Source organism: Sinohyriopsis cumingii, chromosome 9 (genome assembly GCF_028554795.1).
Source record: "Sinohyriopsis cumingii isolate HCF-2022 chromosome 9, ASM2855479v2, whole genome shotgun sequence".
Classification (NCBI taxonomy): Eukaryota; Metazoa; Mollusca; class Bivalvia; order Unionida; family Unionidae; genus Sinohyriopsis; species Sinohyriopsis cumingii.
The window spans coordinates 95,149,758-95,438,115 of NC_142969.1; the positions used below are offsets into that span (position 1 = coordinate 95,149,758).

At 35.1% G+C, this 288,358-nt stretch overlaps 1 protein-coding gene across 3 annotated transcripts; it reads right to left on the reverse strand.

The window, feature by feature from the left end:
* Nucleotides 1-4,075: 4,075 nt before the first annotated feature.
* On the reverse strand, nt 4,076-204,721 carry LOC149792281 (arrestin domain-containing protein 17-like). 3 transcript variants are annotated; one of them, XM_089970835.1, is made up of 8 exons: nt 204,320-204,721; nt 135,000-135,133; nt 118,885-118,995; nt 115,590-115,813; nt 110,304-110,486; nt 68,149-68,331; nt 65,206-65,485; nt 4,076-4,514 (listed from the first exon to the last, which is right to left on the reverse strand). In XM_089970835.1, the coding sequence occupies exons 2-7, from the start codon at nt 135,115-135,117 to the stop codon at nt 65,231-65,233; spliced, it is 1,074 nt and encodes a 357-aa protein (XP_089826961.1). In that variant the 5' UTR covers nt 135,118-135,133; nt 204,320-204,721; the 3' UTR covers nt 4,076-4,514; nt 65,206-65,230. The 3 variants fall into 3 exon arrangements, with proteins under 3 accessions (XP_089826961.1, XP_089826958.1, XP_089826960.1); XM_089970832.1 differs by lacking the exon at nt 4,076-4,514 and adding an exon at nt 40,297-54,879; XM_089970834.1 differs by lacking the exons at nt 4,076-4,514; nt 204,320-204,721 and adding exons at nt 40,297-54,879; nt 145,790-146,529.
* Nucleotides 204,722-288,358: the final 83,637 nt, after the last annotated feature.

Genomic DNA, 288,358 nt, shown 5'->3' on the forward strand with positions numbered 1-288,358 from the left:
TGGTTGTTAGTTGTTTGAATAAAAAATATTCTCTTTTGAAAACATGTGTATCTTTTTTGTTTTCAATGTCTTTCATTATATATGCTCTTTGACTTCTCTCAATCCCTCACCCTAAAATCAACTATCATAGCGTTCCGACCCAAACAAAATCGTAGTGATGTTTTATATTGCATCCGCTCTTGAACTATATAAAGCGAAGCAGTCTCCAGTCTGACCATGCATTGTCGATTCATCCTCCTATGAAGATGTGTTCTAGACCAGCCATGCTGAACGAAGCCTACGTGAATTTACATCGTGTCAGGCAAAGCCTAATGCCAATATCGGAAGAAATAGAGAATTTTAACATGTTGAAAGTAACCAAAGACCTAATAAAAGAGCTCATCAGACAGGAAATCAAGAAGGAGAAGGAAGAATGGACAGAGAAGTACGGACTTCAGACGCAGAGAGTGCATATAGAAGAGCAGCAGCAACAGCAGGAACTAGACAGAAGTTTTGTCGAGTGCCGTGTATACACGAACGAGTTCTCCTTCTCTTTCCGAAGAATCAGACCTTATTCTGTTGGAAAGCATGTCGCCAGACAGTGACGCAATCTTAGACGATATAAGACTGCCATAACTCTCCGTTCACAAAACAGCCCTTTTCAGGGCTACCACAATACTCTAGAAATGACATACAAGTTCAATTGCCAATTGTATGCTAGTAAGTTAAAGCAAGAATTTCTAAATGTCTGGTCGGGGACGGTAGTGAGGCTAATTACACTTTTGTTTATATAGCAGCCAGACGGACTATTAGGGACACGGTTAAACTTTATTTTCATAGTGGAACTGTCAAAAATTGAAATTTCCATAAACCGTTAGTCGCAAAGTAGAAGGTCAAACTGACCCCAGATTTGGCGCAGGGTTATAAAAGGCGGTAAATACATTTAATCCTAACTGGTTGCGCTAAATAAGGGGCGTGTTTATCACACTAAATTTCCTAGTTTTAAATATCGCCTCATCGGAAATCTAATTAGTCTAAGCTTTGCTGCAAGAGTAAAGGTACGGAGACTCCAAGAGGAATTTGAAAGATATTCTCTCTCGTAAAACATTTGTTCAAGGGACCAGACGTCTGAAGGTTCAACGGTCAAAAAAAATTGGCGGTAGTAGAGAAAAAGTTGAAAGCTCAGGCGTGGGCGTCAAATATTTCCTAAAATTCGTTTATGCCAATATAACGGTTTGCTTGGCCTATTTGATAACATGTGAATGAATTTAGTTTGTTTAAATTCTTAAATAAATTCTCTTGATATGAGTATAACTGTGTTGAATTTATATATATTGGAATTTGTACAATAATCTTCTTTATATAAGACTGTCAAATTGTTCGAATTTGTCGTCTTGTTTGTATAGGAATTGGGTTTTCAAAGAATTATTTTATAACCTTTATATAAGATGACGAATTGTTTGAATTTGTCGTCTTGTTTGTATAGGAATTGGGTATTATAAGAATTAATGTATACCCGTTATTGATATGAGTTACGGGAATGCATTTGAAATCACCGATCTTAAATGATTCCACGTATGATAAAGACTTGAATGTGTATATTCGCTGAATTAGCGTAATTACGACCTGTTATGAATTTCATTCATTCATTTGTATAATTGAGACGAGAGTGGAACCGTTATAGCCATTAGGAAGTACATTAATTTTATGAAACTAGGATTGTTTTGGCCTGCCATGCTTGGCCCGACTAAATAGCTTTTGGTATCTGTTTGAATGCCGATAATAGGATCTGATAACGAGAAGGGGAGGAATGATCTATTCCCAGTAGAATAGCCGACAGAACATTTAGGTCGCTTTTTGTTTTTGTTTTTAAAAGGGGAAAATAGCTCTTCCGACGTATCCTCAGATGTACCTACGCACTGATGCAATCAAGTAGCTGAGTATCTACAGGTTTACATATGCTCCTACTCACACAAAGAAAAAGGACCAAAGAGAGGCGAAGCAGTAGGAACGTTAGAGAGAAGAAGAAAAAGGAAGGAAAGAAAGGGCGAAAAGACAGAGAACAGCTACAGTGAAATTGGAGGGAACCAGAGCTAAGCAGGTTATGCAACAAGGCAACGACTACGACTATTCACTCGATCGTATGATGACTAATTCCATCAGTAAAACAGATCGACTATTTTTTTAAAAATATATTTGTGCTTTGAAATTCGATGAAAGATTTATTCCAAAGAAGTGTATCTTCCTAATGGTATTGTATTATCTCCAGTGTTTATGTAATTGATTTAAATTTTGATTCTTTTGGTACGGGGACTCATGTAATTCTGTTCTATATATCTGCTCAGATCTCTATTTATTCCACTATAAGATTACTCGATCCGGGCAATAACACCAAGGGCGATCATCTCCTAGGTAACGAGAACTGAATAAAGCGGACACCTTGAAAGAAGGTAAAATCCGCCAATCAACCCACACCCCCTGCAAGTGAGGGGCGTATCTTTACAGTAACATTTTCCAATAGCAAAACAAGAAGTCTTGCATGGGGTCGGTACAAGAAAGTCTTAAATAGCTTGTGGGCTGAAAAGAAGCAAAAACCATCAAATGGGTTTGCTACCGTTTTTAATGGTTGTGACTGGTTTGTTTTTCTGTTTGAACATGACATGTGAATGATTCACGTTCAGAAATAGAGTTTAAAATATTGTGTGCCAATTAGCCGTTATGTTTTACTGATAGAATCAATTTCATCATACAATCGAACGACTAGTCGAATTTAAATTGCCGGCATGTCAGAATCACCTGGTGCTTCCGGTCTTTTCTAATAGGTCGGTGTTGCCTTATTTATTTTCCTCTCTCTCTCTCTCTCTCTCTCTCTCTCTCTCTCTCTCTCTTATTTTATGACACCTGTTTCAAATGGCCCAAGTCTTTCTAAATAATCTCTGATTTGTCTTAGCTCTTGTCATTTACCGCTTGATGACTTACACCAACGTATCAGACGGACATGTATTTGTTCTTGTGGGGTTTAACGCCATTTTTCAGCACACGATAGGCTATACATGGCAGCCAGTATTAATGATGGAGGAAGAACCCGGGGAAAACCCGAGGAAGAACCACCGACCCACGAGAAGCTACTGGCAAGCTTTCTCACATACCCACATTGACTGAATTCGAGACTCGAACCGACGCAGACAGAGGTGAGATGGCAGTGATCCGTAACGGAGAGCGCTTTAGACCACTCGGCCACTCGGGGCCCCTCGAACATGTAATCGAACGGACTCTAATTAATTAAAATTCAATTCATGCCCCAAGTCCTCTTTGCAACTGTTTTACAAGATAAAAGTGGCATAATGAAATAGGATTGAAATCAGCTGGATCGATTTTTAGAGAATTAGACAGCGTATTTAGGATATCGATTTGTAATGCGTCGTGATCTGTGTTATTGATGCTGCAGCCACGAACGATAACTCTAGGCTGGAGTTCATGTACAATTGTTTCATAAAATGATGTCAAACGTTAACTCAGGCGCTATAGTTAGAACTCGTGTTTTCAGTCAAGCTGAAGCTTTCCAAATTTGCTTGAATAGTTAATGGATAAACAGTCCAGAGATACAATTTTCGTAGCATTATTATCAATAGTTTTGCGATATTTTAACTTATTCACAGCTATAAATTGTGTGCCTTTATCTCCAAAGGTTTTGCGGTATTTGACCTCAGTCAGAGCTATAAAGTTCGTGCCATTTTTGGATCTCAGCTAGAGATATGTAGAAATAATAATATTGTTATATTAAATGGAATATGAAGTTACAATATGAGTGTCGGTTCTACAGCTTTCCTAAATACTTCTGTTGTTGTCTTTTACATTGCCTCTATCAATAATCAGAAATACGTTAATAATTTCTGGATACACGAACGTGACCAGCTTTTTACTGAGGGTCACTCCTTGTTAATTACTAGCTTTATTTTACACAAAACCATGCAAAGGTTTAATTGATTTTAATAAAACGTATCACAAAAACGAAGAAGGAAATGTTCATATAATTTTATTTTAAAAATACGGTTTAGGAATCTGGTGCTGTCATTCCTTTAAAATGTCAGCTAATCAAATACGTAAGGTACTTAAAATTTCATCGATAACTAAAACAACATAAATCAACCTGCATCTGGTATGGACGTCACGCTACAGAATGCTTGCCGGATTGCATAAGCAGATTCTTTTAAAACTATAACAGCATGAATTTACACGTTTGTTTCTTGATAAAGACACAAATATTAGATACTCTCATCAGAGAAACGGGATCTTTTCTGTCTGATTATTCAACTTTTCAGTAATTACATTAGAATGTGATCGTGATAGTAATGACTTCATTTGCGTCCTATCTGATTGTTTGCTGTCATCACTTCGTTTTTTGCTTGAAGTCCGCACGTCGAAATTACGTCAAGTCAGGCTCACTGAACCTAAATCAATACTACGAAAAGGTTGAGTAGTCTGAATCCATGCCATCATGCAGACGTTTGATGCAAAGGGTTTTTGTCACAGTCCTGTAAATAATAATGTTAATATAATACAAGATAGCGGCTTCATATTAAGTTTGGTATCGAAAGATCGTTTGTCTTGCAGAAATACTGAGACAGGAGAATGAAATCAATTTAGTCATTTTTATTACGAGCACGTTTAAAATTGGAAGGAAAGAAACAATGCTGTCCAGCTGACCATTCAACCATTTTCTAAATGTTCTCCTTAGAATTTCTAATCATAATTAAATAATACGACCACGCATTCAGGAAACTTGCTGAGCACAATATTCACCACTACGCTCTGACTTTAATAGTTTTTAATTTTTGACCTTATAATTAGAAGTAGATTCGAACTAAAAACTTTTTGACCTCATGATTAGAAGTAGATTCGAACTAAAGACTTTTTGACTTTATGATTAGAAGTAGATTCGAACTAAAGACTTTTTGACCTTATGATTAGAAGTAGATTCGAACTAAAGACTTTTTGACCTTATGATTAGAAGTAGATTCGAACTAAAGACTTTTGACCTTATGATTAGAAGTAGATTCGAACTAAAGACTTTCAGCATGTGATTACAAATTAACAAAACAACAAAAAAAAAAACACTGACAGAGACAATAATGTTCTGGAAAAGTAAACCGTGAACTTAGATTAGGTTGCATGTCATTAATGAACTTAAACTTCAAAGACATAGGCTTGTAATTTTTTATTCTGTTCAACTTTTCTTCTGAATCTCGTAGAGTTTTATGGTACGCTGCATTCCAGAGTTTAATTTCGAAAATCATACTTTCTTGGAGGCTAGAGTATATCAGATGAACCCACACAAAGCTATTATGAAGAAAAAAATTCCCTATGAACTATATGGTACTGAACAAACGTTTATCATATTGGTTGTTCGTTTGTGCCTGCACTAGCTTTATACTCCATCCCCACCCCCACCCCCTCTGTACTATTTGCTTTTTGTTGTCACTTTCTGCAAGCAAACATCGGTAGAGTATTATGTATTTATCCAAGCCGATCTGATCATATTTGATGTACTCAAGCTTCCAACCGATCACAATACATCATAAATGTCTGAATGCACATAACTGATCGCATTTGGTGTAGTCAAGCTTCCAAGCGATGACAATAAATCATAAATGTTTGAACGCACACAACTGACCGCATTTGGTGTCGTCTAGCTTCCATGCGATTACAATAAATCGTAAATGTCTGAATGCACATAACTGATCGCATTTGGTGTAGTCAAGCTTCCAAGCGATTGCAATAAATCATAAATGTTTGAACGCACATAACTGATCGCATTTGGTGTAGTCAAGCTTCCAAGCGATTACAATAAATCATAAATGTTTGAACGCACATAACTGATCGCATTTGGTGTAGTCAAGCTTCCAACCGATCACAATAAATCATAGATGTTTGAATGCATACAACGGATCGCATTTGGCGTAGTGAATCTTCCAACCGATCACAATGAATCACGGATGCACGTAACTGATCGCATTTGGTGTAATCAAGCTTCCAACCTATCCCAATGAATTGGCATCATCAAACTATTATAATGACGCCATTAATTATCGTAATGACAGGAATGCTGTAATTGTATGCATCTAGAGCGCGTTAAAAAGAAAAATTACAGAAAGTATGAAAAAAAGAAGAAAGAAGACAAGATGAACATTGGTAGATAGGTTAAAAAGCATCGTACACAACAGACCTAAAACAAAATGAACTTGCTTAGTATTACCCTATGATATTTTTACATTTAATATTGACATTGAAGAATTACCATGCAAACATTAAAGCTTGCCCTTGTATATGTGCTTCAGAACCGTATTTCATATTTAGACCTATTGTATGTTTTCTTCTTTTGTCCTTCATTCTGTCTGTCTGTCCCTCCATCAGAATAAATATATTTTAAAATGTGTCGAAGATGTTTGCTTTCTATTATGCATGTATGTAAACAATGAAATGGTGCCGCCAGGATTGCTTAAATATTAACTTCAAACAACAAACAGCAGGCCTCAAGTGCTAACTTCTTGTAATTAGTCTTCCACATTAATAACTTATATTGTCAGTGACTGAACTTACATGATCTGTTGCTATTCAATATTATGTCGCCCATGCATTATCGTATAACAATTGCACATAACGACAAAATGGTATGCATTTTGAAGGAAAACCCCGAATATATATATATATATATATATATATATATATATATATATATATATATATATATATATTATATATATATATATATATATATATGCTATACATGGCGGCCAGTCTACATGGTGGAGGATAACTCCGGAAAGAACCACCGACCCACTAGAAGCTAAAGGCAAGCTTTCTCATTTACCCACATTTGCCGAGCCCGACACTCAATCCCATGGTAGTTATGGGGGCGCACTAGCCTCAGTTGCAATCCTAGTCAGAAAGGTCGTGAACAACTCTAGCCTCAAGGATTTTTTGTAAGGTCGTGGGCAAATCTGGCATCAATTGGAATTTAACATGGAGAATATTGAGCCTGTATACAGACAAGGGAATGGATAGTAGTGATAGAAGAATTTATAGGTACAATAGGACTTATCTTTATAACACCCTCCCTGGGACGATATAAGGACAAGATTTTTTAGGGACAATGGGACTTACCATTAACATATACCCTGGTGCGATATAGGGACAAGATGTATAGGGACAGTGGGAATTGAACATGGGGAATTTTAACATGGGTGGGACTATAGCGGGACAAGGGAAAATTTAATATAGGTCGGGAATGTATAAGGACTATAGGAATTGAACATTGGGAAAGTATTGCGACAATGGATAAGGGGAATCGAACATGGGGCTATCTATGGAAAAGGGGACCTTGAACAGGGATGGGCCTATCTAGGAATAATGGGGAAATTGTATAGGGCTTGACTAGGGACAATGATGGTAGAGGGCCAAACACAACAGAGACAGAGACGGACATATACTAATACCAGTCCGAGATTTATACATAAAGCATTTGCTTCGCTTGGCACTCAGCATTAAGAGGTTAGTGTTAGGACTGGTCGGCATTGTGTCAGGATAATGTGACTGGGTGGGACATCATGCTACATGTCTGCGGCATGATGCCTCAGTGCTAGACATTACTATAAGCTATCACACTGCAGACATGGTAGCAATGTGACGGAAAAATTGTGAATAATCAAGAAAATGACTAACACCAAAATGGATATGACTAAAAGTAACGCTAAAATTACAAAATTGTCCCAGAATTTAATGGATACTAAACATATCTCCGAACATTAGGTTACATTGGGTTAGACGAAAATGGATCAACCTAGAAACTATTTATAGTCTCAACTTGTGTGACGATCGTGGATAAGCCCCCATGAATCTATTTATGCTTTAACCTGTTGAAATTACTATGAAAAACCCACTATCTATTTATAGCTATAACTTGTGGGAAATTCCTTTGGAAAACCCCACTATCTATTTATAGCCTGAAATTGTGTTAAGTTCCTGTTTAAAACCTCTACAAACAAAATCATTACAATTATGCAAATTTATGAACACCGCCAATATAATTTCAGGTCTAGGTAATGCTTTATATATAAATCTTGTATTAGTATATGTCTGTCTCCGTCTCTGTTGTGTTGGCCCTTTACCATCCTTGTCCCTAGACAGGCCCTATACAATTTCCCCATTGTTCCTAGAAAGGCCAATCCATGTTTCAGGTCACCTTGTCCCTAGATAGTCCCATGTTCAATACCCGTAGTCCCTAGACAGTCCAAATATACTGTCGCTATACATTCCAAATGTTCAATTTCTCTTTTTCTTATACAGTCCGAACCCATGTTAAACTTTCCCTTGTCCCACTTTAGTGCCACCCATGTTACAATTCCCCATGTTCAATTCCCACTGTCCCTATATATCTTGTCCCTATATCGTCCCAGGGTATATTTTAATGGTAAGTCCCATTGTACCTATATCGTCCCAGGGGGTATTTTAATGATGAGTCCTATTGTCTCTAAAGAATCTTGTCCGTATATCGTCACAGGGGTTATTTTATTGATAAGTCCCATTGTCCCTATATCGTCCCCTATCACTACTATCCATTCCCTTGTCCATATACATGCCCAATATTCTCCATGTTAAATTCCCACTGACGCCAGTTTGCCCACAACCTTTCTAAAACCCTTGAGGCTAGAGTTGCTCACGACCTTTCAAAAACGTTTGAGGCTAGAGCTGCTTACGACCTTTAGGCTTTCCATTGAAGCTAGGTTGCCCCCATTAACTACTACCCACGCACACAGCGGTGAGATTGAAGTGATCCGTAACGGTGAGCGCTTTAGATTTAGACCACTCGGCAACTCTGTGCACCCCCCCCCCCCCCGAAAATGAATATCTGCTCATTTTGGCATGAAAACTTTCATTAATTTGACAAAATACACAATATTGTAATATTTGGAAATTCTTTTTATCGATGCAGCTATTAATCACATTGACTCTGAACGGAAAAATAAATCAATGCAAATGAAAGATATTGCCTTAAAATATATTAAGAAAACGAGAATGTACGTTATTTGTTCTTTTTTGGAGGGGGGTGAGCACATACAAAATATTTCACTCGTGAAAGGGAAACTTCTTGCATAGTCACTCATGGCTTAGCCACTCGTGACAATACAGCATTTCAGCTTCACCCGTGAAATATTTCCTTATATGTACTCCTAAAACGTAGATATCCTCTTTGTATTTCATTATTGTATTAATTAAGAGGTATTTTATATATTAGGAATAGAGATAAGTTGGTTTTTTACATTATATCGAACGTCACCTGTGCAAACATTAGATTTTTTTCTTCTATCTTTTTGGCAATAGCACATTATTTACCATAGGATATATTTAAGACTCAGTAAAATAAAAATCGCAAAGAAAGTATCAACTCTGTGGCTGTATAGGTTTCATGATGAATGTATGCATTTGTGTTACACATTTTTACCTGGATTGGCACATAGTTTTTTACAGTTTAATATACCTTAATATTATAAGTTCTTAGTGTCTTGGAATGGTGGCTATAATCGTACATGTCGTTCTTCCATCTCCTTGTACCATGACTGATATTTTTTCAGACATCGAAGCATCGGATCGTTCTCACGATACATTGTTGTTTATGTTACTGCAATCGCCATAGCATAACGGAGGGGAAATTCCACACCTTGGCTTTAAATCTAAAATGATTGCTAGGTAAAACAGATCAGAACATACTATTTAAATAGATTCATAATCCGTAACATTCGGCATCCATTAGCCTTTCATATGGTCGTATATCCTAATCATTGATGTGCATCCAAATGACGTCTTGCCCTCTGTTAGCTTTACCATGAACCAGTGTTCAAATTACTCAAAAGAGTTCCATACAAGAGGTTACCAAACTACGACATGTCAACTTGTAAGAGTAGACAATTCCTTTATATGCATCTCGACTCCAACCGCCTTACTTACGCGTTCCATGTTTGTTTTTGGTTGATAATACTGGCCTTGTAAGTTTTGGTAACAGGGGATGTTTTCCTTCACATCCGCGCTTGACAAATATGAAGCTAAAGCATTCGTCAGTCTGGCTACTCAGCGCTCGCTCGTTAATATTCAAGATGAGTAGAATCAGCAAGTTATTCGAGCTTCATATGCACCTGGATTATGCCAGGCGCCTCCTAGATGAGCTGACCATGGAGGCAATCCAGGAAAGTGCCAAGATTGAGGAAGAGGAGGAGAAGCAAAAGGAAGAAGAGGAGAAGGAAAAGAAAGACATTATCCTGCCTCATCTGATGCCAGGACTGAGCTGTGAAGTCAAGCCGACTGTGAGAACATCCCCATAGAAACAAACACCAGAGCCACAACCAGCAAAGAGACCCGTGGTCCCACAAATAGAGAACAGAAACCAAGAATTTGAGAGGCAAGAGCAGGAGCCTCAACATACGCATGATGTAAGGAGGCAGCATCCACGTGTGCAGAACAGGAGAAGGAGGAACGTTTTCACTATTCCTCAAAGTGATGACTGGGGAGAGTGAAAACAGTCAACCCCTCCACCCCGCGCTCCCAACCACAACTGTGAATTGGGAGCAAGATTGGAGCCACCATTGTACCCCGATACTCTAGAAAAGAGACTATTCAAGTTGCCAGTTAGTCTGAATGTGGAGTAGTGTGATTATAAAGACATTATCCTGCCTCACCTGATGTGATTGTGTGTGTGTGTGTGTGTGTGTGTGTGTGTGTGTGTGTGTGTGTGTGTATGCGCTCGCGTATGTTTGTGTGGACAGTAGAGTGTGCGTTTGTATGAGTGCGCGTACCTTTGTGTAGATATTATATTTTGGGGTTTGTAAGCGTTCACATACGTTTGTGTGGACAGTAGATATTGTGTTTTTTCTCCTTCCCATGTGTGGATAGTAGATATTGGGTTTTGTGAGAGCATATGTTGGGTTTGTAAGCTTTTGCGTAAGTTTGTGTGGATAGTAGATATTGTGTTTTTTTCCTCTTCCCTTGTGTGGATAGTATTTTGGGTTTTTTTTGTGGAGAGTATATAATAGTTTTTTTTCTTGTTCCCATGTATGGATATTATATACTGTATTTTTGTTTTCCTCTTCCCGTGTGTGAATAGTATGTGTTGGGTTTTGTATGAGTTAACGTACGTTTGTGTGGATAGTAAATAATATATGAGGTAAATGTTCCAAATCTTTAACTGAGTGAGTGTAGGTACCATTCTAAGTCAACAAAACAAATAGTAAATAAAATACACATTAGACATGAGTGCGTGCTAGGTCTATTCTCGCTAGTGTCAGCCTACCACTCAGCTTGCATGAAACATTATGTTTCGACAGGTGACGGCTAGAATTATTAGCACTCTTTGAGGGCATAAAAGCCTGGTGGATGATGCTCTGTTTCCTTCCCCAAGAAACAATTATCAGGCTGCGGTGCAGTCATAAACCAGTGGTACATGTACTTATGTAAGCACGCCACTTTAATTTAAGCATAAAATGACATAAAAAGACAAATGTCCGTCATTCGCGCCATTATACATGGGAAAATCAAACAAGATGGCTTCAAATCAGATTGGCATTATAAGATATTGCAAGAGGCTATAGACGACCTTGGGATAGTGGAGGAATTCGTCATGAAAGTGGAGTATTGTGTCTATACCATTCACAGAAGCAAGATGAATATAAACTATGTAAAGAAGACGAAGGAAATATTGATAGAGCTGCTGAAACAAATAAAGGAGACGAAGAATACAGAATAATGATGAGAGATTGGAATGAGAAAACAGAACAAGAAGGAGAGAACGAAAAAAGAAAAAAGAGGAGGAGGAGAAGAAACAAGAGAAGGAGAAAGAGGAGAAGGAAAAAAGAAGAAGACTGTAGGACAGAAAATAAGAAGTTGGTGGAGAAAAAAAAGATTAGAAGACAAACAAGAAGAAACCAAAAGGCCATTTTCAGGGACACTCATATGCCTCGAACTGATTTGCTTACTTGCCTAATTTTTTTAAAGTCGGTTGTATAATTGTTTGTGTGATAGATTAATGTTCATCCATCTATGTCTGTATGTTGTATGTTGTATGTGTTATATATGTCTATGTCCTGCCGAGCGTTCTATGTTTTTATCCCTCTCTTTGGTCCCGATTGAGGTCAGCCCCTTGCAACATTGTTACCAATCTTCAGTACCGTGACGTCACCTCACTAGTTTTTTTCTTCTATTGTCCCTATACAACAACCTCACTTTCCCTTGTCCGTATACAGTCCCAATATACCCTATTTCTCACCCATGCGACAGAGAAATATAGCTGTTTTGCTAACCTTACTTTTCTTATGTCAGTCTAGTCATCTCAGTCCAGTCGTGTCAGTCAAGGTGTCCACGCTCTCAGAACTGCTTTTAAAAAAAGAAACCCTTGTTGTCTTCTGCTGTGCCTGACGTAGTTGTTCTAAAATCAGACAACAACAACAACAAATATGCAATAAAAACATAGTAACTTAAGGTAAATCCATCTTTGAGAACACACCATAAAAATTTAAAAAATACATTTCGAGAGACAAAGACACGCACGCATACGATGTCGAGCATTTTTTTAGTATTATGCTAGTTCGCTCCACACATCATTATCAATTTTATCCTATATGCAGGTCTAGCGCAATACATTTTCAGGTCAGCATCATTAAATGTTGCTAAAGCTACGTAACAAGTTTTAAATACTTCGTGTGAAATAAATTATATACTGTTAGCTACATTTAATAACGCTGACCTGAAAAATGAGTGCTACAGATATGATAAAATTCTCAATGATGTGTGAAATGAACTATGATATAAAACACTGATCCATGCTTATGGATTATTGACCTATACACTTCATAGCCTACCACCTCTCGTAACAACTACAGAAAACTTAGTAACAGCCAGAAAATGTGTTATGTCAAACATGCTTTATTCTAATTTTGTTAAGCATCTCCACTGTGCCCCAGTTGAATAAAAAATATACCTACAATATTTAATGACAAATAATACACTTACCAGCCAGAAGGAATCATTTATCCATCAACACATTAATCCATAAGCAGATTTCACTGTAGCACGTGCCATATTTCCAAGACAGAAAAATAAATTTTCAAAGAATCCTTGAACTTGAAAGTTTGGCACATGGTTATCTGCTAGAGTCCGTATTTGGACGGTCTTTTATACACGGGGTTAATTTTACAATCAATATTAAAGACAACACAAGTATGTCACAAACAGTTTCACCTCCTCCAAAGAAAAAAGAGTTATATACGATAGTGACACAGATCACTAATTACCCGTGAATAACCCAAGCACGAACACTCGTGCTACATGTAACGTTTCGTTATAATAATAGCTTATACACTAGAACAGAGGTGTGGGCTCAGTATCGTTTCATTATTTACAATATAATTTTCTAAATTGGAACTGATGAAAATGAAACATTTTTTTTTTGTAATAAATATTAACTATTTATTGTTAATTTCATATAACATCCGTACATTAAATGTGGTAATACCTCAATACTTTGCAACGTTTTATGTTTTGTTTTTTTTTTTTTGTTTGGCTCACGCATACAAGCTGTGTACTTCGGATGACACGGACATGCCACAGTCCTCATTAACATATTTGTATCAATGCACCGAAGGTAAACATTGGCGCGTGAACTATATAGCACAAGTGAGAAGTTCGTTTTTACTTTAAACGAAATTATTGGGTGAGAAAAAGAATCTAGGTTGGGTGTGGACCGAGACAAGGAAGTCCCAGTCGCAATGTTACATTATGTGTCTCCCCCCTCCCCCGGCAAGCCTCGTGGGGATACACTTAGTGTAGCCCCATGAATGGGATTTCCTTGTCTCGGTCCAAACCCCAGCATAGATTCTATATGTTAAATTCCCAATGTCCGTATATCGTCGCAAGGTGATCTGAAAAGTCTTGTCCGTATATCGTCCCAGGGGGGTCTTGTAATGTATTTTCCCATTGTCCGTATAACGTTCCCATACACTACTTTTGGGGTCATGTACATAAAACAAGACCCATATTTGGATTCCTATACCTGAAACAATGCCTACATTTGGATTTCTATTCTTACAACTCGATGGTCTTAAAAATAACAGAAACGAGCGAAAACCATCAAGTTTAGTAAAATTCAACAAACATTGTTGTCTTTGTCACTGTTATTACTGAGATAGGTTGAATCGACAACATAAACCTGCTAATAATGCAATTTTAATTGAACCATAATGTCCACAAGATAATAATAATAATAATAATAATAATAATAATAATAATAATAAAATTATTTCCAAAAGAGGTGAACGTTTTGAAAAATTTGAGTTTAAAAACACATTGACCCAAATTTATAGCGATTTAGGAACAGCACATCACTTAACCTGTAATTATCGTTAATCATTCCAAGAATGTTTCTGGTCTCAAAAATTTAATTATATGGGATCATAAATATCATACCTTTGATGACGATTGTTTCTATTGATTACTCGACATGGTTTCCCTTTAATCACTGATGCATTGTTCTGGTAATTTATTTTCTTCCATTCAGTTACCTGATCCAGAAACCTTTGAGACAAAGCGATATTAACCTTCAAATGTCACATATATCAAACATGTAATTAGAACATTTCCTGCCAAAGCAATGAGATAGTTATTTTCGTACTCAAGTTATTTTCGTACTCAGAACTTAAGAATTTGTATTTCCCCATAAAGGACATTATGAATTGGTTATTGAGCTAATGGTAACAGCAGAAGGCGGTTTACTTAAAAAAAATCGAAAGCTGCACGTTGAGATAAATAAGAAACAAAAGTTTCCTCGAAACTTTATTAGTCATGATAATTTGATACGACTTCAGGGATCAATACAATTATTCTACAAATAAATGTAGCCCTACGGAACCAAAAATGCCGAATTAACTAGAAATGGCAAACCATTGACTGACAAAATTATATTTTATGGAAGTTGTCTATATATCTATCTAATGTGTCCAGATCGAGCTTTTGCTATGAAGTTGTCTATATATGTATCTAATGTATCCAGACCGAGCTTTTGCTATGACGTTGTCTATATATGTATCTAATGTATCCAGACCGAGCTTTTGCTATGAAGTTGTCTATATATGTATCTAATGTATCCAGACCGAGCTTTTGCTATGACGTTGTCTATATATGTATCTAATGTGTCCAGATAGAGCTTTTGCTATGAAGTTGTCTATATATGTATCTAATGTATCCAGACCGAGCTTTTGCTATGACGTTGTCTATATATGTATCTAATGTATCCAGACCGAGCTTTTGCTATGACGTTGTCTATATATGTATCTAATGTATCCAGACCGAGCTTTTGCTATGACGTTGTCTATATATGTATCTAATGTATCCAGACCGAGCTTTTGCTATGACGTTGTCTATATATGTATCTAATGTATCCAGACCGAGCTTTTGCTATGAAGTTGTCTATATATGTATCTAATGTATCCAGACCGAGCTTTTGCTATGACGATGTCTATATATGTATCTAATGTATCCAGACCGAGCTTTTGCTATGACGTTGTCTATATATGTATCTAATGTATCCAGACCGAGCTTTTGCTATGACGTTGTCTATATATGTATCTAATGTATCCAGACCGAGCTTTTGCTATGACGTTGTCTATATATGTATCTAATGTGTCCAGATCGAGCTTTTGCTATGAAGTTGTCTATATATGTTTGTATTGTATCCAGACCGAGCTTTTGCTATGACGTTGCACAAAACAGAATGTTCGAAAATGTAACAAATGATGTATCCATGGGAAGTAGCTGTTTTTATTCCTATTGTGTAATGACTAACCTTCAACAAGTCCCGCATTGACTTGCTTCGGTCGATGATCTTTCTACAATGTCAAACAAAACTAAATTACATTGCTCTTAAGATACATGAACCCATTACTCTAGCAAAGTCAGAATGTTGATATTTCATAATCATTTGGAAGGCTTCCTTTTTAACTGGCAAAGAGTCAAATATCTTGGCCAAATATTTCCTTGCAGTGTTTATTTCTGTTTGTAGGCAGCTCAGTGTTGACTTATTTCCAATCCAAAAAAGATCCATTTGTCAGAGTCCCGAATACGAGTGCCCTTAGTCCCATCTACTAATAGTGCCTTTGGTTTCCCATATTCTTAAAGCATAATGTTAAATTGGAAATATTTTATATTTGTGTTGTAGTAGTTCACGCTCAGATTAAGATATCACGAAAGTTTCTAATGCTTTCTTCATATCACGAAATAAGTCATTCCTCTTTTAAAATGTTCATTTATACTGTCTGTAAATTTCAAGTCAATCAAAGCACGTTTGATGCTTATTGGTGTATGAGAAAATAAATGTATCATACATAGTCAAGGCACGAGAACAATAAAGATGTTTTATTATAATCAATACAGTTCTCAAAATAACATATTTTAACTGAAAATATGCATTACGCAGTTGACAAATTGATTTAACATGACCATCACACAGTAAAAATCCAGCAGCAAATTGATGGAAGCTAAGGAAAAACTTAATTACAAAATAATGAAAATTAATTAATCATTAAATTAATTCGGCAACATTCATTTGTGGAGGATATGTTTTTTTTTAAATTACCATATGTTACGAGTCTATGCTCTTAAAATAAGTAAACAGAAAAGAGTGAAAACAACAAGCTTTGTAAAATTTAACAAGTAATGTATTTCCCTAGAACACAAACTGGAAAATGAGAAAAAAAGAACTTACGGTATTGCGAATTAAATCCAAATTGTAATCCAAAATTTAAAAATAGAAGTCCTAGTAATAAAAAGGTCCTGAATGAAACTGAGTTCGAGTCCCGATGAAACCCGAAATTGAAGACGATGACGTCTTTAATAACCCACGAAGTGTAGACGTGTCAACAATCTCTTGTTGAATCACAGAAAATATTATTACAGTTTTGAATTCATTATAAATTCCAGTGAATGTCTTTGTTCAAGTATTATATCAAAGCACTTTTGTATTTTCAGGGTAAATAATCGCTTGATTTAAATAATTTGAAGAAAATAAAAATTCATCCCAAACGGGTCACAACATAACACAACTTAAGGTGCTTGGTGTTAGAACACGACTGACTAATCTTTTATCAAAGCATAAGTTACATGACTAATTAAGACGCAAAAAAGTACCCGGATGAGGGTCAAAAGTTCACTATTCTGGAAAAAAAGAGAAGTTTGTTACCAATTGGCACATGACACTTATCACGTCATCCAGGTATGACCTTGACTCAACTTAATGATTCTTACTCTGAGAAAGATAAAAAAAAAGATATTTACTTAAACTGTCACTGATTTTGGAATAAGGTCAGCAACAAGTTGCAATGTTTCATTTACTCAATTCTGGACAAGGTCAAGTCCAGTAAACAATGTCACATTACAACTGCATGTGATGTAATAAAATAACATATTAAATTAAAACGAATAAACTTTTTATTTAAATAACATAACACATATTAGAATTAAAACTCATCATAAGAACCGCTTTTATTCAGACAAGCTATTTATGTATAAATATAATGAAGAAGGGAAGGTAGTCAACTCGTTCAGAATGTACGCAAAAGGGCAAAATTGTGTAGAGATAAGTTCGCAGTGCATTATGTCGTGGTCAGAGTAGTTGTTGTTGTTGTTGTGGGATTTAACGCCATTTCTCAGCACACGATAGGCTATGCATGGCGGCCAGTATTAATGGTGGAGGAAGAACCCGGGAAAACCCCGGAAAGAACCACCGACCCACGAGAAGCTACTGGCAAGCTTTCTCACATACCCACATTGGCCAAATCCTAGACTCGAACCCACGCAGCCAGAGGTGAGATGGCAGTGATCCGTAACGGCGAGCGCTTTAGACCACTCGGCCACTCGGGGCCCCTCGTGGTCAGAGTAACACGTAACCATTAAGTTTGATATATGGGCTGGGCTCGCAATAAATCGTTGACTACGAGAGCTGGAATCTGTTCTGTTTGGTGCATGAATTGAATTTGAATACGTCGGTGTAAGTCATGAAGCGGTAAATGACAAGAGCTAAGACAAATCAGAAAAAAATTAGGAAATCTTGGGCTATTTGAAAGAGGTGTCGTAAAATTATATTTTCCAGAATAGTTATTAATAAAGGCGGGATAGAGATGATTATTCTGACTTAGATGGGAATGATTAAAAAATTTGGCGGTAGAAGAAATTCATCCTGATTTGTTAAGCTAAATATGGGGTGTGGGTGTTCCCAGACTGAATTCAGGCTTCTCAGATATTCTTTCACAAAATCAGCCAGTCTAAGTTTCTGAGGTAAGCCAGAATTTACCTCCGACATCAGTAGGAAGTACTCTTCTCGTTAAATAAACAGCTTAAGTGACAAAGGGGTCTGGAAATTTGTGAGACCCGAAACCAGAGAAGAGACAGAGAAAAGGCTCGGAAAGACACAAAGGGAAAAATAGCTCCACGCTGTATTGCACAGTGGGAAAAGGTCGCACGCTAGAGCCAGGAGGTTGGTAAAACAAAGAGGAGAGAGAGAGAGAGAGAGAGAGAGAGAGAGAGAGAGAGAGAGAGAGACAGCAACGTTGAATTATGAAGAACAGGTAAGAAACTAGGTTATGCAGACATGCTGGGCAATTGAGTTTGATTCTTCATTGGATTCCACGGTGACATTTGTCATACCGATATAAACAGAACGGCTAATTGCATTTTCTGTGAATACGGTAATTTCATTTGTAACAGAAAATGTATCATTTAAATGTCATGTTCAGTTTCATTGTGTTTATACAATTGATTGAATTGTTATATTCTGCATAGCTTGGCTTGTGTTGTTCTATTCTTTATCTCTTCTCAGGTCTCTGATTATTCCACCCATTAATGTCATATTTTCTTTTAATTATTTACTCTATCCGAGACATAACGCCGTGGTCGACGGGTAATGATCGACCTCAGAAGACAACCCCACCCCCCGACAACTATATAGGTTGTATATTATGTGTGTGTAACAAATGTTATTTTAGGTGAAATATACTACGGTGGCAAAAGTTGTGAATGAGACTGCTCAGATAGAGTTTTACGAAATTGGAATAATAATAGATTGATTTGTATTGGGGTCAGCTCTCTTTGTGCTAAATGTACTTACCTCTGATTATTCTGTGCAAAATAGATCATCATTTAAGTGGTACCAGGGCAAACTTTGTATACTCAAAATAAACAACTAATTAGAAATATTTTGTTTACATAGTCACCTTAGCTTTCTTACCATACGGTAGTTAGATGAGGAATCTTTTTTCCGTTTTTTAACTGTGCTCGTTAACACTATATTTTTGATGGACGTAAAAATGTCACCATCCTCAAGAAAATATAAGAGAGTATTATAAACTAAACTCGATCGAGTTAGTGATATGTTAGTCTCAAAGTAAATTTTTGCTATAATTCCTTTACCATGTCAGTAATGCAGTATTTCCTTTGCAATGTCGGTACTTCAGTCATTCCTTTACCACGCCAGTATTGCAGTCACTACTTCATCATGTCCATAACGCAGTCACTCTCTTGTCATGTCAATACAGCAGTCACTCCCTTGACATGTCAGTACTGCAGTCACTCCCTTGTCATGTCAGTACTGCAGTCACCCCTTTATCATGTCCGCAATGCAGACATTCCTTTGCCACGACCGTAATGCAATCACTCCATTATCATATCATAATGCAGCCATTCCTTTGCCATGTCCGTAATGCGGTCATTACTTTGCCACGACCGTAATGCAGTCACTCCTCTATCATGTCCGTAATGCAATCATTCCTTTGCAGTGACAGTAGTTCAGTCACTCCTTTATCATGTTCGTAATGCAGTCATTCCTTTGCCAAGACAGTAGTTCAGTCACTCCTTTATCATGTCCGTAATGTAGTCACTCCTTTATCATGTCCGTAATGCAGTCCCTCTTTTATCATGTCCGTGATACAGTCATCCCTTTGCCACTACCGTAATACAGTCATTCCTTTATCACATCTTCAAAAGGCTTTCAGAATAGTCGTATTAGTCCTTCAAGTCGTATTAAATTAGTCTGACTTATCAAATTGAAAAGTATACTTGTATTCATTCTTCAGCTCTCCTGGCTTCCATGTAAACCAAGGATATGTTGCGTGCACATCACCTTATATTCTCAATTGTTCAATAAAATAAAATAATATTGTCTTTAGTTTTAAAATCAAATCTAAAACTTTAAAAATCAAATCCTAAACTATTGAGTACAAAATTACAATCTCTATAACATGGCAAGAAACATTCTACAAGCGAATTTCATGTCTAGGGCATGCGAAAGAATTATACCACCTTATCCAAAAGGTCGATGGATCAGGTAAGTAGACAATTAATTACTAGGAACATTAAGTCTGTAATTAAGGAGAAACTTTGTTAAATGCTCAAGAGAGAGAGAGAGAGAGAGAGAGAGAGAAAAGGATATCGTCATCAAAGGAACACCAATTTGTGACACAGCGAAAATCATGTTCTGAGACTATGTACATGTGAGGAAAGACTGAAGGTAACTACTAAAAAAATACCAGTCCTTCTTAGAATCTTTAAGACTTCAAGTGATCATATACTTTGGAAAAAAATTATTATTATTAATAATTATATTATTATTATTATTAGTAGTAGTAGTAGTAGTAGTAGTAGTAGTTTTGGTAGTAGTAGCAGTAGTAGTATTATTAATAGTAGTAATACTAAAAGTAGTAGTAGTAGCTGTAACAGTAGTAGTAGTACAGTATATAACTACGATTGAGTCAAATCAATCTTTCCTCAAGGTCATTGGCATCACCTACAAATGAAAATGATGGCGGTATCTCAGAAACATATCTAAGTATAAAAGAGACAAGAAAACAATGTACTTTTCATTTTCTGTACCAGTAAAATCCCCATTCCAAATTTCCCTTTTCCTTGCCATTGTATATCTAGTTATTTCTAGAAACCATTCGGGGCAAGTAACTTACTGATAAAAACAGCTAAAATAAGACAATAAGCCGTGTAAGTATACTTCTATCCAAACAAATAAACAAAACATCTCGAGACACAAAAATATTGCTCTAAGGGCCAGAATACGAGATCGGAAGGGCCGAAGCCGGGGAATGTTTTTGGGAGGGGACTAGTATCACTCCCACCAGCTTGGGAGTTTGCGGAAGCGCGGATTGCTCCCCGGCTGGGGCCGGTGTGTAGTCCTGGCTACCAAATATTGTATTGCAATTTAATGCCATTTGGTGGCTTTTCTTGGTGTCAAGTTCTATCATTCACTGCTGTTTTTGAGCGCCAAGACTTCTGGCGCTCCGTTAGTACGCTACTGTTAACGACAACTAGTCACATGACATCATGATTATACCTGTTCTTTAATTTACTCTAGTTGGTATAAATTAAACATCATCGTATGACACAAGAAAACCACTACCTTCACTTGTTATAAACACTAGTTTACGTATCAGTTTTGACCAAATCAAGAAGGCCAAGTCAAAAAAGGAAATTAACGGTATGCTTTAGCAGGAGCTCAACATTGTGAAAATAGTCATACAATGTATCTGAAGTTGAATATAGACATGACCATTTGTAGCTCAGTATAGACATGCAGTCTGCCATCTTAAATTCAATATAGACATATATGCATCACCATTTGTAACTGTGTATAGACATGCAGTCTGCCATCTGAAATGCAGTATAGACATATATGCATGTCCATTCGTACCTGTGTATAGACATGCAGTCTGCCATCTTAAATTCAATATAGACCTATATGCATCACCATTTGTAACTGTGTATAGACATGCAGTCTGCCATCTGAAATGCAGTATAGACATATATGCATGTCCATTCGTACCTGTGTATAGACATGCAGTCTGCCATCTGAAATTCAATATAGACAAATATGCATGTCCATTTGTAGCTCAGTATAGACATACAGTCTCCCATCTAAAATTCAATATAGACATATAGGCCTGTCCATTTATAGCTGTGTACAGACATGCAGTCTGCCATCTGAAATTCAATATAGACATATAGGCATGCCCATGCTCAGTATAGACATACAGTCTCCCATCTAAAATTCAATATAGACATATGGGCATGTCCATTTGTAGCTGTGTATAGACATGCAGTCCGTCCATCTGAAATTCAGTATAGACAAATATGTATGTAAATGTGAACTTGAATATGGACAAATAAGCATGTCCATTTCAAGCTAAATATATACAAACAGGCATGATTAACATATTTTTGTCTCACTTGTTTTGTTTATCGTTGCCTTGTATGTAATACATATAAATATGGGCATGACTAAGCGTCATTATGGCATGACTATGGTATCACTATGGCAGGACTATGGTATCACTATGGCATGACTATGGTATCACTATGGCATGACTATGGTATCACTATGGCATCATGACTATGGTATCAATATGGCATGACTATGGTATCGCTATGGCGTGACTATGGTATCACTATGGCGTGACTATAGTAACAGTATGGCATGACTATGGTATCAATATGGCATGACTATGGTATCACTATGGCGTGACTATGATATCACTATGGCGTGACTATGGTAACATTATGACATGACTATTTTATCACTATGGCATAACTATGGCATGGCTATGGCATAACTATGGCATTGCTATGGTATCACTATGGCATAACTATGGCATCACTATGGCATGAATATGGTATCAATATGTTGTGACTATGGTATCACTATGCATGACATGGTTATGGCATCACTATGACATGACTATGGTATCACGATGTATCACTATGGCATGACTTACGGTATCAATATGACACGACTGGCATCACTATGGCATCGTTATGGTATTGCAAGGGCATCATTATGGCATGACTGTGGTATCACTATGGAATGACTTGTGGTATCACTGTGGCGTGACTATGGTAACATTATGGCGTGACTATTGTATCACTATGGCATGACTATGGTATCACTATGGCATGACTATAGTATCACTATGGTACAAATATGGCATGGCTATGGAATAACTATGGCATTGCTATGGTATCACTATGCATAACTATGGCATCACTATGGCATGAATATGGTATTACTATGGCATAACTATGGCATGGTTATGGTATCACTATGACATGACTATGGTATCACTGTGTATCACTATGGCACGACTGGCATCACTATGGCATCGCCATGGTATTACAATGGCATCATTATGGCATGACTATGGTATCACTATGACATGACTTATGGTATCTCTCTAGGTCACAATAATATATATATATATATATATATATATATATATATATATATATATATATATATATATATATATATATATATATATATATATATATATATATATATATATATATATATATATATATATATATATATAATTGTGACCTAGATAGATAGTGGTTTCTTTGTCATAAAATATATATCCTGGCTAAAGCAGCACTAGGCATGACATGTAATTTGGTTACTGTGCATTTGTATGAGAAAATACGAACAAGTGCTTTTCTGAGTAATAATGCACAGTCTTTGAGAGTACAGAAATAATCTGAAGAAAAAAAACGAGTTTATATTTTCCCGTACAAATGCGATAACCTTATATACTCATTTCGTTTTCCAACTTAAGACTTAATAATATAAAGGAATACATTATGAAAAGATAGTAATTTAAATAATGCTTTATTTCAAAATAAATACAACTGTAGAGTTGTCAGTACTAAGTAACAATATTAATGCGCATATAGCGCAGCCCAGCGACCCTTGAACTTCGTAGCGCGACAATTGTTTAAAAAGTTTCTCGTTTTGGTCTACTTAAACTTGAGACTGATAGTGACATTTGAATGAATGCGCATTGAAAGAAAACTTTTGCAGTTGGATTGGAAAGGATGGATTTTGTTTCTTGGTTGATCCAACTCATTTCTCCTTTTCTGCTTATGAAGGACTTGATTTATTTGGTCAAATTCAGTGCAGTTAAAGGTTAATTTGATTTCATTTGGAAATGAGGTCAAATTTACAGTAGAATTTCGGTGTGTTTCAGGTTTTCCATGAGATAGGTCGTGTCATTCAGAGTTGCACAACTAATTAAGAAGTAGATTTTGATAAAATTAAAGATGCATAAATGTAAACATATTTGTCAACATTCTTATTACCAGCTAAAGAAGATATATATTTACGCACTGTCACTTGCATGACCGCTGCTGGAGAGACCCCAGCCATGACCTGTATCACGCAATGTATGTCTTATATCGCTAGCCTAGCATTGTATCAAAATAGTTGAACGGGGAAAATTGCAGACCACCTGTTGTGTGACAGTCCATTTAGTCAACGAAAATAATATTTTTTCGTCGTCTTGGCTTATTGACTCTTACGCTCTTAGTTTCCTATCAAAACCTATGGATGCATTTTCCCCCTCAAATGTGTTTTACTGCCTTGTAAAATGGTACGTCTCTGTTAGATATGCGATAACCATTGGCCTCAATATGATTTTTGTGCTATTTTTAGACCCTATATAGCTCTATTCGTAGTCTGAACCAATTTATTCGCAAAAAGATGCAAATATTTCTGCTGTATAACAGTTTAAATTATCGTAATGGTATTTTCAGTTACTGCGTCTCTCACGTTTGTTGACATTGCGAATATCATGCTCATTCGTTTGCTTGTTTGAAAGTTTCATTTATAACAAAATTAACTCTTTATCATCGTTAACTTTATCAGCTCTACCTTTAAGTGGATGAAACAGCTTCTTTCGTTCATCCACAAACAAATCTAATAAACAAATACCTAAAGCGTCTACTATATGAGTGTACATGATTTGTTTACAAAGTAGTTCCTAAGCCATTCTACATTTTTTATAGCACGTGTTGTGCAGTATAAAGGTGTTCAGTTTCGTAAGATACTGCACATTTCTGTCACTGTAAAGTTAACGGAGAAAAATTTGCATATAATAATGTAATTTCCCAGCCATTGAGCTTTAGGTGGTTTTAACGTTTAAGGCAAGTGATTCGTTCTTCACTTAACTGATATAAATTGGTGCTTTGATGTTGCCAATCCCTGCGATAACGTTGCAGGAATGAATGGGTGGAATGGGTGATATCGGTTGTGGGCACAAATCTCAGTAAAGTATGATGATAGGAATAGAAATGCAGCCGTGCAGCGTGTCTCGGAGATATTGCTAATAACTGTGTATTGCTGTCATATCAGAGTTTTCATTGTTAAGTATGTTATCCCTTTCTTAAAGAACTCTCGTGGGCAATTTGATATCGTCTAAACATCAAAAGGTCCAAAACTTTAGACATGTTATCATGCACTAGGATGCTGAACGTTCCTGACATTAATCCCCATCTCTCATAATAAAATGAAATCAGTGATCGTTTGCAGTTTCAGTTAAGATATAGATCGGTTTAGCTAAAATAAGCTTAGATATTAGAAAGATGTGGAAGAGATGTTTGTCTTCCTTAATGCTTTCAAGATTACGTTGCCTCCATTTGCGACTTGTACTGGATCTCAGTTGTCTGAAACACATTGATGTTTTTTTTTACCTAAGAGTATGCTTGCTATGTCTAGACACACTGACATCTAAGGTTACATTTGCTGTAGGAAGACACATTGACATCTAAAGCTAATTTTGCTGTATCCAAAAATATTGAGATTCGATATTATTTAAGCTTAATTATGCTGTATCCAGAATTATTATATGATCATTTCTTTTCTCAGTTAATTTTACATTGTCAGAATCGTTCAGTATTTTACGATACTGCACACCTTCATATTGCATTCACGTGCATAAAGAAACTACTTTCTATTGTAAACAAACAATGGACGCCGACGCCAACACTTTTTATTGTAAACAAATAATGTACACTCGCGTAGTAGACGCTTTACGTTTTGGTTGATGAAATTTGTTTCTGAATGAAGTAAAGCAAATGTTTCGTGGACGCCACATACCAGATGATTTGGCACATTCCGCGTTAACTATTTTGATACAATGTTTCTGATTTAGGCTAGCTATACAGTAGACGCCAAAATGGGTCCTTGCAAATAATATACAAGTGACAAGGCATAAACTGTCTTCTTTTGCTGGTAATAAGACTGGCAAAAAAATATATACTTATAGTTTTTCATCCTGAATTTCCTCAAAATGTACTTTCTTAGCTCTGCAAATCCGAATTACATGAGCCATGTCATAGATTCTCAATCTTGATTACACATTGCAATTGTACTGTAATTTCGAATATAAGTGCAATTACATCCTCCTTACTGCACCCAAAATGAAATAAGCATTATATTCTATAGCGTCTATTTGATAAGACTACATATTTTTCCCACATTATGATTTCAAACATTCAGTGACAGAAATAGAAACACATTTGCAGATGTCAACACGCTTCTCCCTCGATTCTTCAATCCGATGTGTTTCATGTGGAATTGTCATATATAAATCCAGTCCATAATCACAAAATTTCGTAGAATCGACAAAAATACCAAAATCTATTTATTCCAGATCAAATGTATAAATTGTTGCAATGCGTATTCAATCACAATATGACTCCAAATTTCAGTTTTAAGTAGACAAAAAAGCCATTTTCTTTCGAAACTTATGTCTAGCCCGAGACTAAGTTCAAATTTATCTGGACGGAGTTATGTGTGCAGTAATAATGTTGTTGTTGTGTAATGATGAATCTGCGCGTATGTATTTAGTTTGAAATACGGCATACATTCATTTACTTTGTTTCTTGTAGTGTATTTTGTTTATATAATTAAGCATTAGGTAAAATAAGAAATTGAGCATATAATAAAAACGTTACTGCATTTGTATGGGGAAAATATGAACTCGTTTTGTCGGATGGATATACTGCACTCCCAAGTTATTGCATATTACATCCGAAAAACTCATTCATATTTTCCCGTACAAATGCAGTAACCTATAAATATTGACATTCGATATCATTTAAGCCTAATTATGCTGTATGCAGACACATTGACATCGAAGGTTAGTTATGCTGTATCCAGACATATTGACATTCGATATTATTTAAACCTAATTATGCTGTATGCAGACACATTTGCATCGAAGGTTAATTATGCTGTATCCACACATATTGACATTCGATATTATTTAAGCCTAATTATGTTGTATGCAGACATATTGGCATCGAAGGCTAATTATGCTGTATCCACACATATTGACATTCGATATTATTTAAGCCTAAACATGATGTTATTCTTTTGTTAGATCACAACGATACAATCCAAGAATTAAATCCTTATTTGAAATTTTAGTACAGATTCAAGTCTCTATTTCCAAGCATGTTAGTTTTGATAGGCACTTTGTGCTTCCAGAGATGAATCACTTGAATAAATACATTCCAGCCCAAGTGAACTAATAGACACAACAAATCAATGACTTAGATCAAGTAGAAGAGGAATTTGATTTTGGACAAGGACAAATCGAACATAACAATTTACATTAGAAATTTCCAAACTAACAAACAAAAAATGCGAATTAAACATACATAACAGTATCCATACACGTTTACAAATAAGCCTAGCTGTATCCGGACATATTTGTTTCAATAAAATTATATAGATTTCAGAATAACCCGAAGCTTGCTTCCTAATACAATTTCTCAGAGGAGATTTATCAGATGTATATGAATGCCTGCTAATATAATATATCAGAGGAGAATGATTGTTCAGCTGTAAAGGACTTCGACTCTAGCTAAAAGGCGATAATGGAGTACAATTTCCATGCTCGTTAACATTAATGAAAAATGTAATGGATTTTCCTACCGCATATATTAATTTGACATAAATCTCCACAGACAACTTAAAGCATATACAGACACAAGGCTTCTACTTATGAGTCATTTCATTGCTCGGAAATATATTCCAAAGTGAAATAGCCAAGGAAGGTGATTTTGATAAAGGTGTTTAAGCTGACGTGACCACAATTTAAGTCTCATTTTTAATACATGAAATAGCCCTTGAAAAAGAAAATATATAGTTAAATTATTTATATTCTATGTATATATCTAAATCAAAACCGAATATGTGTTGCACGTTGTTATCTTTCTTGTCGGCTTCATAATAAGGAAGTCACTCTTCTGAGTGGTACAATTAGTATAGTGGAAAAATCAAAACATTGTATCGATATAAGAGATTTGAAATCGATGTCCCCATTTAATGATAAATTCCCGTTGTTCTACAATCCAAGCAGCCCACTTAAAAATGACTGCGAATACTAAATTTACATTTTTTCTAACATACTTTGAGACATTTTGATAATGAAACGCATACCATAGTATTCTCTTTAAATAGTGTTATATAGTTATTCTTTCATGTTAACATGTTTTATTTCCTGATTAATGACTAAATCTTTATTTGTGTTCCAAAATAATTTCCTTCATCTTTTCTTATGTAGCTTTTTCCTATTTTCTCCCCTTTCGTTATGTTTTCGTACTATCATATTCCTTTTATTATGAATTTGCCCGGATGCATTGTAGTGCAGAAAGGTGTTCGGTTTATTGCGTCGGTTGAAAGCTTGACTACGCAAAATGATCTTACTTCTATGCATCCTGACATTTATGATGTCTGAACCAACCTCGTGGGAAACGTACTAAGTATATAAAACAATATGCTAGTAATAAACTTTGGAATTCAAACACAAGTTTAATATTTACCCATCGTAAGGCGTTAGATATAATCTCAAAGACATGAATTTCAATTTCAATTTGTCTTGGATGCGAAAGAAATAGAATTTGTATAACAACAACAACAACAAAACTGAAAAACAATTTGAAATAATCTTGCATATTGATGATACAAGTGAGTAATAAAGTAAACCAAAGAATATAATGATGTAGAATGCAAATACGTAACTACCTTTCGCCTAGAAAATGTGTTCCAAGTTCTCATCGGAATCTCTCATATTTTCAGTTTTTGTTTGTTTTTGGCGCTTTACGGCATGGCCAAACAAACAGGTTATTCAGTGCCAAGGCAATTGCAGTAAAGTGCGTTGCCCAAGGACACATCACGATAGCTGACCAAGGTTGACTCGATGAGAGGATTCGAACCCGAATCATTTCTGCCGCGAATTCGGCACGCTAATCTCTGAGCCAACTCTGCTTCCCCAGTTTCACTAATTTAGAGTATATAGTTTACATAAACATGGTGTTATTCGGGAAACCATTTTTGGTAAAATTGTCCTCAGCTATGAGAGTGTCTTTGGAATTTTAAAGGTGTCCAGCCAGATACACAGTATAAACATTCTGATCTCAGACTTCTCGTCAGTCCGGTTCCTAATTGTGTAGGCTCTGTTTGTTTATTTTCTACTCTATTACTGGAACATCCGTTTAATTAATCCATCAGGGTCAACATCGACTCTTGTGGATTTTTGTATATATGCAAGTCGTGGATTATTGGTCAGGGAAACGTCCATTGCAATTTGAATTCGGAATGGCGGAGCAATTAACCGAGTTTTTCTGTATTGTATGGTTACTGAGACCTTTCTTGAATTTTGCATGAGAGCGAATTATTATCACAGCAATCAAGAGAACAACTTCGTCATGGAAGAAAAAAACAAATGACGACATGAAAAGCCTCTCCTTAAAAAAAGTATGCATTCGTGCAGTAAATTGCTCTTCAAGTTGCTGATTGCTGATTGTCGAATTGATATGCAACTTAATGAGGAGCGGAGTGAAAGAATAGTTACGAAACGTGTGCATAAAAGGTTGATAATGGTCTAGAAAGATAATGCTCATAAGTGTTTACGCTGTATCACTAGTACAGATCGACTTAAAAATATCTGGCAGCACAAAAAACAAATATACCCAGCTGAAAGTGACAGCAATCCATTCCATGCTGCTTAAAATTCAATGTGATATGAATAAAAGTTTGCTTTTGTCTTCTTGTAACTGATTTCTCTCCGCTTGTTTTGATGACCTTCATATTATTTTTGGGATACACTAAGTTTTTGGGTAATCCTGAGCTTGCTGATTTTGCAGTCCAAGAATGACAGCTATCTCTCTATGGGTTTTGGAATTAAGACCATGCAAATAAGAAACTTTGATCGAAAACTAGACCAAGATTTTGAAATGAATGAAGACGGCCATGAAAGGTGCAAGACGTTCTGAGATCTGATTATATAGTCCAAATAAGGCAGCTATCCTACGGGGCTCTCACTCTCGGGGTTTGGGACTTACGAGCATGCAAACAAATTAACCGAAATCTTTATCCTAATTTCCAATTACCTTGCCCTTGATTTAGGGTCAGAGGGAGGGTGTACTTGAATGTATATGAAAACTAAAACTCTGTAATTGTACAGGCCATGTATTATAGCATCTCTATGTAAGTGTGTAATTTATGACCATAGCGATAAACTGTAACCAAATCCTTAACCATGTTTACATCGTATCCGCCCAAATACCGAATATCCATGCTACAACACGGGATAATGAAAATGAAATAAAAATCAACTTTACCGTTAAATCTTTACGTCAAATATATTAGAGTCATTTTAGTCCATTTTCAGAGAATATACCTAAATGGACGTAAAAGTGGATGCCTCTATGTAACATATGTCATCACTAGTATATCTGCAGCTTGCGAATACTTGGAATAAAGAACTTGCAAGAAAGATTACCGAAAGACTTTACATCTTGGAAAACGCTTGAACCGTACACAAATTATAAAACTTTTTCATAACAAAGTTGCATGTTAAATGTGTTTAAACATAACGACTCATTGGTTGCGTGTGCTAAAGCATTATCTGATTCAATTCGGGCGAGATGAAAATAAACCGTACTGCAAAGATTATGCCCACAAATCAGCTTGTCAGACGCAACATTTATCATTCTTCAGAAAAAGTGCTAAATATTTATACTTGGTTTAGTACCAATCAAAAATATTCTAATGTGGTCTTGTATCATAGCAATCTTGGCAAAATGTGTTTATGTATGATTTTGGACCCGATATCCAATTATCGTAGGCACAATGAAATGTTGTATGGTATTATACAAATATAGCATGCTAATAACGAGTATCGCAGATTTACATTATGTTAACATAACAGTCACTTCTTAATATAGCTATAGCAAACATTTTGAACTGATTTCAGGTCAGAGGCAAACTAACCCATGGTATCGAACATTCGTTCTAGAGAGAATCAAGCGAAGCTCTCGAATCGCAGTATTCAATAGCCAGATGTAAAAGGAAACAAAAATGAAAGAACATAGATGAAAATTCGGACCTTACTGGCTGATCGATAAGAACTTAATGTACATATTAAATTTAGTGGCGATATAATTTCAGTGATGGATAAACAGCCTTTCTAAGACAATAGTGGTAGGTCATTGTCACTAAGATGATTCAGTTTTTATGAGAAAATATACCATTGACTTTCATGCATTGAAGTTGAACCAAGTGTGGATAATTTACGAATCAGACAAAGTCGTGAACTTAGCAAGCGAGAGAAAACGAGAGAGAGAGAGAGAGAGAGAGAGAGGCAAGCCAGAATCTGGAAGGAGGAAGGGCGAGACAAAGCCAAAATCAAAGGGATATATTTATATATTGCAGAATGGATTTTTAAAAGATATCTAACTTGCCCACCCACCCTCCCTGTCATCTATGACTTTAATATCTAATAATCATATTGCAACCTTAGCATATATGTTTCGATGTTCATAATGGCTCATAAATGACATTTTCTGAAATTGTATATTTGAGGTAAATATAGGCCTAGTGCGACAAATGCCAAAGGATGTTGACGGCTACAGATTTGATCACATTCAGAAGATGAAGGAACTCAAACCTCATGTGTCTAATGTTGTTATAAAATATTGCCAAGTAACAAAGTGTATCTAATGTTGCTAGAAAATGTTACTGTATGTGATAAATTACTGCATGTAAAAGTTATACCCTATTAAAAAATTCACATTTCCATCTGATAAGTGTTTAAAATTGATTTAATAATCAAATTCTAGGCCTTGCGTTTCTATGATTCAATTTTCCGCTACATAAAGATGGATTTGTGTTTTTTTTTTTTTAAAACTTACTTTGGTAGCCGCACAAAATGTCAGTAGGTTTTGAGAACATGAAATATTGGGGATGTATACCATATCTCAAATTTCATGTCTCTCTTTCGAGCGACGCTAGCATTAAATATGATATTCGTTAACGAGCTTGCTTCTCTCAACCTAAGCAAGGAATGCACAAAGGTAACTGCATCAGATAAGTTGGACTGCATACAAAATTGGTTAGACATATTGGTTAAGCTTTCTTTTTGTTGCATTCAAACTAAGTGTACGTGTTAAAAATTGTATTAATAGGGTCAACCTTCACATTTCTTTCATATCAACTTGCGTCGAGGTCCTCTCTGTTGCAGGTGCGCCCGCAGAATTATTGGGATCGGGGCAAACATGTAATTGTTAGCTATTCAGTTTTACGGATTTAGGCCAAACATGTTTAGAGGTGAAATCCGAGGATCAAGTGCCCACATCACCCACCCCAAATGCATCTATGTGCGGGCACCCATATCTGTCATTTTTTTTTTTTTTACCTTGTCAGAACCATCTGATTGACGTTAACTACAAATACTGACAGTTTGTATCTATAATTACTGAAACTATGTCTGAAATCCACATCTTCTGTCAATTCCTCGGCTAAACACGGTAATTAGATGTCAGTCACATTTGAAACCAATCATAAAATAGCACATGATAAAAATATCCGCCTGTCATAGTTAAAGTCTATGAGGGAGTGTCAGGATAAATATTCCAGTCTCGTTTCATCGTGGTACAGAAAATATACAACAAAACGTTATGTGCAATGCCTAACAAAATTCCAATCAAACATGCAGAAAACCACATCAGACATAAGTTTCATTCGTGTAATTTGGATGAAAACTTCAATTACATAAAGTTAAGAACTTTAATTCGTATATTTGTATGAAGAAATATATATTTATGTGAGACAAGTAGGCTGAGTATTTTTGAATGGCTGACTCAAACGTTTAGAGCTGTTTTGTAGTTGAGGTCTTCCTCATCAGATATATTCGACTTTGGCATCCGCAATGGTTTTAACCAACATCTGAAAGACACCCCATCACCCAATAATTTACTGAAACAAGTAGTCACTATTAAAGATTTAGATTTGAAGGAATTAGTCGGTGCAGTGTACCAAATGAAAGACAATTCGTCTGGCAAAGAGTTAGACCTGAAGGAATTAACCGTTGCAGTGTACCACGTGAAAGACAATTCGTCTGGCAAAGATTTAGATTTGAAGGAATTAGCCGTTGCAGTGTACCACATGAAAGACAATTCGTCTGGCAAAGAGTTACACTTGAAGGAATTAGCCGTTGCAGTGTACCACGTGAAAGACAATTCGTCTGGCAAAGAGTTATTTTTAAAGGAATTAGCCACTGCAGTGTACCACATGAATAACGATTCGTCTGGCAAAGAGTTATACTTGAAGGAAATAGCCGTTGCAGTGTACCAAATGAAAGACAATTCGTCTGGCAAAGAGTTAGACTTTAAGGAATTAACCGTTGCAGTGTACCAGGTGAAAGACAATTCATCCGGCAAAGAGTTAGACCTCTAGGAATTAACCGTTGCAGTGTACCACATGAAAGACAATTCGTCTGGCAAAGAGTTAGACCTGAAGGAATTAACCGTTGCAGTGTACCACATGAAAGACAATTCGTCTGGCAAAGAGTTAGACCTGAAGGAATTAACCGTTGCAGTGTACCACATGAAAGACAATTCGTCTGGCAAAGAGTTAGACCTGAAGGAATTAACCATTGCAGTGTACCACGTGAAAGACAATTCATCAGGCAAAGAGTTACATTTGAAGGAATTAGCCGTTGCAGTGTACCACGTGAAAGACAATTCGTCTGGCAAAGAGTTGTTTTTTAAAGGAATTAGTCACTGCAGTGTACCACATGAATAACGATTCGTCTGGGAAAGAGTTAGATTTAGTGAAAGCTTCTGAAAAGAATGAGATGTAAACGGATCTTAAAAAACCAACCCCTGAAGGTTTGTTGCATGGTTGATGCTTACTTGACCAATGCAGTGATTTACAACATGTTCTGACTGTACTCAGCTATGATAGAAGCTCATATAAATCAGGATGGTTAATAGTCCATGGCCTACATTGCTATTAAGATCCCATCTGTTATGTCAAATTAGCACACATTTTTCACAAATAGAGACACATTGATTAACTACATGCAACATTTTCATTACCAAATTAGTTCTTTTCTCTGTGTGTGTGTGTGTGTGTGTGTGTGTGTGTGTGTGTGTGAGAGAGAGAGAGAGAGAGAGAGAGAGAGAGAGAGAGAGAGAGTTTATTTCTTCATTTGATCACATTTTAACTGAGCTCTGAGGTGCACAAGTTTTAAATCTCCAATAAAAATGATACTAAAACTGATACTGTGTAGAGATATTCTAATATCTAGAGACATCGAGTTTGTTGCCATCGGTTTAAAACTCGACTTAACGAGCGTATTTGCTGGAATGCATTTTGCAATTTCATGATAGCAGATCCAGTCACATAATTTGGACAATAGAACTTATCATATTAAACTTTGAAATTCAATTATGATTTCTAAGTTTATATTCAACAAGCAGGCAGACAGATAAGTTCTTGAAGGTAGGAAGTTCGGTTTACTTTGGATTTTATTGCATATCTAATATAATTGCTAAAAGATAATCATCGATCTTCCACGAGCAACCCGATGGTACCACATAATAAGGGTAAACTTGAAAGCGGTATTAAAAAAAAATAAAAAAATAAAAATTCATCCTGACATTATACTCAAATCTCTTTAAGTGTCCTCTATACATCTTAGTAAAGAGTGACATATGTATGTATCTGCTTTTAGTTCCAATGTATAAGAAGAGCCCCCACTCTTACTTTCTATGTAAATATCATTCATTGTCCAGTTAGACCAAATGAAGCAAATTAACGTATACTAAATGATATTAACAAGGATTGAGAAATACACAACAATGCGGAAAATCAGAAACTACTGATAAATTCATTTTCCCTGAAAAGCATCGTCATGCGTAAAGCAACCTATTGACCTTCACTTACTGTGAATACAACTTATAATGACGAAGATCAGTTGATAATTCCATTTCGTTACAGCCAAGTGCTTCACCAAGGTCGTTCATTCAAAAGTATAATTTCATGAGGCATGCTTCCAAGATCTTTAAGACTGCGAAAATTGGTAACTAGCTAGGTAAATGATAACTGACTGAAATCTAAATTCCACTTCAAACTGGACTTTCAAAGTAAAGTAAGAGCGATGTTTGACACTTGTTGAGACTTAAATGTATGTGTATATAAGATTCTATTGGATACGTAGTCATAAATTACTTATAATAAATTTGTGTCTAATGAAGCCTCGACATTTATATCAATGATCTCGATAACTTTCGAGGTCTCTTGAGATCACAAACGAAATATCAACAACATATCAAAGTGAAAACAGAAATATATATAAATCCAAAGTAATCAAAGACATACAAAGGTATTCAAAGGCCTACAAAAGTAATCAAAAACGTACAAAAGTAATAAAACACCTACAAAAGTATTCAAAGACGTGCAAAAGTGATCAAACACGTGCAAAATTATTCAAAGACGGGCGTACAAAAGTAACCCAAGACGAACAAAAGCAACCAAAGATGTTAAGACACTGCAAAAAGCACAGAGACGCTGAGCCGAAGTGTGCATTTAAACTGTAAAAAACAAGGTCCTTTTAACTTGAGTGGAATATTTTAACGAAAGTAAATCGAAAACCTATCGGATGACTATATCAGGTTGTTAAAAGAGAGAATAAATTAACGAAATATTCTCTGGAGATTTAAAGTCGTCTATACACCGGTTACAAAAACAAGCTCTTGAAAGATTTACAAGACCCATGGACAGATTAATAGGCAACATACCAATAAAAGAAACTCGCCGATGAGTTAAGTCCTCCTGATAGCGTCGTTAAATTTCTTCACAGGTTTGCAATAACGTTTTGTTTAAAACATTGTAATAGAAGATAGTGTTATGAATTTATATTCTGATCATCTTAAAAGAGAATTTATGCAGAAAGCTAGTTTTGAAGTGTAGCACCAGGACCGAGAGAGAGAGAGAGAGAGAGAGAGAGAGAGAGAGAGAGAGAGAGAGATTGTGTGTAAAGTTTTCCACATTTAAAAACCAGTGTTAGAGCTAAATTGTAATGGAAAATCAACATTATAAGTACACATTAAAATTATGTTAGTTAAGCTTAGGAAAGTTCATTGTATTTTTGTTTTTAAAAAGTGTCCGATTTCTTAACTTTGGACACTTAAGTTCAGCAGTTCGCTTAAAAAAAAAACCAGACTGTTTACTTTCCCAGGTACATTACATAATTCCTTTTCTCAAATGCAGACATTTTGTTTCAATATGATTCCCGGTGTTTTTCGATTCCAACTTTATTATACTTGTAATTAGAGAAACAGAATCTCACAAAGCTCTTTCAGACTCTGATTTATCTATATAACTGCGTTCGAAAATTTTCCAGAACAAGGGACTGTATTATTCAATGACAATCAGTCGCACTTTCCATGCTTTATGATACAGATTCAACTAGTCAGTTAACTGCCTCCTTTATTGAGCGTCATGGACTTCCCGTTTTAAAAAGGACAGCAGAAAATTCCTTCAGCTGCCCATACATACATACATACATATACATACATACATACGGACTGAAACTACTTTAGCTATTTCCAATAAACCTATTCCCCAATGTTAAACATGCATCAAAGAGATTGATGCATACTAAATTAGCTGGATAGGCACAAATCACGGAATTTAAACATGACAAACATATGACGACAGCCTGCAGTTAGCTAAGATAAACATATGTGATAAAGATATTTGTTTTTAAATTGCCTCCGGTGCAATTGCTGAAATGTTGCTTCTTGATAAATACATGGTCACGTTTCTCTGACAGTCGCTGATATATATATATTGTCTGCATCAAGAAATAAACCCGTATCTTCGATTGGCCATGTCGTTTTGCTACAGTCGTTTTGTCCATCACATCTCTTTAATGACAGTTATGGCGGATGCTGGTTTATTTAAGTTGGTTAAGGTATCGTTTTTTAAAACCTAAACTACCGTGTTTCCGTTAATAACAGTCGTTTTATCAGATGTGAAGTGTAGGAATCGCGAATGATTTATTGCCGTTGCAAATGTTGAACGAGATATTTCAAAGTGATAATACAGACAGCATTTTTAGTTGAAATAGATCGATTCTCAGTAGTTATCGCTCCTTCAATCAAGCAGCTGAACTCAGACATGCAATTCATATAAAGTTTCAAGTACAAGACTTGACTTCTGCTCACAATTCAATATGTTAAAATGATGCATACCTATTTGTTAGGAACAAAACAAAATAAATGCAACGCAACATTAATTTCATATTCTTTGCCATCAGTTACTTTTGAAAATCTGACTGAAAAGAATTCACAGAAATCCAGGCCGTCCTATTAGCTCCTCTGGCCTATGGTCAGTGGAACAAAACATAAACGTACTTTTTAAAAAAATTCAAAGGTCTGGGTAAATTCTATTTTCAGTTTGCATGGTTTTAAGACTTAAAGATAACTCTTTGACTCGTGTTTTTTCTATATCCATATCACGATTTTTCTTCTTTTTCTTTCCCATATTAATACGGAGCATTAATTAGGCACATATGTAAGAATATTGAAATCGATTTAAACTGTCATCATAAGTTCTGTGAAAACTGGTTCATAGTGTCATAAAGGTCTATATTTCTTCGACAGGGTTCAAGATCAGGGCTTCATTTGTTCACCCACCCACCACATAATTACCTTACGAAAAAGGGTATCCGTCAAAAGACAAGCGATGAAAGGGTACGTTAGCGAAAATATTTTAACATTGAAGCAAAATTTGTGGGAAAAGGAGAGGTAAAAATATAAATCTTGAATTTGCATATCAACTTACATAGGTTTTTTGTAAACCACTTTACTATTATTTTATTTACCTATTTTGATACTTGAAAATGGTGATGCTCAGACAACCAATATGGCCTCCACAGCAGCCATCTTGAATGTATTTTCGTTACTCTATCGGAAGGGATGGTCAGATCAGCATGGGGTTTTCACTGAAAGACTTCTTCTTATGTCTAGTTGGCACTAAACAAAAGTGGTGCCTATTTAACATCAAGTATTTTCAGCTCTAAATGAAAATTGTGCCTATCTGGCATCAAAAATGGCCACCACTGCAGCCATGTTGAAAATTTCAATCATTATTCCTCCTGAAAGTTAAGGCATGGTTTTCATGCAGAGACCTCGTGTCTTGTTTGTCCAACATAAAAATGGTTTTGATATTTGAAACTGAAAATTAATTAAAAAGGAGATCTTTTCTCCGACATCTTTCCCACTATGCATCATAAAACTACCAAACACACACACAATTGACCACATGCAAGTTCATTTATGAGAATTAAACAGATGAACTTAGGAGTTTCTAATCTCCGTGTAACATTATATGCTGTTCTAGTCCACGTGTTATACCAAGTCCCTGCATTTATTAACATTGCGCATGGGCGTATTAAGGTTAGCTGGTGGTGTAGCGAATTTCAACTTTGGGGAAGACCTGGACACTAAATATATAGATCGACAAATACACCATGAACGCTATCCTTAACCTGTTCTTTATATATGTTCAATTCTTAAAGCTACATTTGGCCAAGTATTAAACGGTTTAGACCTATATGTGGTTCATTCAAACACGTGCAATTTTAGCAACTGCAACCTGACGGGTAGGGTGGGTGGGGGAGGGGGCACGTGCCCCCTGCGCTTTTACCTTAATCTCTCTCTTTCTCTCCTGCTAGTATAGATTCAGCACTAACGATGCACATTATGCAGTCTTTTTTATATTGATGTATTGGACGGAAAATTACTTAAAATTCACACAATCATTGATGTAGCAACCGCCTAATTGCTAGGGCGGTCCAGTCCCAGTGATGCCCAAAATTCCCATCAAACAACTTTTTGTACTGGGGTGGGACCACATAATTGTTATAGTTGGGTGGAGAGCAGTTTCTTGCTACATCACTGCAGACAATTGATTTGCAAAATCATTGATGAAGCCATGATCCCTTCCATCATCAAATGACATTATTATGCACACATCAGGAATTCTTGTTTTGTATGGACTAATCCGCATATGCTGATTACAAACAGTGTGTTGCTCCCCGGTTCACACCAGTGATGTGACAGTGACCACATACGTTGGCAAGAGTCCCAAACTGGACCATAACCTATCAGTGGCGTCAATAGGGGCGTGCGGACCGCACCAGGTGACACCATCAGAGGGGGTGACACAAAAATGACTGTCTATATAATTTACCATGATAACGATACCATGAATTACCGCAATTGTCGACACCAACCCTAGTGACGCTACTGTCACCTATCCAGCAATCCGTTGCAGCAGAAACTTACACGTGTTATCACAGGTTATAATCATACGTGCGGGAGGGAAGAGCTGTGTCCTGATCCAGGGCAACATTCAATCATTCAAAGTCTGCATAGATGACATATGGGATATTTTTCGTTGTACCACTGTAGTAACGTTATGGTTGTCACGCAGCTCTTGGCTGGTGAATCATTAACCGTAAAAGTTTTTTCTTCTTTCTTCAAAATATTATTTTACGGTTTCATTGATTAAATGTTTTACATTGTGATAAACAAACTCGTATATTTATGACTATTTCAAATTTATATTAACCTTCTGAGCACCAAGAATTGCAAGAATTACTAGCACACTATACTATCCATTCGATAAATTTCCTTTACTCTTATATGTACCTATGATTTTAATAATTTAAATTCGAAATAAAAATAGAGAAATTTGACTTGAATTGATGCAATACCAGAATGCAGAGTGAAGCCGATTGAACATGAATGTAACAAAAACGGCTTTGAGGAAACATACCACGTGTACTTTATATCGATCTTGAGAACAAAAGCAATCAACATTCTGCTAGAATACAAAAAATTAATAAGACCTAGTGATTTCAACATTTTTTGAGATTTCATAGCTAAGTGAACAGCTGAATGAATCGATTGATTTTAAAAAGGCGAAACCTCTTTGACAGGGATTGTAGCAATATTATTTAAATTTATTAAAAATATGTGAAATGGTGAGACAACTGAAAGTGGGGCAAAAAGAACACGAAGGATAAGTATGACCTTGGTCATTTTAATTTCACAGTGTATGAAGGTGATACCAAAATTTCAAAGAAAATCTGTGTACAGATAGATCTGCCATCACATTTACAAACCCCTGTAACACATGCTCAAAATAATACATTCATATCATATCATATCATTATATAACAAACATGTTGCACTTTATTATTTGCACGTGATATATATATATATATATATATATATATATATATATATATATATATATATATATATATATATAACATTCGAACCTGTCCCAATTGTCACTTATACTCAGCTGTCATCTGTTTACATGTAGCCGTTTTAATTACCCACCAGAAAATTTCTAATACAAATGTCCTGTATATAAACGATCGTCTGCTTCTGCGGTCATGGAGTTTCCAAGCCAATCAATGGTTTCTCTGCCTAATGCAACTGTTTAGATAAAAGAATGTCATGCGAATCGATGTGCAAACATTTCTATCTCTCTTGTACACAAGAGGCATGTCAAAAATAGCTTCATCTGGCGTCTCTGCTTTTCTCTTCATCATATGCTTTTCAATTAAGTCGACAATCTTTTGATCTTGGCAAGTTGAGATACTGTTTTCACATCATTAAAAAAAAAAAACACTTAGACTGGTGAATATTTTTAAGTTGGTGATGATTTCATTTATAGGACTAATAAATGTGAGCAGACTACAGTAATTTTGTAAGGAAAATAAATCAGAAAGAGAACATGTATGATCTTGTACGCTGTACATGAAATAATATAATAATAATAATAATAATAATAATAATAATAATAATAATAATAATAATAAATGAGAAATCAGCATTTTTTCAGAAACCAAGTTTAAAAGGAGAACCTTTGTAAAGTGGTTACCTGTGTGCAACATAAAGTTTTGCCTTTCCCATAAGTGACCAATAGTGATAGGTTTGACTATTATTTATATATATATATATATATATATATATATATATATATATATATATATATATATATATATATATATACATTCAAGGACATATTTTGTGCGAGAATGCTCAAATAATTGGATGGTACATCAATTTTTAGACAGGATGAAAAATGTTGACATGAAAATGCAGAAGAAAATATGTGACACCCTTGGAATCACAAACATGTATCATATAAAGGCAATAAAAAATTAGCATCAAATATGCCAGATACTAACAACATAATGTCATATATTTTAAATGCTTTTTCACAATAATTTTATTTCATGCCATTTAAAAACAGCAATGGGACTAATGCTATAATGTCTGAAAAGAATAAGCAGGAATTCAATACAAGACCATTTCTTTCTTTTAAAACTTCTAACATGGCTGCTATGGTGGCCATATTGGATATCAGATTTGTGCCATTTCCATTTAGTAATAACTATACATTACAAAAGGTCATAGAGAGCGAAAGCACACTGTAAATATGACCAGTCAACTAAGAGAAATAGTTACAAGATTTCAAGATGGCCATTAATGTGGCCATATTGGAGGTCAGATCAACGCCAGTTTCATTTCCTACTAACAAGACATGACAACATGTCTTTGTGTAAATCTAATGTCAATATAATTTTTCATTCATCAGGAATAGCGATAAAAAAAATTCAAGGTGACCGCTGTGGTGGCCATACTGGACATCAGTTTGACACCATTTTTCATTTTGGGCCAACCAGACATCATAAAAAGTCTCTTACTGAAAACCCCATGTTCATCTGACATCCATTCAAATGCAGTAGTTATAGCATGACTTTCAAAATGACCAATGTGGCAGCCACATTCGATATGAAGAGTCTGTTGGTGAAAATTCCTCATCAATTTGATTTCTTATTATGAAGTAGAAGTAATAAGAGTTTCCAAGAAGGCTGCCATGAAAGCCATACTGGACATCAGATCAGCACAATTTTGTTAGAACTAACTAGGCATCATAAAAAGTCTTTTAGTGAAAACCACATGATTATATGACCATCTATTTATGCAATTACAACATCATAAGCTATTACATAACAATTATGTATTTTCTTTGCTGGTAATTTTTCCACAAAAAAAGAAACCATAACTTATTCGAACTACTTCAGCTATTACTACAATTAGAAATACTGTAAGGCTGATCAAGAAGTTTCAAATCTAAAAATAATTCACTGCATTCAGGACTCCCTGGTTTCTTGCAAAGCCAAGGTGGTTTGAAAATGCCAATCAGGAGTACAACAATAAGAACATTTTCAAGATGGCCATTGTGGCAGCCATACTGGATGTCTGAGGGCAACATTTTCATTTAGGACCAACCAGAGGTCAAAAGAAGTCTTTTAGTGTAAAGCCATTTTTTGACAAGATTATCCATTGCTGAAGAGCAGTAACAATAACAAGATTTTGCAGATGGCCACTGTGACGCCACAGTTGATGTCTGATGGCAACATTTTCATTTAGGACCAGCCAGACTATGGGATAAATGTGTGTGTAAGGTTTAATGATGATTCATCAATTAGCATAGGAGAAATAGTAATAACAAACTTATGTAATGGACTCTGGAACAAGAGACCATCAAACAAGTTCATCTGGTCTATGACCAGTAGAGCAAATAAGACCTGTTGCAAAAGACAAGAAATAATGTGATTGTACAAGTATCCATCTCTTAAGTCCTTTTCATCAGAAGAAAACTGCAAGACTGCATATAGGGCAAGCACAGTCAAGTGATTTCATCTGGGAAAGAATTATGCAATCTTCAAATAGAAACATCTTTGTGTGTGAAAGATGGCATGGATTACATTAAGTTTAATCACAGACTTGAGTTGTCACAAATTTAAATCAATAATACAACTGCATCAGTTCTGGGTGAGTAGGAACAGGCATCTAAGTAACAGTTAAAGTGCATTGCACTTGTAAAAACCAGTTCATGGAAAATGTGGAAGAAAACAAGACAAAAAAAACTATTAAAAACAACAACAAAAAATAAAATGACTGATTCTTGCTTTAAAACTTAATATAATTATAATCTACCTCTTGCAAACATAAAATACCACCAACATTTTAACAGGCTATAAAGGCTATATAGAAAAGTTTGTACTTAGGGTTATTATGCTGCAAGTTACATTTACTATGTAATAATGTAACTACATGGGCTTACGATATTGTAAGTTACATTTACTTTGTAAATAATCAATGTAATTACACAGGTTTACTATACTGCAAGTTATATTTGCTACGTAATAATCAATGTAACTACACAGGTTTAATATATGTCAAGTTACACTATGTAATTATCAATGCCATTACACAGGTTTTATACATTGCATATTTAAGTTTTAATATACTGCAATATAATAATCAATGTAACAGTGTAGATGTGCTATATTGCAAAATAAATTGACTGTAATAATCAATGTAACTGTATAGGTTTACTATATTGCAAGCTACATTAATTTTGTAACAATCAATGTAACTGTATAGTTTTACTATATTGCAAGCTACATTGACTGTGTAATAATCAGTGTAACCGTATAGGTTTACTATATTGCAAGATACATTTACCATGTAATAATCAATGTAACTATAGGTTTACTATATTGCAAGTTACATTGACTGTGTAATAATGTAACTATAGGTTTACTAAATGGCAAGCTACATTGACTGTGTAATAATCAGTGTAACCGTATAGGTTTACTATATTGCAAGATACATTTACCATGTAATAATCAATGTAACTCTATAGGTTTACTATACTGCAAGTTACATTTACTGTGTAATAATGTAACTATAGGTTTACTAAATTGCAAGCTACACTGACTGTGTAATAATCAATTTAACTGTATAGGTTTACTATATTGTAAGCTACATTTACTGTGTAATAATCAATTAACTGTATATGTTTACTGTATTGCAAGATACATTTACCATGTAATAATCAATGTAACTGTATAGGTTTACTATATTACAAGCTACAATGACTATGTAATAATGTAACTGTATAAGTTTACTATATTGCAAGCTACATTTATTGTGTAATAATCAATGTAACTGTATAGGTTTTCTATATTGCAAGCTTCATTTACTGTGTGATAATCGATGTAACTACTGGTATATAGGTTTACTATACTGCAAGCTACATTTACTGTGTAATAATCAATGTAACTGTACAGGTTTACTATATTGTATGCTACATTTACTGTGTAATAATCAATGTAACTGTATAGGTTTACTATAATGCATGCTACATTTACTGTGTAATAGTCAATGTGTCTGTATAGGTTTACTATATTGCATGCTACATTTACCGTGTAATAATCAATGTAAATGCCCTGGGTGGCCAAGTGGTCTAAAGTGCTTGCCTTTATTGACCACTGCCATCTCATCTCTATCCACGTGGGTTTGAGTCTTGGGCTTGGCCAATGTGGGTATGCAAGAAAGCTGCCCATAGCCTCCTGTGGTTTGGTGATTCTTCCCTGGGTTTTCCTGGGTTCTTCTTCAATTATACTGGCCACCATGTATAGCCTCTCTTGTCTTGAGAAAAGGCATTAATCCCCCAAAATACAAATAACAAAATGTCACTAACTGTACAGGTTTACTGTACTGCAATATAGCAAAATGTCACTAACTGTACAGGTTTACTGTACTGCAATATAGCAAAAATGTCACTAACTGTACAGGTTTACTGTACTGCAATATAGCAAAATGTCAATAACTGTACAGGTTTACTGTACTACATGCAACATTTACTGTGTAATAATCGATGTAAATGTACAGGTTTACTGTATTGCATGTTGCATTTACTTTACAATAATCAATTTAACTTTTCTAATGAATAATATTCTGTAATGGAGACAATGTGTTTTTGACTATTTTTCTCAATTATTTCAATCAAAAGAAAATCTAAAATATATAACCGATTTAGGTTTTTTAAAAACCAGAACACGGCATATATATCTTACAAACAAAAGATAAAAAAAATGAAAATAAGGCTGCCAAACATTTTTCAACATAAATTTTACAGCAGTTTCATAGTACAAAAAAAGCTATCACAAAGGAATAGAAATAACTATTTGGAAACTCAGTTTAGAGAACTCTTTGTGGAACTGATGGCTGCCATGCATGTTTGTACATTTGTGTGATACTCTATGTTACCATCCTGTAAGTAACTCGTCAGGGATGGTGGGTGAGATGGGGATGGGGAGAGAAGGAATAAAGTTTTTAAAAAATTATAAAAAGTATTTAGATGGCATGTGAATAAAGAGACCGGAAAAGTATCTCAAAACACAACTCACTGGAGTTCTGGCTTCCAACATACATGTTAGAAGTACTGGGATGTCTTGTGATACATGCACAACAAAATAAATTGTGCAATATTTATTCCATGAGGTTTAATATTTTATGTGATACCTGTAACGCATGTCCTTTAATTTCTTGATAATTATTTCATCCATTTATCTTCAAAATATTTGTTTGAAACACTAACTTCTCTGTTAATACAAAGAAAAATGACGCATAAGAAATCCTATTATTACTTTTGCATAAAACTGAATGTCAAAGTAATTAGTGTCAAGGTCAGCATGAGTTATATTCTTCTAGAAAATAATGCAACAATAAAACATATTTAATAGCTAAAAGCTACACTCAAATCTGAATGAAGACCTCATGAAAGAAATATTGTTCATTACATTTGTCATAAAACACTGTGTTTCGTACCTTGAGAATTAAGCAACTGAAATAAAAGTTTAAACCAATTGTTGAAAAAAAACCACAAAAAACTTTGAGACATGTTTTTATACTATACATGTAGAATTATTTGTGGCAGGCATTTGCTAATGAATGAAGACAGCCAATAAAGCAAATCATATTGGATATGTAGTTTATGCCCAGCTGTCAGCCGGAGTTCTTATATTTCTTCCATAATGTACTTGACATTTGCAGCTGGGTCCATAATGCACTCAACATGCCCAGCTGGATCAAAACAAGAACTTATTAACTGTAACTAGATCTGTAATCGGTCAATCAAAAAGGTCCCCACTCACTACGGTTAGTTCCATAAGGCTTTAAAAGGTCCCACTTACTACATAGGTACTATAATGCCTTAGAAGGGGTCCTTTCAGTACAATTTGCTCCACTGAGCCATACAAGTGCTCCACTCCTACCATTTACTCCATAGGGCCTTCCAAGGGCTCCACTCCTACAGTCTGCACATTAAAGCTTTAAAAGGTCCCCAAATATCTAAAATTAGCTCCATAGGGACTTAAAAGGGCCGCACTTATATAATTTGCTCCACAAGGCCTCAAAAGGTCCCCAATAACTAAAATTCTCTCCATAAGGCCTTAAAATGATAAACTTTTGAGGAGAAACCAAAGTTTGGCCAAGATGGTATTCAGGGGCCACAACTCCTTTAAATGATGACATAGAGTGCATTAAATGCAACTGCTTCAAGGACTCATCAATACAAGCAAACATCAATGTAAAAGTTTTGAAGCTGACTGACAAGTGTCATGTCTCTGTCCAAAATGAAGCAACATAAAAGATACATCTAGGTTGACGAAACAATGTTCACATCATATTGTACACAATATACTGAATGCTTCTTAACCTGTGCTAATTAAAAGCAACTTCTCATATAACAGTATGGAATTGACTGACAAGGGCAATAATTCTGTCAAAATGGTGAAGATATGTCTCATATTCAATCAAATTGCATTATACGTTAAATGGTTCCTAACCCATGCTGGTTAAAACCAGCATCCCATCTAAAGATATTTATAGACTGTCATGGGAATAACTCTATCCCAAATGGAGTAGAAGAGACAAAATATGCAATGACACATCTGGGTCTACGCAACAATGTTCACACTAAAATCACACATCTGGGTCTATGCGACAATGTTCAAACCAAAATGACACATCTGGGTCTATGCAACAATGTTCATATCAAAAAGACACATCTGGGTCTATGCAACAATGTTCATGCCAAAACGACAGATCTAGATCTGTGCAACAATGTTTACACCAAAATGACACATCTGGGTCTATGCAACAATGTTCACACCAAAATGATACATTCGGATCTGTGCAAAAATGTTTACATCAAAATGACACATCTGGGTCCATGCGACAACGTTCACACCAAAATGACGCATCTTGGTCTATGTGACAATGTAGATATGAAAATGACACATCTGGGTCTATGAGACAATATTCACACCAATATACATCAGAATATCCTGAATAGTTCCCATGTTATTATCTTTACAAGGATCAGATGTGGCAAAAATTTAAAATGGACTTAAAAAAGACAAAAACTGTATCAAAATGTTACCTGAAAAGACACCTTTAAAAGCCACAAAGTGTAATAGGCAATTCACCTACTATGCTTGCATCCAATTAAATGCAAGGGCTGCAGACCTTTGGTTGTTATAATTAACATGAATTGATAAATCAACAGACAGACAGACAGGCAGACAAAGAAGGTGATCATCATATGGTTCCTGCACCTGTTTTCTAGCAATTATGGTAAAATACATTTACTGAATGCACTTGCTTGCAAGTCAGGACCAACAACAAAAAGAAAAATGGCAAAGACCAAGCTATGCTATCCCATAATGCATTGACAGAACTGAGTCTATGAGGATTGCTAAGAGAAATCAGTAGAACAAACAACACAGACCCTGATGTAGTTGCACATAATTTATCATGTTTACAGTCAGACCAGACTTATAAGTGAATATATATATATATATATATATATATATATATATATATATATATATATATATATATATATATATATATATTTGTGAGTTAAGCTTCTAATTTTCCCATGAAAATAAAATGTCCAAACTGTTCAAAATAATTGGCCAAAGAAATAGTGTGCAAATCTGAAGTTAATATTGACTCACCTATGGCATATTATGCAAATCTCAAGTCAACATTGACTCACACATGACATATTATGCAAATCTGAAGTCAACATTGACTCACATATGACATATTATGCAAATCTGAAGTCAACATTGACTCACATATGACATATTATGCAAATCTGAAGTCAACATTGACTCACACATGACATATTATGCAAAGATTAGGTTCATATTAATTGAACAAGAACATGTCATGTAAAAATGAAGTGTTTTCTTTAACAATGACAGTCAGAGTACAGTAAATATATATATATATATATATATATATATATATATATATATATATATATATATATATATAATCCCTGTTAATTCATAACATATACATAATGATAAAAGCCCTGTTAATTCATAACATAAAAGCAAATATTTTGAACCTTTCTTTAAGTTCATAGATAAACTAAACATGGAACAAGGATAATTATTCCTTTTTATGTAGCCTTAAAACTGTATCATAAATTCATACTAAAAGAACAAAAAATGGAACATAAACAATAAAAAAGTACTTAAAGCATGAGTATGATCACTGTACCATATTGGTATATTGATAAATAACAAGTACTAAATGTATACACTGCATTTACATTTTTTTTTAATAATTACATTTCACAGTACAAAAATATTGCTTACCACATGATGCTTGCTTATTAGACAAGTCCAACAGGAAACTGCACAGACCCAGATCTGCTATCATATATGCACCATCAGTACAAGAAGCAACAGAGACCCTGATATCTTGTCACATTATGTGATGACCAATCAGGGTCTATATGTTGCTTGAAGTTGGACTTTACTTATAAGTGAGTATATTCTGAATAAAGTTCCTACAATTATGGATATTCATTAGAATTACAGGCTGGACAGAAAATACCTTTCATAGCTTTTCTATCCTTGTAGCTCCAAGAAGTAGATTGTGTGGTCCCTGGCACAAAGTCCAGAATACAGAATAATGTCAGAGATTCAAAATCAAGTTTGAGGGCTGGTTGATAATGTCCTGTAGTCTTTAAGACCTAGTTCATGTCTGAAAGCTAAATCAAGTGAAGAGAAATTACCAACAGGTAAATTTGTGAAAGTGCCAACACTAGCAATATACAACTGAGCTCTGTCTCTGTGTGTGTGTGTGTGTGTGTGTGAAAGAGAGAGAGAGAGGAGAGAGAGAGACTTATATTCCTGATAGAAAATCATTGAGAGAAAGCTCATATATGTTTAAATCCAATAATGCTGATTTCATCCAATATTTTTTATTTGATCTAAGATTGCTAATTTCACCCAACATTGCTATTTTTTTTATTATCCAAGAATGCTATTTTCTTTCGCTTCTTGAAAGTTTATGCTATACCTCCTGTAAAAAAGAAATCACTGTGCTCGGGTTTACTATTTGCTCATACTCTTTGTTTCCATACATAGAAAACCATTTGCCACTTGGTAAATGAGTGAATTTTGATTTGTATAAGACTTCTGTTATCATTTTATGTTAATAGTAGACATGTCAAATTGGAGAAAATATTGAATTCGAAGGAATCAAAATGTTCTATGTGTGAAAATGAAAGGGAGAAGAGCCATTTTGTTGGAGTTCCATTGAATTGATGATATTCAGTCATTCCAACATAGTTGTCATGGCAACTGTCATGGTTTTACTAGTTGCGAGGTTGAAGAGTATTAAGTTTTCTAAAATAAGAATTCTAATGCAGTAAGAAAATCAATTATTGATTTTTAGAATTCAAAATTGCTTTGATTTATAAAATATATTTCTGTTAGTACTTAAGTAAACAGATTGGGGAATGACTGCATACAGACTGAGAAAAAGGTGCCCATGAACTGATAAAAGGGTGCCTATAGATTGGGAAATATGTCCCTATAGAATCAGAAAAGGGTGTCCATACACTGGGAAGAGGATTCCCATTGACTGGGATATACCTGCCCATAGACTCAAAAAAAAGGGTGCCCTTACACTGGGAAATGTGTGTCCATAGATTGGGAAATGGGTTCACATAGAAATGTGTTCTTGTTTGTTGGATTTTTGTATTGTGATCTGAAGGAATTATGATACCACAAGAAACTTTTTTAATTTGTGATATATTCTGAAATCCAACAAAAGTGATACCTCATGAAAAAATTTAAATTCATGGTAATTTCTGAAATCCACCAAAATTGATACCCCATTGACAAATTTTAAACATGTTATTTTCTGAAATTCACTGAGGTGATACCCCATGAAAAATTATAAATTCATGGTATTTTCTGAAATCCACCGAAATTGGTACCCCCATAACAAATATGTAAAATTCATGGGATTTTCTGAAATGTAATCTATAAGGCCATGTTTCTTGTTACATTTTCCTCTCAATACTATAAAGATAACTACTTTTTAGTACCTTTTTGGGGTATGTGTTCAAAGTTTCACATAAAAACAGAGCTGACGAGGCACATGGACCATATCTTAGAGTTCCACATCTTTCTTCTGCAGTAATTAGTGTTTATTATATTGTATATACTTATTTATAAATTGACTCAAACTGCAAGCTGCACAGAATCAGATCTGCCATCAAATGATGTGCCAGTAGATCTGGGTCTATGCAGTTTTTAGCAGTAATAAATAGAACCAACAACACAGACCCTGATACACTGCTTCATTATGTGATGGCAGATCAACGTCTATGTTGTTTGAGTTGACTCAACTTATAAGCAAGTATATATTGTAAACCTTTTGAGATAGTCTGCATTTGACAGGTGCCTAATCATGGACTACTCCCAGTCCACTACAGGTGTAAGATACCAAACTATCTCTGGTACGGACTATTAACTATACCACCCTATCTAATCCAATGATAAAAAAAATATGATTTTGTTCGTGTCCACAACATCATCATCATCATTCTGTAGAACAATAATAGCTACATAAATCATCATAAAAAATAAAACTGAGAAAAAAATTAAATCTGCTTTAGACAACTATAAAACCCTTCCTTAAAATCACCTGTATTAAGCAATCACCTGTCTAACATGGCACAGTTTTAAATGTCCCAAACACCAAATGAATGCATATGTACCTAAAAAAAAGCCAGCTACCTGTGTTCCAAGGCTAAAGTAAATAATTCCAGGAAGTATAGGCTTAAGATACCTTGAACAAATCGTTACATTAGCGAGTCAATGCTCATTTTCTTTCTCATTTAAATATTTTAAGTAGGTGTGCATTTGGCAACCTTTTGAGATGGTCAACATATTTTCTTTTCCTTGGTGTCCAGTTGATTCTGGGTTTTGCTTTTTCAGCTTGCAAATGAAATGCTCAGTCTGGACATGCCCTTGTAATCAACTGTTTATCATAAACTATGCTTATTACAAGACTATTTGGTTTTATTCTTTACTTACTGATGCCACTTTTGAAATGCAGATTTTCAAGCATTTCACCAGTTTAATCTAATTTTGTGTCATTAACATTTCAAAGCAATCTACACGGTAAAAAATAACATCTTTTTTCCTTGTTTCCAAGATATAAGTCAAATTTCAGTAAATCAATCAATCTTGTTTGATCCTATTAGCAAGGTGTGACTATGACTTCCTGCATGCATGGGAATGTAGATAACACAGAACCAATGTCCAATCAAAACAACATCCAGATGAATTACTTGTGATGATCAGAATGAATGGCTTATGATAAGGATTTGGAAAAGTGGTTCAAGATGAGGATTTGGAAAAGTGGTTCAAGATGAGGATTTGGATGAATAATTTAAACTCCAAAAGCTGCCATTACATGCGAAAAGTCTTATATGCCAAACAATCCAAATAATACTTAATCTTGAAAGGTCATAGTCCTAAAAGTCATTGGGTTCCATTAAAACCTGAACATATCAATGTTTTATCACATTATGAGCCATGTACTTTCTCCCTCAAACTGAGAAACCCTGCTATTTTTTTTACATGTGTATGAATTAATCCGGTGCTGTTCGGTCACATCCATGGGTCAACCAATTTCACTCAAATGATGGAGCACAACATTTGATAACATCATGGTTGTAAACATAAGCCAACACCAAACTAGGTTGGTTTCTCTTCAGCCTAACTTCACCCTTCAAAGTCACCAATATTCTCCCAATTCTTATTTTTCTCTAATGTACACATTTTCTTTCTTCGCAGATCAACTAAAAAAAGCAAGCTTGTCTCTCTCCATTCCCTCTTGAATCAATTTGTGTGCTACATGCAAATGTTATTGTTATTTGATTAGTTACTAATGGAATTTGTCGAACATATCACATTACTACTTTTGCAGCACTCCCAGAAAAGATTGGAATTATGAGTGACTTCATTGATTAAATTAATGGGTGGCACTGCTTGATTCTAAACTGAATATTTGAACATCATTTAAACCTAACATCTTGATTATTTCAAAGAATGGTTTATGACAGCTTTTTTTAACAAATCATTTCCTTCCTTCCAAAATTTAGTTAGAATGGTGAAATTTATGACAAATGGTGGCACTGGGGCTTTAAGATGAGGATGTGCATGATGTGGATCCAAAATGATTTCCAATGACAACAGAAAGTTCTAAGAAAAAGAACTTACTAGAAACCTGATTGAGGTCTAAGTACAAAGTTCATTAGTCATATAGAATCATTATCTAGTTCTTGAAATTCATTTGAACATACATACAACTTAAATACAGAGTTCACTTCTTCTTAAGTAACCATCAAATGAAGGAAAATACATAATATTAAATGGATTATGTACATAAAACAGTGAACCTACAAGTAAGTTGGTCAAAACGGATACAAAGACTGTCCCTTGAATTTAAAATCATTTAATAAAAACTTTAAGCAAATAGGTACCAAAATGCTTCAATCTAGTACATTTGTACTCGGTATACAATTAGGGCACATAAATACCAGAGTTTCAATCTAGCACATTTGTACATGGTATACAATTAGGGCACATAAATACCAGAGTTTCAATCTAGTACATTTGTACATGGTATACAATTAGGGCACATAAATACCTGAGTTTCAATCTAGCACATTTGTACATGGTATACAATTAGGGCACATAAATACCAGAGTTTCAATCTAGTACATTTGTACATGGTATACAATTAGGGCACATAAGTACTAGTGTTTCAATCTATACATTTGTACATGGTATACAATTAGGGCATATAAGTACCAGTGTTTCAATCTATACATTTGTACATGGTATACAATTAGGGCACATAAGTACCAGTGTTTAAATCTAGTACATTTGTACATGGTATACAAGGGTACATAAGTACCAGAGAGTTTCAAGCTAGTATATTTGTGCGAAGTATATACCAGTACAATAAAAGTAATAAAATTTGAAGCAAATAAATGAAAAAGATACTCTTCCATCGTCATAATAAAAGAAGAATTTTTGAAACAAATACAGGATATTTATATTATCCACTCCCAATACTCGTACATGTAACAGTTATTATTATACTTATCAACTCGTACATGTAGCAGTTATTATTATACTTATCAACTCGTATATGTAGCAGTTACTTTTATATATCAACTCGTACATGTAGCAGTCATTATCATATGTATAAACTTATCTATGTAGCAGTTACTTGTACTTATCAACACGTACATGTAGCAGTTACTCATACTTATCAACTTGTACATACAGCAGTCGCTTATCATACTTATCAACTAATACATGTAGCACAGACTTGTCATATGCATCAACTTGTACATTTAGCAGTCACTTGTCTTACTTATCTACTCATATATGTAGTAGTCACAATTAAGACTTATTCTCAATAAGTAAATGAAGAAGTCACTATTAAATCATAGTCATCAATGAGTACATGAAAACTCAATTAGCCACTGAACATGTATGTACTGTCTGTACTCGCTTCTAAGTCAGGTCCAACTGCAAATAACAAAGACCCAGACTTCTTGTCTCATATTGTGCTGGCTGATCAGGGTCTATGTTGTTGAGTCTACTGATTAACATAGACCCTGATCTGCTGTCCCACACTGCACTGGTTGACCAGGGTCTATGTTGTTTACTCTAATGATTAATTGTAACTGCATCGACCAAGATGTGGTGGTGCATTATGCAATGGTAGACAAGGATCCATGCAGTTTGTATTTAGATCTGAATTATATGCAAGTGTCGACATTATTTCCAGATAAATAATCCATGTCAACGGTTTCATAATCTGGAAGGTTTACGGAATTATGCAGCATTTTGGAGGTGGTGATCACTGGGACTTTTCCTCTCTGCTCTGAAATTGTGTGGAATATCATACAGTAGACACCTGAAGCTGAATATCCATTCATTGTCTGTGTCATGGAACAAGACCAAAAATCCCTTCTCTATGTCATGGAAAAATGTTACATCCTTGGAAAAACTGGGATTCCAAATGAATAAATGATAATGCATCAAGTATTCCTACAAAATATTTGGCAAATACTTTCAATGAATAGGTAAGCATCTATCAGAAATCTTGAAAAAGAATATTTTTCATATTTCAATAGGAAAAGTTTCTGCATTATTTATTTACAGCTAGTTTTGTGCCACCCATTTTCTGAATCACATCCTGATGCGAGATCACACCCTAACTCACATGTACAATGTTAATCATTTCAAGTTTCTTTTTAATATTCATTTTGTGAAAGTCTGTCAGGTTGAAAATTACTTGATGACAAAAATATCACCTGGTGATGACCTGAAAAGAAATTTAAATGGTTGAATTATATTGAAAATTCAAAAGTATTTCATACATCAACAAGCAAAAATCTTTTCTTTGTCAATTTTTAAAATGTGTTAATACTGTACTGTTTTATTAAAGACATAAGTTTTGCCTATTTCCTTCTAAAACTTCATAGAAATATATTTATTAGTGGAATATTGAACCTACAACATTGCACATTTGTGTCAAACATTTTTAATTACATGTTATATGGTGTACACATCAAGATAATTGTAAGCTAATCATGGTATATAGATCAAGATGGCCTCATGGGAGATACCTGTAAGCTAATCATGGTGTACACATCAAGATGGTCTCATGGGGGATACTTGTGAGCTAATCATGGTGTATACATCAAGATGGCCTCATGGGAGATACCTGTAAGCTAATCATGGTGTATAGATCAAGATGGCCTCATGGGAGATACCTGTAAGCTAATCATGGTGTATACATCAAGATGGCCTCATGGGAGATACCTGTAAGCTAATCATGGTGTACACATCAAGATAGCCTCATGGGAGATACTTGTGAGCTAATCATGGTGTATAGATCAAGATGGCCTCATGGGAGATACCTGTAAGCTAACCATGGTGTATACATCAAGATGGCCTCATGGGAGATACCTGTAAGCTAATCATGGTGTACACATCAAGATAGCCTCATGGGAGATAATTGTAAGCTAATAATGGTGTATACATCAAGATGGCCTCATGGGAGATAATTGTAAGCTAATAATGGTGTACACATCAAGATGGTCTCATGGGAGATACTTGTGAGCTAATCATGGTGTATAGGTCAAGACGGCCTCATGGGAGATATTTGTAAGCTAATCATGGTGTATACATCTAGCTGGTCTCATGGGAGAGACCTGTACCACTCCGGTGGCCTAAGTGGTTAGAGCGTCTGCCTTGGATGTGGGAGACTGCAAGTTTGAACCCCGCCTGCATCACACCAAAGGTTTATAAGAATGGTACTAACAGTTGCTTTGCTTGGTGCTCATCATTAAGAGGTTAGTGTTAGGACTGGTCGGCCTGGTGTCCAGATAATGTGACTGAGTGGAACATCATGCTACATGTCTGCAACATGATGCCCCAGTGCTATCCCAATAAACTGCCACATTGCAGACATTGTAGCAATATGACTGAAAAATTGTTAAAGCTATGATAAAAATCTAAACAGCTCACACAAATGGGAGATGATTGTAAGCTCATCATACGGTGTATATATCAAGATGTACTTGCAATCTTTTTACTCATAGTAAATAATTTGCTGTCTGTATAAAATAAATCATATTACTTAAGTTTATTACTATCAACTTGAATACATCTAAGAATTGCAATAAAGCTGACTTCAGTAGATTCAACAATTTTAGAGTCATGTACATGTATTGTAATTCTGACATATACCAATATCCATCTTTTCAAAATCAATCTGCTCAGCTTTGTTTAGTGCAAGTTTTATGTGTGAATGATAAAGCAAGCAAATCTCATATTTATATTTCCCTTCCCAGCTTCACTCTCTCCTTTTCATTTCTAGATCACACTACCTCCCTTTCATTTCTAGCTATCACTCCCTCCATTTCATTTTTAGCCATCAATCTCTCCCTTTCATTTCTAGCTATCACTCCCTCCCTTTCATTTCTCACTATCACTCCCTCCCTTTCATTTCTAGATCACACTCCCTCCTTTCCATTTCTAGCTATCACTGCCTCCCTTTCATTTCTAGTTATCACTCCCTCCCTTTCATTTCTAGAGCACATTCCCTCCTTTCCATTTCTAGCTATCACTCCCTCCCTTTCATTTCTAGTTATCACTCACTCCCTTTCATTTCTAGATCACACTCCCTCCTTTCCATTTCTAGCTATCACTCCCTCCCTTTCATTTCTAGTTATCACTCCCTCCCTTTCATTTCTAGATCACACTCCCTCCTTTCCATTTCAAGCTATAACTCCCTCCCTTTCATTTCTAGCTATCACTTCCTCCCTTTCATTTCTAGATCACAATCCCTCCCTTTCATTTCTAGATCTCCCTCCCTCCCTTTCATTTTTAGCTGTCTCTTTCATTTCTAGATCACACCCCCTCCCTTTCTTTTCTAGATGTCACTCCCTTTCATTTCTCACTATCACTCCCTCCCTTTCATTTCTAGCTATCACTCCCTCCCTTTCATTTCTTGTTATCACTCCCTCCTTTTTTTTTCTAGCTATTACTCCCTCCCTTTCATTTCTAGCTATCACTCCCTCCCTTTCATTTCTAGTTATCACTCCCTCTCTTTCATTTCTAGTTGCCCCCAGCTTTCATTTCCAATTATAACTCTTTCCATTTCATTTCTAGTTATCACTCTCTCCCTTCCATTTCTAGATTTCATTTTGTCTCTTTCATTTCTAGTCATGACTCCTTCCCTTTCATTTATAGCTATCACTCTCTTCCTTTTGTTTCTATCTATCACTCCCTCTATTTTTGAAGATATCACTCCCTTCCTTTAATTCTTGTTATCACTCTCTCTTCTTTTGTAGATATCACTCCCTCCCTTACCTGTTCCTCTAGCAGAATGCATTTGTTACCTTGCTATCTGCAGAAAGCATGCTCTAATAAGGTTAATGGGTTCTTAATTGAGTTAATGAGGTATTAATAAGTTAATGAGGATGGGCGTCAATTGCTGAAGACCTTTCTGAACTGGAATTGTGAGATTAGTTAGAATAAAGTTGCATATAATTTTCTAAATATTTAGGCCATGTGCCACAATATCACTAGAAAAAATGTGTGTGGGGTAATCAAATCAGAATCACTGTTTATTATAAAAGACTTCACATACATTAAGACTGTATCAAGCAAAATGATTATTATTATTATTATTATTATTATTATAATTATTATTATTATTATTATTATTATTATTTTGCACAGTCATTGCTCAACATTAATTATATGTTTTGTGTGAGGGTAATTTCACATGTTGATAAAATGTAGATAGTTGAAGAAAGAAAAAAATTCCATGTGAGAGATTTTCTTTACAAATTTCAAACACTCATTACAAAACATCTCTCACTTATTTTGAGCCATGGTCTGGTCTTTTTCCACTTCTCACTGACCGAGTATTGCATTGTTTTGGTGCCGATTACACCATTTTTATCACGCTCATTGCTGTAGCTGGTGTTATCATCACCATTCAGTCCTTTCTTTAGAAATGTCCGTCTAAAATATCAAAATATTAGCACAATGTGGGGCGCTTCTTTAGTCTGCCACACGACAGTTCCGACACTGACTAGAGCTTAATGCATAATCAAATAAAATTTGTAGGATTTATACAATACTGACTTTTGGTGCAATTCTGAATGAATACAATTTTATAGCACATTTCCAAATTTTGAAATCATTCATCCTAGATGCAACCATGTTTGAAGAAGAGCAATGGATCCAGATACTTGTATTGGATGCTTAAGGAAGTGTTCAAAATCATTTTGTATTAGTGTTCAAAATCAGTTTTGTATTAGTGTTCAAATTATGTTTTGTATTAGTGTTCAAAATCCATTTTGTATTAGTGCTCAAAATCCATTTTGTGTTAGTGTTAAAAATCCATTTTGTATTAGTGCTCAAAATCCATTTTGTGTAAGTGTTAAAAATCCATTTTGCATTAGTGTTAAAAATCCATTTTGTGTTAGTGTTAAAAATCCATTTTGTATTAGTGCTCAAAATCCATTTTGTGTAAGTGTTAAAAATCCATTTTGTATTAGTGCTCAAAATCCATTTTGTGTAAGTGTTAAAAATCCATTTTGTGTTAGTGTTAAAAATCCATTTTGTGTTAGTGTTCATAATGATTTTGTATTAAATAGTTCAGAAGTGTTCAAAATCCATTTTGTATTAGTGTTCAAAATGATTTTGTACTAAATACTTAAGTGTTTAAAATGATTTTGTATTTAATACTTCATAGGTGTTCAAAACCAATTTATACTAATGTTCAAAATTCATGTTGCATTAGTGTTCAAAATCCATTTTGTATTAGTGTTCAAACTCCATTTTGTATTAGTGCTCAAAATCCATTTTGTATTAGTGTTCAAAATCCATTTTGTATTAAATACTTAAAAAGTATTCAAAATTCATGACGTATTAGTGTTCACTATGATCCTGTAATAAATACTTCAGAATTGTTCAAAACACATTTCGTATTATTGTTCAAAATCCATTTTGTATTACTGCTCAAAATCCATTTTGCATCAGTGTTCAAAATCCATTTTGTGTTAAATGCTTCAGAAGTGTCAAAAAACGATTTTTATTAAATACTTCAAAAGTGTTCAAACTTCATGTTGTATTGGTGTTCACTATGATTTTGTAATAAATACTTCAAAAGTTAAGACTCCACTTTTTACTAGTGTTCAAAATCCATTTTCTATTAGTGTTCAAAATCTATGTTGTATTAGTGCTCAAAATCATTTTGTATTAAATACTTTAAAAGTGTTTTCAAAATCCATTTTGTATTAGTGCTTAAAATTCATTGTGTATTAGTGTACAAAATGATTTTGTATTAAATAATTCAGAAGTGGTCAAAATCATTTTATATTTGTATTCAATGTCCATTTTGTTTTAGTGTTCAAAATCAGTGCATCAGTGTTTAAAATTCATTTTGTATTAGTGTTCAAAATCATTTTGTATAAAATACTTCAGAAATGTTTAAAATCCATTTTGAATTAGTGTTCATAACCATTAGTGCACAAAATCCATTTTGTATTAGTGTTCAAACTAATCTTGTATTAGTGTTCAAAATTAATTTTGCATCAGGTTTCAAAATTAATTTTGTATTAGTGTTCAAAATCAATTTGTATTAAATACTTCAGAGCTTTTCAAAATTCATTTTGTATTAGTTATTAAAATCATTTGGTATTAGTGTTCAAAATCCATTTTGTATTAGTTATTAAAATCATTTGGTATTAGTGTTCAAAATCCATTCTGTTGTTGCTGTTGTTTAATGCCATTTTTCAGCACACAATAGGCTATACATGGCAGCCAGTATGGTGGAGGAAGAACTCGGGGAAAACCCCGGAAAGAACCACTGACCACAATAAGCTACTGGCAAGCTTTCTCACATACCCACACTGGCCAAATCCGAGACTCGAACCCACGCAGACAGAGGTGAGATGGCAGTGATCCGTAACGGAGAGTATTAAAATCCATTTTGTATTAGTGTTCAAAATCCTTTTTGTATTAGTGTTCAAAATCAGTTTGTATTAGTGCTCAAAATCCATTTTGTATTAGTGTACAAAATGATTTTGTATTAAATAATTCAGAAGTGTTCAAAACCATTTTTGTATTAGTGTTCAAAATACATTTTGTATTAGTGTTCAAAATCCATTTTGTATTAGTGTACAAATTGATTTTGTATTAAATAATTCAGAAGTGCTCAAAATCCATTTTGTTTCAGTGTTCAAAATCATTTTGTATTAGTGTTCAAAATCCATTTTGTATTAGTGCTAAAAATCCATTCTGAATTAGTGCTCAAAATCCATTTTGTATTAGAGTTCAAAATCATTTTGTATTAAATACTTCATAAGTGTTCAAAATTAATTTTGTATTAGAAACTTCAAAATCCATTTTGTATTAGTCCTCAACATTCATTTTGTATTAGTGTTCAAAATCCATTTTGTATTAGTGTTCAAAATCCATTATGTATTAGTACTCAACATCCATTTTGTATTAGTGTTCAAAATCATTTTGTATTAAATACTTCGTAAGTGTTCAAAATCCATTTTGTATTATAAACTTCAAGAAGTTTCCAACATCCATAATGTATTATATACTTCAGAAAGTCTTCATAATCTATTTGTAATGGATACTTCAGGATATGTTCAAAATCCATTACAGTTGTAATGGATACTTCAGTAAGTGTTCAAAATCCATTACAGTTGTAATGGATACATCAGGAAGTGTTCAAAATCTATTACATTTGTATTTAATAGTTCAGAAAGTGTCCAAAATCCATTACAGTTGTATTGGATGGTTAAGGAAGTGTTCAAAATCAATTACAGTTGTATTGTATTGGATGGTTAAGGAAGTGTTCAAAATTCAGGAAGTGTTCAAAATCCATTAAAGTTGTATTGTATTTGATAGTTATGGAAGTGTTCAAAATCCATTACAGTGGTATTGGATAGTTAAGAAAGTGTTCAAAATCCATTACAGTTGTATTGTATTGGATAGTTAAGGAAGTGTTCAAAATCCATTACAGCTGTATTGTATTGGATAGTTAAGTGTTCAAAATCCATTAAAGTTGTATTGTATTGGATGGTTAAGGATGTGTTAAAAATCCATTACAGTGGTATTGGATAGTTAAAGAAGTGTTTAATATCCATTACAGTGGTATTGGATAGTTAAGGAAGTGTTCAAAATCCATTACAGTTGTATTGTACAGGATAGTTAAGAAAGTGTTCAAAATCCATTACAGTTGTATTGTATTGGAAAGTTAAGGAAGTGTTCAAAATCCATTACAGTTGTATTGTATTGGATAGTTAAGGAAGTGTTCAAAATCCATTACAGTTGTACTGTATTGGATAGTTAAGGAAGTGTTCAAAATCCATTACAGTTGTATTGTATTCGATAGTTAAGGAAGTGTTCAAAATCCATTAATGTTGTATTGTATTTGATAGTTAAGGAAGTGTTCAAAATCCATTACAATTGGATAGTTAAGGAAGTGTTCAAAATCCATTACAGTTGTATTGTATTCGATAGTTAAGGAAGTGTTCAAAATCCATTAATGTTGTATTGTATTTGATAGTTAAGGAAGTGTTCAAAATCCATTACAATTGGATAGTTAAGGAAGTGTTCAAAATCCATTACAGTTGTATTGTATTCGATAGTTAAGGAAGTGTTCAAAATCCATTACAGTTGTATTGTATTCGATAGTTAAGGAAGTGTTCAAAATCCATTACAGATGTATTGGATAGCTAAGGAATTGTTCAAAGTCCATTACAGTTGTATTGGATAGTTAAGAAAGTGTTCAAAATCCATTAAAGTTGTATTGTATTGGATGGTTAAGAAAGTGTTCAAAATCCATTACAGTTGTATTGTATTGGATAGTTAAGAAAGTGTTCAAAATCCATTACAGTTGTATTGTATTGGATAGTTAAGGAAGTGTTCAAAATCCATTACAGCTGTATTGTATTGGATAGTTAAGGAAGTGTTCAAAATCCATTACAGTTGTACTGTATTGGATAGTTAAGGAAGTGTTCAAAATCCATTAGAGTTGTATTGTATTGGATAGTTAAGGAAGTGTTCAAAATCCATTACAGTTGTATTGTATTGGATAGTTAAGGAAGTGTTCAAAATCCATTACAGTTGTATTGTATTGGATAGTTAAGGAAGTGTTCAAAATCCATTACAGTTGTATTGTATTGGATAGTTAAGGAAGTGTTCAAAATCCATTACATTTGTATTGTGTTCGATAGTTAAGGAAGTGTTCAAAATCCATTACAGATGTATTGGAAAGTTAAGGAAGTGTTCAAAATACAGTACATGTAATGGATAGCTAAGAAAGTATTCAAAATCCATTACAGATGTAATGGACAGCTAAGGAAGTGTTCAAAATCCATTACAGTTGTATTAGCATTCAAAATCAATTACAGTTGTATTGGATAGTTAAGGAAGTGTTCAAAATCCATTACTGTTGTATTGGATAGTTAAGGAAGTGTTCAAAATCCATTACAGTTGTATTGGAAAGTTAAGGAAGTGTTCAAAATACAGTACAGTTGTACTGGATAGCTAAGGATGTGTTCAAAACCAATTAGTTTTCAACAGATCTTTTTGTATAATGCCCAACATTGTTAGAAACATTTAAAACAAATAATAGATGTCAGTGAATAAAACTGTCATGATTTTTGCAATACTCCATTAAACTGATGTATCAGGAACAACTGCAGACTGATTAGGAATAAAATATACAGTAATTACAATATACGGTAATTACAATATACAGTAATCAATATACAGTAATTACAATATACAGTAATCAATATACAGTAATTACAATATACAGTAATTACAATATACAGTAATTACATGTTTCTTTGCTGGACATTGACACTCATAATGATCTTAATACAAGATTTTTTATGATTTTAGCATAATAATCTACTGGCATTAGTTTTTACAAATTATTGACAGTCAGTACAAGTCAAGTCTGATATAACTGATCACTTACATTTGATTGATTACATTTTATTTCATAAATCTGACTGCTTACATTTCATTTCATACAAAAATAACATATTTGCACTACTGCAAATCAATTAAATTTGTGGCTTTGTTAAAATGTACATTTTTATGTACTCCATTTGTCAACTGAAGGACAAAAGAACCCCAAAATATTCACCAATTGACTAAAAGAACCCCAAAATATTGACCAATAATGTATGCATCGTTACTGAAGATTATACAATATTCTCCCTCTTATATGACCACCCCTAACGCACTGGGAAAGTGGCCTTATAACAGGTATGGCCTAGAATGGGGCTATATTTGTGAGAAGGAAATTATTTTATATGTATAAAATAAGAAAGCACGCTACTCCATATTCCCCACGGCTGCAGAATATTCTCTTTATCAGTTAGGATGTTGTTTATTTGTCTTTCCAACAAACATTTTTTTTGTGGCAAGAACTCTTCCCAGTGTCAATAAGTCGAATAACTTTCATTTTTTCTTCTAAAGTACTTTCTCCATTTATGTGATGACATGTAAAATATTTAGTAATGAATTATTTCTGTATCACTAACAGTACTGCAATTTAATCATGGCGACAAAACTTATAGAGTACACAAAATGCCTCATAGATAAATGAAGTGATACATGTACTGTCACGTGATTTTTGGGTCTTTGTCTGGCACCAAGGTGTGTTCAAGATTCATTTCTCTTTGTATGAGAATCAACAGCTATATTTTGCCTATGTTGAACAAATTATAATTTCTGGTTGGAATCATCAAAGAGAAGAACTCGACAGCTGTATGAAGCCCAAACTCTAACAAAACACTGTCAAACCTATTTCCTGTAAATGCTGATGTTTGTAGATAATATGATGTTAACCACAGTGGTACATATTATAATTTACTTAAGCTAGCAATTACCTCAGTAACAAAAATCTGACATCTGGAAACACACTCTTAGAGTTAATTAGATTATGTATCTTACCCTATGAATTAAATATTGGTTTTGAGCACGTATTAGATAAAATGTGGAGGCTTCAGAGAGGTAAATTTCAAATTTTTTGAGGTTACTTTTGTACACAAAAAATTGTCAGTGCCAACAATATTGTCTGTGTAAAGGAAGCGACCACTGGTAAAGGGGGGCATATAAGAGGGGACCAATATGTGAACATTCTGTTCCACTCATTTCTGAGTAAACATGCTTAATCCCTACTGCAGTCATTAAGTTGATTCATTCAATTATTTGTTGCTAACATTGATATTCTTTCCACACATTAACAAGCAAACAATTTTAAACCCACTTTTTAATTAAGACTAATTCCATTTTTCATAGTTCTTAATGACCACTATCAAAAGTGAAATCTCTCAAAATAAAGTGTGATTAGGAATGAGTTGATAAAAATAAATAACAATATTGTCTGCTATCACCAGATCAGGCAATGAACAAGAATGTGATGTTTACTGAAACTCGATGGAGCCATGAGTATTGCATAATTCAGTTTGATGACCTGATTGTGACACCCAAGGTGGAATCTGAACTTGGATTACTGTCCCTTAGTTAATCTAAAGGTGGGTTCGAATCTAGGATTCGGCCAATGTGGGTATGTGAGAAAGCTTGCCAGTAGCTTCTCGTGGGTCAGTGGTTCTTCCTCCACCATTAATACTGGCCGCCATGTATAGCCTATCGTGTGCTGAACAATGACGTTAAACCCCACAACAAAAACAACAAATCAATCTAAAGGTGGAAGTAATCTTGGTTTTTAAACTGCATTACAGGTAGAGGCTTGCAGTCTACCTTAAAGTAAAATGGCATACATAACATGTGCCTGTTGTATGCACTCAGACGTTGCAACTCTTGTCATATTCTTTAAAAGAAGAGCTCAAATCATTTCTTTCACAAGTTGTTTTCACCTGGGGGTGGGTGGGGAGTTGGCATTTACTGTACCATGGGAGCCACAGAGTGTACCATCTTGAGGCCAACCTATAATGAAATACATTGCACTGTATATACATATTATTTGAACTGTCAATTAATCAAATTGGATTCATAGCCATGTATGCCTTATAACTGGAATGGTGTAATAATGAGGGGTGTTACAGTGAGGAGTGCTGAATGCACTTACCAACTTGTAAATGTAAATAGGACATTCAGGGAATATCATCATCTTCCTCCCAGGGTGGTGCTGTTGGTAGAAGTTGCTGTTGAAAGGAGTACTCTGTCAACATTACTTGGTCTGACACATTCTCAAAGAAAGGAAATGGACAACTATTTTCACTAACTATTGAGGGGAGAGGATGGTAGGATGCCCTTTGTTGGTTGGTGCTCTGTAAGGGAACAGTTCCTATTATGATGTCTAATGGAATCTTTACTTTTCGTCCAAGTCCCGAGGGTTTTATGCACAACTGAAAAATAAAGAATAATGGATCAACCGGATTAAAATCAGCTGTAATGGTGATATCCAAAAAAATAAAAGCTTACAAAAGAACAAAAGGTGCATGCAGATCTACAATTTATTCTCCAAACTGGCATACCGGTAAGTCAAATAGTCTATCGTAAGAACAGTAGACCCTGTAATCCACCCTAAAATTTTGTCAAATTCAACAGTAAACCCTGTAATCCACCCTAAAATTTTGTCAAATTTAACAGTAGACCCAGTAATCCACCCTAAAATTTTGTCAAATTCAACAGTAGACCCTGTAATCCACCCTAAAATTGTGTCAAATTCAACAGTAGACCCAGTAATCCACCCTAAAATTTTGTCAAATTCAACAGCAGACCCTGTAATCCACCCTAAAATTTTGTCAAATTTAACAGTAGACCCAGTAATCCACCCTAAAATTGTGTCAAATTCAACAGTAGACCCTGTAATCCACCCTAAAATTGTGTCCAATTCAACAGTAGACCCTGTAATCTACCCTAAAATTGTGTCATATTCAACAGTAGACCCTGTAATCCACCACAGAATTTTGCCAAATTCAACAAAGCTGTTTTTAAGTTGTTCAAAGGTTCTAAATTTTCAATAATAGATGACATGTTTGATGGCAAAACTGCAGCATCTGCACAAATCGGAAAGACCTCTATGACAGGACACTTGATGTCTAATTTGAAAGACGTCTATGACAGAACACTTGGCATCTAATTTGAAAGACCTCTATGGCAGGACACTTGATGTCTAATTTGAAAGACCTCTATGACAGGACACGATGTCTAATTTGAATGACCTCTATGACAGGACATTTGATGTCTAATTTGAAAGACCTCTATGACATGACACTTCCTGTCTAATTTTGAAAGACCTCTATGTCAGGACACTTCCTGTCTAAGTTGAAAGAACTCTATAACAAAACACTGTCTAATTTGAAAGACCTTAATAACAGGACACCTGCTGTCTAATTTGCTTGAGTTCTGTAAAGCAATTTATAAGGATTTGAGTAGCAACTATCGATAGATGAGAGATGATGCTCAAGGCATGCAGTGCCAGACTAGAGGATCTGTAGTGTTAGGCCGTATGTGTTAAAAGTTTGGTAAACGAAGCCGTTATTAAATTCAATTAAGTGTTGTGGTTTTTGTGTGTGTGTGTGTGTGATTTAGATTTTTTAATGTAGCTTTAATAATTTTCCAGTCATATGGTTTTGTGTTGAAGCTGAGAAAAAAAGTTTTATGAAAATATAAACAAAATGTCTTGAAGATTTTGCATAGAGAAAATGTTACACAAGTTTAGCCAAATTCACTTTTTTGACCACTCCAGTAGCCTAAGTGGTTCACACATCCACCTCGGATTTGTGAGGTCACAGGTTCAAACCTAAGCTGAGCTGAACCAAAGACTTATAAAAATGATACTAACAGCTGCCTCACTTGGGGACAACCATTAAAAGGTTAGTGTCAGGACTGGTCATTCTGAAAAACTGTTCAAGCTATGTTAAAATTACAAATCACACACACATACACAAATTCACTTTCATGAAGTCTGTATGTGAACATGTTACAACAACTGAGATCTAGTAGATTCATGGTGATCATTATTATTATGTGATTATTTCTCATGTGTTGCTGTACTCCTGAATTCTACAAAGATAAATTTATTTCAATATTCTACAAAGACAAATTTATTTCAACAATATGACACTGGTAATACATTTCAAATGATACAATTTATTCATTCCATCTATATGACATGATACAATTTATTTCAACAATATGACCTAATGATACAATTTATTTATTCTATCTATATGACACTGATGATATAATTTATTTCAACTATATGACACTGATGATACATTTTATTTCAACTATATGACACTGATGATACAATTTATTTAGTCACTCTATGACATGATACAAGTTATTTTTTCCCCATCAATGACATTGTGATACAATTTATTAATTCAATCTGTATGACATGATACATCTCTTCCCCAATAATATGACACTGATGATACAATTTATTTTTCCCATCTATATGACACTGATGACACACTGTATTTATTCCATCTATATGACACTGATAATAAAATTTATTTATCCCATCTATATGACACAGATGATAAAATTTATGTATCCCATCTATATGACACTATGATACAATTTATGTATCCCATCTATATGACACTGATAATACAATTTATTTATCCCATCTATATGACACAGATGATAAAATTTATGTATCCCATCTATATGACACTGATGATACAATTTATGTATCCCATCTATATGACACTGATAATACAATTTATTTATCCCACCCCTATGACACTGATGATAAAATTTATGTATCCCATCTATATGACACTGATGATACAATTTATGTATCCCATCTATATGACACTGATGATACAATTTATTTATTCCTACTATATGACACTGATGACACCTAATGAGGCCAAATGATTTTGCAGAGGTCAGCCAGTAGATTACCAAATTAGAATAAAACTTTCAACTGGTAAGAAATTAATCAAGTTGGTGGAATTAATGGCAAATTGTGTAACAATGTCAGGACTGCCATCTTTGATACAATGTGTGAATGATACATCAAAGTGTGAATATATGTGAAATTTCTTGTTACCTCAAGATTATATTGAATATCTATGATCTTGCATCCCTTGAGATGAGATGGTGGCACTGTAGGGATACTGAGAAGTTCTTTTTGCCATGTCTGTTTGCCTCGTGGTGCTATTCCACCCTTGTGTATTGTAACTAGCACAGAGGACTCCGAAAAGCGACCCCGGAAAGAGTAGAAGGTCACATTCTGAAGAAAGAAAAAAGTGAAATTAATACATTTGTAAATAAGTCAAATTTTTCAGTCTTAACTTTATCTCATGTTGATGACAACAATTTTACCAACTTGTACTACATACCAGTCATTGTTCAAATCCTGGTAAATCAAGATGGCAACTTGTACTAAATACCACTCATTGTGCAAATCCTGGTAAATCAAGATGGCAACTTGTACTACATACCACTCATTGTTCAAATTCTGGTAAATCAAGATGGCAACTTGTACAACATACCCTTTATGGTTGAGATGTTGGAAAATGGTGATGGCAACTTGTACATCATTTCCTTGATAGTCAGTCTGATATTTGTACATGGTGATGTTAACGTGTACATCATATCCTTGGTAGTCAGTCTGATATTTGTACATGGTGATGATAACGTGTACATCATATCCTTGGTAGTCAGTCTGATATTTGTACATGGTGATGATAACTTGTACATCATATCCTTGATAGTCTGATATTTGTACATGGTGATGACAACTTGTACATCATATCCTTGATAGTCTGATATCTGTACATGGTGATGATAACTTGTACATCATATCCTTGATAGTCAGTCTGATATTTGTACATGGTGATGACAACTTGTACATCATATCCTTGATAGTCTGATATTTGTACATGGTGATGACAACTTGTACATCATATCCTTGACAGTCTGATATCTGTACATGGTGATGATAACTTGTACATCATATCCTTGATAGTCAGTCTGATATCTGTACATGGTGATGATAACTTGTACATCATATCCTTGATAGTCCATATGTTGGTAAATTGTGATGATAGCAGCAGGGAGGGTGTACAGACCAGGTGGCTCAGATAAATTTAACCCTCCTACCAAACATTTCTCCGTAGAAGCCTCAGATTTCAAAAATAACGCCTCCTACGCAAATTAATCCGCAAAATTTCAACCCAAAGTGCATTTTCAGACATAAAAAAAAACAGCAATTTTTTTGGGGGGGTATTGTAAAATTTGTTTGCCATAATTGAATTATGGTGCAAATTCCGACTGCGGATACTAATTTTATTTCACAATAAAACAATATTGTTGAAAATAAGATGAGTCGAAAAGTTAGCACAGTTGGAGAACCTCATTCGGCCAGATTAGCACGAGAGCAATTAGCGACATTAAAGAAGTTCATTCCGACAAAACAATTATTTAAGAGAAATGTTCGTGATTACGAAGATATGCAACATGGAATTTCAGAAACTTCGGCAAAATGGTTGAAGCCAGTGACCGGAACAATTGAGCAGGTTGTATATGGCGACGAAAAAGATCCAGATGCTAGAAAACGTGGAATCTTTCCTATGTTGAAAGGTATTGAGGATCAATCACGAACATTACCCGAGCGATTAGCAATAGCAGCAGCGGCGCAACAACTTGCAATTGCTGATGGAGGAAAACCTGGAGGTGGAAAACCTGGAAAAGGAAAACCTTTAATGATAAAAGGGAAGTTTAATATCGATAATTTAAGAGAAAATTTCACCGATGAGGGATGGGAAATAATATCGCGGCCCCTCTCGACATTGTATAATATAGATGAGGTTGGCCAATTTGCGGAGGAATATTTTAGTGGTCGAACTGAATATTTGACTGCAGTGGGAAAAAAAAGATATGCAACTCGCGATAGTTGGTATGATATGGTATATAAAATTTACACACAAACAACATCAATAAGGAAGACAGCGGATCCGCGTTACAGAAGATTTTTAGAAACAGCAAGAGATACACAAAGATATAATAAGCAAGAGGCGGAAGAAAGAAAACAACTGGAGAAAGAAAGAAAACAACAGGAAAAAGAAGAAAGAAAACAGCAAGAGAAAGAAAGAAAACAACAAGAAAGAAAAGAAAAAACTAAAACACGAGGAAGAAAAGCAGCACCACAGGAAGATATTCAACCACAGGATCCAATATTTCAACCAGAGGAATTAGGAGCTAGACCAAAAGAAAAAACTCCACCTCAGAAAAAGGAAAGAAAATCAAGAAGGAAAAAAGATCAGAGTGATGAACCGATAATTGTACCTAAATATAAATCATCACCGGTTAGTAGTGTGTTTAAAATTGATCCTAGTGTAACAGCGGATAATTATTTGAATACAAACATGTTGCATTTAACTCGCAACTATGATTCAGTAGTTCAAATGGCTGCGGATGATTCTACGGAAAATAAAAGATTATTTTTGCGAAAAGAATTTGATGCTGATAAAGTTAACACAATTGATTGGTATGCGATGATGTATTTTGGTAGTTTAGGAAAACCAGTAAGATATTCCGATGAAGATTTTGAGAAATTTACAGAAGATGTTCATAAACAGAGAGTAAAGTTATCACAAGGAAAAACAAGAACATCAATTTCAGCAACACCTAAAAAAGATAGTCCTAAAAAATATTATAATCCAACAGAGGAACTTATTTCTAAATTAATATACCCCAAACTCGAACCATCACCTGAAGAAATTTCTACTTTATTACAACCTCTTCCTCCTCGTCCCACTCTCCTTTCATTACCTACAGGTAAGGAAATTTTGCCACCTAAAAGTTCGCCACCTGAAAGTAGTGGTACTCCTGAAAAGGCTTATATTAGTAATCTTCTTACTATAAGGGAAAAATATCCTAAACAAGATAGTCCTGCAGGGGATTTGCCACCGAGGTCATCGTCGTCAGGGTTATCTTCAACGCCGTCAGATGAAGTATTTCACGTAACGCCATTGGAATCTCCAGAAACAAAAAAGGAAAGAAAAGGAAGTGGATATTCAGTTTGCCCTGACAGTGTTGTCAATGATGTATCTCGCCTCGAAGTATTAATCGGAGGAAAGCGAGCCGGAAATAATTCCCGTGAGATAGTCAACGAAGCATCAGATATTTGTCAGCGATTATTCCGTGGTGGTATCATCGATTCTCATATTTATAAAGAGTTTGTCGATGAACTCATCGATTAAAACAACATAATTGAAATAATATGATTATTCATAAACATCAACGCAGACCAACACTGGTTCGCGTAGTAAACTCTAGATTGCCAGTATACAAATATATTCACGGTAATGGATTCGGCGATATCGTTGGAAGTCTTGTCACGCGAGTAATACCTAAAATTGGACCAATGGTAAAACAACTAGGATTGAAAGCGATAGGAAAGATCGGCGAGACTGCCATTTCTGGTATCGGTAATTTGGCCAGTAAAGGCTTCAACGCTATCAAAGATAAAATATTAAATTTAGTACGTAAAAAGCAACCCGTCAAATTACCCATTACCAGCGAAATGCCACCTGAAGTCAGTAAGGCCATAAATGATGCGGCAAATAAAAAAATAAATGATCTAGCACAGGAAGCTGCTATAACAAATCTAGCACAGGAAGTTGCTAAGACAAATCTAGCGCAGGATGTTGCTAGGACAAATCTAGCAAATACAAGTTTTGTTTCAGGCGATGGTCTTCGTTTTAGACGATATTATTAATAATAAATGTTCTCACAAGTGTCAAATGAAGTATTTGACATGGACGAGCCAGTAAATAGAGACACATCAATGCGAGATTTCCAGTATTTCTCGTACGACACAGTTACACCAAATACTGATAATCGCCTGGAAATTCAAGTTCACGATACAACAAGATATTTTCTTCCATCTGAGGCATATATCGAAGTTACCGGTGAAATTACTAGAGATGACGGCGTTACTCTCTATGGAGCAGATTTTAGAGTCGGATTTGTTAATAACGGTATTATGGCATTATTCAAGAGCGCCACTTACATGATTGATGGAAAAGAAATTGAGTCAATTACCAATGATGTTGACTTAGCAACAACGATAATAGGTCTAGCGAGATACTCGGATGATTTTACCAGATCAGCTGGTCCGGGTATGATGTTTGCCAAAGATAATTCTGATCGTCCTGATAATAGACCGCTTGATATTAGACAACCCAACGATCGCACCGCTCCCAATCCAGGTCTCGTAGTTATTCAGGATCTTCCTGTTGGCACTAATCCTGATTATAATCTTGGATTTGCCACGAGAAAATCCATGTTGTGGGATCTACGTAGAAAATTCTCTTGTGCTATTCCGTTATCTCATATATTTGGATTTTGCAGGCATTTTAGAAAAGTTATTTACGGAGCAAAGCATACCGTAACATTTATTAGAAAAGCAGATAGTAATGATGCTATTTGGCGAGAAGGTGATATCAATTACCAAACGAACGTGGTAGGTGCAAATGATCACACGAATCATGGAGGTAGGGTAAGATTACTAAAATTTACCTTGTGGATGCCAGCGATGACTCCATCATTAATCGTGGAAGAAAAATTATTATCATTTATGAATCAAGGTGGTAAATCTATCATGTCATGGCTAACAACAACAACAGATTCCACAACTACTGATATTGATGGTGATTTTACTTGGCGCATTGCATCGCAGCAAGGTACCTCTGCGCCACGTCATATCTTTGTCGCTTTTTTGCATACACGAAGATATCATCAATTATATAGCCACATGATATTCGATAATATCAGCGCAACAAACGTGTCACTGAGAGTAAATGGCCAACAGGAGCCATCCGAGGAAATATCCATCAATTTTGAAAATTATTCGACAGCTCGCGCATATCATCGATTGTTAAGTTTCATGGGTCGCGATCAAAATATCGATACTGGATTGCAAATATCACAACTAGATTTTAATAAACTTTATCCTATTTATTACTTTTCCTTGGAACATCTCGATTTGATAAAGCAATCTGTCGTCGATATTCATTTCAAAGCTAGAATTCGAACAGGAAATAATTTATATAAGGTATTCGCAGTAATTCTCAGTGATAGAACAATGATCCTGGAGGGTATCAGTGGTAGAATGAGAGTTATTGACGCGCCCGTAGAAAACATGTAACAAATTCTAAATTTAGATAAAGTGATTATTAATATGCCATACGATCACGTCAGTGTTACTCTGACCCCCGGTCAGGTAAAAAAACTTCAATCAGCAACAGCAGCGCGACGAAGTTTAAGTTTAACTTTGAAAAGTAATCAACTTCACGGTGGACCTAACAAACTATCGTTAACTAAAAATCAACACGGACATTTCACCAAAGCCAGATCGGCAAATACTGGTATTCGTCTGAATATCTCAATAGGGGCGATCAGAGATATGATCAAAATAGGTGGTATTTTTCCCTTATTCGCCGCTATTCCAGGATTAATAGCTGCAGCGGCTCCCCTGATTGCAAAAACAATAGGATTAGGTGCACTTGGTGGGGCGGGTTCTGCAATAGCAGGAAAAGTTGTTGGAAAAATTATGGGAAAGGGATATCGTAAAAAAAAGGGCGGACTTCTCTTACCCCTTCTTCTCGCAAAAATGATGACGCAGCAACAACGACAAGGATCCGGCCTTTACCTAAGACGACCCCCGTACGGATCCGGGTTAAGTCGAGCTTACCAACCTCAAATTTAGATTTAATCAGTGAAGCAAAAAAAAAGAAAATAAAATTTTTTAGAGGCGTATTTATGCGAGATCAACTACCGGACAAACCAAATTCAACCGAGACAGGAATAATAAATCTCGATAAAAATTCCGGCCCTGGCACTCACTGGGTTGCGTATGCGATTAATCCTCGCGAAATCATCTATTTCGATTCATACGGATTAGCACCGCCGAATGAATTTATCAAATATGTGTCAAAATTAAAACTTCCAGTTTGGTATTCAACACTTCCAACACAAACACTAGTAGATCCACCAATATGCGGCCGGGAGTCAATTAATGTCCTTGATGCAATTTCAAAATCATCTCGTCCTTTTCGCAAAATTTTATTTGAATATACCGTAGATAAATATCATGGTTGACATTTACGGTAGGTCTCTCTTTAGGAAAGAAAAAAAAGATGCAGTCGACATCGATACATCAAAATTCGCAACCAAGAGCGATATTAACAATCTTTTATCGTTGTCAGAAGTTGATCCTGGTGAAGTTGCTGTATTTCAAAATACAGAAGGGCGATTACAAACTAGCAACGTCAAAATAACTGACATAATCAAGCGAGACGAATACCGCGATCACATTAGTCAATTTACTCGCCAATCGGAGATGGTATTAAAATCTATTGCTGATATCGCCGATATTATAGCAAAGTTACCCCTGAAGGCCGATAAAGCATTACACGACGATCTTCAGGATAGAATGACAAAAAGACTTAATAGGCTAAATAACGACCTTAAAAAACTTGACGATGCTTTAGATAAATTTAGCAAAAAATTTGACGAGAATATAAAAACATCCAGTGATACTTCCTCCGCCGCAAACGAACTAGCAAATAAGAAAGCCGATGACGATCTCAGCGAGAAAATAAAAAAAATCAACGAGGAAATTACTAATATTCTTGCCGAAATTAACGAAGTAAATATCTCGATGAGTCAGAAAATCGATAAAACATCAATCGACGATCTCAACAAAAAAATAAAAAAAATCAACGAGGAAATTACTAATATTCTTGCCGAAATTAACGAAGTAAATATCTCGATGGGTCAGAAACCATCGATCGAAGATCTCAACAAAAAAATCAACGAGGAAATTATTAAACTCGGTAATGTTGTTGTTCCTGAATTTACCAGGGGGATTAACGCAATGCAAGTACAAATAAAATCCATCAACGATGAAATTAACGTGGTACGTGAATTAGCGCGTCAAAAGTTAGATATATCAACGTACGATGGAGAAATTCGAGATTTAAACACGAAACTTCTTGCTGCAATAGCAAAGATTGATCAATCCGCCGATAAAACTGGTCACGCCACTGACGTAAAGCAATTAGGTAAGGAAATTATCGAAATAACCACAAAAATTAACAATATCAACACAAAAATATCGTCAATGAACCTTGGAAAATTATCGCGAATTTCGATACCGGATGGGGTAGAAACAAAAAATCTACAATGTCATGTACCATTTGTGGTAAAAATATATTATGATCAATGGACACCTGAGAATAACACATTTAAATTCACCGCGCCAATTACTGGCGTATATCGAGGATATATTATCATATCGCAAAAATTCAATGTAATAATTGACGATGATTATGAGGATTTTAATGAATATAGTCCTGGTTTTTTTATTACTACTATATTTGAAAATCAAATAAAAATCTTTAAGCTAGAACCGCAAGTTAGAGATATTATGTTTGCTGATTATCAAGTAATTTTCGAATATTTATCTGGAATTGTCTCAATTAATTAAATAAATAACTAATAAATGACAGCATCTGATTACCGATACAATCTTGCGCGATCATGGCAGGATTCACTGCGAAAACAACTTGACGATTACCAAACAAAAATAAATAAATACCAGCGCAAACTGGTTATCATTGATGTTGCAGTTTACGCGGTATCGGCCGTGGTAGCTGGTGCAGGAATAATTCTATCCGCGGTAACAATGATAGCGCCAATCGTAGCAACAATAATAATCTCGTCAACAACAGCAATTGCCGGTGTTCTTAATATCATCGCGAAAAAGATATCCTCTTGCACAAGTGAAAAATTATCTTCGTACAAAAGTAAACTAACTAAAGTTAGTGACGCGTACTCGAAGTTATCATTGTTACTTTCTGAAAGTCTCAACGATGGTATTATATCCGATCTAGAATTTTCTGCAATGATCAGTATTTACTCGGAGATTGAACAAATGAATATTAATAATGTCCGAGTTAGCCCAGATCGTGACAAACACGACACCGCCGACAACAACGTTAATATCGCTAAGTTCAACGAAACCCGAGTTTAGTATTAATTTCTCAACACCAATTAGCGTTAACGAAATTGCATTAACACAATTGCGCGTCTACAACAGCTGGCCTAATGTTAGATCGAAATCATTTGGTAATTTGATGCCAAATAATTCACTTGTTTTTGCAAATAAGAATAAACCCGATGGAACGCCGGATTGGATCGTCGTTGGTATACCAACGGGTAGTTACGAAATTGATCAGCTGAATAATGAGTTTACCACTAGAATATCAAATTTAACCGGCGATGCTACTCCGGGAATAAAGATATCTTCACATGATCCAACACTATCGTCAATGATAGAAGTGAAATCACCGTACGTGGTAGATATTTACCAATCATCGATCAGGAATATATTAGGTTGGCCCGAGGTCGCACCTCTGATAAAACCAAAGAAATCGGATGTTCTTATTCCAGGTTGGTATGATGAAACCCTTCCAGAAATACCGGAACCAAAAAAAGAAGATTTTACAACCGACGAAGGATGGTATGGAGATATCAAACACAAACCTCTGATCCACAACGCCATCAATCTCATGAATAACCACAAATTTAACCTGGTAATGTTCGCTTTCACTTTTATTAACGAAAGAATTCTCTCATGGCTGCCTCTTCCTAAAATCCCCCCAGATGTGAAAATCTTCGACGCTACCCACATTAACAGGATAATAGCCCCCATAGACGGTATCTTGGTAAGAAGAACATTAGACGAGTTTATTCAAGAACACGAATTACAATTAAATTTATTGCGCGGATCATTTCATGAATGCATCCTAAATAAATCTAGTTCATGTAGCGAAATTATAAAGCACGTGAAAATTTTAAATCAACTTGCGAATGATATTGAATATTATCATGATATGTTTATTCGGGCGATAGTCGACGATATATCAATTGCCGAATATGTTCTTCCTATCAGCAAATTCGAGTTGATCAAGAACTCGGGTGAGAAACAAAAATTCATGAGAGTATTTGAATTAACCGAGGAAACACTGCCAAATTTCAAATTTCCCAATTCTGATTTTGATGCGATGAGAAAATCCGTCACTGATACCATCGATGATTTATTTCCGAAATTACATTCCGCATGGACCAAAAAAATACATTCAGAATTGATTCTTAAACACAATAACGATCCTGACAAAGGTGGACGACATATATCGCCGGGTATCGTTAATATAACGGAAGTTATCGCGATTTATCTTCACGCGGATGTTGTCGAGGGTAGCTACAACGTGGATTCGTCAGAATCAAATCAAGCTCATCAGGGTTTTATATTGTATTCATTTTCACCTAGCGCATCTCCCGGTTATTTGATAATCAAGGAACCAATGAATCCGTTTTACCTGCGATGTCATAATCGATTTTTGTCAAGAATAAATTTCAAATTAACGGATCAGAAAGGAAATTTACTTGATATACGAGGAGAAACTGTGAGTATCAATCTTTTGGTGAAATCGTGAGAATCTCTGATTCCCGATTTTTAAATCGCAAGTGAGATTTTCCAAATCTGTATCCCAGAAATATTTCTGGGCGAAAAAAATAAATAAAACCCAGGAGAATTTTCAAAAAATTAATCTTTTTTTTTTGTTTTGCGGAGATATTCAATTATTCTTCGTCACTCTCCGAATCAAATATTATTGGTACATAGGAGAATTTGATCCATGAATCAGCATCATAAGAAAATGTTGCGTTGTATTTTCCTTCTGCCACAAATTGTACTGATCGTGGTTCAATAAAGAAATGTTTTGCTGCTGCAGACATCGATGTAAACGCGATTTCCTCACCTGTTGCTTGATTCACTGATTTAACAGTCTTCGAATAATTAGGAAATCCACGGTTATTACCAAATCTTGAATTTTCACTCTGGGTTACCGCGCGCAGATTGGAAAGTTTATTGTTAAGTTTATTACCGTCAATGTGGTCGATAACAAGTCCTCTCTCTATTGGTCCTTTGTAGCATTCGAATATAAATCTATGATTCGAATAACATTCTGTTCTTTCATTTCTTTTATGGACTGTAAATTTGAGATATCCCGAATTACAAATACTACCAACACGTTTCTTTGTTTTGATGTTTCTGACATTACCATCCTCAGATGCTTCGTAACCTTCGATGATGGGATGCGATTTATATTCACTCATGGGAATCGCTGATTTCATTTCCATATATGATATTCTCTTTGTTTAAATCGAAATTTGCTTTGAAACGATTAATATAATCTTCTTCGCATTTTATTACCGAGGAGGATCTTTTTTCATAATATCTTCGTAATTCACGATATTTTTTTCCTCCACAAGAGAAACATAATCTTGTTTTTCCTCGAATACCAACTTGGCAAACTAAACATCGTTGTGGTCCTTTGTTGCCTCGTCGAATTTCGTATATGTGAGCACCACAGTATTCGCCTCTGCAGGATTTGTCACATGACTTTGTTGATCCGACTATTATCCATTTGCATTGCATATTATAATTTAGATATTTGTCTAAAATATAATAATGGATTTATTTGATCTCGATGAGGCAGAATATATCATTCCTGAAGTTGATAGTGCGAAGAAGGAATTTTTTGATGATGGAGCGATTCATACCTGGTCGACATGGAAAACTAACTTTGTTGATGCTACGATGAATTTGGAACGAGCGAAGAAGATAATCGAACATATAAAAAACTCACACAAAGAAGAGAGATTTATTTTCGGAATAAAATTTATTGCACAAATGCCCGATGACATTTGGATTATTCGTGATAAACGAGATCCAGTACGTGGCGGTAAGAAAAATGTTGTTCTTGATAAAAATTCGAAACCGGGATTGCTGCTGGGGATTGATGGTCCTTATTATGCTAGGGCGTATCCTTCTAGTGCTGTTGTCTATGGAATTTATCGGCTGAATAATAATCCTGATGTGAAAAATCTACCTGCGATGAGGGAATCTCCGATGATAAATTGTGTAGCTGAGCGAGTTATCGAACATATGAGGAATGCCCGTCGCGGATCTGGTCTGACTCAATTGAGATTGGATAAAATTAATTCATGGGCAAAGACAGTTACTGATGGTGCATCAATCGATGATGTTGCTGCGTTAAGTAAGAAACTTAAATTTCCTATTACGGTTAAAACACTATCGGGTGAAATATTATATTCGTCGCCGTATAATTCTCGAGGAACACCAATCGAAATTGTTGATCATAATTCACATGCGTGGAGTCAGTCGGTAATGATATTCCCGCGAGATCGTGTTGTTAAGTTTTATCCCGTGGAATCCAAAGATAGTTCCGATGCAATGTTTAGGTTTATCAAACTATTAGCCAAGTCCGATCCAATATCGATTTGGTTATTTTCTAGCGAAGAAAGATACGATCAATTTATCTTACCACGCGGAGATATTTACCGAGATGAAATATTACACGAAGCGATGAGAAATATCGCGGAGAAGTATTCGTCTAATCCAGATCGATTACTGACAAATTGCTTTACTGTTCCGTCTGTTGCTGCTCATGCTGCTAGAGAAAGAAATTCGTGGAAACCTACAAGAAATGAATTTCTCAATGATATTCAACTTAGTTGTATCGAATACGGCCATGGAGGATTATGGAATACCAAATATTATTTCGAGGATATGATTTCCGTTGATATGAGCGCATGCTATCCTGGAAGTTTCCTTGGATATGGTGATTGTGCAGATTACTTTGCTAAATTTGGCCATCCTACCAACGAGATGACGAGAGTGGCAATTAACGGACCGTTACCCGATTTTATAATGACAGGATTCGCTCATGTTACTTCATTCGAACTTGCTGAAAATTTGCATAAAATTTGTTATATTTGGTTTGGTCGGCATTTATCTCAACGCAGATGGGTCCCTACGGTATTGTTGAGATTTATGTTGGATTCGTCGATGTTAATATCATTGACGGTAAGTGAAGCAATTATATCGTATAGAAAGCAGACCGAGGTGTGGTTACCCACGGATTGTGAGAACGCGAAAGATATTGGAAGAAAAATAATTGGTAAATTTACTCAAGGAGGATCAGTTGATCATAAACATCGCCACGCTAGGTTATTTATCAATGATGCGGAGATGGATTTTATTATCACCGATACAGTGTCGCGTGGAATATTTTGCAACAGAGAAAATATTATTATTGATGGAACGAAGTTAGGTACCGTGATCACTTATCTCGATGGAGAATCCGCGCAGTATACTCATTTAAGATCATCGATGCTCGCTTATGTGAGTATTAATTTGCTATCAATGATAAATAAATTTGCCGATATCGCGGTAAGGGTTGCAACGGATTCATTTTATATCAATAAGAAATTTCAATGTAGATTGGAAAATTTAATCACCGATGGTTCCTGGGGAACTTGGAGAATAAAAAACGAGGATATTCTAGATTATTGTGAGGACGCGGATGTAGAAGATTGCGATAAATTTCATAAAGATAAATGCGATGAAGTATCAACGGCTGCATCTGCGTTTGATCCGATTTCACGAAATAAATTTGTTTATCTTAATGGTCCTGGCGGTAGTGGTAAAACAACAAGAGCAATAAACTTATTTTCAAATTCTGATATGATAGTGTTAACTCCAACTCACAGATTAGCGCGAGAAATAAAACAACGTGGCGTTAGTTCTTGTACTTATCACAGTTATTTCAAATACAGCGGTGGATTGTGGGATTCAGCTCGAATGGGAAATAAATATATCAACAAGATTATAATATTTGATGAAATTTGCACAGTAAATTTAGTTATACTAAAATCATTCCTGAGTTGGTTAGAAGAAAAAAATACCGCAGTAATAATGTGCGGAGATCACGGCCAACCTGATCCTATTGATGGTGAATCTCCTCACAGGTGGCTTAGAAATTTTGTAGATTATTATGAAGAAATTGACGCTGATTATAGATCTAATGATATTTTACTGACCGATTTTAAAAAAATGATTCGATTGCAACCTAATAAATTTCAATGTGATGTGATGAGAAAAATAATCGACGAAACTTCGATGGATAATTTTCTAACTTTGTGGCGTCCTGATCATTTGATCGTTGCTAGCAGAAAAATTATTCGCGATGCTATTCAGGAAATACTATTTAAGCTTCAATGTGAGAAATTTCCAACATTGCCGGTACCATTATGCTATAGGCCCGCTGATACTAGAAAACAAAATATTAATGTTACTTTGCCGTGCGGAGAAGAAAAAATATTAGTTTTGAACGATATTATTTTCGTTGATATTAATCTTGTCAATGATGCAATAAACGCAGAAAGATCGCCATGGAAACTCGGATACGCAGCAACGATACATTCATCACAGGGATTAACAGTAGATGGCCAGGTCTGGATCGTCGATGATAGAATTTCCTGGTCAAATTTAGTTTATCTAGCTGTGTCTCGAGTAAGAAAATTATCTCAGTTAGGTAGGATTAGATTTCACATTAACGAAGATGGCGGTAATTGAGTATCTCTTGGAATTACTTGTAGTTCTTCTTTGGTAAATCCGCGTTGTGGCGCTAGTGAATCTAGAAAATAAATCGCTGGCCTTCCTGATGATCTTGTTACAGCTGATATTTTATGTGTCGTAACACTCCAGTTTGGATCAGTTGCTCTTTTTCTGCCACCCTCGGCTTCTCCCTCCTTATATAAATATCTGACCGTGACGCTACCTAGCACAGGTGGAATAGTAAAATCTCGCTTTAGTGGTATATTTGGTTTTGTAATTGCAATTGCGGGTTTCATTGATATTGTTCGTGTTACTTCGTTATTTAGCGCATTAATCACGTGAGGTAATCTTGTTACCCAATCGCGAGATCGTTTATCTTGAATAAATTCTCTCGCGTACTGATATCCGAATAATCGTTCTGCAAGAGTTTTATTGAATCTCTCAACGATAGCTTGATTGTGATGAACACCTACAATACCGCGACGGATTTTAACATTATTCTTTTTCATCAGTGAAGTAACCGCACCGAGGAATTCTCGACCTGGATCAACCTGGAGAAGCTTCGGCCATGTTAATGGAGATCGTGAATAAATTTCGCTAAACGCCTTAGCAATATCTGTTGCTGTTTTATTCGATAACGGTTCCGCTTCCTTGTACCTACTTGCAATATCAACAACCGTCAGAACATATTTGTATGTAACTCCGTCAACGGTATCGTAAGGAAGAAACATAAGATCAGCCTGATGGACTTCATTAGGGACACTGACAGAGAAACTCGCATATGATATTTTCTTAGGCGGAGGAAGATAAATTTGCCAGACTGCTTGCCTCGATAACCACGATTCAGCGACAGATTGCTTTACTTTTGCTGCCTTAGCAAGTTTGGCTATTGCTGATTTTCCTCGCCAAAATCCTCGCGGAGAATAATATATTTGCTCCATTATAAATTACCAGCACCTAGTACTAATTTACCTTTCATTGCTCCTTTTATCAACCAAGTTGCCAATTTCTCTTTGAAATTTTTATCAGGAATAGCATCTATTGCGTGAATTAATTTAATATCAGCGAGATGTCTTTGTTGTAAATCTCCGCTGCGATATGCAAGATCGTGATAGTAGCATGCGTTATCGATAGCATTTACTGGTTCTTCACCAGGATTTGGTTGATTATTATTATTAAGTCTTATATCTAGCCTTGTACCAGGTCCGCAGTAATTATATCCTGGTAAATGTTTCTCTCCGGGATATTTCGCCCAGGGAGTTCCAGGTAGATTTATTAAGGAGGTTGCGATGTCTCCTCCGGTTCTACTTTTTTTTTTACAAATCTAAACTTAATTGTCTTGCAAACCGCACATTCACCTTTGATTGCATTCCTGTTGTTGCGCGTAACGACTTCGATTGGATTTAGCGTAGCAGTTCGAGTGCGACACTTAACACAATATGAATCCATAATATTCTAATAACATGAATGTAATTGATTTTTCAGCCACAAAAAAACGCGAGCAAGTGAAACACATCGATGCATTACCAAATTCGATAAGAATGATAATCATTGGACCATCTGGTTCTGGAAAAACGCAATTGTTGCTAAATTTGATAATGAGATGGTTAAAATGGGATAAATTATATTTAGTTGCGCCGTCTGTTGATGATCAGCGATGTTATCAAGTACTAAAGGAATTTAGCGATAATACTGAGGATGGTACAATAGAATTTATCACGGACATCAATGAATCTCCATCAGTAGAAAGTTTAGATGGCGATACTAATAATCTTGTTGTTTTCGATGATGTGATGCTGGATAAGCAAACTAACCCAGCTAGGATATTCTCGCGTGGCCGACACAAGAACACCGATGTGATTTACGTGACGCAGCGATATACGCAAATTCCGAAGGTTATTAGAGACAATTGTAATATTTTATCAGTTTTCAATGGCGTTGATACTCACACACTGAGAAATATCCATCAAACTTGGTGTAATGGCGACATGGATATAAATAAGTTTAAAAATTTCTTCAGTCACGCTCAGGCAACTCCGCACGGTTTTGTCACGATTAATCTTCATGATCCTCGTAGTAGATATCGAATCGGTCTTGATCAGATTTATTCATAAAATTGTAGTCGGAATTTGCAATGCCAAATAAATTTTACAATACCCCCCCAAAAAAAATTGCTGTTTTTTTTTATGTCTGAAAATGCACTTTGGGTTGAAATTTTGCGGATTAATTTGCGTAGGAGGCGTTATTTTTGAAATCTGAGGCTTCTACGGAGAAATGTTTGGTAGGAGGGTTAAATTTATCTGAGCCACCTGGTCTGTACACCCTCCCTGCTGCTTGATGATAACTTTAGGCAAAGTCTTGATGATGTTGGCCAATAGTGATGGCATCTAGTACAAGATATTCTTGATGGTTCATGGTGGACTTTGTGGACAAGGAAATGATCCAAGTCTTAAGAAGTGACAGATCACTTACCCATACCAGAATGGAGATTGAATACAGGAAGACGACATATATGCCATGTCAACATGTTATGTCACAAACACAGCCAGGCATTGTTATACAAGAAAATGAAAATGTGTTAACGTATTATGTCACAAACACAGCCAGGCATTGTTATACAAGAAAATGAAAACATGTCAACATGTTATGTCACAAACACAGCCAGGCATTGTTATACAAGAAAATGAAAACATGTCAACGTATTATGTCACAAAAGTCAGCCAGGCATTGTTATACAAGAAAATGAAACATGTAAACATGCTATGTCACAAACACAGATAGGCATTGTTATACAAGAAAATGAAACCATGTCAACATGTTATGTCACAAACACAGCCAGGCATTGTTATACAAGAAAATGAAAACATGTCAACATGTTATGTCACAAACACAGCCAGGCATTGTTATACAAGAAAATGAAACCATGTCACTTCTAAAAGTAACAACTGTCAATAATATAAAATGTTTCATATGCGTTTAAGGAAGATAATATTTTTATAAGACTGTACATAAATTAAAATAATGTCATTAATGGAACATTATACATATCTATCGGCACATTATAGGCATCTATAGGCACATTATAGGTATCTATAGGCATATTATGGGTATATATAGGCACATTATATGTATCTATAGGCATATTATGGGTATATATAGGCACATTATGAGTATCTACAGGCACATTATATGTATCTATTGGCACAGTATCTATAGGCACATTATAGGTATCTATATGCATATTATGGGTATATATAGGCACATTATGAGTATCTACAGGCACATTATATGTATCTACTGGCACAGTATCTATAGGCACATTATAGGTATCTATAGGCATATTATGGGTATATATAGGCACATTATATGTATCTATTGGCACAGTATCTAGAGGCACATTATAGGTATCTATTGGCAAAGTATCTACAGACACATTATAGGTAGAGGCACATAATAGGTATATGTAGGCACATTATACATATCTATAGGCACATTACACATTTCTATAGTCATATTACACATAGTCACATTTTAGGTATCTATAGGCACAGTACCTACAGGCATACTATAGGTACAGGCACATTATAGGTGCCTACAGGCACATACATATCCACAGGCACATTATAGGTATCTATGGGCACATCATAGGCAAACACAGGCATATTATATGTATTTATGTAAGTGCTAGTATGGGATGGTTGATGCTGGAGATTACAGATCACTGACCTCACTGACTTTGACTTTTGCTAAGTTATATAGTTTGGAACTAAACGAAAGCATTTTCTTATTTAACCAGTGGATGTGTGTATGTGATTTGGATTTTTAATGTGGCTTTAAAAAAAATTAAGTCATATCGCTACGATGTCTGCAGTGTGCCAGTTTATAGTGATGTCTAGCACTGGGGCATCATGCTGCAGACATGTATCATGATGTCCCACCCAGTCGTATTATCCTGACCAGTCCTAACACTATCCTCTTAATGCTAAGTGCCTTGAAGCGAGGCAGCTGTTAGTACCATTTTTGTAAGTTTTTGGTATGACTCATTTAACCAGTACTGTAACCTATGATGTTTAGTCTATATAATCAGTTTCTTTCTTACCCAAGTGCAAGCAACTGACAAAGTTTGGTTAAAGAACTAACTCAAGAATTCATGTTTCTTTGCCAAACCCATTTTCTTTTACACAAAATGACCCTGACATATATCCATCTGAGCACTAAATCAACAGGTCTCTTCCATACTTTGAGTGCAAGTTCTCAATATACTTTAGTGAAGGTCTGTAGTTAAGGAAAATCCAGTAACCATTTTTCTTCTCATTGGTCACAATCACTGTGACCTTTGACCCCAAATCAATAGGCTTCATTTATACCTAATTTATACTTGGTACATGGTCAACAAATGAAATTTGTGTTCTCCAAAAAATAGATTTTTATACCAAAATAAACTGGCTCTTCCTCACTCAATGTTCAAGTCATCCGTAAAGTTTGGTCCAGGACTGTTATGTATAACTAATGATAATATATGGAAACCTTGTTATTTGTTGTCACAGCGACACCGACCTTTGAACTTTTCATACACAATCAATATGCCTCTTCCTTTCCCATGTGAAAGCCATCGACAAAGACTGGTCCAGTTGTGAGATGCAGAACTCATGTTACTTGGTAGAAACCATTTTTCTTCTCTCAACAACCATGAACACAACACTGATAGGCTTTGATAGGCTTTTGAAATAATTTCAATTAACTTCACAATCAAATGTGCTTATGGATGCCATGTGGCTTACATAATTTACATTATACAAACTGCAAGATGATGTTAATTCGTACATATCTAATTTGCCAAACAATTTAAGTTCTGAACTAGTGTAAATCTTGATACTCGCTTTGAAAGAATAAGTAACTAGACTTAAAATAAACATTTAATTCTTGCAACTGCCAAGAATCCATGCAGCATAGCAATAAAAAAACATGCAATAAATATATATATATATATATATATACATATATACACACACTAGCTCAGGACTGGTTCCAGTAATGAAATAGTTGCTGCCAATGAAGATTATTTACATGTTTTAAAGGGACAGACTGGAAGACTATTTACTTGTTTTAAAGGACAGACTGGAAGACTATTTACTTGTTTTAAAGGACAGACTAGAAGACTATTTACATGTTTTAAAGGACAAACTGGAAGACTATTTACGTTTTAAAGGACAGACTGGAAGACTATTTACTTGTTTTAAAGGACAGACTGGAAGACTATTTACATGTTTTAAAGGACAGAATAGAAGACTATTTACATGTTTTAAAGGACAGACTGGAAGACTATTTACTTGTTTTAAAGGACAGACTAGAAGACTATTTACACATTTTAAAGGACAGCTAGAAGACTATTTACATGTATCAAAGGACAGCTAGAAGACTATTTACATGTTTTAAAGGACAGCTAGAAGACTATTTACATGTTTTAAAGGACAGCTAGAAGACTATTTACATGTTTTAAAGGACAGACTACAAGACTATTTACATGTTTTAACCGATTCAGCCCCGATCCTGTCTGTAGGCGTGGTGAGGCTGTACCCTACTTCCAAGCTCTACAGCATCAAGAAGGTCATTTAAGATACAGCAACGTGGGTGGTATTAAAAAAATACAGACAGATATAGCTCTAAAATGATATCAAATAAACTGGAAGTTCTAGTTGCACTACAAAATACAGAGAAAAGCCTCATTTTCCAGACCCGTTTTTTTTCTCACCCAAAATTTGCTCAAGATCGGAATGCGATTTTGTGCCCGAATTTTTGACTTTTTGGCCTCAGATCTATGGCATACTGGTCTAAACTGCACACAGACAGGTGAACCTTTGCAAAAACAAGGATAAGGTGGGCATTTGGAATAAATTGCAGTCTCCATATGAAAATGATGGGTCCATTAAGCAAAAAAAATATTTTAAAAAATCCAACTTTTACCCTTCTGCTCATGCGCAAAATAACCAATGGAAAATGATGTTTCTAATACAACTAGGCATTAGTCTCATGGAAAATCTGTTGAAAACCGATGTATTATGATGTATTCAAAAATAGCCCCCCAAATGTCTTTCCTATGCACATTTCAGGCAAAAACAACAAAAACCTCTGGGGCCAAATGAGTTAAAGGACAGACTAGAAGACTATTTACATGTTTTCAAGGAAAGACTAGAAGACTATTTACTTGTTTTAAAGGACAGACTAGATGACTATTTACATGTTTTAAGACATGAACCCCTGGAGGTTTTTGTTGTTTTCGCCTGAAATTTCGAGTAGGAAACACATTTTGAAAACCATTTCTGAATGCATCTGAAAACACCAAATCCCAGGCGATCTTTCAATAACATACTGCCTAGTTGTGTTAGAAACATCATTTTTCATTGGCTATTTGGCTCGCGTATGAGCAGAAGGGTAAAAGTTGGATTTTTTAATTTTTTTGGCTGAACGGACCTATTATTTTTGTATCAAGGCCACTCTTTATTCCAAATCCCAATCTTATCCTATTTTTTGCAAAGGTTCATCTGTCTGTTTGCAGTTCATACCAGTTTGCCTTAGATCAGAGACCAAAAAGTCTAAAATCCAGACACAAAATCGGATTCTGACCATGGGCCAATTTTGGATTTAAAAAAATGATTTCAAAAATCGAGGTTTTTCCCTCTGTATTTTATAGTGCAACTAGAAATTCCAGATTATCTGGTATCATTGTAAAGCTACATCCGTCTAGCTTTTCTATAATACCACCCACTTTAGTGTATCATGCATGACCATGATGCTACAAAACTCGGCAGTAGGCTACTACCTCCTGCCACGTTAACTCGTCGCTAGGGATTAATGTATTAAAGGACAGACTAGAAGACTTTACTTCTTTTAAAGGACAGAATAGAAGACTATTTAAATGTTTTAAGGGACAGACTAGAAGATTATTTACATGTTTTAAAGGACAGACTAGAACAATTGCTTACATTTTGCTTGTATGTAACAGGAAGGAAAGAAAATTTACATAAACAAAGTAATCACTTTTAACATTCTATGCTGCTATAACTCCTCACCTTAACTTACTACAATAACACAGACTAGACAAAACATGGAAGAAAACCCTTTTATTGTTTAAAAGTAACCTCAATTAATCAAGAAATGCTGACAAATTTAATTTGTACAGGCAGCATTAGCTTACAATCATGAAGGTAAATTCTGAGTATATGTTGGAACTGTTTCTTTATGTTATACAAACACAGATGTTGTTTGGAAACCACAGCATAAATCCAAGCTGAAAACTTCACACTGATAAAATACAGGTTTGATTACAGTTCCTATGCCATAGGATAAATCAATTACCATAGAAATCGTTTGTCTGCACTTAAAGCGACTGTGAAACAGCCACATCTTGTTGTAAATTGGTGATATTTCTGTCACTTGTATTATGTTGATGTCATGATAGGAAACACTGTTCAGGCACTACTAGTTCATATATACAACAATATACCAAGGAATATAAATCAACACAGTTCTGGGACAAGACATCCATATATGCAACAATACAGATAGTAATATCAATTGGATGGGGTCCATCTGGAAAAATGCCGACCAATCAGGTCATTGTGGTAGTCTCTCAATAGGATATAAAAAAGTAATTAAAATGAAAGCTGAAAGGTATCCCTTTATTAAATCTAATTTATGAAAATGAAAATCCATATATTCTTCTTTAGTTTGTGTTTTCAAGTTTTCTGAGGGAAGGTGATTTTCTAGTTATCTGTAAAGAGAAATTAAAAATTCCCCTGTAACCAAACTGCATTTCCATAATACAATCACTCGCACAGTCCATTCTAACGCTTTGAAACACCAGTGAATGTATGAACCTTGTTGTCACAATAACGTTCATTTGAAATAAAAGATATCTCCAACAGCACATCAGTACAGGCTTGTTTTTTGAAAGATAGCAAGGAATAGTGGGTCAACACGCAGTTGAACATCATGTCTAGTGTACTAGTTTTAATGCCAGTAGTGTCTACCTCAATCATTAGTCTCTACCTCAGTCATTAATCTACCTCAATCAATAGTCTCTAACTCAGTCATTAATCTACCTCAATCATTAGTCTCTAACTCGGTCATTAATCTACCTCAATCAATAGTCTCTAACTCAGTCATTAATCTACCTCAATCAATAGTCTCAACCTCAATGACATCTGAATTCATCAATGGAACAAACAGCACTGATCACTTTCAGCTGGTACATTATATGATGGTAGTGCAAACTGTAGGGTGTCGCATATGCTACGCATGATTGGAGAGTGCATGTCTTTGGTTTACTGCCACCAAAACAATCAATGCCATGGAACTCTGTTCTGACAGCCAACAGGAACACTGGAGGTCATAGGTTCAAAAATAACGCAAATAGTTGCAACTCATACTGGCACAGATACAAAGCTTACGAATCTAACTGATTTATTCACATGATATGTACTCTGATGCCTTTGTCCTTGCCGAGTAAATACAGACAAGCTCTGTTAATCTCCCTTTCAGTTCTTTCAAGAGAGAGAGAGAACCCAAGGAATGCCAAAATTTGCTGAATTAGGGATGCAATTTATTTAATGAAACTAATCACATTCTGCCTAACATGACTGGAAATATATGTCTAATGTTAAAGTAACCTAATTAGTAGTTCAACCTAATTCAGTATTTTATAAGTGACATCACTATTCAGCCAAATGAAATGGAGGTCCCAAGTAACAACACTGTAAGGAGCAAAATGGTGACCCCTTTTAACAACAATACACAGGAGCAAATTGGTGATCTTTATTAGCAACACTATACAGGATAATTTCTTCAGTTCTTGGAAATAAAGTATGATTAATAATCCATGGCATGCATTATTTTAGATGATAGAGATTAAAACAAAAATAAAAACTGTCTCCATTTTAATGGTATTATCACAATCATGCATCATAGATACAACCCTGATTGTGACACAGCAGAGATCGATCAGACTGGATGCTGTCTGCTTAGTTATAGCAGAATGATCTTCTGGGGCATTGTGGGACAGTAGGTACCTGGTATATCTGACTTGTGCAGTGTGCTAGGCTATGACAGACCGAACAAAGAAGATTTCTCAGATCATAAGGGACTGCAGATCTGAATGGATGCTGACCGCATAGAAGATATATACGACTTTGTGCTGTTAGCTTATCTATCATAGAATTTACAGTGAGGACTGATCTGGTGGTGCATTGTAGGATTGATCTGGTGGTGCATTGTGGGACAGCAGCTCTTATCTGTATATAATGTTTGCAGCTGGATGTACGCCATGCATGAGCACATACAATAGTCAACATACTAATCTCTCACTATAAAGTACTCTCATGTAACACTTAGCCCGTTTTAGTACAAGCATTGTTCAAGATCTCACTATAAAGTACTCTCATATAACATTAGCCCATTTTAGTACAAGCATTGTTCAAGATCTCACTATAAAATACTCTCATATAACACTTAGCCCATTTTAGTACAAGCATTGTTCAAGACCTCACAATAAAGTACTCTCATATAACACTTAGCCCGTTTTAGTACAAGCATTGTTCAAGATCTCACTATAAAGTACTCTCATATAACACTTAGCCCATTTTAGTACAAGCATTGTTCAAGATCTCACTATAAAGTACTCTCATATAACATTTAGCCCGTTTTAGTACAAGCATTGTTCAAGATCTCACTATAAAGTACTCTCATATAACATTTAGCCCGTTTTAGTACAAGCATTGTTCAAGATCTCACTATAAAGTGCACTCATATAACATTTAGCCCATTTTAGTACAAGCATTGTTCAAGATCTCACTATAAAGTGCACTCATATAACATTTAGCCCATTTTAGTACAAGCATTGTTCAAGATCTCACTATAAAGTGCTCTCATATAACATTTAGCCCGTTTTAGTACAAGTATTGTTCAAGATCTCACTATAAAGTGCTCTAGTATAACATTTAGCCTGTTTTAGTACAAGCATTGTTATAGATCTCACCATAAAATACCCTTATGTAATACTGTCCGATATAACACAGAAATGATCATGGATCTCACCCCAAAAATACTTTCGTGTTTCACAGTCTCTGGTATAACAAAGGTATGGCTATGGTTATCACACAAGACACCTTGGTATAACACTGTCCATGATATAGGTACTATATTGTCATGTTCATTAGGTTTTTCCCAAATGTTTATTTTCCTCGACTGATACTGGTCTGGATTTCACCAATAAAAGCTCAAGTCTAAATTAAAAATACATCCACAATCTACCTGTCTCGCCAGAATTTCAACAGCAGAGCTTAAGTATGGCTCGTAAATCATATCAACAAGAAAGAAATCAGACTTGAAATGAATGCTCATTAAAAATTAACAATTCAAAATTCTGAAGTCTAGACTTAACTTTTTGATTTACGTTAATGAGATTACAGCCTAACCAGCTGAAATTTAAGTCTACTTTGTCCTGTTTCGCTGAAATTTAATTCTGCTGTGCCCTGTTTGGCTGATATTTAATTCTGACTAATCTTTTACCAATCATTGTTACGTTGGTGAAATAAAGTCAATATATGGATGCATTCATCACCGTTCTCTGAAATGAACAATGTACTTCAAAAATTATGTGTTCACTAACAAGCCTTACATAACAGTAATTTGCACATGCGTGCTAATTTGCACATGCGTGGTAATTTGCACATAACCAGTAATTTGTGGCTTGTAACTAGAACAGACCCAATTTTCATACATAATTGGAAATATTTTGGAAAGACAGTTCGACATTTGACATACTGATGAAAGTAAATAAGACCTAAATTGCACAGTATATGACTTCACTATTTCAAGGGTATTGAATTTCATTGTAAACAGTGAGACCTAAAACATCGTCAAGTAGCATGTTCAAAGAGATCAGTTGCAATTATTATATCAATATAAAATATCAGTCACCCAAGAAGAAAAATAGGATTGTAATGCCTAACAATGTATCTTGGCTATTACATACTAATATCTACTCTTATGTTACATATTTAGGCTCTAATAAACAGTAACAAAGAAAGAGTGAAAACAACCAGCTCCCCCAAAAAAAACCAAATAATTTATTTCCCTGGAAAAACACTAAAAATGAAAAAATAAGGTTTTTAAGAATCAAATCCAAAAATAATCCAAGAACAATAAAAGAAATAAATTTTAGAAGTCCTAATAATGAAATGTTCTAAGGAATTCAAGTTTGAGTCACAACAAAAAATCCAAAGTGGAAGGCAATGATGTATACTGTAGTCAGTGTAGAGCTTATGTGTACAGTCCTTTTAAATTCCACAAACAAAAATATTACGGTGTTTGAATTTCCGAATAAAATTTAAATAGATGTCTTTTTCCAAGATCTCTGTATGGGCACTCAAATATTTCCAGGAAAAAGAATCAATCTTTTTGAAATCAAATAAAATTAAAATGTAATTCCCAAATTAGTCACAAACACACACTTTCCAGTGTAAAGAAAAAGCCCCAACTGCCAAATTTCTCCATAAACAAAGGTTATACAGTAACTTGAAATGCAAAACAGATTCCCAGATGAGGGTCAACTCTCCAGAATTTTCAAGAAGTATTTACGTCTAAAATCACATTATAAGTCACAGTATGTCCTTGACAAAAACCAATCATTTTAAATCCACAAACAATAATATTCCGGAGTTTGAATTTCTGAATAAAATTTAAATAGATGTCTTTGTCCAAGATCTCTGTATGGGTACTCAAATATTTCCAGGAAAAAGAATCAATCTTTTAGAAATCAAATAATTCAAATAAAAATTAAAATGTAATTCCCTAACTGGTCACAAACACACTTTCCAGTGTAAAGAAAAAGCCCCAAATGCCGAATTTCTCAGTATAAACGAAGGTTATTATAAACAGTAACTTAAAATGTAACAAACATTCCCGGATGAAGGTCACCTCTCCAGAATTTTCGAGAAGTATTTACGTCTAAAAGCACAGAGTCTCAGTATGTCCTTGACACCTTGACAAAAACCAATCATTTTACTCTAAGAATAAGATAAAAATAACAAGTTGTTTACTTGTCCAGTGATTTCTGAATTGAGGTCGGGAACTAGGTCAGCATAAGATACAAATTTCAGTATTTAAGATTAATTCTTAAGGTCAAACTAATTTCTGGAAAATATCAAATTCCTAGTAAACAAAATTACATTATTTTGACATTTAATGAAATTAAAAATAATGTTTTTTTTTAAGAAAAACTTACAAACAATTAAATTAAATCAAATATAAATTAAGTGAAATATATGTAACACTACTACTTGAGTAAAATATCTGACATGGTCATGCCCTGTATTCCCATCACTTTTATCTTCAAAAAACCTCAACCTCAAATGTAAAACCCAAAAATATGACTTACCAATAATTCAATATCATGGAAATTTAGCAGTCAAGTAACCCAAGTTTAGAACATTTACAAGGGTATGCAATTCAGTTACAGACTGACAAAGTTTTGAGGCTTGGCACTTGAATTGCATAGTATTAAGCTCTATGGTTTTAAGATAAGTAACAGACAAGAGTGAGAAGCAACAAGCCTAATGTAAAGTTCAACAAATAATTTTTTTCCCTACACTATAAAGTGCAAATGTAAAAAAGAAACTTACAGTATTGTGAATTAATCCCAAATAATCTAAGAATTACACAACTAAGTCCTAAAGATTAAAGTTCTGAATGAACTTTAGTGAAAATCCAAATCTGTGCCAAAGTCTTTTGTTGGATCACATTAATACATTCTAGGAATATATCCTTATTTGAAATTTCACTATAAATTCAAGTCTCTATTTCCAAGAATGTTAGTTTTAATGAGCACTTTGTATTTCCAGTGAATAAAGAAAATTCCAGCCCTAAAGAACTCCTGGACACAACAATAATACAATGATTCTGCTCAGATCTTAAAGCGTGAAAGAATAATTTCAAGAAAAATAAGATCATATATTCTTCTACTTTACCTCGGGTCACAGCGTTTTCTAAAACAAATTATGACCTAACGGGAAAAAACCTTTTAGAAGGTTCCTAATATTTACAAAATTAAAATAATTATAATAAAGAATATGGTAGGCAATGTCCTTGATTCGGGCAAAGATAACAATCCTAACAATTAACCATATGCACAGAGAATGTTTTATCTATGTATTATTTGTTTACAGAATTTAAAAAAAAATAATTCAGGTGAAGTAGAAAATGAACCTGACTTTGGACAAAGTTAAGTCCAACATACCATGTTACATTATCAATAGCATATACTGCAATGAAATTTTAGAAAAAATTATAAAAGAAGAAGTAACAAATCAATGCAAATGTACATAACAACAGATGGCCATTTGTGGGCCTTGTACGTGAAAATCACAGACTGACAACGTGTTGGAGCCTGGCACTTGAGTATCTTGCTGTATACATTTTAAGAATATGGTGCCAATTTTTTTTCTGTTTACGCAGTGAAACATTTGAATATGATTGCAAACGTTGGCCCCAAACATGACTTTGAAAATGTTTTGACTGAATGTTTAGGCAATTTGACAAGAACCAATTTGTACCTACGGGAAGACAAAGCACTTAAGTACATGTACATGGGTTTGTAAGAGTCTGTAAGAGACAGTAAAAATAAAATATCGAAAATATTGCACAGGAATTTGAAGTCTCTTTTTCTTCTTATGCAAAACTAGAAATGTGCTTCTGCAAAATGGATTCCTGAGCCAAAATGGTGTTGACGAAACTGTGTTTCAATATTATGCAAAGGAAAGGTTGTCAGTCAATGAAGGACCATGATTCCATCAAAATCTGTCATAAAACGGCAGCAAATTTTGACCACCATCTTCTTGACATAAAGCTTACTACCAAATACAATTCATCAGGTCTGTCAACAGTGCCAGCAAAATTCATGTTGACTGCATCAACATACTTAACCTACAGAACAAATGGAAATATGTGATGGGCAGTGGGGGATGAGAGATAAACAAAAAATTGTACACTGAAAGGAATCAATAGTAGCAATTTACAAGCTCGTTCTCCAATTATTAATCTCACTAACATCTACTTATGAAATAATTATTGAAAAAAAACCCTGCTTTTAAAACAAATAAGATAAACTGCCCTTTAAAATGTTGCAGTTTTAAATAATTCCAAGACACACACATGGGATTTATGGAAACAGTATGGAATACTGAAAACATATATTTATCATTTGAAATATATACTTCTTTTTAGATCAATAATTTTATCATAACATGATGAAAAAAAATGAAATCTGGGTCATGTACACAGACTGCACTCTGTCGACCAAGTACTTCATCATGCAAGTCACAGTCCCTCTCAATCCATGGCTCTATATCCCTGTCATGAAGTGATCTTGCATCATAATGAGCATTATGGTGGTGACATGTAAAAAATACATCCATTGTACAAGACAAATACATTTTTCTTCCCCATGAATTTTAAACAGGTATGAAAATGGTCAAGTATAGAATCCATCTATGTAATTCAACTTCCTTTATTTTACTGGTTTAACTGTAACCGCATTTAATTTTAAAATATCTTTTCTTTTCTAGAAATTTATCTTACCAATATTTTCTTAATTTTGTCAAATGATGTTTTTAGAGTTCAGAATGTAAAAAAAAGATTTGTTTCAAAAGTTGAGTAAAAAAAAACGAGAGAAGAAACTATATGTACAAGCAATTAGAGGGTTTGCCAAGTTTGCTTGAACTTTGCTGGAATTCATGGCTTTGGTCCAGCTGTTGTTTAAAAGCAATCAGAAGCAAGACAGATTCTTATTCGTATCTATTTCAGCTGGGAAAAAGAAAAATTTTGTACTGCAATATACCACAGTACTTCTGGACATGACATATACCATGGTATAATGGAACTATATTAGGGACCAACAATTTAATGTTCTAGGTTAGGAGCCTGGCCCCCTTTTTTTGCTGAAAATTTCTCTTAATAGCTGGAAATTATATCCTGCAATGATTTGTAAAAAGAATAACACCATATTGTACATCCATTGTATCTTTTTTAAAGAAGTTATCTTGAGATAAAAGAAATTAAAAAGCTCAGAAGGTAACTGCCCCCACCCCCAATTAAATGGTCTCGAGTGGGTTGTGTCAACACACATGCAAGATATTAAATATGAGAGGGACAGTAAATGTAAACACATTTACTTAACAAATGACAAAATATTGAGTAGATTTTAGAAATTGCATAAACTTCAAACAGCAAACAATTGCTCTCCTGAAAACTTTGCAGTCTTACAAAGGAATACATGTACTTAACACATTCACTTATACATGCAAATTACTAAACAAAATAACAAGTCTTCATTGTTTTAATCAGAAAATTTTCAAGTTTGATTTTGTCTGACCACATGTTTAATGTATGATTCGTGGGTCTAAAAATAATTATGACAAATGCAACTGTTTTGTAATAATAATAATAGTAATAATGACCACTTTTAAAATTATTTGTTGTAAAAAATGAACACATACTAAATACATGTATATCATTAAATTTGTACCCTGTAATTTCCATATATCCTTTATTGACAGACATTAAAAAAGTATATGTACAGTGATAAAGTAGCATGATCCATACCAACAGAATATAATACTGCAGTAATCCAGTACACTGGTAATACCACACATCTCTACTATCTGTAATCAAAAGGCTGTAGTACTGCACTTGTAAACATCAGCATTCCATCATCAGCCTAGGTTGCTTAATGTAGCTATCAGAGAGGCATCAAGCCACGCTGCTTAGTGCAGAACGTCAGATAAAATTAGTGCTATTTTGCAAACAATAAACAAAAAGCTTAATCAGATGTCAGGACACCCATGGATCTAAAACAACTATTAATGAAATATTTATTGTCAGATAAAGGATGTAAACCACCATGAAAAATGAGATTACATCATCAACATATAGAATTGGATACAGGTTCATGTATGATTTGTGATAATAGCTATTTCCTCAATGGTTGCAATTAAAATGTATTCCACTATTATAAGGTCTTCCCATAACAGATAGCTTTATTTAAAACAAAACACACATACATTTAAATTTAAACGATAAAATTGCTAAAAGTGGGTACATTTCTTAAATTGCTAGCATGGAATCAGGCTCTTAAATATAATGTACAAAATATATCAGAGAGCCTACAAATACAAACCCTCATTCACGAATTATTTGGCACGGGTGTTTATTTTCACTGACAGAATGTGTGTAAGACTGTTCATAATGTGCACCAGAAAATTGCCAGTGCTGGCACTAAAATCCCCTCGGTTTGCCGCTTAGGTAGCAAGTGATTTTCCTGATCATGTTTACTGTAAATTATGTACTTTTAGGTCATACTATCAGTGCCAATTCTACTATTTCAGCAGTAAATACATAAACTACAATTATTTATAAAAACACTTTACTTGGATATCGGAATCAAAATCTGTGTGGCTCTTGAAAACTTGAAGGTCAGATTGTGTCCATAACATCAGAAAATGACAATAACCAATATAATCTACACTGGAGTTTCACTTTTTTTCACTCTTTCTTGGTGTGTGTCTTAGGAGTTAATTTTGCAACCAATATCAGTTTAGAGACTCCAACTATTGCAGAATGATGGTAAATTTATGTTATATCATGGATCAAATGATAGTAAATTTGTGTGTGTGTGTGTGTGTGTGTTTGTGTGTGTGTGTGTGTGTTTTGGATTTTTAATGTAGCTTTAATAAATTTTCAGTCATGCTAGTACTAGTACCATTTTTATAAGTCTTTGGTATGACTCGGCCAGGGTTTGAATCCCTGACCTCCTGCAGACAGATGCTCTAACCACTACACTGCTAAAGTGGTCTGATAGTAAATTTGTGTTATGTTATTGGGTGAAGTGACCAGCTATAGATACCAGTAAATAAAGAACACTGAACTGTAACAATGTACAAGCTCTGAGGCACACTTCAAGCGACCTAGATTCAAAATGTATTTGAATTTTAATTGCTGTCTAACAGATGAGCACCTGTGTCTATCATGTAAATCTCTGACCAGCATCCATGTCTATCATGTAAATCTCTGACCAGCATCCATGTCTAGCATGTAAATCTCTGACCAGCATCCATGTCTAGCATGTAAATCTCTATCAGCATCCATATCTATCATGTAAATCTCTGACCAGCATCCATGTCTAGCATGTAAATCTCTGACCAGCATCCAGGTCTATCATGTAAATCTCTGACCAGCATCCATGTTTGGCATGTAAATCTCTGACCAGCATCCATGTTTGGCATGTAAATCTCTGACCAGCATCCAAGTCTATCATGTAAATCTCTGACCAGCATCCATGTTTATCATGTAAATCTCTGACCAGCATCCATGTCTATCATGCAAATCTCTGACCAGCATCCATGTGTAAATCAGTGACCTGTACATGCCATATAAATTCTGTGACCGACACCCATTGCTATCACATAAATCTGTGACCTGTGTTTAAGTCTGCAATGTAAATCTGTGACCTACACCCATGTCTAAATCTTTAACCTTTACTCATGTCTATCATGTAAATCTGTAACTTGTACCTGTGTCTACCAAGTAAACCTGTGACCTGTACCTGTGTCTATCATCTAATCTGCATCCATGTCTAAATCTATGACTTGTATCATAAAAATCTGTGACCTGCACCTGTGTCTACCATGTAATTATGTGACCTGTACTTATTTCCATCATGTAAATGTGATATGTAATCATGTCTATCATATAAATATGTGACCTGTACTTATTTCCATCATGTAAATGTGATATGTAATCATGTCTATCATGTGAATATGTGACCTGTACTTATTTCCATCATGTAAATGTGATATGTAATCATGTCTATCATGTGAATATGTGACCTGTACTTATTTCCATCATGTAAATGTGATATGTAATCATGTCTATCATGTAAATATGTGACCTGTACTTGTTTCCATCATGTAAATGTGATATGTAATCATGTCTATCATGTGAATATGTGACCTGTACTTATTTCCATCATGTAAATGTGATCTGTAATCATGTCTATCATGTGAATATGTGACCTGTACTTATTTCCATCATGTAAATGTGATATGTAATCATGTCTATCATGTGAATATGTGACCTGTACTTATTTCCATCATGTAAATGTGATCTGTAATCATGTTTATAATGTAAATACATGACCTGTACCCATGTCTATCATGTAATTATGTGACCTGTACTTATTTCCATCATGTAAATGTGATATGTATTCATGTCTATCATATAAATATGTGACATGTACTTATTTCCATCATGTAAATGTGATCTGTAATCATGTCTATCATGTAAATATGTGACCTGTACTTATTTCCATCATGTAAATGTGATATGTATTCATGTCTATCATATAATTATGTGACATGTACTTATTTCCATCATGTAAATGTGATCTGTAATCATGTCTATCATGTAAATATGTGACCTGCACTTATTTCTATCATGCAAATGTCATCTGTAATCATGTATATCATGTAAATATGTGACCTGTACTTATTTCCATCATGTAGATATCTTACCTGCAATCATTTATCATGTAATCTTCACTCACACAACAATTTAATTAAACACACCTGACATGTTATATTCATAATAATTCCACATAAATTTCATGTGGAGTCCAAGTGCCAACTAATAAATGGCAACATACCTACCATATACAGAGGTATAAGTCCAACAGCAAACTGCAGTGAACCAGACCCACCATTGGGTCTATGCATTTTGTTAGAAGTTATCAGTAGAACAAAACAACATAGACTTTGAACTGTTGGTGCAATAAGCAATGACAGATCAGAGCCTATGCTGTTTCCAATTAGGCTAAATGCAAAGGTTCCATGTCATAAGGCCTACCGGTAGATGCCATGGTTCCATGTCATAAGGCCTAAATGCCAAGGTTCAATGTCCAAAGGCCGAAATGCCATGGTTTTTCAATATAGACAATGTTAAATAATACAAGCAGCTCTATTTTCACTAAAACTATCAATACAACTGTATCTTCTGAAAATTTAGACTTTTTAATTTCTTTTTCATTGCTCTGCCTCCATTCATGAAATCCAGTCTCATCTCATACCAATGATGCATATCAAGATGGACTTAATATGAGGCCTTTCTATTTTGAATTCATTTTATTTTTAATTACTTTCTGTATCTCATCATGTGTCTCAAATTCAACTAGAAAATATTATCTCTTTTTATTATTATACTCTTTGTTATTGAATAGAAAAAGTCAAAAAGTTTATTTCCAACTTTATGAGTCTCTAAATTTGACAGCATTCACAACACCAAGAAGATCACCGATTAAATACTATTAGAAATTCTAATGTAAGAGAAGTTTTGAGATTTTATTGGAACTTAAAACCATACAGAATGTGTCGATATCTCGCCATGTTGTACTAGCTGCTGTCTCAGACCAAAAGAATAATTGTAATCAGACACCATGCTAAGTAATTTATAATCAGACACCATGCTAAGTAATTTGAAGACACCATGCTCGGTAATTTATAATCAGACACCATGCTAGGTAATTTATAATCAGATACCATGCTAGGTAATTTATAATCAGACACCATGATAAGTAATTTAATTAGCAGTAGTATGAAACAAGGTCATGACCTAGCCCATGATGAAAGCACATCCTTAAAAACATTGACCAATACTGTTGACAATGTTCATGTCTCTTTTACCACTAATGAAAGCTTGACAAAACTTGTCAAACCCATAGAGAATTTAAGAACCAGCCAGATAAATCTCCTCAAACCATTGACAATACAAATCAAAGCTTATGGGCCACTCTTTCATTAAATCACACAACTGATGCAGACAAATGTGTCAACAACTCAATGGTGTATATTTTAGACACATGCCACCATTTCCTGAGGTTCTGGAGTTGCAGTCAACTGAAAGGTCCTCTCAATGATGTGTACAGGATATTTCTGGATAAAATGATATTTTTGACAATTCGTAAATCCAATCAAAATAAGACACCCTTAACCTCCTGTGGCCATTTTCTAAGTTCACAGCTACATTCTGCTGTTCATCAGAATCTGGGATGCTCATGTCAAGTCACATAGTCAAAGCAACAGAAACTTTCAAATGAGCAAATGCAAAAATTCTACAACTTGATGAATAGGTGTGACATCAGTATCATCAGTACAGGATTGGGGCACAGATGTATCTTATAATGACAAAACCACTTATGAATAGCAAGCTGGTTAAAATCTGTTATGTACACTAGTTAAAATTTCACCTATACACGACCTGCTTTACACTGTACATAGGAAATAATGAGGATACAGAGTATGTACCATACATACTTGAGTACAAGTAAAATCAAACTGTAAATATTACAGACCTTGATTTGCCATCTTATAATGTGCTGGCAGATCTAGGACTATACAGTATGTAAAAACTACAAAGCAGAACAATCAACACAGACCCTAATCTGATAGTGCATAATGTACCATATATACTTGCTTATGCGACAAGTCCAACTGCACACTGCACAGACCTAGATCTGCAGTCGTACAATACACCAGCAGATCTGGTCTGTGCAGTATGGGTAATTAGTGGAACAAACAACAAAGACCCTGCTCTGCAGGCACTTAAGCTATGGCAGATCATGTTCTTTGTTGCTTGCATTTGGATTGGACTAATATTCAAGTATGTATATATATATATATATATATATATATATATATATATATATATATATATATATATATATATATATATATATATATATATAAATTTCTTTCATACTATATGCATCTTCTAACCCCCTGGGGGACTCAGGGATATATAATAATCCTGATGTGTTCTCATCCAGAAGCCATTATAGCTCAATGATTAGCGTGTTCTACTTGAACCTGAGTGAGTGCAGGTTTAAATACAACAGTCAGATAAGGAATGGTGGTTTCTATTGTGTCCTTGCACATGGCACTTTACTCCAATTGCCTCATTACTAAATAACCTACATGTATTGTGTTGCTGTGTAAACCAAACCATACTGAATCTTCATTTTGAAAATGTCTACTGAAAACTGAAAGGAGTTCCATATTTCAAAAGCATGTGGGCATCAGAACTGTGCTGAGAAGCAAACTACTATGGCCAGTTGACAATCTCAAATTTGTCCCAAAAATAGAAAGTGCATTGACCTCACTCTCGTGAAGCCCCACTCATGGTTCCCATGCTTTTCTAAAGATAAATTTCCAGGGTTCTTGCAGGTTTAAATTACTTCTATCAAGCTTCACATACCGGTATGACCATTATTAAATGGAACTAAAGAACATTTTGATTATAAAACATGCATTTTCCAAATCTAACGATGTTTCTCTTTCAAGACTCTCCAAAAACATCAAAGTCAGAAAAGATGATCATGTACAAGACCACAAAATGTATCACACGAAACAAGTTTGATTATATTCCTAAAAATTAGCACGTAAAGTCATTTCAATGAACAGGATAAAAATTCTAACTTTATTTTGCTGCATTATGTTGCTAAGTGGAACAGCATAATGAACATAAATTATGTTTTGTTTCCTTTCAAACCTTTAATTCTAAAGAATTCTATAGCAATATATATATATATATATATATATATATATATATATACATCTCAAAGAAAGTAACATTTCCCATAACAGTATAAAAAGAAAAATAAATGCAAATAATTAGAATTTTGCCTTGTAACCAAGAGTTTCACCCTGAATTTATATGTGCCAATAAAATCCCAAACAAAATTTTTCAAACAACCTAATCTTGTCAAGATGATCTGGTTAAAATTCCATTAATTAAAAAACATTTTCAAAAGGGTTGATTTAAATTTTGACAAAAGACCTTCAAAATTATATACTGTTGCATACACAAGGACTGAATTTTACGAAAATACAACTTGTCTTCTTGTAATTCGTTAAACCAGTCCCCAAACATGTACTGATACAGGAGCTTGTATCATTTTTTTAATATATACATTATGCTGTTAGGCTTTTCTGCGCACGTAAGGTTTCCATCTCCAATACTAAAGTAAAATGCATAGCGAATTCGACCGATTGACGAAAATAAAATACTGTAATGCTTACCATTTGAAAAGAGGAAATAGTCACCACAATATTCAGTTCAAAATAATATTAATTTTTGGACACATGGGATACCACCACCATGTTTTCATGACTTGCGATATGTTGGCCAATTCTGCGCACAGCTTTGAAAAGACTAATGTTTATCCATTGGGCAAAAGAAATGAAATAAATTACTTTGGACTGTTTCTGTCAGCAGTTCCGTCAATTAATTTGATCAGGTTTAAAGCTAGTTTTACAAAATTTAATGTAACAATGCCAATAAATGGCAAGTGATATGAGGTCAACTAAACTGATCTTGTAATTTTGTTTAGTAAAAATCAATAAGTTATATATAAAAAATGAGCTATTATGTGGAAAAGAAACAACAATGAATAGGGTGTAATGTGTTTACGTCTTGTTTATGGGGATAAAAATACTAAAGAATTTAAAAACAGTCTATATGCCAGGGAATTTTGTGAGAATCCAGTTCTAGGGGCAAGCTGACATGTTGGGCATCAGACAATTTTGTACGTGTGGGACAATTTCTTGCAAATTGGAAACTTTTATTAAGATGCATAATTATTTTAAGGTATAAATTTCCATCTTTTATAAAATTTAGTTATTTGTATGATTCTAACAGATACATAGTAAATAGGATTTTTTAGGTTACAGGTTCAAGCACAGGAGTCTGATGTTTTATCAGTAAAGTATGGCGAAATCTCTGACAACATGAAATCACATTATTGGTAATATAAATGAATGCAAGGAGTGCAAGTGTGACCACAACCCTCCGCTCGATTAGACTTTTCTCATGCATCTTTTATCACTTCAGAATTGCAAGAAGAATGAAAAACTACACATATACATTAAAAAAACAGTGACGTACCAAGGCATAACTCTCAAACGACCATTGCCTGAAACCAATCTGGCAAATTAACCTTTATTTTCACCATTATTTTCTCAGAAATGGCAAGTAATATAATCGTTATGTCGTTAATCTGCAGTCAAACAAGATGAAACTACGGCGTAGATGAAACCTGACCCAGTACTCGCCATTTGCATTACTAGTCACATGACTTCACATATCTCAAATGAGGACATCTGAAGTCCAATATTCAGGTGATATCAACAACAAACTCCTTTATAATGAAGTTGCACTGAAATTCACTTATATTAAATGAAAGGCAGATACTTTTTGTAAAAGCCAGCAATCTGGCCAGTCTGATTTATCAAGCAGAGATCACATGTCAATGTGGTGGTCACGTGATACAACAATACTCTAGAAGTTGTTCTCAGAATATATAAATATGGAAAATTTTGTGTTTTTTTGTATTTTTATAACAACCAGTACACGGCTTTCATTTAATATTTTTTGAATTTTTTTTCTCTAAAACATTTGAAAAGGTGGGTTGTTAGATATGTGTACAGTACTCATGCGACTAGCAATGCAAATCACAAGCACCAGGTCACATTTCATCAATGACATAGTTTTATCTTGTCTTTCAGCAGATTAAAGACAATGATTTTACAGCTCACAATTTCTGAGATAAAAAGTAATTTTCATATCGATTTCATGCACGCATCACTTGATCTAGCAATGTTTAAAGTTTGCTAGGCCATCCAGTAAGTGGTTACGCTTTGCCACCACCATGATGGCCTCTTGTGATGCTAGATTGGTAAGAAAAGATACGGATATCGAGCTGATTTTGAAAATAAAAGTCTACTAGACGAATCTAATCCACTGGGCGTTTGGATTGACTCAGCATATATGTTTATGGCACCAACCAAATAATCCCTACTGCACCCTCTGAATATTCTGGTTTGAACTTGATAAATTTACCTCACAATCAGTTTAGTTATGACTCAATTACGTGATTGTTTCTGGCGTCAAGTGGTGGTGGAAAATATCCCGGGTTTTTCCCCAACTTTTATCAATATTTGCAAAATTCCAGGACTTTTCACGGTGGGGAAAAAATTTATCATTTCTCCCGACTTTTTCCTGATTTCCTGGTAGCGTGGGAACCCTGCCCACTCAAAAAAAAATCGACCCTTTTTATAAGAACACATTGCTCAATACCAAAATAGCATATTATTATTGTTTGTACCAATCACCAGAGGCCACCTATTGCATAATGCCTCATTTGCATCAATAAGCAGTGTGCATTATAAAAGGGGGATCACTGTAACCTCTTCCTCTATAACTCAAAAGCAATGTGGTGTAACATAAACATCAAATGCAGCATAAGCAATGGGGTACATCAACACTAACTGCAGCATAAGCAATGGGGTAGATCAACACTAACTGCAACATAAGCAATGAGGTACATAAACATTCACTGCAGCATAAGCAATGGGATATATAAACATCAACTGTAGTGCAATGGGGTACATAAACATTGACTCCACATAAGCAATGAGGTCAATGAACATCAACTGTAACATAAGAAATGGGATACAAAAGCATCAACTGTAGCACAGTCGGGTGTATAAACACTGCAGTATAAGCAGTGGGTTACATAAACATCGACTGCAGCATAAGTATTGGGGTACATCAACACAAACTGCAACATAAGCAATGAGGTACATAAACATCGACTGTAGCGCAATGTGGTACATATATATTGACTCCACATAAGCAATGGGGTAAATAAACATCAACTATAACATAAGAAATGGGGTAGATAAGCATCAACTGTAGCATAAGCACTGGGGTACATAAACATTGACTGCAGCATAAGCAAAGGCAAAATACATCATGGAAAACAAAACTTTCAAGTTAAGATACACAATGAGCAGTGGTGGGTAATGATTTAATATTGAAATTTATGAAACGAGTTGAATAATGTCCAGCTTTTGCAAGCCTTGGTAAGCAAAAGCTGAATTTACTGAGTTTCCTAAATTTAATAATAAAATCATTACCCATTTGAGATTCTTTTTATCACATACTTTTTATTTCAGTGGAAACTGCTTAGATAGAAAGAAGAATGAATAATTTTGTTCATTCTGACAAACGTTGCACCTTTCATTTGTTGTGTGTAAAAAATAGTCCCAAACAAAGCTGAACTAGTATTAAGGTTTAAAAGTAGATTATACTTTTCTTACAATCTATAAGTCAAAGGACAAGCGTCTTTTGGAACAAACATAAGATTTTACACAGACAAAATCATTTTTCAACACGGAATGTCCAATTCTCGTGAATGCACATTGTTTGATGACGTACTGGTTAGAATGGTATGAAACTGTACACACTATAGGCAAAGTGTACCGACCAAGTGAAATATATATTCATACAAATGCCACTCTAGAAGGCCTCATGCAATATTGGTCAGTTGATCAAATGAGCTTCTTCTTTAAATAAAGTCATTATTATTATTATTATTATTATCATCTCTATGTCCTACAAATATTCATATTATGCATTTTATCACTAATAGATGCTTAAACATTCAAGTAAAGTTAAAACATTGATGACAGACTTTCCAGTTAACTTGGTTGTATGTATCATTTGTGGCTGATGCAAAGCTAATAGCAGAACCACATCCAGTATTGAATTTCTATCATTAGTCAGATCAGGATCTTCCATGGAAATTTAACTGACAAATTGAATAAAATTCACTACCATGAATAATTACAGATTATTCTTGCCAGCAATGTTATCTAGTGATACATCTTAAATTTTATAATTAAAATCATTTGAAAAAAAAAAAAAAAAAAAAAAAATTATAAGCGTCATTCATTAAACCTGTACTAAAAGCAAAAGATTAATTGCAGTACAACTCTGAGCCTTAAAAATGGCTGTCTTTACACATCATTAAAAATGATTGTCTTTACACATCATTAAAAATGGCTGTCTTTACACATCATTAAAAATGGCTGTCTTTACACATCATTAAAATGGCTGTCTTTACACATCATTAAAAATGGCTGTCTTTACGCATCATTAAAAATGGCTGTCTTTACACATCATTAAAATGGCTGTCTTTACACATCATAAAATGACTGTCTGTACATATCAATAAAAAAGGCTGTTTTTACACAACGTTAAAAATGGCGGTCTTTACACATCATTAAAACACATCTTTGCACACCATTAAAAACAGCTGTCTTTACACATCATTGAAAATGGCCATCTTTACACATCATTAAAATGGCTGTCTTTACACATCATTAAAGATGGCTGTCTTTAGACATCTTTTTTTATTTCTACAAATAATTTCATTAACAATTATGCAATGTCATGTTTTGTTTGAATCCTAGAAACTAATTTCACTACATCCACAGCAGTACTTTGGCATTTTTTGCAAAAAAATAAAGTTAAAGAAAAAAATGAAATACCTGTATCTATACTACAATACAAGCATTTTGTTATTTTACTTTTTACATAACTTTTCAATATTTTTTTATGCCTGAAACATCACACTCCAGTGCAGCATCTGAATGACACATACTGCAATTTTCCCAAGAATTTTCCAGTTCTGGCAGTTGGTTAATGCTATTCATGATGGTTGGTTAATACTATTCATGATGGTTGGTTAATGTTATTCATGAAGGTTGGTTAATGCTATTCATGAAGGTTGGTTAATGCTATTCATGAAGGCTGGTTAATGCTATTCATGGAGGTTGGTTAATGCTATTCATGATGGTTGGTTAATGCTATTCATGATGGTTACTGCTCTTCATGGTTACTACTGTTCATGACGGTTACTGCTATTTATGATGATCACTGTTATTCATGATGGTCAATGCTATTTATGATGGCTACTGCTATTCATGATAGTTACTGCTATTTATAACTCTAGCAAAAAAATGGTCTAGATATTTCCTATCATATTAATAATCATTAAATACTTGATCAAGGGTGATTTACACGAACAAACTAATTGGCTGCATTTACTAATGAATAACCATTTAACAAAACTCTGATAGGTGCTTTGTGAGCTTGACTGATCTTTGCTTTTACTACTGTATTCTCTGCCATTACTTTTATCTGAAGCAAAGCTGCAATGATATTTATTATTATAGCAATGCCAACAAGTGGAGATATTCTGCTTGATGCCTGATAATTTATTATGAATAGCACTACATATGGGACCACTCGGGCAGGAAAGTGTACACCTTAATCTGCTTTGATGGTGGAAATATGAAGCCAGAATAAAGGAGTAACCCTGACCAATGCTTGAAGCAGCCAGACACCTGACATATTAAGATCTGCCATCCCTGCTTCTTTTATCAGCTATGGGGTTTGAAATCATTTGATTTCACAGTTAATGTGATTTACACTCGTAACTAAAGAAGTATTTGCAGTCAATCAAAATACATGTATTGCTAACAGTGGATGTCTGGAATATACAAGGGTTTCTGAAAATTTGGATTAGACATACCAGAATCCATACTGATTAAAGTTCAATGACACCTCTCTCACATTTTAGTTCAACTAGATAAACTGTAAACTTGCTTAAAACACTGGGACAGGTGTGGATCCCATATTTTCTTATAAAAATTATCCCAAAGATAGATGATGATATTTGGTTCATTATGGAGAAGTGAGTTCCAGAATTTGAACTGAACTTAAAATTCTTGAATTGGCACTTAGAAAATTTTTCACAAGGATGAGAAGTTTCATTATTTCTTGCAATTAAATCACCATATTGATATTTTACTAACAGAACAATTTTAAACAAAACTGAGTTTTGATGTTTGACAATTGTTTCAGGTATAAATGTCCCTAGCTTTTGAAAGAAAAGAAGCTTATCTTTTTTGTCCATCAAAAAGAACTAAAAACAGTGATATATTACATAATGTTTTCAAAAACATGTGACAAATGTTGAAACTTCTTTAAATAATGTTAACAATATGTATTGTGTATGTTGAAAATTAAGTAAATTGTACAAAAATTGAACTTCATTAGAAAAAGATATTTACTGACAATTATTCCTAATGAAATTATAAAATTGAGTATTCAACCATTAAACGGTCTCACCACTCCTCATAGACCCCAGTTTTCTTGATGTCCAGTGGAATGGTATCTGCATCTTAGCATTTTGGAGGACCCTTGGTAACTTGAGCCCTCATAGTATGATTTGTGTTTTCAGACCTGCTGTGCATGAGTTACTGAGGAAGCAGTGTATTGGAACCAATGTTAAACTTTCAAATTCCAATTTTTTGGAAAAGAGAGGATGTTTAATCTTATTCTGGAAAGATACTAATTAATTACCAAATAATTATGTAAATATTTAAATAGAATGCATGGCTGCTAAAAAAATCAATTTAAAGAGCCCACAATATAATAATCCTTACATAATGAGAACACAACCTATCACAAACCCATGAATTTATAAACCAATGAAACTGTCTTTTTCTGAAAAAGAAGGAAAGCCATAAACACATCAAAAGAAATGAATTAACAGTATATCATACGACTTTCAGAAACAGAAAATTGTGATGAAACCAACACTTATTAAATACTACCTGTGTATCATTTATAACAAATGTGAGACAAAACTGTGATGCATACACATATAACTTCAATGTCGAATTCCAACTTACCTGGATTAATGATACTCGAGTTGAGTTTATTCTTCGTGTACTAAGATTTTTTATTTCTGCCCACACAGGTATTGCTTCCTTGACTGTGTATCCTTTCTTCGGAAGCTTTATATGAGCCGTAACTGTTCCGGATATGCAGCACAAGGATCCAATGGCTTCAAACGTGTCGCTTTCCACTGGAAGCTGAAACAAACAGGAACGATGTTAGGATAATATGAACAACATGTACTGTACTACAATCTTCCAAAGATGGTGTTATCAAAATACCAAATTCCTTTGCTAACCATACATGTACAGAAACACAAAGGTTCTCCATGGTGGAGGAACTGCAGGAACTGTCTGAAGTCAGATATACTGCCAACCAGGTCAACTAATGTCAGCTTTCATGGTGTCCTTGGTAACAATACTGAGCTTTCCTTTCCATGGCATGACATAGCCAATATCTTAATAGCAATGTTAAAACCAAAAATCTCCATAGTACCATTTTGAAATCATAAATAGTAACAATTCTAACATAAGGTCTTAAATGATCATTTTGTGGCTTCATGTCTTAAAATGATGTAACAATCACATCTTTCAAGACTGCATGTTATGGCCTTTTAAGACCTTGCTGTACAATAACATTAAGACCAAATAAGAATGGCTTTGATCTTTTATATTTGTCAAGACTTTTTTGAGCCAGATAGAGGGCCATTTATCTGTTAAGACTTCTAAAGTCAGCCAATGCATCTGCTGTTTGTTTTCCTGTCACCAAGACCTTTTAAAGCCAGCCAATGCACCTGCTGTTATCTTGTCAAGACCTTTTAAAGCCAGCCAATGCACCTGCAGTTATCCTGTCAAGACCTTTTAAAGCCAGTCAATGCACCAGCTGTTATCCTGTCAAGACCTTTCAAAGCCAGTCAATGCACCAGGTGTTATCCTGTCAAGACCTTTTAAAGCCAGTCAATGCACCAGCTGTTATCCTGTCAAGACCTTTTAAAACCAGTGAAAGCACCTGCTATTATTACCTTTAAAGCCAGCAATACAACAACAAAAAAGACCTTTCTGCTACATTCTATTTGTTGATGATCTCCCAAGTATATATGTAGAAAGAAGGTGTGGCAGGATGGTTGAAAGTATATGAGAAACTGAATCAAGTTACCCCTATTTCATAAATGATTTCTATGTGACACATACCAATACAATATGATACTTTTATTTCCAATAGAGACTAAGGCAAAGTAGAGAAATGATAATGAAGGTATGGGAGATGGAGATGATACTACATTTTACAAGTTGAGATGAAATCATATGTATATACTATATTTACATAAAATATTCAGGCAACTGAATGTACTGGTGCAATATAAAACAAAATAAAATTAATCTACTTAAACTTTTAAAAGACCAAGTCACTCACTCACAATCATACTCTTTGCCCCATAACTTCACAAGCCTGTGTTTTCAACTGGTTTCAGATCAAGGGGGAGACAAGAGTTTCCTCTTTTATATTGTCACTACAGTTATTAATTTTTAAATGGCACCAAATGTGAGTTTCTTTGAGAGTTCATCTGTGTGAAATTCACTTCCTGATGTGTGTTTTAGATATGGACGTCCCAAGATAGCATATACCAGGACAAACAGGGTCAAATCAGGACTTCTTTCAATTAATCTACTGATACCATGGGTCAAATCAGGACTTCTTTCACCTAATCTACTGATACCATGGGTCAAATCAGGACTTCTTTCAATTAATCTGCTGATACCATGGGTCAAATCAGGACTTCTTTCACCTAATCTACTGATACCATGGGTCAAATCAGGACTTCTTTCAATTAATCTGCTGATACCATGGGTCAAATCAGGACTTCTTTCACCTAATCTACTGATACCATGGGTCAAATCAGGACTTCTTTCAATTAATCTACTGATACCATGGGTCAAATCAGGACTTCTTTCACCTAATCTACTGATACCATGGGTCAAATCAGGACTTCTTTCAATTAATCTACTGATACCATGGGTCAAATCAGGACTTCTTTCAATTAATCTACTGATACCATGGGTCAAATCAGGACTTCTTTCACCTAATCTACTGATACCATGGGTCAAATCAGGACTTCTTTCAATTAATCTGCTGATACCATGGGTCAAATCAGGATTTCTTTCACCTAAACTACTCATAATATGATATCCTAGTCTGTCCTGGAAAGATCAAACAAGCCAGAATAATAGGGAAGGTTATGAATTAGGTGGATGAGATACAATGCATAATGAACTCATGTCTTAAAAGAACCTATGTGGGCAGTGTCTTAAAGACTCTATGGGCAGACTTTGTAACATAGCTTGCGTGTGTGTGTGTGTGTGTGTGTGTGTGTGTGCATGCATGCATGCGTGTGTTGTGTTGTGTCATTTTAAAGCTCCTCAACACCTGTGTTGCTCTCTGGTGCCAACAAGCTAAAGGCAATGTTCAAAAAAATGTAAAATGGAATTGCTCCAAACCTTAAGAAGATATGCCCTTCCAAATAAATGTAAATACGAAGAACAACATAGTAAACTATAAAATGTAAAGATGTTAAAACACTGTAAAAGTGATATAAAAAATAAAAGTGACTCTGACATTACTAGATAACAGCTGACCATTTCACTATGCACTTATGTATAAAAAAATACCCTAAGCATTCCATCTCCTAAGCTATATATCATGCCAATTTTTATTTTACTAATGTCTGATAAAAATTATTTCCAAATATGAAAATTATTTTCAAAGAAAAAGGCACAATTAATATGAACGGCATATTGCTTATAATCAAGAATGTACGGCAAACATGGGCGAAACGTTTAGATGGTGAGCATAAAAACCCATCTGCTGTCAAGAGTCATTACAGTCTTCAATAATAAACAGTCCCTATAAGGGACTGATGCTCGATTGTCTGAAAACAATTTCAGGAATTTAAGACAATACCATTTCTTATTTTCAACTCTAAGTGCTGAAACAATTTATGATATTCTTGAGCTGTGAGATTTCCAAAGTAGGCATATGGCACCATACTGGATGTAAGAACTGCACCATTTTCAATTAGGGTAAACTAGATACCACTAGAAGAGTTTGGTTTAAAAACCCTATTTTTGACGTCACCATCATTTCAGGAGATAAGTGATAAGATTTTCAATATATTCAGTCTAGCAGTCATATTTAAAGTACGATCAGCACCATTTTTCATTCAGAACCAAAATTATATCATAATTAGTCCTCTGGTAAAAACCCATGTTGAAATGACTTTCCTTGGAGAAGTTTTGATAGGATTTTCAAGATGGCTCCTTTGGTGAACCTTGTGGATATCAGATCATCACAATTTTGTTTGAGACTAACTAGAGATCTAAGAAGTCTTCTGGTGAAAAGCAAATGCAAATGTGACCTTTTGCACAGGGAGTAGCAATAAGATTTTCAAGATGGCTTGTGTTAGCCATACTGGATATCTGATCAGCACCATTTTGATTTAGGACTAAATATATATAAAAGGCATTATAGTGAAAATACTATGCCAATTTCAGCATCCATTCAGAAGAAACAATATCAATATTTTCAATATGGTCACTGTGTGGCCATGCTGGATTTCCAAGTAGAACCATTCACATTTAAGAACAACTAGACATCATAAGACACCTGGTGAAAACCCCATGTCAATATTCTGCTAAGGACAAGAAGTGATAAGATTTTCAGAATGGCTGTTATGGCGGTGATATTGGACATCAGCCTGATACCATTTGTGTTTATCACCACCACCAGACCATGGGATAAACACATGTAAAGGCTCATAGCAATTCTCCATGTAGTTATGGCGGAGTAATGATAATAAACTTGTACTAATGGAAGGACAGTTAATGGATGACAGGACATTCTCAAAAGCTTTTCTAGAGTAAGTGCAGTAGAGCTAATTGTAAAATCTGGTCACAATTTGTTTAGCAGTTTTTAAGAAAAAGCAATTTAAAGTTTTTTATTTTTTTATATTAATAGTGAGCATATTTGAAATGTACACCCTTGACAAACGTTAGTTACGGTAAATTTTCTAGAATAAAAGTTACCATGTACAAAACTGTCTGACGCAGCAACAAGACTTTCATGCTTGTACACTACGCGATGACCAACATGGTGCATGTTGTATTTCTGTCTATGACTGTCAGCAAGTAACAGAAACTCTGACCTGCTAGCATACTATGTGATGGTAGACAGGCTTTCTACTTACGATTGCATACAAATAATAGAGACCCTGACCGTCTAGTACACCATGTGATGGTGAAACATGCTCCATTCTGTCAAGTGATTCTACCTACAGCTAAGATTATGCCCTGCTAGAACATAATATGATGGCAAACCAGGGTCTATGCTGTCATTCAACACATGATTATGAGCAAATAGCACAGACCCTGACCGGTTAGCACAATATGTGGTGGTAGAAAAGGCTCTATGCCATCATTCCATCTATGATAGTGAAAAACTAACAGAGACCCTGACCTGTTAGCACACTATTATGACTATGAGCAAAATAGCAGACACCTTAACATGCTAGTACAAGATGAGATGATAGAACAGGGTAAATAATGTCATTGTACCTATGACTGAACAAATAGCAGATACCCTGATTTCTTAGCTCACTGTGTTATGTCATGGTAACATTCTCATGTCTGCAAATACACCAGTCCACATTCTTGATCTGCCTATGATGCATCTATATTTCTTTAAATAATAATGCATTTCCATTTTCTATATCTTAATAGTATACAAAATTCATAAAATGGGGCTAATACTTCAATATCATTATTGCTTCAGCTTATATTGTGAAAGGTTCAGACCCTAAAGGTTCCAACACATGCAATATAATTGAGTGTTTATTACCCTTTCAATAAGAGTTATTACCCTTTAACAAAGAGTTATTGCCCCTTTAAAATGAGTTGTTCTCACTAAGTTCTTGGGTTTCCTCCAACTCCATGGCACCATCAGAAATAGTCAAGAGTTGTTAGCACAAGTTGTTCATGTCTTGTAAAAATGAAATGAAATCCTGTAAAATCAGAAATAAACTTAGAGGATTTAACGTTGCTTTTGTTATTGGCAACAAATGACAATGAAATTAAATCCATTATGAATATGTCTCTGTTCAAAGTGGGTGACAAGGAAATCAGTGTTACCTACAAGAATGAATCTCTATGAATATTTCTGATTTTACAGTCATTAAAACTTAGGTCCCTTTTGAACAACTGACATGGAAGTAGTATAACATTCGGTCTTTCAAACTCACAAATACCTACAGCAGCATCAGGCTCGGCATTGAGATCTAATGAGGAGATGACGGCAAATTTGCTGGTGCGTTCATGGTGTGGCCCGCCAGGCGTACATATTGTCATCCTCACAAAGTAACGTAATCGCCCATGTTTTCCTTTGAAGGAAGATGGAAGTTTCGATGGCAGAGTAAACTCGAAAGGGAAATAATGAGAGCCTGGATTTAGCAGATCTTCATCGCTGCCTTTATCACCTGCAAAAGGGAAATAACGATAGCCTGGATTTAGCCGATCTTCACTGCTGCCTTTATCACCTGCAAAAAGCATGCAACAGCTGGAAAGTAGAGAAATGTTCACAAACATGGATGCCCACCAAAAGTAAGCAAAACAAACTGAAATGCACAATTTAACCAGACAGCAGGATGATTGCATATGTAACACACCATACTCCACCATTTTTAACGTGGGAATAAAATTAACTGTCCATTATTGAGCTTGCAAATTAAGATTCAAGGCTGTGACCATGACTGCTATGTGGAGTGCTTGCCCCTTCTTTTGGGGCCCTTCTGAATGAATGTCATCCCTGATCAGGAGCCACATTGTTTGTAACATCAAACGTATACTTTACTATTTTGTACCCCTTATGAAAGACAGCCTATTATTTATAAAGACACCTTTTAATGTAGAAGGTGTGACCTCAGGAACCACTGTATTCAATGCATCCTTAACACTATGGACATGGAATCTAACATTGTTTTCGGACAGAAAAAGATGCATTGTTTTACTGTCATTATTCAGTATCTGAAAGAATGAACATAGTTGCACAGATTTTACAAGCATATTGTTATACTGCAGTAATGATCCTTTCACAACATGTACTGAGGCACACTGCCAATGATATGGTTTTTGCACTATTTTTGTAAATAGCAGAGGTAAAAAAATAACATTTCTACTTCGGCTATTATTTGCTTCATTTGAGTTAACTGTCTTGTTCAATTTTTATTCTTCTCAAATCCAAAGAGATTTCTGAAAGATGTGTCTACTGAGAAAATGATGGAACTGCATGCTACATCCTGCCTGTGCACAGCTCACAATGGTTAATGGTGGATATGAACTCCAGTGCTGAAAAAAAAGGTAAAATCACTAATCTGGCAGCATTTTTAACACAAATAATAATGAAGGCAATTTAATCAACGATCTTGCCATTGCCATACAAAGTGCAAAATAAAATTAAAATGTGAAGAATTCACAATTTCATGTAGTTTTAATTTCTCTAAAAGGTATTTAACTGAACAAATGTTGGTATGTAGGTGAGTCAAAGATACATGTGACAGGACTTTACATGTGGATGAGCTAAAGATACATACATGCAACAAGACTTAACATCTGAGTTCAAGATACATGTGACAGGATTTTACATGTGGATGAGCTTAAGATACATACATGCAACAAGACTTAACATCTGAGTTTAAGATACATGTGACAGGACTTTACATGTGGATGAGCTTAAGATACATACATGCAACAAGACTTAACATCTGAGTTCAAGATACATGCAACAGGACATTATATTTGGGTGAATTCAAAATACATGTGCCAGAATTCTATTTAATTTTCATCTTCTCAAGTAAGACTGCAAAGGTAGCTATGACAGGATGATGATAGTAGATATGGGCAGTCAAGTTCATTGTCTCACCAACAAACTTCTCTCTATTCATGGCAAGATTGTTCATTAAATTTCCCTCTTGAATCTTTCTGCTAAAAATGCCGCCAGAGAATTGAATTTACCTATTATTCAGTACTGGTTCATACAAGAGTTTACATACAGCACTGTGAGACTTTCTTTCCCAACAGACTGCCAAATGTATCTCAATCAACTGTCCCATATATCAATAACAACATAAAAATTCTGACAATACTCCCAACCCAACAAAATAGGCAGTCCCCAAAATATCTCAGTCATATCCTAGGATTTGGGTCACCCTTTATGTAAGAGAGAAAATCAATCACATTTTATGCTTTAATTTTCCAAAGCAGCTCCAATGACTAATTATCAATGCAAATTGCTTACTTTGATCAGCAGTTCTAATAACTGGGTAAGCAAACTGTTTACATTTAATTGGAAGTTCTTACAACTGAGTATCATAGCAAACTGCTTACTTTTGATTCACAGTTCTAATGATTATAATTGCAAATTGCTTACTTTTCACTGGCAGTTCTTTTGACTGAGTAACTGAGGAAATTGCTTCCTTTTTATTAGCAGTTCTAACAGTTATCAGCACAAACTGTTTACTTTTGTTACGTGTTTTGGCTCAAATAAACAGAAACATGGGAAAGAGCGAAAACAACAAGCTTTTTAAAATTTAACAAATAATTTATTTTCTTGGAAAGTTCTGTAAAAATGAAAAAAAGTAGAACTTACGGTTTCAAGAATCAAATCCAAAAATAATCTGAGAATAATCCACAAAATTAAATTACAAAAGTCCATGCAATAAATGTTCTAATAATTTCAAATTCGAATCCTGATGTAAAATCCAAGATGGATGACAATGACGTATGCTGTAATCAGTACTGTGCTTATCTACAGTTCCGTGCAAAATACAAATAATTGCACTCCAGTATTGGAAATCCAAATTAAACTTGTAAACAATGTCTTTCGAAAATATGTGTAAGCACTCTTCCAATATTTCCAGAGAATAAAGAATTAATCCTTTTGAAATCCAAATGATCTGAAGATAATTAACTCAAAATCTGGCAACAACAAAGAAAATAACTTAAAAGCCCAAAAACTGAGAAATCTCTCTCAAAACAAAGGTTAAATTGTATCATAAGACGCAGTATCGAAATTCCCCCAAGTTGTGAAATCAGAAAGGGGGGGTCACGTGATCATGTTTATATCATGTACACAGAATATGGCCTTGATTAGACCAATAATTTTCTCTAAGAAATAAAAAAATAAAAAACTTGTTTACATCTTAAATATAACTGCATCATGACCTTGGAAACAACCAATCATTTTAAAATAAAATAGAACTTTGTTTACTAATTTTGAATCAAGGTCAGAATTTAGATCAACACCTGGTGTTTATAAACTAACAGTCAAGGTCAAACAATTTTCTGAAAAAGTATCATCTCTAATGAAAAAGTTTACATTATAATAGAATAAAAAATTTAAAGCTGACAAACAATTAAATTAAAAATAAACATGATTAAATCAGATATAAGTTACACTTTTGATGGGCAGTTCTAATGACCAAGTACCAAAGCAAATTGATTCCTTTTAATTGACAGTTCTTATGATCGAGTATCAGTGCAAATTGCTTACTTTTGATTGGCAGAACAGTGGTATAGTTGAATACTTCCTCATCTGATGCCTGAATGTCACTAGAGGTCATCCATTCAACTTTGGCCTCTCCTACAGCCTCCAGACACACACCTGATAAAAATGAAGACAAATATTACAACAATGAAATAAACTCTTCAACTAGAGTTTTTCATTTAGGTCCAACTAGACACACTTGTTCTGGACATGATAGAAAAGCATACCATATTTTACATGCAGTTTGATACTACAAATGGTTTAGGAGATATTAAGTAAACTAAAGTATGACAGACTGGCAAGCTGACTCTAGTATACCCCACCCCACCCCCAATACTTGGTGGGGGTGGGCTATAAAAATGAAGAAAAAAAGCCACAGCCCCATCATAAACATCTTCTTTTCATAGACAAAAATATGAACAAATTACTATGTTTTCAAGTTGTGACAAATACCAATCTTTGCTCTTTTAATAAATGCTTATCACTAACTTATTCCTGAGCATTTCAAGAACCAAATTTGTATTTATTCATCTGAAATAATGTAGCCTACATATTCTAAAGATCAAAAAGAGAAATGCCCATGTACTAAATAAAACTGAATGAGATCATATTTCTGAAGTTATTTAAATGCAATACCATTACCAATGACAGAATTCATGTTGTTATCACACTTTCTTGTCTTTCCCATAAATATAAAATTAGGTATAGTCTCTTAAAAGCATTAATATTAGTATCCATCTTATAATCCACTAGTTAGTCTGGGTTAATTGCCTCCATCAGACACCTTCTATGACATGCAGGACTTGAGGTACATTGGACCTATTCTACCTCCTCAAGCCCAGTCAGCAGGACAGGCCTATCCCACTCTAGCCAAACTGGGGCTTTCTACAGCCCCAATGCTCACAACAGGACTTGAGACACATTAAAACTTCTTCATCCCTGTGCCCACAGATGGAATCAGGGCCACAACAGGCCAAGTGTACATCCATCTACCTACAACAAAACTCTGGCCACTTTGGGTTTATTCTACACCCTTGGGTTCCCAGTCAGACTCTGACCACATCAGGCCTATTCTACAACCCTGAACCCAATTCTGATTGCAAAATGAATAACTGATCACAATGTATGCTGAAAATTGATATAAATTCTTATGCTACCACTCATGCTGAATTCAAGGATTTTACCAGAACTTTCCTGGACTTATCCAACAAATTTCCATTTCCTCAAATATATACAAAAAAAAAACTGAAAATCATCCATGGAATGATGAGCAAATCAAACCAAAATAAGTGAAACATCTGAGACCAACAACATCATTTCTGAACTGCTCCTGTTGATAACAAAGCAACCACATAACAAAAAAAGTCCCAAACAATTTCAGATTGATCCAAAATTATCAACAATGTTAAAGCTGAAGTGTCATTTTTCAAAGAATTCAAGACCTTGAATTCCAAATCCAGGACTTTCAAAGAGGCATAAGTGTTAGGATAATTTGAAGTCTGTGAAACCAAATGTAATGGGGAATAAAACAAAGAAATGGATAGATGCATGGACAGGCAGTAGATATGGGTATGTTTGAGCTGTGGTTGTGCAGGTGTGTGCATGTATGCTGCACAATAATGTACCCAGCTGTTTTCTGTAGTCTCAGTTGGGAGGGATGATGCAATATAATCCAGATTGAATCCAATTAGCACGGCTCTCTTTCAATACTCCATGACCACTCAAGTGTGTTGGCCATACTGAATCGAATCCAAACAGTCAAACACTCTTTCTTTTATCTTTGGCCACTCTGGTGTGTTGGCCAGCTGAATCTAATCAGTACAACTCTTTCAATTATCCTTGACCACTCCTGTGTGTTGGCCAACTGAATTCAATCAGTACAGCTCTCATTCAATTATTCTGGACCACTCTGGTGTGTTGGCCATACTGGATCAAATCACTAAGATTCTCTTTCAATTATCCTTGACCACTCGAGTGTTGGCCATACTGAACCGAATCCAAAGAGTCAAACTCTCTTTCTATTATCTTTGGCCACTCTGGTGTGTTGGCCAACTGAATACAATCAGTATGACTCTTTCAATCATCCTTGACCACTCGAGTGTTGGCCATTCTGGATTTCTATTCAACATGATTTTCATGTAGGACAAACTAGGTCATGGTTAGAATAATGTGTGCATAAAGTTTCTTGGCCATCATGCAAGTAGTTTAGAAGAAGTAGCGATAAAGAAAACCCCTTTTGCAACAGTTGGTTGGCTAAAAGACAAGTGACATGTCACTGCTTAAGCTCTCATTGTGTATGACCATTTGCACTAAAACTTGTATACGTATGCCGTGATGAATAAGAAACTTTATGACCAGGAAACTTGCCATACTGAAATGTGATTTGCATCAGTTAACAGGTTTACTGGTTCATAAGACAATATTCAACACAAACAAGGTCTATAACCAGTCGATGATGTTATTTATGTAAAAAGCTATTTGCAAATGTTGGCTGCTCAGTGATTCTGTAGAAAACAGTCTCCTAACAAGACAGATATAAGGGTTACTTGATATGTTAACAACATTAAATTTAAAAAGTGTGCAAACTCTAGAATGAAAGGTTAATAAGTACACTTTCTAGTGCATCAGCAGTTATAATAAAACCTGATCAGGTAATCAAAAGAACAGTTGTAATCAAAAGCAAAATATTTCTAACACAGTGTAACTGAATTTCTGAGACTGGTAACATGCCGATATTGATTAATATGAAAACAAAATAATCAATTAAACTAACTCATTTTGGGATAAATTTAGAACAACTCTATTGCCTGAGCTTGTAAAATTTGTAACTTATAATGGACCAAAATACAACGATATACTTGCACTGGTAATGGTACTTCTGATACAACTAAAGATGATGATGATGATGGAGGTGATGATGATTATGATGATGAAGATGAAGATGATGATGAATAAGAAACAGTGAAATGAAAGTTATTTCCACAAGGTCATTCAAGTCCATTTCAATTTATTCAAGCCAGATGAACAAGCTGGTTACAGCAGGTTTAAGTAAATAACACGTGCATAAAAAGATTGCTATTTTCATTCTCAGTACCTGATAGCTTAGGAATTTTGCTATAACTGGATTTTCTCATCTCTTACATTGTTTTTCCTTTCCTTTCAATGCCATGAGGTATTTATTTTGACAATAAACACAAACAGATAATAAAAAGAAAACAACAAAGTTAATGACTCGGAGGAAAAAGTTGCACGTTATCAAATTCCAAAATATCTCAAGAGACCAGATACTATTGTAAAAAGACATGTCCCTGACCATTACATCCAATTTCCTCTCACAATGACATCAACAGATCAAAACATGTACCTAAACATTACATCCAATTTTCTCTCACACTGACATGAACAGGTCAGCACATCACCCTACCCATTACATCGAATTTCCTCTCACAATGACATCAACAGATCAAAACATGTCCCTAACCATTACATCCAATTTCCTCTCACACTAACATCACCCTGCCCATAACATCCAATTTCCTCTCACACTGACATCAACAGATCAAGACAAGTCCCTGCCCATTACATCCAATTTCCTCTCAAACTGACATCAACAGGTCAGGACATGTCCCTGCCCATTATATTCAATTTCCTCTCACACTGACATCAACAGATCAAGACATGACTTTGCCCATTACATCCAATTTCCTCTCACACTGACATCAACAGGTCAGGACATGCCCCTGCCCATTATATTCAATTTCCTCTCACACTGACATCAACAGATCAAGACATGACTTTGCCCATTACATCCAATTTCCTCTCACACTGACATCAACAGGTCAGGACATGTCCCTGCCAATTATATTCAATTTCCTCTCACACTGACATCAACAGATCAAGACATGACTCTAACTGTTACATCCAATTTCCTCTCACACTGACATCAACAGGTCCAAGTCATTTTTTTCAACTCCATTTCAATATCTGCTTTGTGAGAATGAATAATGCTGTTTTTTATTCAAGTTATAACCTCTTCCATCAACTATATACAGAAATGTTTAGAAATATCCGGAATGATCAAATCAATAATAAGAAGTTAGGATCTTTTCTACATCCAGAAAAAAGTTTGTTTGAATATTTGTAAGGCTTTAAAGAAAAGCTTTTTATCTTTATTTTTTTGTGAAACAATTCAACAAATATTGTGCATATTGTATGCATTACATGTGTGTGTGCATATGTATGTATGTATGTATGTATGTATGCATGCATGTATGTATGTATGTATGTATGTATGTATGTATGTATATGTATATATGTATGTATGTATGTATGTATGTATGTATACACATACATGCATGTATGTATGTGTTGTTGCACCATGAAAGAGCCCAGGGGATATTTTCCTTCCCTAAATTGATAAGGTTCCCAAAATGTAGCATATCCCCAAATCTTGACAGTAACAGGGAAAGATATATAAGACTATCATCGTGAAAGTTTAGCCATGGTACCGCACATTATGTAGAGTGTTTATCATATCAGCACAATATAGGCTATATGGTACAGACAAAGGTTAAGTTCCAGAAACTATAAGAGAGAAACCACAGTAATGTCAATACAAATTGTTATGTTCAAAACCTTGAGTCAATTTAGTAAGGAAATTACATTTACAAACGTAACAAGCCAATACACTCAAGGTAATCCCAAAAATTATATGTTGTTAACATGCTGAATTGACTACTTACGAAAACTGACTGACACCAAAATTGTATGCTGCTAATATGTTGAATTGACTATTCATGACAACTGACTGACACCAAAACTGTATGGTGCTAAAATGCTGATTTCACTATTCATGAGAACTGATTGACACCAAAATTGTATGCTGCTAACATGCAGAGTTCACTATTCATGAAAACTGACACCAAAACTGTATGGTGCTAAAATGCTGATTTCACTATTCATGAGAACTGATTGACACCAAAATTGTATGCTGCTAACATGCAGAGTTCACTATTCATGAAAACTGACACCAAAATTGTATGGTGCTAAAATGTTGATTTCACTATTCATGATAACTGATTGACACCAAAATTGTATGCTGCTAACATGCAGAGTTCACTATTCATGAAAACTGACACCAAAATTGTATGGTACTAAAATGATGATTTCAATATTCATGAGAACTGATTGACACCAAAATTGTATGCTGCTAACATGCAGAGTTCACTATTCATGAAAACTGACACCAAAATTGTATGTTGCTAACATGCTGAACTGACTATTCCTGAAAACTGACACCAAAATTGTATGGTACTAAAATGATGATTTCAATATTCATGAGAACTGATTGACACCAAAATTGTATGCTGCTAACATGCAGAGTTCACTATTCATGAAAACTGACACCAAAATTGTATGGTACTAAAATGATGATTTCAATATTCATGAGAACTGATTGACACCAAAATTGTATGCTGCTAACATGCAGAGTTCACTATTCATGAAAACTGACACCAAAATTGTATGTTGCTAACATGCTGAACTGACTATTCCTGAAAACTGACTCACACCAAAATAAGATTTAACAGTAAAATCAAAGCATTTCAAACATGATCAATGTATGTACATCTTAATAAACAGCTGATGTAAAACTGTATTGGATTATGAGAAAGTGGAAAATTGTGCACAGCTGGCCAGTAACATGTATTGAATAAACTGAATATTGAGAGCATTGTCCAATAAAATGTTTCAGCACCTATAGTTGCATATATAACTGACTATACAAAATGTATCCATTTTAGTCTTTAATATTCGAGGCAGTTGGGATCCATAACTTCTGACTGAATTAGATGACACCGCAGTATAATAAGAATGACAGAAAATCTGATGAATGAATGAAATGCAGACGTGTGGGGCTTGGGCTGGGTAAAATAAACAAAAAGCAGTCAATTGTATAATAACAATTTATGTATATTAAATGTGTGTGTGTTTTGGACTTGTAACTTAGCTTTAACAAGTTTTTGTCATATTACTACGATGTCTGCAGTGTGGCAGTTTAAAGTGGTGTTTAGCACTGGGGCATCATGCCGCAAACATGTAGCATCATGTCCCACCATCACATTATCCTGAAACCAGGCTGACCATTCCTAGCACTAACCTCTTTATGCTTAGTGCCAAGAGAGGCAGCTGTTAGTACCATTTTTATAACTCAGCCAGGGTTCGAACCAGCGACCTACCACATCCGAGGCTGATACTCTAACCACTAGGCCACCTGAGTGGTCATGTATATTAAATATATTTCTTTTTCTTTTCATGATATCTATGCATTTAATTTTGTCCATAATATTGTTTTCTAGTGGGAATTAAGATATAACACTAAGATTCAATGCATGTTGTCATACATTTGACAGTCCAATCCAATTTTGGTCACATAGTCCATTGTGGTACAGCATTATAGTGAAGAGTGTTATAATGAAGGACTTCATTATATCCAATTAAGTCTATTCTTGATGGGAATTTCCTCAAGCGTCCTCCAAATCATGACTCCGCTGAAGCCAAGTGTTCTTTAAGTGTCCTTCAATTATGACTCCTTGAAGCCAAGTGTTCTTCAAGTGTCCTTCAATTATGACTCCTTTTTGAGATGACTGGCTTGCCATGGCAGAAATTGCTATAATGAACTATAAGTGGCTGCATCATTAAAGACCAGATGGCAGATGTGTCTGAAAGTCACATCTACATGCTGAAAGTCACATCTACATGCTTTCTTTTGCCTGCATCCTGTGCAATAAATTCATGATTATGGCACTATGAAAAAAAAATTCATTTTACAGGTCACAAATTATGTCTTTTGATAAAATACTTGAATTGTAATTTAAAAATATCTCTGGCAGAGCATAAATTATTAATATAGTTACCCAAAACAAGCACAGGATTGATGATAAGCCCACGATATTCTATTTAGCTAATTCATTAGGAATGGATAAATGCTGTATCATGTGAGAAATAGTTTCCAATAAGGTTAGAACTAATTCATTAAGCATGGTCCATTTCCCTTATCATGTGAGAAATAGTTTCCAATAAGGTTAGAACTAACTCAAATAGGCATGGCCCATTTCCCTTATCATATGAGAAATAGTTTCCAGTAAGGTTAGAACTAATTCATTAAGCATGGCCCATTTCCCTTATCATGTGAGAAATAGTTTCCAATAAGGTTAGAACTAACTCATATAGGCATGGCCCATTTCCCTTATCATGTGAGAAAAACTGTTCCACAAAGGCATGAACTAAGGGTGTAAATAAACACTGTGTTCTCAAATTCATGTCTCGTTGTTGATCAATTCCTTTCATGATGATGGTATACAGTGGATAGGAAGCAAAGATAGATTCTTATGATGACTCAAGTTTTCTAAAGTAGACACCTTGGTTTTTATGATACAAACATTTTCTAAAGTCAACATCCAGGCTTTCATGATAACAAATGTTTTCTAAATTAGCTAGACATCCTGGTTTTATGATGAAGACATGAGTTTTCTAAAGGAGACATTCTGGCATTTATAATATCAAGAGTTTTGCAAAGCAGACATACTTCGGTTTTTATGATGACATATGCTGGTTGTTACGACGACAATCAAGAACACATCCTGCTTTCCAGAATTACAAGATTTCATGACAATTGTGGTCTTTACAGTTGTCAACAACAAAAACAAAAATCCAGCATAAAATCCCTTACAGTATACAACCCTTATTTTCTTTTAAATCTCGATAGATGATGGTGTACCTCATCAAATTATGACATTACTGACAGCAAAATAATGTTAGTATTAAATTTCCCTAACGAGAGAATTTGGAGCCATAATGTATTGGATGAATTGACCCAAATAAAATCAGTGCAGTCAGAGTTCTGATATAGTATGATACAAGTATGTAGAAGTCATGAAGTTACTGATACAGTATGACACAAGTATACTGAGGTCATGAAGTTATTGATACAGTATGACACAAGTATACTGAGGTCATGAAGTTATTGATGTTACGTATTCTTAATTTAATTGTTTATTTGTTAGTGTCACGTTTGCTATGCCCCGCTATAAAGTCATGTATAAGCTATAATCTACCTGTCATGGGAATATTACCACGGCGTTGTGCTTGATCTCTAAATATTGCTGCGGGGTTAGTGTTGAATTCTTAGGCAAGGTTACCATGACCAGCCAGGGACAGGAAACTTGAGTTGGAAAGGCAACTGGTCATGTCACTTAACAAAGGCTTGCCATTATCACACTTATATGTTAAAGGTTAGTTCAAGGATCAAAAGTCAAAGTCCATAGGGTGTGTGTTCTTCTCCAACCCCACACTGACAGTCAGCAAGAGGGACATTGTCCACTAAGTTTGATTGGAGCAATCAACAGTGATATCCAATCAAAAATTGATATAGAGGCTGTGATTACAATTTAGGTTATAATGATACCTTCTGAATTCGCAAGATTAATTCACTATTTGCCTGAATGGATTGCAGATCAATAGGCTTTACTTCAAAAAAAGAAGCCACTCGTAATCTGGCAGCAGAACTTTGAGGTAGATTCTAAGAAAAGACAAGGCTTCAAAAAGGTCAGTAAGTTATTTGCTCAATTTTTCAAGAATATTATGGCATTGTAATTGTAATTATTTGTTGTATGCACACTTAATTATTAGGATCATTTAGAATATAGAATTACCTTTGCAGTGTTTAATTTACAGGTGTATTTGAGAAATGGGTTTGAGCCTTACAAAGAGAATTGTTAGATTCAAGGCAGAAATATGTATATTGTTTTAGCTTGTGGTTAGAATTAATTTTGTAATTCGCTAAAATGGTTAAGTATGTAAGATTAGATACTATGGACATATGCATATATATGAGAATGGATATTTGAATATTTGCATACTTTGTACAAGTTGAAAGGTAAAGAAATGTGTTTTCTGATTATTGTGACATTGTTTAGTATAATGGGATTAGGAATATGTGTGGATGTGACAGAATTTATTGATGTATGTATGAGAAGTAAGTGATACCATACTGTATTATGATGTTTGTTTTACCATACAAGAACAAATGGGTATCCCGGTTTGAATGAATGCATGACTGAAGAAATTTAAAAGCCATTATTTGATGATAGGATGTGTGTAGTGCAAGATGAGTGAGCTAAGGAAAAAAGATTGTACCATCCCTGTGTTTTGACACTAAACTTTTTTTGGGGACAGAGAACTCCTGGTTCCAAGTCCCAAGTAAACAAGAGTTGGAGATGGACTTGAGACTGTCAACAAAAGTGCAGTCGTGGAGAAAGTGAAAGAGAAGGAGTATAGAGAAAGTAGAGGAGGAGGAGAAGGGGTCTAGGGAAAGTCGAGGGAGGAAGAGAAGAAATTGGGAAAAAGAAGAGAGAGAAAGGATAAAACAGATAAGTAGAAATACAAGGACAGCAGGAAATCAATCTCACACTGCTAATCTGGTGATGTCATAGGCTTATTAAAGGGTTGAGCGGAAGGAGTGTGCAGCACTCCCTTGATAACTCGCGCCCTGATAACTCAAGAACCCGCTCATAATGCAGGTCAGGCGTGGCTCCCATTTTTAAACCAGAAAATACCTCAAAAATTGATCCCTATTTGTTGAACTTGAAGAAAATCGCGATCAAAATTGGTAATAGAAACTTTGATGTTTCGCTCATTTTATCATCAAAAACATTAGATAGGACCTGGAAATTTCAATCAACACTTTGAAATATCAAATTCAAAAATAAGTCATACAATTTTTTACATTTTCTTTCCAAACAACATTCCTAGTACACAGCAATTAATGATATGTAAGGAAATTTCGATCAATGAAAATGTCACTTACGCAGAGTGGAGGCAGTACTTTAATAAATAAATACAAATTAAATTAAAAAAATTATCAATTGAAATGTGTTCTAGTGCTATCTTTTAGTTCCTTTTAAGTGTAATCTATCATAAATGCAATGTGTCCTCTTGTAATTAAAAGTAAAATGCATCAATCTACAGTAACAGCTATGTCCGCAAGAGTTTCTTTGACAACCTAATTAAGTGCCGCCCGTGTTTTGATAATTGACTTTCAGAAGTATTTGTTGTATTGATGCACTGAATTAAAAGCTGGCCTCCTTTGTCTTACCACATTAATTATGTCCTTTGAATCAATTAAAGGAGATGGAATAAAAGAAAAGTTAAAAGGCACAAAAATCGGACTAACTTGAAAATCTAGCAGCCCTGGTCGTATGTCAGGTGAACTCACTTCATTTGATCAATCAACCACTTATAAATGTTATTCTGTATGTAACATAAACTACCTTAAATTAACCAACTCTTTCATAACTGTGATCAAAGTTAACAAGGCATCCAAGCGAAATTAATACTTCATAAAATAAAGAGCTTGATTTCACAGATACAGACCACTGTGGGTAAGCGAGGTTCAGAGAATCCTTGAACTGGCATTTAGAGATATCCTCAAGGATGATAAGAAGTTTCATTATTAATTCCAATTAATTAATTCACGACATCAATATTGTACTAATTGAACAATACAAAAATTGAGTTTTGATGTAGACAATTGTCTCACAAAATAAATGTCGCATGTTTTTGAAAAAAGGAATCTTGTTTGGAAGTGTATCAACAGTTAGTCTAATTCACTGCTATGTGGACTCCCAATTTGGCAAGATAATATTTAACACCACTATGGGAACCAGACTCATCAAGAAAACAAAAAACAGTGACATAATACGCAGATTTTTTTGCGTGCATGTGATGGTTGTTGAAACCTGGAGTTGAAACGATCTTTCATATGTTAGACATTTTGAAAATAAATGTTATTTAAACAGAATAACAAACAACTTCATTAGAAAAAGCTCATTATTACAAATTATTATTGAGGTGATTGTAAAATGAGGATTCAGTCAATAAACAGCCCAGTTCCCTAATGCTGCTCACACACACACACACACACACACACACACACACACACCGTTTTTCTCGATGTCAAAGTGATTTTGTTTAAATTTTTTAAGGTCTCTCGGTAACTCGCACCTCACTTATAGTGCGGTCTATTTTGGTGGACCCCGTTGTGCGCAAATTATCGAGCGAGAGGTGTAATTGCAATTTGAGTCATTTAATTACTGAACTGTTATTAAATTGTTATTCACTGAATTTCAACTTTTTTTGTACATTTAACCAACTAACCATCTGCATTGCTGACTGGGGGCTTGGAGCTTTACATCTATCTTTCACTAAATTTAACTTATAACAAAATAGAGCCTGGGTGGGACTTCTATAATAGTTTAAATAAAATACTGGGAGCACCCCTTCCCTAACCACTGACATCTTCAATTAGTTTTAAAAAAATGTATATCTCATTACATGCTATTGTAATGTAAAACTGTATGCTGGACTTTGCTTGATCTGATTGACTTTTTTTATTTATGTCAACTAATACATAGCTAAATTATACTTTAAGTGTATGAGCTTAAAATCAGAATTATTATTCTGGTAAACAAGAAGGAGTAAATATGTTGACTTGGGTCAGGGTTTTGGAGATTTCTAAGTGAATTTTACAGGTTATTGTGTTGTAAGTAAACAAGGTTCATTCTAGAAGGTTATTTTCTGTCAGGAAATATTTTTTTATAGAAAATGCTAATTGTGACCTGAGGTCAAGAAGAGAACTATATAGTTTTGTGACTGTGCGGATTTGGTCAGTCATGCTTTAACACCTTTTCTAGTTGTATTATGTTGCGACCAGTTAGGGCTGAATTTAACTTTCTTTTAATTATTGAATTCATGTGATTATTTTCTCTGGAAATACATAAGTGCTCTGACAAAATACTTGAATAAAGACATTCTTTGGAATTTATACTGAATTCAAACCTGGAATAATATTTCTGTGATTCAACAAGAGACTGTTGACACATCAGCAATCAGTTGGCTTTAACAGACATGTCATCGCCTTCAGTTCTGGATCTCTTTGGGACTTTTACTGAATTGTATACTTGACTTTAAATTACTAGGACTTGTGTCTTTAAATCTTGGATCATTTGAGGATTTGATTCACATTAGTCCAAGTTCTTTTTTCTCATTTTCTTTTACCATTATACAAGGCTTGCTGTCTTTCACTCTTTTCTGTACCTTATTTTAAGAGCATAGACTTATAAAACTTGTACTGTATGATGCAAGTATGCGGAGGTCATAAAGTTATTGATACAGTATGATGGAATTATGCAGAGGTCATGAAGTTACTGATACAGTATGATGGAAGAATGCAGAGGTCATGAAGTTACTGATACAGTATGATGGAAGTATGCAGAGGTCATAAAGTTATTAATATAGTATGATGGAAGTATGCAGAGGTCATGAAGTTACTGATACAGTATGATGGAAATATGCAGAGGTCATGAAGTTACTGATACAGTATGATGGAAGTATGCAGAGGTCATGAAGTTACTGATACAGTATGATGCAAGTATGCAGGTCATGAAGTTACTAATACAGTATGATGGAAGTATGCAGAGGTCATAAAGTTATTGATACAGTATGATGGAAGTATGCAGAGGTCATGAAGTTACTGATACAGTATGATGGAAGTATGCAAAGGTCATGAAGTTACTGATACAGTATGATGGAAGTATGCAGAGGTCATAAAGTTATTGATACAGTATGATGGAAGTATGCAGAGGTCATGAAGTTACTGATACAGTATGATGCAAGTATGCAGAGGTCATGAAGTTACTAAAATCTGCATACACTGTTGGGTTTTTCCTCCTTGACTGCTAACTTATTCTAACAGTCCAGACTTGTAAGCAGTAAATCAATCAATATCAGCTGCTGGTATCTCATCGACATTATCTGAAATATGCTTATAGATGTAAGAACTTCTGTTACATTAGATTTCTATTTCTGGACTCTAAAACATATATTGTATTCAAACTGAACAGACTTGATGTTATCAATACCAGGATAGAATTGGAACAGTGTCAGTCTATCTGTACACTGGCCAAAGAGAACATACATGTATCTTTGTACTTCAACAGGGTGTAGTGACTGTGACACATCTTATCATTCAATGAATTGGTACCTGTCAGTACATATTATCATTCTATGAATTGGTACCTGTCAGTACATATTATCATTCTACGAATTGGTACCTGTCAATACATATTATCATTCTATGAATTGGTACCTGTCAATACATATTATCATCCTAAGAACCTTTACATGTCAGTACATCTTATTATTCTATGAATTGGTACCTGTTGGTACAGAATATCTATGAATTGGTACCTGTCAGTATATTTCATCATTCTATGAATTGGTACCTGTTAGTACATGATATAATTCTATGAATTGGTACCTGTTAGTACATAATATCATTCTATGAACTGGTACCTGTCAGTACATCTTATCATTCTATGATTTTGGTACCTGTTAATACATGATATAATTCTATGGATTAGTATATGTTAGTGCATAATATCATTCTATGAATTGGTTCCTGTCAAAGCATCTTATCATTCTATGAATTGGTACTTGTCAGTACATCTTACAATTGTATGAATTGGTACCTGTCAGTACATAATATCTCTATGAATTGGTACCTCTTAGTACATAATATCATTTTATGAATTGGTACCTGTCAGTACATAATATTAATCTATGATTTGGTACCTGTAAGTACATCTTATCATTCGATGAATTGGTACCTGTAAGTACATAATATCATTCTATGAATTGGTACCTGTAAGTACATAATATCATTCTATGAATCAGTACATGTCAGTACATCTTATCATTATATGAATTGGTCCCTATCAGTACATAATATCATAAAATGCATTGATACCTGTCAGTGCATTTTATCATTCTATGAATTGGTTCCTGTCAATACATCTTATCATTCTATGAATTGGTACATGTTAGTACATAACATCATTGCATGAATTGGTACCTGTCAGTACATATCATTCTATCAATCGGTACTTGTCAGTACATAATATCAATCGACGAATAGGTACATGTCTGCATCAGTAAGTTGTACTGATTGTGATAGCATTATCATTCTATGAATTGGTACCTGTCAGTACATCTTATCGTCCTATGAATTGGTACATGTCAGTACATCTTATCATCCTATGAACTGGTACCTGTCAGTACATCTTATCATTCAATGCACTGGTACCTGTCAGTACATATATAAATCTATAAACTGATAACTGTTGACAGCAACAAGTTCTACTGACCTTGGCACATATCATTTAATGAATTGGTATATGTCAACATCAACAAGGTGTACTGACTGTTGTAACTATTATCTTTTTTTATGAACTGGTACCTGTCAGTATATATTACCATTCTACAAATTTGTACATAATCTAATTTTTTTCAGACATCTCTGGAGCATATATATATATATATATATATATATATATATATATATATATATATATAATCACTCATACATTTAAGTTACTTTTCTTCACCCATTTACCACAATTGGTACAACTAAAATAAATGCTATATGAATGCAATTCACTAGCTGCATGTGTGGAATTGGAGTGTTAAATTAATTTAGATCATGAAGGACTGATACTCATTAGATAAAACCTATCAATACTGCATAGTGCTGGAGGACTTCATCACAGTTTACGGACTTATCAATTACCCCTAAAATGGTATATGGACTAAAAACAAAACAGGAATGGCAAATTCCTGACTAAATTTCATAATCAGTTATCTTAATTATTCAAAATGTCAATTATGATGAATTGCAAAGTGCATTTTCACTTCTTACCTGTATATATTATATGGCTGGATGGTATGACATTTTCACTTCTTACCTGTTTATCTTACATGGCTGGATGGTATAGAAAAGTGTGTGTGTGTTTGTATGTGTGATTTGGATTTTTAACATAGCTTTAACAATTTTTCCATCATATCGCTATGATGTCTGCAGTGTGGCAATTTATAGTGATGTCTAGCACTGGGGCATCATGCTGCAGACATGAAGCATGATGTCCCACCCAGTCACATTATCCTGACACCAGGCTGATCAGTCATAACACGAACCTCTTAAGGCTGAGCGCCAAGCAATGCAGCTGTTAGTACCATTTTTTTAAGTGTATGGTATGACTCAGCCGGGGATCGAACCCACAACCTCCTGCATCCGAGGTGGATGCTCTAACCACTAGGCCACCTGAGCGGTTAGCAGACAAGTTTTGAAAGTGAAGGAGTGGCTTGCTTAACATGAGAAACAAGAAAAGTGTGACAGTTGTTGAAAACTGGAAAAACCATGTATCACTATTTATTAGGTTGTTGGTGCTGATGCAACAAATATAATTTATTTAAACACATATATATATTACCTGTGGAGGGAAAAATCATAATCATAAAAACATTTGGAGGGTATGTCAGCCTTTATTAAAACAGAAAACCAGTCAAGTCGCAGGCTTCATCTTTAAATATTATTAAACAATTCCATGGCTGAAAACAACTAAAACCTTCACTAAGTCATGTATCAGTTGCATATATAGGAATTAAAATGGATAAAAACTTACTTGAAACAAAACAGGTGTTTCAAATATTGATTAAATTTATAAACACTGGTATATATGGAACTCTCCAATCAGTCTTATATAGTTTCAGTGCAGAAATGCACAAACTGGGGAAAAGTTCACTAGTTTAGTTAATAAAATTCAGAGACCAATCTGAGTTCACATTCAATGAAAAATTTGGAAACCAGTCTGAGTTTAAATTCAATTAAAAATTTGCAGACCAGTCTGAGTTATATTCAAGTAGAAGGATAGTAGGAGATTCAAGCATTGCAGATTCTGGCTTCATCTGTGCTTTTGTGTTTCTAATATACTTGCAATTTCTTGGTAGACTTAAATTAGACTTAAACTAGCCTAGTAATGTCCAGTTTCATTGATTAATGTACAAGTAAAGTGAGATGACATTTGGCTGAGATTGTTTTTTTATCTTTGTTTTGCTTATTGAATGAAATATCTTTGAAATGCAAAACAATAATATTTTACTACACAAAATACAGTAAGGCAAAAAACTTATTCATGTCTTCCTGTGTCAACTTGATCATCAATACTCACTTTGCACAAATAGCGGTTCTTTGATGATCACCCAGCCATAGCCATAGACTGTGTCTCCTACACAATAAGTTGCTGTTGGATTGTTGAAAATTATTTGGAACTTCTCCAAGCGCTCCATCCTGGATTACTACAGCCTGAAATGATGATCATCCACATACTGGTTAAATATAACTTTAAGGCCAAGAATCTTTGAAGATTGCTTTTTCATTTACTAAACTAAATAACATGTACATATGTTATACAACTTCAAGCAAGGTTAAACAAGTACACAGAAATCTGAGTGTCTTGTCAGAATTTTCTGCTGATTTTAGTAAGTGATCAAATAATAAATATTTGTAGCAGCATTTGTTTTGTCTCTTAATGTTCATTACAGCTGAGATATATACTGGTAATTCATTATTTACTAAGCAAATATTAGTCTCTGGACAGATTTTCTGTTACCTTCCCATACGGAAACCTAACATTTTAAATGATTCTCCTCTGGGCATGTACAATTACTGCATTCAAAATGTGGCTTGATGATTTGTCTTTGCTGCTAATCATACAAAAGAAAAATCAGTTTGCATGCTTCTACCTGAGCAATAAATTGATCAAGTTCCTTAAGCACCATTTCAAAATGGACCAACAGATATTAATGACACCATCAAGGACATGTTTCAGTGCTTTTTCTAATAAAAATATTGGGTATACGAGAACTGCATGGAGCTTTTTGAAAATGAAACTATCAATTGAGAGCCCTAGATAAGAATTTAATTGGGTCTTTTATTCCTCAGTTTGGTATATGTAACTGCATCCCTTGAAATTATCTGGGTGTAAACACCACGAAACATAAACTTTACACTGCTGGTCTAAGTCCTGAAGATCCTATTGATGCCTCTTTCAGTGGTCAAAACAGTTTAGTGACCATGACCAATTCAGGATGCATTTGATTATATGTATCTATTTGAGTGATAGTTCTCAATGAAGATCAAGGACTATCATTACAAATGTGCAAGGAACATAGCTAACTTGAACTGATAGCATAATTTATTTTGATAAAACAAACAAATCTAGGGTTGATTCTAGATACACTATCTTGCTAATTTCTCACAATGAACACCAAAAAAATAAACAAAATGCACTACAGTCATGCTTTATATTCTCAAGCCCTACCATTATTTCTTCCTTAAAATCCCCTATTCTTCAAAATAGTCTCCCCTTTTAATTAATGGAGGAATGAGTTTCCACCCCCTACCCCCAAATGTTCAGTTCTAGATTATACTATGGTCCTCATAAAACACAAGCCGCTATTTGCAGGAGCTATTTGCTGACGACTTTTATCTGAATGTCTAAAATTAAATTGTTTTGCATAATATGTAACTGTTTAAAAATTTTGTGTTATTAACACAAACTGTTAGCGTAAAAATATACAAAACACAGCTAATCTAGAAGTGATGGATGTAAATTTGTAACTGTAAGTTAATGGCAGACATATATTTCACTCTGACACCAATCTTTCACTGAGATAAAACAACACTGTATTAATACTGGTTGACGTTTTGGAATGAACCAAAGTGTATTGTTATGGTACAAAATTTCTGCTGACGTTTTATTGCAGCACATTCTGTTGTGGTCAGCATAACACGTAATCGTTTAAGATTGATGTAATGGGCTAGGCTTGCCATAAATAGGTAGCTTTTGATTGTTAACCTCTCTTGTTTGGAAGCATGGCTGGATTTTAATTAGGACCCACTAAAATAATGGTCCAATAGAGATGCAAATGTAGGGTCAAGTGGAGGAAATGACACAGTAGAGACAGGCAAGAGACAAATTTTGGGGAATCTTGGGTGATATGAAATATTTGTCAAAAAACGCTATTTTCCAGAACAGTTATTAATGAAGGCAGACAAGAGAGAATTATACTGACTTTGAAAGTGTAAAAATTTTGGTGGATACAGAAAGTTAAACCTGATTGGCTAAGCTAGTTGAAACTCAAGGTTTTAAGTGACTCCCCTTGCAAAATTTGGCAGTCCACATATTATTTTTCTTGTTAAATAAATCATCCAAGAGATTGTTTGCTCAATCTGGGTTGTGAAACTATGGCCAATCATCTCCTAGATAATGATAACCAAAGCACCATCGAGGTGGAGGATCATATCCCAAACCACTCACTCCCTTACACGAATCAATACTAATTGGCATTTTAAACACACACATGCTCTTAGAATGTGTAATGAACAGTCCCCACTATTTGCTTTTTTTGTGGGGGGGCTTGTGTTTTTAAACACAAAAGGATTAGGGGCAACATAATAATAATAATAATAATACTGATAATGAGGACTTTGTATAGGGCCTAATTTTTAAAAGCTCTAAGTGCTTTACAACATTAGACAACACCTATAAGATAAAAAACATATATAATGATATGATTACAAACACAAACACCTTGAAATTAGAAAACATAGAAAAAAATATGCTGAGAATATTTAACATTATTAGATCTTTAAGTTTGTTCTTGCAGTCAAAATAAGTGAGTTTTGAGAGCACTCTTGAACGTGATCGCTGTGTCTTTGTGTCTAAGTTCAGTGGGCAATTCATTCCATGTTGCTGGGCCCTGGTATGGAAAAGAACGCTATTCATATGACTTTGTTTTCATAGTGGGAATAATGAGTATACGATTGTCAGAAGAGGAGCGTAAGTATCTTGCTGGTGGGTGAAGTCGAATAGGTATATTGGACTAGAATCTGAGAGTGAAATATAGCACAGCGAACAAATTTTGTGTTTGATTCTGGATCAAATGGATAGCCAGTGTAGGGTACAGAGCAGCAGGGAGGTGTGCTCTGATCTTGGTACTCTAAGTATGATCCGAGCAGCTGTGTTTTGAACTTTTTTAAGTTTTTGGAGTAGATATTGAGATGAACCAGACAGAACTGAGTTACAATAGTCCAGTCTTGAAAGTGCTTATGAACACACACAAGTGTTTTAGTGGCATCAACTGAAAGATATTTGTGAATGGAGCTGATGCATCTCAGCTCAAGATATGCAGCCTTGCATATGTTCATGACATGTTGGTATAATGTGAGAGCACTGTCCAGAGTAACACCTAGGTTTCGTACTGATTGTGTGAATTTAATGTTGGTGTTGCTGATATTTATTGTTTGAGGTAAAGGATGTGAATGAGAAAGTCTTTGTGTTGTAATCAGAATGGCCTCAGTTTTATCATCATATTCGAGAGAGAGACAGAGAGAGAGAGAGAGAGAGAGAGAGAGAGAGAGAGAGAGAGAACAGAGACAGAGACAGAGAGAGAGATTTGGTTATTGTGTCTGTTTAATGATAGCCCTTATGATGATAAAATATATTGTGTGGGTTTCACTTTTGGAATTCTACTCAGATATAATAAAATGCAGTCTGTATCAATTGCTTAGCAAAATTACCTAAACGATTATTCAGAAAATTAATACTGCTACATCAAATACTGATTTCAATAGTGTGGCAGATGGTCAGTTTATGTTTAATTCAATAATGAAAGTTACTTCCTATTATTAATCTAATGTGGACAACAACAAAAGTACCATACACAAATTTATTTTCAAAAATAGACCTCTCAGCCCACCAATGTAAGAGTCAATTCAAAAGGAAAGTTCTAAAATCAGCTGTATTTGATCAATTCTTATCACCAGATCAAATAAGACTAGACCAAGGTAATTACATCTACATGCCACTTAGACCACAGGAGTTAACTATTTTCATGTGATCTAAGACCAGTGGAGTTAATTACATTCATATGATCCAAGACCAATGGAGTTAATTACATTCATATGATCTAATACCACTACAGTTAAATACATTCATATGATATAAGACCAATGGAGTTAATTACATTCATATGATCTAAGACCACTGCAGTTAATTATATTCATATGATCTAAGACCACTGCAGTTAATTACATTCATATGATCTAAGACCACTGCAGTTAATTACATTCATATGATCTAAGACCAATGGAGTTAATTACATTCATATGATCTAAGACCAATGGAGTTTATTACATTCATATAATCTAAGACCAATGGAGTTAATTACATTCATATAATCTAAGACCAATGGAGTTAATTACATTCATATGATCTAAGACCAATGGAGTTAATTACATTCATATGATCTAAGACCAATGGAGTTAATTACATTCATATAATCTAAGACCAATGGAGTTAATTACATTCATATAATCTAAGATTAATGGAGTTAATTACATTCATATAATCTAAGACCAATGGAGTTAATTACATTCATATAATCTAAGACCAATGGAGTTAATTACATTCATATAATCTAAGACCAATGGAGTTAATTACATTCATATAATCTAAGACCAATGGAGTTAATTACATTCATATAATCTAAGACCAATGGAGTTAATTACATTCATATAATCTAAGACCAATGGAGTTAATTACATTCATATAATCTAAGACCAATGGAGTTAATTACATTCATATAATCTAAGACTTTTTAAATTGCAGATATTACACCACTTCATCACTGCAGGACACAGGATGGTACTAATTGTATGAAAAAATGGGAACCAATTCAGAAATGGATGAAGATGAAATACAGTACATACGAATTTGGTTGTAACTGAAAAAATAGAGATATTATTTTAATGATGAAATTTCAGTCCTTTAACAGTCCTGCATTTCGAACACTCAGTTCTAAAATTAGCACCTGCCTGGTGCAGAATTGAAATCACATGTTTACATACACACATACACTGTGCCAGATTACCAAATAGGCACCGGCCTAGGGGCCCCACGACAATGGATCAAAATAATATTGATAAAATGTATTTGAAGATAATTTGCGAGGGGTGCCCCAAGATTTTGAATGTCCAAGGGCCTCCAGAGGGTTTAATCCGGCACTGCACACATAGATCCAGAAAATGCTGCGCTTTGTATCCTTTTGATTACACAGAAGCTGTCATCCTGGATGCATCTATACTGATAAATATGAGCACTCGGAAATTTAAATTTATTGAATTTTTAACATCATGGTGTTTGCATACCAGTAGGTTTACTATGGGAACCTTGAGTCCTACAAGGTCAACATTATAAAATGGTGTCTGCTGTAACATTAGTATGGTTGGATAAATAAAATGCCTGGACTCCCATTTAAACAGGCATGTTTATCCCTATCTGATGTAGAGTATTATATACATGTAACTGGTGTATCCAATGAAGATCTCTATCTTCCTTACTAGAGAGCTCTGGATCAGTTGAGTAATTTCTATTACAGGTACCTGATAGTGAATACCATATATTTTATAGTTATACAGGTTAAAGTGCTAAAAGACCAGGTTCATTTTGTGGATATTCCTAATAATGCCATCCAACAAGCTGATAAATCTCAGTCTCAATATTATTATCCCCTATAAACCAGCACTGCTTATGTCACATGACCCAAAAAGTGGCTGAACCAGGGGTCATAGGGGTATACACTGTCTATATTCACTTACAAGTTGAAGTCACCTGCTATGTAGTTTGTTTTACTGATTACTCCTAATAAACTGCAAGATCCAGATCTGCCAGCGCATTATGTGACAGCAGATCTGGGTCTTTGCAGTTTGCAGCTGGACTTGTCTTATAAGTGAGTAACTATAAACCTCACATCAAGAATAGACACTGATCAGTTGAAGCAATGAATCAGCAAGAGTTACAAGGATAACATAACCAGTCATGGATGGACCCAGGATGACCAGAACACACACACACACCCATCACACCCCTCGCTGCCACAAACAAAAAAGAGAGGGAATGCCTCCACATTTCTTCAGGGTCTTATGATTATGGTCATGAATCCCATTTCAATAAGTAGTAGTCAAATTATGGTTAGTATGTTAGTATGCACCTCATTACAAGGTAGTCTCATTACTGCATATTCTGTGGTTCCCATGGACAGCATTATAATGAGGGTGTACTGTATTGATCTTACTTCTTGCCTGACTTTAATTCCAGAGGTCAAAGGACAAAAAAAAAAGCTTGAAATAAATGTGACCTTCTGTATCAAAACTACAATCATTGTAAACAGGAAAAATATACTGCATGTACTAATGTAATGCACTGGCCGATTTGGGTCTATGCAGGTTTATAAGAGTAATCAGTAGACCAAACAACATTGACCCTGATCTGCCAGCTCATTGTACAACAGCAGATCAGTGTCTATGTTGTTTGCAGTTGGACATGATGTGGTTTATTAAGGGTACTCAGTAACAACACAACAAAGACCAGGATCTGTAGGTTCATTATGCAATGGCAGATTAGTGTCTATGTTGTTTGCAACTGGATGTGACTTATAAATGAGTATACAAGGTAGGTAATCATTCACACCATATTTTCAATATAATATCAAGTGTATTACAGTGGAACCTGTCTTGAGAGACCACCCCTTCTGCCAAAACATAATGGTCTCTCATGACAGGTGGTCTCTCATAACAGGTTATAACACTATATAATCTCTAAATCTGTACATGGAGAACCTGGTCTCTCAAGACAGGCGGTCTCTCATAGCAGTGGTCTCTCAAGACAGGTTTTACTGTATACCACAAAGTCCTGATATAGTTTAATGATATGTAGCAACATTTAACACATTATGATGTATAGCAATATTAAACACATTACAATGTATAGCAATATTAAACACATTACAATGTATAGCAATATTAAATACATTACAACGTATAGCAATATTTAACACATTATGATGTAAAGCAATATTAAACACATTAGAATGTATAGCAATATTAAACACATTACAATGTATAGCAATATTTAACACATTACAATGTATAGCAATATTTAATACATTATGATGTATAGCAATATTAAACACATTACAATGTATAGCAATATTAAACACATTACAATGTATAGCAATATTTAACACATTATGATGTATAGCAATACTAAACACATTACAATGTATAGCAATATTAAACACATTACAATGTATAGCAATATTTAACACATTATGATGTATAGCAATATTAAACACATTACAATGTATAGCAATATTTAACACAATACAATATATAAATTTATCATCTTGTTTATTGTTGGTTCAGTACCAGCACTCTAAACACATATCATATGTAAAGAAATGGGAGCTAAGTACCTTTCCCAAGGACACACCGAAGCAACCAACTTGGGGTGGTTGGAGTGGGTAGTGAACTTGCGACCCTTGGATTCAGAGTCCAAAGGTCTATATTTTACCAGAGATATTACATACAATAAGACATTGGTAATTTCTCTTTACTTTCACTTGTTGTTTTTTTTCATGCTGGTTTTAACTGCACTCTGGGCCCAAAAAATGTTTCCTATTGCACCGATTTTTAAATTAAGCTTGGCAGGTCTATTTTTAAAATATTACATAATTTTAGTGTGACGTTTTTTTAAAAAAACGTGGGGAAAAAAGTGCACAGGTCGGCATGAGAAACAGGAACAGTCAGCTGACCAGAAATAAACACCTTTTGGTCTTAACCCATTACTAACCAAATTATTCTACGGAAAAGAGAGCTAAGTGCCTTCCCCACTGATATACTGAGGCATCTGCCCCAGGCTCAGGTTTGCCTGGATGCTGAACCCATGACCCTATGAATTACCAGTCTGTTTATCTACCAGCTGAGCTCCTGCAGCCAGAAGAATTATTACCAAGGGAAGATCTTGATTTGATCTAATCACATAATAAGTCAATCTCACAATTACATTGAGTAGAAATTTGATTTAAATGACACAAATATTGCCTGGGTTACAACTGTTTTTGTGACATTTACATCTCCAATGAAATAGCAGTGCTTATGAAAATGTCAAGGACATACAAAAAATGTTCAATATTCAAAAACAGAAATTTAAGTAAAGCTTAGTAAGTGTAGTAAAATGGTGAATGGTACTTATAAAATCTGAATATATTTCAATAACTGTAATGAGTATAAACAAGGTAACACCATCCCCTGCTTACTAATCAACATGGAAGGCTATTCCCAGATACTTTTCATACATGCTGCCAATGAAATGAGAGTTCAGATTACAGCAGCAAAGAGTCACTGTATTTATCTTGTCTGGTGGGTTGGAAGGGTTTTCCTATAATTCCTATGGATTATGGCAAAATGTTTGCCTAAATATTCTAGGGCTTTGTCTATAATTCCCAGGGATTTTAGCTTTTCAATTACTGCCACATAGCATATGCTCAGCACTTTATAGACAGAATTGTGCTGATATGCCTGCCACACACACACACACACACATATACATACATACATACATACATACATACATAGCTGCATGGAGGCATGCACACAGCAGTGAATATATGACTGACCAGTATCACCCAAGCAGACATATACTAACCAGGCCTTTACAATATATATATATATATATATATATATATATATATATATATATATATATATATATATATATATATATATATATATCTTTTTTATAAGAGTAGTATAAACAATACATGTTTAATATTCCTCAGATATTTGTCATTGCAGCAGTGCACCAAAGTTCTGAAAGGAAGGGTACACTGTGTTTCCACCCCTCCATCCAAATCTGGAGGACTCGCAACATTTTAAAAGGGACAAAGGAAAATAATAGCACATAATAAAGTGCTACAAATATAAGATAATTGTATTTGCTTTGCTAGTTTTATCACCTTAACTCTGCAGTCTGCACTGTACTGCCATAGTAATAAATATTTTATCAAGTACTCACAGAGCTAATGAAAACATGAACTTGTTTGAATAACTAGATAACCTGATATTAGCTGTATCATGATATTTTCTGTTCCAGATCTTGCTCTCTTTTCACTTTAGTCTTCGCTCATTATTTATTAGCATTTATTATAACCTTTATCCAATATGTCAATTACTTTTCTTTTCAGATTAATAAATCATTGATTTAATGGCAAATTGCACTTCTGAATACATTTAGTCTCTTTTGTCATTAATTCAGCCTAAAAATAAATTAAACATTTATCGCTGTAGTTGTAACTTCAACTTGACAATGCATTAGACTATCAGCCGGCAAAGACTGATCATTGCAACTTGACCAAATACAACAAAACCGAAGATATTTTCATTGTTAGACATATTATCTTAAAATGGATATTAAATTGGCACCTTACAGGTTTTAACACCTTTAGCGACTGGCCACTGCTGGTTCCAGCATCAATGCTGATGGACAGCCACTAAAAAGATGGACCCAGTGGGGCACACAGGGGTTAAAATTTGGGGAACATTGGACAATTCCCCACTCAAGATGCAACACCGGTAATGCTATAGGGGAATAATAGGTTATGGTAGACTTGGGAGATTAATAACCAATGGTCCATAAATCCTTTTAGTCACAGTGTGGTCTTGAGCGAAACTGAATGAACAGAAAACATTATTTTCTTATTACACTTATCGTGATCAAGACTTAAGACCTTTAGACCCCTGAATAGGGATATATGTTACCTTAAGTAAAACCCATCAAGAAAATTTGATAAGTAACTTTCTCTTGAACAAAATTATTCTGCTAGATCCAATTTTTTCAAGCCAGATTGGCCACGACCTTTGATCTTTCGAATGCAAAATCAATAGGCCTCTCTCATACCTAATAGCAAGTGCAAGCCAGCTACTTATTTTGGTCAAGTATATGATCTACAGCTGAAGTTACTATGAACAAACAAACATTTTTCCTCATTCACTGACACTGACATTTTTGATGCCACACAATTAACAGGTTTCTTTCTTACCCTAAGAGCAAGCCATTCATAAAGTCTGATAACTGATGACAGTACACATAAAGGACTTGGATGGATTGACATATTGAGTAATAACATTAAATAGCTGACTTTGAGCAGAGATACATGTCACTACCCTATAATCAATGATAACATTAAAATGCAAAAACTAAAATCCAGCACCATTCGATGAGATTACATGTACCGTGTCATCAATAACAAAAACTGTTGTTTTTATGGTTCTATTTATGGATTTTATCAAGTAAAATAAAATTGTCTTTAATATGATTTCAAATATACAAATCGAAAAGTATAAGTCATTTTAAATGTGTAATTTAAATCATAAATGTGCAAATATTTTTTTCTTTATGCATGTCCTGTTAGTACAAAATCTCAAATTTTTACAAGGGGATTAAAGACAATATGTATATTTTATATGCATATAAAATGTCTTCTCAGTATCAAGATGCAGAGCTGCTGCAGTAGATCAGTTGGTACAGCACTGGACTAGTTATCCAAGGGTTGTGGGTTCAGTACATGATTAGGCCAGCCACTTAGCTCTCATTTCCTTTGTATGATATAACCAGTGTATAATATTTTTCACATAATAAAATTTTTATTATTATTTTAAACTTATTTTACTACCACAAATGTTGACTAATTGGGATGGAATATAAGTTTTCACAACTTTAAATAGGCCCTTCCCCAACAATTGACTAGAAATGTACAGTGCAGCACAAAATTGATAAAATTAAAAATACATGATTCATGCAAATAAAGTTTAAGGATGAGAGAGAGAGAGAGAGAGAGTGAATGTGTGTGTGTATGAGAGGATGGTGACAGATATTGGACTAGAGTATGTAAAATAGAATGGATTGAAAGATGAACAATTCCAATTAAACTGTAGTTACGTAAAGGATGCTATCCAACCAATGAGATGGAATTATATACTTGTCAAAATACAAAATAAAATAAAAATATTATGGTAGGCATTGTAAATATCACTGAAAATAATACAAGATAGACTCACCTTCTTTTCATTCATACCAAGCCCACAACAATTTCAAAGAAAATAGTTTTTAACCATTCTGGTTACTCGTTTTATAAACATGTCCATAATGACGATATCAAAATCTTCCACCATGTAGGTATGAAAATATCTCCAACACAAATATCCCAATTAAGACCTTGATTCTCCAACAGGAACAGAATGTGTGATGAAGACCAAGACCAAAAATGAGATAATATTGACCAGTCTGAACAGTTCCCCAATAAAGTATATCACTGCTGAATGAAGCTGCTTGCTAAATACCTTTTGAATACATTGGACTGAACCTCTCAATGCATTCATTGGTAGACCTATGCCAGGTAATGAGAAATCAATCCCACTTCTGACACACATTCATCAGCTGGGCAATGGAAGTAATAATGATGGTAGCTTCTGTTGTAATACACTGCCCAGTCACAGGTTGACAATACTGTGATAAGAAGCAAACAGGTAGGAAGTAACCACTTCAAACATTCCCTTCCTGCTTTTTGTTCAGCAGCATGTCACATTAAGAATGTTACATTTAATAGGTCCAATTTACTGACAGGAAATATTGTGGTAAGTTAAAAGTATATAAAACCCAATGCATCTAGATACATGCAAAAGTTGCACATTTAATTCTAATTTCATTTACCTCTGGCATTCATAAGCATGATAAAATAATCAGTTCAAAGGTTATGATAGTTTATCTACAAAGTCATAACAGAACTCGACTTTATAATCAACTACATGTATCATATACTGCAAGTGATGTCATTTACAGCAACAGATTCAAAATGAAGTTGGCTAACAGCTATCACAACATGTTGTTGTTGTTACTGTTATTGTTTGTTGTTGTGGGTGTATTGCCATTTTTCAGCACAGTATCTGTTATACATGGCCGCCAGTATAAGTGTTGGAGGAATAACTCGAGAAAGCCTCAATAATAACCACAGACATACAGGAAGCTACTGGCAAACTTTCTTGCATACCCACACTGTCCGAGACAGAAACAAAAAAACAAAGAGGTGGGATGGTAGTGATCGGTAAAGACAAGCACTTTAGACTGCACTGCCACCCATCATAAAATCATAACATCTCTAGTTAATGGCATTAAAAATCATGCTCTTTTTATACATCATTCTTGAAGATTTTATTCTTCGAAAAAAAGATCATTAAACCAAAAGAAATTATCAACTGTGAATTCAGTTTTACCCATGCTGCACCAATTTTTATGGATTCTGATGTCGCAATAATGCAGATATCCTAACCTAAAGATGGTTTAGCAATTTCTGTATCATTACAAATTAACATCTTTATTTTTAATCATCATTGCTGATGTACCCATATAGTGTATACATAGATACATGCATACTGGAATGTATGTATTTATGCATTCATTCATGTGTGTGTGTGTGTGTGTGTTTGTGTGTGTGTACTTGTTATGGCTCCTCAGCACAATAGTCAATATATAGTGTCAACTGAATGTAAATTTCAAAAAATGTAAACCAATTACCCACAATTTTGGACGATAAACCCTTTTTTATATATATCCAAAAATGGAATGCAAGATGAAATATAACATGTAAATATGTTAAAATGCTCTAAAATGTATATCTAAAAAAATAGATAAAGGTAGGAACTAAACACAAAATTCAATATATTACCATAAAAGTTGTTTCTGCCACTATTACTTACAAATTTATCAGAAGTGTCAGAGAACTTGAAATGGTTTGCAAAATGATAAAAACCAGGCTTGTAAAACACATATACCCACACTACAGACCTATCATCCAAGTCCAAAGAGTTAAAAAAAATGCAGAGTAACTTGAATTATTTATACAACTGTATGAAATTCTAAATATGTTATCAATATATGTATACCAAATTTTATTTGTCGTTGCCAAGTTCTTTTTGGTCAATCATGATAACATGGTTTTTTGTCATAAAAGAGCATGTTGAAGAAATATGAAAGTGTACAAAGTACACAGTGAAAGACAGTGTACACCATACCTGTTATTAATAGTTCTCTATGTAAGTACAACCTTTATGGCTGACTCTGGATATCAAAGACCATTGGGTCTCAATGGCCTTGACCTTTGTCAAAGTATATGATCTTGAACTAAGGTCACTGTACAAAAACATTTTTTCCCTCATTAGACTTACCATGAGTATGACGTTAACCTTTCGACAAAAAACTATACAGGTCGCTTTGTAACTACACTAAGTGCAAGCCATACACAATGCATAGTTAAACATGAAAGCTTATCCACTAGATTTATAAAAAACAAAATTATACTGAATAATTGATAATTATATATTTAAACTCATGTAGATAAAAGACTTTACCATAACAAGCCCACTCCCATAATGGCATGTGCTATTTAACAATTGGATGGTGTGTCAGACCTGCAGAACAAAATAATATGTAGCCTTGGCCTTAATCCAAAGAAAAATTATACAAGCAAAAAGTAACCTTTGTTTTTATCCTACTGAGATCAAAAGTTATTCAACAGACCTTGCTTGTTTTGGAGTAACAAAAACATTGACTTCTGAAATTTTAACCCCATAATCAATAAGCTTTTCCCCCATGTCATAAGTGCAACCATCCACAAATCTTGGTCAAGGTACATAGTCCAGACCTTAAAGTGATTATGCAAAACTCATTTTTCTTGGGGTTAGAGTTATCTTTGAACATGCAAATCTTCCACACACATTGGTGGAGGTACATGGTTTAAATTAAAATGTTATTCAGAAACCATTTTTCTTCTGTCAGTGACAGTCAAGTCTGATCCCCGAATCAATCGATTTCTTTTCTTACCTAAAGTTCAAATCATCCACAAACTTTGGTAAACGTACATGTTTAAGAACTTAAATATTTGTGCAAAAATTATTTTGCTACCTTACCCATCTTGACCTTTGACCTTTTGACATTCAAATTCAAATTAATAACCATTAACTTTACTTGAAGTGTCAGCCGTGCACAAAAGTTACTCTGGGTATGTGACGATAAGCTATGTTTACTACCAGAATCATTTTCTTCAGTCAGATGCAGTGATCCATCCTTTGACCTTTGTGACCAAACAATCAGACTGCTTCTTTTTCACTCAATTTGCAAGCACCCCACAAAGACTAATCCAGTCTGTCATGAGGAGCTGCTGTTACTGAATGGAAACCAGTTTCTTCTATCACCCCTGTCAAAAGTTTTATTCCATATCTAAATAGTGCAGGGCATCCATCAAGTTTGCTAATGGTACATGGTAGAAAATAAGTTACTGTTCAGAAATTAAATAGGGAACAGACAGCTGACAGATATCACAACAAAATACTCTACATTGTAGTAGGCATATAAGAATTGTTTTAATGGTCTGAAAATCGACTGACATCATCTCTATTTGGATATACAGTCTGGGCACTTGTATCTCTAGGTGGACAGAGCTATTAAATATAGCAAAGAGAATAACAGAGCAAAGGAGGCCTGTCAATATATGCTGGTAGATCAGTGTCACTGAGGTCACTATTCAATTGCAGGAAAAGCATAAAGGAAGTGAACTTTGAAATTATGCCTTTTAAGATATCTTAGTCAGCAAAAATGAAATATATTTGATACATTCAGCTTAATTCCTAAATATGCTGTTTGATAACTGAAAAATGTAGATTTCTGGTTAATTTAAAAGTACTATATACTACAAAATGCATAAAGTATGGTTTCTGTCAGTGCCAAAGGATAAACCATCTGTTGAGTTTGTGCAAAATTTGATGACATGTTTGGGAGCTACTGCCTGACAATCCTCCACACTTAGATTTTCAGACTATCATGGTTCCAATCATCTCTACTTGAATAGAGTCCTTCATACACAATGATGGATATGGATAAAGTTGGAGTGCAATTACAAATAGATAACAATAAATTCTTTTGCTAGTCTAGCCTCCAGCCACAGTACTTCCTACATACACAATACAGTACTTTAAATTATAACGTAGATGTTTCCTTCCAGCATTAGGTAGTACTTTGCAATTAGGTCATCACACTGCTGCATGCCAAAGGTAGATACATTTCTATTGATAATGGGAAAGGTCAAAAGTGTATAAAGTTGGTACACATCATGAAGTGTGTGTGTGATTTGGATTTTTAACGTAGCTTTAACGATTTTTCAGTCATATCACTATGATGTCTACAGTGTGGCAGTTTATAATGATGTCTAGCACTGAGGCATGATGTGTCACAGACATGTAGCATGATGTCCCATCCAGTCACATTATCCTGACACCAGGCCAGCAAGTCCTAACACTAACTCTTAATGCTGAAAGCCAAGCAAGGCATCTGTTAGTACCATTTTTGTAAGTCTTTGGTATGACATGGCCAGGGATTGAACCCGAAACCTCCCACATCCAAGGTGGATGCTCTAACCACAAGGCCACCGGAGCAGTCGCATCATGAAGTCATTGTTCCAATGACCAAATGGTGCCTTGCCAAGTGTTAGTATCATAATGTACTGTTAGTAACACTTCCCTTGGTCTCATCACTTCTTTGCAATTACTTTGGTTACATAGTTTCTTCAGCGACAATTCTGCATAGTATTTAGTTTATTGCATTTTAGATAACAACTATCTGGAGTTTTTGAGTTTTAAACATTCTTTTATGAAAAACAGTAAATGGATATGTATTCCATTAATAACCACAAGAGTTAAAAGAGCAAGGAATGGACCTAAATTGAGAAAGTAATGAATAGGCCAGGAGATATAGGTCACAGTTACCTACTAATATGCTGATGCATTACTCCTCTCTGATACATACACACATTCTTTCATGAATGTGTAGCCTCCACCGTAGTAGAGATGTACCAGCAGTTAAAGCCTACACTGTAGTAATGTGCCAGGAATTACATTTATTACTGAAGCCTCCAGTGTAGTAACAATGTGGCAGAAGTTACATTCAGTACTGAAGCCTCCAATTCAGTAACAATGTGCCAGAAGTTACATTTAGTACTGAAGCCTCCGGTGTAGTAACAATGTGGCAGACGTTACATTTATTACTGAAGCCTCCAGTGTAGTAACAATGTGCTAGACGTTACATTAATTACTGAAGCCTCCAGTGTAGTAACAATGTGCCAGACGTTACATTTATTACTGAAGCCTCCAGTGTAGTAACAATGTGGCAGAAGTTACTTTACTGAAGCCTCCAGTTTAGTAACAATGTGTCAGAAGTTGCATTTAGTACTGAAGCCTCCAGTGTAGTAACAATGTGCCAGACGTTACATTTATTACTGAAGCCTCCAGTGTAGTAACAATGTGGCAGAAGTTACATTTAGTACTGAAGCCTCCAATTCAGTAACAATGTGCCAGAAGTTACATTACTGAAGCCTCCAGTGTAGTAACAATGTGATAGAAATTACATTTATTGCTGAAGTCTCCAATTTAGTAACAATGTGCCATTAGTTACATTTATTACTGAAGCCTCCAGTGAAGTAACAATGTGATAGAAATTACATTTATTGCTGAAGCCTCCAATTTAGTAACAATGTGTCAGAAGTTACATTTATTACTGAAGCCTCCAATTTATTAACAATGTGGCAAAAGTTACATTTATTACTGAAGCAACCAGTGTAGTAACAATGTGGCAGAAGTTACATTTATTACTATAGCCTATACTGTAGATGAAATCTGCCAGAAATTGCATTTATTAAGGTAGCCTCCAATGAAGTAATGTGCCAGAAGTTAACATCTGTTACTGGAGCTTCCACTGTAGCAGAAATATGGCAGTGGTTAACATATATTATTGCAGCTTTCATTGTATAAGAAATGTGGCAGAAATTAAAAATTATTACTGCAGTCTTCACTCTAGCAGAAATGGCCCTAAGTTCAAATTAACTACTGTAGCCTGTAAAACCTAAATGTCCCAAATGAAGACCGAAAGTCCAAGTCCAAAATGTTAGGAAACTTAAAACATCTTAACAAAATGCTATAATAGCATCAAAGTCTAATTAGGTCACCTACTTATGCATATAATCTTGCCTACCATATTTGATTCTGTCTACCTCAAGTTGTTCCAATTAATTCAGTGCTAATAAGATTTTCATTCAAAATGTTTTAAAATGTGTGAAAGTTTACCATAATGGTCTGGAAATATAACAAGACCATCCAGGCATATGAATACAAAGATGCCTACCACATTTTGGTTGCCTCCACTGAGCGCCTTTTGCTCAACTGTGTTAACAAAAAAAGTTTTCATCCAAAAAATCAACAAGAATATCGTGAACAATGCATTGCATGCTTGTCCCTTGTTTAGTAGTTGTGTATGTAGCACTAGATGGGTATGTTTGTGTCTGGAGATTACAAACCAATAGGTCTTAATGAACCAGACTTTTGGTCAAGGTATGCAGCCTTGAGCTAAAGATAATGTGCTGAAACTGTTATTTTCTGATCAGACTAACCATGACTGCAACCTCTGACCTTCAAGGAGTTTACTCTAGAAGGTAAGTTATTTTGCAAAACCATTTTTCATTCAAGTGCAATGACCTTGACCCCAAAATCAACAGACTCTTCCATATCTTAAGCGCAAACCCTCTATAAACCCTGATGAAGTTATGTAGTCTAATGTTAATGCATAAATTATTATTCTGTCAGTCACAGTAATACTTCGATGCCCACAAAACAGGCTTCTATCATACCCAATGTATTAGTCATTCACAAACTAAAATGAAGATAAATTGTCGAGAACCAAACATTTGAGAAGAAAACATAAGGATCTTGAACTTTTAAGCCAAAATTAAAAGAAACCTTCTGTATCCATGGTGCAAACCATCCACATAGTCTGCTAACCACAGATGGTGCAGGAACAAAATTGGCATGGGCAATATTATTATAACATGCTCCACCTTATGGTATGTATACAAAATGTTTTTAAAAAATTTAGATAATGGCCCAAAAGATTTTGTCTTCTTCAAATCTTATACAATTGTCAGAGGCAGCCAAATTGAATTACAGTGTACAGCCTTGCAGGTTAATAATAATCTATCAACACCACAAGAATTATTTCAGGAAATTGCCTCAGAACATTTCAGACATCTGCAAGTATCTGATAGCTACATAGATTATCGTGTATATCCAGGCTTCAACTAGATTATTGTGCATCTCCAGGCTTCAACTGCAATTATTACACGCTAACAAGACAAAATCTTGCCATCAGTAATTTAACAGAGCCGGTTTCAAGATAATTAGACACGTTTCATCAAATGGCAAATATTATTGAACAAACATAGGATAAATGCAATTGGCCTTATGAAATTGTTCAATACACTGTGCAAGTGAGTGATATGATCCCCCACCTGCTATGGTGCTTTGGTTATAATTATCTAGGAGATGATTGACCATGGTGTTATTGCCTGGATCAACAATGCAATAACAGATATCTGAGCAGAGATATAGAACAGAACAACATGACCCCCCCCCCCCCATATTTCAAATAAAACAATTTAACCAATTACATAAACAAAATGAAATTGAAGATACCATTTGGATTATACAATTTCTTTTAGAAAGAGAATTACAAAACTGATGTAAATTGCAATTAGCCATTCTGCTATGCCCCTAAAACGAATGTTGTCGTATAAAGTGAATGATTGAACTCAAAATTACTGGCATATCATCGGTTTTCGCTTACAGTCCTTTCCATATCAAAATTGGTGACAGGTCAGCATTGCCCTCCCCCCCCTCTCTCTCTCTCTCTCTGTCTTTCTCTCTGTCTCTCATGTCATCAACTGTAATACTGTAACTTGGTTGTAGTCTACATTCATTCCCTCCAGTTAGCTCATGTATGGAGTTATTTTTCCCCCTGTCAAATAAAAATAATACACAACCTAAATATTTGGCATGGATTTCTCTGTCCCAGGATCAAACAATATCCCCACTCTTTTTGGGGGCCCTGAGTGGCCGAGAGGTCTAAAGCGCTCTTCGTTACGGATCACTGCCATCTCACCTCTGTCTGCGGCGGTTCGAGTCTAAGATTCAGCCAATGTGGGCATGTGAGAAAGCTTGCCAGTAGCTTCTCGTGGGTCGGTGGTTCTTTCCGGGGTTTTCCGGGTTCTTCCTCCACCATTAATACTGGCCGCCATGTATAGCCTATCGTGCTGAAAAATGGCGTTAAACCCCACAACAACAACAACAACAACAACAACCACTCTTTTTATGTCAGACACAGTATCATCTTATAACAATTCAAAAGAACTAAGCTAAAGTGGTCAGTTCACAAACGTGATATACAAAAAGAAACTATTATTATAAAATTAATGTCTCCTCCCTTAGTTAGCTACTAGCTGCATTCCTAAATGGAACCATGACATAACTAGACTTTTTAAGCTATTACATTTCACTATAAGCTTTAAATTACTAGTTGTACTATGTTGGTCAACATCGACCAATTTACTGCAGTTAAGTGAATTCACAATTTAATTACACTAATCAATTAATGGACTTCCTCCTGTCTTGTCTTAAATACATTACTTGCTAATTATTGATCCACTGACACATACATAGTAAAATCAATTCTTAGCATACATGATATATATCATTTAATATAGATTAATTGATTCTCACAATTCATATCAGAATAATGCATGATTTCTATTACATACAAACAGCTAAATTCAAACATATTCATACTAATTAAATACTGTATTACATTCTTAGGATATATGAATAATATAACATTCAAGACCAATGAATCCATGATTAACGACCTTTTAACTCAAGGAAAATTGAAGTTTGAATTTAAAACAAATAAATTCAACAAATAATTACAAACTTACATCAATGAACATTGAATGCAAGTGAGACAATATTTTTGTCCCTTTCTGGGACTCACTCCTTCTATGCAGCTGAATCTCTCACTCGTTCCAGGTCTCTCAAATTCTTCCAGAACACCATCCTTTGGACAATAAATTTACCAAGAAAAATTACTTGTTAATTTCCTCAGAGTCCCTCTGACTTCTCTTTTGGCATAAAAACATGGATGGCTGAATTTTGCAAGGGAAATTACTGAAAACATTGGATTTCATGTGAGACCCCCCACCATTCAGCTTAGCCAATCAGGATTAACTTACTCTAACTGCCAAAACTGTAACACTCCCACTGAAGTCAGAATACTTCTCTCCAGTCTGCATTTATTATTAACTATTCCTGGAAAATTTCATAGGACACCTATTTCCAATGGCCCAAGACTGTTTCTGGCTTGTCTCAACTTTGCCATTTTCCTCAATTTGCCCATGCATTAACATTTTCTCTTCTGTCTGTCTGACTGTTATACAAATGGACTCTAATTAAAATTCAATCATGTTTCCTAAACATGAGAGGTTAAGCTACCAATTTATTGTTAGCTTTGCCCATATGTCAATCTTAATGGTTGTGTCACACTGATGATAAAATGTACTGCAAGAGCATCTACAAAATTTGCTGCACACTTACACTGTAGCACATTACAGTAAATTTAGTTTCAGATATGCAAGTAAATGCAGACACAGATACAGTGCTCCTTCACTACAATGTTGACACAGATTCAGTGCCTCTTTACTACAATGTAGATATAAATACAGTATTCATTCACAATAGACCACAACGGTGGCCAAGTGGTTACAGCGGCTGCAGAAGGTCGTGGGTTCGATCCCCGGCCGAGTCATACCAAAGACTTACAAAAATGACACTAACAGCTGCCTCGCTTGGCACTCAGCAATAAGAGGTTAGTGTTAGGGCTGGTCGGACCGGTATCAGGATAATGTGACTAGGTGGGACATCATGCTACATGGCTGCAGCATGATGACCCAGTGCTAGACATCACTATATACTGCCACACTACAGACATCATAGCAATATGACTGATTTTTGTTGTTGTTGTTGTGGGTTTAACACCATTTTTCAGCACACGATAGGCTATACATGGCGGCCAGTAGTAATGGTGGATGAAGAACCCTGGAAGACCCAGAAAGAAGCACCAACCCACAAGAAGCTACTGGCAAGCTTTCTCAGATACCCACACTGGCTGAATCCGAGACTGAAAAATTGTTAAAGCTACGTTAAAAATCCAAATCACACACACACACATTCACTATAATGTATACATAATAATGCTCCTTCATTGTAATCTAGACTGACACTGCTCCTTCACTACAATGTAGACACAGATTCAGTGCTCCTTCACTACCATGTAGACAGATTCAGTACCCCCTTACTATAATGTAGACATAGTGTTCCTTCACTATAACGCAGACATAGATAATGTTCCTTCATTGTAATCTAAACATAGTGCATCTTCACCGCTCCAGTGGCCTAATGATTAGAGCATCTGCCTCAGAAGCAGAAGGTCGTGGGTTCGATCCCCAGCCAAATCAGTTAGGGTACTAGCAGCTGAATCGCTAGATGCTCAGCATTAACATGTTAGTGTTAGGAGTGGTCAGACTGACGGTGTTAGGATACTGTGACTGGGTGGGACATCATGCTACATGTCTGTGGCATGATGCCTCAGTGCTAGACATCACGTTAAACTGCCACACTGCAGACATCATAGCGATATAATTGAATTGCTTTAAAGCTATGTTAAAAATCCTAATCACACACACACACTTTATCATCTAGACATAATGCTCTTTCACTACAATGTAGATGTAGAGTGTTCTTTCACTATAATGTAGACATACAGTGCTCCTTCACTGTAATATAGACATAGACAGTACTCCTTGATGATACTCAACATACTGCTATCTACTCTTACAATACAAACATTTTCATAGATGCCATTAAATGATTTCTCTCCTTCTCTTTTTAATTTACTGTTCCAAATCAAGGTATGGAGTATATTGATGCATTTTAGTTTTTACCTAAATGTTCAAGGAAATGTACTGTATATACTTCCTTATAAGACAGGTCCAACTGCACAGACAGATCTGCCACTGCATAATGCACTGGCAGATCTGGGTCAGTGTAGTTTGTTAGGAGTAATCAGTAGAACAAACAACACAGACCCTGATCTGCAGGACATGAGATGATGGTGTATAAAGATCTTTGTTATTTGCAGTTTTACTACTTATAAGCGAGTATATATGACACAAAAAATTATTCGGCAATACTAAATACTGTCTCGATGCAGGCATTTTGCAACAGCAGCTTCATAAGGCTGATGACTGTCAATCGCAGACTGGTACAAAATATTTACAGATGTATATTTTAGTACACATTAATAGGGCTTCTATTCTTACCAATATATATATATATATATATATATATATATATATATATATATATATATATATATATATATATATATATATATATATATTATGAGAGAGAGAGCAGATCATAAATTTGCGATGCATGCCAGACATGACCAATGGGTGAGCAGAAAAACTTATGACATATTGGACACTGGACTCTGCTGAACATAACAAGCCTGTTTTCTCAGTGGTTTAAACACTATACAGCCATTCAGCACAACACTAATGATGTGTGAAATTTTATCTACTGAATTTATCAAAACCTTCCAAAGGAATGTTTTCAAAGTCTACAATCTTCTAGATGACAGACTTTACAATAAAAAGCTCCTCACACCATGAGATGTGAAGTTTATTATTAACATGACCATGACCTTTGACCTTAACATTTATAGGCCTTTGTTACCATAAGTACAAGCTATTTACAAAGTTTAGTTAAAGGTGAAAGCTTATCAACTGGAATCATCAAAACCTGACACTGAAGCCCTACTGCTAGATAAGTCCCTCACACAATGGCATGTGCTTTTTAACAATTTGGCAGTGTGTCCACACAGATCAGACCTTTAGAAAATATGTATAGCCAAGGTCCTAATTAAAGATGACACAACAACTAGTACCTTATCTCATTATCAGACTCAATATCTGAAGACTTGATTAAATATTATTCTACAGCCTGACTTGCCTGTCAATTAGCTATTACCATATGTATTTTCTTATAATTGAACTCAAATTGCAAACAACAAAGATCCTGATTTGCCTTAGTTTAATCTGCCTTCAGATCGGGGTTTATGCTGTTTGTTATTCTGATTACTCCTAACAAACTGTTCAAACTCAGATCTGCCAGTGCATATGTGACAGCAGATCTTGGTCTGTGCAGTTTGCAGTTAGACTCATAAATGAATACATATAGCACATACTTTTTATATACGGTAATCATTTTTGTTTAAAAAAATGTATCATCCTTGGACACATGTCTGAAGACCTGATATGTAATTCTTGAAATAAATATGTAATACTTGACCAGAATATGTAATACTTGACCGGAATATGTAATACTTGACCGGAATATATAATACTTGACCGGAATATGTAATACTTGACCTTCCACTTTACTTGAATGACCATCAATTAGGTGTTACATATTTCTGATGTAGAAAGCTTTGTTTGTGGTCACACACACAAAAAAAACATTCTTCTATTTAAATCACATTCTTGGGAAAAAATTTGGAGTAAATTTTCATACAAAAAATTTCATTTTTATAAATAAATAGCTTGATAAAATAAACAAATAACATGACGAAGATACTAAAACTGAATAAACAGCCAATCTGAAATCAAAGATGCTACTTTCAAGTGCAATAAGAATGTATAATAATGTTATCGTATTTGTCACAACTACTTATACAAAGTCTTGAATGTTTTTATATTAAATTTCACAAGCACCAGAGTGTCTGCCACATTAATTTCTGTTGTCCACCAAGAGTCATTCCAATTTCTGGATTCTTCATATGTATAGGTATCCTTATATTAGTACAGCACAACCTGACATTTTGACAGATTTCATAGACACAAATGAATCCTGTTTGTACGGTCATATAAACAAATGTGTGGTTCTAATTCAATTGACAAAAATTAAGGTGGGTGGGCAGGTAGGTAGGAACAAAACATTTATTGGGTCTGGACTGATAAAAATGAAGCATTATCACGAATTTGAACAGCATGATGTTAAATTAATACTTGTTATTGCTTATTTGGTGAGTTTGTATGGAAGCTTGTTATTTTGTTATTAGTGAGTTTGTTTCTATACTTATTAAAATACATTTTATTTGCATGTTTCATTTTATATTTGCATGTGTTTTTAATATATTTCTTGCTTCATAATATTAATCTTTTTTAATTTATTGCTTATTAAATTATTCTATTCTTCTGTTTTATAGTCAGCGTTTATTGTCTTCTGCATACCATCTCTGCAGACCTTCAGTTATGATCTCTTAGATGGCAACCATACTGGGCATACTTTTTAAAGTGTCAGATGGGCATCAGTTTCACATAGCAGCAACTAGAAACCACAAGATGACTTCATTTACGAAGAGTTAAGAGACAAGGTTTTTCAAGATGGCTTCCAAAACATCCATATTTGAGGTCAGACTGGTACCAATTTCACTTCAGACCATCCAGATGTCATAATTTGGTCTTCTGATGAAAACCCCCTTTCTGTTTAGAGCTAGCAGCAATAAGCTGTCAAGCTGGCTGCCATGTTGGGAATACTGGCTGTCAGATTTTCATTTAGGACCAAAATGGACAACATAAGAAATCTCCTGATGAAAACACAATGTCCATATGAGTTTCAATGTATTGTCATCAATCAGATGCAAAAGGTCAACCAGATGCAAAATCACCTCATTAACCCTACATGCCACTTTACCAGTATGTGTCATGTGAATGTACGGTCCCTCTACAAAGTCTTGTAACATTTGACATTATTTATGTGTGATTTTTAATGTAGCTTTAACAGTTTTTCAGTCATACTGCTACAATGTCTGCAGTGTGGTAGTTTACAGTGATGTCTAGCACTGGGGCATCATGTTGCAGACAAGTAGCATGATGTCCCACCTAGTCACATTATTCTGACACTGGGCCAACCAGTCCTAACACTAACCTCTTAATGTTGAGAGCCTAGCAATTAGGCAGCCGTTAGTACCATTTTTATAAGTCTCTGGTATGACTTGGCCGGGGTTCGAACTCATGACCTCCCACATCCGAGGTGGATGCTCTAACCACTATGCCACCAGAGTAGTCAACATTATTTATGATACACCAAAGAAGTTGGTATTACAGAAAAGGTGGCTGTAGTTGTATAATGGTAACAAGCAATGTTAACTTTCTATCTGTGTCAAAACATACAGCAGAGAAAACAAATTTGGAGACCTCACTTTTGTTTGGTTGAGAATTGCCAGTTTTGAAACTGAAGTTTGTGTCCAGATTTTATACTTTTTGGCCTTAGATCTAGATGAGACTGGTTCAAATGGACAGAAAAACCTCCGCAAACAGTAGTACAAGTTTTAGATTTGGAGTAAAAGATCCTAGAAAACAAAAACTGTGGGTCAACTAAAGAAAAAAAGTTGAAAAGTTAAAAAAATGACAAATTTTCACCCTTTTATACATGCATGTGGGGCCCTGAATGGCCAAGTGGTCTAAAGCACTCTCCGTTACGGATCACTGCCATCTCAACTCTGTCTGCGTGGGTTCAAGTCTCAGATTCAGCCAATATGGGTATGTGAGAAAGCTTGCCAGTAGCTTCTCGTGGGTCGGTGGTTCTTTCCAGGGTTTTCCCGGGTTCTTCCTCCACCATTAATACTGGCCGCCATGTATAGCCTATCGTGTGCTGAAAAATGGCATTAAACCCCACAACAACAACAACATGCATATGCTACAGAGCAAAACAAAAACTGTTTTTTTATACACCTAAGCATCTGACAAAGTTAAAGTCTCTTGGAAACGTGTTTGGTTGTAATCAAAAGTAACCCCAAAAATGTATTTCCTACCTCAATCTCGGGCAAGAATGAAAAGCATCATGATCTCTAAGGGTCACAGAGCTAACAAACAAGGATCACACTCATCATCAATTATTCTCCAAGATCCTGATGTGGATATATGTATATATTCCAAGTTTGATTAACATCAGATCAGAAATATGGCTTCCAGTGAAGCAAGAAATGCAGCCAATCAAATGCAAGATCATCTCATCTATATTCATAGATCTTACTCAAACTCAAATTTGTCTGATGATGTAAACCTCTGTACCAGGTCTGATAAAAAAATGGCTGATTACAAACATGACCTTAAATGTGGTAAGAAGCAAATATTAAAATATGGATGATGGACAACTGGAGAAAGTCTGATAAAAAAAAGTTATGAATGATGGACAATGGAAGACAGTCTGATAAAAAATTATGGATGATGGACAATGGAAGACAGTCTGATAAAAAATTATGGATGATGGACAATGGAAGACAGTCTGATAAAAAATTATGGATGATGGACAATGGGAGACTGATCAAGCTCATGTAACAGATATACATTTAGGACTAACCAGACATCGTTAGAAGTCTGGTGAAAACCACATGTTAACATCTTTTTATTCAGGAATAGTGATCAAATATTTTCAAGATGGCTACTGTGGTGGCAATATTGTACAACAGATCAGCATCTATTTCATTCAGGACCAACTAGACATTAAAATAAGTCTTTTGGTGAAAACCCCATGTCAATATGACCTTCCAAAGCTTTTTAAAATGGCTGCTGTGATCAGCACCATCTTCATGTAGACCAGGAGATGAATGTGTCTGTAACTTGGGTTCATGGCAATTGCTTTGCTGCATGTGATGAGTGTTTGCAAACTGTCTGCATTTCATTTGTGCAAAGCGCTTGTAAATAGTATGCAAACAGATATGTAGACAAAAAATATATTCCAAATGTATTCAAGAACAGGAATGCAAAGGGATATGTGTGAACCACTTTAGAAACGGTAGGAAAATCAATTCTTATGATCATAAAATAATGCAGTAAAGTCCTTAACATGAAAACTCCTATAAATTCAAAGATTTAGATAGCTCAAAGCAGGATATGAATAAATATGATAAAATCACCGACCTGGTTCTTCCAGTTAATGTTTTTCCTGAACACACCAGACTAATGGATGAACCATAATTCATGCTGCTGTATAATCATTCTGTATGTGGAAACTAGCTGTATACATCACCGAGATTTTAGTCCCAGTTGTCGAAACACCAAACAGCATTCTAAAAACCCATCAAATGTCACCTTGGGGAACTTTCAACCTCTTTTTTTTAAAAATGGAATATCAATAACATCAGTTATATCCTTGATCCCAGACTGCCAGAGGAGATTGTCAACAGTTCAGAATACATTTCATGACATTATCATAAATGGGTTAAAAATATTATTAGAACAGGCCTTGGGAATAATTCCAGGATATGATTACCTCCTTTCAATTCAGCTTTTTTTAAAAATTGCAAATATATCTTTACACTCTGTTATTCTATTTCAACATATCCAGCTAAAGAAGATAACACCAGATGACCACACCAATGGATTTTTAAAACAATTGCAGACTTTTATTGACTGGTAGATTTTACAACATTTTTCATGCCAGTTTCCAGACATAATCCTCCAGGACCAACTACAGATTATAATTAGTCCTTCAGAAAAAAACCCGCATATGAGCACAAGTTTGGTAAAGGTAGTGATAATAAGTTTACAAAATGGTGGGCATGCTCAAGGTCAGAGCAGCACTGATTTCATAAATGTAAGTCCTCTAGTGAAATCTCTGTGTTCACATAACAATCATTCAGAAGTAGCCATAACACAATTTTCATTATATCAACAAAGATGGCCTATCAGAGGTCTGATTGGCACCATTTTCATTTAGGACCAACAACATATCATTTAAAAAACCCATGCCTTTTAACAACCGTATGCAGTGAGTAGCTACAAAAGATTTTCATGATGGCCACCAATGCCACTGCCAGAGCAAAACATGAGTACCCTAAAAACCGTACATCCATCATGTGGTAAATAGCATTATCATATTTCTCTTCTCAAAATCATCTGGACCTTTCAAACCCATAAGCAACAGGTTTCCTCCTTGCCATGGATGCAAGCTTGTTAAATAGTCTGTTAGTGGTTGACAGCTGAAAGTTTGCATTATTGTGTGGAAACTAAACTGATGACATAATCATAAAATGATCATTATGCAGGGCACATAAAAGCGGATTTTTTTTCCACATGTAACTATGTTTTTATATAAATAATATACTGTGGATTTTGAAATTAAATTGAGACGATGTTTCATGAATATTTTATGGTCATCTTCAAAATAAAATTAATGCATGTGATTTCAAGTTCCAGAATCTTGTAACACTTTTTGCAAAGAAAAGGTAATATTTCAGACTGAATATATATAATTTTAAGTTGTCTCTTAGATACGTGTACTAAATATCCTATTTTAACAAATGTCAATTATTTTTTTATATTTTTTAAAAAATACACCATAAATGTATATACATGGTACAGATGTACACATTTTCTTTTTGCAACCAATGTACCACATCTATTAATTCAACACATATAACTGAACATACATATTTTTCTTTGTAACCATTAATCGTCATCACTCGACTTTGTTGCACACCGAATGTCCCCAGTTGAAATTGTGTTCTTAACAAGCATCCAGGTCTTGTGGATGAAAAACTTACTGCCCACAGTATGCAAAACCAACTGACTAATAAAGTCCATTACTGGGCTTATTAGGTATTAAATATGGTTACTTCAATTATGTTTGCATGCCTTGACACAAAGGAAAACAGTGTGAGAGGTATTTAATTGATAAACTAGCATGGGACTCATGTCATTTGTGGAGGCAGTCATGACTATTCCCAAATGTCTTTCTGACAGGATCCAAGTTTCTTCCACTGCACCCAAACAAACAAAAGCTAGTTCCAAATGCCAAATATTGCTAGTAAAGACGAATTAAACTAAAATGGTCAAACTGATAGCAAAATTCTTAGTAGCCATCAAGATACAAGATAATTTATTCTGAAATCGTCAATATGTCATCGGAATATAAATTCATTAGAAAAGAATAAAGAATGAAAAATCATGAGCATCCAGAAGTGTCAGACACCTAAATTTCCAACACTAAATACGATTTCAACAATTCTGACTTGGCCCGCTACTGGAGATCAGAATTTTTTTCCAACAATAATAATAAATATGAATGAACTTGTGTTCTGAAATGAAACCATAGCAAAAAGTTAGAACAAGGTCATGTGGTCAAGTCATTCACACAATACAGTAGTTGCTTGTTTAGCAAATTCTGGTATGGTGCCATCTTTCACTTTTGTACCTTGATAATTTTCGCTAATATTTGATCTCATATCTCAGGGCAACTGATGTCCTTAAAGAGCTACAACATAATTTACCTCCTCTTGATGGTTGAGTTAGAGCTCATGTTGCATTGCAACTGAAATTGCTTTCATTACATAACACTTTTATTAAACATAGCTGATCTGTAATTACTTATGTTCAATAATGGATGTCTTTAATTCCGTTGAAATTTTAAAATACCTAAAGACAAAGTATATTTGGAGGTCAGAGCACTATCAGATCAACTGAGGCTTGGAAACAGAAGCAAAATCAAATTGCAGACAGTGGTACCCTGCACAACAAAGCTCTGTCAAGTAAAGTACTGAATAAACACTCAATCATTAAAAATATAAATCTATTTAAGTATGATCCAGTTCATATACATTTGTTAAAACAATTATCAGGAAATCTGGAATATATTCACGCTTTATTCCTTCATATGCTTCCACATCCATCTGCTGATGTTGTTCAGGATCATACATTATACTTTGAAAGAATTTTGGTAAATAAATAATTTGATGTCATTGCTATGTCTAGAGGAATAAAGGAATCTTTGTGTTTCATTATTGGAATACTCTATAACACTGCCACACTGTATTGGAATTCTCTAACAGATCAACTCAGGGTAATGAATTTGTTTGGATAAATGCAGAATTCTATATAAAAAAATGAATCTGTGCCCCAAATGGATCTGTACCAATCTGCTGATGAATGAACCAGTTTATTTTTGAAGCAACCAAACACAAAGAAAACATACTCTTTCATCAATTTTCATGCTATATAAATTTGCACAGGTATATCACTACAATACAGGTTGTGTCTGTGTGTGTGTGTGTTTTTGGATTTTTAATGTAGCTTTAACAGTTTTAGTCATATTGCTACAATGACAGCAGTGTAGGAGTTTATAGTCAGCACTGGGGAATCATGCAGCAGACATGTAGCATGATGTCCCACCCAGTCACATTATCCTGACACCAGGCTGACCAGTCCTAACACTAACCTCTTAATGCTGAGTGCCAAGCAAGGCAGCTGTATGTACCATTTTTATGTCTTTGGTATGACTCGACTAGGGTATGAAGCTGTGACTTCCTGCATCTGAGGATCTGTACTACTTTTACACTTGCTTTAATCATTAAAATTTAAGTTTTCAAAACACAATAACCATAATTACAAACAACTGGCACTAAAATGATGGAAACTTGATATAGATTTTAAAAGGGTCATTATGCCTTGGACAGATCGAAGATGTAGATTTTATCAGTGGGAATAATGCATGTGACAGATCTTCTATGATGTAGATTTTATAAGGCCCATTATTCCAGGGACAGATCCTACATGATGTCAATTTTATTAGGATCACTATGCAAGGGACATATCCAGATGTAGACTGTATATGGGCCACTAGGCCATGGATAGATCCAGGATGTTTCAGGGCTATTATGCCTGGGACAGATCCAGGATGCAGAGTTCATAAGGGCCAATATGCCGGGGACAGCTCATCTATGATGTAGATTTTTATAAAGGCCACTATGCCAGGAACGGTTCCAGGATGTAAACTGTATAATAGCCACAATGCCAGGGAGAGATCCAGGATGTAGAATGAATAAAGTCCGTTTTGTCTGGAACAGATCCAGGATGTAGAATTTTAAATAAGCCATTATGCTTGATACAGATTCTCCATTATGTTGACTTTATAAGGGCCACTATACCATGTACAGATCCAGGATGTAGAATGCATAAGGGCCATTATGCCAGGGACAGATCCAGGATGTAGAATGCATAAAGGCCATTATGCCAGGGACATTTCCAGTATGTAGAATGTATAAGGGCCATTATGCCTGGGACAGACCCAGGAAGTAGAATATATATGGCCATTATACCATGGACATATCCAAGACGTAAAATGCACAAGGGTCATTATGCATGGTACAGATTCAGGCTATTGACTGTACATGGGCCACTATGTCATGGAGAGATTCAGGATGTAGACTGTATATGGGCCACTATGTCAGGGAGAGATCCAGGATGTAGACTGTATATGGGCCACTATGTCAAGGAGAGATCCAGGATGTAGACTGTATATGGGCCACTATGTCAGGGAGCGATCCAGGATGTAGACTGTATATGGGCCACTATGTCAAGGAGAGACCCAGGATGTAGACTGTATATGGGCCACTATATCAGGGAGAAATCCAAGATGAAGACTGTATATGGGCCACTATGTCAGGGAGAGATCCATGATGTAGACTGTATATAGGCCACTATGTCAGGGAGAGATCCAGGATGTAGACTGTATATGAGCCACTATGTCAGGGAGAGATCCAGGATGAAGACTGTATATGGGCCACTATGTCAAGGAGAGATCCAGGATATAGACTTTATAAAGGCCACTATGCCAGTAACAGATCCTGGAGGGAACCTGCATGCACAACCCCATAAAAATAAGTATGCAACAACCAGAATGTGTCCAAGAGTAAAAATGATTTTTTTTTACAGCAGAATGGTAAAAATTATGTCCTTGAAGTGCTTAATCTTGATCCTACAGGCCCTTTGCCTGTTTGTTTACACCCTCCATAAATGATATTCATGATTTATGCTATTTACAGAAACAAGATGAAATTAAATTCTTATATGTTTTAAAACCTTAATAAACTGCAGAGATACATGGAATCAGACAAGTACCATACCATTCAAAACAAGCTTCAGTTAAAATCACTGTACATCTGCAGTAACAAAATAAATTATTCAATTTTAATGCTGATTACTGGCTAAGGTTTAAGTTTCAACGAGTATTGTATGTACTCGTTTATGTGACAAGTCCATCCGCAAACTGCACAGACCCAGATCTGCCATTGCATAATGCACTATCAGATATGGCTCTGTGCAGTTTGTTAGGAGTAATCAGTAGAACAAACAACATAGACTCTAATCTGCAGGCACATTACACTATTGCAGATCAGGATCTATATTGTGTGCAGTTGGGCTTGACTTGTAGGCGAGTATATATGGCATTACTAGCAACGATGAAATGCCTCCTCTGATTGCACATTACAGAAGTGAATATTTTCCTCCACATTCTCTGGGAATGTTTACTGAGTGACTGCAGATTAAGGCAGTAATAAATCTATCATGAATCAATCTGATTGGAGTTCTCTTTCTTGCACTAAAATCTGCGTTAACTAATTGTACCATATTTGTATGCAGTTAAGTTGGAATCTAACTGCAACCTCTTGCACACACCTAGATCTGCCTTCGATTATGCACTGGCAGATCTGGGTTCATGCAATTTGTTAATCAGTAAAACAAATAGCACAGACACTGATCAGCCAGCAAATAGTGAGAGTATATCAGGATCTATGTTCTTTGTATCCAATTTAGAAGTGAATATATACTGTATACAGTGGCAAGTAGCATACTTTCTGACCACTGCATGGATCAAGTAAAATTATTAGCTATCAAGACGTTTTGAAAGAATGAACATAATTCTGCCTCTTAGAAAAACATTCCTGCTACCAAGTCAAAAATTAGGCAGCCACACTTGGCTACCTGCAACTCCATCTTTCATTCTAACCTTACTATTGAAAAGTTAATGAATTGGTGTTTTTCATTCCATGATTTGAAATTAATTGCAGTTTTCAACAACAGTCCTTTGATGGGAATGGTGCTTTACTGGCCAAAAGGAATTTCCTGGAATTTATGATATTTTTTCAGTTTCAAAAGCAATAGGAAACAGGCCTGGCCTTAGAGGCAAGGCAAATGACGCAACCGCCTTGGGCCCTGCTCTTTCAGGCAATGCAATGTTTTTGCTGGGGGCATCACGTTCATCGCTTGCTGCCTTGGGCCCTCGCACATCTTAGGGCCAGGCCTGATAGGAAGTTTAGCACCTCTGACTCAACTACTGCAATCTGGACTTAAATTCCCATTACCAAGTGGAATGAACAGATAGTCTATTAAACTCTGGACTTGTTTTTGTCTAATCTCTGGGGAAAAGCATATTTATCATCATAGATTCTGCCTGCAGTATACTGAGGTGTTGAAATTACTCACAGAACAAGGTAAACAAACTGAATGCCTATGTCATCAACTACTGTAGACCCATGATAAAGCTGCCATAAATGAATTGAATGCATCTGTCATCAGCTTCTATAGACCTTTGACAGGGATGCTGTAAATGAACTGAATGCATCTGTCTACAACTACTACAGACTGAGATGCCATAAAACAAGTGTGTACCCCAGGGAATGATAATAATATCAGATCATGGAAGATTCTGCAGCAATGCATTTTGTTAAGTAAATGGGAATATTTGAATATTTTAACCACTGACAATCATGATTATTACTTGGGGTGGGGGTGGGGTGGGGTGGGGTGGGGTGGGGTGGGGACGTATGAAGCCAACCATATTGACAAATTCATCTAACAATTCTGATCCAGTGATAAAATTTTATTCAGCTATCCTTATTGTATCCATGACAAGTACTACATTGCTCTCCCATTCACATTAAGGCTGTCGCTACATTGCTATATACAAGTGAACTGAATGATGTGAGCACAAGGGTGTGTGTTTTGGATTTTTAACATAGCTTTAACAACTTTTCACTCATATTGCTATGTCTTCAGTGTGGCAGTTTATAGTGATGTCTAGCACTGTGGCATCACGCCCCACCCCGACTAGACCTGACGTTAACCTCTTAATGCTGAACGCCAAGTGAGGCAGCTGTTAGTCCCATTTTTAAAGAATTTGGTATAACTCAGCCAGGGTTTGAACCCATGACCTCCTGCATCCAAGGCTCCAAGTAATGTGAGAAGAATTTAAAAAGCACCAATGACCTCAATTTAATCTGTTGTAAACATGAATGTAAACCAGATTAAAGTACTGATACCTGTCACTAACAGCCATTATAATTCGTAAAGCCTTGGAAATCTAATTTCTTTACAGTTTATTTTAGTACAATAGGGAACTCTTCCAGTGTGCGTACCAACTCCCTGTCTGACCAAAACCCAACCTTTCCTACTGTTCAGATGACAAAAACAGCAATGAATTACCATGGACCAAACATTACTTATAAACTGACTATAATACTGGCTGTGTGTAAAAAGTGTTGGCCTGCATCTTGGTTTTAAAATTTTAGCACATAGAATGTATACAAAATGTTTGAATCTCTGTCTATACAAAATATTTATCTGTCTTTTACTCTGTCTATACAAAATATTTACTGTCTTTTACTCTCTATCTATACAAAATATTTACCTGTATTTTAATCTCTGTTTATACAAAATATTTACCTGTATTTAATCTCTGTCTATACAAAATACTTACCTGTGTATTAACTTATGGAAAAGAGTATTAATCATGCTTGTTGGAACTAATTCTGTAATTTCCTATTAATAAAGACATTTTAAGCTACGCTCAAAATCTAGAGGAGTTCCTGTAGGTTCATTAATATTCTGTGTGCATCATAAAATGCCCAATTTACCTGGATTATTGCATGCAGGTATCAGCAATCATCCATGCAAATTATTTACGATGAGATAAAAGAAGATGCAAAGTGAGAATTTTGGGCCTTTTTGTAATTTCTCTCATTACTGGGGCTTTTCACCACGAGCTGTGCGTGCAACTACTGCTTTTTCATCTCCTCCTACACCTTTTTCATTTCTTCCATCTTTAATTCAACCCCTTTCTCAGATCCTCCAACCCATCCATCGCCTGCACTTTCAGTGACTACACCTGTACATACACCTGATTTCAGATTATCTTTCTGAACCAAGCTTTAAGTGTCTCTATATTTAGCTGCTGTATCAGATCCTCACTAGAAATTTTAGCAACTCACCCGATTCTTCCTTATTTCTCAGACTGTTCATACAAACTCTCATCTACGCTCTCATCGCATACCACCACTTCTCCGCCAACTTCAGTTCCTCTCTCAGCTCCTGCTAAGTAGGCCAACTTGCCAGTGTGTCTGACCAAAAATTGTGTTCACTTTGGATTGTCTCCCTTATGCGAAGCAACCCATTCATGATAATAAACATTACGATTGGTATACTCCTGGAGATGTTTAGTTGTTATTCACAGCTTTGCTATTTCTTGGCCTTGGCTTTTATACCTACACTCTTAATTCAGTGGCTGCGATGGACAAAAGTTGGGCTTCCCAAGAGACCTATTTTTGCACCACCTTGAGCACATGTGCGAGTGTCTCTTGGAGAACGCTGGCAGCAACTGGTGTACATTCTACCTGTATAAATGCTAAATGCTTGGGTTGTAAACCAGGGTGCTCCTCTGGTGGCCAGACCATGCTATTAAACAATCTACATCCACAGCTATGCATTATTCACACATTCTGTTTTTAATATGCGGCCCTTGCATTGGGTGACATGGTGTCATAAAATCAAATTAGCCAGATAAAAAGTCCGAAGTTAAATTTTTCTAATCGTCCTCCATGTCTTAAGCATTTTTTCTTCTGAAATCTACCGATGTCCCAAACCTCCGGCATGGGTAGATTTTACACCATCGCCTCAACTCAGCCACAATACTCTGTCACAGAGTTTCTCCCACAGCTATATACTCCCTCACTTCAAATAATTACACTTGTTGGTGCAATGAAACACCATGTCTGTGCTAAACACTGATTCTGCATTATATACTTATTCCAATGATTCTTTGACCTTAAACATGATGTCTGTGCTATACACTGATCAACTCTTTAACCCAAAACATCATGTCTGTGTTATACACTGATTTTGTGCTAAAAGATATATTCCCATAATTATGTAATACAAAACACCATGTCTGACTGTGCTATACACTGATTAACTCTTTAATCCAAAATATCATCTCTGTGCTATACAATGATTCTGTATAATACAAATATTCTCATAATTCTTTCACCCAGAACACCAAGTCTGTGCTATACACTGAACTGTGTATCATGAAATGGCAACAACATTTTTTTATAAAATTGACAACAAAATATTGAGGTTGGCGATTTGTTGTTTAGTGGCAACTTTATTAATGTCAGCACCATCCCTGTAATACGGTAAGCTGATAATCAAAATCTGTTGAAGTTATACCAATACTGAACTGCATGTAAAATATTCTTCAAATCCAATAATAATCAAGAAAATTAATGTTTGAGAACAAAAGTCAGTGGATCCAAAAATCAGGGGCCACAACTCCACTAAGTGATGACGCAAACAGGATGCAGACTGCTGAAAAATTCAACTCTGCCATGGCATTATGTGCATAGAGTTGCATACCAATAATGTTATAATTAGGGGCCATAAAACCCTCTAAATAATGATGATGCATGCTGAACGGACAGATACTGATAAGCAACTATGGCAAATCAAGCTTTACTGAGTATATCAGTGGCTGAACTTTTCAAAATATTAAATAATAACAATAATATTAATAATAATAATTTCAGATCTGACAGTCCATACAACAATAGAAAGGATAAATATTAGACCATGCTGAAATTTTTAAAGGAAGGCTATCCTTTGAAGGCAGGGGGCCCCGAGTGGCCGAGTGGTCTAAAGCACTCACCGTTACGGATCACTGCCATCTCACCTCTGCCTGCGTGAGTTCGAGTCCAAGGCTCGGCTAGCATGGGTACATGGGAAAGCCTGCCAGTAGCTTCTCGCGGGTTGGTGGTTCTTCCCTGGGTTTTCCAGGGTTCTTCCTCCACCAGTTATACTGGCCGCCATGTAAACCTATCTTGTGCTGAAAAATGGCGTTAAACCCAATAACAACAACATCGTTTGAAGGCCAAGACAAACTCTTTTCAAAAAACAGGTCTCTGTGATCTGTACTGCATACTTCAGTGACTTTGTTAAAATGGTGTGTTGGGTGATGTTTCATAAACTTGATAACTGGATGCATCTCTGTCCAAATGGGCTAGAGTCCTGGCTCCACTAATGTGGGTATGGGAAAAAAGCTTGCCAGCAGCTTCCTATAGATTAATGGTTCTTCCGATGTTTTTCCACCACCAAATATTCAGGTCACCATGTATGGCCAATCATGTGCTAAAAAATGGCATTAAACCCCACAAAACCAAACCAAAACCAAATCCTTTGGTACTACATGAACATCTTTATGAAGATAAAATGTCTCTGTGACCTAAATTGTATGCTTTACAAAAATAGGTCAAATATTGTAGTTTAGCTCATGATGACATTGATTTTTCCATGTTGTATACATCTCATGTACGTTGTAACATATAACGGCACCTCAACACAATGGTGGCTGCATGTTGCTTACTAAATGTAATACTCGAAAAATAAAAAAATGGATATATCCTAACCTACAAACAAAAGCATTTTCTGAACAGCATCATTAGAAATAGAATTAAATATGTTTATTCAATTGTAAACTTTCCATATTAATGACCATACATTGTAGACTGTGACAGGTTACCTGGAACAGGATAACTGAATTTACTGTACAGGTGAACAAGTGCAGGAATTGGACAGTTGAGTGCATACTTTCCACATGAAGTCTCAGATGCAGGGACTAATCATGGTAACTACAAATGCATGAATTATGTTTCTAATACTGGCTGTTACTCCAAGGTCACTCCATGCATGTGACTTTAACCATGTAGTGGTGGACACCTTCACAGATTTGATGACCCACCTACATCTGATTTTTATCACCTCATTATTATACATCTACTTTGACATCATCAAAAATGTTCTTTTTTGCAATAAATGTCCCATCATAACATTATGTGTGTAATGTATGTACATAGTTTGATGGCACATTACTGTGTATGTGATTTGGATTTTTAACGTAGCTTTAACAATTTTTCAGTCATACTGATATGATGTCTGCAGCGTGGCAGTTTATAGTGATGTCTAGCACTGGGGCATCATGCCGCAGACATGTAGCATGATGTCCCACCCAGTCGCATTATCCTGACACTAGGCCGACCAGTCCTAATACTAATCTCTTAATGCTGAGTGCCAAGCTAGGCAGCTGTTAGTACCATTTTACAAGTCCTTGGTATGACTCGGCCAGAGATTGAACCCATGACCTATCACATCTGAGGCGGATGCTCTAACCACTAGGCCTCCAGAGCGGTCAGCACATTACTAAAATACTGTACATTATGTATGAAATGTATGTGCATGGTTTAATGGCAAATTGCCATGATACTGTATACATCATTATTGATGTTATGTACATGAATGTTCATGGTCTAATGGCACATTGCCATGATACTGTATACATCATTATTTATGTAATGTATGTAAATGGTTTAATGGCAAATTGCCATGACACTGTACACATCATTATGAATGAAATGTATGTACATGGTTTAATGGCAAATTGCCATGATACTGTACACATCATTATGTATGAAATGTACATGAATGTTCATGGTCTAATGGCACATTGCCATGATACTGTACACATCATTATGTATGAAATGTACATGAATGTTCATGGTCTAATGGCACATTGACATGATACTGTACAGATAATAAAGTGCCAATTAAAAGTCAAGTTCTCCAATTAAGATGAAAATTGCAATAAAAACTTCAGTTAGAAAATGGACGAATATTTTGTTGTCAAAACCACTTTAGCATGATTTTATTTCTGTATGATAATTAGTTTTATCAATGGCAGAGGGAGACTACTGCATAGAGCTGATGTGCGTGTGTGTGTGTGTGTGTGTGTGTGTGTTTGTGTGTGTGTGCGCGCATCATGCCATCGTTCATGGTGAATAGTGACAGGTAGATTTTCAAGACAGTGGTCATGGTAGCCATATTGGATATCTGACTGGCACATTTTCATATAGGACCAACTAGGTATCACAGGTCTACCTGTGACAACTCCAAGTTGATATAGCCATCAATTTGGGAGGAGTAGATACAACAGTATTTTGAAGATTATAATCATTAACAAAGGAAGGGCTTTCTCCCAAGTGTACAGGTGTCTGTCTCCCCTCCCTCTGAGATCTCCCCATATGCAAAATTATTAGCGAAAAATTTAATTCCTGCCATCCTTTTCACATTCTAGTTGCAGTGTAGTATATTTACAGTAACCTACAATTACAAGACTGATCTGCCTTAAGCAGGGCAAGCCCATGTAGTAATGTTAATTTCACCCGTCGATCCTATCTGCCTGGTTGACTGGCTTCATCATTTAAAGTTTGTGGAGGTGGTAATCTGTGAAAGGATACAAGTTTTAATTGAGTATGGTTGGATTAATAAAGAGCCCAATCTGCATAAAACGATAAAAGTAACTTGGAATCTCTCCACAAATATGTTTTACTTCAGTGTTTAAAGTTGTAGAGACATATTCGAGTTTATACTATGCATGAGCAAGAAAAATTTGGGCAGAATTAAAGACGTTAATTGATTACAGTGGATTACTCAAGAACTAAAGTGGCTTAACACTGGATTGACTTCACTCTGGTGTTTAAAGTGTCAAGATGTTTAAGTGTGCCAATGTCAAAACATCAAAAGCCAAGCAACCAAAATATCACAAAGTCCAAAGATGGCTGGAAATGGGAATTTCAGTGGATGCAGTCACATTCTATGGGACGTGAATATGCACTTACTCTTTCTCTAAGGCTGATTTTAAAGTCGCTTACAGTTGCAAGAATTAGATCCATGTCGTACAGAATCCAGATCCCACAAAAGCACAAACTTACAATGATTGAAATCCATCTTTACAGAATCTGCATCAAATATGGATATGCTTTAAGTTAGACATATGAAGACACTATTTTCCAACTTTATTTCCTATGTCAAAATGATCTTCCCTATGTCAAAATGATCTCTTCCCTATATCAAAATGATCTTCCCTATGTCAAAATGATCTTCCCTATGTCAAAATGATCTCTTCCCTTTGTCAAAATGATCTTCCCGATGTCAAAATTACTTTTCCATTAAGACTAATAGCATAATGGACATAAGATCAGTACCATTTTAATTTAGGATCAACAAAACAATATACAAAGTCTTCTAGTACAAAACCCTTGATGATATGACTATTTCGTTCATTGTAGCAGCCATATGAGATCCAAGATCAGCACCATTTTCAGTTAGGACCAACAAGACATACTTATAAAATATTTTGGTGAAAGTCCCATGTTCATATAACTTTCTATTCTGGAGGAGTTACGACAAGATTTTAAAATTGTCCATCGTATCAGAACCATTTTTATTAAGGACCAACTAGACATCATGGGAAGTCTTTCAGTGAAAACCCCATGTTGATAATACCATCCATGTAGGAGTAGCAATAACAAAATATTCAAGATGGCCACCATGGCAGCCTCATGGGGTCACACCAGATCAAGACGATTTTCATTCAGGTAAAACTGGACATTATAAGAGGCTTTTTCAAGGCAACCCATGTTCATATGACCATCCATGTAGGAGTAGTAGCAATAACAAGATTTACACTGTGACAGTGAAAATGATGTGCGAGTGGCACTATTTCTAACTATAACCAACTAGACCATGGGATCAATGTATCTGTAAAGTTTCATGGCAATGTTGCATGTAGTTTAGGAGTAGTGACAACCAGCTTGTGCTAACATACAAATGACAGAAGTCAGACTATTTTTCTTTAGAACCAATCAGACATAATTAAGAACTCTTTTAGTGAATACTTCATGTTGATATGACCATCCAGGCAGGACCAATTAGAAATAATTAAGAACTCTTTTAGCGAATACTTCATGTTGATATGACCATCCAGGCAGGACCAATTAGAAATAATTAAGAACTCTTTTAGCGAATACTTCATGTTGATATGACCATCCAGGCAGGACCAATTAGACATAATTAAGAACTCTTTTAGCGAATACTTTATATTGACAAGACCATCCAGGCAGAACCAATTAGATATAATTAAGAAGTCTTTTAGCGAATACTTTATACTGACAAGACCATCCAGACAGGACTAGTTAGACATAATTAAGAAGTCTTTTAGTGAATACTTCATGCTGATATGACCATCCAGGCAGGACCAATTAGACATAAGAAGTCTTTTAGCAAATACTTCATGTTGATATGACCATCCAGGCACAATAGATTTTCATGATGGTTGCCATATTGGCAATATTAGACATTAGATGAGGACTGTTTTTATTCAGAACCAACTAAACATGATAAGATATCTTTCAGTGACCACTCAAGTTGACAGGACGTGAAAGGGCAAATTTCTGTCGATCTACGAAAAGCACATTAGCTTGGGCCAGAGAACAATTAATTAGCTTTATGGGGACAGTCGCTTGTTAAATCACTATTCTGCAATGATTCCTAATGTCTAGTCAGTAGAGGTAGAGATTTTTAAATTAAGCATTCTTTTACTTAACAGCGAGATGGACTATTAGGAACATGGAACTGTCAAACTTGAAAAATTCCAGAAAGAGTTATTCGAAGACCTAGATCAAGTTGGCCCCAATTTTTGCCGTCTGGTGGAAAAGGCAGTAAAAATATTTCATCTTGATTGGTTACGCTAAATAGGGGCATGTTTCCCAGACAAAATTTCCTAGTTGTAAATATAAGCCATGCAGTGTCATTTTATGTGTGCTAAAAATTTGAATGTGTGTATTTGCTGAACATAATTTAAAGCCAGGTAGTGAATCTCATTCATTCATTTGTGTAGTTGAGATGAGAGCAGAACTGTTATATCTTGTGTGTGTTAGTGCGAAGTGATGAATTAGCCATTAGGAAGTACATTAATCTTATGAAACTAGGTTTGTTTTGGTCTGCCATGCTTGGCTCGATTAAATAGCCTTTGGTATCTGTTTCAATACCGATAGTAAAATATGATAACAAGAGGGGAGTAATGTTCTATCCCAAGTAGGATAACCGACAGGAAATTTAGGTTGCTCTCTGTTTGTTTTCAAATAGGAAAATATCTCTTCAGATGTATTCCCGGAAGTATCCTCAGATGTACCTACACACGACGTGTTCAAGTATCTGTATATCTACATGCTTACATATCCACCTACCACACACAAAGTTTGAGGGCTGAAAGGAAGCAAGACAGTACAGAGGTTGGGAGACAAAAAGAAAGGCAAAAGGCAAAAGGACAGAGAACAGCTACAGTGAAATTGGAGTGAACCAGAGATAAGCAGGTTATGCAATTGTACAAGGCAACAACTTCAACTGTTCACTCGATCGTATGATGAACTAATTCTATCAGTAAAACAGATCAGCTATTTTTATCAATATATTTGTGTTTTGAGATTTGGTGAACAATTTATTCCAAAGGGAAGTTTATCTTCCTAATGAATTGTATTATCACCATTGTGTATGTAATTGATTACATTTTTATTTTTAATGTACGGGGGCTCAAGTCGTTCTGTTCTATATATCTGCTCAGATCTCTATTTATTCTACCTATAAGTCTACTCGATCCGGGCAATAACACCGAGGGTGATGATCTCGTAGATAATGAGAACCAAATAAAGTGGGCACCTTGAAAGAAGGTACAATCTACCAATCAACCCACACCCTTTAGAAAGAGTGGGGGCACTTACACAGGACCATCCGTGAAGGGGTAGTAATTTTTCTCTGGGATTTCAAACAACAGATCAAGAGTCCAAAACTGCCAAACCAGGAATTCAAAATCTTTTTAAAGATAGAGATTAGAGGTGTAACCTAAAAGATAAAAGTTGACAAAACGTTTTGCTTGTGGTCCATACAATAAATACCATCTGTGGTCTGTACCAAACTGTGCTAAAGTGCAAATAAACGAAATACCGATGAATGGGTGCATGTGTGTTGGAGGAGGACAAAGGGCTAAATAAAACCAGTCAAGCATATAGTAATTTCACTCTCTGTGAATTAAATGTATTTTTTTCATTCCATGGTATATGTGCATTTCACTCTGTCAAAATTTTTAAAAAAGGGAAATGAAGATACTATACTAATATTCATGTTTTCTTCTTTATAGACCAATTCCAGTTTGAAGGCTTATTCAAACCATATTATACATTTGACAGACCAATTCAAGTATGAAGGTTTGTTTCAAACCATGTCATACATTTCATTGACCAATTCAAGTATGAAGATTTGTTTCAGACCATTTCATACATTTCATTGACCAATTCAAGTATGAAGATTTGTTTCAAACCATTTCATACATTTCATTGACCAATTCAAGTATGGAGATTTCTTTCAAACCATGTCATACATTTCATTGACCAATTCAAGTATGAAGGTTTCTTTCAAACCTTGTTATACATTTCATTGACCAATTCAAGTATGGAGATTTCTTTCAAACCATGTCATACATTTCATTGACCAATTCAAGTATGAAGGCTTCTTTCAAACCTTGTTATACATTTCATTGACCAATTCAAGTATGGAGATTTCTTTCAAACCATGTCATACATTTCATTGACCAATTCAAGTATGGAGATTTCTTTCAAACCATGTCATACATTTGATAGACCAATTCAAGTATGAAGGTTTCTTTCAAACCATGTTATACATTTCATTGACCAATTCAAGTATGAAGGTTTCTTTCAAACCATGTTATACATCTGAATGACCAATTCAATCAAATATTAAGGTTTCTACATAATTTTATCAGATACTATATTACAAATTATATATTTTGTGTAAAGTATTTAATTGTAATGAGGAAGAGCTATATGAATATTAAAGCCCAGTACAGGCCATTATTACCAGTTGACCCTCATAATGGCAACTACGATGATAAACTAGAACCTTAAAATATATGCATAGATATCAGTGGCTTGCAATGGTGATTTAGAAACATTAAACAGTTCATCAGAAGGTCATACATCAGTTTAGGGTTTAGTTTAAACTGAAAGCAAGTCATACAGTTCCTAAATTTGTTTACCGGCAACACAAATAACTGCATTTGCCATCATGTAGTGATCAATTAACATCAGGTAGGGGTAAAATTCACGATTTCCTGTGCTAGTTGTGTCCATTCATACCATAATCAAGACCTAGCATGAAATAGGACTAATGGAAGGTATGAACTAGGACTATTGGAAGGAATGATTAGGACTATTGGAAGGTATGAAATAGGACTACTGAAGGCATGAAATAGGACTATTGGAAGGCATGAACTAAGACTATTGGAAGGCATGAACTAGGACTATTGGCAGGCTGAATTGCAATCAGATAAGCATAACCATAAAAGTGAACAGACATACTTGATGTACAAAATCATATACCATATATACTCTGTCAAACTACTAACAACAAAGATTCTGATCTGCCATAGCATAATACACCTGCAGATATGGAATATTGTGGAAGGAAAACATTCTGAATGTCAATTAAGGTGGGACTTTTAAACATGTTGTTGTTGTTGTTGTTGTTGTGGGGTTTAACACCATTTTTCAGCATGATAGGCTATACATGGCGGCCAGTATTAATGGTGGATGAAGAACCCGGAAACCCCCGGAAAGAACCACCGACCCACGAGAAGCTACTGGCAAGCTTTCTCACATGCCCACATTGGCTGAATCTTAGACTCGAACCGCCGCAGACAGAGGTGAGATGGCAGTGATCCATAATGAAGAGCGCTTTAGACCACTTGGCCACTCGGGGCCCCCTTTTAAACATGTATTTATGTATTTATAGGTCGCTGCATTTGCATGGGAAAATATTAACAAGTTTTTTTTAAAGGACATACTGCACGACCTTGGGAGTGCAGTATATCCATCCAACAAAACAAGTTCATATTTTCCCATACAAATGCAGTAACCTTTTTATTATATACTCATTTTTTATATTCTATCTAATGCTTAATTATATTAACAAAATATACTACAAGAAACAAAGTAACTGAATGTATGCCTTATTCCAAACTAAATACACAAGCGCAGATTCATCATTACACAACAACATTATTACTGCACACATAACTATGCCCAGATAAATTTGAACTTGCATGCTCAACATAACTTTCAAAAGAAAATGGCGTGTCTAGTTAAAACTGAAATTTGGAGTCATATTGTTTAAATGAATGCACATTGCAACAACTTTTCCATTTGATCTGGAATGAATAGGTTCTGGTATTTTTTCGATTCTACAAAATTTTGTGATTATGTACTGGATTTATATGTGATAATTCCACATGAAATACATCAGATTGAAGAAGCGAGGGAGAAGCGTGTTGACATCTGCAAATGTGTTTCTGTTTCTGTCAATGAATGTTTGAAATCATAATGTGGGGAAAATATGAAGCTTTACAATTGCAATTATCAAAAAGACGCTATGGAATTTAATGCTTATTTCATTTTGAGTGTAGTAAGGAGGATGTAAATGCACTTATATTTGAAATGACAGTATAATTTCGAAATGTGTAATCAAGATTGAGAACCTATGACATGACTCATGCAATTTGGATTTGCAGAACTAAGAAAGTACATTTTGAGGAAATTCAGGATGTAAAACTGTAAGAATATTTTTTTGCCATTCTTATTACCAGCTAAAGAAGACAGTATATGCATTATCACTTGTATTTTATTTGAAAGGACACTTGTTTGTTTACAATAGAAAGTAGTTCCTTTATGGACGTGAATGCAATATGTGTATTTGCATGCGACTTCAGTATCGGGTAATATTGCATGATTCTGACAATGTAAAGTTAAGAGAAAAAATGAGCATTTATTAACATCAATTACTTCTTTCCATTACTTAAAAATGGCAAAAATTATTCAATTTTGAGACTGAGTAAATGACAGTTTTACACTGAATCTGAATGTGAGTAGAACATAGTTATTCTATGTAGTAAATATTAAAGAAAGATTCTCTGTAGCATTTAAACACTTGTCCATTCACAACTGTTGATTCCTGAAGGAAATTATAAATATATTCAATATTGCATCAAATGTGTCCAACTCATGACTGTCCAATTTAATATTAGTTTCCCCAAAATACAAATATTCTTAGGTCACTGAATTTAGCAAACTGGATAAACAAAGCTTATTTGCAATATAAAACTAAAATCCATAATGGTCCACTGATCATCCATTTCAATGAACCATTTTTACCCTAAGGAACCCCACACAACGGCACATAGGTCATGTGACTGGTCAGTATAAAAGTCTAAAGTTATGGACAGTTTGTGTTTTTAGCTGCAAATGAAGTGTATGTAGGTTTCCCTTGAGCTGCAAATGAAGTGTATGTAGGTTTCCCTTGTGCTCAGGATTTTCACTGCATTTTCAAGAGCACCAAAATTATTAACCGTTTCCTTTTTATTTGACTGACTTGAGCATCTCTTATTGTACTAGTCTGGGTTGCAACCATACAGGCCAATGATACATTGCCTGCAAGCAAAACTAAACACCAGTGTCCTATTGGACATGACCGTTTGCAAGAAATTATGGCCAACAGTACATAGTTACAGTTGAACAAAGGATTTTGTTTTTGTAGGAAGTGGTTAGAGCATCTGCCTCAGATATGAGTGTGGTCATGGGTTTGAACCCCTGCCAAGACATACCAAAGACTTATAAAAGTGGTACTAGAAGCTCACGTGGAACTCAGTACATGTATTAACAGGTTAGCAAAGTAAATATACATGTATGTACCTTACCACATGAATTTTCATGCACAATAAGCCAAGAAGCTGTGCCTTGACAACAATTTCTTTGGACCAAATTCAATCCTTTACTTTTCAATGTCCGGACTTCCAGGACAGATCATGGATATGGATGCCTTTAATCCAATGGACAACAGGTTTCTTTTTCCCCTAAAAGTAAGCATATTTCTCCAAACTAAGTAACACAAAAATAACTTCTTACTTAGACATGGTCCACTTCTTTCGATGTCCCTATATTCTAGAAATCAAGGCACAATGCCAATGGAAAATACGGAGCATCTTTACTTTAATGAATGGCTTTATTACAGAAGAGTTAAGCATATTGTAGTAGTCATGCACAAGAAAGGTTTACACTACAAAATGGATGGATCGGCATAGTTACAGGTCTGTAAATTTTTAGCAACTTCTACAGGTTTTAAGCCCGATATACAATTTCTATTTTATAATGAAAACATTTTCTTAACAAGAAAAGAATGACTGTGGAAATCAAAAAAGATGCATTGTGCCATGTTGAGCAGCTATTATATAAGGTATATCCTGACTAATGAGACCTCTGATTTTAAAGACACCCTGTCAAACAGAGCACATTTTCATTAGCATTATTAATGAGTTAGTGCCCCATTAATAGCGTTAGTAATGAGTTAGTGTCCCATAAATAGCATTAGTAATGATTAAGTGTCCCATAAATAGCATAAGTAATGATTAAGTGTCCCATAAATAGTATTAGTAATGATTAAGTGTCCCATAAATAGCATTAGTAATGAGTTAATGTCCCATTAAAAACCTGAATTTCACTGCATACTAATAACAAGATTCGACTGAATGGAACATGAAATGACAGCTGTGTGTGTAATAGTCCTCTCTGTTGGTACTAGTAGGGTATGGATAACTAATGAGATTACTGATGAATGAAACTTGGTGTGAAAAACAATTCATGTCTTATTAGATATACCAGGACCAGGACCTCTGACCTTAGACCCCATAACCTACAGGCTTCTTTATTACCCTAAGTTTAATCCAACCACAAAACTGTCAGGAAACTTACTCTACAACATCAGTTATTCAGCAAAAACCCATTTTTCTTTAAGGCACTTTGACCCTGACCGTTGGAGTCCACTGATCAACAGACCATTTATGTCCCTTAAATGCAACTCTCTACAAAGAATGGTCAAGGTACAAGGTCAAGAACAAAGTTTGTATGCCAAACCATTTTTCAGCATCTGTCTCAGATGCAGGAAGTCATGGGTTTGATCCCCAGCCGAGTTATATCAGAGACTTACAAAGATGATACTAACAGCTGCCTCACTTGGCGTTCAGCATTAAGAGGTTAGTGTTAGGACTGGTCGGCCTGGTAATGTGACTGGATGGGACATCATGTTACATGTCTGCAGCATGATGCCCCAGTAATGGACATCACTATAAACTGCCACATTGCAGACATCGTAGCAATATGACTAAAAATTTGTTAAGGCTATGTTAAAAATCAAAATCACATCATAAAACCATTTTTCTTCTTTCAATCGGTGGTGTGTGCATTTGTTTGATCTTAAGTGAAAGTAAATTACAAAGTTTAGGTCACTGTAAATGGTGGAACTCCAGTGTTTTGTAAGGCAATCATTTTCCTTCATTCAGTAACAGTGACCTTGACCTCTGACCTTTTATTCCCGGAAATCAATAGAGTTCTTCCTTATTCCAAGTGCAAACCATCCAGAATGTTTGCTAACTAGATATTGGCTAACTTGTGTTATTACATATAAACCGTTTCTCTTTTCTTTTTTTTGTAACCTTGACCTTTGACCTTTAGACCCTGAAAACAATGACCTTCCTCCTTATCAGGAGTACCTGCCATCCACAAAGTTTGGAAACTGTAGATGGCTGACAGCTTGAGTTATTGTGGTAACAAAATTGGTAACAGACTGACAGACATCTGGAGAGATAGCATAGTCATTGTAACACCCACTGCCTTATGGTGTACATAAAAACACGAATTGAAAAATGAAAGTGTAAATAACTGCATCTAGATATGAAAGGCCGTTTTACTTTACTAGAGCTTGGTCAATGTGGGTATGTGAGAGAGCTTACCGGTAGCTTCTTCTTACAATTGTCCAATGCCTGGAATTTTTTTAAACTTGTCCTTTTAAAAAAAAGTGCACTATATAATCAGTTGTTACTGCCTTGAATAACCCTGATACCTTCTACCACAGCTTTAAATCTGAGAGAAAATGAAGTCTTAATGACTGTTTTAAAAATATTCTTGCCTTGGACTAATTAAGAAAATACATCTGCAAGTGGGCTGGGAGTTTTTTTTTTAATCAACAGAAGAGTTTTAATCTTGATAATCAACAGTAGAGTATACATTTACCGATAATGATTCTGGGTTGGTGATTGTTTTGTTGTCAAGACTGAAAAGCCTTACTGTTGTCAAGGAAAGCTACATGCAGCTCAAATAAAAAAGAAATCAACACTGACTATTCAACAACTCCAACTGTAAGGTACAGCTGTCAATTCAATGTTTGTATTAAGCCACGTATGTTTGAACTGAGTTTCAAAGTAAATTAAAAGGTATAGGTAAGCTGGACCAACACTATCCCTAATGTTCAACCTTAAGTACAAAATTTTTGATTTCAAAGATGAAGCAGAAACAAAATGCAAATTGACACGCACACAAGAAATAATTCTCAGGAGGAGTTAAAATACTGTGACGTACATTGCACCAGCTACTAGGTCTGTCCGGCAAAACAGCGTAATCATTGCTACCATCACAACACAACCGATTATATTCAAAATATGCTTTGATCATAACGAAAAATAATTACATGTGTATTATTCTAAAGAAGTCTTCAATGACACATTCATTATCACAACTGGTGTGTTCAACATCATAACTTTATTATACTTGTATAATTTGTGTTGGTTTATCAGCTCAGTTTATCTCCATCCAGAAGAGCAAACTCTTAAACAAGTTTTACAACCACTGTTAAGTACCATTATATATGCATGAATAAGTCAAACCAAAGTGCAAAAGAAAACATTGATGCAGATCTGCCATCATTTAGTACGCCAGCAGATCAGGGTCTATGTTATTTGTCCTACTATTTAGTTTTAACAGAAGGAAAAGACAGCACATTATTAAATGTCATATGACCCAGATCTGCCAGCACATTATACAATGTCAGATGACCCAGATCTGCTGGCACATTATTCAATGTCAGATGACCCAGAGCTACCAGCACATTTTCAATGTCAGATGACCCAGATCTGCCAGCACATTATACAATGTCAGCTGACCCAGAGCTGAAGGCATATTATGCAATGTCAAATGACCCAGATCTCCCGGCACATTATCCAATGTCAGATCTTGGTCTATGCTGTTAACAGATGAACCTAACCTGTAAGAAAGTCTACATAAGCCAAATGTGCTACAATATTATTGTATTTTTTTTTTTTAAATGAGGAAAGCAAAAATTTAAGATGATGAAAATCTAGACCATGCAGCATGGCTCCATAACAGTTGAGCTTTAACTACATAACTGTCAAAACTGTTGGGTTTAGAAACAAACTGTGTAGGTCACACTCTAAGTGCAAGATTGAGGTCATTGGACTAAATTTACTCTTTTCACACAGAACCTGATTAAAAATAATACAAAAGTATATAGACATATGATACAGAATGAAATGTCAAAATGTTTACAAAAACTACATAGGGGGCATATTTACTGAACATATACTACAAGCACCAATTTAACAGGAACTGGGTCAAATCATATTGTATTTGACATGAAAGTATATCACAGATGTAGGTCGTCTCCCTCCCCCCACCCCTTACCAGAGCTCCAGCAAGGAATTTATTACAGTGGGGATGAGAAGAGGAGCACTTTTTGTGAAAGATAAAGCACTTTTGGGGAAAAGGCCATGGTTTTGCAATAACAACTGTGGAATTGATGCGAATACATGTAATACAATTTCGACTTTTATCTTTTTGGTACTGAAAGCAGACAATGGTGTGTGTGTGTGTGTGTGTGTGTGTGTGTCAAATGAAGACATCAGATTGTCCCACACCTTTTCACATTTCTATCTATCCATCAGTTCATTACACTTTCATTTTTGCTATATAACTTTTAAACTATTTGAAATTAGGTGATGATATCCTTGTACATCAATATATATATATATAAAAAAAAACATTATCCAAGAATTTTCCTCATTTGAGATAATGTGACAGAACTGGGTTTAATTACAGAAAGTGTTACATACCAATAATCTTCACGGTCAAAAGCATTGATCACATTTACTCTTCCAGTATACAACTATATATGATGTTTTTAAAAAAAAAACCTGTTGACTCTTGTTTTTAAAACCAGTGCAATAGGAAACATACAATTTTTTGTTTCTGGCCTAAGAAGGGAAGGAGTAATGGAGTACCACATTTAGTTCACCTACCAAAAAATGTATTGTGAACCACAATTGGGTTGGGGGATCCAATCTTGAAGGTCAAGGTCAAATTCAGTATTTTAGCTTTTGATCACACTCTCCTTTTGGCCCTATAACTTTGGAGCTGACTGGAATGAATGGCGAAACTCAGTATACTTACCTATCACTTGAATGTACATTATTATAGACGACATACTGGGGGTCCTATCTTCACGATCATGGTCATCCAAGGCCTGAAAACTACCCTTGGCCAAGGTCTTTTCTAAAGGTATAGCATTTATTCATCAAGATGTAATTCCCCCACTAAGTTTCATGAGTCGTATTAGTATTATGTACACTGGGTAATAAATAAGAGGTAAACCGAATACCTTCATTTACTAAGATGTGAAATGCAAGTCACTATGACCTTCTTTTATTGTTGTTGTTGTAGGGTTTAACACCATTTTTCAGCACACGATAGGCTATACATGGCGGCCAGTATTAATGGTGAAGGAAGAACCTGGGAAAAGCCCAGAAAGAACCACCAACCCTCGAGTAGCTACTGGCAAGCTATCTCACATACCCACATTGGCTGAATCCAAGACTTGAACCCACGCAGAGGTGAGAGTCAGTGATCTGTAACAGAGAGTGCTTTAGACCACTCTGCCACTTGGGTCACTGACCTTCTTTTGTAATAAGAGCATGGCACTAATAGAGATGTATATCCAGTTTCATGAATCTTACATGAACAGAATTTGATAAATAAACTTAAAACAAACTTTAACCAAAGTCAATAAAACAGGAAATATGTGTCACAGTGACCTATTTTTATAATATGTGTGTAGAACTCTTCAAAATACAGTCCATCACCAAGCTTCATGAATTCAATTGTAACAGTACAGTATGCAAGATGCACAAAAGAAGAAAGCAAGCTAAACATAAGAACTTAATATGAGCCAGTAAAATGTGAATTTCAAATCAGTGATCTGCTTTTGTGGTGAGGGTCTGGTGTGTGTGTGTGATTAGGATTTTTAATGTAGCGTTAACAATTTTTCAGTCATACCGCTACGATGTCTGCAGTGTGACAGTTTACAGTCACGTCTAGCACTGGGGCATCATGCCGCAGACATGTAGCATGCTGTCCCACCTCGTCACATTATCCTGATACCAGGCCAACCAGTCCTAACACTGACCTCTTAATGCTGAGCGCCTAGTGAGGCAGATGTTAGTACCATTTTTTAAAGACTTTGGTATGACTCAGCCAGGGATCGAACCCAATACCTTCGCTTCCATGGTGGGCGCTCGAACCACTAGGCCACCAGAGGGGTCTGAGTATCTGGTACATGCATACAATCATTTAATCTGGTTATTCTATCATGAAATAAGCTTCTTGTTGTTGTTGTTGTTGTTGTTGTAGGTTTTAACGCATTTTTCAGCACACGATAGGCTATACATGGCGGCCAGTATTAATGGTGGAGCAAGAACCCGGGAAAACCCTGGAAAGAACCACCAACCCAAGAGAAGCTACTGGCAAGCATTCTCACATACCCACATTGGCCGAATCGGAGACTTGAACCCACGCAGACAGAGGTGAGATGGCAGTGATCCGTGAGATGGCAGTGATCCGTAATGGAAAGCGCTTTAGAAATAAGCTTGAAAAATAAACTTAAAGTAATTTTTTTACTAAAGTCAGATCAGACTGAAATATATATAGATCACATTGACCTACTTTTGACATGAGGGTGTAATATTCATCAAGATGCATCCCCTCAAGCCATGTTCAGGTATGACATTATACAGTGTGCAAACAACCTAAGCCAAACGTAACAGACTGAATAAGAATGAACATTTAACGTACATGTATACCCAACTGAAAGTGATGGGTTATTACACAAAATTGTCTTGAATGAAACTTTTTAAGCCAGCTTTGTTAAAGATTATTGGCAATCTGATGATAAGCAGCAACAGTTCTTTGAACTCTGATAAAAGTCAAAACATGATTATTTCAGTAACTTGAATAGTGTGCAAGTGAAATTCATTTTTAAACAGAAAATGCTGAAAGGCAGCTCTGATTCAGGAATAGATCTGCAAAGAGAGCAAAGCCCAGCAAAACAAAATTTCAGAACTTCTGGATCGAGTTTGACTTTGTACAGTGCAACAACAAGGGGTAGCATTTTATTTTTTTTACACGCTTCAAATAGCATATCAACATTAGTCATTCAGGTGTGTATGACATCCACGGACATAGCAACACTACTCATCATGTTTGACACAGCAACATAGATACAGGAAGATGTTTTCTAAGCATAGATGATCAGTGTGCTTTGTTAAAATCACCTGATGAGAAAAATAGCTTACCTGTAAACAATAGCACAACATCTTACCTGTAAGAAATTAACTCTTTTCAAAGCCGCATTTTCTCTATGAGTTGTACATTAACATTTTTCAAGTGATTTCTGATGCTAGTTATTAATTCAGTGACTATACAGCTATAATGATTCATCTGAATATGTTCAAGTCATGCCACACCCAAACAACACTGATAAATTATGACACTATGTATGGTGTGTAGAAATTGAACTGGTTCAAAACATAAAACATGTAAAATGACTCCATTCATAACTGCAGATTCAAACAGATTCACAGAAATGACTGCATCAAGAAAGTATTTTTGGTTTTATGGGATTTAATGCTATTTTTGGCACATGTTAGGCTGTACGGCTATACATAGCTGACAGTATATATGGTGGAGGAAGAATCCAGGAAGACATTGGAAAAAAACACTGACACATGTAATGCAACTGGCACTTTGTCATATATCAATATTGGTTGAACCAAGACTAGAACTCACAAGGACAATTCAGAGTGAAGAACTTAGTAAACAGTAGCCCAACGGGCCACATCAATAATAAAACCTGCCAGCTGATAACCTAACATGCCAATATTGGAAATAAACCTGGTAGTCAGTGTCCTAGTGCATCATCATAGGAAAAGAGCCTGTCAGCAGGTTGCCCAGTGGGCCACTACAGGAAAAGAACCAATAGCCAATAGCCCAGTGGACCACTACAAGAACCAATAGCCAATAGCCAAGTGGGCCACTACAAGAGAAGAACCAATAGCCATTAGCCCAGTGGGCCACAACAAGAAAAGAACCAATAGCCAATAGCCCAGTGGGCCACTACATGAAAAGAACCTGGTAATCCTGTGGGCCAGTACAAGAAAAGAACCCTGTAACCAGTACGCCATCACAGGAAAACAACCTGATAGCTAGTGACCATGTGGTCAACTACAGGAAAAGAACTTGGCACCCAAGAGCCCAATAGGCAAATACAGAGAAATCAACCTGGCTGTCAGTTTAAGGAAAACAACCACAATACTGCTACTTTACATGTAGCCAAGCACTATAGAGTATTGAACAGGAATGCAGTATTTTAACTTCAATGAAAACTTTCAGTGTTATTCTAATGTAGTTATATAATAAGTAAACGATTAAATAATAGGCTGAGTCAACTCAAAGTGCAAGGGCCCATAAACTTGTCTCAATGACCTGTACAACTCCTTTCCAGAAACTTAAGAATGCAACATTTCAGATTTTATCCAACCTAAAAGAAAAATACCCATTTCCAGTTTTCCAATTAGCCCTAACCATTTACTTGCTGATCCTAAAACCTTTTCCAACCAACAAGAAAAAAGAGAAAAAGAATGAATTCCAAATTGGTTTTAAAGCTTTGACCTGTTCATATTTAATTTCAGACACAGGTTAAAGAATGGCACTTCAGCCCACATGCACTTCAAGTGCTATTCATATTACCAGTATATATGTGCCAAAGTGCCACACTTAACTACTTATCCATATTACTTAACCTTGAGAAAGTAGGAATTCCTCTGTACTGGAGCAAGAATTCACTTATCTACAAAGGCAAGTGTACAAGCTAAGAATAATAAACATTTAGGAAGTCAAAAATAGCAATTTCGCTGATGTTACTGACCTAAATAATCAACTGTGTTAGAAGGTTGCAGAGCCTGGAATAAGAAGTTAATTAACTATGTATTGGACTCCCTGGTTTGGAACTAACTGCATTTTTTAAATTCAGTTGGGATCAATTCTGATCACAGCAAAATCTGCAAGATGCAAACCTACACCTTCAGACTGAGTCTAAATCATCAAGACAGTTAACTCTGCATATCTGAATGTTTCAAGCAGATTAGCAACTGAGATGAATTAAGAGTGTGTGTGATCATTTTATATGGCTCTATTTGATCAAGTGTTCTCACAGTGAGCAAGTACATACACAGAACATCTAGAATTCGCACCAACAACAGTTTATAGTGACTGAACATCATATGATGAATGCAACAGAAACAACTGCAGGCCCACATTACCTAACTGGAAAATTTTCACTGCAAAATGAATGGGGTGGGTGGGAATTTTTAACATATAGGCTTATGGTTTCTAAGCTCATAACCCTCATTACTCAAATTTTGTAGCACACTTCAGATTTTCATTGCTGTCAGATTACAAAATAGTAGAAATCAAAATTATTTATATAACTGTTCATGTTTAATAGAGATGTTGTAAATTTTAAATTAGAGAAGTAGTTGTTCTTCTTGTGTTCTAGGTATAATAAAAACAAATTTAAATAACAACTCCTTAATATGAAACAAATTTGTCCATTTATTCATCTAACATTATATAAATTTAGGCTGCATTAAATATATTATATTTTTTACAGGTGTTATTGGAATAAAGGTGCCCTAAGATCATATTACACCCCTAGCTAGTCTGACATCATACTATTTTAACGGATAGGAATCCATGCATCATATAATTTACCAAGCAAACCAGTCAGCAGACTAGAAAACAAAACATTGGTATTTAAAACTAAATTCTATTTTCATAAGAAAAGCAAGAAAATAAATGTCATAAGAAACATGATTTTGTTCATCGGAAGTCGAGCAGCCCAATAAGTCATTCAGCATTTCATCCACAACAACTATGACAATCCTATGCTGCATCCCTCGATACCCAAATAAATCTTTTGATACTGTTTGGCATGATGTAATTCTCTTAGAACTCTTCAATAATGGAATTAAAGGCATTCGACTTCAAGCGTACCTTGGCAGATGAATATCAGCCCATGTGTAGTTAGAATTGGTAAATATATACAATTTATTTGGAATTTTCCTTTAAATTAATGCAGAAATGGTGTGAGTTTGGCAATTGACATTCAGGAACTTCAGTTTTTGACAGCCCATTTGTGCTGGATTTATCTGTGTCCACTATTACATACTCTTAGATTTCATGTTATGTTTAAATAACAGTTTATAACATGACACAGTAAAAATTAGCCATCTTACATTAACTGTATTACATAATGTAACATGGCTGATGGTTTTTCCAAAATAATCAAATGGAAAGACAAATTCTTCAACTGATGTAACAAAAGACACAAAATTTAAATCACAGAAATTAAAAATATTAACCCAATAAAACTGTAAAACATATTTTGTCAACTTGCCTCTTTCCAGCTGGTGGTTATTTGTTTGGAGAGTCCTCTAAAAGGCTTTATAACTGTTGGTGAGAAAGGAAAAATGGCATACTGTTACTTCTCCAACAATCATGGCAATGTTACTTCTCCAACAATAATGGCATCATGTTACTTCTCTAACAATCATGGCATCACGTTACTTCTCCAACAATAATGACATCATGTTACTTCTCCAACAACCATGGCATCATGTTACTTCTCCGACAATAATGGCATCATGTTACTTCTCTAACAATAATGGCAGCATGTTACTTCTCCAACAATAATGGCATCCTTTTACTTCTCCAACAATAATGGCATCACGTTACTTCTCCAACAATAATGACATCATGTTACTTCTCCAACAACCATGGCATCATGTTACTTCTCCGACAATAATGGCATCATGTTACTTCTCTAACAATAATGGCAGCATGTTACTTCTCTAACAATAATGGCATCCTGTTACTTCTCCAACAATAATGGCATCCTTTTACTTCTCCAACAATAATGGCATCCTTTTACTTCTCTAACAATAATGTCATCATGTTACTTCTCCAACAATAATGGCATCATGTTACTTCTCCAACAATCATGGCATCACGTTACTTCTCCAACAATAATGACATCATGTTACTTCTCCAACAACCATGGCATCATGTTACTTCTCCGACAATAATGGCATCATGTTACTTCTCTAACAATAATGGCAGCATGTTACTTCTCTAACAATAATGGCATCCTGTTACTTCTCCAACAATAATGGCATCCTTTTACTTCTCCAACAATAATGGCATCACGTTACTTCTCCAACAATAATGACATCATGTTACTTCTCCAACAACCATGGCATCATGTTACTTCTCCGACAATAATGGCATCATGTTACTTCTCTAACAATAATGGCAGCATGTTACTTCTCTAACAATAATGGCATCCTGTTACTTCTCCAACAATAATGGCATCCTTTTACTTCTCCAACAATAATGGCATCATGTTACTTCTCTAACAATAATGTCATCATGTTACTTCTCCAACAATAATGGCATCATGTTACTTCTCCAACAATCATGGCATCACGTTACTTCTCCAACAATAATGACATCATGTTACTTCTCCAACAACCATGGCATCATGTTACTTCTCCGACAATAATGGCATCATGTTACTTCTCTAACAATAATGGCAGCATGTTACTTCTCTAACAATAATGTCATCATGTTACTTCTCCAACAATAATGGCATCATGTTACTTCTCCAACAATCATGGCATCACGTTACTTCTCCAACAATAATGACATCATGTTACTTCTCCAACAACCATGGCATCATGTTACTTCTCCGACAATAATGGCATCATGTTACTTCTCTAACAATAATGGCAGCATGTTACTTCTCTAACAATAATGGCATCCTGTTACTTCTCCAACAATAATGGCATCCTTTTACTTCTCCAACAATAATGGCATCATGTTACTTCTCTAAAAGTAATGGCATAATGTTACTTCTCTAACAATAATGGCATCATGTTACTTCTCCAACAATCATGGCATCATGTTACTTCTCCAACAATAATGGCATCATGTTACTTCTCCAATAACCATGGTAACATCTTACTTCTCCAACTAATTAATGATTAGTTTTCATACCGAGATCCTTATTATCTTTAATATAGTAAGTAATATTGTTTTTTGCATGTCTCTGTTATCACATAATTGCCAAATCAGTTGGATATTCTCAACAATGTTGAGAAAATTGTTTGACAAAAATCCCAATGGTTTCTTACACTAGATCTTTTTCTAAACCAAAGTTAATTCTATCCACAGTACTTATGAAGCACTGTCTCCATTCATATGGAAATAACATGCATTTTTTGTACCTTTATATGGCAATACACATCTCCTTTTGAGCTGATGTGCCATAGAAAGTGACTACTGTATGCATCCATATGGAAATAACATGCAATTTTTAATTTTTCCGGGCAATACATAGCTACTTCTGTGTTGCTGTGCCACAGAACACTACCGCTTGCATTCTTATGGAAATAAAAAAATCCTAAGATGGGCAACTTAAAATAAGCATGAAAGTTTTAGAAAACTGTCTGAGATAATAATAATAATAATAATAATAATAATAATAACAATAATAATAATAACAATAATAATTTGTAATAATAATAATAAAGAATTTATTTAGTGAAGGTAACTGAATTAGTTACAGAAGTAATCAACCTTGAGGTCTTCTAGCTGTGATGAACATTGTATGGTGTATATGTGGTAAATCTGACTTGGAACCAAAGAATTAAGTGATTCTAAAAATCACAGTATCCTGTCTGGAACATGTGCACAGGCATCTGTGAACACCTAAACATATGTATAAAATATAAAGTACACTACATCATCATGTACTGAAAACATTCAGCTGTGAAAAGGATGCAGAAGCAGAAAAAGGCAGGAGGTATTTATATTACTAGAAATGTTCAAATGTCTTAAGATTTTGTCCACTTGAGACATTGATTAAGAAAAGAAGTAATACTAGGAGCCTGCATTATGTCACTGAGAATGTTGTTCCAGGCCAGTGAACCAGTATAGAGTCCTTTTTTGAAAACAATTCCTTCTTTGGCCATGGTATAATGCAATTTTTACTTCTTAATGGACATCAACTTTGGAGTACCATCAGCATCTCTTTGGTGAAATATATTGCTTGGATAGACAGGAATAGCTTTTCTGGACACTTTATGCATAAATATGTCCTTTCTAAGAAATATTCTTTCATGTATTATTAAAATTTTAATAGTATTCATTGTGTTCTGAAAATATTGTCTATACATTGATTAGAACTAGTGTTTTAAAAGTGTTATGTTTGAATTAGAGGTATTACCCCAAATTACATTACAATAGTCCAGATATGGCTGAATGTAAGAATTAACCTTTAATGAAAGAAGTTTAATGTGAGTAAACCAAGTAAGATTGTTATCTATGAATACACCATAAATTTTACCATCAGAGGTTATGTTAAGGTTCATGGTGTCAAACAGAACTTGGAGTTTGTTGCCATCTGACCTTGCTCATTTCTTATCCATTTGAACTAGTTGGAATTTTGTTGTTTCTGTATTTATGATCATAAGTTTTTCTTTGAACATTACATCTGTTTAAGAGCATTTTGTACATTATTTTTAGTAGTTGTCATTATACCTGACTTGAAACATGAATTTTATGACAACAAATTCTGTACCATATACCACTCATCACATAAGGGTATTTCTGAGCATGTGTAATTTATAACCAATTCATTCCAAAACATATAATAATAATAATAATAATAATAATAATAATAATAATAATAATTACACTAATAATAATAATAATAATAATAACAATAACAACAACAACAACAATAATAATAACAATAATAATACATTACAGGAATTTCAACAATTCTATTTCACCGTTTTGTTGCATTTCCCTCTACTTCATGCATCTGAAGACTTCATTCATGGTTTAATCATTTCATCTCAATTAAACTAAGTCACATAAGGACTAAATGATGAACTAATTAACTCACTTACCAGTCATCAAATCTGACTTGCATGTCACTATATCCTGTATGTTTCATATGTTACAGTCAATCATTGATTTACAGACTACAACTGTCTGCCTACTAATTTGACCTGGATATCACCACATGTTCCATGTTTCATACCGATAATCACTGATTCAACAGATTACAACTCTGGCTATGAAACTGAAGCTACCTATTGATCCACCCAAATTAGGGAAGAAGTTACATTGCCTTCTCTGCCATCTGTTCTGTACAGATAGCCTGGCCTTATGGGGCCATGACCTGGTGAGACCATACAATCTGTATGTCCTGGCCATTTGCTTCTCCACTTGAATTGTCAAGTTCCTGCCTAGTACAGACCCCCTCCCCCTACATGCAGATCTTTCTAATTCTAATCTAAAACTGTAATCACATTTAACACATTCCAAATTACCATAATTTCATTTTATCCATAAAGCTTTTATGAAACATCAAATAACTTAAAGTTTTTTTAAACGTTTAATAACTTCCTTCTTCTGAAGTGTTACACAACTATAAGTTTCCTAACGACATTCACCCTTTGATTATATATTACATGTTTTATCACTGCAATGATACATTTCAAATCATCTAAAACAAACACCTTTGTAAACTTGTGTCCCAGTAAGTGGCAATAAGAGAAATTATCTTAATGCACATGTTGCAATCAGATCACTACACTGCTAATCAATCTGCCATCAGATCACCCCATCACTAATCAATCACCTACTGCTAATCAATCTGCAATTAGATCACCCCACTGTTAATCAATCTGCATTCAGATCACCCCACTGCTAATCAATCACCCACTGCTAATCAATCTGCAATTAGATCACCCCACTGCTAATCAGTCTGCATTCAGATTACCCATTGCTAATCACTCACCCACTGCTAATCAATCTGCTTTCAGATCACCCCACTGCTAATCAATCACCCACTGCTAATCGATCTGCAATTAGATCACCCCACTGCTAATCAATCTGCAATCAGATCACCCCATTGCTAATCAATCACCCACTGCTAATCAATCTGCAATTAGATCACCCCACTGCTAATCAATCTGCATTCAGATCACCCCAATGCTAATCAATCTGCAATTAGATCACCCCACTGCTAATCAATCACCCACTGCTAATTAATCTGCAAGTAGACCACCCCATTACTATTTAACTTGTCCATGATGGATATGATCCATCATCATGGTTTATCTCATTAACTAACACTGTGTGACCCTATAATGTCTATCTTTTCCAAGAGATTACTTGCAAAGTATTCAATTGGTGACAGTATTCTGGTACGCCAACTGATTTGTTGCAAACAGATTATATCGGTGACAATACTCAGTATCCCAAGTGATCACAGTGAACTCCTGATTTACACAGATATTGTGTTCCTGAGAAACAATTTGTTTGACTTGATGTGAATTTTTCAATAGAAAATATAACAAAGTGAGGGGCTGCATTAGGTAACAGAATAAAATGTTTCTAGGCCAATCCTTAATTTATTATGCTGCCAAAAACTTTTAAACTCATTTATTCAATTATATGACAGGAAGCAATCTTCAATCCATCTATCAATGGGGAGCTAAATCTTCATCCTGGTTGAACACATCAAAAGACGACTGAATGGGGGTTTCTAGGCCTGGGGGCAAGTTCGGGGCAAACTGGTTCTCCACTTAAGTGGAGAGCTGTGAGGTGACTGCTTGTGAAACCATGCTGCGTAATCGTGTATATATGCAAATGATGCACATCTTAGGTTGTATCTTTCTGCTTAGGTGTTCATATTTGTATAAACCTGAGACATGAGTATGTCAAATATGCATAAATATGGTTGTTTACTGCACTTACAAATAGATTTACTGTATAGGTGTCACTATTCAGGCACTTCAAGTGATTATTTGTAAACAGATCGTATAAGTGACAATATTCAGTTGTGTCATACTTTTTACAAATTAAACAACTTTATCATCAAATAAATATAATTATCACTTATTTTAAATATTAGATTATTTGCCACCAGTCATATTATGTGCAAAACCATACTGTCACTAACATTTCTGAAAAATGCCTGTATTGGATTATTTACAATGAGCTATAAACATATTTAATGTTACACCATGCTGGGATCAATACTTCTGAAAAATGACATAATGGATTATTTTACACTAATCATATTCAATGTTATACTATCCTGTGATTAACACGTTATTTCTGAGAGAGAAAAAAATGCCATTAATGGATTATTTACCAATAACTATAAACATATTTAATGTTATACCATACGATGAATAATACTGCTTAAAAATTCCTGGTATCTGAATGAATTACAATCGGCTATAAATGTATCTGAATGTTAAACAATACTGTGACTAATTTGTTGTGTCAATTCCGCATATGTGAAAAGTACATGCTTAGAAGTTTTGTGCTCAGAATTATTTGAAGCCAAATAAAAAAATAAAAAGGTGTTTCCAACAATTGACTTGAAAAATTTGGGCTGGTAAGCAAATTTGTTTTAAAAGTTAATTCAGTATATGAATCAGTATATTCTCGATTGGTTCAGACTAACCAAATAAAGAATTATCAAGCGTTAAAAGTGGTCAGACTGTACAACTGAAGAAGTATGAAGTGTTTCAAGTGGTCAGACTATCCAACATAAGAAGTATGAAGTGTTTCAAGTTGTCAGACTGTCCAACTAAAGAAGTATGAAGTGTTTCAAGTGGTCAGACTGTCCAACTAAAGAAGTATGAAGTGTTTCAAGTGGTCAGACTATCCAACTGAATAAGTATGAAGTGTTTCAAGTGGTCAGACTATCCAACTAAAGAAGTATCAAGTGTTTCAAGTTGTCAGACTATCCAACTAAAGAAGTATGAAGCATTTCAAGTGGTCATACTGTCCAAATGAAGAAGTATGAAGTGTTTCAAGTGGTCAGATTCTCCCAGTAAAGAAATATGAAGTGGTTCAAAGGGTCAAACTGTCCAAAAGTATGAAGTGTTTCAAGTGGTCAGACTGTCTAATTGAAGACGTATGAAGTGTTTCAAGTGGTCAGACTATCCAACTAAAGAAGTATGAAGTGTTTCAAGTGGTCAGACTATCCAACCGAAGAAGTATGAAGCATTTCAAGTGGTCAGACTGTCCAAATGAAGTATAAAGCATTTCAAGTGATCAGACTATCTAACAGAAGTATAAAGTGTTTCAAGTGGTCAGACTGTCCAACTGAAGAAATATGAAGTGTTTCAAGTGGTCAGATTATCCAACTAAAGAAGTATGAAGAGGTATGAAGTGTTTCAAGTGGTCAGACTATCCAACTGAAGAAGTAGGAAGTGTTTCAAGTGGTCATGCTGTCCAACTGAAGAAACCTTAAGTGTTTCAGGTCTGAAGAATTAAAAATTACTCTGAGTGGTCATTGCTAAATGTATATACTGATGGAGAAAAAAAAACAATGGAGTCAGCACAATTTCAAAGGTTTGTTTGGTTACAGGAAACAAAATTTTGTTTCACTTGGCCTAACTAGTTATTCTATGAAGGCTTTACCCTAAATTGTAAAACACATTAAATGGGCTGTAGGCATGAAAAATGTCTTTGATGTGGTTTTTGCAACAAAATAACATTAGGTTCAATTTTTTGGTTTTTCCCAGTAGGTAAATTATGCCTAATAGAACACCATGCAATTTATAACATAATCATGCTGGACCTTCCCTCAGACTTAAAATTGGAGGCTGAGTTGCCATAGTAGGCGAGTGGTTCGGAGGACATTCCCCAATGGAAAACTCCATTGTTGGGTGGGTTATAAGTAGCTGGGTCTAACGTAAAAGTAGTTAGGTATATCACCCAGCTCCCAGCTGATAAGGAAAACCCTGTCCATGATAAAAATATCTCATATTATATGCTTAAAAATAGTTGTTGTTGTGGGGTTTAACACCATTTTTCAGAACACGATAGGCTATGCATGGCGGCCAGTATTAATGGTGGAGGAAGAACCCGGGAAAACCCCAGGAAGAACCACCGACCCACGAGAAGCTACTGGCAAGCTTTCTCACATACCCACATTGGCCAAATCCTAGATTCGAACCCACACAGACAGAGGTGAGATGGCAGTGATCCGTAATGGAGAGCACTTTAGACCACTCAGGGCCCTGCTTAAAAATGGCACTTTACCATTATATAAATATGGCAAGAAACCATACAGTAAAATTTACCTAGCATGTAACTTCAAATGTTCATTCCCCCCCTGGAAAAAAAATCAGAAATGCCCCCTCCCTCTGACCACGCCTATAATAAAACTTGAAATTCTGTATCACCTTATTAAATGACCTCCTCCCTGTATTACAATGAACATGGTGGCAGTAGTTAAGCCCCTATCCTAATTCTCACAAATAATGATCTTTTCAATTTAAAAAACAAAATTTAAAATAAATTTAAATTGCATTTTCAATATGAAATTAACATTGTGTTATGCATATTTGATTTAATTTATGTTTAATTTCATTTAATTGTTTCTAAGTTTTAAAATATTTTTATTTTTATTTCATTACATGTTAAGTAATGTAATTTTGTTTACAGGAATTTGATACTTTCCAGAAATTAGTTTTACCTGATTGTTTAGTTGAAAACACCTAAAAATATAACTTATTTTTTGCTGACCTAGTTCCTGGCCTTGATTGAGACTCAAGTAAACAACTTGTTTTTTTATATTTTTTTGTAAGATAATACATAGAGTGAAACTGAGGCTGTACTGGAGTAAAATAGCTTCTAAACTGTTCTGGAAGATGATCACATGACCCTCATCCGGGCATCTGTTTTGCACATTATTCATGTTTTATACCAATGTCTACAGAGAATTGTTTTAGTTAGGCTTTTACACTGGAAAGTGTTTGTTTTTGACCAGTTTGGAATTACATTTTAATTTTTATTCAAATTATTTGGTTTCTAAAAGATTAATTCTTTTTCCTGGAAATATTTGAGTGATCAAACAGAATTATTGGACAAAGACATTTCTTGAAATTGTATTCAGAAATTCAAACACTGGAATATTGTTTGTGAGACAACAAAGAACTGTAGACACAACAGCACAATAGTAGCTACTGTATATGTCATCCCCTTTCATTTTGGAATTTTCATCTGGACTAGAACTTGAATTTATTAGAACATTTCATTACTAGGACTTCTAAAATTTAATTTGTGGATTACTATTAGATTATTTCTGGATTTGATTTCCTAACACCGTAAGTTCTTTTTTGTTTCATTTTTACATTGTTTTTCCAAGGAAATAAATTATTTGTTAAATTTTTCAAAGCTTGTTGTTTTTACTCTTTCTTTGTTACTGTTTATTAGAGCCTAAACACGTACCATAAGAATGTGAAAGTGACACTACAAACTTTAATAGTTTGCTTGTTTATTTGGAAAAGCTAATTAGGAAAAAAATTCATCATGTATTCCAAATCCAATAACATACGATTTTAAAGCTTGATGACTACACATACTACACCAGACTGTCATTCTCTGTTAAAATACATACATGAAAATGTTCAAAAAGTAAAACTGCAATACAACCATACATTTGGATTGATTTTTTATTCTTGTGCATGCAGTTGCCCATACCTGTGATGTCTAATAAATTTTGTGATTTTCTTTAACATGTTCAGCTAGTACTGTAATACTTACCTTATTGTCTTGATTATATTCCATTTATACAAGTTACAATGTAATAATCATTTTACCCTACTTGCTGTTGTTGTTGTTATGAGTTTAATGTCATTTTCATGACTTGATTGACTATACATGACATGCAGTATATCTGATGGAGAAAGAACCCAGGAAAACTTGGGGAAGAACCATTGACCCACAGGAAGCTATTAGAAAGCTTTCTTACATGTCCACAATGGCTGAACTCTCAACCATGAGGACAGATATGAGATGTCAGTGATCTGTAAAAGAAAGCAACTCAGACCACTCAGCCCCCACTTCATTTATTGCACTCATTTTATACATTGTAATAATGAACTTGCTGTATTTATTGCCTTCCCTTTGTACAATGTAATAATCAAGTTGGTGTACTTACTGTGCTCCTCTTGTACAATGTAATAATCAACTTGCTGTATTTATTGCCTTCCCTTTGTACAATGTAATGATCAGCTTGCTGTACTTACTGTGATCCTCTTGTACAATGTAATAATCAACTTGGTGTACTTACTGTGCTCCTCTTGTACAATGTAATAATCAACTTGGTGTACTTACTGTGCTCCTCTTGTACAATGTAATAATCAACTTATGTATTGTGGTCCTTTTGTACAATATAATATTCAACAAGTACTTTTGTGCTTCCTGTGTACAATGTAATAGTTAATCTACTGTACTGATTATGCTCCTTTTGTGCAGTTATAATTAACTTGCTGTACTTATTGTACTCCGTTTGTACACTGTAATAATTTGTCTACTGAACTCATTATGCTCCTTTCATGCAGTTATAATTAACTTGCTGTATGTATTGTACTTCTTTTGTGCACTGTAAAAATTAATCTACTGTACTGTTTATGCTCCTCCTATTATTTCAACTTACCAAGTCAATATAAAAGTGTGCATACACATGATCATTCATAGACAGCGTTGTTGAACATCAACTGCAATTTTGTCAAGGCTGGATTTAAAAAAAAAAGACCTAGAAACAATATAATAGTATAACCGTCTGCAAAACTATTTGTTGTTCAAGTGATCTTTGCCTGGACAGGTATAAATCACACCTACTGATGAAATTACGCAATGACTTACACCAAACTAGCAAAATAAGTGGATTAGTCATTGTCAGTATTTCCTGATTGACAATTACAAACTACCAAGCTGTCCATATGACCTTTGCCGGACAAAGATAAATCACATCTATTGATGACATTATGCAATGATTCACAACAGACAGCAAGATGTCGGGATTGAGCCCACATCGGCAGTTCCTGATTGACAGCTTCATATTGGTCAACGTGGGCACCTGCCTCCCCCACCACCATTTCACCTTTAAACATGTTTGGCCTACATCCGAAAAACTTAACAGCTGACCACTACATGTCTGCCACATACAAACCTGAAAAATGTATGTGAGCGCCGTTGTTGGTCTATTGAACCAACAAGTAGATCTCGGCTTTTTTTTTCTGACATTACTGGTAGCGGAAACAGTAATCTAAGAAAACAAGAAGCTGAGATCTACTTGTTGGTTTAATAGACTGTTTCATATAATTTTAATATAACTTGAAAGTCTTACATGAACAATAAACAGAAGCTGGATAGGGATCCGCTCGAAAGTCAACTTAAAGCACATGGGCTCGTATCGTTGCTTACAATTGACCTGTCACACATGTACTTAGTACATGTATGACAGGTCAAATGTAAGCAACGATACGAGCCCCTGTGACTTAAGGGGTGTGCTCATCTAGGAAGTTCCTCCACTTTCTCAAGTCCAATTAAACCAGCATTCTTCGAGCTTTATGAAGTACTGTTTTCTATCACAAACATCAAGAAAAAACTTTTAGATATATCAATAACACTAAGGTTATTTCTGGGAATAAAAACAATCTTCATATCGATTTCATGCTGGTACAGGTCGATGTGAAAGTCGTACAAGTTTAATAGGCCCGACATCAAACGGCTACCCTACGCCGTCAGGGTGGCGGCTAATTCCAGCTTTTAGATCGCGAATGGATTAGACCTACACCGCAACATAAATATCAAAATACTGAAAATGGGATGGTAATACTAACAGTCATAGGAAACTCAAAATATCTGGGCCCCACCCCTCATGCCAAAATTAAAAATCAACGGTTTTTATGTAAAATCCTGTTTTGTAATCATCGAGTATTGGGTAATGTGCAAACACCATGAAGAGTACAAACAGTTTATTTCAATCAGAAAGTTATAAATTCAACATAGGATAACTAGACCTTACACAGATGTTGCATACAAGTCACACTTATCTCCATAAACTGGGTAGAGCCTCGGTAGAAGTTACAGATGGCTGAATCACAAATGATATGGAAAATGATGGTACAGTCTGTATGCAAATATATACTGAAATAGCATCCCATCCCACTTCCCACTACCACCGCGAGCTACAAAATGATAATAAATAAAAAAATGAGATGCAGCACAACGTGTTAGTCTACACGTACCCGAATTTTACTATTTGAAAGAACGCCGCCTGTTGATAGCCACGGTCTTTACAGACCTAATGAGTAAATACACTACTTTAAAATCCAGTGTGCAGACGTAATGAGTAGACACACTACTTTAAAATCCAGTGTGCAGACCTAATGAGTATGTAAACTAATATCCAGTGTATAGACCTAATGAGTAAATACACTGCTTTAATATCCAGTGTGCAGACCTAATGAGTAGACACACTACTTTAATATCCAGTGTGCAGACCTAATGAGTATGTACACTAATATCCAGTGTATAGACCTAATGAGTAAATACACTACTTTAAAATCCAGTGTGCAGACCTAATGAGTAGACACACTACTTTAATATCCAGTGTGCAGACCTAATGAGTATGTACACTAATATCCAGTGTATAGACCTAATGAGTAAATACACTGCTTTAATATCCAGTGTGCTGACCTAATGAGTAGACACACTACTTTAACATCCAGTGTGCAGACCTAATGAGTATGTACACTAATATCCAGTGTATAGACCTAATGAGTAAATACACAACTTTAAAATCCAGTGTGCAGACGTAATGAGTAGACACACTACTTTAATATCCAGTGTGCAGACCTAATGAGTATGTACACTAATATCCAGTGTATAGACCTAATGAGTAAATACACTGCTTTAATATCCAGTGTGCAGACCTAATGAGTAGACACACTACTTTAATATCCAGTGTAAAAGCCAATGAGTACGAGTAGGCTTTCAACTTTTAATATCAATTGGGCAAGGGCGTCCACAAATTGTTTGGGGGGGGGGGGGGGGGGCAAACATGTGGTGGTCAGCTATTACGTTTTACGGATGTAGGCCAAAACATGTAAGTGTGCATAACCAGTCAGTAGGTATCCGTGTACAGACCTCAGTAGGTTTGAAACGTAAACAAAAGCAACGAAAAATAATGTCAACAACTTGAACAAAATATATTTTAAAGTTAAAAAAGGACATTCGTGGCGATGATGCTAACACGGGCTTTAAGAAAAAGGCGAGATTAGTGTACATTAAATTAAACAACATAATGTAAACATAGCTAAAAAGTCAAAGAAACAGCAGGTGTAGCTTACCCATCGCCCTGTATCCACAACAACCTGGCACGAATTATATCCAAAACTTGGGTTATTTCACAACGTCCGTTCCTACATCGAAAAGTCCGCCAAAAGCGATGATTAGATAACAGATCTAGGTTAACCGAAAATCTTAAAATGTAAGCATGGTGTTGTGGCAGTACCGCTATGGAACACACAATCTATTTCCCAGCGTCATGACACAACGGGCCCTGGAATATATTCCTTGTCACACGTACACCGCTTTAGCCCAAGACTCAACCTTTCTACGCTGTCACTTACCTACGAAAATAATTTGTCCATAAAAACACATTTAAATGTACCTGTGTGGCTCAAAAGTGGCGGGAATCTACACACCAAACCAGCGAGCAGCTAAATTTACAAGCAGTATCTGTTAGCTTGGTGATCTATCCTATATACTATAGAGCGACTGGCGAAGCTTCGTTTGAGCATTATTATTACACTAAGGGAGATAACCGTCATTAGCAACACAACAAAGAAGCTACATGTCGCTAAAACACGTGTATAAAATTGGCACGTGCCGTGCACCGAACAAAGGGAATGATTCTCTAGAACAGATAAACTATATACAATGTCGCAAGATGTTATTAGTATTGTTTAGTTTTGATTAACCCGATCCTCCTCTATAGACAAAATATGGAATACAAATAAATAATAGGGCAGTAATGTTCAGTGGATACGTCGACGAGATGAACGTTACATGATCTATATGTGTTTCGAAATACACGCACCAGAAGCGATAGGAAAAATGTACACTTGTATTTTGAAATATTTCAGTAAGTCTAGTTGATTTTGTCTTTTAAATTAAAAGAGCGCTTTAAATTCAGGCGAGTTTGATTTGGTGGTTTAAAAAGTTTTGTCAGGGATGATTCGTCTAAGTCAGTGGTTCCCAAACTTTTTCGGGCCACCGCCCCCTCAATTATCCTAAGCACCTACTCGCCCCACTTTACCCTGTAAAAACCATTATTCAGCATTAGCGCCCCTCTCAGTAATCCCACGCACCCCTCGCCCCCCCCCCCAAAAAAAAAGGGAGCGTTACCACCCACTTTGGGAACCACTGGTCTAAGCAATAAACGCAAGAAAGGAACTCACATAATCAAGATTGCAATTCCATTGGGACCGTGTTGTCGTTGAATCCGTGTTTTTCGTGCGCTTTTACTGCTATAACACTAAAAGTATGCAACATCGTAACTTGGAGATGTACGTGGGTATAAAATTTATCGGCACGTCAGCACAAATACTATATACTATATATATAGTGCCTATTGTCAAAAAACATGTCATGGTAATTACAATAAATATACGATTTGTGCTATATTTGTGATTTGGATTTTTAACAATTTTTCAGTCATATCGTTACGATGTCTGCAGTGTGACAGTTATATAGTGATGCCTAGCACTGGGGCATCATGCCGCAGACATGTAGCATGATGTCCCACCCAGTCACATCATCCTGACACCAGGTCGACCAGTCCTAACACTAACTTACCAAGCGCCAAGTGAGGCATCTATTAATACCATTTTTGTAAGTCTTTGGCATTACCTGATCTGTGCAATTTCTGCTATATGAGGAATGCATGACCTGATCTGTGCCATTTGTACAATATAGAATGCATGACCTGGTCTGTGCTATTTGTACTATATGAGGAATGCATGGCCTGTCTGTGCGATTGGTACCATAGGAGGAATGTATGTCTTGATCTGTGAATTGGTACTATACGAGGATTACTTTACTTGATCTGTGCTATTGGTACTATATGAGGAATGCATGACCTGATATGTGCGATTTGTACTATATGAGTAATGAATGACCTGATCTGTGTGATTTGTACTATATGAGTAATGAATGACCTGATCTGTACGATTTGCACTATATGAGTAATGCATGACCTGATCTATGCGATTTATATTGTATGGGTAATGCATGACCTGATCTGTGCGATTTGCACTATATGAGTAATGCATGACCTGATCTATGCGATTTGTACTGTATGGGTAATGACTGACCTGATCTGTGCGATTTGTACTATATGAGGAATGCATGACCTGATCTATGCGATTTGTACTATATGAGCAATGAATGACCTGATCTGTGTGATTTGTACTATATGAGGAATACATGACCTGATCTGTGCGATTTGCACTATGTGAGTAATGGATGACCTGATCTATGCGATTTATATTGTATGCGTAATGCATGACCCGATCTGTGCGATTTGTACTATATGAGTAATGAATGGCCTGATCCGTGCGATTTGTACTATATGAGTAATGCATGACCTGATCTATGCGATTTGTACTGTATGGGTAATGACTGACCTGATCTGTGCGATTTGTACTATATGAGTAATGAATGACCTGATCTGTGCTATTTGTACTATATGACTAATGCATGACCTGATCTGTGCGATTTGCACTATATGAGTAATGAATGACCTGATCTGTGCGATTTGTACTATATGAGTAATGCATGACCTGATCTATGCGATTTGTACTATATCAGTAATGCATGACCTGATCTATGCGATTTGCACTATATGGGTCATGCATGACCTGATCTATGTGATTTGTACTGTATGGGTAATGACTGACCTGATCTGTGCGATTTGTACTATATGAGGAATGCATGACCTGATCTGTGCGATTTGTACTATATGAGTAATGAATGACCTGATCTATGCGATTTGTACTATATGAGTAATGCATGACCTGATCTATGCGATTTGTACTATATGAGTAATGCATGACCTGATCTATGCGATTTGCACTATATGGGTAATGCATGGCCTGATCTATGCGATTTGTACTGTATGGGTAATGACTGACCTGATTTGTGCGATTTGTACTATATGAGGAATGCATGACCTGATCTGTGCGATTGGTACTATATCAGTAATGATTGTTGTTGTTGTTGTGGGGTTTAACGCCATTTTTCAGCACAATAGGCTATACATGGCGGCCAGTATTAATGGTGGAGGAAGAACCCGGAAAACCCCGGAAAGAACCACCGACCCACGAGAAACTACTGGCAAGCTTTCTCACATGCCCACATTGGCTGAATCTTAGACTCGAACCGCCGCAGACAGAGGTGAGATGGCAGTGATCCGTAACGAAGAGCGCTTTAGACCACTCGGCCACTCGGGGCCCCATATGAGTAATGAATGACCTGATCTGTGCGATTTGTACTATATGAGTAATGCATGACCTGATCTATGCGATTTGTACTATATGGGTAATGATGACCTGATCTGTGCGATTTGTACTATATGAGTAATGCATGACCTGATCTATGCGATTTGTACTATTTGAGGAATGCATGACCTGATCTGTGCGATTTGTACTATATGAGTAATGCATGACCTTATCTGTGCTATTTGTACTATATGAGGAATGCATGACCTGATCTGTGCAATTTGTACTATATGAGTAATGCATGACCTGATCTGTGCTATTTGTGCTATATGAGTAATGCATGACCTGATCTGTGCGATTTATATTGTATGGGTAATGAATGACCTGATATGTGCGATTTGTACTATATGAGTAATGCATGACCTGATCTATGTGATTTGTACTGTATGGGTAATGACTGACCTGATCTGTGTGATTTGTATTGTATGGGTAATGAATGACTTGATCTGTGCGATTTGTATTATATGAGTAATGAATGACCTGATCTGTGCGATTTGTACTATATGAGTAATGCATGACCTGATCTATGCGATTTGTACTATATGGGTAATGATGACCTGATCTGTGCGATTCGTACTATATGAGTAATGCATGACCTTATCTGTGCTATTTGTACTATATGAGGAATGCATGACCTGATCTGTGCGATTTGTACTATATGAGTAATGCATGACCTGATCTGTGCTATTTGTACTATATGAGGAATGCATGACCTGATCTGTGCGATTTGTACTATATGAGTAATGCATGACCTGATCTGTGCGATTTATATTGTATGGGTAATGAATGACCTGATCTGTGCGATTTGTACTATATGAGTAATGCATGACATTATGTGTTCGTTTCAATCAGAAACGGATTACTGCATGGTAGCTTTGGCTGCTTTATCTGACCTTTCATAGTCCTTAAAACTGATGTGACTGGCCATCCAAATTTACTGGATACTTTTTTTTGATTGTATTTCAAGAACACGTTGAGACAGCCAACCGAGCCTAGACGGGTATGAAACACACATCCAATAAATTACGCGTCCGTGTATCTGGGTTATCTTTCTTCATTGTAAACCTAAATACGGGAAAAGTTCGAGGTAGACACGGGACTGCAGATAACGAAGATCTGGATTGCAATGCATACAAAAAGAATGTTACGGGACGTGGGGGGGGGGGGCATTCATCTAAACTCGGGAGGGGGAGTGCAAATTTGTAAAGTGGTTATTGATACAATAAAGTTACATATGAAAATTTAGCGAACATTAAGTTAAATCCCTTTTCTCGATTTTTTTCCCCTTCCATTTTAGACAATTCACCACTCGGTCCGAGGTAGGTAGTTATCTTTCCCTTTACGCATACCGTGGACGAGGTAAATTACTTAATGACTGGGGCTACATTTCATATATACTGCAACGGTGCATCGACAAAACACAATAATTGATATAGCATTTCAATTGTTCTATGGAATGTACATAATATAGATTCAGCGGTAAATTGTATTTTTTGTTTATTTTTTTTTATTTTTTAGTCGTTTTTCTTTTTCCTCCATGTTAAAGTTTACTATCAATCGTCCGATAAGTAAACCACAACATCTTCAAAATGTAGCACAGACAGATGGACAAACGGACGACAATCTGATTTCTATTTTGTTTCGGTTTGTTGCTTTACGGCACAGCAGTACAAACATGTTATTTAGTGCCGAGGCAATTTGAACTTCTATTTTATTGCTAGATGTACATTATCGTCTAAAGCAACGCAACAACGGTTTTGTTACTACAACCCCAAATTTTGCCCGTTTTAATTAGCCATTTGTCTTCATAAATCATTAACATTCTAAAACTATTACCGCAAAAGTGTAATTATATGCCTTAATGATTGTATGGTAAACTATGACAGGTGGTGGGGTGGGGTAGAGGAGACCTTAATTCTCTCATTTGTGGGCTGATCTTGATTCATCTTTTGCCATATGATCAATATTATGGACAATAAATGTGTATATTAAAAAATGGACATACTAAATAGCCGTAAAACAATATGTAAATTGAAAATAGCCGTAAAGAGTTTTCGACATAATAGTTTAAACAACTAAACGCAAACCGAAAGCGACTGCCCAGCCTAAAGGTGATGCAATTACTTTTGCTCAGTTATATAATGACTTTTGTTTGAAACTTAAAAGCGCTTATCACCCTATGTTATAAAACAATTAACAATGTGTTAATCCGTCCTGGTGTAATGGCCTATGTACGCGACAATCCCTTCGATATCATATTTATATAACCTTTAACCTGATCAGCAATCAAATATGGTATTTAAGCATAACTGAAATAACGGCAACACGCTTAATCCCCCACCTCCCAATGGATAAAGCATTTAATTAAAATAATGAAGTATGCATGTCGAAAACCCACCCGTATAAAGGAATTAAAATTAGGAGCTCTACCTGTTTCTTTAGTTTTACTGTGAAACGTACTGCTCATATACACTTCACAAATTTAAAATGTAAAATATAGCAGGTATTTAGTGAATTCGGGCCTTCTATCAGGGGTTCTCAAACATTCATAACGTTAATTTGCGGTTTTGGAGTATATATAAGAAAACAAAGTAGGACAGTGACTTTAGAAATTTTTTATTCTGCGTATAATATTTCAGAGTATATACTTTGTCAAATTACTGTTTTCAAAGTACCATTTTGTCAATTAATTAATGCTTTGAAATTTTATATTTTTGTCAAATTAATTACTGTTTTCATACGAAAATGAAGAGATTTTTATTTTTTTAACATATTTCTTGCATGGTTTAGTACAGGGTTATTTCTGGGATAAGGATATAGTAGGATCATCGTCAGAGGCGGAAGGGGTGAAGATGCTGGCGATCCCCACAAATACAACCACCTAAACTCCTCGCGAAAAGGGGCCCCGAGTGGCCGAGTGGTCTAAAGCGCTCTCCGTTACGGATCACTGCCATCTCACCTCTGTCTGCATGGGTTCGAGTCTAGGATTCGGCTAACGTGGGTATGTGAGAAAGCTCGCCAGTAGCTTCTCGTGGGTCGGTGGTTCTTCCCAGGGTTTTCCTTGGTTCTTCCTCCACCATTAATACTGGCCGCCATGCATAGCCTATCGTGTGCTGAAATATGGCGTCAAACCCCACAACAACAACAACAACAACAATCCTCGCGAAAACACCGGAACGTTTCTTAAAGTAAGATTTCTTTACAATTGGATCGGTATAATTATTTCATGGAACCACTTAAAATGTAGGAGCTTCTGAGCAAACACTCGGGATTCAGACCCGTAGACCACTTGCCTACAGTTTATACCCCCCTACACACACACACACACACACACACACACACACACACACACACACCCATAGGCCAGTATACTAGTTATGTTACCTGTTTAGGCTCAAATAAACAGCAACACAAGAAATAGTGAAAACAACAAGCTTTGTAAAAATTCAACAAATAATTTATTTCCCTGGAAAAATACAGTTAAAAAATGAAAGAATAAGAACTTAACGGTTTTAAGAATCAAATACCAAAATATACAAAGAATAATCCAGTTTTTGTTTGTTATTGAAATCCTACTATTGAAATGTTCTAACGAATTTAAGTTCGAGCTCCGACGAAGAAACTAAGATGGAAGGCGATGACGTATACTGTATCCTTTATGGTGCTGAAATGTCTACAGTTCTGTGTTATTCACAAACAATAATCCGGTGTTGGAAATCCGAATAATCGTTTTAAGAAATATCTTTGCTCAAGAATTTTATATGAGCGCTCAAAATATGTCCAGAGAAACGAATTACTCCTTTAGAGTCCATATAATTAGAACAAACATTAACATGTACTTCCCAAAATGACACAGCAAAAGAAACACCTTTACGTCCCAGTGTTTAGAAGCCAGACTGACATTATTTCTCTTAAACAATGGTTTAAAACTTGAATATTGCGCAAAACAGATGCACGGATAAGGGTCACGTGATCATGTTTACATATAAAAAAATCACATAGCCCCTGTACGGCCTTGATAGGGACCAATCATTTCACTCCGAGAATAAAATAAAAAAAAGTTGTTTGCTTCACTAAAATATATTTACAAGTCGAGGGTCACGTATCCAATACAGCCTCGATCTCAGCCTTGTTATTCCCACAATAAAATTAAATATGAAAAAAACTTGTTCACGTGACTGTTACTAATTTTCAATTAAGGTCTGGAACTAATTCAGCTTTAAGTGTTTACAAAATGAAACGTCAAGGTAAAACCATTTTAAGGAAAAGTATCGAGTTCCTAATAAAAAAATCTACATTATTTTGACGTATAAGGAAATTAAAAATATAAAAAGATTTTAAAACTTACAAACTATTAAATCAGATATAAATTAAATCAAATATACATAACACTTACCCACATAAAGAAAAAGAAAGGTTTTAATGATAAAGCTTTCTTTTTACCACAGTCAGACTAATTATACATGAGGTTAAAACGAACTCATACAAATTACGAACAGTGTATAGTATATAAAATAATACATTGTTAAACACGGGAAAGTGCGTCTTTTATTAAATCATCTTTTCCCTTGACGTGCCTGGTGTCAATATCATATTCCTGTAAAAAAAAAAAAAAAAAAAAAAAAAAAAAAAAAAAAAACCTCTACCTTAGTAGTCTTTGACTTTTATTTTTCTTCTTGCCGATGAAAGTAAGGGGGTTGTGGTCACTAAACACAATAATCGAAGAAGGAGCTGAACTAACGTAAACTTGCAAATATTGTAATGCCAATATCAAAAGCCAAACATTCCTTCTATATTGATGAATAATTTCTTTGGTGCTTATTTAATTTCTTAGAAAAATAGCAAAGTGGATGATCAATACCATTTTCATCTTCTTGAATCAAAACTGCTACAACCCAAACACCACTTGCATCAACAGACAGTTTAACTATTGGCTGAGATTTGGATCTGTAAGAACTGGCGCGCTTTTAAGCATGGCTTTCAACTTGTCAAAAGCTTCCTGACATATTTTAGTCCAAAGGAACTTGTTTTTCTTACTCAATAAATTTGTCAGGGGTTCAGCAATTATAGAAAAATTGGAACAAAATTGTCAATAGTATCCGGTCATACCCAAAAATCGCATCAGTTGCTTTTTATTAACAGGCACGGGGAATTCAGAGATAGGTTTGACCTTAGCATCTATAACTTTAACTTATCCATGTAACACTATGTGTCCCAGAAATCTAACACTAGCACGGCAGAACTCACTTTTAGATAAATTAATTGTCAAACAAGCATCGGTGAGTCTGTCAAAGAATTTCCGAATTGTTGCTAAATGTTCTTTCCAGGTGTTGTTGTAGATGATGACATCATCGATGTAAGCATCACACTTATCTAGACCAGAGGTAATCATATTCATGAGACGTTGAAATGTACTTGGCGACCCTTTCATCCCAAACGGCATTATTTTATATTGGAAAAGTCCATCTGGAGTCACGAATGCCGAACTTTCCTGTGCTCTTTCCGTTAGTGGAATTTACCCAAATCCTTTCAGAAGCTCAACTTTGGTGACATACTTGGCATTCCCGATCTTATCAAGACAATGACCGATTATTGGTAATGGGAATGAATCTTTTTTTGTCACACTATTCACCTTCCTATAATCAGTACACATATGAAAGGTTTTATCTGGTTTTCGAACAAGTATGCATGGTGAACTCCAGTCACTTTAACTGGGTTCAATAAAATCAATCTCCAGTCAATATTGCATTTCTTTTTTTTACGTATTCCTGTTTGAGAGGGTTCATCCTGCATGTGTGTTGTTTGACAGGTTTGGAATTGAAAGTCATGGAAAATTTTGTTGGTTCTTGTAGGAACATCTGGAAATAAGTGCGCATATTCAAATAATAACTGCTTAATTACACTGCTTTCATGCTCCTGCAAATGTGAAAGTTTCTGGTCCAGATCTTTAATAATTTCTGAATCACGAAGATTTGTCACCGCAATGTCTGTAGAATCCGAGGATATTCCTTCACTTAAATTTTCAATGAGTGGGACAGGTACAACTAAATGAGCTGCATGTTTAAAATGGCTATCTCTTTCAATATACTGGAACTCCTATACTTTATTTCGATCCCAGGAGCACTAATACTATAATCTGACTCATTTATTTCTTCCCAGCCTTGTAAGGGCCATAACATATAATCTGAATCAAAATTGGAAGAATGAGCAAGAGAGACAGAACTCCATTATTACAAAACGCAAAAGTTCTCTCCATTGATGTTATGTCAAACCGTAATTTAACTCTTGACTTGCATTGTTGAAAGGCAAATTCAAGGCATAATAGGCTGGAAAGTTCCAGACTTAAAATTCGACCTTTGACCCGATTGGACAAATTTGGGAAGGTCAAATTGAGTAAAACACTTTATCAAAGCTTTTACTATTATTTTAGATTTTATATTCCTCAAGGGGATTGTCTCTGATAACCTTTTTGACGCAAACATAATGGTCAACATATATTGGTTACCTGACTTGGTCTTAGGTAAGGGACCAACACAGTCTATCATAATTTTTTCTAAATGGTTCGTCAAAGGCAGGAATAGGTTGTAGATGAGCCTTGGGAATTTTCTGATTTAGTTTTCCTACTATTTGACAAGTATGACAAGATCTACAGTATTTACCAACATCACTTTTGATTTTGGCCAATAAAAGTCAGTTAAGATCTTGTGATAAGTTTTATTGATCCCTAAATGACCGGCCAATGGAGTTTCATGAGCCAGACTAAGTATTTCCTGTCAGTAGGGTTTTGGAACTACAATTTGATAGTTCACTGACCATTCGTCATCAGCAGGTACCTCAGGAGGACTCCATTTTCCCATAAGAATTCCATTTTAATGAAACAACAGACAGGAACATCAGTAGCTTCAGTTTCATTAATGACCTTCTGAAACAAACAGGAGATCTCAGGATCTATTTCCTGTTCAACAACAAGTGATTGTCGTTTATCACCCTGATTAGAATAAAGAGAATGAATCGTTAAAAGAGGATCATTGTAATCAATATCTTCTGATTGATCCAAATAAGGAGTGAAAGTAACCTCATAAAAAGCCTGACCAATAGATGTTTCAGCTAAAGGAATACATTCCTTATCAACATCATTCTCAAGAGCTTTCTTTGCCATAGCTCTGGTAACTGCACAAGCTGGAAATAAATCAGGGAATTCTTTTTCAATTAGATCAACTTTCTGCTCCAAGCAAGGCTTGTCAGTTACGAGTGGATTAACCACAGCCTTGTCTCCAGCTAGGTCGTTGCCTAGTAATAAATAAATGCCCTCAACGGGTAAAAGAGAGACTGTTCCGACTGTCACGGGTCCTCAGAGGAAGTCCGATGACAAATTTACATAACGGAGAGGAACATTAATAAAGCCGTACTCAACTCCCTGAATAAGAACACTCTCATTAGAAGAAAACTTCTCAGAAAGAGGCAAAGTACCTGACAATAAAAGACCGAGAAGCTCATGTGTCACTTAAACTTTTAATAGGGATAGGATTGGCCGAATCACCCCAGAGAGATATAGAACCCTTCGATGTGAATGGTTCATAAATCTCCATAATGAAATCAGACTTGGGTTTATTAAACCCAACAAATGTATTGCTTTCAATACATGACCATTACCTTTACCTCTTAGAAATAAGTGCATTTGGAACAGGTCGGTCTTAATTCTGATGCCTATTTTTCAATTTGTAGCAATCAGAAATAACGTGTACTTTTTTCTTGCAATATATACACGTAGGAAGAGATAGAGATCCTGAATCAAGCTTTTCTGGAGTTTGATTTTTAAAAGTTGTGCCAGTCTGAGTTTTAGAAGGGCTTGTATTAGGCTGAAATACTTTTCTGTGAGAAGACTGTTGAGTAGAAGTCTTATTTACAAAAGGAACTGTATGAGTTAAATAATACTCATCAGCAGCTCGAGCAGCATTTTCCAAGGTTTCAATCTGATGCTCGTCAAGATAAGACTTAATGTCACTATGGACACAGTTTTGAAAATCTTCAAGAAATACAGGTTGTTTGAGACTTTCATAATCTCGTTCAACTTTCTCGGCTAAGCAGCACCTATCAAATACTTTCTCTTTGTCTCCAGCAAATTCGACATGAGTTTGTCCAGCTTCTTTTCTATAGTTTCTGAATTTTTGCCGATAAGCTTCAGGAACTAACTCATAACCCATTAGGATGCATTCTTTAACTACATAACAGTTACCACTTTGGTGAACTGACAGTGAATTGTAAATATTACTAGCCTTGCTAGTGAGTACACATTGTAATAACTGAGTCCAATACTCTCTTGGCCATTTCAAATTTTCAGCAACTTTTTCAAAACGAGTAAAATATTTGTCTGCTTCTTTTTCTCTGAAAGGAGGCACTAATCTAATATTCCTTGCAAGGTCAAAGGTCAAAACTTAGATTTGAATTTGAAGTATGAATGTGCTTTTCTCTCTTTCTTCCTTATCTAATTGCATTTGCTTTTCTTGTAACTGCATTTGTTTTTCTTGTAACTGCATTTGTATTTCTTTCTCGTTTTCGTCTGCTTGCAAATGCATTTGGTTTTCTTTCTCTCTTTCCCGTCTCCCTCTCTCCTCTTTCTCAAATTGTAACTTTATTTGTTCTTTTTGTAATAACATTTGTTCTTTTTCTTTCTCCAATTTTATTTGTTCTTTTTGTAATAACATTTGTTATTTTACTTTCTCCTATATCATTTGTTCTTTTTCTTTTTCCAATTGTAACTGTATTTGCATTTGTTTTTCTGTTTCTTCTGTCTAAAGCTCCAGCTTCCTCAACTCCAATTCCATCTTCTTCTTTAATTCTAATTCCTTCATGTTTTTGTCAGAGTCTTTATTTGTTCTTTTTGTAATAACATGTAATACTTACTAATTAAAACCAAAGCACGTTTATCCAAAACAGTCTTTTCTACCAAATACTGAACCAAAATATTCATTAATTCCTATTTCGTTAAGGAAGCTATTACTTCAAAAAGATCGTATTTTCTGGCAAGTTGAATCAAATCATCTTTCTCGAAAACATCTATTTATTCCAGGGTAGGATTTGAAAAAGATTTCCACCTTTGATGACATTTTAGAAAACGCTTGCCGATTTCACTAAGATTTCAAAAATTCAGGAATTCAAATTTCTTATATCACGTGCTTAGGCTCGAATAAACAGTAACACAAGAAATAGTGAAAACAGCAAGCTTTGGAAAAATACAATAATTTATTTCCCTATAAAAAATTCTGTAAAAATGAAAAAATTATGAACTTACGGTTCTATAGAATCAAATCCAAAATAATCCAAGAATACTCCAAGAATAAAATGTGTGAAGTCCTAAAAACAAAATGTTCTGATGATTTCAAGTTCAAATCTCAAAGAAGACTCCAAGATGGAAGACGATGACGTATGATGCAATCTGTAGTGTTGAAGTCTACAGTTCCTTGTAGAAACAAGAATCATCACTCCGGTTTTGGAAAAAAACTGTCTTTATTTATGAATCTCACATGAGTACATGTATTTTCCAGAAAAATAACAGAATTAATCCTTTTGAATCCAAGTAATTTGAAATAACTCCAAACAGCAAAACATAAAACTTCCAATTTAACAGCACAGCTTCTACTGAGAATAACCTTCCAAAACAGAGGTTATATGGTCTTCAAAAGGGTAAACAAGGGGTCACGTGATCATCTTCTCGAAGCTTATAGAAACTACGTACTTGTTAAAGGTCACGTACACCCAGTATGACCCTGACGAAAACCAATCATTTTACTCTAAGAAATAAAATTTATTTTAAAAAATTGTTTACATCTTAAACCCGAAGTCCAATCATGACCTCGACAATAACCAATCATTTTAAAATAAATAGAATTTGTTTACGTGGATGCTACAAATTTTGAAACAATGTCAGAATTTAGATCAGCGCCTGGTGTCTATAAACTACCAGTCAACGTCAAACTATTTTCTGAAAAAGTATCATTTCTAGTGAATACATTTACATTACAATATCATGTAAAGAAAATAATTTTTTTTAAAACTGACAAACAATTAAATTTAAATAAATATATATTAAATCAGATATAATTAAATCAAATATGCGTAAGAATTAATTTACCATAGCGTGAAGGTTATCAGCATAGGTAACATATACGAGTTATAAAGATCCAGTAGGTGGAAACTAGCTATCGAATTATTGCAAAAATGAGTATCAACACCTATTGTTTGGTCTCATCGTAGAATTTTATGCACCTTAACTTCAAACCATGGCAAATTAACATTTACCTTTGTCAGTTATGCACAGTGCTTTACCTGTCAATCACCGTGTTAGGTATTTTTCAATGTCTAATAATGAATCAGATTATTGTTTTTAACCAGCGAGTTTTCTCGACAACAGCCAACATGAGACTGAAGGAACGGGTAACCTTTTCGTGAGACTCTGAACAGGGGTAACCCGCTCCATTTTACAGATGGACCTAGATCCTTATAAATACATGCATACTTTGTTTTCCCTCATATCATCGTATCAAACAAATATATAAAGAACAGTGATTCCAGTGCCTAAGCATTATGACAAAATATTATGACTTGTGGATTAACACCGAGGGCATTCGAAAAGGAACGAACGGAACCGTTGCATATACCATGTAAAGGTTTGAGAATAATTAACGTATTGCCGTATTTCAGCGAAACCTTATATCTGAATATCCTCGGCCTTTTCCGTCAATTTCATAAAGAAATCTAGAATGTAATTAACCGCCTCGGATGAAATTCGTCGCAACTGAGAACTATATTCTGATCAACTTTCGTTCACATGGAACAGCGTCGTTTCGGAAGGAGACAAAGTCACAATCGGAATAACCTCTACATTATTATATTTTAACATATGTGGTGCACTCCGCCAGAGGCGAGTCACAAAATACATGAAATCGATGTGAATTTTTTACAAATTCGTCCGAAGTTATTTCATGACCCGACATAAATGGCCAAGCGATGTTCCAGTTGTAACCGCAAATTTAAACTATATTCACACAATATGGCGACAAAAAGAGACAAAGTCACAATTGGAACATATTCGTTCATTTATGACGCGGTATATATGGTGCACGTCTTGAATCGGTAAAACCCCTAAAATTTCTGTATGTTACAAAAATTACATCCGAGGTTATTCCTCGACTTAACGGAAATGGCTTGACGATGTACTGGTGCAATCCGATCACTCTCGGTGGTTTTCGTCAAATCGAGAAAGAGGTCTTGGATATAATTTGCTGCCATGGAGCACCATATTCTGAACTATTTTCGTTCACATCCAAGAATATGGCGAAGGAAGGAGACAAGTTCAGATTCTGAACAATTTCGGACTTTGCTGTCGTAACATATGTGTTGCAATGCGCTAGAGGCGAATCAACAAACATAAAATTGATGTGTGTTCCTATACTACTCCCGATGTTGTTTCACGACCAAACTGAAACGGCCGACCGATCTTCCAGTCGGTTGTGATGGTGAAATCTATTCGAATCACCTCGTCTTTTTCTGTGAGACATGTCTCAGACGTATGTCTCCGCAGTAATTTACAGAACAATAGTTCACTTTGTTCGCCGGACCTTTCTTCTCTAAAAAGTAACCTCAATCTATGCGGACGACTTCGGTTATTTCTAACATTATATTAATTGTGGGATTGACCGAGAAGATGCTAATAAACACACACAAAATAGTTCCACGTATTCGTAATTCTCATTCATTGTTCGTAAATAGCCGACGTGGTCCTAATGGCATATATCAGAGTACATTTGACATGTGATACACGCTGCGCCATAGTCGCTTAATAAACGACTCTGCTATCAGACAACGTACTATCCAATTTCGGATATTATCGCTACGTCGACCAGCTCTGAGGACACAACTGTATGCTTTGAGTAAGAAAATAGTTCCAACCGCTTGGCTCCACTATTAAGTTTATTTTCATGACTTTCTTAGGCCATTCTGATATATACATAGATAATAATTTTAAATGAGTAAAGTTCTTCATAAAAATGTGTTAACATTATATTGTTCATGCTTATGGGGGCACTTCAGTTGTCAACTCGTTAGTTTCGGAGGTGTGTAGATCAAGCATTTCAATTATGGAGGCAAACAAAACTTGCATGCAGACCATAATTCCATAATGCCAAGATAGAAGTTATAGGTTTTGAGAAAACACCAGAACTTGTGAAGTTTGACACGTAATACTATACGTAGGATTGATCTCAAAGTTGCGAATGTGTGAAACCCTAATACATGCCAATCCCTATCCCCCCCCCCCCCCCGCGAATATTACCGCCATTATAAATATGAGAGAGCACAAGGTTTAAAGGGGGAGTGAAAGATTTAGGACATTTAGAAATAATGTATGTTGCCTTGTCGTCTAGAACATAGTATCGTGTATACACATTCAAATTGTCATAATTTTCAAATTGATAGACCGCTGTTGTGGTCTAAGTGTTAAGAGCGTCCGCCTTGGGTGCGAAAAGTCGCGAGTTCTAACCCCGACCGAGTCGTTCCAGAGGCTTTATTAAAATAGTACCATCGGCTGCCTCGCTTGCATCTTCTCTAGCCCAGGTTCTGATATTTTAACCATATCTACACCTTGGCGGTTCGAGCAGATATTTGGGTGCTTTGTCCTGAGACATCTATTGGATTTCAAGAGTTGCATCCCTTAGTATGTAATACCAACTAACGAATAGCGTGCCATATAACGGTGTATTTAAGTAAAGGGTATTTGTACAAACAGGGACCGGCAGTGGAAAATTGCCTACTTATGAATCCATTCAAGATGTGTGCTCCCCTTGTTTTGATCATGAAGGAACAGTGTTCAGACTTGAATACCTTGCCGCCGCATCCAATGAAATTCGCAGACCCGAAGCACATCTGATCGATCCGCCAAGGTGCAGCTAGGGATAACATATCATAAGCTTGGTTACTGAAGATGCCTCGCTTGACTATCATCATTAGGCTTATAAAAATAGAACTCGCGGCTGCCTCGCTTGGCGATCAGCATTAAGAGGTTAGTGTTTGGGCTGGTCGCCCTGATGTCGGTATTATGTGACTGGGTGGGACGTGAATGATGCTACATGTATACGGCATGATGCGCCAGTGGTAGACATAACTCTATAGTGCCACACTGCATACGTCATAAGACTCATAGTGATATGACTAAAAAAATCTGTTAAAGCTACGTTAACATTCAAAATCACACACCCGCACAAACACCAAATTTGTGAACAACATTTGAAGCATTTTGCAGCATGCACTAATTCACATAGCGTATGTATCCACAAAAAACATACTCAGACTTTATACAATGTTATATGCATCAATAGCCGTGGTTATCTTTGCCTTGGCGATATGATATTTAGGTTGAGCATATATTTGTACAGCGTGTACGCCGTGACTTATCTTCAAAATTACACCGTCAGGAGAATGTACATAATGTGTATGTTCTGTAATCGTGTCGATCATATGTTCTGTAATCGTGTCGATCACTATGTATCGAAATTATCCACTTTCAAAATCTGTTTATATGTTTTCATCTACAGGTCAACGATAGTATCGCTTGTTTATAATGATATACGCGCGCTAGTTTGTTTATTTCTGATTCATTGCGCCCAAATCAACCACACCCCATCTTAAAATAAAAGTAGGTGAAACTTCTCGTATCCTCTTACACTAAAACGTAGCTACGGCGCACTCAACACTCTGTACCGCTATATTACTTATTCACTGAACCACTATTACACATATCTGTACCGCTATATTACTTATTCACTGTACCACTATTACACATATCTGTACCGCTATATTACTTATTCACTGTACCACTATTACACATATCTGAACCGCTATATTACTTATTCACTGTACCACTATTACATATATCTGTACCGCTATATTACTTATTCACTGTACCACTATTACGCATATCTGTACTGCTATGTTACTTATTCACTGTACCACTATTACACATATCTATACCGCTATATTACTTATTCACTGTACCACTATTACACATATCTATACCGCTATATTACTTATTCACTGTACCACTATTACACATATCTATACCGCTATATTACTTATTCACTGTACCACTATTACGCATATCTGTACCGCTATATTACTTATTCACTGTACCACTATTACGCATATCTGTACCGCTATGTTACTTATTCACTGTACAACTATTACATACATATGTACCGCTATATTACTTATTCACTGTACCACTATTACATATATCTGTAACGCTGTTATTTAATCGCTGTACCACTGTTTTGCGTATATGTGTAACGCTATGTTACTCATTCAATGAACCACTGTTTTACATATATTTGTACCACTATTAGTCATTCTCTGTACCATTGTTACATATATCTGTAACGCTATTAGTCATTCACTGTACCATTGTTACATATATCTGAAACGCTATGTTACTTATTCAATGTACTACTGTGTTGCATATATTTCTAAAGCAATGATCACAATGATTCCCAGCCTTGGCGTAGCTTATCTTGTCTTTGATATTCAGCCTTTTAAACCTTTAGACACAAACCACACGCACACATTATGATACGAAAACGTATCTTTTTTCATATGAAAAGAGACAACCCCTATAAATGTACAGAGTAAATGCACACACACACACACACACGAGTAAACCGATCCGTACCATGACATGTTTTATAGGTCAAGGGTCAATTCTAAAGTATATTTAAATGCTTTATATAATTTCTGTTGAAGGTTTGAAAGCAAAAACAAATTTTATTCTGGTGGCAATTGATCATATAGTTTTACCAATGTGCAATTACAATGAAATAATATATGCACTCCTAGCGGTTTGGATGAAGCAGATTGTACAGGTTCTGGGGTTCTCGTCTGAATTCATTTTCCCGAAATGGAAAGTTTAATGACCAAGAGTGTTATGTAAACCTTGATCATTGAATTCACCAGATTCAGATAAAGAAGCGCTAATAATTGTTACATAGTAGGAAATATTGCAAGTCATGAGACTGGAGTCTACATAGTACTAATATTAGTACCTTTACTCGTTCCTCGTGGACAGGGTACTAACATGAGCATATACGTATTAATGAAGCAAGCCGGGTGTGATTCACACCCGGCAATCTTTTAGCCTAATAATAATACTTTCAACAAATTCCTTGCATATAATCCAATAAAATGAGTAGTCCTCTTATTTAATACAGGAAGTATCGAAATCATTGTAGAAATAGTTGTAAAATCTTGTTTACCTTTTTTAGCCGATATTTTCGTTTAGATCGTTCGCCATATTATTTCAAATAATGATTACTTCCGTTCTCAGCCTCGTTTGTTTGTGTGTCATATAAGGACATTGACGCCTTATTTGGAAATGTCAACAAATCCTAGTAAAAATTTGGCGCCGTTTGGGTCAGAAATTCTTCGTATTAAAAGTAAATACGGTTTATCGGCAACTTTGAAATCTCACCAAGAAGCGATTATTCGCACTTGATTGATAATAATATAGCGTAGAATATCCAAATATGATTTGGCAAGCTTTACGTAGAAAAGAGGTAACGGTGAGAGTCTCGCGTTATCTGTCATGGCGGACAGAATGAGGTTAGTGTAACCATGCCAATTTATTTTATCGTGTAAGGGCTTAATAAATTCAAAATAAGCCAAACTTCTTTCACAACATGATTATACTTATGTAGTTGATTTCTACACTGTTTGTTTTTCTGACTTTAGTGATGATTTGTTTTGCTCCATTACATGATATGGGATCAGTTCGTAGCCTCAACCACAACAAATCAAGTTGAGGCTTAGTCCTACATGTAAGACATAGCACATTTTGATTTTGTTGAGGCGCTATGTCTTACTGTCCAAATAAAGGCCTTGTATAGTGTGTTCCGATGTCGTTGACATCGGACTGAGTAATGAACGTTTCAGGAACATCTCACACATTTGATAGCCTATATCGACATTTTCCCACTAATTTATGTGTAATTAATATACTTACTGTGCTGTCTTTATCCTGGTGGAATGAAAATATGACACTAGCAAATGGATGCATTTTCACCTTCCGTTGATATACATTTGAATTTGTTGCAATGCGACGGTAGTCGAGGTATGCCGAAGTAAGTTTAGGTAGGTTGATGTTTAGGATATGTTTCTTGAACGAAACGAAACGTTGCTTACAGTTCAAATAGACATAAAATATTTTTTATTCGTTTCGTTAAAAAATAATGTTTCAACTTTATCCGATTTCGGCATTCTCGGCTTTCATTGCTTTCCAGCCCAATGCTTTCATTGCTTTCCAGCCCAATGAAAAGTAGGCCAAAGAATCTTGAAAACGGGCCCATTTCTTTTGTGAGAATTTGAATTTATTAGAGAAAAGGCATCATAGTAAGTAAAGTCTGACTAAAACAATATAACTTTACTTTGTAGAAAAGCGTCATTATTTTAGTTGTCAGTTGTGTGAAATATTCCTGAAAATTTTACTTTCGTAACGATGTTAGTTGGCATCAAAAACACACTACACAGCGCCATTAGTTAGGCTGTAAGACCCTGACGCCCACAACATAAATATCAGCGTCGGGTCTTACAGGTAGGACTAGTTGAGGCTACGACATCGTAGCTAGAGTCTACAATGCAACAGTGTAGTAAGACTCAATACCTTAACCCAAATCATAGCGCCCTTCGGTGCGAGTGGAGTACTGACTTGTTAAAAATTGATCACCCCTTTATATATGGGGCGAGGGATACACATATTAAGACATGTGACAAGCAAACCAAACTTGGTTGGAGTTACCTCCCTTTTAATGCAAACATTTCCATGTACAAGTACTCTCCCTTAACATGTTTCTTGTTGCAACGTCTTACAATGGTTCACTAGATAGAATATATATATATATATATATATATATATATATATATATATATATATATATATATATATATAACACATTATATGCATATCTTTTAACGAGAACAATATATTATGTAATAATTGCATCGAATAGAACATGTATTTTAAATGTGAGATCTGAGAAAAGAAAGTGTTAAAGCTGTATAGTATTCCAACACCATCAGTTTGTTTTTACCCCCTCCCCCCCTTTTATTTTTAAAAATGATTGGGGGATATTTCTCAGTTATACACCCAGAAAACTGCATTCTAACATGCAATATATGAAGTCTCAATGACGCCGTTTTTCAGAAATGTCACCATTCTCTCAATCTAAATACTGGAAAGAAGGAAATTATTTTTGTAAAAAAAACAAATGTGACATTAATCGTTCTTTAAAGTAACCATGCGTTTAGGTTTCAAAGGACATTCAACTATTCAGTTTAGAATTAAGATGTGTCACCGACATTTTGCACATAACGGCGGCATTGGGACATTATGCCCACACACACACATACGCACTAGTTTATAAAAAAGGAAACAATATCGCCACGATTGTTCAGTGTGATTTTCCAGTCATATATTGTAAGAGGAGACGTACGTTTGTCAATTAAAATGTAATTAAAAATAGCATTCTTTTTCAGGTTTGATTGTTGCTGTCGATGCATAATCCACCACAGTCAATATTCGAGAGAGAGAGAGAGAGAGAGAGAGAGGCTTGGGTATCTTACCTCTTTGGCTTTTTGTTTAGAATATTGTTCCTTGCCTCTCGCCTCTTCTGTGTGTTTCGCTGGAGCAAAATGCATGTAAATATCATTTCATCCGGTGTAATAGTAAGGTGACACGTATTCTGACACTAATTTGAGCTTACATTATCTAAAATCATATAACCGATAAACCATGTAAACCGTTCTTAACGCTGACAGATTCAGGAGAGCGGCATATACATTTGGGTTTCGGTGATACAGGCCGTGACCTCAATTGCTTCCTATGCACTCGCTGGATCTAATACATTTATGTTGTTGTAGTCGTTGTTGTTATAGGGTTTAACACCATTTCAGCACACGATAGTCTGTACATGGCGGCCAGCATTAATGATAGAGGGAAAACCCCCGGGGGAAAAACACCGACCCACGAGAAGCTACACGCAAAGTTTCTTACATACCTACATTGGCCGAAACTGAGACTCGAACCCACGCAAGCAGAGGTGAGATGGCAATAATCCGTTACGGACCACTCGGCCACTAGCGGCCCCATCCGTTTATGTAATGGCGTCGTTTCATATGTCAACTTTTGTGTGCAAATTATAATGTGTAGTATTATGAAGTCAAACAAGAATGACAGAAAGTGTACGATAAAAATGCTACTGAGATGGACTTTGGTATACTTGAGTTTTAAAAAATATATTATTACATAAGATTACACCCTATAGCTACCTCTAATAACGTCTCTCAACAGTCCTCCACCTAGAGCTGTGGAGATCAGATTGTATCATATTGGAAATTTGGTACGAATTTCAGGTGCTCCGATATCCTTGACCTCTTACCCTAGTTGTAAACGTGCAGGACAACCAAAAACGGAAATCCACATCTGCGTGAAGTAGCTTAGGGGTTCAACCTGATGTCAGAAAACCTTTAATTAGTCTTTGACCTCATATCCTTCATCAGTGGTAACTGACACTAACTGTCCAAGCTCATATGTTATTATACTGTTTTAATTACCTAGGTAGGTGGGACATAGATTTCCGTCGTTATAAATAAAAGGTTATTGATATATATATATATATATATATATATATATATATATATATATATATATATATATATATATATATATATATATATATATATATTCATGGATGTTATTATGCATCGGAAATTAATATACATGCATAATGCTATGTATGTTTAACTTGCATTGTTTGTTAGTTAGGTTTTCAATTTTTGCTATTATAATGTAACATTATATGCTGGGCTTAACCTTGTCCAAAACCAAGTTTATTTTCTATCTGACCTGAATTATTGAGACTAAAAAATTCTGTAAACACCTAAGATATAGCAAATAAAATTCTCGATATGTATGGGTTTAATAGTAGGATCATTACCAATAGAAGTAAAGATGTTTATTTGGGTCTGGGTCTAGGTTATTGGATTTTTCTGGCGTTCCCTAATATATTCCAGGTAACTAACATTTTATCATGTAAACATTTAAAACCTTCCAGATTGAAATTTTCCATCAGGTAATAGTTTTTATTAGAAAATGCTAATTGTGACCCGAGGTCAAGTAGTGTACTATATAATCTTGTTACTGGAAAACGTATTCATTCGTGTTTTAAGATGTGGCAGAAACAAATGAATTATTGTTTTATCCATAAAATCATTTTGGGCATCATAAAATCATTTTGGGCTGGAATTTAATTGTTCAAGTTATTTAATTAAAGTGATTTTTTTTTCTTCTTCTGGAAAGCAGAGTGCTCATAAAAAGTAAGATTCCTGGACAGAGAATTTCACTGGGATTTATAGCATATTCAAACCTGGAAATATATTGCTGTATTTCAACAAATGACTATAGGTACAACTCCAAGATACAGGCTATCACAGGCATATCAACACTGTCATCGTTGGATTAAATTTGGATTTCCACTTACGTTCATTCAGAACTTTTATTATTAGGACTTCTGTCTGTAATTCTAAGATTATTTGGGATTTAATTTGCAATCCGTAAGTTCTTTTTTTTAAAAAGAGTTTCACTTTGTATTCCGCCTCAGATATCGGAGATCGCGGGTTCGAACCCCGGCCGAGTCATACCAACGACTCATAAAAATGGTGCTAGCAACTGCCTCGCTAGGTGCACAACATTATGAGGTTAGTGCTAGGACTGGTCGGCCCGATGGGTGGGACATCATGCTTTTCTGTTATATTTCAAATTAACTATTTAAACACAGTATGAGACTACTTACAGTGTGTTTGCTTTGCTTCAAAGTGACTCTCATTCTGAAAATATGGTAGCCACACGAAAAAACACGAACCATCATACAATAACCACCTTCCACACACACACACACACACACACTCAGGTGGCCTAGTGGTTAGAACGTCCGCCTAGGATGCGGGAAGTTGCGGGTTCGAACCCAGGCCGAATCATATTAAATACATAAAAATGGTATTACCAGCTGCCTTGCTAGGTACTCAGCATTAAGAGGTTACTGTTAGGACTGGTTGACCTGGTGTCAGGATAATGGGACTGGGTGGGACATCATGCTACGTGTCTGCGGCATGATGGCCCAGCGCTAAACATCACTATAAACTGTAACAATGCAGACATCCTAGCGACATGACTAACAAGATGTTAAAGCTACTTTAAAAATCCAACACACACACACACACACACACACACACACACACACAGAAAAAACTACCACGATAAACATGACGGATGAAAAGAATAACTGACCCTATTCTCAAACCAATACTTAACACATATGCTAATTTGAGAACAATATTACAGTAGTCCAGAAGCTGTATCAATGACTCGCGTTTACATACAAACAGTAAACGTTGAACAGAAGTTGACTACATTCAAGTATTTATTTTTTTGTATGTAGATGTACTTAAAGGTGTTATAGTGCAGACTCAAGGCGAACAAAGGCCAAAGAGCCTGTCATTTTTGTCATTTTTCACCTCGTATTTGTAATTGTTTAGTCGTCACATAGCAAATTTTAAGTCATTTTTCAAAGCTAATTCGTAGGTCATTAGGTTATAAGGAGCATGTATGAACGGCTGTTCCAGCAGCTGAAGCAGCTCCTGTTGCAAAAGCTTTTGATGCGTCAGCTGCGATTGGTGCTACTCTTTTAGCTAATCCTGATATATTTTTTACTATCATTGTTAAAAAATTTCCCAAAAATCCTTCTACAATTTTTCTTCGATAAATTTTTCTTCTGTTCATTTTATATAAATCGTTAGATACATTTTTTAATCTATTGAACGTAAATTTAAATAGTAAGTAACAATTTCGTTGTTAAAATTAATTTGTCGATCTGATTGATCAGTAAGTTGTTTTGAAAAAGCTGCAATTTGATTTTTAAGATTAACTGGATAAAAAAATTATTTGTTTTGGATCCTGGGGGAAAATTAGGAGAACAGCTATTAATTGTTTTACATTGAGTTCCTTTTGATGAATACGATCAATTGAAAATAGAACAGTTTATTAATTGGAACACTAACCGGTTTATCATCTGAAAATGCAAGCGATTATTTATCGGGTTACTTAAAAAAAATCTGGTGGGTCAGTTACAGGTTCAATAGATATGGGAGGTAATTTAATTACCGATTCACAACTCGATAGCACTACTCTTAACAATGATGATTGGCTTACAAATGTTAGATTTGTTAAAGACAACTTCGTTGAAGTAATAGGAGGTTCGATGACTGGGAGTTTGAATATGGGTGCTAATAAAATAACTTCATCGTTTACTCGACTGTGATCGACAGATCTGGTAAATAAAAAATATGTTGATGATGCTAATTTAATGCTTCAGAATAGTATTTCATCAGTTTATCTACCTATATCTGGAGGTACAATGACAGGTAATGACAGGTAGTTTAAATATGGGTGTTAATAAAATAACTTCATCGTATAACCCAGTATCATCGTTTGTAAATAAATCTTATGTTGATTCTCTAACCTCTGTTTAAAATAATGTTGGTTGTATACCACCACTTATTGATTCTGTAAATAATATAGTTGGTTTAATAGCTAGTGCATCGACACACTATCCAGGTAATACTCTTAAGTATGCTTTTCTATTTACTGGTATATTAACAGGAGGCGCTGAATTGACAACTAACGGAGAAACAACACATTTTTGGTTAAAAATACAATGCCCATATCCTGTTGCATTGTGGCAATTTCAATTACGTGGAAGGTTAAATTCTTCAACGGGTTGAATTTATAACTGGATTTTACAAGCTTCTAACGATGATATCAACTGGATAAATTTATATACTGGAGTAAATGTATATATTTCAAATTCTCAATATTTTCAAAGTTCATCTATAAATACCGCAACATATTTATATTTCAGAATTTATGTTAATAATGCTGAATCTCCATTTCCAAGATTAACAGTATTTCAGATATTTACGCTAGACAATCAAATCTAGAATTTTAATCTAAGAAATGTATTATAAAATTTCAACAGAAGCTCCAATAAAAATAGTTTCTAGGGAATTTTATGAGAATATAGTTAATCTCAGTAAAGCTTTGCAAGTTATTGATACTAGTAAAAAAATCACAGGCAATAAAAAAGTATAAAAGAATTAAAAGCTCTTAATATCAGTATTTGAAACGATAACGATTTCAGAAAAGATGCCATTTTTTTTTTGGTCAGCGTAATGAATATGAGAGGAACTAAATTAAATGAGATGCTGGATAATTATGATAAAATCATTAAATATTGTTATCCGGAGGATTGTACTGATGAACAAAATCAAATTGAAGATACAATGAACAAATACTATTGAAGTTTAATAGAAAAATATAGATACCATAACTGAATCAGATTTAATACAATCTCTAGCTTTTAGTGGATCGCAAAGAGATGAAAGAAGAATAAGGGCACAACATTCAATCTTGATAAATTTTCAGATGATACAAATTAATTTTACAAAGAAATAAAAAATTAATCAACAATTTTTCAAAGCGGAGGATAGTTAATTATCTATCACGACAAACAAACATTAAGTAAAATTATTAATTTAAATCTACCTCATAAGTGTTCTTAAAAGAGTATGTAAATTCAATTTTATCTTTTTTTAAGACAAATTATTCTGATATAAATGTTGATATTGTAAATAAATCTCTTGAAATAATTAAAATGGTAGAAAGGTGATGTCGGAAAAGCAATTTTTTTAGATGAAATTATCTCAGAGAATTTAATGGAGTCTTCTGATACATCCTTTATATTATAGATGAAGTGGATGATGTTCCAATTTACACTGAGCGCCGTCGACAATTGTTATTACTGGATTATGATTCCGAAATCAGTTAATTATTCACACAAAAAACATTAAAGGCTTTTACCTAAAATAAATTATATGACTGGATTTAACAAAATGAATTATGTATTTAGGAAACAATTAATTAGATTATTAACATTATACGCTATCATAAAGCATCATTTTAATAATAATAGTCATACCTTAGATGAAATAAGTTTAGTATTAGGTTATATTGATACAATTATGGAAAAGGATGGATTAGATTCGTATTAGCTCACCATCAGTTACGTACAGAGAAATGAATTTGCATAGTTGGTTAAGAAATAATGACGTATTAACTGATGAAAGATATATGGATATTTTATCCGTTTTTTATGATAAATATATAACGTTCTTAAATGATCAAGAAAATAAAGTAATCATAAATACAACTGATTTGTACAGTACATTTTATGAAGGTTTTACCATAAAACTTATATCATGATTTTATATAATGAAGGAGATTGTTGATTTCAACCATATTTTAGAAACTATATCAAAAACAGAAGTTAATGAATTAATAAAATACTAGCAATTTTATCATCAAAAAAACTTTAGTGCATACAAAATGTTATAAATATTACAGAAACATATTACAAATAATTATATATTTACCATTACTTTTAACATATTCTGGTGTAGTTACTAGTGGAGCAACTTTAAATCCATTTTTGTTAATTATTTCGGGAATATTTGTTTTAGTTTCTTAACATTATTAAAATGAATAGAATCAAAAATAGAATTTAAAACAATTATTGCAAAAATAGCTAGTATAACTTTTAAAAAATATTGGATATGATTCGATCTTATCTTAGAGGAGCTAAATATAATAGTAATGAGTTAATTAATGAGTTTCAAACGATATCTTACCAATCAGGGTGTGTAAATATGAAAACAATTATAATCAAATTTATAATAGAGAATCATTAAGTGATTAAAGTTTATAATTTTCATTATAACATCGATTTATCTCCCTCTGCTCTAATTCCTCCTCAAATAATTGAATAATTCTCTCAAAGTAAATATCATCATCACTTTCATCATTAAATCTACGGATGTATTCATTTGTAATATTTCTCACAATTTGACATTCAGTTTACATCTGCTCTTTTACCACTGGACCTTCAAACTCCTCAACTTCTTCCTCGCCTTGTCTGCGTGTTTTTACCTCTAACCAATTATAATAATCTCTTTCAAGATGTTCATCATCTTCGAATTGTTCATCTTCAGATTGGTAATCATTTTCAAAATTCATTTTTGTATATAAAAAAAATCTATATCTTTAATTAGTTTTCAATGTAGCTGTGTCTGAGATAAAACCTTGTATAATTGTATGATTATAAGAATTATTAGATACAGCTGTCAAATTTTTAACAAAATAACTATTCTATGTAGGAAAAAAAAATAGGTCTGTATACTATGATTCGAAAACCTGGTTTTCTATTACTACTATCAAGGTCATGATCTCAGTGCGCGTCGTTTTCCCTTTGGCAACCAATAAATAAATAAGTTATGAATATTGATCTGTATCATTTGCAATCAAATTACATATTTGCATCATATTTATCTCATATATATGTTCTTTGTTTCATAATATAGTTTATAGGCGAAATGTTTCTCGTATATTTCCATTCCTGTAATTTTCACACGACGGAAGTGCTATTCCGAATAGTTTTCCCTACATGCTTTAATGCGATGCCGAACCATGTAATACTGCAGAGGTGAACTTACAGCATGAATGATGAATCATATCTGGTACGGGACTAATACAGTTTGGTACTAACAAATAGTTTATATGTAAAAATATACATTGTTGTAAAAGATTAATTCATAAAAAAAAGAAAATAAATTTCTCCCAAATAACCGAGACCTTTATGTTACGTCTTTGATACAACTTTACGTTTTTCTGTTCGAGCAGTATTTATTCCCATGAATATCTACACGCTTGATTTATAACAATACAATGTCTGTGGATTCAGCAGGCAGATACGTCGTGAATAAATGGTCAATTATGTCGTGTGTAATTATCCCAGAGATCATATAATGGTTCAAAAATATGGAATAGATATGTGATGTTGTGATCAGTGTACTAGTTATAAAAAAAAAACGTTTTTTTGTTAATATTATGAAATTTGGCACTGACATTTATATTTGCATCCTAATTTTAACAACGTGCACAGCATTGCCGATTTTTAATATCGTAAGTCTTAGAGTTTTATATTTTGTTTTACATTTCTAAAGAAAGTTGTGTGCATGTGCAACACCTATTGTTGGAAACTTGATTTAGGAAAAAAATCGTTGTTGACGCTACTGCATTTTGGTTCTCAATCGCGTATGCTGAATTGTACTCACCTGATCAGCAACGAAATAATACGAAGGAATTTTACGTTTATTTTTATTCAGGTAAGTTTGTAAGATTTTGAAGGAACGTATTATTTATTATTTCTATTAGTTTCGTGTTGAATAGTTTACGAATGCAGGTGATTTTGACCCCACTTAGTTCTGCACACACACACACACACACACGCACACACACAACTCTACATAAATTTGGACTAATATTCGATGATGGTGTACTGTAGATTTTATAGCGAACAACAAAATCTTTAATTACATCTTGTAAATAATTTGGAACAAAACCATGGTACATTTTAGACAACTGAATCAAGGTATGCTTAAAACGTTGACAATTAGTATCAACCGAGTACTTTTCGATGATCATCGGTGACATGCATGGCTCTGCGGTGTTATAGGCAATATTTGGTGCAGCGCTCTACCTGTTTGAGTGTACATCGTGTCGCTAAAATTCGAAATGATATATCAGTGTCTTTTTCGGTCGCTGTTACTATCTTTTATCAATGCCACAGCTGAACGCTTTGCAACGGGTACACTGAACTTACAACGACGAGAATGCGGGAGTAGTTATATAATTAATACTAATTAGAGTTCTCTCTCTCTCTCTCTCTCTCTCTCTCTCTCTCTCTCTTAATAAATATACCAAATAAACAATGACTGTTTACATGATATTCCATAGCAAATACACCAAATTAACAAGGAGTTTTCGATGATCAAACTGCGTTATGATCAAACGGGTCACCTCGCATGGTCCCCTCGTATAATAGTGCGAGACTCCCACTCTTGATAGCAAATGGTACTATTTTCAAAGCCTCCAAATAAATTTCCAGTAATTCCTTTTCTCACACAGTACATATATGGGTCATCCATTTAGTACGTACGCAAAAATCTGACATAGCTTGACCCGTCCCCCGTCCCTGTACACATGCGCACATTTTACACAGACCTCCACCTGCGTACATACTAAATGGATGGCCTATATTTAATCCACGCAGAACGGCCTATATTTAATCCACGCAGAAACCATAAAGGATTAATAATATTAACGTGTTTAATAAAACATAGTCCACAGACGTTGAATATCTGGCTGCATCAAAGAAATAAGCTGCGTAACTTTAAACAGTTTGTCTAGTGTCCGCTAAAATTCAAACGCCGTCTGAACCCAGTCGAACAGGTTACGTATTAGAGAAATTATTATCGAGGTTTCACCCCCACCCCACCCCTCGTTTCCTATGCGTACGTACATTATCAGTAGACACCCCCCATACGCAAGCGTATGCATTTGGGTTACCCCCTCCCTCTCCATGCTTACGTACTAAATGGACGGCCCCTATCCCAGGATACAATCAGTATAGTCTACCACAGACGTATATTAATACATTTAACTTTATTTCTTTTGTGACGATAAAGCAAACAGTATTGTGGGTTTATTACACGTTTTGCTCGATCGTCACGCGCTTTCTTTGTTCTATGATATTTCTAATTTCATTGTGCGTCCAGAATAGGAATTTAACACAAATTGTAACTATTTTATTCGTACGATTTTACATACTGCATCCAAAATTAGTTTTCTGAATTTAGCCACGCTATTATTAATGTCGTTTTCTTTTTCATCACGTATTTCATCTCATAGCACATTTTAGCGTGATGCAAACTTCAAATCTGATTAAAGCCAAGATCTCCAACCACGAAGATCTTACTGACATTGATAGGAGGTCATGTCCTGTTTAGCGTTCGATTCACCAATCAAATTAAAGCTTTGACGTTCACGAAAGTGACAAATGTCACTAGGAACAGAACGTTACTAACCATAACTCTCCCGAACACGAGATGCATCGCTTTATCTGATCGGTTGATAAAATAAGTGGGCCGGGAATTCCTATGGTCACTAGAACAAAAGCATTTGTCGGTGCCTGTCAGATCTACTTATAACATATTATACGTAAATCTTGGTTGTAATCAAAGTGGTGGTGGATCATGATTTTAATTAGAATGGAGACTAAATACGCTGACTACATGATATGCGAAGACATGCCAGGTCGTAGCCTAATAACATCTGCAGTCTTGAGATGTTAAAGGTAAATTTTGAAGATATGCCTTACACAGTTATTTTTTACGAATGTATCTAGAAATACAGCTAACAATATGCCCTAAATAGTTATTGATTATGGGCGTACCTGGAATAGTTATTTATTACGAGTTTAATCTGTAAATAGATGAGACTCCAATGTTTGCTTACTTAACACCCAAAACCCATGAGATGAACTGCATTTTTAAAGTAAGCGTGGTTTATATCTTGTCAGAGCGAATGATAAAAGAATGTTGATTTGCTAGTATATAAAAAAGTGACAATGGATTTCTGAGAACAACTGTCCCCAAACTTTATGTGGCTGGATGGATTGGGCAGGATATGGAGATGGTGAGCAGGGGCATTCTAGTAGCCAATTAACTATATGTTCAAACTACTCGATCAACCATAATTCATTTGTAGCAAATATTGCTATGTGTGTCTTAATAGCGATATTTGTTAGAACAATCTATGGTCTCCTGAAATGCTATGCATACTATTTATGTTTGCCTTTACCAAAAGTTAAAGATGCATCCTGAGATCGAAGGACGTGAACGTCATCTGGAAATAGAATACAGCCCCAAAGTTGTGCAGTCTTTCAAGCCTTTATTCTCTTTACGCTTTAAGCTACTCCTCATGCAATGGGGCAAAATTTTTAGAGATAATTTCGCAGAGCATTCTGTCTTGGTTAGTGTTACACGTAAACATTAAGACTGACGTATGGGCTAGGCTCGCAATAACTTGGCAGCTTGTAATGGTTAGCATCTCCTGTTTGGAGGCTTGAGTGAATTTTAATTTTAATACGAATTGTTAGAAGAAAATTATATGTCTTAAATTAGTTGTATCATATATGCTTGGAAATCATTCTTTAATGCATGGAAGCTCTAATTAGCGAGTTACGTAGTTAGGTCAAGGAGTGAAGTCCATTAATTCATTTATGAAATTTAGTTTTGTATTCTTTTCACCCGAGAATCGATTGTGTTAGCATCAGTAACGCTTATAGACTGATATCGTTCAGCTAGTGATTTACAACCCACAGCGGAATGAGATGGTTTATCTAAGAGGTCTAGTTGTGTCATAGTTCCAGTTAAGAATGCGAATGGCCGCTAGAAAAGACATCACTGCACGTTAATAGACTATCTGTGTATTAGATCAGGTTGCGAAATTTCACATAGCTTAGTTCTGTTGATTTACGATAAGATAATATCTGACGTAAAAAGGGTATGGATTGTTTGATTCAGAAGGGAAATACCTGACAAGACCCATCCACCCCTCTAATCCTCGCACTGTGTCATTCTTCCATTCTGGCAATATGTTTTTGATAGCGTGGCTTTGAGTTTGCTGTAAGATTTTCCGATCCCATTGGATTTTCGCGAATGAATCTATCTAAATAAGTGAATGACTCTGATGTCTCCAGATGATTTCGTTCAACTTTCCTAATGCAGAAAATCTATATCTATCACGAAATATTGATGTTTCGCCTTGGATAGGAGAGCCAATTAAAGCATTTTCAGCCGGTTCCCCAGAAGTATTAGGCAAGCCATTATACGGATGCAAAACAGTGTTTCCGTCATATACGTACATTTTGTCTCTGTTTGGAAGGTTGGTGCTGTGTTTAGCTTCAGTCTAAATGTTTTTGATATCAGTTCATATGTAAGTTTTTCCATGAAGACCATTTACTATTGCGTCTGAGCATGTAGTTGGCCCATCGCCTCTCACACAATACGTTTTGTGTTTTTCCTGGAGCACAGGAAGATGTCCAAAGAGAAATTTCTTTATCCCGCAACTTTTAGGACGTTTCGCTGCGGAATACCACAATTAACTGGTTGCCTCGACGATGCAAATGTGTGTAAACTTCATGTTGATATATATGTGAAAAGCTAGTCCTTTCGTGGAGTCTGACGTTTAAAAAGTTTCCGAACATATTTCTACCGACTGCGTCCAACCTTAAAAGATCAAATTCAACTTTTGAATGGATCTCTCTCACAAGACGATAAAGTAAACTGGGCGTCTTTGCATGGGGTGTCGACTGATTGTATAAAATTTACAAATGCCCGCATCATCGTATCATCTTTCTCACATTTGCATTATTACGTGCCCACTCGTATGGTCAAAATCTGTGTGCTGTGATAATTATTACTATCAATTATGTCAACCGCTCCGGTGGCCTAGTGGTTAGAGCGTCCGCCTCGGATGCGGGAGGTCGTGGGTTCGATCCCCGGCCGAGTCATACCAAAGACTTACAAAAACGGTACTAACAGCTGCTTCGCTTGGCGCTCAGCATTAAGAGGTTAGTGTTAGGACTGGTCGGCCCGGTGTCAGGATAATGTGACTGGGTGGGACATCATGCTACATGTCTGCGGCATGATGCCCCAGTGCTAGACATCACTATAAACTGCCACATTACAGACATCGTAGCGATATGACTGAAAAATTGTTAAAGCTACGTTAAAAATCCAAATCACATCACATCAATTATGTCCGCGGTTGCCAGTGTTGCATTAAAATAATTGACGTGATCGTGAATGCGCACACTATCTACTGTAACCAAGATAATTTATACTGAATTTTATTACTGACCTCTGTTTAATTGGCGTGTATGCTACTTTGTTTCCTAAATAGTTAAATCAACACGACTTCCATAAACAAGAACGCTTCATTGGTAGATTGTGATTCCACCGTCATGTACGAAGACACCATTACAACACTTGATCTGTAAACATTGATTCTACCGTTCTGCATGAAGGCATCAGCGTCAAGTTTCATCTGTAAATACTGATCTCACCGTCTTCTTTGGGATCATTTGTGCAAAGGTGAGTTGTGACATGATTCAGAAGTATAAGAAAGAGTGGATGCGTCTTGTCAGATCATTCCTTCTTAAAATAAGAAGGCAAGACTCTTGCAAATACAAAGAAAAACAAAAACAGAAGAAAATGCAGGATCACCTTGTTCTACTTTGTCGCTCTTTGGAATCCCATTAGAAGCCCAACCAAATCGATATACAGTTTCAGTTCTGTGATGTCTTACCAAGTTCTCCGCGCCTTACTATTTACGTAAAGAATTAGCAGGATCAAAAAGTTAATGACACTTAAAAGGTTGTGGACACAAGATAATCCGCGAGAAATTTAATAGTTGGGTCAGCCTCATTACAAAAAAGGTAAGACCTGTCATCATCATAGTTATGACCTCACAACGTACTAATGAAGTTATTTCGAGTTGCGCAGTAAAAGTTAATTTACAAAAGCGGATTAGCTCCAAGCCTAGTGTAAGCCTTGCCTGCTATTGAAATATTGATTGGTACAAACTGCTAATTGTAGTCTTGACCCGATTTCTCTTGTCATTTATGACACTCCAAGCAGCTGCGGAATGGTAATAGATTCACGTATAGACATGACGAATACTTATAGCCATCTGTTGCGCAAAGATCGAGGTCCAACAATAGTTTAGCTTGTTGTTGATGCCGACCCAGTCCAACTTGTATTTTTTAACCGTTTATTCATTGTCGGTACGAGTCGACGCATAAGTTGGAAACTTTTGGAATAAATGGCCTGGACTTAAAATATTTAATAATAATATTAATAACAATAATTATTATGCGTAGAGGTCAGCTTAAGAGGGTAAATGCATGTTTTTTAAAACACAAAGAACAATGGAAGAAGTGGGCAAGACAAATATTGTAAAATATTTGACGCGCACAGTATCTAAACGTACAATCTACACCTAAGTAACAACTCATGGGTGCACATTTAACGAAGGTAGGACCAACATGTGCTAGGACAGAAGGATCATACTTGTGTGATAAGTAACTTGCCTTAAAAGTATAATCTGTGTCAGTGTGTACATTTAAAAACCGTAAAAATCTTTAATTTGATTGAAATGTAAAACACACTTGGACGGAACCTTCACGTAAAAGCAACATTCCTACTTGCATCCAACCACCCAGAATGAGAACGAAAAGGCATTTAGGTGTAAACAACTCATCCAACGACCCTAAACAAGATGGGGCAGTAGTAGGGAAGCCTACGCCCACTATGTAAATTATTCGTTTTATTCTAATACTTAGAGATCAGCTTAAAGCCACTATATGACTATTTATTCACACACACACACACACACACACACACACACACACACACACACTTTATTACTTCATCAGACTGAATTCAATATCATTGCTTACATCATTAAATATATTCTGTTTATATGTGATCAATGATATAAACAATATGACATAAACAAGATGACGTCATAGCCTACATTTTTGACCTAATTGTCTTATTCCTTAATGAATAATTGACACGGAGATATGCATATGCAGCACATATTAATGATATTTTAATACATAAAAATACATAAAACTACATCTTAAAGATACATATATCTCGAATGACAACTATCTCAACAATTTATGAATAGATAGAAATAAACAGTTTTATTACTGCTTTTATTAGGTATGATGCAAATTTAAAAACCAACATATTATATCTTGGTATATTACTGACCACTGTTCAATATTTCATCAGAATTCAATTTATATAAAAAATAATTATGGTGTGCATAATACTTATAATCAAGTATTTTATAAATAATTAATCATAATATATTGAGAATGAATTTTAAAATGCCATTCATTTTTAAAGAATTAGTAAACTTATTTTGATGATATTAATGTATACTTTCGCTAGTTAAGTTATTCTGTCAATTAGAATAATATAAAAATATTCTTAATTATTCATAAACAAGGGACATAATTAAAAAAATTGGATTAATGAATGTCGCATAGTGTTTTGGAATTTAGAACTTTTGGATATACCGTATTAAGACGGGGAATCCAATATGTTTCCTTTAGCAGACGTTTTTAGTCAATTGGCTACGATATCTGCATTTTATAGTGATATCCGTCACTGACATGTATCATCATGTCCCACCCGGTCACATTATCCTGACACCAGGCCGACTAGTCCTAATAGTAAATTCTTAATGCTGAACGCCTATCAAGGCAGCGGCTAGTACCATTTCTACGAGTCTTTAGTATGACTCAACCGGGATCCCGCATCCGAGGCGGACGCTCTAACCACTTCGGTTATTTAATGCAGTGGCATGTATTGATGTCTGTATGAGTGCGCGCGCGTGTGTATGTATGTGCACATGTATACACACATATGTAAGTGTGCGTGCGTATGTATGTGCGTGATTGTGTATGTATACATGTTTGTATGTATTTTAATATGGCTGCATAACAGCCTATTTAATATTCGCCTTACTAAGTGACACTATATTAAAACTTCAACCCCACTTGGATCTGTCTGAATATTTTGGTTACAACGCATTCTCCATAATAAAGGTAATTACCCTGTCGCTAACATGCAAATGACTGGTATACATAATCCGATTTTAAGAAACAAGATAAAGGTATGTAGAATTCAGCTGTTTACCACTATCTTTCAAGATCAACTATATATTTGAATATAGGTATCGGCAAATATAGAAGAGTATAGAGATTTTTTTTATACCATTGATGGATTGATTACCTTAAGTACTTGCTCACTAAAGATAAACCAAAAAGATAAATTTGAGACATTTTGACTTTTATATGAATTTTTCCTTGACTGATGATACAAAAAATATATTTTATGGGGAAAAGGTATCCAATACGTTTTTATTTTATGTAAGATAACGTGCGACACATTTCATAGCTGTGAATGATATCGTACTGATTTTTTTGATATATTTTTTATCTCTTAAAATATTTTGATCAGCCAAATTTTGAGATCCATCATTAAATTCCACACATGCTAAGGGAGAATACTACATTGGTACTTTTGTTTATGTACATTTGGCACTTATCTCCCCTACATTTACCAGTATACTATTGAGTCTTCGTATGGAGTGAGATTGATAAACCATCGTTACAAGGATATTTATGACGGAATGTTTGTTATCATCATTATGCTGGCTGTATAAGGCATTTTCTTTTCTTCTGCAGAACATTTTAATATTTGATATGAAATTTTGGTTATTGATAGAAATTCTGCTTATCAAACTCATGCAAAATTGTAGTTTTTCAGACGACGAAATTTGATTTCCAAAAAGATTACTCACTATGAAATCTGCTTTGGAAGTATTGAATATAAAATAAAATATTAAACTGTATAAATCATGTTCTGATCAAACCAAAAAGTGTATAAAGTACCCTAGATCATCGACGGACGGTAGTATAATGGAATCGAAAAAACCCCCATAAAAAACAAAACAAAAAAAAGACATAAAAAACAAACCACGGAACAAATCTGAAAAGTTGAATATGGTAGTGAGAGGTAGTAAACTCGATTTTGCTGTATATATTGTATGTTTGGAAAAAAACCTATTACCTTTTAAATATCATTATAACAGAAACCATTTCCCCCCGTAAAGAGTGTAAAAGAAGACGCTATTTGTGAAAAAGTCAGTCATGACGCCACCGTGAGTGTGTGTGGAGAGAGAGAGAGAGAGAGAGAGAGAGAGAGAGAACAAACAAAAAAGAAAGAAGAGTTAACAAACAAAAAAGGAAGAAAATATTACTCAGCAATCTAGGAATCAGCCAATCAACTTGATACTGTTCATTTGTATCATGTCTTGAACTAATTAGTTTTGCTAAATTTAATGGAGTTTTATTGATTGAATTTTTATTGATCTCTACACTGGACAAATTTGATTTTGTCTCGCTTTGGACATCTTTGTTTAACTCTCAGAAATGATTTCTAATTTTAACATACACTAAATGACTATCTATAGTTTTACAGACACTAAATGACTATCTATATAGTTTTACAGACACTAAATGACTATAGTTTTACAGACACTAAATGACTATAGATTTACAGACACCAAATGACTATCTATAGTTTTACAGACACTACATGGCTATTTATAGTTTTACAGACACTACATGACTATCTATAGTTTTACAGACACTAAATGACTACAGTTTTACAGACACTAAATGACTATCTATAGATTTACAGACACTAAATAACTATTTATAGTTTTACAGACACTACATGACTATCTATAGTTTTACAGACACTAAATGACTATCTATAGTTTTACAGACACGAAATGACTATCTATTGTCTTACGGAAACTAAATGACTATCTATATAGTTTTACAGACACCAAATGACTATCTATAGTTTTACAGACACTAAATGACTATCTGTAGTTTTATAGTCACATAATGACTATCTATAGATATACAGACACTAAATGACTATCTACAGTTTTACAGACACTAAATGACGATAGGTTTAAAGAAACTAAATGACTATCTGTAGATTTACAGACAATAAATGATTATATATAGTTTTACAGACACCAAATGACTATCTATAGTTTTACAGACACTAAATGACTATAGTTTTACAGACACTAAATGACTATAGATTTACAGACACCAAATGACTATCTATAGTTTTACAGACACTACATGGCTATTTATAGTTTTACAGACACTACATGACTATCTATAGTTTTACAGACACTAAATGACTACAGTTTTACAGACACTAAATGACTATCTATAGATTTACAGACACTAAATAACTATTTATAGTTTTACAGACACTACATGACTATCTATAGTTTTACAGACACTAAATGACTATCTATAGTTTTACAGACACGAAATGACTATCTATTGTCTTACGGAAACTAAATGACTATCTATATAGTTTTACAGACACCAAATGACTATCTATAGTTTTACAGACACTAAATGACTATCTGTAGTTTTATAGTCACATAATGACTATCTATAGATATACAGACACTAAATGACTATCTACAGTTTTACAGACACTAAATGACGATAGGTTTAAAGAAACTAAATGACTATCTGTAGATTTACAGACACTAAATGATTATATATAGTTTTACAGACACCAAATGACTATCTATAGTTTTACAGACACTAAATGACTATAGATTTACAGACACTAAATGACTATCTATAGTTTTACAGACACTACATAGCTATCTATAGTTTTACAGACACTACATGACTATCTATATATTTACAGACACTAAATGACTATTTATAGTTTTACAGACACCAAATGACTATCTATAGTTTTACAGACACTAAATGACTATAGTTTTACAGACACTAAATGACTATAGATTTACAGACACTAAATGACTATATATAGTTTTACAGACACTACATGACTATAGTTTTACAGACACTACGTGGCTATCTATAGTTTTAAAGACACTAAATGACTATAGATTTACAGACACTAAATGACTATCTATAGTTTTAGAGACACTACATAGCTATCTATAGTTTTACAGACACTACATGACTATCTATAGTTTTACAGACACTACATGACTATCTATAGTTTTACAGACACTACATGGCTATCTATAGTTTTAAAGACACCAAATGACTATAGATTTACAGACACTAAATGACTTCATATTTTTACAGACACTAAATGACTATTTATAGTTTTAAAGACACTAAACGACTATCTATAGATTTACAGACACTAAATGACTATCTATATATTTACAGACACTAAATGACTATTTATAGTTTTACAGACATTAAATGACTATCTATAGTTTTACAGAAACTAAATGACTATCTATATAGTTTTACAGACACTAAATGACTATAGTTTTACAGACACTAAATGACTATAGATTTACAGACACCAAATGACTATCTATAGTTTTACAGACACTACATGGCTATCTATAGTTTTACAGACACTACATGACTATCTATAGTTTTACAGACACTAAATGACTACAGTTTTACAGACACTAAATGACTATCTATAGATTTACAGACACTAAATAACTATTTATAGTTTTACAGACACTACATGACTATCTATAGTTTTACAGACACTAAATGACTATCTATAGTTTTACAGACACGAAATGAATATCTATAGTTTTACGGACACTAAATGACTATCTATATAGTATGACTATCTATAGTTTTACAGACACGAAATGACTATCTATAGTTTTACGGACACTAAATGACTATCTATATAGTTTTACAGACACCAAATGACTATCTATAGTTTTACAGACACTAAATGACTATCTGTAGTTTTATAGTCACATAATGACTATCTATAGATATACAGACACTAAATGACTATCTACAGTTTTACAGACACTAAATGACTATAGGTTTAAAGACACTAAATGACTATCTGTAGATTTACAGACACTAAATGATTATATATAGTTTTACAGACACCAAATGACTATCTATAGTTTTACAGACACTAAATGACTATAGATTTACAGACACTAAATGACTATCTATAGTTTTACAGACACTACATAGCTATCTATAGTTTCACAGACACTAAATGGCTATCTATAGTTTTACAGACACTAAATGACTATAGATTTACAGACACTAAATGACTATCTATAGTTTTACAGACACTAAATGACTATCTATAGTTTTACAGACACTAAATGACTATCTATATATTTACAGACACGAAATGACTATTTAAAGTTTTACAGACACCAAATGACTATCTATAGTTTTACAGACACTAAATGACTATAGTTTTACAGACACTAAATGACTATAGATTTACAGACACTAAATGACTATATATAGTTTTACAGACACTACATGACTATAGTTTTACAGACACTACGTGGCTATCTATAGTTTTAAAGACACTAAATGACTATAGATTTACAGACACTAAATGACTATCTATAGTTTTAGAGACACTACATAGCTATCTATAGTTTTACAGACACTACATGACTATCTATAGTTTTACAGACACTACTTGACTATCTATAGTTTTACAGACACTACATGACTATCTATAGTTTTACAGACACTACATGACTATCTGTAGTTTTACAGACACTACATGGCTATCTATAGTTTTAAAGACACCAAATGACTATAGATTTACAGACACTAAATGACTTTATATTTTTACAGACACTAAATGACTATTTATAGTTTTAAAGACACTAAACGACTATCTATAGTTTTACAGGCACTAAATGACTATCTATATTTTTACAGACACTAAATGACTATCTATAGATTTACAGACACTAAATGACTATCTATATATTTACAGACACTAAATGACTATTTATAATTTTACAGACATTAAATGACTATCTATAGTTTTACAGAAACTAAATGACTATCTATATAGTTTTACAGACACTAAATGACTATAGTTTTACAGACACTAAATGACTATAGATTTACAGACACCAAATGACTATCTATAGTTTTACAGACACTACATGGCTATTTATAGTTTTACAGACACTACATGACTATCTATAGTTTTACAGACACTAAATGACTACAGTTTTACAGACACTAAATGACTATCTATAGATTTACAGACACTAAATAACTATTTATAGTTTTACAGACACTAAATGACTATCTATAGTTTTACAGACACTAAATGACTATCTATAGTTTTACAGACACGAAATGACTATCTATTGTCTTACGGAAACTAAATGACTATCTATATAGTTTTACAGACACCAAATGACTATCTATAGTTTTACAGACACTAAATGACTATCTGTAGTTTTATACTCACATAATGACTATCTATAAATATACAGACACTAAATGACTATCTACAGTTTTACAGACACTAAATGACGATAGGTTTAAAGACACTAAATGACTATCTGTAGATTTACAGACACTAAATGATTATATATAGTTTTACAGACACCAAATGACTATCTATAGTTTAACAGACACTAAATGACTATAGATTTACAGACACTAAATGACTATCTATAGTTTTACAGACACTACATAGCTATCTATAGTTTTACAGACACTACATGACTATCTATATATTTACAGACACTAAATGACTATTTATAGTTTTACAGACACCAAATGACTATCTATAGTTTTACAGACACTAAATGACTATAGTTTTACAGACACTAAATGACTATAGATTTACAGACACTAAATGACTATATATAGTTTTACAGACACTACATGACTATAGTTTTACAGACACTACGTGGCTATCTATAGTTTTAAAGACACTAAATGACTATAGATTTACAGACACTAAATGACTATCTATAGTTTTAGAGACACTACATAGCTATCTATAGTTTTACAGACACTACATGACTATCTATAGTTTTACAGACACTACATGACTATCTATAGTTTTACAGACACTACATGGCTATCTATAGTTTTAAAGACACCAAATGACTATAGATTTACAGACACTAAATGACTTCATATTTTTACAGACACTAAATGACTATTTATAGTTTTAAAGACACTAAACGACTATCTATAGATTTACAGACACTAAATGACTATCTATATATTTACAGACACTAAATGACTATTTATAGTTTTACAGACATTAAATGACTATCTATAGTTTTACAGAAACTAAATGACTATCTATATAGTTTTACAGACACTAAATGACTATAGTTTTACAGACACTAAATGACTATAGATTTACAGACACCAAATGACTATCTATAGTTTTACAGACACTACATGGCTATCTATAGTTTTACAGACACTACATGACTATCTATAGTTTTACAGACACTAAATGACTACAGTTTTACAGACACTAAATGACTATCTATAGATTTACAGACACTAAATAACTATTTATAGTTTTACAGACACTACATGACTATCTATAGTTTTACAGACACTAAATGACTATCTATAGTTTTACAGACACGAAATGAATATCTATAGTTTTACGGACACTAAATGACTATCTATATAGTATGACTATCTATAGTTTTACAGACACGAAATGACTATCTATAGTTTTACGGACACTAAATGACTATCTATATAGTTTTACAGACACCAAATGACTATCTATAGTTTTACAGACACTAAATGACTATCTGTAGTTTTATAGTCACATAATGACTATCTATAGATATACAGACACTAAATGACTATCTACAGTTTTACAGACACTAAATGACTATAGGTTTAAAGACACTAAATGACTATCTGTAGATTTACAGACACTAAATGATTATATATAGTTTTACAGACACCAAATGACTATCTATAGTTTTACAGACACTAAATGACTATAGATTTACAGACACTAAATGACTATCTATAGTTTTACAGACACTACATAGCTATCTATAGTTTCACAGACACTAAATGGCTATCTATAGTTTTACAGACACTAAATGACTATAGATTTACAGACACTAAATGACTATCTATAGTTTTACAGACACTAAATGACTATCTATAGTTTTACAGACACTAAATGACTATCTATATATTTACAGACACGAAATGACTATTTATAGTTTTACAGACACCAAATGACTATCTATAGTTTTACAGACACTAAATGACTATAGTTTTACAGACACTAAATGACTATAGATTTACAGACACTAAATGACTATATATAGTTTTACAGACACTACATGACTATAGTTTTACAGACACTACGTGGCTATCTATAGTTTTAAAGACACTAAATGACTATAGATTTACAGACACTAAATGACTATCTATAGTTTTAGAGACACTACATAGCTATCTATAGTTTTACAGACACTACATGACTATCTATAGTTTTACAGACACTACTTGACTATCTATAGTTTTACAGACACTACATGACTATCTATAGTTTTACAGACACTACATGACTATCTGTAGTTTTACAGACACTACATGGCTATCTATAGTTTTAAAGACACCAAATGACTATAGATTTACAGACACTAAATGACTTTATATTTTTACAGACACTAAATGACTATTTATAGTTTTAAAGACACTAAACGACTATCTATAGTTTTACAGGCACTAAATGACTATCTATATTTTTACAGACACTAAATGACTATCTATAGATTTACAGACACTAAATGACTATCTATATATTTACAGACACTAAATGACTATTTATAATTTTACAGACATTAAATGACTATCTATAGTTTTACAGAAACTAAATGACTATCTATATAGTTTTACAGACACTAAATGACTATAGTTTTACAGACACTAAATGACTATAGATTTACAGACACCAAATGACTATCTATAGTTTTACAGACACTACATGGCTATTTATAGTTTTACAGACACTACATGACTATCTATAGTTTTACAGACACTAAATGACTACAGTTTTACAGACACTAAATGACTATCTATAGATTTACAGACACTAAATAACTATTTATAGTTTTACAGACACTAAATGACTATCTATAGTTTTACAGACACTAAATGACTATCTATAGTTTTACAGACACGAAATGACTATCTATTGTCTTACGGAAACTAAATGACTATCTATATAGTTTTACAGACACCAAATGACTATCTATAGTTTTACAGACACTAAATGACTATCTGTAGTTTTATACTCACATAATGACTATCTATAAATATACAGACACTAAATGACTATCTACAGTTTTACAGACACTAAATGACGATAGGTTTAAAGACACTAAATGACTATCTGTAGATTTACAGACACTAAATGATTATATATAGTTTTACAGACACCAAATGACTATCTATAGTTTAACAGACACTAAATGACTATAGATTTACAGACACTAAATGACTATCTATAGTTTTACAGACACTACATAGCTATCTATAGTTTTACAGACACTACATGACTATCTATATATTTACAGACACTAAATGACTATTTATAGTTTTACAGACACCAAATGACTATCTATAGTTTTACAGACACTAAATGACTATAGTTTTACAGACACTAAATGACTATAGATTTACAGACACTAAATGACTATATATAGTTTTACAGACACTACATGACTATAGTTTTACAGACACTACGTGGCTATCTATAGTTTTAAAGACACTAAATGACTATAGATTTACAGACACTAAATGACTATCTATAGTTTTAGAGACACTACATAGCTATCTATAGTTTTACAGACACTACATGACTATCTATAGTTTTACAGACACTACATGACTATCTATAGTTTTACAGACACTACATGGCTATCTATAGTTTTAAAGACACCAAATGACTATAGATTTACAGACACTAAATGACTTCATATTTTTACAGACACTAAATGACTATTTATAGTTTTAAAGACACTAAACGACTATCTATAGATTTACAGACACTAAATGACTATCTATATATTTACAGACACTAAATGACTATTTATAGTTTTACAGACATTAAATGACTATCTATAGTTTTACAGAAACTAAATGACTATCTATATAGTTTTACAGACACTAAATGACTATAGTTTTACAGACACTAAATGACTATAGATTTACAGACACCAAATGACTATCTATAGTTTTACAGACACTACATGGCTATCTATAGTTTTACAGACACTACATGACTATCTATAGTTTTACAGACACTAAATGACTACAGTTTTACAGACACTAAATGACTATCTATAGATTTACAGACACTAAATAACTATTTATAGTTTTACAGACACTACATGACTATCTATAGTTTTACAGACACTAAATGACTATCTATAGTTTTACAGACACGAAATGACTATCTATTGTCTTACGGAAACTAAATGACTATCTATATAGTTTTACAGACACCAAATGACTATCTATAGTTTTACAGACACTAAATGACTATCTGTAGTTTTATAGTCACATAATGACTATCTATAGATATACAGACACTAAATGACTATCTACAGTTTTACAGACACTAAATGACGATAGGTTTAAAGAAACTAAATGACTATCTGTAGATTTACAGACAATAAATGATTATATATAGTTTTACAGACACCAAATGACTATCTATAGTTTTACAGACACTAAATGACTATAGTTTTACAGACACTAAATGACTATAGATTTACAGACACCAAATGACTATCTATAGTTTTACAGACACTACATGGCTATTTATAGTTTTACAGACACTACATGACTATCTATAGTTTTACAGACACTAAATGACTACAGTTTTACAGACACTAAATGACTATCTATAGATTTACAGACACTAAATAACTATTTATAGTTTTACAGACACTACATGACTATCTATAGTTTTACAGACACTAAATGACTATCTATAGTTTTACAGACACGAAATGACTATCTATTGTCTTACGGAAACTAAATGACTATCTATATAGTTTTACAGACACCAAATGACTATCTATAGTTTTACAGACACTAAATGACTATCTGTAGTTTTATAGTCACATAATGACTATCTATAGATATACAGACACTAAATGACTATCTACAGTTTTACAGACACTAAATGACGATAGGTTTAAAGAAACTAAATGACTATCTGTAGATTTACAGACACTAAATGATTATATATAGTTTTACAGACACCAAATGACTATCTATAGTTTTACAGACACTAAATGACTATAGATTTACAGACACTAAATGACTATCTATAGTTTTACAGACACTACATAGCTATCTATAGTTTTACAGACACTACATGACTATCTATATATTTACAGACACTAAATGACTATTTATAGTTTTACAGACACCAAATGACTATCTATAGTTTTACAGACACTAAATGACTATAGTTTTACAGACACTAAATGACTATAGATTTACAGACACTAAATGACTATATATAGTTTTACAGACACTACATGACTATAGTTTTACAGACACTACGTGGCTATCTATAGTTTTAAAGACACTAAATGACTATAGATTTACAGACACTAAATGACTATCTATAGTTTTAGAGACACTACATAGCTATCTATAGTTTTACAGACACTACATGACTATCTATAGTTTTACAGACACTACATGACTATCTATAGTTTTACAGACACTACATGGCTATCTATAGTTTTAAAGACACCAAATGACTATAGATTTACAGACACTAAATGACTTCATATTTTTACAGACACTAAATGACTATTTATAGTTTTAAAGACACTAAACGACTATCTATAGATTTACAGACACTAAATGACTATCTATATATTTACAGACACTAAATGACTATTTATAGTTTTACAGACATTAAATGACTATCTATAGTTTTACAGAAACTAAATGACTATCTATATAGTTTTACAGACACTAAATGACTATAGTTTTACAGACACTAAATGACTATAGATTTACAGACACCAAATGACTATCTATAGTTTTACAGACACTACATGGCTATCTATAGTTTTACAGACACTACATGACTATCTATAGTTTTACAGACACTAAATGACTACAGTTTTACAGACACTAAATGACTATCTATAGATTTACAGACACTAAATAACTATTTATAGTTTTACAGACACTACATGACTATCTATAGTTTTACAGACACTAAATGACTATCTATAGTTTTACAGACACGAAATGAATATCTATAGTTTTACGGACACTAAATGACTATCTATATAGTATGACTATCTATAGTTTTACAGACACGAAATGACTATCTATAGTTTTACGGACACTAAATGACTATCTATATAGTTTTACAGACACCAAATGACTATCTATAGTTTTACAGACACTAAATGACTATCTGTAGTTTTATAGTCACATAATGACTATCTATAGATATACAGACACTAAATGACTATCTACAGTTTTACAGACACTAAATGACTATAGGTTTAAAGACACTAAATGACTATCTGTAGATTTACAGACACTAAATGATTATATATAGTTTTACAGACACCAAATGACTATCTATAGTTTTACAGACACTAAATGACTATAGATTTACAGACACTAAATGACTATCTATAGTTTTACAGACACTACATAGCTATCTATAGTTTCACAGACACTAAATGGCTATCTATAGTTTTACAGACACTAAATGACTATAGATTTACAGACACTAAATGACTATCTATAGTTTTACAGACACTAAATGACTATCTATAGTTTTACAGACACTAAATGACTATCTATATATTTACAGACACGAAATGACTATTTATAGTTTTACAGACACCAAATGACTATCTATAGTTTTACAGACACTAAATGACTATAGTTTTACAGACACTAAATGACTATAGATTTACAGACACTAAATGACTATATATAGTTTTACAGACACTACATGACTATAGTTTTACAGACACTACGTGGCTATCTATAGTTTTAAAGACACTAAATGACTATAGATTTACAGACACTAAATGACTATCTATAGTTTTAGAGACACTACATAGCTATCTATAGTTTTACAGACACTACATGACTATCTATAGTTTTACAGACACTACTTGACTATCTATAGTTTTACAGACACTACATGACTATCTATAGTTTTACAGACACTACATGACTATCTGTAGTTTTACAGACACTACATGGCTATCTATAGTTTTAAAGACACCAAATGACTATAGATTTACAGACACTAAATGACTTTATATTTTTACAGACACTAAATGACTATTTATAGTTTTAAAGACACTAAACGACTATCTATAGTTTTACAGGCACTAAATGACTATCTATATTTTTACAGACACTAAATGACTATCTATAGATTTACAGACACTAAATGACTATCTATATATTTACAGACACTAAATGACTATTTATAATTTTACAGACATTAAATGACTATCTATAGTTTTACAGAAACTAAATGACTATCTATATAGTTTTACAGACACTAAATGACTATAGTTTTACAGACACTAAATGACTATAGATTTACAGACACCAAATGACTATCTATAGTTTTACAGACACTACATGGCTATTTATAGTTTTACAGACACTACATGACTATCTATAGTTTTACAGACACTAAATGACTACAGTTTTACAGACACTAAATGACTATCTATAGATTTACAGACACTAAATAACTATTTATAGTTTTACAGACACTAAATGACTATCTATAGTTTTACAGACACTAAATGACTATCTATAGTTTTACAGACACGAAATGACTATCTATTGTCTTACGGAAACTAAATGACTATCTATATAGTTTTACAGACACCAAATGACTATCTATAGTTTTACAGACACTAAATGACTATCTGTAGTTTTATACTCACATAATGACTATCTATAAATATACAGACACTAAATGACTATCTACAGTTTTACAGACACTAAATGACGATAGGTTTAAAGACACTAAATGACTATCTGTAGATTTACAGACACTAAATGATTATATATAGTTTTACAGACACCAAATGACTATCTATAGTTTAACAGACACTAAATGACTATAGATTTACAGACACTAAATGACTATCTATAGTTTTACAGACACTACATAGCTATCTATAGTTTTACAGACACTACATGACTATCTATATATTTACAGACACTAAATGACTATTTATAGTTTTACAGACACCAAATGACTATCTATAGTTTTACAGACACTAAATGACTATAGTTTTACAGACACTAAATGACTATAGATTTACAGACACTAAATGACTATATATAGTTTTACAGACACTACATGACTATAGTTTTACAGACACTACGTGGCTATCTATAGTTTTAAAGACACTACATGACTATAGATTTACAGACACTAAATGACTATCTATAGTTTTAGAGACACTACATAGCTATCTATAGTTTTACAGACACTACATGACTATCTATAGTTTTACAGACACTACTTGACTATCTATAGTTTTACAGACACTACATGGCTATCTATAGTTTTAAAGACACCAAATGACTATAGATTTACAGACACTAAATGACTTTATATTTTTACAGACACTAAATGACTATTTATAGTTTTAAAGACACTAAACGACTATCTATAGTTTTACAGACACTAAATGACTATCTATATTTTTACAGACACTAAATGACTATCTATATATTTACAGACACTAAATGACTATTTATAGTTTTACAGACATTAAATGACTATCTATAGTTTTACAGAAACTAAATGACTATCTATATAGTTTTACAGACACTAAATGACTATAGTTTTACAGACACTAAATGACTATAGATTTACAGACACCAAATGACTATCTATAGTTTTACAAACACTACATGGCTATCTATAGTTTTACAGACACTACATGACTATCTATAGTTTTACAGACACTAAATGACTACAGTTTTACAGACACTAAATGACTATCTATAGATTTACAGACACTAAATAACTATTTATAGTTTTACAGACACTACATGACTATCTATAGTTTTACAGACACGAAATGACTATCTATAGTTTTACGGACACTAAATGACTATCTATATAGTTTTACAGACACCAAATGACTATCTATAGTTTTACAGACACTAAATGACTATCTGTAGTTTTATAGTCACATAATGACTATCTATAGATATACAGACACTAAATGACTATCTACAGTTTTACAGACACTAAATGACTATAGGTTTAAAGACACTAAATGACTATCTGTAGATTTACAGACACTAAATGATTATATATAGTTTTACAGACACCAAATGGCTATCTATAGTTTTCCAGACACTAAATGACTATAGATTTACAGACACTAAATGACTATCTATAGTTTTACAGACACTACATAGCTATCTATAGTTTCACAGACACTAAATGGCTATCTATAGTTTTACAGGCACTAAATGACTATCTATAGTTTTACAGACACTAAATGACTATCTATATATTTACAGACACGAAATGACTATTTATAGTTTTACAGACACCAAATGACTATCTATAGTTTTACAGACACTAAATGACTATAGTTTTACAGACACTAAATGACTATAGATTTACAGACACTAAATGACTATATATAGTTTTACAGACACTACGTGGCTATCTATAGTTTTACAGACACTAAATGACTATAGATTTACAGACACTAAATGACTATCTATAGTTTTACAGGCACTATATAGCTATCTATAGTTTTACAGACACTACATGACTATCTATAGTTTTACAGACACTACATGACTATCTATAGTTTTACAGACACTACATGGCTATCTATAGTTTTACAGACACTAAATGACTATAGTTTTACAGACACTAAATGACTATAGATTTACAGACACTAAATGACTATATATAGTTTTACAGACACTACGTGGCTATCTATAGTTTTACAGACACTAAATGACTATAGTTACAGACACTAAATGACTATCTATAGTTTTACAGGCACTACATAGCTATCTATAGTTTTACAGACACTACATGACTATCTATAGTTTTACAGACACTACATGACTATCTATAGTTTTACAGACACTACATGGCTATCTATAGTTTTACAGACACTAAATGACTATAGATTTGCAGACACTAAATGACTATCTATAGTTTTACAGACACTAAATGACTATCTATAGTTTTACAGACACTAAATGACTATCTATATATTTACAGACACTAAATGACTATTTACAGTTTTACAGACACTAAATGACTATCTATAGTTTTACAGACACTAAATGACTATAGTTTTACAGACACTAAATAACTATCTATAGATTTACAGACACTAAATGACTGTAGTTTTACAGACACTAAATGACTAGCTATTGTTCTATTTTATTACAGATCTTAAGTTACCTCATATCTTTTCATCATATAACAAATGGTGAGAAATAGTTAAAAATGGTGTCTTCGATCAATCATATTACACATACAATTAGCACATAATTAAAGAAAATTTATATATCCTAACCGAGTTCGGTTTGTAAGTCACTGTTTGTTTAAAAAAAAGTAAAACCAATTGTATATCCAACCAAGTTCGGTCAATACGTCACTGTTTAAAAAATATGTATATCTCACTGAGTTCAGTCTATACGTCACCCAACTGCGTTCGGTCTATATGTCACAGTATACATATATAAACATGTTTATCCAACCGAGTTATGGTTCTGGCTAATGACAAATTAGGTCAGGCTTGCCTTTTACGGAACTCTTATCCTTGTCGGATCACGTGATATTTACTTGTATGTCTAATTCAACTCGACATTGGAACTTCTGAATGAATCAGTTTATGCATTTTATATATGATTCATTTTGCACCACAAACTACGATCATTGGATTTTAGTATTTAAAATGTCATTGACTAAATGACCATTCGGAAATTACAAGGAATATCATGCTTAAAACAGCATATCTTGGATAACAGGAACACACACCCCAGCATCATACCTAAAACAGCACGCCCTTGATATCATACCTGAAACAGACTTTATTTGATATCATTCCGAAAACAGCCTGTCTTTGATAACAGAAACACATACCCGATATCGTAACTAAAACGTCATGTCCTTGATATCATGCATAAAACAGTCTCTCTTTGATAACCGGAACGCATACCCAATATTGTAGCTAAAACATCCTGTCGTTGATATCATACTTAAAACAGTCTCTCTTTGATAACCGGAACACATACCCAATATCGTAGCTACATCCTGTCGTTGATATCATACCTAAAACAGTCTCTCTTTGATAACCGGAACACATACCCAATATCGTAGCTAAAACACACTGTCGTTGATATCATACCTAAAACAGCATGTCTTTGACAAAAGGAACACACGCAGAATAAACTTCATCGGATGCTTCAGATAACAAACCTATTTATAATCATTGAGATACAAAACAACATACTTATTAGGCCCCAAAGAAACCCACATGACACATAAAAAGACACCACCCCCAAAAATAAAACCCCAACGAAAACATTTACCTGAAGCATAATAAAACATTCTGACCAATGTATTATGGCGCATTAAACTCTCCAGCGTTGACCAAATGCTCCAATTGCTGTATTCCTTGCACTTACTGACATATATCATAAACTTTATAGGGTCAACAAATAACTAAATTACTCCAGTCCCTGCCACTTATTGAAGGACATAATAAACTCTACAAGGTTAACAAATAACTCAGTTATTCCATTCCTTGCCACTCATTGGCCTTCATCATGAAATAATCGAGTTAGGTACTTGATGGATGATTGTGACACTTAGAAATCTCGACTGGATACAAATGACCACTGAAGTATATCATGCCTACTTATATCCGATCATGTCACCATTTACTTTCGCACTAGTAGTGCCATTGCATATGGGATTCGGTTTCCGAAACTGGCGCAGAACGCTTAGTGTCACTCAGACTCATGATCTTTATGTTAAATAAGTTACCGTATAATTTGAAAGATAACCCATGGATCAAAGAAAATGGTTTTAATCCTGAATAGGTAATGACTCATCGGGGATAGATTTCCAGGCAATGTGGTTTCACACACACACACACACACACACACACACACTCTCTCTCTCTCTCTCTCTCTCTCTCTCTCTCTCTCTCTCTCTCTCTCTCTCTCTCTCTCTCTCTCTCTATATATATATATATATATATATATATATATATATATATATTTGCGTGTTTAGGCTCTTACAGAAAGTAACATAAAAAAAACTGAAGACGACAAGCTTTGTAAAATTTAACAAATAATTTAGTTCCCTAGAAAAGCAAGGTAAAAATGAGAAAACCAACTTACGGATTTACGAATCCCATCCAAAAATAACATAAGAATTAAAAAAATAGAAGTCATATTATTGAAAAGTCCTAAATAAAACTGAATTTTAATCCCGATGAAATCCAAAATGGAAGACGATGAATTCGGTTGTAACCTGTGAAGTCCTGAAGTGTCCACAGGTTCTTTTCCAATAGGATAAATTATTATTCCAGTTTTTGAATCCTGTATAGTTCTTGTCCAAGAATTAATTAAGAGCACTAGTATTTCCAGGGAAAAGAATCCCTTTTCTTAAATATAATTTGAAGAAAATGAAATAATGTAGATTCTTTTTCAAAATATCAGTAATAAGTCTAACTTCATAGCAAAACAGATTCCCGGATGGAGGACAAGAGTTCATCCTTCTGGGCAAACCAAACGTTTGTAGCAATAAAAACATATTATTTGTCACGTACTCCCAGTATGGCCTTAAATGAAATCAGTGGCTTTTACTCTGAGAAAGATATAAAAAATAAATTTAAAAAAAGTTGTTTACCAGAACTCATACTCGTTCTGAATCAATGTCAAGAACTAGGTCAGCATTAGATACAATGTCTCTATAAAGTTGTTTACGTCAAAAATGAAAAAGATCAATCAGAACTGAACTCTGTTCTAAACAATATGAAATCCAGTGAATAAAGTTATATTACAATAACATGTAATGGAATAAAAAATAAAAAACTTACAAGCAAACAATTAAATTAAATAAAATATAAATTAATCAAATTTATATAATAATAAGTATATGTATATGTATATATGTGTCTATATATGTATTTGTTTATATATATGGATAAATATATCTGTATATAATGTGTGTGTGTGTGTGTGTGTGTGTGTGTGTGTGTGTTTAATGTTACAACCGATAACTGAAATAATCCCTTTATTGAATCGACAATGGAAAATTTGTACGACAAAACGTACCGTTGTGGAAATATGATAACACAACTATTGTCAACATTTCAAAACAGATCCAGAATTTTGACGTATCATCGATGAGTCTAGTGTGGTGGAAATCGATTCCTGTGTCTTCCTGTTGTCCATCTTGCCAATCAAGAGGTCGCTAGTTTGAAACTCGAGGCGGCATGCCAAATGTTTTTCACACTTCTTTTGTAATTTAGTTTCAAACATTCTTTTAAGCTGGTATAACGACTAAATTTTCTTAAACTAAGTAATAGAAAAGAATTAAAATCAAAATGTTAGTAAAAGTCAACAAATAATATATTTCACTTGAATACAAAGTGAAAATTTAAAAAGAACTTACAGTATTGCGAATTAAAATCCACAAAGTCCCAATGAATTATATTCTGATTAAATTCCAGTGATGTTCGCATTAAAATCCTGCGTTGAAGGCGTCGATGTGCTTGTAGTCTTTAATGTATTGATATACCAGTAACCTAAAGTGTGATGATGTGCTAACAGTCTTCCAGTATATCACAATAATATAGTCCAAGTTGTCGTTGTCTGAATTCATTATAATTCCAAATTAATGCTTCTGTTCACAAATAATATTCAAGGGCACTCTGTAATTCAAGAGAACAATAATCTGAATAAATAATTCCAGCCCAAATCAAAATACTGAAAACAATAATACAAACGATTCTGCGCCTAGATCTTACAACAAGAATGAAATATTTTAAGATAAACAAGATCATAAAACCGTCTACTTGGCTTAGGTTACATTAGCATTGTCTAGAAATAGCATGAATTAATTGAATTTTCCAATCTAGAATATTCTGGGTTCTCAAGACACAATATGTTACTAAAATTGCAATACGAATGTGGTAAACATCAGGTAGGCTATGTATTTTTCTTTTAATAGGGAATGGCAATAACCATGTACATCTCTAACCCAGTGCTACAGACAACAACAGTATTTCAAAGTGATACAAACTGATATTCGATATTTTGCAACAAACTTACAATGAAAATGCCTTGCACTCCGTAGTGGAGTGTGCTAGTTTGTAAGAATCACCCACCATGTATTGCTTACCCAGACATTTAAAAATAAAATGGTTGAACAGAAATTTAATAACTAGAATGTAGACAATGACAGGAACCAGAGATCAGAAGACAAATCATGATACAAATAAAAATTATTGATTAAATTTATATTGGCAAAACGACTTAGAATTTGAAAATGGAAAACACTTTTTGAAAAGGCTACCTTCCTGGGTTTATTACTGAATATCTATAGTCGGGCAATTACTTTTAATTTTTAATATGGAAGGTTTGAAATCAGAGGATATGTAGGGAATGATTTAATTATAGAAGTTATTGCCAACAAGATGTTGATCTTGGCCTTGAACTGATGCTCCCGGTGCTGACATTGGACAGCATGAATTCCAGAGTACAATAGTCGTCCGAGTCCCTGGTACAGATATGTTACGCTTACATGGATGCGGCACGAGGTTAATTGGAATGATTATAAATTTTGCAATAAATGATGATGATTTCCAGTCGAAAGATGACGCTAAAATTACATGTAACCTTTTCTTTACCCGCCTTTTCAGTGTTATTGGTTTTTCCTTTACCCGCCTTATTATGTTTCTCAGTGTTATTGGTTGTTCCTTTACCTTTTTGAATTATGTTTTTTTATCGGATGCTTCTTCACAGAGGTGACAGTTATCAAGATATATTTGTCTGTACATGAATTTAAAAAAATCTAAACATTTCCTTTCCAGTCACAGGGACAGCATCAGTTTTAAAATGAAAGCCAGACAGAATAACATACGTAGCATGATTCTTACTGTAGGAAGTTTTCTTTCATCCCATAACGAATTCGTTTTCTGCCTAACGGAAAGAATAAAGGACCAAGATTGCTCGTAGAATAATTGGAGATTTGTAATATGTTGTTTCCTATTCGTGTCCATGATTAATACACATACTGTCTCAATTAATGATAGAGATTAGTGTTAAAATGGCTGGTAGATAGGCTGAGCTGTATATATACTACCAAGACAAACATTTTTTGTAAGGCGATTAAGTCATCTTTGAGTATTAAGCATTCCTTCTGAGGTTTCTATTTGCTCTGCAATGAGGTAAATTAATCAATCAGCAATAATTTTGATGGTCGATGTAAGAATCGACTTTATGCGTTTAATCATTTTCGGTCTTCTTACGTGTTTTGTGTGGGTTATTGCAATAATTAACGTCTGAAATTGTACAGTTCCTGCAAAACTTCATTTGGTATTCTTTATATCTGATTTATTTTAAATGAGAAATGTGGGAGGCCATTTTGAGTATTTTTGTTGCTATCAGCAAGAAACGCTTTCTTAGTTGTCTCCATCTTATCTCTAGCTGAACCTCAAGATATGTTCGAAGAAACGGAAATTATTCGGAGTGTAGCATCATATATTTATTCGTTTAAATCTTTTATTTATTTTTTCTGCAGATTTAAGCACTTTTGAAAACCCATTTTGTCTTTTATCTTCAATGCATTTGATTAAGCCATTAAATGATGACGTAATTCTATTTCAAAACTGATTCGTTTCATTCACTATAAGAAAAAAAATCATTCAAACATTTAACTCGTCAATTTGTTTTCGTCCCCATAATGTGTAGGTTACATCATTTGTGTGCTAAAACTAAATGACGTTAGGATTAAAGTATTACTTAGAAAAAGCGACTTCATGTTTTCCCCATGCAAATGTAGTAACCTTTGAACTATATACCCATTTTGCTTTTCTACCTAGGGCTGAAAAATAAAAAAAAGTCAGCCCCTAGGCTTTCCACCTATCATCCACCGTTTCTGTCACATCTGTGCTTATACTTTCCACCCGTCACCATCCTTCTGTCACAGTAGAGCGTATCATTTCCACCCATCACCCGCGGTTTCTCCCACAGCAGAGTTTTAAGTGAAACTTCTACACGTAGGACACAGTCTAGCGATAGTGATCCGTTTAAACTCTTTTGAGTAACTATTTTTTCCTTTGAAAGAGTAACGGTGATGGATTGTGTGTCTTTGACGTTGCACAACCCATATTCTTTAACTGGATGTTAATTTGTTATTTCAGAATTGAAAATGTATTTTTGTACAACTGTGAAATGTACTCCCCTGAATCAATGTAAACGAGAGTTAAGCATGTCTTTTGACCAACAAGGAGTTAGTCATAACAGTAAATATAGCGTTTCACCGAATGTGAATTATTTGAGTTGCTTATGTAGATATTGTTATGTTTACATAAGACATTTATTGTTCGATAAATTTTGACTTTAGCTTAATTTTTTATCTTAAATGTATACTTTCGATTTCTTTGAGACATATGTTATCTGTCATGTGTTATGTATATCTAATTTGCATTGTTTGTTTGTTAGTTTTTAAATATTTTGTTTCATTATATGCTGTTGATAAGGTAACATTGATATGTTGGACTTGATCTTATCAAAAATCAAGTTCATTTTCTATCTGACTAGAATCACTGATTTTGGTTTTGTAGTAACATGCTTATCTCAATCCGAGTCTTGAACTTTGGAAACTCCCCATGAATTGCAGGATTTACCTGTTGTTTACAACACATTTTATATTATAATTTTATTAATAGACTTCTAATTATGCCAATATGTCATTTTCATACATATATGTGGACATTATATCATTTCAATACATATCTGTGAACATTTTATCAGATACTGAGAAATTAACATGTTCGTGTACTATTATTCTAAAGCAATCTTCATCACGCATTGAAAATGTGCAGTTACAAAATACTAAATAATATAAACGCAAAGCATGTTAAATATAAATCAAAGGGAACAAATTAGTATATTATACAGTGCTATCTAGTGGGTGTAGTTCTCGAGAAGAAAGTCGAGGGCACCTTTGCTTTTTCTGTCGGACAAAATTGATGGACTTTGGATCGATCACATTAACAATTCGTATTTCGAAGACTGAGAGTAAATATTAGCCAATGAAAGTGTAAGAAACAAATTCATGCAAATATAAGCATTTCAAATAACTGGAAGGTTTCGCTGTATTTAGTTTATTGTTTTCTTCGGAAAGACTGAACTTGAATTTAAAAATAATAGTGGCCGGTAACAGGAGAAATACATCAGAAAATTTATTTGCAGCAGGAATATTCTTGTCATGTTGAGAAGGTGTGGAATAAATTTGTGTGTAATAAATTTAGAATTTGTTTATTAATTTATTTCAGGTTGATTTTGTTCTTTTCAATTTTTGATTGTAATTAGATTTCTATTGTTAAGGAAATCTGTACACCATTGAATGAATTTACCTTAAAAAAGAACCGCTTAAAGAGACAATTGCACAAAGTAATTGTTGTCTAACTCTAGTCACATACCTACGCTTTTAGCATGACCTATCGAATGCAATTTGGTTTCCTTGTTTGTACGACACAGCAAGTGTAGTTTCCTGTTGGTGTGAAAACTGATATTTCTACACCGTGTTTGGCATTGGCGCCTGATAGTCAGTTAAACTGATTCGTTTAAAGCGAAGTTCAAAAAGCAATATGCATGCAGACATTTCAGAATATGGGTCATTTCAAGAAGCTATAACTTCATTATTGTAGTGAACACTAGTTTTGTTATTTCTTTGCCATGTTATGTGTATTGGACAATAATGTTGTTACTCCTTGTCATATTATGTGTATTAGACAACAATATACTTTTTTCTTTGCCATATTTGTGTATTGCACAAAAGTCTTTTCTGTTTGCCCTAAGATGTGTATTGGATATCAAATGTTTTTTCACTTTGAGATTTTATGTGTATTGACCATGTCATATTATGCATTTTGAACATGCCATATAATGTGACTTGGACGAATCACATTATGTGTATTGGACATGTCACATTAAGTGTATCGGACACGACATATTATGTGTATTGGACATGTCACATTATGTGTATTGGACATTACATATTATGTATATTGGACATGTCATATTATGAAAATTGGACATGTCACATTATGTGTATAGGACATGTGAAATTATGTATATTGGACATGCCATATTACGTATATTGGACGTACCATATGTGCATTGGACATGTCACATTGTGTGTATTTGACATGACATATTATGTATATTGGACATGCAGTATTATATGTATTAGAAAATTCTGCCAATTGAGATATAGCAAAACTATTTGTAATTTTTTAAAATATTTCTACCTTGAAATAACTTATAATAATTACATAGAATTAATATACACAGTTGTGTGTGACCTGTAATCGAAGACTCTTTAGTGCTGTCGTAAGCAACCTGCCTTATACGTCTATTGAATGTTGTATGCCTAATCCTTATTACATTGTATCATCAATTCTCCAATGCCAATAACGCAGATTGAATTGAAGCAAGAATTAAAACACATAGGACTGAAATTTCACCGATATGTCAGCGTGTCATGTTGGCCAATCAGCAAAGCAACATTTGACTACGTAGCCTTTGATCCGGCCTTGTTAATTAGTGTCCTTATGTATTTATGTCAGGTACATTCATAAAATCGTTGAAATACCTTCCTAAAGAAATATACGTATCGCTTTATTTATGAGAGGTGGCAAAGGCTTCAGTTGATACTAACCTCCAACAATCATCTGAGAATAATATTTCTTATAAAGTGTTTGTGTTCTGATAAGCTGATGTTATGATTTCATAAAACTCCCTACTCTCGCTGACGGCACTATTAGAGTTATGATATCACAAAACATCATATTCCCGCTGACGAGAACCATGATTTCACAAAACGCATCAATCCCGCTGACGACAGTGTTAGAGAGTCTTGAGCGGATAAAATTAGAACAGCGTTATCCGCAACATTCAGATTTTGTAAGAACTACTGTAGTATAATTCCATTAAAATGATGATACGAATAATTGTAATGCACCTTCTTCAGAAATGGATATTACCTGCAGTCGGCCTGTCTATATGTACTCGTGTCTGTCTTCCTAAGACAGATGGACAGAAAGATTTTCTGTTGTATGAAGCAGAAATAATCGCATACCAGGATAAAAAGGCATAGCTGGTAGTTAAACACAAAAGTTCAGTACCTTCAGCATTTCAATATACAAGGAACAGGGAAACAAACCAGTCAATACCAGGATCAGTTTTCAAGACGGTTTATGACAATAAATGAACAGATTTCATCCTGGCTGTGTTAATGTTGCTGACAGTTATACCACAAAACAAGGAGAAATGATTTTCTAATGGCTTCAAGTTTCTTTCTTTGACTGTATATTACCAATTACAGAATGCCAGGTTATACATTAGACCCGGTCGGAGATGTATACCAAATTACATCATAATGGAATCTTTTTGAAGCAATTATGTACGTATTGTAGTAAACAGAAAACAAACGATAAATGACTTGTTGCGAAGAAATAAGGGAATTACTAAGGAGAAGAACATTGAGAGATGGTCATTCTATATAGTTACTCAGGTAAGTAAGAACCTGATGAACCATATAATTTAGTGATAAATTGGAACAGCATACCTACCTGCCTGCCTGCCTACCTGCCTGACAGCCTAACAACCTACCTACCTACCTACTACCTACCTACCTACCTGCATACATACATACATACATACATACATACATACATACATACATACATACATACATACATACATACATACATACATTATTCATCCCCTTATAATGCTGAAATAGACATACCTGCATACATACATTATTCATTCCCTTATGATGCTGAAATAGAGCTTGTCATCAAGAATGACCTAACCAAACCGCATCACTGGTCCAATAAATTTCTCTTAAAGTTTAATCCAGAAAAAACAGGCTATATTTTTCACGAACAAAAAATTAAAAACAATCCTGAACTTGTTTTCGATTATATGGAACTTAAATATGTGGATTCTCATCGCCATCTAGGATTAATACTTTCATCAAATACCAGACGCTCTTGTCACAATGGTAGTATTGTGAAAACAGCATCATCTTGAATAGCAAATCTACTAAAACTAAAACAAAAATTAAGTGGGCAATTTTTAAAAAAAGATCGAATATAACTTATATCAGACCTATCTTGGACTATGCCAGTGTAGTCCGGGACGACTGCTCGATTCAGAAAAATTAAAAAATTAGATAAACTACAACTCGAAGTGGCCAAAATAGTTAGGGGACTTCCAAACAACACTAGCAGGCTTTTTGTTTTGAAACGGGGAGGGGGGATCTGCAGTCTAAAATAAAAAGACACAAATTAGTAACACTCTTCAACTTTAAAATGAGCCAACTCCAGAATGAATTACTCCCTCCTCTTGTATCCGAAAATTATAACCTTCGACGTTCAAACAATATGGCCAGTTGCAGTTTCAGGTTAAATTTTACCAAATCATCTTTTATGCCATCGACAGTATCTTTGGGGAACAATCTCTAACAGTATACTCAGTGTGTTATATCTTACAGTGTTTTGAAAAAGTGTTTAAGTCCAAAAATCATGCCTAGCAAAATGCCAAGTTTATTAATCGAACTCTAGATTTTATCCATATGTCACAATGAAACGTTCCTTAAAATCTAATCTTTACCGTGTTCAACTTCCTGACACTTCTCTTTGTTCACGCGGTGGGATCGAAACCACCATGCATTTTTTCATGTTCTATCAAGTACAGTAGATACAGAGATGAGTTGATGAGAAATTTACTTGCAATGTCATACGCAACTATTGGATTGATTTACTACTTTGGGGAAAGGGCGATGCAAACGCTAAATAGGGAATTTTGCATCATGTTTGCACAGCTATAACTGCTAATGGACAATTTAAATAACTTACTCAAATCGTGATTACTGTCATTGTGCCTCTCTCTCTCTCTCCAACCATTTTATTATTTTTTATTATTATTTCGTCATGTTGAATATGTTGCAATACTTGTATCATGTAGGGAGAAGGTTAATTTAAGATGCTAGAACTTGTGCCCGATCTCATTTTATCCTATTGTGACAATAACATATGCTTAAAACGAAACAAAACATACATTCATGCATGCATATATATGCACATGTGCATGCTTCCTAATCGTAAATACGATGAATAGTCATAGCCTTGATGTTTATACAAATGTGGTTGCATATTTAGAAAATCATTCTCTGAGAAAATGTTCACGAAGGCAGGCTAATTGTATTGATTCAGCCACGTTTCTTTATCGTGTGGCTAAGTTATATTTATTGAAATTTTATCCTTAAGAAACCAGGCAATGTATAGAATCTTCTTTATATAAAACATCATATGTATAGCCTATACGTGTAGTTACACATTATTACTGTAGCTTGTACTTATATATATTTATACGGTAGCTTGTTCGTACAGTTATTAATATGCATGCTTGTACGTATAAATATTTATATGGTAGCTTATTCGTATAGATAGATATTAATACGGTAGCGGGTTTTCAATTGGCATGTAATATCAGGAGTGTACAATCATATAATCAAAGTTCCAGAATTGAGGCCTGTTTCAAACATCACCAAATGCGAACTCTACTCGTTTTGAATTGTAACTATCGGGTAATAAATATTTATGAAAGCATTTTAGGTGTTCAAAATGGATAAAGTGGTAATAGAACGAGTAATGTCAGAGATACAAACTGTGGTTAATTTCAGTGCAAAACGTCTATACGAAAGACATGGATCAGAAAAGTATACCCATTTCACATCTAACGAACTTAATCGATGGTATTATTAGAGGATTTCAGAGCGCCCTCTGTGTTATTTTTGGTTTATTAGACTGATATTTTGGGGCTTTCTGGTTTCTTGAAGTAGAAGAGTACTTTATTATTGGACTGTCTTTTTGAGCTTAATACAGAAAAAGTTGATTCTGACAGGATGGCTATCTCCGCGATACGTACAATACAGTGTGCCCCATAAGTTATACCGTGTTTGTGCAAACTTAATAAATTCCATTGTTTTCACCGACACCTATCATTTAGGCATTATGGGATTGCGGATTACATATGATTCCCATACCTCAGAAAATGAAGTGTTTGACAACATGTGAATACTGCGAAAGTCCTAACATTTGATAACAAAAGTGCATTAATGATTAGTATATACTGCAAAACACGTTAATATATATTTACGAATAATTTTAATTACTAGAGATTACATTCAAGACATATATTGAATTGACCTTAGCAAGCCACCGCACAAAGAAAATAGACCAATTGTTTGGAACTTTTGTTAGACTCTCAACATACAGTAAATAACGAGATAGCTGAAACGTTTACTTAGCAACGATGGTGCAGAGGTGTGGCCACATTTCCAGGCAAATGTAGTCTTTAACATAACAAGGGAATGATGTCTCTGGTACATAGGACGCAAAAAATAAAATTATTAAGTCCCCGTACTGCTTTCTCTGCATGCACAGTAATGGGGGTGGGTGTGATATACTGACACGCATAGAAACAGCGGTTTTTAAAGTACTTGATCTGTTAAGAAAGTAGCAATTATTAGATTGACTGTAAGTCATACTATCAGCTCCATGGACATTCTTTCTAAGCCACACATGAGTTTTACTGTGTCAGTACAGATATGTCGAACATTACCTAGGTAAGACACGAAATTAGAGTTTTCAAACATATTGTAGCTAGATTTATCCAGCAGCGATGTTTATTTGGCACGGTAAGCCACGAGTCCTAAGATGTGCAGATACGTCTGACTTCTATGTGCAAATAATAGTTAATACGTTGGAGGGTACGACTAAATATCGGCCTAAGTAGATCATAGTGATCACAGACTAAATATCGGCCTAAGTTGATCATTGATCAAAGACTAAATATCGGCATAAGTAGATCATAGTTATCACAGACTAAATATCGGCATAAGTAGATCATAGTGATCACAGACTAAATATCGGCATAAGTAGATCATAGTTATCACAGACTAAATATCGTCATAAGTAGATCATAGTGATCACAGACTAAAAATCGAAACAAGTAGATCGTTGTGATCACAGACTAAATATCGGCATAAATAGATCATAGTGATCACAGACATTTCTGTATAGATAGTCAAAATTTGATGTGTATGTTCACTTTACACCACAGACAGAAGGTAGATGTAGGCAGAAGTTACATACATTTATTACAGCTCTAGGTCTTAAAATATGTAACAGAAAGAAGTGAAACCATCATTTTTTAGGTAAAATCAATTAGAGATTTATTTCTCTACAATACAAATATAAAAAGTGAAGAGATACTTAAAGTTTTTGTGAATTAAATTCCATATATCCACAAAATATTGAATGTTCCGAATCAATTCCAATAGTCTTGAATGTCCTGATGTAACACAATGATGCAATCCAGGACGTATTTGAATACGTTGACTATTATTCCAAGTAATGCGTATACATAAAAAAATGAATGAGCACTTTAGTAATTTCAATGAATATTTTACATAAAAAAGTCACTCTCAAATTATCTCTGAATACAAATGTATGTTCTGATCAAAATCAATTCATACAAACTGGCTTAAGAAAGGAATAAATTATTTGTTTTTCAATCCCTATTTATACACATTTTTTCTTGACCTAGATGTGAATCCTACCAACGGAAATTTCAGCATCATTGTAAACAAAACTTGGCTTAAAATGTTCCGAACTCAAATGTTATATAAACATTTTACAACTTACAATCACGGACAAAAGTTACCTATCTAAACATTCTGATTACACTATCTAAAGTACAACTTAAAATCATAGCCTAAAATGAATGACACAATTAAATATACATAACACATGTACTTCGTATAATCCACGAATTATCTTCTCCTTTTTAAGTTATTTACAGGTAGTGCCAAGTCCTTTACTTCGTTGCACATATGGTCATGAAACGTTTTGTGTGAAATCATACGAATCATTTGTGCTATTGTGCTTGCACCGACAAAAATGAATTATGATTGTAATATAGGGCCAGTATATCTTGTCCTAGTTGTAATGACCTACATTTGTTGCCAAATTTACTAAGTCAGGATTTTGGATTAACTACCGGCGTATTCAGAATTTCCTGCTGGCATATTCTTAGCATATAGCTTAAAACTTCTTTTGAATTTTAATTGTGAAGAAAGTGAACAATGTTTAATTGAAACTGATTTCATGAATGTGAAATACATTAACAACTCTTTCATTCAGTTTCACTCAGGTCAATCCTTGGTACTGTTTTAAAGTACCAATGTTTGTTTTTTGCAATACTGTTGCATACCGCTTCGTGACCAGACACCGTATCTAAACCGTTTCAGGAACCAGATAACCGCAACTAATCCTGTAAGTGCATATGACTGTTTCACAATTTAACGGTCCTAAACTGGCATGCTGCTATTTCGTACGCGAGCACATCAACATTTATTGCTTTAAAAATTTATCCTGACAATGAGATTTTGCATTATCTTGCTTCTAGTACTTCAAACAATATCAGTATTTTATCAGAGGAAGAGGACAGCATAGTGTTGTGAAAGTACCGCATGAAACAAAAATCTCCCGAATGATATGAGCTTACGACAACAACGATTGGTGGATCTGAGTTATCCTCGGTCAAAGGATATCGTCATTTTGGGGATATCGATTCGATCGTGGATAAAACATTATCTCTAAAAACAATTTCTGCGACATGACCTTGTTTGTGGAGGTCTTTGCTTCAACTTGTACTCAGAATGTATACTAAAATACGTTTCGCAGTAAAATCGTCGCTTATTATTTTTGCATCGATGCTATCCCTTAGCTTTAGGTATTCGCCAAACGGTTACATTGTGACGAATAATAAAATTTTACTTCTAGAATTTAAACACGCCGGTACAATGCCAGAATAATACTGTCCTCAACTGTTATCCGGTCTCGTCGTCTTCCACAATCGCCTCCCAAGGAATTTTACTCGATGCAGTGTTCAACAAATGTTCATATGGCCAACTTGATTTCTCACCGCACTACGATAAAAATGTCAAAACCGTCATTTTGGTTTATACAAGGACGAACCTTTAGTTGTAGGCATAATTTTATTTTTGATTATGAATGTGCTGATGAGAACTCTTCATTGTTTTTATAAAATCAAAATTTAGAGACCGATGTGATTTTATACACCAAATAATACCAAATTTTACTTTACAGTCAAATACACATCATATGCCGTGATAAAAATATAGCCGCTTATATTCAATGATTTTCAGTCCTTCTGGCGTAATGGGTGGAGCATCCTCAAAATTATTTTCCCTGATTCTATTTATTTACTAGAGCAAATCCGCATATTCGACCGTCGTTATCTGCACATGTAACGACTCAAAAAATATGTAAGCGCAGAAACTTTGCTCGCGTCTACACGCTTAAATAACAATTGTAAAGCGAGAATGTAATAAGGTTATGCGATCTTGTGTGCTTCTCTTTTGGCCGTAGTGAATTTTGGCAGCGCTGCTTTGTCTCAGACTTTATTATCTAAGCCATCACCTCGAAGATCGTGTCAACATCCTTATACTCTAATCCGACCTAATGCAAAAATATTCTGTTATCGATATGAACAAGTAATTTTCTATTACCACGGAATTTCTATTTAGCGACGAATTTATTCATGCAATCATGATCATTCCTGTGCGCATCATCCTCTTCTTCTCGTCCGAATTTGCTTCGTTTATACTATCCTGTTTTAACAACAGCTTCTACAATATCCGGGTGAAGTTCATGGATGATGGTTTGAATGAGTTCCTCGATGTATTTAACCAGCCGAGTAGATTTTCTTACGACACAAAATTTAAAGACGGATACATATTTGTCGATTTGTCGATAGCCTCTAGTAATACTTGATGCCGCATTTCACTCACAGAAACTTACGGTATTGCCTGACTGTCTTTTAATATTCGACGTAAGCTTTGTCTGACCTTGTTTTGGCTAAATTTCGTTCGTGATTAATATTAGCATCCAATTCATTGGTTGTTTTAAGCAGGTGCTTATCGTTTCCAGCTTAAGAAGCGTCCTGAAAATAGGTATCACCAAACAAAAACTGAAACAACTGGATAGCAATCCTGATAAATTCTGCCATCTAAGTATCTTAAATTATCTAAAGCAAAAGTCGGAAATTAACTTAAACCGGGATTGGAAGGTTCTGCCGTCAGCGCTGTGAGTTTCAACGCGATGTATTCTTTCTCTGAAACTGATACTTGTACTCGAGCAGTTATAGAGAGCACAGCTGCACTTGCATCCTGTTTGATGCCATATAATGTCCAAGTCAAAATACGTCGAGTCCCCTATACTACGTCACCTTTCCATAAATTTCCGGACGGAGATCGGTACTGAGATTTGAACATGCATCCAAAAATTAAAGATGACACTGGCTGTAACCCATTCGTTTCCCGCACTGCACGCTGTGAGATGATCTGAAACATCAGATAGGCTTTGCATGAAGCTGGAAATGCTGACGAGGCCGTGACTGAGGACCCATTTTGATTACCGGTGTTCAGCTAAGATAAGGGCGTGATCTTAATTGTTTGTAACACTGCGTCTATCCATATATTGCATGGTGGCTACTTCGGTGGACATTGTGGGTGGATAATCCGTCAGGAACCATTTCGTCCTGGTGGACATGAGCAAACACCCGTTGTTAGTACTATCACAATCGATGATGCATTCTCCCACAAGCACATTGCCTGTTTTGCGGACAGTGTAATTTGTAACATTGTCTTAACTCGCTAGGTCGTGTCCGAGGTGGATGTGGCTGTGAGCAAACCTGTAATCATGGCATTTTGGCTCACGGTGATCTGCCTTCTCATAGTACCGCCTGTTTTATTAAGTTTATCTGCCAAAGCTGCTTCGACATGACTCCACGAGGCAGCTTTGGAAGAAACTAGTTCTGGTTTATATGTAGCAGTGGCTAATCCGTACAAGGATCTTGCGTTCATGTTCATATTATCCGTTGCAGTACCACCGGTTAAAGCCAATTTAGTATTGCCTTACGTCTCCTCGTCCGATCTTCTAGCGGCCCAATCCGCCGAGTGGGATAATGATTTTACAATCCACTGATGACATAATTCCCCAGTACTTGCTGGAGCGTGGAATCATCTCCTAATCCTATTATGGTTCCAAAAGTTGTGTACGACATTATTTATACAACTGAACATCATTAATTTTGATTCTCATCACACGCTGCGAAAGAAACAAGCATCGTATTTTGTTTATTTACTGAATTGTCATTACATGATCGCGAGTCCTACCGGTCCTGATAAAAACAATTTGCTGATGAATATATTACTGAACCACATGCTTAGATACGACCGGGTGATGATTTACATGTTAAACCCCCCTACAGGATAAGTAGCAAATGCTATCCGAATTTAGCGAGTCAATATCGTTGATTATCGGCGATGGTGATCACGTGTTTAAGATTACCGAGCCTGACAAAGTGGTCCCCATAGATGAGTTTCCGAGGATAGCGACCAGCATAAAATGGTAGTGTTTGATAATATCGAAAGCCACCGGAATAACACGACTAAAAATAGTGATATAGAAAACTATCGAAAAGGTTTTGACAAATTTTATATTCCTCCTCCGTAAAATTGTTATCTACCGCTGTCAGTATAAAAACATGTCGTTTAAGAAAATTAAATCTCAACGTTAGAGCGACGACATGCTGAGAACATTTGTGGAGCAGCGTGCCGTGTATAAGAGGATAAAGTGAGTAAACAAGAATTCCAGCGTGATGTGGCCCAGTAACTGTGTAAGCCGATATTAACAGCGCTTGATGAATCTAGGAAGGATCATGATCCTAAACAAGATAAACTTCTCAAAACCTTAACCACTACACAGCCGGCTCAACAACTGGCGCTGGAGCAGCTGGTGGATCAAAAACAGAGTTCGGCAAGAAAAGACAGCAGTCTTCTTTGAACGTGAGAAAACTCGCTGTGGGGTTATCTATTCGTGCCACCAGAATGAATAATGCACGGGTGAGATAACTTAAATTACTAGCAGCTGAAACTAAGACATGGTAAACCGAGCGTGACGCTTCAAAAGCGGCCAAAGCAGAAGTGGAGGAGATCCAAGAAGTTGTAGAGGCTCAGCTGAATGAGGCCCCCCCCCAAAAAAAAAAAAAGAAGTAAAAAGACAGCGCTTGCTCTAAAATGTGACAGACGATTTGATAGCCACCATAAGCTGTTTACCTCCTGATAAATCCAAAACCTAGCTAGAAGATTTTAAAGAAAATATTTCTAAAATGCTAGTTGTGATCCGTCAGTCAAAACAAATCCCCCAAGAAAGTTACAATGTGATGCGGTCAGTGCTCAAAATGTTAAGGAAAATCAATAAGCATTACGGCAAAGTGATTGCTAATAAACCCGATAGTAAGGAGATAATCCTGATGAACAGTTTACTCGACGAGCTAAAACAACTTAAACAGTCAATTACGTGATCAGTAAGCCGAGAGAGAAAAATGTATTTATCTTATTCTATCTTGACGACTGGGTGCTCAAAAGCGACAAAACCGGAGGTGGGATAGGAAGTGACGGGTATTCTATCCATGACAGATCTAATATCCGTGATGACTCTAATATTCATTACTATCATCATCCAGCCGAGATCGTCTCCTGTTTGAAATTGCTAATCGCTTCTTAAACAAGCTGATAATAAAAGCGTCGAACTCGATAACAAAATCGTGGAAATTGTAAACCATATGTTCCTCCAAAAATGGTTCACGCCCAAGCAATAACAAATAAAATACCGAGTAAAGATTGATTAACAAACCAGTTGTTTGAAGCCGATTGATTGAATCTTGACAAATTCTGTTTTAGTAGATTAGTACTAATATACAAAATGTCGCTCGAAGATACAACGTTGTCATTTGATTTTCGCTCTGTGAATTCCATGATATGATACAATCCGCCACTGCAAGTGAATAAAAAATCATCGTACGCAGTAGCAATGATTTCGACTAAAATTGTGAACTCTTTTTTTTATAACGTTTACCGAGCAAAATAACTACCCATTGCGTTAACGACTCTGACTATTTTTCCTGGAGGGTATAACTTTACCAATATAGCTTCCGAAATTTCCTGACTGATGACAGAGCGAGGCCATACTGCCTCTAATAATAAAATAATAAAATCGAACCGAATCATTCGACATTAAGAACGAGGATTAGCTTAACTGGAACTTTTGATGAATTTCCTGTGGCTATTCTCTTAGGACCGTGTTTGGATTTAATGCTCAGCTGATTAACGATAATGGTTTTCACGATGGGGATTTACCGATTAATATTACTGATGTCAGTAGTTTGGTTATTAATTGTTCGATGCCCATTTGTATTTATCCTCGGCAGTCGCTGCTTCCAATGCGATTCATTAGATATCGATTAATGTGCCTCCTGGGTTGTTGATGCAATTTCGACTGAATCCTTTTTATTTATTATCCTGTCGTGAACACCTGTGTGATTTCTGAATTTACGGTGTGGTTGACAGACCAACTGGGAAATACCGTGGATGATAACAACGAGAGAATCTTGTAATATCTGCACTTAAGGCGCGTACTTCTTCGGTGTTTTCTGAGAAAAAGTCAGGCACAAGCCCCTCTAATTTTGTTTGTTGCGAAAACATCGTGATTTGCAGATCCCCCCAAAATTATAATGGATAATGCTACAAAACCATGAAGCCAAAACGTTCAGCAAGTCGTAAAATCCTCGGTTGATATTTATCCACGTTATTTTCCAAATTTAGTTCAGCCTTACCCGGGATAGCGTCGAAAGCCGTCCCCATCGTTTTCAAAGCTGCTGATGCAGGAACCATTGGGGCAGCATTATCTGCAAGTACGGCGTTCGACCAAAAAATAGCGAGTAAGATTATGGAAAAACTTGAAAGAGCACAGAAAGAAGAAGCTAAGCGTGCCATTGAAAAAAACGACGATTAAACTTTCGCACAAACCGAGCAGATTTGATCGGATTTAGAAAAGAGAGCTGGAAATGCGAGCACTGCTGACAATGCAAGCACTGTTACACATAGATCTACTATTACAGGTTTAATGTCTGGATACGGTTTAAAATGATTATGGTAATTTCCAATAATTCCGGCGGAACTATCAAGCATCAGATACAAAATAATATTAATGCATAATGTATAAGCATGTACTCAAGATTCACTCCCGATTATTTCAAATTATACGACGATACCCTCATCGATGATTTCACTACCAAATATCACTAATCTGAATGCGCGCACCCACATAAATATCGAAATCCATCATGAAGATGTTTATTTGTCACGTCATAAGGAGTTTCTGCAAGTCCGAGGGAAAGTTCAGACGAATGCCGTGACCCCAGACAATTTAGCAGATTGTCCTCAGATTACGTTTCAAAACAAAGGGTGGTATATCGTCTCAATACCAGCTGAATAGTCATATTGTGGAAAAAATTAATGGACATTTGCCTCGCACCAGTGCTATATTAAACTGGATCACGTTTAGCGATGATTATATCCGGTTGTGTGCTACGAGTAAGTGGTGGTACCACGATACAGGTACAGGCGCTGAGGTCAGTAACGATTTTTCAGCTTTGACGGAAGTGATCACGCCAGCTTTTGCGGAGGATGGTGATAATGTGACGGAATTGATTTTCAGAACCAATTTGTCCTTTGCGAGACAGGCCGGTTACTGTGTCGGATTTGCCACAAAAAAGAGCCCTCACTGATGTTCACCGTGAAACTTGCATGATGTTTCCGCTTGATGTTTGGAGTGTGCAGTTACACTACAACGGTATTCAGATGGGTGAAACACACATTAATTCTCGAGAGGAATTCCCCTGCTCAATACATGCATTAAGCCTCTTCGGCTGCAGATGGTAAATTCGTGGTGAGTTGGTTATCGTTATGAATGCCAAAATGACCTCCTCGATTACTTATGCACTCAAATTAGAATCGATGTGAAATTTACATTAAAAGCCTCTATTTTGAACAAACTTGGATTTACATGCAGAAATTTAACGCGGATCATGTCACTAACACGTAGCGAGTAGCGACGAATGTGTGCAGTGAGCTTCCAAGGCATGTGTTTGTCGTTTTGCAACCCGCTGCACGGTGTATGCATCAGACCAGAACAAAACATGTTTTGATCACTTCGAGACAATATCTCGAACGAGAACTCGAATGTAATTGCGATATCGCAAACAGAAATAATACTCGAGCGTACATGATGCTGATGGAAGCTATGGAAAAATACAAGGATACACACAGGCACTCAAATTTCTTTACAAGATTTTTCAGCGTTATTTCCCATTTTTAATTTCGATGTCGCCAAATATCCCCAATGACTCAAAGATACTCTAGGGGATATAGAAATCAGGTGGACTGCAGCCCCTGTGGGGGATTATATGTGTTATGCTTTAAACACCTCTGATCGTTTGATGACTTCATACGTCCTCAACATCAAAATTAATGCAGTGGTCTAAGAGACCACCACGTGTAAACTGCAATGCATTTTAAAGATGATCAGAGTGCAATAGTGTTGAAGTGTAAACATTTCTAACTACTAGTCAAGTAACGACTGTTGTCTAAAATGCAAGCATATCTAGAGACGATCGATCAATAATGTGATTGGAAATGCAAACATAATTCATTTACACTGTATAAAATACCACATCACCGTCGTAAAAATGTTAACTTTTATATAAATGCAAGGAAAAGAACTAAGCCCAGAAATAACTAGTTCTTTTCCCAAAATTGCCTCAGCTATTCTTCCTGTCATCAAGAGACCTATTTCCTAACTTTATCTTCGGTATTATTACCGATTGATGTAGCTGGAGCAACAGGAGCGGCTTCTAGAACTACAGAAAGAGTGGTTAAAGGTAATCGTTTGACTAGAAATGCGAGCATGTCCAGAAAAAAGAGAATGTTCATTACATCATCTAGTGGCTATGCCACCATAGGGTATCGTAATAAAAGGAAAAATAATATCACATATTATAAATAATAACGAAGATGCCGTATGTTTCAGTAGGATTAAGTTTATCAGCGTCACAAAAGAAAATCATCGCTACAGCGGCAAAGTGTACAAAATGAGTATCGGATAAACTCGATGTGACTGCGGTAGCCTCCGTGTCAAACTGTCCCGATAAACTCATGCTTATTACTCGTCAGGTTCCTGCATTAACTAAACACGCTACGGCTAAAAAAGGCGTAATCCTTAAAACCATCTGCAGCATAATTGTCCAAATAAAGAGGGTTTATCGGACATTTATGAGCCGGCGTGGCCGGGTCAATCCTGCCCAGAAGATGACTACACACTTCCTAGTATGGTAAGAGGCCGTGGAAATGCTCATGTTTCTGGAAAATAGAGGCGGAGGATTGACAAGGCCATGATAAAGCCAATTTCTAATTTAGACATCGAAGACAATAGCATCTACCGTTAAAATTCTCAGAGTTGTTTCTTCGAAAGATCATCTTCCGGATCCATTTCAGAGGAGGAAAGTTGTATGATTAATATTCAAAATTATAACGATAAGGATGGAATTCATTGGGTAGCTGTTGTCAACGATCCTGACCATAAAGACGTAGATTACATTGATTCTTTTGTTTACCCCCTTCAGACGATGTGATTCGGTCTTTGAAAACTACACGTAAGGGGGCCTTGTTTAATGCGCTTCAGTTTCAGTGTGTCGACGACAGTAATTGTAGTTGGCATAACATTAAATACATCGATGACAGGCATAGCTGAAAATCTCCAGTAAATACAGTGTTGTCCATGTTTCCAAAACAATAATTTAATAGACGTTGAAGAGTATACATACAGTAGAAAAATCGACAGCAATAATTCATGGTGTTTACGATGCAGGACAAGGACAGGAAACCTGAAGGAGGTGGAGGTGACTACCAAACACAATCGTAAAATGAAAAGGTCGCAGTGCGCTGTGTCTGGTGAGAAAAATATCTTAGGTGGTGTCTAATTGCACAGTGTTTATGTAAACAAATTATCAATACTTGCATTGCAGTTTCTAACATAATCATCAATAATTAATTGTAGTTTTTAACAGAATCATTATAACATGGGCATCATTGTTACCGCTGCGGTCTGGATACGAGCAACGACGAAATAACGATAGGACGAAATTTGTGTTTAGTAGGATTTGTCCAGTGAGGAGGACGTAAAATTATAGGAGGCCCTAGGAATATCCACAAAATCTTCGGTAAAGGTCCAAGACCCAAGGAAGAATGGATATTACTAGGAATAAGAGAGGGTCGTAGAATCCTTTCGATGTGCAATTAGATGAAACCGACCAACCGCTACCTGGTCAAGATCCTTATAACGGTGAGAGTCTGATTGCTATTCAACACGATATTTGTTATCGGGATCACAAAGCCGATAAAGCCGGATACGATACGTGGATGTTATAGGATTTACAGGGTTTTAAACTTAATCGTTTTAAGAGAGAGAGAGAGAGAGAGAGATAATCGACCGCGGCTTAGTGCGCAGCATCAGAAGCGCTAAAAATAAATTAGGAATCGGTATGGGAGCACGTCGTATGGGTGTCAGTGCACCAAGGAAGCAGCAAGAGCAACTTGCCGAAGAATTGCTTAAACCCGTACAAAATATTTCACGTCATAAGGTCATTGATGTACTGGTAGATGATATTTGGTCAGCGGATTTAGTGGACATGAGAGATTATAGCGTTTATAATAAAGGGATCAAATATCTACTCAACATCATCAATGTATTCAGCAAATTCTCTTGGGATGTGCCTTTAAGCAATAACAAAAGAGATTCGATCATCGACCGTCACGCTCATTATAATAGTGGAGAAAGAATTAGGAAAATTATGGGTGGATCATGAAAGAGAATTTACAACAAGACGGTCTCGGATGGGTTACAAATAAATATCCTCATGCTATACAGCGCACAAAACCAATGCAAAGCTTTGATTGAGCATTTTAACAGGACGTCAAAAACTGCATGTGGAAAAGATTTTTCCAGCTATAACACTTACCGATATTTAGATTTTTCAACCAGAAATCGTAGACGACTATACTTGCACAACGCATACAAATTATGAAACGACCTCCACAGAAGCACGTCAAAGCAAACACAACGAGTAGGTGACAGAAGACTTATTATTTTTTTTTTGCATCCCACTAATTTAACAGCTTGGATGACCTGGTGACAATCAGTAGACAAAAAACCACGTTTGGAAAAGGATACTCACCTGACTGGACTGAAGAAATATAATCGTGGTAAATAAAATGCAGATAGCATTACATGTTACTTATACACTTAAAGACGTGGCAGAAGAACCGACCGAAGATCTTTTTACGAGCAGGAACTGCAGAAAAACGTTCAGGACATGTTTAGGATAGAACAATCATTTCGACCAGAGGCACAAGTCCACTTGTCAAATGGTTCGGTTATCCGGATAACTTTAATTCGGGGATTCTGACGACAGTGTTGAAGATGCCTTCGGGGTGTGCTCGCACATCATCGATGATGACATGATCAGTGGTGCATAAGCCGCTAAAACGTTTTTGCCTGATACCGCCAAGCATTTCATAAAGCTTTCGGGTAATCTCATCATGTCAAAAATACTTTGAAACATGGGAGTGGAATGCGTATGATGCAGTTGAGCAAAATGTAGAACTGATTTCGTTGTGGGGCGGTCAAATTAAAACGTTTAAGTTTATTTTGAATGTGATATTGCTGTTTATATTTTTGAACCGGTCTCTAATGACCGACTTACATCTTATCCTCCGGCCCAGGTTTATCCGGGAAAAATATCATCTCGGTAATGTAAATTATTCGTTATTCGCTAGCGCTATAATCTCACCAATACATTTCTGCAGACCTTCTCTACGGGCTTAGCTACTATTTCCACATCCGGAAGGCTATGAAGGTCGGACCAGGCTGGGGCCATGGTTTATGCTGTATTGATTTTTGTTTTCAATAAGTGAACAATTAATTGAAGAAAACGATTAATAGTATAATACATTTAGTTCAGACAACGTTTCCAGGCCTTTGCGGGTTTCGATTAGGGTTTTTACGTTTCTTTTCAAGACCCGGTTCCGGTTGATGATATCGCTTGCAGGTCGGAGGCAGGTATACGAAGTGTTTTAGCCTCTCAGTTAGAGAAACATCGCATCATAAACATCAACGTGCGTCGTTTGCATTTCAAAAGCCTTATTTTGCTCCGGTGGTGATGCATAACTTACGCAGATACGGTTCACACTTAATCGTCAAATAGTTTGGTAAGTTCTAGCAGAAAATCAAGTTCATTACTAACAACATGGTAAAATACAAGTCATTCTTGTTAGGCAAATTAAGATTCATCGATAGTCTTTAGCTTATGTCAGCTTCGTTGGACGACCTCGTGAAAAACGCACACCAAAGAAAAAAGTATATATCAGATCGAGTATGTTACGCGCAAGGGGGTTTGTCCTTACGAGTTCAAGAATGGTTAGAGACATTTGTGAGTAGTTAATAGGGACGATTCAGCGTCAATGAGAATTAGCATTACAGACCCCCCTGGGACTGTTTAGCGTCAATGGAAATTTAACATTAACCACCCTGGGACTGTTTAGCGTCTATGTAAATTTAACATGGACGATAAAACCCTGGGACTGTTTAGTGTCAAGGGAAATTATCATGGGAATATGGAAATTTAACATGGACGAAAAATCGTGGGACTGTTGAGCGTCAAGGGGAATTGAACAATGGAAATTGAACATGATGGGACTGTATAGCGTCAAAGAAATTTAAACAGGGTGGGACTGTATAGCCTCAAGGGAAATTGAACATGGGATTTTTTTAAAAAAATAACAACAAAAAAAAAAATGGGGTAGGCAATGGAAAGTCAATCTCTTTTCGAGAAATGTGGGTGGCCCTGAAAAGGGCCTTTGGGTTTATGTTAATGTATCCATTAACATAAGGGGCACCGCATTGGTCTTCTTCTTGTCCTTAGGCTGCGCCTCACTGTAGGACCGTAAATCAGGACTCTTTTGAGGCATCCTTGTCTTTCTACGTAGATCCTACGTATCCACAGACTGGTGTCTGTCCTGTGGACAACTGTCCACTTGGACCGGACATACATGGGTATGTCCGTCTGGAACATCATCGAAGACACAAGCGTAGAAGATTGCACATCGGTCGACATCTTGAGGCGCCGAGAACAGGTGAATCAATGCAGTGAACTGCACTTATTCATAGGTAGAGGAAGGATTGAAACGGATTGAGTTCATTGACCAATCCAAACACGCGTTACAAAATTCAGTCAGCCCGCATCCAATCCGAAGAGAGCAGTCTGTGACGTCACTTGGTCTATATAGATTCGCTAGCGCCTGTGCGCAGTCAATCTATGCGACAGTGATTCAACATGACGGAAACTCAGAAAACGATTCATTGGGGTGCACCAGCAGTGGAGACCGTTCAAGGGAACCCGGACTTACTTTCAGAAGAGGTAAATTAGGATTTTGTGGATTTTCTTACCTCGCAAGAATTTGTTCCGGAACCTTCGTCACCTTCATTACCGCAAGTTGAGAATTTTAGACAGAGACAGAAAGAAGAATTGGAGAAATTTATACAACGACAAAAGGAAGCGGAACAAGCTTTTCTCCTACAGCAACAGCAGCAAGAAGAAGAGGTAAGAAAAAAACAAGAAGAAGAATTAGCAGCAAAGAAACAAGAGGGTGAAAATCAAACGGTCACGGTACTGTTGGACATTTTAGCGGAGTTAAGAAGTCTGAAACAAATGTATCAGACTTCTTTATTACGACCGAAGAGAACACAACCTTCCCGAGCTAAACACGTCAACCCTGTGACTAAGACTACCGTACCACCCTTAGTGATTTCAACCAAATCATCATCATCATCAACAGTACGCAGTCCAGAAGTAGGCCTTGGCCGTGGCAAAGGCTTAAGGCAGTTAAAGTTGATTGCTTAAACTCACCCCTACACCAAAAAAAGGCCCTTTTCAGGGCCACCCACGTCTCTCGAAAAGAGATACACTTTCAATTTGCCAATAACTAAAAAAAACTAAAAACATTTTACCCCTATAGTACGTGTCTGTGTATGAGTGCGTGAGTGTACGTTCTTATTTTAAAATCAAAACCCAAAGACACTTACCTTACATAATTAATTTATTCTTTTATCTATAGTTACAATCCAATTCACCACAGAGCACTTTAAAAAGTTCATACGCTTCTTCTGTCTCATTGTTTAGTCTCTCTGTTTTTTAAATTTCTTCACCGTCACAGTCTTTTTCTCTTCTTCCTCCTCACTTTCTTCCCTTCTTCTTTTCTTCTCCTGTTTCTTTTTGTTCACCTGGCTGCTTTCTTCCTCTGAAGAATCCCTCTCTTCTTCTGAAGAATCCCTCTTTTCTTCTGACTCCTCTTGTCTCTTTTTTGGGCAATCTGGAGACCAATGTCCTTTTTCTTTACAATAATAACAGGTATCTTGACTTTTGTCTTTTCTAGCCCCTGTTTTTTATCTTTTTTGACGGTCTGGACACTCTGAAGACCAATGCCCGTTCTTTTGACAGATATAGCAAGTATCTTGACTTTTATCTTGAAAGGAAGGAGAGTAGTCCGTCGGCTGGTCTGAAGAGAATTTTCTAATGACCCCTCGCAAAGCTCTGATGAAACGTTCGATTTGGCTAGTCTCAACCATTGTTGTGCTCGGTTTGAGAGTGAAATGAATAGTGAAAGGACAAGACACACACCCTTTTATATACGCTGGTCTGCCATGATTATGAATTAGCCGATGGTGTTTAAACTTGAGTCATTTGACGTTTTTCACTCAAGATGAAACGATCCTATTCATTCGAGAAGAAAGAAGAAGAAGAAATTAACGGGCAGAAACGTGGTCTATCGCCTCGTACCAGGGCTGAAGTCTTGGCACAAATTCATGCCAGTGATTTTGAAGAGGACATCAGTGAACCAGAATCCGAACCCTCTAAACAAAGTTCACCACCCTTAGTCAACCCTGAAAAGTACTATTCCATTCGAGAGACGGAAAAGCGCTCCTCTATAAAATTTAGAACCACGGCTTACAAATACTCAGTGAAGTTTAAAGATTTCAAGGCTGAAGTACCGTTAGAGAAAGCAGAAGGGTTCATCACTGGGGTGTGGGATTCTTTGCTCACCGCACTCAAGCGACAATGTCAACCCAAAGAAGACGATCGTTTGAGACTTTCCATACAACACGACGGTTTGAAATCCCCCTGTTTGGATCGAGTTTAGCAGACCCGCAGAATTGACTGCTTCCAAAGTCATGGACAAGATTCAACACGTGCAACAATCTAATGACCAGTTTGACATCACCGATGGAAAAGCCACACTGGACATGACCCACGTCTCTCCTCCTCAAGGGACCGGACAACGCAATAAGGTGTTCTTGGTGAACGACCTTCGCAGCACCAAAAAGAGTCTCGTCCAAATTCACAATTCTCAAGACCAGATGTGTTTAGCCAGGGCCATCGTGGTGGGACGAACCTATGCCAACAAGAACGACACGGTAGAATGGAAAAGAACCTGGAAAATAATTCAACAATCCGACCGAGCCAAACAACGAAATGAAGCAGAACTCCTGTTACAACAAGCCGGACTGTCCAAAGACACACCCTGTGGCATTCCTGAGATGCAAAAATTGCAAGATGTCCTAGCTCCATTCTACACCTTGAAACTGGACCCTCAATAAGTGCACGGACCTCTGTTGTTTCAACGGAAAGACTTTAAGGACGGAAAATACATTCATGTCTATTATCACGATGACCATTTTGATACCATTACCAGTATCACTGCATTCCTGGGATACGGTTATTATTGTGAGAAATGTGACCATGGTTATAATAATCGAGAGCAACACAAACATTGCGGATTGAAATGCTCAGGATGTTTGGCCTCTCCACCCTGTCTGAGCGAAGGACAAAAACCAGTACATTGTCCTGCTTCTCTGCGCACGTTTGTCAGCCCTGCCTGTTACCAACAACATCTGAAGACACAAGGTTCACAGCAGAAATGTGCTTGTCAACTCCTGAGATTGTGCCCTACGTGTGGACAAGGCCTATGTACCAACAGTGCCAAGACACACGTATGTTCAGGAAAGAAAAAATGTCACATTTGTCACCACATCGTGGACATGGAACACCAATGCTACGTGCAAAAATACCAGCCCCCACCAGAGAAAGAGGACGGTCACAAGAAGAAAGGCAATTTCATCTTTTTCGATTTCGAATGCATGCAAGAGACCGGCATTCACATTCCTAATTTCTGCGTGGCTCATCGAGCGTGCGAGAAGTGCATTCAAGAACCTATCTTCAGTCATTGTCCTCACTGTAGCAAGATTCCTGGAGGACGTGAAAAAATCTTTCGGGGACCGAACACGCAAGCCGATTTCGCTCGATGGGTCTTAGACCCCATCAACAAGACGTGGAGCCAAGAGGACATCGAACGTTACGGAGATTGTCATCGTCATGCCACGGTGATGGCTCACAATTTCTCCGGATACTATACGGAACATGGCACCGAACGTCCTAGAGTGACTTTGAACGGAGCCAAAATCATTTTCATGCAAGTGGGACAAGTACAGTTTAAAGATTCGATGAGCTATATGGCCATGCCTTTGAGTCGAATGCCTAAAACGTTTGGAATGACAGAAATGGCTAAAGGGTACTTTCCACACTTTTTCAATACGGAAGCCAATCAACACGCCGTTCTACCCCATTTACCTGAGGCTCACTATTACGACCCCGACAACATGCGTATCGAACAACGAGAAGCTTTCTACGCTTGGTACCAGGCTCACGCCTCGGACCCTTTCGACTTTCAGGAAGAAATGCTAAAGTATTGTCGTTCCGACGTGGACATTTTACGGCGTTGCTGTGGAAAATTTCGAGAACTGTTCATGGAACACGGAGGGGTCGATCCTTTGAAAGAAGCTTGCACCATTGCCAAAGCGTGTTCCTTAGTGTACAGGCAACGATTCATGCCTGAAAACACCGTGGCTGTCATCAGTCCTCAAACGACCAACTATGTCAAACGTCAATACTCGGTCAAAGCCCTACGCTGGTTACATTACTTGTGCGACAAGGAAGACAAATGGATTCAGCATGCCCGCAACGGAGGAGGTGAAAAGACTATCGGAACGCATTCGGTCGATGGCTGGGACTTAGAAAACCCCAAGATTGTGTACGAGTTTAACGGTGGCTTATTTCACGGATGTCCCGTCTGTTACCCTGACCGCGACACTAAAAATCAGTTTTTACAACGAACCATGGAAGACTTGTACCAGGCCACTTGTCAGCGACGCCTAAAGTTAGAACAGGAAGGATACCAAGTGGTGGAAATGTGGGAACACGAGTACGATCACCGTTTTGAAAACCGATCCCGACTTTAAACACCTCGTGGAAAGTTACCAGTTCATGGACCCGCTGAACCCGAGTGATAGTTTGTACGGAGGAAGAACCAATGCCACCTGTTTGCTGTACCAAGCCGACGAAGGGAAAGGAGAAGAAATCAAATACTTGGACGTGTGTTCGCTGTATCCCTACGTGTGCAAATATTGTCGCTTTCCTGCAGGGCACCCACAATTGTTGACGGAACACATCGACCTGAAAAACATTCGACAATACGAAGGTCTGATCAAGTGTAAAGTTTTGCCTCCCACGGACTTGTACCATCCCGTGTTATCTCACCATTGCCAAGGCAAACTGATGTTTCCTTTGTGCCGTACTTGTGCCGAAACGTGCAACCAAGATCAGCCCTGTCAGCACACCCAGGAAGAACGGGTCTTGACGGGGACGTGGGTTAGCGTGGAATTGTTCAAAGCTCTGGACATGGGATACCAACTGTTAGAAGTGTACGAAATTTGCCACTTTCCCAAGAAACAACAATACCACAAGGGTGACCCCACGCAGAAAGTCATTTTCGCCGACTACGTGGATGCCTTTTTGAAACTGAAACAAGAAGTCAGCGGCTATCCTTCCTGGTGTCACACTCCCGAAGACCAAATACAATTCAAAGAGAAATACTATGAACAAGAAGGCATCTCTTTAGACCACATCGAGAAAAACAAAGGCAGGCGATCGTTTGCCAAAGTGATGTTAAATTGCTTGTGAGGTAAAATGGCACAACGACCGTGTTTACCCCAGACGGAATATTTGACAGAACCTTCCCGCTACTTCCAGATGATTCGCGACAAAACCACATACATGAAACACGTGGACGTCGTTCGCGAGGATTTGATCTTGGTCAATTACGAAGAAGATCTGGACTTTGTACAAGACGACCCTTTTGGAAATGTCATCATTGCGGCTTACGTGACAGCTCATGCTCGCTTAAAATTGTACGAAGCTTTAGAACTGTTAGGGGAACGCGTCCTGTACTTTGACACGGACAGTTGCATTTACATCCATCACCTGAGTCAACAGCACCCTAACATCGAAGGAGACCGTTTAGGGGCCTGGACAGACGAGCATCCCGACGACAAGATTCTAAGTTTCGTCAGTGGTGGTCCCAAAAATTACGGTTACGAATACCGGGACAAACAAGGAGAAGTGCACACGCAGTGCAAAGTGAAAGGATTGACTCTGAATTATCGTACCAGTCGAGTGGTGAACTTTGGGGTACTGAAAGAAGCCTTGCAGTCTGGAAAAGATCAACAGTTTAAAGTGACCACCTATCAACCGACCAAGATTGCACGTTTACCCACTCACCACATCGTCAGTCGACCCTTGGAAAAAGTCTATCAAATCGTGTACCAGAAGCGAGTGCGACTTCCCAATCATTTCACCTTACCGTATGGACACGTCGGTATTGGTCTGTATATAAAAAGGAACCCTAGGCAAGATCGATAGTTCATTGTGACTACCAAGACCAAGCGAACAAGATGAATACTTTCAGAGAAACACAAAACAAGTTTAGAAAGGAACAATACAAGTGTGGGGCTTCGGAAGTGGAATGCGATTGTGGGCCTTGCGATGGGTACGATGCTGTACGTTGTGACCTTAGCGATGCCGTAAAGCATCATGGGAACTTTGTTCTCACTACCCCTATCATGGAAAGTGATGCTGTGCGTGTCAAACCTGAGGGATGCGAAAGCGATGCCGCTCGTCCTCTTGGACATTTTACTGGGTTTCGTTTTAAAGGTGAATGTTCACCTTCACGTCTACCCCCCTACGGATGTCATCCATCTCTGAGCAAGCTCCTGCCCATGTCACTCAACCCTCATCGAAACGAACCTGTGAAAGACGAATATTCGTTTCCTGTGCGTTTGTCGGAATACTGCGACTTTGAAAATCGTCTTCAATCGTTCAAAGGAAAATGGCCTAAGTATCTTGGAGGCCCGACCCCCGAAGAATTAGCCAGAGCCGGATTGTTCTACTTGGGCGAAGGAGATAAAGTCAAGTGCTTCAGTTGCGGTGTGTCACTTCACCACTGGGAACCGCAAGATTCGGCCTACGTAGAACATGCTCGATGGTTACCGAATTGTCATTACTTACCCTTAGTGGGACCGAGACATTCAAGTAACTTACCATAATCTGTTTATGGATACTTTACAAGAGAACATTCGTGCTTTGCCTGTGGAGTTGAGAGAACGCATTTACCGAGAGCTGGTCAAAATACAAGTGAACGTAAAGAACAATTGCATCCATTACGTCACCGGTGTTTGAACCACTGGTACCTGAATGCTATACAAGGACTGATTCAGTTGAAAGTGTTCCATTGGACAGACATTGATCAACGACCCCCTGGTTTTTAAAAGGAATGGTTTGGTATGGATAATTATATCTACTACATAGTAAACTTACTAGATCCAATTCCAGAGGAAGAGTTAACGAACTACCAACATCTTTTACGCAATGTCGACTTAGTGAAAGAGGAAACTTCTGAACGAATTGTAACGTGTAGATTAGTGTTTAAACGATTTAGATTCGACAA

Bases quoted from the DNA above. Each gene is read 5' to 3' on its own strand.
- LOC149792281 (XM_089970835.1), bottom strand. From the start codon at position 135,117: ATGGAGCGCTTGGAGAAGTTCCAAATAATTTTCAACAATCCAACAGCA. The intron at 115,814-118,884 runs GTAAGCAATTTG...TCCCTTTTGCAG, and splicing joins CACTGTTCTGCCAATCAAAA to GTGATAAAGGCAGCGATGAA. The intron at 65,486-68,148 runs GTAACAAGAAAT...TTTATTTTTCAG, and splicing joins ATATTCAATATAATCTTGAG to TTGTGCATAAAACCCTCGGG.